A 288,358-nucleotide genomic window follows, 5' to 3' on the forward strand; every position below is an offset into this window, starting at 1 on the left:
TTTTAATGGAGGTACTGGGGGTTGAAACTAGGACCTCATGCATGCTAAACACGTGCTCTACCACTGAGCTATACCCTCCCCCATCTATTTTATATATAGTAGTATATATACTGCAAATCCCGAATTCTCAATTTATCCCTCCACCGTCGTGATATATCCTCTAGCTCAGAGATTCCTCCTTCAGCTGTGTCCAGTCTACTAATAAGCCCATCAGTGGCTTTCTTCATTTCCTTTACAGTGATTTTCATCTCTAGCATTTCATTTTGGTTCTTTCTTAGGATTTCCATTTCTCTGTGTACATTGCCCATCTGTTTTTTCATGCTGTCTAGTTTATCCATTAGATTGCTTGTATATTAATCATATTTGCTTTAAATTCTTGGTCTGATAATTCCAACATCTCCACCATGTCTGGTTCTGATGCACACTCTGTTAAAAAAAATTCTTTTTTTTTTTGTTTTTTTTGTTTTTAGTATGCCTTGTAACTTTTTCTTGATATCCAGACATGATGTCCTGGGTTAAAGGAGCTGCTGCAACAAGGCCTTAGTAACGAGGTGGAAGGTGTGAGGGCAGGCAGTTCCCACAATTAGGTTTCAGTCTGTCAGTAAGTCTGTGCCTCTAGACGGTGAACTTTACAAGTATTTCTCATTTTATTCTCCCTTCACTCCTTTTATGTGGGACGGAGTTACAGCCAGCTGGAGTTGGATATGTCCCTTCCCCCGGGTGAGTTAGTCTCACTTAATACCCCTGCAGATTAGGCTCTGGTTAACTAGTTTCCCCTGAGGTTTGTGAAGAAGATTGAGTGTTCTGGTCTATTTCAGATTGGCTCCTTTTCCCCTCCCCTAGCAGGAAGGCTCAGGGAATTCTATTCACTCTGGATGCTGGTGGAGCTCCTGGAGGTCCCAACATTGTTGGACCCCCATGACTGGGTCCCCCTGGGGTTTTTTACCCTCAGACTTGTCCACACTGAGCCTCCAGCAATTTGTCAGTTAGGGTTCTGGTTCTCTTCCCCCAGCACGGTTCCCCTGGTGGTTTTCACTGAGTCTCTGTTCCAGGAAGCCTGGATGTCCTCTATTTCCCTGTCTGCCTCCCCAGTCTTGAGGGTGGCAATTTGCCTAGTGTCCTCTCCTTTCTTATAGATGCAAGAAGAGTTCCTACTTCTTAACTTTTTAATCTATAGTCACTCACATTATCTTATCCAATACCATGGACTTTTTGTTTTTATTCTTTGTTTTTTTTTTTTTTTGTTTGTTTGTTTTTGTTTTTGCTCCCAGATTTGTACAGGCCTGGCTCCTTCTTGGTTTTCCTCTTTCAGCTCAAGTCTCTTGTCCAAGCAGCCTTTTTTTTTTAAAAACACATTTATTGTGGTATAATTTCAGTACAGTAATCTACACATATTTTAGATGTACAGTTTGATGACTTTTGATAAATGTATCAAAATACAGCAGCCTTCTTGACTATTCAATTTAAATCAGGGCTGGTCAGCCATCCCCCACCATTCTCTTTCACTTCTGTTTATTTTCTTCATAGCCCTCATCAAACCTGATATTATCTTGTTTATTCATTTATTTGTTTACTATCTCCCACTACTTGAATGTAAACACCATGAGAAGATAAATCTTTTATCCCTTGTTTACCAGTGATCCCCAGTGCTTTGAAGGGTGACTGATGTATGGTAGGTATTCAAAAAGCACTTGTTTAAAAATGATTCGTGACATTTAATCATTCTGCCATTGCTGAACTTAGAAGTTAGGATGTTTCTTAATTCTATTATAATATTATAAGTACTGCTCTGAAAAACAAATTTTACATAAATAATTGTCTATACTGACTTTTTGCCTTAATAATCTTATAAATGGAAATCCTATAAGTAAAATTGAATCAAAGAGGATGAACATTTTTAAGACTCTTAATAAATATTACCAAACTGTTTTCTGAAAAGTCTATTCTAATTTTTATTTTAGAGAGTATATTACAGAGCCCATCACACTGTGCCTTCATTAGCATGCGGTATTCTGTTTTTTAAAAAGTATTGCTAATTTAATAAGTGCAAATGAATATATTTGTACATTTATTTTATTATTTGTATGATTTTGCTGTAATTTTCTTTTTACCTATTCTTTTCCTAGAGCGTGAGTCCCTAATGAAAGCAGGGATTTCTTCTTTTTAGGTATATCCTTTTCTTAGCACATCGTTATCAACTCAGCGGTTTCTGAACAACTTATCTCAATAATGGATTAGTTTCCCAAAAGACTGAAAACAGAATAACTCAAGCTTCCCATATTATCACACCCCAAAAGAAGACCAAATAGAATATACTAACCCAAATTGGCTTTTGTGAGCAGTTTTACTTAATTATTTATGCCAGTGGCTCTCTACAAAAGTGACATAATGCAAACATGACTGAGGTTCATTGGGAAGTGACACAAATTATCATTACTAATAACAAAGTTCTGAAATCTGAGGATAACTTCTTTTCATGAATGAGATCATATTCAAATTTATCTGTATAATAACATGAACCTTATTCATTTGCTTTCTTGAGTGGGAGAGAAATCTGTGGTGCTAGAGCCTGTCCATTGGTTATAGCCATGCTATCCATAGAAATATAAAGTAAACCACATCTGTAATTTTAAATTTGTAGTAGCCACATTAAAAAGTAAAAGTAAAAAAGTAAGACAAGTGAAAATAATATTAGTAAGATATCTTTGAACCAATGTGTCCAAAACACCATCAACATGTAATGAACGTAAAAATGGTTAATAAGACCAAAAAAATGTTTTATAGTGTCTTTAAAATCTATTGCATATTTTACAATTAAAACATTTCATTTTGAACCAAGTCCTCACAATCTTCATGTGAACAGTGCTGCTGTACTTGACAACTCAGGGTTTATAGTATTAGTTAGGACTTTTATGGGTACAAGGGAATGAGTGTATTTTTTAGTAATTGGAAGGATGTTCCTGGTAGGTGTCTTAGTTTGGGTTCCTCAGTCGCAGACCCTAAGATAAGGATTTGAGTGGAAGTAGTTTATTTTGTAAATGATCCCAGGAAGGCACTTGTAGGGAGTAGAGAATTGAGACAGAGAAGGGAAGGAAGCCAATAAAAGTGTGTTAACAAGCAAGTTACTACTGAGGCAACTGGACTCCTTCCTGCTGGGTAACCCTGGGAGACAGAATTATTCCATCTGACAGGCAAAGAGACTGGGGAAATTATCTACCAACTCCGCATTCATCACTGGTTGAATTCAAGGGTTTTGGCTTGCCTTGCCTATGGCCCCAATGTGCTTCCTTTGGCAGAAGACAGTTCTTGAGCAGAGAGTTGCAGATAAGCAGTGAGCTGCCTTAGTCCTGGAGAAGTGTCCAGAAGTGAAGCTTCTGCTACAGCAGGTCACACAATCCAAGTAGGGATCCTATTAGCCTCAGGATCCCAGAGACTTGATGCCACCAGGACTCTCCTTTATACCACTCATCCTGTTCACTTACGTATCCCTAGCTCCTGGAACAGTCTTGGCACACAGCAGGTGTTTAATAAATAGCCATTGACTATGTGACTTTCCTTTGGGTACCTGCTTTATTCTTTCAGGCCTCTTCATATAAATGGGGGACACGGCTACCAGCAGTTATGGGTCGTATCTTTATAACTTCGTCACCAGAAAGGAAAGAGAGGCTTTTCCTTTTCTAGCTCCAGGAAAACAAAACAAAACAAAACAAAGCAAACCTCAAGGAAGAAAGCCAGTTGGCCTGGCATGGACCTTGAGGTTTTCTCTGGGCCAAACACTTCGGACATGGACATGGCATATTATGTTGGATAGATTTAAGTTGGGTGCCAAATCCTGAGGTTACAGAGGTAGATCTATTACTAGAAGGTGTAGGGACAGAGAAATTGTCACCATATTCAGAAGCGTGGATAGCCACAGGGGTTATGCTGAAATTGTGAATGCCATTCATCCTACATGTTTTGGCAGAAACATGCTTGAGGACCAGAACTGTCTTAGCTGAACCACTAGTACTGCTTTTATAGCCACTGCAGATTTAACACTTGATGCTTTGACTGACAAGATATTGTAGACCATTTAATAATTTATAGTTTGCACAGGTACACATTTACATTATGTGTCCCTGAGGTTTGAGAATGAATCATCAAGTCCATCAAGATTGAATATCTCCTTAGAAGGTGCCTTATCCTCCTCATTGGAGTCAATGGCTGGCCTCATTAACTCAGCCCAGTGTTTTCAATGTTCGTCCACATTGTAGCATGCATCAGTATATCTACCATTTTAGTAAAATGCCAAATAATATTCCATTGCCTGTAATACCATGTTGTAATTTATCCATTTATCAGTTGATGGACACTAGGTTCCTCCCACCCCCAACTCACTTTTGGATTTTTATGAATAGCGCTGCTATGACATTTGTGTGTAAGGTTTCATGTGGACATGTGTTTTCATTTATCTGGGGTGGATACCTAAGAGCAGAATTGCTGGGTTACATGTACCATTGCAGCTCTACCGTTTTACATTCCCACCAGCAACCTGTGACAGCTTCAGTTTTGCCACATCTCTCTCAATACTTGTTATTTTCTTTCTAGTTTTAGTATTGGACGATTTAAGATCAGGAAGTGCAGACAGAGGTCTTACGACTCCTGCCCCATATTTGTAAACTCCATGTCTGGCCTAGTGGCCATGCACCTAGAAGGCATTCACTAGACATCTGTTCAGTGAAAAAAAAAAGAGCTTCTTTTATTTATATGTTGCCTTAGGTTTTACAAAGTATTTTACAAAGTACATTCACAAGTTGTGAGGGTCACAGTAACCCTGTAGGAAGTAGGAAGAGTGGGGATTTTGATTCTCATTTTACACCTGAGAAAGGTTGGGTAGTAAGTGAAGCATCTTAAATCTCTGGTCCCAACTCCAGATCCAATCTTCCCTGTACAATCCAACACTGGTTCTCAGTAACTCTTCTAAATAGCATATTAGTCAGTGTTCAGAATAGAACTCTAAGAAGTTTCAAAAAATCTCAAAAGTTTCAAAGAAATGAGGCTGAAGTGTTTTTGACAGTTTGAAAACTGCTAATTACGGTTCTGAGATAATTGTGGGGACTCAGTAGAGTGGTCTGGGGCAACTGACAAGGGAAGTTACTAGACTTCTAACTTTGGCATGCAAATTCTTCATTTTGGAAGTAGAACTGAAGCTAAAAGCCATTATTAATAATACTATTTTAGCCAAGGCATATGGGAAATTATCAAAGAATAATAAAGTGGTCTTGTTATCAGCACCAAGAAGTTTGGTCTTTCTTCATTTAAGCTGGAAGGGAAGAGAAGCTGCTGAGCTGGTTAAGACGGCTACACACATAATTAAATACTTAAGTGGGAGCCCAAGATTTGTTCATTCGGCCCTATAGTCATTCATTCATTCAAACAGCATATTCTAGGCACTTGTCACACACACTGTCCATTCACCAGTGAGACAAGACCACGCTGGACTCTCACTTGAGTTCAGATGAGGACTTTATTAATTCGAGTGCCTTGGACAAGTTCTGTTGTTGAACCTCATTGTTCTTGTCTGTAAAATAGGGACATTAATATCTTCTTGAATAGGGCATTGTTAGAATTAAAGTGAGATAAGGTCTCCAGAAATGAACATAAATGGGTGTTTTGTAACATATCTTTATTCCACTAGGATCTGAGCACATGATGAAAGAAATCATAAGGCAGTCTCTCTCCCCCCATATTCCCCTTTTCCAATTTATGAGGGCAGCAAAAAGCTCACAGAAGTTCTCCAAACAGTGCAACCTGTGAGATGCCAAAAGCCTGTCCCCAATGACAGCATGCATTCATCTTTCAAAATCATTTTTTTTTTCTAATCCTGTTATTTTTCTTTAGGTCTTGCAGCTCTATAAACATAATCTGTGCTAAGCCCTGCTGTTGTTCGAGGTCAAATGTTTGGCCGCAAGTTGGAGAACCTCCCACAGCACCCTAGTTTGGTCCTGATGAGGGCAGGGTGTCCAGAGGGCAGGCTGCAAACACCTTCTGCCAGATTTCTCTGGGTCTTCAGAAAGCCCCGGCTGAGGGGGCGTTTCTGAGCGGCAGGGGCGGGCAGAGCCGGCGCCTCCCCTCTCCACCTTCCGGGTGGGTACTTGGGTTGAAAGCACAAACTGAGGCCGACTTTGCATCCAGGTGCGAGCACGTGGGCGCCTAAGGCGCCGGCCGGGTGTGCTGCGCGGTCCGCCTACCCACCTCCATCCAACGGCGCCGGCCTCGCACCCGCGCTTGGCTCCGAGCAGCGTCCACCCGTCGGCCCCTTTGTCCCACCGCCCCCAGACCTGGCCCGCTGCTCCCGGCGGGATCCGTCAGCCTCGCGTAATCGGCGCCCCCGAGAAGGCCCGGGGAGGAGGCGCGGCCCAGGAGGCGGGGACCGGGCGGGCCGCAGGCGCTCCACTCCCGGAAACGTGTGGTTCTGCGGCTCCGCGGCGCGGATCCGTGCGGCAGCGTGAGGTCCAGCATCCCCGGCGGCTCTTCCAGGAGCAGCGGGAGCGGCACCGGCGCCGGAACAGCGCGACCTCGGCCCGCGCCGCCGCGGCTGGCAAGATGCAGCCCGTGTATCCGGAGGTGAAGCCCAACCCGCTGCAGGACGCGAACGTCTGCTCGCGCGTGTTCTTCTGGTGAGCACCCCGCCCGACCTGCGACTCCCGCTTTGGGCTGCGCTGACGCCGCCGCCGCCTTTCGGGGGCGGAGGGTTGGTGCGAGGGAGCGCTTTCCGCTGGCGTCCGGGCCGCCTGGCTTCTTGCTGCGGTGGAGACACCCAACGCCGGCCGCGTGGTCCTCGCCTGCGTCCATGGGCGCGGGGGCTGGGGGACCAGGGCCACGGAGGGGGACCTGGGGACGGTCGCGCCGAGTCACCTTGCCTTGCCGCCGCGCCAGCCCCCGTGCTCGGGAGCAGCAGGCGGGGAGATGGAGAACCGAGTCAGCCCGGGGGCAGTCGCCGCCCAGTGGGAGAACGGACTGGATACCACATGCGCCACCCTTAGCCGGCTTCACCCGTACCGCTCAGGAACTCACAGTTCTGAACTAAAGCTTCCCCCTTTTTTTCCGTAAGCTAGCAACTTAGAAACAGCTTCCTTTAAATAAACCCTAGACCGTTGCCATCTTCCAATAAAGTCCTCGCCTTTTCCTGTGTTCCTTAGGTAACAGTTGTGTTCCAGCTCCACTGGTCTCCCTGTTTCCGTGTGTCCGTGACCGTGACTCTCCCTCTCTCCGTATGTTGTGGTGTCTAGTTGTGGCAAATTCCATGTGGTTAAAAAGACTAATGATTTTTATTTAATGAATGTGGGGACACTATTCTTGAACACGTTTTGATTTTGGTTGAGACAGTCTCGACTGGAGTATGTATTTGACCAGCCTCTTTTCTTGTTGGGACTATTTCCACCCCCACCTTTGAGGACCACTGTGGGGATGGGGTTCCTGAGTCCTTTGGACGTCTTATCCGGATCTCTAGCCTTTAGGAAAGGTCTGCGCAGGAGTCCTTTGGTTCTGAAACCACTAAAGGGCCTCTGAGCTGGGAAGAAACACAGATGGACAACAGCTCAGAGAGGTGAAGCTCTTTAAAGTTTCCCATCTAATAGCTGGCACTACTAAGTAGGTGGGCCTCAACCTTTGGGCTTTAATCACACTTGGGTGATTATTAGATGTTTTGTTTCTGGACCATAACCCAGTCATCTTTCCCTCAAACTCTGATATTTCCTTTTTTTTTTTTTTTTAAATGGGACATCTTAGGCGATCCCCAGGGGATGGGAGCTCTTATAACTTGTTTTGACTGGTGTATTCAGTGACTGTAGCTACATCTCTTGGCAGTTTGGTGGCCCTTAAGGAAAGGGGCCTTGAAGGAGGAATATGCCTGTGGTTACTGTAAATAATAATGAAGTAGGCAACTTTCTCCTTAACTTCAGGCAGGGCAGGGAACTCTCCAAGCACTTGCTGTTGGTAGATTTTCCAAATGCATGTGCATTCAAATGGGAAGGTGAGGACTTACTGATTTTATTAGGCACCCATTTCCAGTTGTCCTGCTGGAGGGAAAGGAGCTGTAACAATCGTATTTCACACCTGAAGGCACTGAAGCAGATAGGTTGAGTTAGTGGGGTGTCATTACAGGTAGTAAGTGGCGGAGCAGGGTCCCAAACCAGGCAGTCTGGCTCCGGAGCCAGTGTTCATCCCGTAGGTAACTGCTCTACTGAGCTGCTTCTATTGAGATAGTTATTCTTAAATGCATGGAGGCGATGCCAAACACACCTTTGTTGTTTTGGACAGGAGTGCTTTTAAGGGAAGTTCTTAAAGTTCTTGCTGTTGAAGATGATGCACGTGAAACATATCTCCAAACTTCAGGGGGACTGTTGTCAGAGTGAGTGCAGCATCCTCAGCACCTGGGAGCTTGTTAGAAATGCACAGCCCCCCACATTCATTTCTATACCTATTTTATAAAGTTAGAAACTCTGGGGATGTGGTTTCAACAAGCCTTCCAGGTGATTCTGATGGAAGGTTGAGACAGGCTACTTCTTTAAGCCACTCTTCCCATTAGCATTGCTAGTTCAGTGTTAACTTTAAAAAAAAAAAAAGGATCCAGACTTTGTGAATTTAGTTGATGACCATGATTGCCATCCTGTGGTTAAATTCTGAGGTACCTTAGTGATTTCCTCGTGTACCCCACACGCTGCCACTGAAAGCTAAATTGAGCCCAGCCAGGAGTGCTGCCCAGAGACAAGGGCCACCTTGTAGAGAAAAGCCTTGTAGAGTTTTCATCTTATCATTGGGTAATTACTTTCCCTCTTAAATTTCATCTGGGTTTTAGTGTTTTCACAGCGCAGTTTGGAGTGAGGGCCTAAGAAGAGTTACACGTTATGACTATTGGTTATTGCTGGGGTTTTTAGAAAAGATTTTTTTTCTGTAAGAAATCTTAAACTATAGAAAAAAAAGGAATAAGGATTTATTTTTATTAGCCAAGTACACTTGCTGATATTTTGGTTGTCTTTCCTCTAGAACTCTGGACATGTGCATGGGCACACATTTTTTTTCTATAAAATGAAATACTTTTGAATTCTCAATCCTTCTTAATTTTGTATGGTAAAGATTTATTTGTGGCATTAAATAATCTTTAAAACTTGGTATTTAATTCCAATTTACGCAGTGTCCACAGTTTATTTCTAATTATGATGTCATTCATACCCATGACCATATATTTCGGTGCATCTTTCCTTTTTCTAGTAGAATAGTAGTAGAATATCCGGTGGAAGACCAAATTGTTTTCTATCAGGTTCAAACCAATTTGCCCTCTTAGTGGTTGGTTGTGTGCTTATTTCATTGTCAACATTGAGTACCTGAATTACATTTTTCTAGATCAAAAGGCTAAAAATAATATCAAACAGTTTTGAATTTATTTGAATTCTGGTAATGGAACCTTTGTGTCCATTGACCATTTATTTGTATTTTTTTGAACTGTCTATTAATAGATATTTTCCCATTAGGCATTTATATTTTTAAAATAACTTGTAATAGTGCGTATAGTATTTTCCCAGATTTTCATTTGTCTCTTAATTTAGAGGTTTTAAATTAGATCATTATTTATATTGAGCTTTTCTTTTTGGTTTCTATTGCTTTTGTAATGTCTTTTTTAAATTCCAGCACCATGTAAGTCTCCATAAGCATTTTATTTTAACTCTTGTTTCATTTTTAACAGTAAAGGCAGCTAGAGTTTCTTTTAATGTTTGATATTTTTTCCTGAAACAGCCTATTTTCCCCTCATGATTTATTGAATAATTCTTACTTATCCCCATTATTGGAAATAAGTGGCATAGTTTATGAACCGTCCAGCTGGGTACTAGATGATCCAGTCTGCTGAGACTCTCCTGGCAATGTCCCTGCTCTCCTGCGCTGCAGGCCTCTGGGGTGTGCTCTGCATCTCTCTGGCCATCCTTGTCCCAGAGGCCAGCATGTTGGGTTTGCGCAAGACTTGTCCCCAGCAATGAGAGTTGATTGGTTAGACTCGGGCCAGATGCACTTGGCCCATCAGAGAGTGGTTAAATCCTCATTGCCCCGACACTGGCCATGTCTCAGTCAGTGAACTGTCACCTTGCAAAGGGAGGGCGGTTGTGGAAGCTGCCACTAGTGTCAAGACAGACTCTCAGAGAAAGATGATGACATGGGGGGATTTGAACTGACTGAGGGCCCTGATGTTTTAGAGAGGTTGGTTGTGTTAGGCCCTCAGTCACTGTGACCGTGAATGCATAGAAGTGTTTTCATTTCAAACTTGGCTTCTTTGCACCGTTTTCAGAACAGCCTTGTATTAATCTTGTTTATTAACAGTCAGAAATCCAATGTTGTGGGTGGAGGCTGGGTGAGTTTCCAGGGCTCTTTCTGTGGCCTGCCTGTTCCCCTTTCTTAAGTGTTTAGTTTGATGAGTTTTGGTAATTTTATACAAATCCAGCCCCAAACAAGATGCAGAACACTGCAAAGGTGTATTAAAATTTACTACTAAGTCCTTAGAATGAAATAAACAGTGTAACATATTAAGCTTATCTCCTGTCATTTATTCTTGATTTTTTAATTTTGTCTTTATAGTCCTGAGTCTGGTCGGCCTGAGAGGTGTCAATTAGTGTCCATTCAGATGAGTCAGGTAGATGGTTTGCCTTTCTGAGTCGTCAGGGGTCCCCTAATTGTGTTGACTCCCTTCCCTCTGTTGACCTGAAACAAATAGACTCATATTTTCTCCAGCCAAGATGGGTTTATTTGGGATCAGCAGAGAATTACAGTTCAGGGTCTGAAACCATAGAGAACCACCTGCAAGTCCCTAAAGGGCAGAGGAAGGAGAACTCTTTTATAGAGGGGACAGGAGAGTTGGTGGGGCTGTAGAAAACGGAGTCCATGGCTTTTCATTGGCTGAGTCCTCACCGGGAAAGTAGAGTGTTTTTACTATTGGGCTCCGCTATTGTTGCAGGTGTGAGAGCTCCCCCTTCTGGTCTCCCGACTATTTAACTGAGGTTTGTGTTCATTAATTTTTTTTGTACCTCCCTGTCTCCTAGGCTATGTCTGCTCTGTGGCATATGGAGCACCTTTATCCTAAATCTAGCCTGCCTGTGACTTCAGTGGGCCCAGGGGACCCTGTCCCTCTTACCATGAGGATGTCTCCATGGGTTTCTTCCACTTTGTGTCAGATAAGCTCATGTAGATATTTTCTGTGTTTCTGTGTCCTGGATAGGGTATGGGTGGATGCCTGCAGTGCAGTGGGAAGGTCTGGGCTTCGAAATTGGATAGATTTAGGTATTGTCGGCCCTGCAAATTCTGTGTGGCTGCACGTGTGCATGGATCTCAGCCTCTGCCAGCTTAAAATTGGGAGGCTGGAGATGGTCCTAATGCAACTCACCCAGTGTCCAGAGTTAAGCCTCAGGTGGCTATGGTCAGGGGATGCCTGAAGACTAGAAGATAAGTTTCAGATCCATTTAAAGATGAATCCTTTTAAGATCTCTTTAAATTAGATACATACCTAAAGATAACTGAAAAGGGCAGAGTTACCCTTTTAATATTCTTTAGATGTTAACTTTTTTTTTATTTTTAAAGATGTTAACTCTTGTTTACCCATTTTCAGCAGTATTTTTTGAGAAGCTGTTAAAATGCAGATACAAGGCCCTTTCCCGCTTTGCCCCCGGATGTTCTGGTTCGGGTAGGTGTATGACCTGCATTTGTTACTTTAGGGCACCTGCTCCAGTTAGTCCTCAGAGATGGGATCATGTAGACAACAATACTGATAATCACTAACACCTATCAAAAGCCTCCCGTGGGCTCAGAATTTTGCTTACTGTTTTTACATTTATTATCTCCTTTCATCCTCAGATTCCTATGAGGCAGGCATCTTGTGAATACTTCACAAATGAGGAAATCCAGGTCTACCGAGGAGCGCAATAGCTGGAAGGTCTCAGTGCAGTGCCCCAGCTGGGACTCCACCCACATCCTCAGCACCTGGGGAGGCTAGCAGTGCTCAGGCTTCAGCTTTAGATCCCACAGGCTGAGCCAGTTATAAAGAATATGCTGGCTATCTAGCAGAGTTAAAAGTCATATTAGTTAATGGGAGGGTATACCTCAAGCACTAGAGCACATGCTTAGCATGCACAAAGTTCCTGGGTTCAATCTCCAGTACCTCCTCTAAAAATAAATAAATAAACCTAATTCTCCCACCAATAAAGAAAATAAAAATATTAAAAAAAAATTAGTGACTGAGTATGCTCTTTCCGTCCACATATATCTGGGGCATGTTTTCCTACCTTCTCTTTATTCTGCTGCCTCCTGAATTGCTGCGTGGGTTGTCCACATCCTTATCCATCTATTTCTTAAGGCATCAACCTGTCAGTTTCCCTTGACTTCTTCACCCTCATCTGCTGACATCAGATCCTATTGATTCAACTTTAAACTTGCCATTGGTGTCATTCATTCCTTCTTTCAGCAACTGTTTCCTGGATGTGGCTGTGTGGGGTCCACAGGGAAGGGAACCACAAAGATGCTCGCCTTCCTAGAGCTTGTGTCCCGCCCCATCCCTTCTCCAGCCTCACCTAACATTCTTGGCTTCTCTTCCTCCCAACGGGTCTGTTACGAAACATGCCTGTCGCACAATGAGGCCAAAACAAACCTCAGTGTCAGAGTTTGAAGCACAGAAAGGTTTATTGCAGGGTTGAGCAAGGAGAACAGGGTGGCTGCTGCTTGAAAACCCCTGAACTCCCCGATGGTTTTTGGGGAAGTTTTTCTAGGCAAAATTTGGGGTGAGGGCTGCAGGGTGTGTGACTTTCCTCTGATGGGTTGGTGGTAAGGTAACAGGGCGATGTTCAGGAATCTTGTGCTCCACCTGAAGCCTCCTCCACCTGGGTGGAGGCCTTAGTTCCTGCAGGAGAACTCACAGATGTTGTTATGTATATTCCTTCAGAGGAACCAAGACTCCGCCTTAAGGCTGCAGTATTGTTGACTGTTTATCCCTTGTTTCTGCATTCCCTCCTTTCCCTGATTAGCAACTCATTGAATCTACTCTTTGGAAGTCAGGGAAGGTCAAGGAGGCTGACTGAAGCCCATTTCCTACAAAAGAGAAATGGGGAACATGGAGAGGATTTGTACCAGGGGTTACCCCATAGGATCCTGCTGTTTCAGGTCTTCCTGCTACCAGCCTTTCCCCTAAACCAAGTCCCTGCCATCCTTCTGCTTAAAAACCTCTCCTGCCTCCCCACTGCTCTCAGGAGTAATTCTTTAGTGTGGCCTTAAAGGATTCTTCAGAATCTGCTTCCTTAGCCTCGTGTCCCATCATTTGTCACACTCTGGGCTGATGAGGTCAGGCAGATCTTATAGCTGTTCTGCCTTTGCAGGGCCATCAGAGCCAGGACTGGGCTCCTGCCTGATGAAAGGCAGGCACTTTTGAGTGAGTAGGGTTACCCTGGGCCATGGGAGTAAATGCAGGAAAGCAGGGCGATGCCCATGTTGGTTTCCCAGCACCATTGCCAGAAGCACATTTATACAACCCTGAGCCCTCATCCAGGTTGGGTGCAGTGAGTAACACCCCATCTGAAGCCTGATTGCTTGGGTATTTTGAATGAAAAATATTGCCTACAGTAGCACCATAGAAAGGATATTGCAGCCATCAAGCCATCACAATGCAGCCATCCCCCATGGTGAGCCCTGAGTGAACTCAGGATGGAAGGGACGGGATACTGGCTTAGAAGGCTCAGGTGCACATGAAGGAATGATTTCAGTGAGCCCAGGCTTTTGCATCTTCCCATCCATAGAGAAGAGCTAAATTCATTACCTTGAGACATCTGGATTTCTTTACCAGTAATCTTTTGATCCCCCTACCTAGTTTTTGCTACAAAACTCCTATGTATCCTGGCTCCTCCCTTACCTCTTCGGAGAAATCCGTTAGAGCTATCTGGGAGGCTGTCTTCCCGGCTTGAAGTCCTCAGAAAGTCCGCTGAATAAAACAAAATTCTTAGCTTTGAGGTTGTGCATTTTATTTCTGGTCCTCAGTGTAAATCTGAGCTCTGCTCCTCACCTGACCATTATACCTACCTCATAAAATTGGGAAGAGTATTAAGTGACACAAACAGTGGTGAAATGGTTAGAATAGTAAGCAGTAAACGAATATTGAAAGGTAACCGTGCCACCTTCTTCATACTTAGGAATTGTAAGCTAACATTTTTTGTTTGTAAATTGCCATGGTTGTTTCCCAGATAGGTTAAAAATATGATTTTCTGAGTCTCATTCCTTACGCATAATAAGATCGTAATCTCCTGGGGTTGGGGTTGGGGTTGGGGAGGAGGTAGCATCCTGAAATCTCAGTTTTGAAACATGCTTCCTGGGTGATTCAGATGCTCAGGTTTGCGAACCACTTCTCAGGTCTTTCTCAACCTTCAAAGTCCATTTCTATTTGAGCAGGAAGGCCAAGGTACTGATTTGGTGCTGATTCTCTGTGGTTTGAATTACTCATTCAGCAAAGTCTTGCGTGCCTTCCTCATTGCTGTGTTCAGATCTGTAAAGATAAAAGAACATTTCTTTTCTCAAAGAGCTTACACGGCCTAGTCGGGGAGGTAGTCACGGTATTAGTTCTGTGAATAATGCTAGCTGCTGAGAAAACAAGCCCCAGATCTTAGTGGCTTAGTTGAAAAAAAAAAAACAAAAAACCCAAAGCAAAACCATTCACCCTCATTTTGTATAGTCTGTATCGTCCATTTTGGGTTGGCTGGGGCAGGGGACTACACCCATTTATGCAGTAACTGGACTTTTTAATCTTGTCGGTCCTTGGGTCCTCTCTATTGAGTTCACTTTGCTTAGCTGCAAAGAGGTTGCATGTGGCTGGTTTTTGTGTTCCAGCGTTGGAAGTGACTCACATTATTTATACTCAAATCCTGTCAGCCAGGTCTTAGGTGGTCGCCTCTGACAATAAGTAAGGGCCAGAAACTCTGAGTGTCCAGCTGTCTGCTGCAAGAGTTAATCACCAAACTTTGGGGCATGTAGTAAGGGCTTGAGTAAGGTGTGCACCCATGGGAAGGTTCGAGGAGGGGTTGGATGGAGGAGGAGGGAGTCATTCCAGGCAGGTGACAAGCATGTACAAAGACAGTTGTGCAGAGGTGGTGTGTCCTGAAACAACCAGAAGTGTGTGGATGCCCCAGCTGGTGGTGTTTGATGCAGTCATTCAAGGTCACACTCCCCCCCTATTTCATCCCTGCCGGCTTTCAGACTTGACTTAACCCGTCCCCTAGTCCTGTACTCAGTGAACACCTGAAGTCCTTTTGTGATTTCTGGCTTATCTCCTTATTCCATTTCCTGGTTCCATGGGTACTTCTGTACTGGCCTCATCATTGGGCTAGTCTTTGTCAGGTCTTTCCCGCAGCCCAGCTCCTGTCTGCCCTACTTCCAGTGTTACGGGATCATAGGGTTGGAAGGGAGAGAGCTTCTATTCCGTACTCAATACAGGAATCTCTTCCAGATATTGTGCAATGGAAAAATTTACTGCTCTTATGTCTTCATATTAGAGTGCCAGAGTGTGGTCTATTGATCCAGTTTTCTTTTTGGCAATTTCTACCCATCTGTCTCCTTTTTAATTTTTTGTCAACACACAGGATGTTGACCCCCCCCCCCCTTCATATGATGGTCTTCTGATATTTAAGGACAACTGTCAGGGACCCACTAAGTATTGTCTTTTCAGAGAGCAGACGTCAGTTCCCATGCTGCCTTAAAGTGGCAGGATTTTCAGACCCTTTTCTGTTTGGTTGAACTGAATGCTGTTTAGTTTATCAATATGTTTATTCTTAAGCGGCATCTGGAACTGGACAGGCTTGATCTGGCCAAGGGTAGTGTTTTAACTGATTACGTAGGCAATTTAACCAGTAATTTGTGTGCTTTCTGTGTTCCAGGTTATGTTCTATACCAGGAGTTGTTGAACTATGACCCATAGGTCAAATCCAGCCCACTGTCTTTTTTTTGTAAGTGAAGTTTTATTGGAACACGACCAGGCTTATTCATGTTTATATTGTCTGTGGGTTACAACAGCAACTGAGACTGACCTGCAAAGGCTAAAATATTTATGATCTAGCTCTTTATAGAAAATGTTTGCCGCCCTGTTCTAGGTGTTCGGGATATAGCAGTGAGCAAAAAAATGACAGTACGTGCCTTCATGGGACTTAAACTCTAAATAAGATAAATAAGTAACATATAGTTAGTATAATAAGTAACATATAGTATGTTAGATAGTTTTAAGTGCTGAGGAGAGAAAACAAGGATCGGAAAGGGGTCAGGAGCGTGTGTGGTGGGGAAGAGAGATGACAGTTTGAAGGGGGCCACGGAGAGCTTCCCAGAGAAGACCACACAGCAGAGTGATGACCTGGAGGAGGTGAGGGAGTGAGTCATGCACGTTCAGGGGGAGGGACAAGTGTAGGAGAAGAGAGGTTGGGGATTCTGTTGGCCCTTGGAGGACTTGGGCCTTACAGGGAGCGAATGGAGCCCACTCAGAAGTTTTGAGAAGAGGTATGATACCACCTTAGGATTTAGTGAGAGCGCTCTGGTTGCTTTACTGGAAATAGACTAAAGAAAGGGGCAGAAATGGGGAGGCCAGCAGTAGTTCAGGCCAGAGATGCTGGTGGCTTTAACCAGAATGGGAGGAACAGCAGTGGTGAGTAGCTGGATTCAGGGAAGAGCTTATTTAAAGGTGGAGCTGGTTGGAGGGACGTGGCTTTGGTTGCTAGGTAGACAGTGGAACTTGAGAGGAAGAGGGTGTCAAGTTGCCTCTGTGGATTTGGCCTGAGCACCTGCAACGATGAAATCCCCATTAAATGAAATACTGAAGCCTGCAAGAGGAATGGGTTGGAGAATAGCAGGAGTTTGGTCTTGACTGTGTTAAGTTTGAGATGCCTGCTACCCATGGGAGAAGTTGAGCCAGGCAACTGGTTACGAGTCAAGGGCTCAGAGAAGTTGAGCTGGGATAAAATTTGGGTGTCATAAGCAATGCATACAGTTGAGATGGACCCACGGTAACTGACCTCACAGTTTATCCCTCTGCAGACTTGTGTTTTATTCCTTCTTAAGTTCATTTTGTTGATGTCAAAGTTCAGCATCTCACTGTTACCTGTAGAAAGTTCTTTGAAACCTTTTGTAGTTTTTATGTCAGAAAGGACAGGTCCTGTGACTGTCCTCCAGGGTTGTGGCTGATCCGCTAATGAACACCGTGGGCAGTGGATGAATTTGGCCACAGGTATCAGTAGAGGTCAGGAGTCTGTTGGTATCATATCTAATGGGCAGTCGTTCTGAAATCCTACAAAGACTTGAGGTTAGACATGATTTCCTCTTTTTGGGGGGATGGTAATTAAGTCTATTTAATTCTTTTTTTAAAATAGAGATACTGGGGATTGAATCCCAGGACCTCCTGCATGCTAAGCGTGCGCTCTACCACTTGAGCTATACCCTCCCCCAACATGATTTCCTCTTAATGAACACAGGCTGGCTCTTGGTGTTGTCTGTCCTGAATATACTTGTAAATTCCCTTCAAACAGTTGATGTGTGTACTTTCTATTAAGCTTGCTGGCTCTATCTTGTTTAAGTTCTTTCTAGTGAATACACAGCAGTTTCTTAGTCCTCAATATGATTGGATCACCTGGGCAGCCATAAAATTTGAATGCCTGCTTCCTCAGTTAGGCCAATTTGAATCATCATCTCTGGGCCTGGAACTCGGACATCAATATTTTTAAAAGATTCCCTACGGGTTTGATGGGCAACAAAGACCAAGAACCACTTCATTAACAGTTTCCAAAGGTCAAACACATTCCTGTGCAAATTTTCATTTCTCTGGCCGGGGATTCTGTTCTGACCTCATCTACATCCACTTTTCAGTTTCCTCTCGAAGCATAAGAACAACTGGCCCAATAGGGCTTGGCTTTTTCATCTCTGTGGGGCTCAGCAAGGGGCTTGTTCATCTCTGTGGGGACTCAGCAAGGGGCTGGGGAGGAAGGGGGCTTGCTCTGTGCAGGGATCTTAGACATGCTTGGTCCTTGGATCCTTCTAGTAACCCCTTGTTGAACCTGATTTAGTCCTCCCTTTACCGAAGTGGGACATTGTGGAGCTTGGAATTGAGTCAGGGTGACAAATTCCAGAGCATGAGCTATGGCCTCTTGTATTGCTGAGTTTATTTCCTCTCCCTGGGCAGACAAGGATGCCTGGATCCATTGAGCTTACGAGGGTAATTGAGTGGAAATCTCACACTTGTCAAATAAAAGCTGGTGAGCATAAAATTGTTCACCTAATAAATTGCTTTTATTTATAGACCCTTATTGGTGTGTTAAGTTGGTCAGGATGTGACTGAGATTATTTGATAAACCCAACTGGCTACTTCTTTAAATGTCTCCCACTGAAGGGTTCCTTCACCCAAGTAGGCAGTTCGTTCATGTGTTCTCTCTCTCTTTCTCTCTCCCTGTCGTACAAAAGGTGTCTGTCTTGTTTCAATAGAAGGGAGATTTATCAATGGCTTCAAACTTTAAACTGGGCCTGGAGGGATTGGGGTCTCAGTGTTGTAGAATCCAAATGTGGCATTTATAGGAGTTCTGAGTGTTCACCGAACAGCACAGTTTGTTTACCTGTGGAAGAGATGGCTTTTTGATAGACCTGGATATACCGGATTTACCTGGTATAGGACATATAAGTGCCTGCTGCATGCGAGGCCCTCAATAAATGGGGACTGTGGGGAATTTTGCAAAACTCAGCTTTCTATCATGTCTTTTTTTTTTTTTATTGCTTTAAATGATTGAGTGTTATTTAAGTAAAGACATAAATTCATTTGTGACTTAAAAAAAAAAACATTGTTAACTCTGAGGGCAGAAACTAGTGTCCTACATCTCTCGGTGCCTAGCTGATCATCTTGCCCTTAATAGGCTTACTCATTGATTGTAAATTACTTTAGTCTTTTCTAATTTGGAATCGCTGACACCTCTACCTTCGATGGGAACAAGCTGAGTATAAGGAGAGAGTGTCATACTGGAGCCAGGGGACCCGGGTCCTAGTCCATGATCTTATTATCTGTGTGACCTTAGGCAAGATACTTAACCACTCTGGGCTTTGGTACCTTCTCCTGGAAGTTTGGAAAATTAAACCTCATAATGTGTTCCAAAAATTAGATTTTGGATTTAGTACGGTAAATAATTAAAGCTATATACACTTATTTTTCTCCCCCACTTCCAATCCCGCAGGGCAAGACAGCGGGGAGGTAACATGGAAGTGGCACAGGGTGTAATATCTGTCTCTGGTGAATGGGAAAGTGACCCCTTAGTAACTGCCCCACAGAAATTAAGATCTATTAGAAAAAGCAACAGAGGGAAATGTATAATTTACACTTCGAGCCAGACCACCGTCTGTGGGAACACTTGGAAAATTGTAAGGTGGTGGTATTATATCTGCCGGAAGACTTCTGGAAAGCAGTCTCGCCCCAGAGCAATGTGGCCGAAACCGCACAAGTCAACTTCTGACAGTGTCATGCTTTCCCTTAATGGTGTCAACACTTTGATCTTGGCTTTCTAACCTCCAAAGCTGTGAGAGAATCTATTTCTGTTGTCCAAGTCCCTCTGTGGTGCTTTGTTAGGTAGCCTGAGCACATGAAATGCCCCAGGGGCCCCATGAAGGTCGTGGTCGGGCTAGTTCCCCTGGTCATTGACCCGCCTTGTATTGTGGTAGTTGTCCTGTAAGACTGGATTTGCCAAGGATTCTGACCCCACAGCCTCACCCTATATCTGCTCATTATTAGCACTGCTCCCACATATTTTTTGAGTTGAATTCAGGTATAATCCCTGAAACTCTTCAGACCTGGAGCCGATCCTCATAAGCCCTTCAGAGCGCTTTACTGGGGAGGAGAGTGCATCTGTCCCTGGACAGGCAGGCCTGGCGTTCTGAGTGTAATTTACTGCTCTTGAAATTAGATTCCTCATTGTTGCCATTAATCCCCCAGCACCAGGTGGGTAGGTCTTTGGGGTAAGGTGTCCAGTGTAAGTGCTTCTGTTCTTTCGTGCTATGAGGTAACTCAGACTCATGCTCTGAACCTTCTCTTTTTCATCTACATGCAAATTTACCAAATTGTTTTGCTTTTGGGAAAACCCCATGCAAGTCCTTAGAGAATCTGGCATTAATGGCTGACAAAAGAGATGGCTGTGTTCTCAGGCAAGCTCAAAGCCCTCTTTCTTCTCGCCCCTTAGAATATGATGTAGTCCTAGTTTTTCCTTAAAACAAATATTTTAAAGAGAAAACTAGTCCCTTTGAGTAAGCCAGATTAGGACCCCGCTCCTCTCTCCCTGCGTGTCTTGAGTGGATTTTGGTCATCCCTGCTCGGAGCCACTTACTTGGACAGTAAATGAAAGCCTTCTGAAGGGAAGTTCCACAGGGCTGCCTCATCAGCCCTGTTCCTCGGGAGGGATTCCTTTCCTGGAAGGGGGAGACACATTTTCTAAGAAACTCTTCAGGAAGGATGAGGAGCAGCAGGAAGGAGTCCCACAGGGCAGCAGCTCACAAACACAGAAAAGGGAGTTAGTGGCCTTTGGCTTCTGGGAACTGGCCTTTTTAGGGAGGGCGGAACAGCAGCTCCCGCTGCCCGTGTGTATCGGGCTGTGGAAACGGCGTTCCGTGGGGTCGAGATGAACTCACAAACCTCAGATGAACTGGAGGCTGGCTTAGCTACTCTGACTCCCTGTCACCTTAGGGTAATTCTCTTGGAAAGTCTTAGAGCTGAGAAATTGGTGACAGGCAAGCAGGGGAGGCCCAGACGGGTTGAAGTCGAGGAGCCCGGGGTCACTCAGGCAGAGAGTCTGGTCCAGAGTCACTGTGCGGTTTCCTCTGTCTCATGTGCTGAGGTTGGATTCCTGGCAAGAATTTCAAGGCAGGAACAAGTGGACACGAGCACTAAGGCAGCGCCCTGTGGGTGGAAGGACCCACCGTGCCAGGCTTGTGGAGAGCAGGGACCTGAGTGTGGCTGGGGTGTCCTTCAGGGTGGCTGTCCCCAGCAGGACAGGAAGCAGAGCAGGGCCTGCGGTCTCACTGCACACTTCCTGCCGCTCTGTACTCTCTTCCTCAGGCCTCTGTCTGCCTCCTGCCCCTGCCTTCTCCTGTGTTCTCGGGAACTGTTTCTGCTCCACACCCCCCTCCATTTACTGGTGTCCACAAAACCCCACGCGCAGTGAAGTTTGACGATCTCAGGAGATTCGGGTTGAGGATTATCAGGGGAAGGCCTTGCCCCTCTCCCCACAGCTCCCCTCCCTCTCCGAAGTAAGAGGCAGTGTCTCCCCTCCTCATAGGCACGGTCACTCTGACCACACCGGGACCCGCTGAGTCTTTCAGGATCACTTTTCTACCTTATGCACATTCCTACGGTACCAGGTGGAATGCTGCCATAACCATGATTCAGGTTTGTAAAGCCTGGCCAAGTGCAGCCATATGCTTTGCCTCCAGCTGAGGAGACTGAGGTGCAGAGAGGTCAAAAAATTTCGTGCCTAAAGCAACACAACTTAGTAAATGGGGTGAAGGTAGTAGCTCTCAGCTTCAGATGTTGGAAGTCCCAAGCTGAGGTCCTTGGAAGGCAGAGGAGGGAGACTTAACATTGAAACTTGTGTTTGCTTGAGGAGCTGGTGTGATCCAGGAACAGGACAGGTGGTGCTTGTGAAACTACATTGTATCTTAGTTTGTACAGAAATTCTCTTTCCTTAAATCCCTTAAGAAATGCACCTCCCAAAGCATACCACTCCATAGATGATGACTTCTTAGCTATGCTTAGCAACCTGGTGTCCATTTTCAGGCCCAGTCTTTATTTCTAAGGTGTCCCCTGGTTCCTGACAGTTTCAGCCCTTGGCTTGACTGTAGAGAAAAGGGTTTGCGATCTCTACACCCAGGTCTTTTGACAGGCTATGATCTTGTGTTGCGTCTATATTTTGGAAGGAAATGATTTGGTGTAGCAGCCTCCCTCCTGCCCCTCTCCCCCAAAAGGAAAAAAAAATATACCTTGACTTGATACAAAGTCAGATTAATAGTAATTTTTAATTGTCTGAGGTTATAGAGCTATTGTCAGTCTCTGTTTTTAAAAAGTGTTTTTCTTTTTACCTGTACCAAGTGCCTTGGCTATTTGTTTGGGCAGGACTATCCTGGTTTACACCCCTTATCACACTGTAATTATTAACAGCACCTTGTTTTACTCCTAAGAGTATCTTAGGTTGGATGATAAATAATATGATGGCTCTAATGGAGCTGAAGTTCATATTCCACAAAGTGTGCCCCTCCCCCGTGCCGTGGAGGATGGGCTGGAACTGTGGACAGGGTGATGCCAACATTTGCTGAACTTTTACCAAGGGTTACGACTAGTGAACACCTGTTACTATCCACACTTGAGCGGGTATCCTCCGAAGATAACCCCTGACCTGTGGTTGTTTGCAAGAGCGATGGCTGTGAAAGCTACAGGGAGAGCGTGTCGTCCTCGAAAGGTGGCACTTGGCAGGCCAGGTGGTTGGGCGTCTGGGTTGATTGGTTGAGCTGAGGGAATGTGGATGGTCACTGGGAAATCTCTTACCTCGTGGGTCTGGTCCATGGATCTCCTGAAGATGTGTGTGAGTCCAGTCAGTGAAGCCAGCTAACAGGAAGCCGAAGTGAGGGGACTGTGAGCCGGCCGGGCACAAGGGAAGTCCTGGTTAGGTGGAGAGGCTGGCAGGCCCCCAGATGACTGGACCTTCGCTGTCTTAGCTAGCTTGGACGATACGCTGATTGCTGTGCTTTTACAGTGGGCCGGGAGGAAGAGTGGCCAAGAGCTCCGAGGGGCTGGGCGGCTCCCCTGTGCTGTTGGGGTCTGCAGAGGCTGATGGAAGAATCTTGGGTCTGCAGCAGGGCTCAGTAAGCTAGTTCAAACTCTGTTTGTGGTGTCTGTCCTGGCTGCTTCCAGCTGTGTGATCTCCAGCTGTGTGATCTCCGTGCAGTTACCATCCGAGCCAGTTTCTTTCTTTTTTTTTTTTTAATGGAGATGCTGGGGATTGAACCTGGGACCTCATGCATGCTAATAAGCATGTGCTCTACCACTGATCTATACCCATCCCCTGAGCCAATAGCTCATATTAGTGTTAACTCTGGGGTGATGAAGACGTTAGCCACGTTTGCTGCTTTTTCTTCCGGGACCTGAAGCCCAGCTCCTTCTCCTAGGTTCCCTGATTCACTCCCTTTTCCAGGATATTCTTTTACAATTGCTCCTGAATTGGAGGCAAACACTTAGTACTGGAGGATTTTCCTTTAAGTGCTTTATGCATTTGAACTTCTGCACTTGGTGTTCTCTTTGGAACACGATGGACCCCGCTCTTGTCCTTCAGGTCTGGGTCCTGGCCTCCTCTGTGAGCTCTGCTTGGTCACCCATCTAAAATAGCTGCCATGTCTCCCTGTCTTAGTCTCTCTCTGGTCATTATTGTTGTTCTGAGCTTATCTTTTTAATTTTGTTATAGCCCCTCTTCCCTTCCTGAATTTGAGCTCTGTAAAAAAAAAGACCCTGTCTGACGTCCAGAACCTAGAAAAGTGCCTATTAAATGGTGGGTACTTTAGTTAATTTGAACTAATGACTGTTAGAATTCTGGATTCCCTATAGTCCTGTTGTTGAGATTCGTGGTGAAAAAAAGTGAGATGTGGGTGGCATCCTTTTTTATTAATAAAGGGGTTGTGCATATGCGATTTGAGGGCAGCTTCCCTGGGGATGAGGAAGAACTCATTTGACTCTGGCCTCTTTGGAGGGAGGAAGAGGGGGTGGCACTTCCTTTGCTCTGGGGTCACACAAACTGGGTGCTGGGGAGTTGCCTTTTCACTGTTCTTAATCATTTGTATGTGGGAAGGTGGTCTGCCTTGCCTCTGTCCCACCTCTTCTTCTGATGAGGTACAGGTGACCTCCAGGGGAGGGGAGCAGGGAGCCTTGTGATGGAGAATCAGATTCCCTTAAAAATGGCATTCAGATCACGGGGCTGGTTTAACGCTGTGGGGAGACCAAGGACAGCCTGGAGCCCAAGTGACAGGCCATCTGTAAAGTATCTCCCACATAGCATTCACTTCCCTCACAAAACGTGTTGGTATTATTTTCAATTGTTTTTTTTTTTCTTTTCCCACCTCTGCAAGCTTTTGTGGTTCTTGTAGAATCTTTTTTTCTTTTTTCTTTTTTAAAGTGAATGGGAGAAGGTCCCAAAATTATTAAGGAAGCTGTTTTAGCCTGTCCTAGGATTCACTCTGGAGTTCTCTGTCTCAATTTACTTCCTACCAAATACGCCCTTTAATAGACCATGTACAGAGGCTTTTCAAAGAATGTTTTTGTTCTTTCTGAATACACAGCAATTCAAGCTGAGAGTTGGTATGTTCATAATTGACCTAATGCTTCAAAGAATGAACTGGTTTAGCTAGAATTTTCCTAAAGTCTGTCCTATTGACTTAGTATTGCCCAAATAGAAAAGTGTATGATTTATAATTAGCTTTTCCCTGTTGACTCTGAATAACAGGCAGAAAGGCTGTTACATTTTAAATTGGGGTTATTTTGGACAGCTCTTCTCAATACTGTGTATAAAATAGAGTACATGGTCTTATATTTGGGTATAATTATTTTTGCTTGTCAGAATATGGCTGGCAAATTCCACATTTCCAGGTCTGGAGTCAGTGCTGAGAGCTCTAAACAGTTGTCTAGAAGAAAGTTGGACAGGAGAGTCATAAAGGACTCACCTGGTGTGGAGGAGTGGTTTCATGTTCAAAGCCAGTGTGGGCACTGGGGATTTTCCCGTCACCTGGTGCCTCAAGGTATAAGGGCCTTGTATGTTTTGTTCATGGAGCTTAAGCAGTCTCTCAGTTATTAGCTTGTAGATAATTACCAGAAATATGAACTCCAATCGGTGCTTATTTATTTAACCCTTTGCCTTTTCTCCTAGTCATGTTGGTTGGTGACATTATGAAAACTTAATGAAAAAGTAGGCTCAACTATTTCATTAGCTGTTCTGTTGATTGACTTGGACTAAAATCATAGCTGTGTAATCAGCTGCCTTTCCTCTTCAAACCTCATTCCATTTGCCAAGAAATAATTTTAGATTGTAGGACAGCGTGGGCCAGGGGGCCGAAGTCTGTGTCAGAGTGTTTCTGTGGGACCTTAAATTTTAAAAAATGATTGCTTCTCTGTATGATGACATAGAAAAATCCCATGGCCAGGCCTGAGGAGAAGGAGGCTTGGGGAGGAACACACAGAGCTTCGAGCAGGTTGTTAAGCAAAACCTGGAGCTGGTGGAAGAGGCACTGACAAGAACAGGGGATCCAGGGCGCTCCAGCAAGGCCTCACCTTCCTCCACTCTCAGTAGCACAGAAGGAAATACACCAAATGCTGCCTCAGTGAACACGGTGCCTTTAATTTTAACTTTCTGTGTTTTGGAAGACTTACTCCTCTGGGGGAACTGCAGGCACAACTTGAGTCTGATAGGTGGACCTGAAGAGTCATGACCCCAAGGGGAGGGACCAGGAACCAAAGACAGCAGTAACAGGATGTTATTCAGGACTTCGCACCTGAGCCAAGCTGACCGAGCTCCGGGGAGCCTGGGCAAGATGGAATCGCACCCTGAAATTCACTCCGACGTTGAAGGGGGCCCAGGATCGTCCATGCTGAAAGAATCATCAGGAAAAGAAAAATGTCTAAAGATTAGAACTGTGCTGTATGTAGAATTTGGGAAAAAAGTTTTGAAGTTTTGGGGAGGTTCCAAATAAGTAGGGGCCTTGTTCTGAATACGTTGTTCTTGAATTATGAGAAATAATTGATTGTGATAGTTGCATCATCTTGATTTTTTTGTGGCAACACCTGTTGTTCTTTCTTGTCTCTTTTGAGGATGTAAAATAAATAGGGTCACTAATTGGGGATAGGTGTTTATTTTTGTGTTAAGTAGCAAGTATTTAGGTTTGCCCAGAACACACTTTGCATTATAAATCAGGTGCTGTGGGAGATGAAAACAGTAAAGACAGCCTGTGGCCTCCTGGGGTTTATAACTTCCAGTGGAGGGGATTGAGTTAGATTGCATGTTGGACTGAGATTTCTGGTGATTTCAGCAGCGGCTGGGCTGGCAGAAGAAGGTGCTTTCTTCCCTGCCCATGAAAGGTTTTTCCAAAGTATACGAACAGTATAAATTAGAAGCCCTGCACTCTAGAATGTTTTCCCTAAGGAACTTGTCTCAGGTACCTGGGATTAATTAGCTTGCACCTCTTAGTGTACATCCAATAATTTAGATTTCTCAAGATTTCCCATTCAAATGGCTTTTTCTTAGAGTTAGTGGCAGAGGCTTGTGATGGGAGTTCTTGGCAGGGAGAGGGTCAGAGCTTCCTAGGTGTCCAGCCTGTTTCCCAGGCTTTGGTCTAATGGTGATTATAGGCTGAGGGAATCCTGTTCTCTTCTGGTTTCATGCAAAGCCATGTCGTGCTGTGTGCCCTGTTTCTCTTGGGCTCAGAGTCTGTTATGTAAATAGCAAAAGAACATAAAGTTAAGTAAAGCTAACCCTAAATCCAAGAAAGTTCCACTGCAAGCCAGAGCATCTCCAAGTATCCGTGGTGGTTATTGCCAAATTCTCATCTGCTTCCTGCAAGTTTTGGACAGATGGGGATATTTGTATGCAGGTTTTATAAACACCGGACTCCTAGGATGTCCAGGGCTGAGGTGACGCAAATATTTGCCAAAGTTTTTATAGACAAATGGTCTGTTAATCATAGCTGCAGCCTCAGAGTAAGCAGCTTCCACATGGGCTTCTGTTGTAAGAACGGTATGGCTGGTGGGGCCTGTGTGTAAACCCAAGGCCCACGTGTGACCTCTTGTCCTCTGGTCCTCTGCTCCTATGCCAGTAGTCACTGTTCCGTGCTGCGGCAGTGACTGCCTGGGAGATCTCGCTGTTGACAGCCCTCTCCTCTGACTCAGGGTGGCAGATACTGTTTTTGATAGAACCCAGCCAACTCGTATCCTGTTGCACACAGTGATGTAATCCGTCTGCAGCTGTTTCTGGATTCATTTGCTTGCTGCTCTTTAAGACCCGAGTTAATCATAGGTCTGAGTTAAACTTTGTCATGGGTCAAGAGAGAAAGGCCAGCTGGCTATTTCTGGTTGGGACGTTTTTGGTGTGTCTTCCACTGCTCATTTGACTGCCTTCTCTTGAGGCATCAGAAATGAGAACTTCATTGGTGGGGAGCTCTGCCTGGAGCCTCGCTGCTCTGAGCTTGTCCGCAGACCAGCAGTGTTGCCATCACCTGAAGCTTGGGAGAAGCGTCTTGCCACAGACTTAGGGAGTCAGAGTTTGTATTTGACGTGGGGCTCCAGGTGACCCACATACAATGGGCCTAGGCCAGTCTCCGGTCGTCTGCTTGGTTGAAGCTGAGTTGCTTCCTCATCTGGGTTTGGAGAGTGTAGGGAAGGTGCTCATGGTTTTAAGGTCTGGGTCCTGCGTGTGAGTGGCACCCAGCCCTTCCTCTCCTGTGCATCGTGGTCCCACCTAACTCCAAGAGGGCTAGGAAATCGAGTCAGACCATGTGCCAGGAATGAGAAGAGGAAGGACAGACTCACAAATGGGCCAGGTGATGGACTGGGTGAGCCCCACTGAGGATGGAGTTCAGCTGTCGACATTACTCCTTTTGTTACTCCTTTACTGTTTGTTTTTCTTAAATCATTATACTTTTAAGTCTACTCATTGCTGATGAGAGAAAAAGATATTCATTTTATTTCTAACCATGGATAACACCAATATTAACTGTTGAGTGACTCACTTTGATCGAGAAAATACCCAACGTCTAAGACTATGCAGGTGTGGGTTTCCCCCTAGTCTGTCTTCTTCCTCTCCTCTCATGATGGAAAGTGACCAGCGTACACAAAAGCAGAGGGAGTGGTGGAATGAACCCCTGAGCACCCGACTGTGACTGTCAATATGTACATCGACTCATGGCTACTCTTGCTTCAACCCTCCACCAACTCACTTCCTGTCCTGGATGTGAAGTGTCCGTGTGTGTGTGTGTGTTGTGTGTGCGCAAGTTTGATGAGTAAAGAGTGGTGTTATGGGCTAAATTTTGTCCTTGCAAAACTCCTGTGTTGAAACCCCAGAGCCCAGTACCGCAGAAGTGACTGTTTGGACATAGGACCTTTAAAGAGGTGATTGAGTTAAAAAAATAAGATCAGGGTGGGTCCTAATCCAATACAGTTAGTGTCCTTGTAAGGAGAGAAAATTTGGACACACAGGCACATGCGTGGAGGAAGGGGTGGCCGTCTGCAAGCCAAGGAGAGAGGCCTCAGAGGAAAGCATCCCTGCCTTCACCTTCATCCCGGACTTCTAGCCTCCAGAACTGTGAGAAAGTACGTCGCTGCGGTTTCAGCCACTCAGTCTGTGGCATTTTGTTGTGGCAGCTCTAGCAAACTAATACAAAGTGCGTATCATTGCTGTTTTTTTTTTTTTTTTAAAGGAAGAGCACCAAAACCCACTTTTGTTACTAAGTCATTAACGCATTTGTTAGGTAATTTTCACAAGTCTTTGTAGGAAAGGGTCAATATGATTATGTATACACATAAACACTTAATAAATCGTTGAAATCATATTGTACCTCTTCTCAAGTCACAATTTTTTTAGTTTTTATGTCATACAACAGGCACAAAATACTATATAAAGCAGAGGGATAGCTTTAGAGAATTATTATAAAGTTAACACCCTTGTAACCACCACCTAGGTCATGAAATAAGGGTCTGCTAGCTCTGCTCCCCCCCGACTTAAGGTGTCCCAATCACAAGCCCTTCCCTTTTCTCCAAACGAAAGTCAACATCAAACTCTTCATGGTCTGTGTTTCTTTTATATCTTCCTCAGTATACCTGTAGTGTATTTCTTTTTTCAGAGTTTTCATTAGCTTGCATACTTGGGTTCACATTCTACTTTTTAAAAATGTGGTGTTATTTAATTCAAGCAATGCCTTTTGATAACCCAGGTCCTATATTTATTTATCTTTTAAAACAACTCTAAAATAGGCTGACATGCTCATATATTTTAGCCATTTATCTGTTCGGGGGCATTTGCAATTTGGCTACTTTTGAAAGTAGAATTTTGAGTATAATCATCACCTCTGGACTGATTCTTTAATTCTGCACCGTATAACCATTCATCCTGAAAACACACATCCAGCACCTTGTCTGCCACAGGAACTGGGAGCAGGCATAGAGGAAAGAAAGTGCTGGGCTTTTCCCATAAGCATTAAAGCTTAGCTCTGTAGAGTCCATTTCTAAAAGTTAAATCTGAGGCAAAGGATACACTGGCTTTGTAGGTTTAATTCAACAGAACGGGGTCATTTAAAAAAAATTGGATCAGTTTGAAATATGTCAGTCTTGTAAACGTGTCTGTGTTGACTCAGAGCCCGGCCAACATTGGAAGGGAAAATAAAACTGGGTCTGGCGTGGTACCTTCGAGTCAGTCTGATTCCCAGTAAGGCTGATGGTTTTGCAGCACCATTTCCTGCTGGGTTTTCTGAACAGGTCAACTCTCTATCTCTAATGGTCCCTTACCAGTGAGATAGGGCCAAGCTCTCTCCTCATTGGTGTCCCTGACTTGAATCCAACCCTCTTCTTGCTGGCGTGGCTGCAGGTGCTCATGCTCGTCCATCAAGAGCCCTTCTCCTACCTCATGCCAGTTGCTGCTGTCAGTTTCCACAGCTGTTCGGAGCCTTAGACCCGTTTCACTTCTTCTGAGCCAGTGGTCAGGGATGGTAGGACTGGCAGGTGTGAGGGGCCACTGGTGACGGGGCCCATGGTCCCCATTCAGTGGCTGGTGTCCTAGGCATCATCCTAAATCCTTTCGTCCCCGTCCTTCCCTCAGGCGTCTACCACAGCTAGATTCTAGGGGCAGGGAGGGATCTTTGACCTGCCCTTTGCAAAATCCCTCAGGCCAGGTACCCCGGAGCGTGAAATTTGGTTCTAGTTCAATCATTTAGCTGACCTTGACGTCTTGGGCCAGTGTTCCTCTCTGGGGTTCATGGGCTGTACTAGATTTTCCAAGATGTGTTCTAACTCTCACCCACTATGATCCAACAATCATTTACCACCCACTATCTTTCCTGGAGAGGTAATTCTCCATGCGGTTCCAGACCAAATCCATGAGGAATGCTTGTTTAAAATGAAGATTTTGAGGGGTGGGGTTCAGCTCAGTGGTAGAGCTCATTCTTAGCATGAGCAGGGTCCTGGGTTCAATCCCCAGTACCTCCGTTAAAAATAAAATAAAATATAGATTCTCAGTCTCCACCCTAGATCTGCAGACTCAGAACCTCAGTGAGTGGAGTCTGTTTTTAATGAGCTTCTCGTGTGACTTCATTGCAGATTAAAATTGTGAGACGTTCATCTTCGAGTTAGAGTGTGTGGCCACAAGGCAAGAGGAGGGAGCTCTTAAAACATCCCTAGTATCTTCCTTCAGTGCTGGCAGAGGGGTTCTTCATAGTGACAGCAGTGGGCTGGTGGGTGCCAGGTCTAGGACTGTGTTAACTGAGGTTGTGGGAGAAACAGGTGTTTAAAGCAGAGGCGCCAGTTGGTGTGGGACCTCACGGCCAGCAGAAGCTAAGCAGGTGGTGTCCTGAGATAAGAGCTGATGATGTGGGGTCTTAAGCTCTAGGGAAGAGTCCCCCTTGCACCAACTCCCTGGAGTTGACCCAAACCTCACAAGCGAGTGAAGGGCATGGTCCTCCACAAGGCTGCCCTCCCCTTCAGACACTAGCTCCAACCAGCGGTCCTAATGGCCACCCTCACTTCTGACCAACTAGCTGCAGTAAATTCAGGGGTTCCCACCACCCCTTCCAGTTTAATTACTTGTTAGAACACAATTACTGTTTTATTATGACAGATACAAAGTGGAACCAAAGGGAGAGAGTCCACAGGGTGAGTTCTGGGAGGATCTCAAAACTCTAAGCTTCTTTCTGTTGTCCCCGAGGGGGCAGGACATGTCACCCTCCTAGCACATCAGTGTGTGATAATACTCAAGAGTATGGCCAACCAGGAAATCTCCCCCAAGCTTTGGTGTCCAGGGTTTGTATTGGGTTTCATTATATAGGCATCATCAGTTTCACCATTGGCCATGTGACTGATCTCACCTCCAGCTCCCTCTATGGTGGTCAGGCTGATAGCATGTGACTCAAAAGGCCCAACCTTTTAATTCAAAGTTTGATCTTTCTTCTGTGTCTAGTCCCCATCCTGAGTCATTTGTTAGCATAACCTTTCTAGGGCCCAACCATGAGTCACCATGTTAGCATAAACAGTCAGGGCCCACACTTAGATTACTTGGGAAATTCCATGATTTAGAGGAATGAGGACAAGTACCAGCCAAAGTTTTTTTCCCCTACCTTTCCAGCTTTACTGAGGTATATTGACAAAATTGTAAGACATTTTAAGTTTACAGTGTAATGGAATGTAATGACTTGTGTGTGCATTGTGGAAAGATTCCTCCCATTGAGTTAATTAATACATCCATCACTTCATGGTCATCCTTTTTTGGGGTGTGTGTGTGTGTGAAAACATTTAAGGTCTATTTTAGCAAATATCAATTAAACAATATACTTTCATCAACTATAGTCACTCTGATTTTAATTAGATTCTCAGACCTTATTCATCTTAGAGCTGAAAGTATGTACCCTCTAACCAACCTCTCTCTTTTCATCTGTGCCTCTGTCCCTGCTCCCTCCATCACAACCACTTTTCTTCTGTTTCTGTAAGTTTGACTTTTTTTTTTAAGATTTTATATGTAAATGATACCATGCAGTATTTATCTTATTTCACAAAAAAAGCGTAATGCCCTCCAGGTTCATCCATGTTGTCACAAATGACAGGATTTCCTTCTCTTTTAAGACTGTAGAATATTCCATTGTGTGTATATGTGTGTGTGTGTGTGTACATATACACATCACATTCTCTTTATCCATTTGTTTGTTGATGGACATGTAGGTTGTTTCTTTACCTTGACTACTGTGAATAATGCTGCAGTGAACATGGGAGTACAAGTATCTCTTTGAGATACAGATTTCATGTCCTTTGAAATGAAACTACTACCAGAAGTACAATTGCTGGACCACTGTATGGTAGTTCTATTTTTAACTTTTTGAGGAATCTTCATATTGTTTTCCACAGTGGCTGTACCAATTTACATTCCCATCAACACTGCGTGAGGGTTCCCTTTTCTCCACCCCCTCTCCATTTGTTTCCTGTCTTTTTGATGATAGCCATTCTAACCAGTGTGAGGTGGTAACTCAGTGTGGTTTTGGTTTGTATTTCCCTAATGACTGGTGATGTTGAGCACCTTTTCATGTGTCTGTTGGCCATCTTTATGTCTCCTTTGGAAAAATGTCTATTCAGATCCACTGCCTACTTTTTTTTTTTTTAACATTTTTTATTCAGTTATAATCATTTTACAATGTTGTGTCAAATTCCAGTGTAGAGCACAATTTTTTAGTTATACATGAACATATATATATTCATTGTCACATTTTTTTCTCTGTGACCTACCATACAATCTTGTATATATTTCCCTGTGCTATACAGTATAATCTTGTTTATCTAGTCTACATTTTGAATTCCAATCTGTCCCTTCCCACCCCCAGCCCCCTTGGCAACCACAAGTTTGTATTCTATGTCTATGAGTATTTCTGTTTTGTATTTATGCTTTTTTTTTTTTTTTAAGATTCCACATATAAGCGATCTCATATGGTATTTTTCTTTCTCTTTCTGGCTTACTTCACTTAGAATGACATTCTCCAGGAACATCCATGTTGCTGCAAATGGCGTTATGTTGTCAGTTTTTATGGCTGAATAGTATTCCATTGTATAAATATACTACATGTTTATCCAGTCCTTTGTTAATGGACATTTAGGCTGTTCCCATGTCTTGGCTATTGTAAATAGTGCTGCTATGAACATTGGGGTGCAGGTGTCATTTTGAAATAGGGTTCCTTCTGATATATGCCCAGGAGCGGGATTCCTGGGTCTTATGGTAAGTCTATTCCTCATCTTCTGAGGAATCTCCATACTGTTTTCCACAGTGGCTCTACCAAATTGCATTCCCACCAGCAATGTAGGAGGGTTCCCTTTTCTCCACAGCCTCTCCAGCATTTGTCATTTGTGGATTTTTGAATGATGTCCACTGCCTACTTTTTAATCGAGAAGTTTTTTTGCTGGTTAAGTTGTGTGATTTCTTTATATTAGATATTAACCCCTTGTTGGATATGTGATTTGCAAATACCTTCTCACATTCAGTAGGTTTCCTTTTCATTTTGACGTTGGATTGCTTTGCTGTGCAGAAGCTTTTTAGTCCCACTTGTTCATTTTTGCTTTTGTTTCTCTTGCCTTTGGATCTTAGCAACAAGAATATTGCTAAGATTGATGTCAAGGAGGTTACTAGCTACATTTTCTAGGAATTTCATGGTTTCAGGTCTTATATTGAAATCTTTATTCCATTTTGAGTTAACTTTTGTCCCTGGTGTAAGATAATGCTCTAATTTCATTCTTTTGCATGTGACTGTGCAGTTTTCCTATCACTATTGAAGAGACTGTCTTTCTTCATTGTATGTTCTTGGCTCCTTTGTTGTAAATTAACTGTCTCTATATGTGTGGGTCTATTTCTGGGCTCTTAGTTCTGTTAGGCTGATCTCTGTGTTTTTAATGCCAGTGCCATACTGTTTTAATTACTATAGCCTTGTAATATAGTTTAAAACCAGAGAATGTGATGCCTCCAGCTTTGTTGTTCTTAGGATTGCTCTGGCTGTTTGGGACCTTTTGTGGTTACATACACATTTTAGAAACATTTATTCTAGTTCTCTGAAATATGCAATTGGAATTTTGATAAAGATTGCATTGAACTGAATCTGTAGATTGCTTTGAGTAGTATGGATATTTAAAAAATATTAATTCTTTGTATCCATGAACATGGAAAATTTTCCGTTTATTTGTGTCTTCAATTTCCTTCATTGGTGTCTTACAGTATACAGGCCTTTGATTTCCTTGGGTTAAACTTATTCCTAAGTGTTTGTTCTTTTGATGCAACTGTAAATGGGATTGTTTTCTTAATATTTCTTTCTGATAGTTCATTATAAGTGTACAGAAATGGCACTGATTTCTGTAGACTGATTGTGCATAGATACTTGTATTCTTTTGATGAATTGACCCCTTTATCATTATATAATGACTTCCTTTGTCTCTTATTACAGTCTTTGGCTGGAAGTGTTTTTGTTTGTTTGTCTGTTTGTTTTTTGATGTAAGTATTGCTCCCCCTGCATTCTTTTGGTTTCCATTGGCATGGAGTATCTTTTTTCCATACCTTCATTTTCAGTTTGTGTGTGTCCTTATAAAACTGGTGTGAATCTCTTATGGACAACATATGGGTGGGTCTTGTTTTTTATCCATCCAACCACTTTGTGTCTTTTGATTGGAGAATTTGTTCTATACACATTTAAAGTAATTATAAATATGGAATTTTGCCATTTTGTTAATTGTTTTTTGGTTGTTTCTGCTTTGTTCCTTTCTTTTGCTTTCTTTGTGATTTGATTCTTTTCTGTAGTAACATACTTTGATTCCCTTATCTTTTATCTACCACAAGCTTTTGTGTTGTGGTCAATAAACAAAAGGTCTTGAGCCTTACATGATACATATTTAAAACAGTCTATTTTAAGCAGATAACTCCAAACACTCATAGAAGCTCTACCTTTTTACACTCCCACATTTTATGTTTCTGATATCACAATTTACATCATTTTACATTGTGTATATTAGGAAGTTTTAGTAAGTTTTTGTTGTTAGTTATTTTTAGTAATTTTGTCTTTCAACCTTCATACCGTAATTATGTGATTTACCCATCAGCATTATAACGTTGAGTGTTCTGAATTTAACTATATATTTACCTTTTCCAGTGGGTTTTATAGTTTCATGTTTTCCTGTTACTAATTAGCATCCATTGCAGCCTGAAGAACTCCCTTCGTTTCTTTGTAAGGCTGGTCCAGTAGTGATGAAATCTTTTGGCTTTTGTGTGTTTGGAAAACTCTTTGTCTCCTTCACTTCTGAAGGACTCATGCAGGTAGAGCATTCTTGGTTTTTTCTTTCAGCACTTTGAATATATCATGTCAGTCTCTTCTAACCTGCAAAGTTCTGCTGAAAGATCTGCCGATAGCCTTATGGAGTTTCCCTCTTATGTCACAAGTGGCTTTTCTCTTGTTGCTGTTAAGATTCTCTCCTTGTCTTTATTTTTGTATTTTACCTTGATAAGATTTTATTTTTATACTTTGTCTCTGTTTATGCGATTTTCGTTGTGTGTGTGTGTGTACAGATACTACTTTTAAACGAATACCATAGAGTTTTGATTGTCTTTGAAATGCTTTTAAAATCTGGTCATTTCTTTTAACTTTTTATTTGAAATAATTTCAAATTGACAGAAATGTTGTAACAGTCACAGAACTCCTCTATGCCCTTCACTCAGATTCCCTAATATTAGATCCTACCATATTTGCCATTTTCTCTATTCATGCATATTATTCCTTTTTTATCTGAAGTATTTGAACGTTTGAGGCTTGTAGACATGCTCCATTACCCCTAGACATTTCAGCATGTATTTCCTAAAAACAAGGACACTTACCTGCATAATCATTGTTTATCCGCCAAAAATCATAAATTATCATTAACACACTTCTGTCTAATCCTCAGACTGTGTAACTAGTTTTCCCACATTGCTGTTTTAGGCCCAGGATCATGTGTTGTATTTAGTTGTCATATCTCTTTAATGTCCTTCAATATAGAATGGCTCCACAGTGTCTCATGTCCTGGATAGTTTGGAAGAATATGTGGATCATTACTCTGTAGAATGCTCTTCAATTTGGGTTTGTCTGATGTTTCATCATAGCAGGAATTCAGTGAATCACCCAATGACCACTTGTCTCGTTACTCACGATGGTAACTTTTATCACTTGGTTAGGATGATGCTTGCCAGGTTTGTCCATTCTAAAGTTAATTACTAAACAAAACAAAACACCTTTTTAACCTCATATTCTTTGAAGGTAATATCTTAAATAAGTTTTCAACTGAAAACTTACACTGTCATTAGGATATAGTAATGCAGTTGATTTTTCTTTTTTTTTTTTTTTGGTTTGTATATTTTACATCTTACAATTCTTAGTTGGTAGTATTACTGTTGGTATTTTTGATATGTTTTGCTGGTAAGCAAAATTGCTCATGGATATAGTTTTTAATATATTTAAAATGTAAGTGTATAAAATGTAAATTATGGAATTTTTAATGTAACGCTTATGCTAATAAAGGAATTTAAGAATAAATCTGATATAGAGTTACAAATTCAGTTCATATTAAATAGCAATTAAAATTTTTTTAAAGGAGGACTTTAAGTTGCAATGTTTTTTCTTGTTTTGGCTTTCTAGAGTAAATTAGTAATCGGAAGTTGAATTTTAAACTCTGATTTCTGATTCACTTCGGTTATCTTTATGGTAGAGTGGAGGAGTTCCAGGGTTAGGACCAAGCAGAGGGAGGTGAGATGAGTGTTACTGGAGGGGGGAGTAAGGCTGGGAGATTGAATTGGATCTAGTGTACTTGAAATGTAGGAACATGGTTAATTGTATTGGTCATACCTTCTTATTGTGTCTTTCAACCAATTCCTGCCTGGTTTCCTTGCCTTCTTCAGTCTATCGCCTACAGAGCGGCTTAAAACTTGCACTAGTTCCCTTTCACCTTCAGGATAAAGTCCAAATTCTTAAGTTTGGAATATAGGCCCTTTGGTTCCCTTCTTAGCACAGAAACCCGTGCAGTTTTGAACCTGCTATCCCCAGGCAGTATGTCTTTGCAGTCTGGTTTAATTTTTCTGGAAGGTTTCTCTCCTCTTCCTCCTTGTCTTCTCCGTGAACAAAGTGACTCTCCTGGACTTGACTCAAGCTTTGTCTCTTCCTGGAAATCCTCCCTAGCCTCCCTCAAGGCTAATGGTTCCCAGGCCTGGCTGATGACCAGAGTTGTGCAGGGGGTGTTAAAAAGGCCACCAGCTGGGTTCCATCTTGACTCAGTCAGATGCATTCATTTGGGATGGGACTCCAGATACCTGTCGGTCTTTATTTTAAAACTCCCCAGTCTGAGCTGGGGATTTTGACTTAGCCAGGGTTGGGACCATTGGTATAAATACCAGACCAGGTATGCCAAGGTACACTCTATGGTGGGTTCTCAAACCTGAGCTGCCATCAGCATCACCTGGAAGACCTGGTTCCGGAAGACTGCTGGGACCCACTCTCAGAGTTTGGTTCATAGGTCGGGTAGGGCCTGAGGATTTGCATTTCTGACAAGTTAGGGGATGCAAATTTTGCTGCTCTGGGGACCACAGTTTGAGAACCTGTGCTGTACTGAAGATGGGTGGACTGGGCGATTGATCCCTTCGCCTTGCTTTGGTGGCTAAGGGACTGCTGCCACTGCCCCGTGGCTACTCTCTGAGCAATCTTTGAGGTAAAGCTTTTCCAGAAAGAAAAGAGTGGGTCAGTGGTTTTGATTCAGGAGATTTTGCTCCCCAGGCAATGTCTGAAGACATTTTTGGGTGTCACAGCTTAGGATGGGGGGATGCTCCTGGTATCCTGAGGAGAGAATCCAGGGGTGCTTGTCACTCTGTTACAAAGCAGGGGAGATCTCCCTCTAACCAAGAAGCACGCAGCCTGAAACGTGCTGAGCCTGCGAGGTTCTGCCTTAGGGTAGGTCTCTCTGTGAGATCTGTCTGCATGCCTCTCACTAGTCCTTTACCCCAGTCCCTGCTCCTGGACTCCCTGACCCAGATCACCCTAATCCCCTATGTGCCTGCCCCATGAACCTTGCCTAGGCTTGGCTCCAGGAGCCTCTTGTCATCAGGGCTGGCAGAATCTCCAGGAAAAACTAACCAATGATTAATAATTTGCCACTGCGAAAAGTGCTTTTAAAATGCGTTATTCTTTCAACAATAAATGAGTGACTTGAGTGCATGAGGACACTTGTTGAATGATTGACTGACCCTGGCTGACCCACACATTCCCTCCTCCTCATAGAGACATGTAGGGAGGGTTGTGCAAGTGAGCGTTCTCTGCCGCTGCTTCTCCACCAGCGAGTCACACGTTTACCTCATCAGCAGAGTTTTGAGTGACATGCTATGTGCCAAGCCCAGTGAACCACCACAGAAAGACTGGATCCTGCCCTCATGGAGCTCTTGTTCAAGAGGAGAGGGAGAAAAGAAATCAGTGATTTATTCTTTTCTCTCAACAAATAGATTGTCGTAAATGGGTGAAGAAAAGTTGGAAGAAGGAATGAGAGAATCGGGATTTGCTTTATTCTGGACAAAGCAGTCTAGACCTCGGGAGGCGATGATTAGCTTGAGACCTGGAAGAGAAAAGGTCCAATCATGGGGGAGAATGAGCCGGAGGTTCTGTTCCCAGCAAAGGGACAGCAGTCAGGAGCGGGGCAAGCTCTTGGGACCACAGCAGGACAGTGGGGCTGGAGATGGGTTGGGGAGCAGGGGGGCCCCGGCACGCACAACACTCCGTCAGGTGTGTAGGTGTAATTCTAGTGCAGAACAGCACGGTCTTGTACTTTGAATACATCATTTCTGGCTTCTCATAAAAGATCACGGGGAAGCCTAGTGGAGGCGGGCAGGTCAGTCAGCAGGCTCCTGCAGCTCTGAGAACCGCTGGTGACTTCGGCCTCACTAGGAGCAGCAGAGCTGCCAAGAAGAGGTTGGGGTCAGGCTGCGTTTTGGGGGTAGCAGCTGGGGGCCCAGGTGATGGGTTGGCTGGGTGGGTAAGGGGAAGGGAGGCATCAAGGGTGACAGGTTTCTGGTCTGAGCAGTGGGCTCTGTGAGGTTCACCTTCACAGAGATGGGGACAAGCAGTTTTGGTGGGAAAGCAGGTGGTCCCTTTTGGACATTAGAATGGAGATGCCTCTTAGACATTTGGGAGGAAATGACAAGAAGAAACATAACTGTAGGTGTCTGGAGTTTGGAGGAGTAGCCTGGCTGTAGACTTTAGGTGGTATTTGAGGGCACAGGAGATGGAAAGGTAAACCCCTGGGAAAGGTAGGGGGGCTCCGCTCAAGTCAGTGGCCTGCAGAGTAAATGAGAGGGTCTCAGGTGCAAGGTCACACCATCAGTGGGCATCGTAGGGGGTCTGAAAGCCCATCCTTATATGTTTAACGGAAGATAGAAATAGGTCCCAGAAGAGATGAGAACAAGAGAGTGAGCAGCTGGGGTTTCTGTTGGATGTGGAAGTGACTTGGACTGATGCTGGGAGTTGGGGTCAAGGGGAAGCCAGACCCAGCAGCTAAAGCTGCCGAAGAATAATAGGCAGAGACAGAATTTTCTGGAAGGTAGCCTGGGCCCTGGCCTTCATAGGTGTCAGAGGTCTTTACTGGTAGGTGGGGCATGGGGCCAGAAAATGGAATTGGAAACTGGAGGGCCACCCACAGGCTACAGGGAAGTCATGTCCCCAGGGGCCGAGAGCAGGGAGCTGAGGGTAGAGGGGTGTTTGCTAGTCACAGAGAGAGTTCCAGGGAGTTTGATGGGAGGCCGGGGAAAGGGGCCATATTGGGGGTGTAGAGGGAGGCTAGTGGCCTGGTTTTGGTGGAGGTGCAGGGGACTTACAGGGGAGTGGGGCGTGTGTGGCCCGTAGTGGGTCCAGAGGCTGCATGGAGAACATGCCCTTGGGCGGAGGGTTGGAGGGGGGTCAAAATAACAAACCCTTCACGGGGCACCGTTATTGGAAAACTGTGCCCACTTGATATTGAGAAAGTATAGCTGTGACGCCACTGCTTCTCCAGCTCTGTTCCCCGAGGCCCTTGAGTGAGAGGGGTGAAGGGGGCCCCTATGGAGTGTAGAAGTGTCAGCTGAAGCAGCTCCCTGCAAGCACCGCAGGTCTTTGCCAATTTTTCTGTTTGTTCAGTGTTGACTTGTTTTTGGTTTTTTTTAAAAAGCTGTACAGTTTACTAAAACTTGCAGGACGATGTGCCACTGTTTCTGTGGCTCTGTGTGCTCCCGGGGCCCCTGTGAGTCCTCCCTGCAGTGTGGGCGCCCTCACTCAGGCACACGGCTCTGCAGGGCATTTGGCCTTTACAGCAGAGGGAACAGATTGTACTGGATGTTTGACATGTCACTTCCTTCTCACTTTATGGGAAACGAGACTCAGGAATGGTGGCCAAGTGTGAGCTGCGGAAGGAGGAGGCCTTCCTCAGAAGAGACCTCAGGTGTTCCCTCACCTTCACAGTGTCCTGGGAACCGAGTTGCTCAAGGAGGGCGCAAACTCTCTAGGACACCGTCCTGCCGTCGCGTGAGCCTGGTCTGTGGTGATAGTGCTAAGTGCTAAGCTACACCAGTGCTTTTAAAACATAAGACCTCAACCCATTAGTGGGTCATTACAACAGGTGTTTCTTTTTAAAAATAATTTAAAATAATTCTTTAAAAATTATTTTAAGAAATGTGGTAAATTACATGTAACACAATGTTTACCATCTTAACCATTTTTAAGTGTACAGTCAAGTGGCTTGAGTGGCATTATACCCCTGGGCAACCATCAACACCACGCACAGAATTCTTGGGAAAACTGAAACTCTGTACCCATTACTACAATTCCCTGTCGCCCCATTTCCTCATCCTCTGGCGGTCACCATTTTACTTTCTGTCTCTAGGTTTTTGACTCTTCTGGATACGTCACATAAGTTGAATCCTATGGTATTTGTCTATCCTCAGGGTTCATCCATGTTGTAGCAGGTGTCAGAATTTCCTTTTTAAGGCTGAATAATATTTCATTGTACAAGGATACCACACTTCGTTTATCCATTCGTTGGTTACTTGGGCCGCTTCCACCTTTTGGCTGCTGTGAACAATGCTATCATCATGGTATACCATGACCTGCATTTCTTTTTTTAATGGAGTAGGATAGAATGGCAAATATCAGAGTAGAATAGAAAATACCAGCGGAAACGTGTATGTAGTGTGGGTGGACCTTCTGAGTGTTCAAGAGCATTTGGGAATCTGGATTTTTATGGGAAATTTACTTCTTTTAGCGATTATTTTTAATTTTTATTTTTTTAACATAGGTATTATTTTTTAAGATAATGTGCACCGTTATTATTACTTGTTTGTTGTAGGGATCTTGTGTGTGGGCGTCCAGTGAGTGACTTCCGGTATGAGAGGATATGTACCAAGGATTTTTGATAAGTGCTGCAGAAGCTGCCCATGGGTCCAGGGAAGGAGAGGTTTGCTGGAGAGAGGTCAGAGAGGACTCTACAAAGGGGCTAGAACTGAAGCAGGTATCGATTAAGTCGAATTTAAAAATAGGGGCAACAGGAACACTTATTGCTGGTGGGAGTGCAAAATGGCCCAGCTACTTTGGGAGACAGTTTGGCAGTTTCTCATGAAACTGAACATACTCTTATTATCTGATTCCAGCAGTTCCTCTCCTTGGCATTTACCCAAAGGAGCAGAAAACTTGACATCCACACAAAACCCTCCACACGGATGCTTATAGCAGCTTTATTCGTAATTACCAAAGCTTGGAAGCAACCAAGATGTTTTTTCATTCGTGAATGAATAAATGAACTGTGGTCCGTCCATACAATGGAATATTGTTCAATACTAAAAAGGAAAAAAAATGAGCTATCAAGCTATGAAAAGACATGGAGGGACCTTAAATGCTTATTATTCAGTGAAAGGAGCCAGTCTGAAGAGGCTACATAGTATGTGATTCCAATTATATGACATCCTGGAAAGGTGGAACTGTGGAGACAGTGAAAAGATCAGTGGTTGACAGGGGTTAGAGGGAGGGAAGGATGAGCAGGTGGAACATGGAGGATTTTCATGGTGGTGAAACGACTCTGTGATGCAATAATGATGGATATCTGTCAAAACCCATGGATGTACAGCCCCAGGAGTGAAGCCTAATGTAAACTGTAAACTTTGGTGATAATAATGTGTCAGTGTGGATTTATCAGTTGCAGCAAATGTACCACTCTGGGGGATGGTGGTAATGGGGAAGGCTGTGTGTATTTGGGGGGAAGGGGTACGTGGGAACTCTTGACTTTCTGCGCAGTGTTGCTGTGAACCTATTATGGCACTAAAAAAACAAAGTATTAAAAAGGATGAAGACCTTCTGGGGAGATAGTGCTGGGGGATAAAGGTAGTAGTGTCAGTGTGTGTTCACTGTGCCATAGGATGGCTATGAAAAAGGGTTTCTGCTGGGATAGAGGGATAGGTGACTGGAAAATCAGGTTTGGGCTACTGCAGATATGTAAGTACTTACATCAGTGATGCTTGTACTGGGGCACAAGGCTCGGCTTTGCAAGCTGCATGAGATGACATATCTTCTAAATTAACCAAAATGCACCGATGTTTATTTCCCATGGACTGATAAACTTCAAGCAGTCTGTGAGAGCCTCAGGGTAACGCACTAAATTCTATCAGTTATAGCAGCCCCCAGCGATCTTCCCCTTTGTATTAATTTTTTAAAAATTTTTTATTCTTTGGTGGGGGAGGTATCTAGGTTTATTTATTTTTAGAGGAGGTACTGGGGAGTGAACCCAGGACCTTGTGCATGCTAAGCACATGCTCTACCACTTGAGCTGTACAGCTCCCCCGACCCCCCATTCCCTTTGGAGCCAGTGTTGTGGCTGGACCGGCCCTTGTGGTGGTTATGATTGTGAGATGCGTCTCTGGAGGGTAGAGGGCACCCCTGGGGCCACACAGCGAGGTCCTGGGCAGAAGGAGAAAGAGTGCTGGGGATTGTATCTTTTTGGGGTTGTGGGTGGGGTTTCTGGAGTTTCCCAGATTCACTCTCTTTTGGTTAATTTAACACATAAGAGCAGGAATTAAAGTGCAGGAAGGGAGAAGCAAGCGTTCAGTGGGATGGTCGCTTATCAGGTCTCCTGGAGCTTTCTAAAAGGGAACTTCATGGGTGGGGTGGCCTGACTCATTTATTTTTTTTAATATCATTATTTTCTGTTAGTAATTCACTAAAAGACTTTGTTGTCAGAAGACCTAATTGCCCATCTTTTCTGTTAGTCTCCTGAGGGACAGTGGGTAAAAAGCACATCTGCTTGTGTGTGTGTGTTTGTGTGTGTGTACGTGTACTCAGAATTTAAAAAAAATTTAGTACAGTTTTAAAATGTTATTCTCCATTTGCAGTCAATACAAAATATTGGCTACCTCCCCCATGTTGTATAACACATCCTTGAGCCTGTCCTACACCCAGTAGTTTGTACCTCCCACTCCTCACCCCCTGGACTGCCCTCACTTCCCTCCTGTCCCCACCCACTGGTAACCACTAGTTTGTTCTATATCTGTGAATCTGCTTTTTTGTTGTTGTTGTTGTTGTTATGTACACTAGTTTGCTGTATTTTTGAGATTCCACATATAAGTGATATTGCACAGTACTTGCCTTTCTCTGTCTTATCTCATTTAGCACAGTGCCCTCCAAGTCCATCCACGTTGCGGACTCTTTATCTAGCTATGTAGCTGGCCTGTATTTATTCTGGACGGATGTCTTCGAAGTGGATGTCTCAGAAGCTTAATGTCAGGCACTTACAATCAAACAAGCTAATTGTCAGGTGCTTACACACACTGTCCCAACCATGGAATGAGTCATTGCTTAAAGATCCGTGTTTCCTTTTGGGGAAGAAGGATATTAAAAAGTCAAGATCTGGGTGAAGGGGGCCAAAAGGCATAAACTTCCAGTTATAAAATAAGTAAGTCATGGGGATGTGATGTCCAGCGTGGTGACCATAGCTCATCATACTGTATTGCATTTTTTTTTAATGGCAGGAGAGGAAATTTTAGGTTTATTTGTTTTTTTAAACAGAGGTACTGGGAATTGAACCCAGGACCTTGTTTGGCCGGGCATGCACTCTACCTCTGAGCTATACCCTCCCACTGGATTGCATTTTGAAAACTGCTGAGAGAGTAGACCTTAAAAGCTCTCATCAGAAGAAAAAATTGTGTATAGTAAAAACAAAAACAAGATCTGGGGGCTGAAATTCTTTGCTCCTGTTGTGTCATTGCTTCCAGGACATCTCAGTTAATAGAGTCAGGGAATATATTAAATACTTGTGTGTGTGTGTGTGTGTGTGTGTGTGTGTGTGTGTAAACCCGTCTAATTCCCCCTCATATCTGTACATATTTAAAAGGTAGACCTTTTTTTTTTTTTAACACAAAGTCCATGAATATAGGATTCTAATTAGAGATGTGTAATTTGGATATGTGTCACTTTACTTTTCTTTTACTTTTAACAGGTGGCTAAACCCCTTGTTTAAAATTGGTCACAAACGGAGATTAGAAGAAGATGACATGTACTCAGTGCTTCCAGAAGATCGCTCCAAGCACCTTGGAGAAGAGTTGCAAGGGTAAGCAGCTGGCCAGCAGTCAGGATAAGAGGAAGGAAGAGCGAGATTCTCCGTGTGGCTAATGAATGGTTTCAACTGGGTTTGCTTTCCTCTGGGTCCTTCTTCCCCTAACACTGCCAGGTCACCCCCTCAGGCTGGCCCCGGCCATGGCCTACACTGTGTTTCCAGTGCATTTTGTGGGAGGGGAGGGAGCTGGCAGCAAAGGGCCTGGATGCAGAGCTCGGTCCCTGGAGGTGGTGTGGCCAAAGGAGGTTGTCTGCCCTCTGGGGCGGCTCATGGCCCTGTGAATCCAGCAAAGCTTGGCAGCATCTTGCCTCCCAGGACTCCTTCCCTCAAGGTCTGTTTTTCTGGTGCTTAGGAGTTGGCCCTGCTTATCTTTCAGGAGCCCTGCAAGCTGTTAGCCAGCATTTGTAGGAAGAGCCACGATGTGCCCTGCAGTAAATGCCTCTCTTCCCTCTCCACCTCCCACCCCCTGGGCCCGTTTTACCCGAGATGGGCTCCCTGTTCTCCACTGTGCTTTGTTTCCCACTGCAGGTACTGGGATCAAGAAGTTTTAAGAGCCGAGAAAGACGCACGGGAGCCTTCTTTAACGAAAGCAATCATAAAGTGTTACTGGAAATCCTATTTAGTTTTGGGAATTTTTACGTTAATTGAGGTAAAAGCTTTTCCATACAGTGCATTGGTTTTCAGTGTAAGCGGATCAGTACTGCGATGGACGGGACCTGTGGGGAGAGAGGCCAGTAGTTTAAGGTCTGAGGAATCGTGACATAGCTCAGCAGTCGTCTTTATCTTTAGGATGGGAAAACACTTAAAGGACTGGACTTCTGAGCGATTACCGTTTTTCTTTTAATCCATTAAAATGCAGTGTCATGGCTGATGACACTGAAAAGACATTTTAAACCGTGTTAGGATGTTCTTGGTGCTACTAAATGATCTAAGCGCTAAGAGTGATCCTTATCCAAAAGAAGACCCTACATCCTCAAGGAATATGTGGTTTGGAAGTAAATTTGGACCCCAGCCCAGAAGAACTGAGGCATTTTATGAGTACTCAGAAACTAATTGTTAACCTGAGCAGGTCACGTCAGATAAATGCTTTTCTAAAGGCTGCAACTGATAGAGCTCGGGCCTCTCTTTCAGGAGGCTGGCTATTGGGCGGTCAGGGCAGAAATGTGGGGAGTAGAGGACCTGGCAAACGTGGGGGCTCACCCTCTAGCAGTGCTAGAAGTACTCACAGCACTAAAGGGGTCTCACACTCAGTAGTAGTGTTGGTGGCACTACTCTTACTGTAGTAATAATGTCACTTGCTGAAAAATCAGCCTTTGCACCCTGGAAAGTGAATTCAAATTCAGAGGCAGAGTTTTGGGAGCAAAGAGAAGAGCAGCTTTATTGCTTTGCCTGCAAAGGGATCACAGCAGGCTCATGCCTTAACGACTGTGAGCCCATCCTGGGGTTGGGGTCTTGAGGTTTTATAGAAAAACTGGATGGGACAGGAAAGGTGATAACAATCAGGGTGTTTTACAGGGTGCTACATTCCTCTTAACCTCTGTGTATCTTCAGGAGGAACCCCGGAGGGTCTGTCCATTCTTCTGAGATTATCAGCCTGTTATCTCCTTCCTGGAGTGTAGCCTCTGGGTTAAAGTTCTTCTCAGTAAAGAAGGAATCAGCAAACAGTTTCGCATCAGGGAAGTCAGTTTGTTAGTTTGCTTTATATTCCTTCAATAATAGAAGTGAGTACTTCTAAAATACTATGTTTTGGGAACTGCCAGGAGCACTCTGCAGTATCTCTTTGATTCCTCAGTGAAGAAGTAGGTATTATATTACAAATGAGCTTATTACAAACCGGCAGGCTTGTCCTCAGTAGCCCTAGAGGCAGTATGGGGGCCAGCAGTAGTGGTGGTGGGGGCGGCTGTAGTACGGTTGGTAATCTAGTAATACAGTAGTAAGTAGAGAAAAAATATTACGTATCGGGAGCTGCTATGAACACTTGTGTGATATCAGTTTTATTCCCTGGGCCAACTCGGTGAAGTCGTAGATATCATATTACCCCCATTTTAGGAAGGAGGACACTGAGTGCCAGGTAGTTACATAGCGTGTCTGTGGTCACACAAAGCACAAAGGACAGGCTGAGGTTCCATCTGATTTAGGATCCGGGCCATTTCAATGACTGATAGCTTGTCCAGTATCAGGAAAGCTCATCTTGAGAGTTCTGTCTTCAGGGTCTCAGACACATGCAACTTGGACTTGACCTGAGGATAATACGTAGGATGCTAAGAAGGCCCTGGAGCAGGAAGTCACATTGGGGAACGTAAGTGAGGGCAGAGTCCAGGTGACCACTTCTCCGGGCGCTGGAAGTGACTAGGGCGTTCACACTAGCAGCAGGTCGTGCTGTGTTCAGTGTACCAGGAGCCCTTTAGGAAGGCATCTTCCACCGGACACCGTCCTGGAGTATATGAGGTTGTGCCTGCCCTGGTGAGCTAAGTTCTAAACATCCATCCAGACTGTTAAAACACCATTCCAGATCAGCTCCTTTAGATGGACTACTGGGAAGGTAGTGGGTCTTGGGTGGTGACTGCGTTGATTGTGATGATTTGGGCACAGGCCAAGTCCTGTGTGTTGTTACTTAGTGAGAGTGCCTGGTTGCTTGCTGACAGCTGGTGTCTGTGAATCTGGGGGTGCATTTGCTCGGTGGGAATGAGAACCCAAGTCAGTTCCTGGCCTGTGGAGCAGTTGTCCTGTTCCGTTGTCTGAATCCTCTTTCTCACATGCAGGTGTGCCGCAGGCTGAGGTCCTGGATGGCAGCTGGGTGGGACCAGACAGTCCCAGGGAGGGTAGCAGGTAAATCAGCCATCAGGTGGAGCTGGGCTTTCTCCCAGGAGGGTGATTGCTGTGCTCAGGCCAGTCTCGGTGGTTTATGGTATCAAGTTAGAAAGTGGCCTAGATTCCCTAGGTGAGCCTGGTGACTGCCGTGTGATCCTATTTCTAAAACTGTAGTTAGAATAATAAGTGGCAGAAATCTTCTAATACAGTCAAGTTCAGGGAGCTCCAGGCCATTAAAGCTGAATGAGAAGTAAATCTTGAATTTTTTCCTGGCAGCCAAAGAAACCTGAAATCCAACACAAATACTTCCCTTTTCCTAGGCTTCTTGTTGACACGCTGCTCCTTTGGAGAAGTTAGAGAGAAATGATTCCTTACGAGAAAGGTAGTAAGGATCTGTTACATTCCAAAAATCATTTACAGGTGCCGTTTTGAGTTTTTGGTGATTGAAACTAGTTACTGAGCTAGATGGATTGAATGTTAAAATAATTGATTTTATGAAGTAGTTTTCCATCTTGTGGTCTATCTATGCCGCTTGTTGGTCTTTGCATTTTAGATAGTAGAAGATCTAAACTCAGGCCAGGATTCTCTAAAATGTAAACACATGTCCTGTGTGTGGCCTCCAGCCCTCTTAATTCCTTTGGTGCACAGAATGCCTCGTAGATCACCCGTGATTCTCAAACAGCGCGCTGTTACCACCCACAGCGCAGGCCAGGCCGACCCTGGCACTGCTGACAGCACCAGCAGGAAGAGGCAGTCCAGGGTGAGGCTTCTGGGGTTAGGATTTTGAAGTATGAAAACCTCTGTCCTATGAGAATTGAGGAATGATGGTAACAGAGAAACAAGGACCAGGCTGCTGTTGAACGCCGAGCTCTTGCGGGCCATGGCTAGTTAGAACAGCCAGTGAGTTGCCAGCACTCCTGGCCCCTGTGTGTACCTCCATGGGGGACTGTGGGTGGGGAGGACAGGTCTCTACCTGCCCAGGGCCCTCGGAGTGGAAAGGAGGAGCCTGATGCCTCTGTATGGGCCAGAGACACAGAGGCCACCTCCCCATGGCATCTGAAGCCTTCTCTGTGAGAGATGAGGTCTCTACCTGCTGGTGTGTAAGTGGGGTGACCTCAGAGCAAGTGCGGGCTCACCCAGTCCCTTCCCCTGAGAGGGGAGGAGTGGCCAGGTTATGTCCTCATCCTGGGACCCTTAGAAATGGCCCGGCCTTGTCTGGTCACTTAGCCTTTGTCCAAGGCCGCTCTGCTGATCGTCTCTGGTCCAAGTGGAGCCTGTAGGAAGGCACACGCTCATGTAAATCTTCACTTTGGAACTCAGCTGATGCGCTGGAAGTAAACAGAATCCTCTGAGTTCCACAGTGGGATTGATGCCTCGACTCAGGGCTGGTTCCCAAGAGCTGTTCTGGGCCTTTGCAATTATTTCCCACCCCTTTCTTCCAAGTGTCCCTCACCTCCATTCAGCTCAGGAGGCTGAGACATGGCCACTGGTGGCAAAGATACTGTGGACAGAGAGCAAACACTGAGTACCACACAGCAAGGAAGAGGTAGAGGGGGCATTGAGAGAAGTGGACAGGGGCCCGGCAGAGCAGACCTGCTGTGTACACCCTGCTGGGTCTTGAGTGCATAGCGTTAGCTATTAGATATTCAAATATCTACAGTGATGACCTGAGTCATAAATGAGGGTTGTGCTTTTCAATCCATTTTGTTTTTTTCCCCAAAGTCTTAATTGTTGTATTAAAATTTTTAATTGAAATATAATTGACTTATATTAATTTCAGGTGTACAAAATAGTGATTCAATATTTTTATACAGTGTAAAATGATGACCATCATAAGTCTAGTTATCCTCTGCCACCATACAGAGTTACTCTGGCATCATTGACTGTATTCCCTATGCTGTATATTGCATCCCCATGACTTATTTTATAACTGGAAATTTGTACCTCTTAATTTCCCTCACCTACTTCACTGGTCCTCCCACCCACCTCAGGCCATTGTCTTGAAGTTAGGGAAGTAGGTGATATTTTTTTAAGGTTTGCATTCAAAATGGTTAAATTTTTAAGGCCTGCTTACAAGTGAAACTGTTAATTACTGTCTAGGAAAACAGGCTTTTATGAATGACTTCTCTCAATTTCTTTTTCTACCATGATCACCTGAAAGCAGTAATGAGTTTTCCAAGTCCTTTGTAAACCCTGCCTCTGCTATTAAGAATAGGTCTCTTCCCACAACTTGTGTTTAATAAAATTGATCGCAGCTTACGCTTATGTTTATGTTGGTTTCAGAGCACTTTGAGCTCTGGTGTCTCATTTAGCTGTCTCAGGATAGACAAGGCAAGTGTTTCTGCAGATAAGGACTTGGAGGTGTAGGAGGGTGCATGATGGACTTAGGGTCATGTGGCTTGCTGGTGGCTGACCTGGTTTCTGAAGCAAAAGGTTCTGATTCCTAGGCCAGTGCTGTTTGCGTTCTGTCCTGATGTTCCTCTCCTGGCACAGCCCCCACTGATGGGTCAGAGCCAAGAGAAGGTATTTTTTTCTGGCAACAGCTCTGTTCTCTGTCAACTGCTTCCTGCATTATTATTTTTTTTTCTTGTAGGTTTTAAAGAACATTTCAAAAATGTAAAAATAGAATAGGAGTGGTAGGTAGAGAATGCAACACCCTAGAATATACTTCTTTGGCATAAAGATTATTTTGAGCTGAATATTTTTTAAGAAATAGACACAAGGACATTTACATTGATAAAGGAAATCTCCATTTGTAAGGGTGTCTCCCTTTCTGTACTGGGAAGAGAAGGATGGCTGTAAATCACAAAAGAATCCTGTCCATGGAGAAGTTCTTAAGAAGACTTAAGTTTGCAGAATAAACCCAACCCTACCATTGTTCCCTTGCTTACCCTGCTTTTTGTTTGAAATTCTCCTAAGTCTCCCCTTTCTCCCATATTTTGTCTTTAGCTGGAGATGGTATTTAAGGTGGTGGCTTGGGTAATCTCAGGTTGTTACTCACTTCTTCTGTGTGTCTTCAATCTATACAGGAGGTATAGACTTAATAAACTTACTTTTTCTCTTGTTAGTCTATCTTTTATTACGAGGCATCTCAATCAAGAGCTCAGAAGTGTAGAGGGAAAACAGACCCTGTGTTAACACTAAGCCAGCTTCAATAATTACCAACTCATGAGCAGTCTTGATTTATCTGAACCGCCTACTCTTACCTCTCAAGATTATTATTATTTTTGAAACACCTTTATTGTGGTATAATTCCTGTACACATATTTCAGATATACAATTTGATGAATTTTGATAGACATATACACCTATGAAACCACCATCACAATCAAAATAGCTAACATTTCCATCACTCCCCAAAAGGTGCAAATTTGGAACTCCCAATTTATCTCTTCCCACCCCCTTTATTCAAAGATTATTTTGAAGTGGTTCTTAAATACCAAATCATTTTTATCTATAACTATTTTACTATGTGTCTTTACAGAATGTGGAATCATCCTCACGCATAATCCTAAACCCATTATTGTTCGTAAACATTAACTTTAATGTTAATGATATTAATGATATCCAGCAAGTGCTCACAGTTGTCTTTTCTTCCCCCTTATATCGAATAAGGTATATTTGGTTGATACAACTTGTATGGGCTCCTTTTCTGCCTCCCCCTCTTGTTTTCTTTCCCTCTCAGCTATTTGTTTTATTTTTTTTTTTAAATGTGGGAAGCCAGGTTGTTTGCCCTGTAGAGATTCAAATAGTCTCGATTTGGCTGATGGCTTCTCCCCGTGAGTCATTTAACATGTTCCCCTGGCACCGTGGATTGGTGGTTAGATCTAGAAGGTAGGTCTGACTCATTCAGATTGCATACACCCCTCAGCACCTCCTCTCCCCCACTTTGTAGGGTTGTAGGCTTGTGTATCTGCCTTATGAGATACATGTCTTGTATTTTTGTGTGTGTGATGTTAGGAGCTATTCACAATCATTGCTCAAGGTCCATTAATTCATTAGGGATTGCAAAATGTTGATGTTTTAATTCTAATTCTTTTATTTATTGGTGGAATTATTTTCATAAAGGGAAGCTTTGTCATTTTCAACTCTTGGTTACCCTGAGCTATGGTGTTTACAGGAAGGGCAGGGGAATTTCTTCATTTTCAACTTTTAAAAACTAATTTTCAAAGTGATTCAGTTCTCTTGGGTCTAATGAGTTTTGTTTGTTTGTTTTTGTTGTTAATTTGGTTTGGTTTTATGAGTGATGGGATGTGCTCCTGTCTAGAGTCCTGATGGTTATTGTTTCCCCGTGTTCACTGCTCTTCCTCCTTATCTCTCATTCTTTTCTATTTATATGTTTTACTCAAACATTTTTTCGCTATCTGATAGGTGGTTTCTATTTCCTATTTTTTCCCCCCCTCATAAACCAGAGAAGGTAGAGTTGGGCAAGGAGTGTTTCAAGTACATATGGAAAAAGGAGGAACTGTACTCACTGGGGAAGTTCAAGCACTGAACCGCATAAGAAGTTAACCTAAGAAGCAAGAAGTGAAGCCCAAATGTCTGGTGCTTTCAGAAGGCTGAATACCCAGGACTCCACCATGAAATGTCTGCTTCAGAGACTCAGACTCTCCTGGAACCTTCAATGTTGGGGCATTGTGGTATTATATTGGGCTGTTTTAAAAGTCCCCTGTGATTTCACAATTGTGAAGACTTCTTGTGAAGGAATAAGAACTATGTTCTCAGTTGGTTTGTGGCAGGAGTCTTTACTGGGTGGTGTCAGTGACAAAGGGTTCATGAGAACCATTTTTGACCTTGTTCCTGTTTGTCCAGGAAGTGTTTTTTTGTTTTTTTGTTTTTAACTTTTATTTTTTTGTGGGGGGGAAGTCATTAGTTTTTTGATTAGTTTTTTAAAATGGAGGCACTGGGGATTGAACCCAGGGCCTCATACATGCTAGGCATGTGCTCCACCACTTTAGCTATACCCTGCCCCCTAGAAAGTTTTAACTTGGTTAATTTGATTTCAAGTTTGATAAGTATTTTCTTACTTGTTTTATTTCTTACTAGTTGAGGGTTAGGATCATGACTGGACAGAGGAGTGGAAGCTATGGGCCATGAACTGGCTTTACTCCTTAACGAGGCTGTTTACTCAACCGGGTTATTAAGTACAAGTCTCTCAATGGAAAAATCCAGTTGCTTAGGCAGTAGTGACCTGCCTTCATTTTGTACTTTTTGCTGCATTTATTGCATCTTTCAGCATTGCCCTGGGTGGGTGGTATTTTTTTTTTTCCCCCTTGGTGGATGGTATTAATCTTACTTTCTCTTATAATTACACTGATGTTAGGCTGAAATGGAGAGCAGCTGAATAACAGGCAACAGATTCCCAAAGACAATGACAGGTTTTAGGAGAGTTTGGGACGGCAGGTGTTACCTCTGGGCTTCTGGAGAGCCCCACGTTTGCAGACTGGGCTGCCCTTGGCCATACCTGAGCTGTGATGCCCATGTATACAGTTTGACGTTCTTCCATGTGTAAGCTTCCAGCTTTCCATCTCAGTTTCTATAAACAGTGGGCTTTACAATCTACTGTAGGATGGGCTCTTCCATGAGCTCTTAGTGTCTCCTGGGATGAGTGAGTGGACATGCTAGAGCTGCCACAGTGAGCTTTTGTGTTCTTGAGAGCTGATCATCTTACTTACAGTTCTTCAACTAAACCGTACCCCCTTCTCTACAGTACGGGAAAACTTCCGTGACATCAGGAAAGGCAAGGCAGTTGGCTCAGGCTGTGAACGTGTGTGTTCATGTGTGTGGAGCAAGACGGGAATGTTGAGGTTTCATGTCACGCCCGTTTGAGGGGTGAGGACAGCTTTATGTAAATATGCTGATACGGACTCCAGTTGGTTGAGCAGAAAAAACGTGTTAGTTTGTTTCATGTTTGACGTTTTGGATTTTCCTTCCCTTCCTTTCCAAAGTCAAGTTCCTGAAAGATTGCCAACCTTGTGGCATTTGTGTTTTGAGAAGTCCGAGGAGGAAGTGATGCTGAGGGCCTAGGTGTTTACTGTTGGTTACTTGGATTTGTGTTGAGTGTTTGATGTTCCTTGCTGAGGCAGAAGGGCACCTCATAAGGGGTGACTAGGGGGAGAAAGTAGGTCGTGGGGTGCAGTGGCCGTTTGGCAGGATGGGCAAGTGTTGCTGTTTCTTTACCTTTAGTTTTGGGAAAGAAAATTGCTTTCCCTAAGTCTTACTCAGGAGATAAGCCCCAATGTCCCCCAGCTCTTCAGTTTAGTATTTTAATTTTTGTCTTAGGGAGTAGATGATTGGTAATTTTTCTTCCACACCAGCACCTGCGGTATATGTCAGATAGAGAACCACAGACAGATCATTTTTTTTGGTTTGGCTTCTGCCGTGTTTAGTATTTAACTCCAAGAAACATCCCAGCTTCTAGGAAGGTGGAGCCATACTGACACAGTGCCTCCTGGGGCTGAGAGCCTGGAGACCCCCCAAGCCCGGTTTCTTTGTGATACATACTCCAACAGCAGCTGGGCTCTGTTCTCTTGATCTACAGACCCACTGAGTTTGGGCTGGGAAAGATGGGACCTGTGTTGGTGCCAACGTCTCAAAGCGTAAAGGTTCTCAAAGCAGAAGGAGATGGTTAAGACCATGCCTTCCATACATGAGCCATCTTGACTTTTTGTTGGGCTGGGATGTTGAGAGAACAGGGGGCTTGTTCACATGTAAGCCAATTCCTTGCCTTTCTGCTGCCGCCTTTTCCCTTATTTGCCTTAGGCCAAGACTCAGAATTTTGCCAGATGCGTTCTGAAGCACTGGTTTTAATATTTATTGCAGATCCACAGTGTACCTAGTGTGCTGTACTAAAGCTTGATTGTCTTTGTAAAATTTTGGCTTAAGGTGAAAACTGTTGTCTGCTTGTCTTAGAGAAGAGAGTGGATCTACCTAGTTTTCTTTTAGATTAGCCATGAAAGTAGCATTTTGTCAAAATACGTTTTTAACTTGCGAATAATAAATGTAAAAGTTGTGTTAATCAAAAACTGGTATGGCTTATATTTCTAATTAGGGTTTTTTTTTCCTTTACTTTTAGGAAGGCACCAAAGTAGTTCAGCCCTTATTTTTGGGGAAAATCATTAATTATTTTGAAAACTATGATCCCAGCGATACTGTGGCTTTGCACGAAGCCTATGGCCACGCTGCAGTGCTGAGTACCTGCGTGCTCATCTTGGCCATCCTGCACCATTTATACTTCTACCACGTTCAGTGTGCGGGGATGCGGTTACGAGTAGCCATGTGCCATATGATTTACCGCAAGGTAAGTGTCATTCTGGACCAAAGTGTGTACATGAAGCACTGGAAGCATTTCGGTAAAGATTTCAGTAAATTAAAAATTTCGTTAACTAGTAAAAATTGTGAATCACTATATTCTACACCTGAAGGTTATATAATATCAATTGTACTTCAATACAGTTAATCTATGAGAAAAGATCTGTAAAATTTATAAATACAAAGTAGATCTAGAAAAGATTTCATGGATTGAATTTTTTATCTGTGAGGAGACTGTATTTGAGAAAGGGAATGATTATATTTTGAAGTGACCAATTTAATCATTCTATGTAATTGTGTTAATGAAAGAAAAATATATGCAGATAATAACTAATATATATAAAATAGATAACAGATTCATACTGTGTAAGCGCCGGGAGCTATATTCATTATCTTGAGTAACTTATGGTGAAAAGAATATGGAAACGAATATATGTATGTTCCTATATGACTGATGCATTGTGCTGTGCACCAGAAACTGACACAACATTGTAAACTGACTATACTTAAGTAAAAATAAAAGTTTAAAGAAAGAAAAAATATAGATGGAATCCACCCCACATACAGACTCATTCACTATATTCTATAGTTGTGATTAGTCTTAGAGTATTAGAGAAAATAGTTGGGTATTTGGGGTTAAACTTGAAATTTTACATTGATTTGATTGATTTTGGAGAGAATTTTGGTTGCTCTTTATTCAAGTTATTTTTCTAGTATAATTCTTTTTCTTTAGTATACATGATAGCAGTTTTAATAAGATCTGATTTGATGTGTCTGTGTTTTTGTATTGAGAAAATACCATAAAATCATTCCATAGTTTGCTCCGGTCTTAGCGGTAAGACGAGGAAGGATTTCAGGTGTCTTTACAAAGGAGCTGCCACAGATACACCAGTGTCACGATCTTAAGGGCTTCTTTTTTTTGTAATTCTCATTTGGCTGTGTTGTATACTTGAAATCTGCCTGCAGTAGAAGACACAGAAAAGGCTAGCTACGTGAGGTGATGGAGATGGTTAACTGGTTTAACTACAGTAATCGTTACCCAGTGTGTATTTGTATGAAAACATCATGTTATACATCTTAATATATATACACAATTTTCATTAAAAAAAAATCCTAATTGAAGGCTAAAACCAAACAATGTAAATTAAAAGTACTGCTTCTGTACCTAATTGCTGCTTCTCTAGGATTTCTGTCTCTTGGGAGTGCTTTTCTCTGCCAAATGCAAGATGTTATCTCCTCATCTTTCCTTGAGCAGAGTCTTGTTAATCTTGGGGCTGTGTGAACCTGGACCCTGGCATCTCACTGTCGTGACTGGTGACAGCACGTGAGCAGGTTTCCTCTTGGGTGACGTGGACATGACTACAGGGCCCGTCCAGGGGTCTTCATTGTCCTTCATCATCCTCTTTGTTATTTTGTTGCACCTTCTACCATTTGGGAGATAGATACTCAGATTTCCCCACAAATTAGCCAGATGTTTGTCTTGGCAGATCATGCTTAGCTCCCGTAAATAAATAGGAAATTTCACTAGAATTCCACCAAAAACCTTAAGTTAGGTTTGAGGTGATGGTTCAGTCAAACAAAGCTCGCTCTTTGCTGCACAGGTGAGCCATTGTCCACCTGTTTTTCTTTGTCTTCCTGCTAACATTCTGTAACGGTGCCTTTGGGAAATCTGATCTGACCTGGCATGTTTGCTTATGTGAATGTAAACATCTCCCAAAGGTACTAATTTGCCATCATGATTAACCTGAGAGAATAGTCCCTTTATGAAGTCAGGAATTGTTGGGGTTAAACCGTAAATGTTATCTGAAATTCCAGAAACCTGGGAACGAAAATTTCCTCCTGCACAGCCTTGCATCTAGAATCCTGCTGAGGTGCAGAAACAAGACACTTCTTTGCAGGTTTCAGGTGCGGTGTTTCCTTAGGGCAAAAGCTGGCAAGAGACTGGCTGTGAAAGGCCCTTCCAAACATTGGTGGTTTTATGTTCAGGCCCCACCTCCTAATCTCTGGTCCTGGGAAAAAATCAGGTTGGGTGTTGTAAATGGAATGGCTGCTAAGCTCAGTCAGTAGCATGCAATTTTGAATGATCTTGTGGGATGTGTCATATGTAAAAATCACCTGTTATTTATTTACCTTTTTAAAACACAGTGATAAATTATGCACAACATAAAATTCACCATTTAACTCTTTTCCAATATATCATTTAGTGACATTAAGTACATCCACATTGATGTACGGCCATCACCACTATTTGTCTCCAGAACTTTTTGTCTTAACCAGTCTGAACATCCCATTAAACACTAACCCCCCAGCCCCCTCACCCCCACAGCCATCACCCTTCTGCTTCTTCTCTAGGAATTTGACTACTCTAGGCAACTCATATAATTGTAATCATACAGTGTTTGTCATTTTTGTGTGTTTGGCTTATGTCATTAGCACAGTATCTTCAAGGTCCATCCGTGTTGTAGCAGGCGTCAGAATTTAATTCCTTTTTAAGGCTGAATAATACTCCAGTATAGGTGCATTCAGCATTCTGTGTATCCATCCATTCATATGTCAGTGGACATTTGCGTTGTCTCCACCTTTTGGCTATTGTGAATAATGCTGCTGTGAACAAAGTTTTACAAATAGCTGTTCAAGTCCATGGTTTCAGTTCTTTTTACTGCATCCCCAGAAGTGGAGTTGCTGTAACTATATGCTAATTTTTTTGAAGAACTGGTGTACTCTCTTCCTTTGTGGCTACATCAGTTACATTCCCACTTGATCGTTAAATTTTATGTTTAACTTGAGACCTAAATTAAAAGTTACTGTGAACCATGACATTTTGTTTAAATCAGTGGCTCCAGTTGGATGGTCTCTTGAAACAGCTCATGGTGGTCTTTTCACATTCTTCAAATCTCTGGGGCATTTTCCAGAACGTTTTACCAAATAAAGGGATTGCACAATATAGGTTGTGGGTTTTTGTTTTTTATTTTTTGTTTTTGCTATGTCAGCAGGTTTTCGTTAAGAACACAGGTTTCTCAAAATGATAGTGTCTTGAGCCTTATATTCACTCATTTTAGAAAGTCTCCTCCAGTCCCTACTGAGATTCCCAGCATGCACTGCTTTCCTATCTGCAGTGGGAGCGGTGTCTTACTTCCTAGTTTTTTCTTGGTTGAGACACAGAAGGAGGACTGGTTCAGACCTCAAAGGGTAACACCCCCAGGTTAGAGCAAGGGAGGTGGCCCAGTGTGGGGTTAGATGGTGACCTCGGGCTAGGTGACCCTGGTGGAGGATGGCTAATGATTTCCAACCATAGTCACTAGTGGGCATGCACCTGCCATTTGCCAGTCTGCACCTTGTCTTTGGGGCTGAATGTTACAGGTGTCCAGACCTGGGACAGGCAGGATGACAGGCTTACTAATCAGGATGGTCTTGTCACATGGCATTTGATTTTATGGATTACAAAATGCATAATGCAGGGAGACTTTTCCTTAAGATCTTTATCCTAATGGGCTCTCGGTTTCCTGGCTTTGTGTCCAGCCCGTAGAATTGTGGTGGTTCCCCTACTGGATTCTGAGGATCGGTGGGTTTGCTCTGAATGCCTGCAGTGGGACCAGATAGTCCTTGAGATCCCTGGTTGTTCTCTGGTGCTTCCTTGTTACCTGGTGCAGGCTTTCCTATGAATCAGATCAGTTTGGCCTGATTTCTTACTCTACTTAAGAGTCTCGTCTTTACTCTCTTTATACCCAGAGGATAGTTTGCAGGAAGGTATTTGTTCTTTGCAGGGAGTCCACTCATCTTTGAAACAAACATCCTAGTTTCCCTTTATCTTTTATTGTAGAGCTGTCTTACAAGTATTTATGTACAGTCAGTCCTCCTTACTCGCTGGTTGTATATTTGTGTATTTGTCTACTTGCTAAAATTTATTTGTAATTCCAAAAATCAATATTCGAGGCTCTTTCATGGTCTTTTGTTGGTGTGTACATGGTCTGTCAAGGTTTGTATCACCTAAGACATGTATTCACTGGGGCTAAACAAGATATTTCAGCTCTTGAATTGTGGAACAAATGTCCCTTTTCTGGTCTGCTTAGTGCCCATGCTTTCTGCGCTTGTGTGCTATTTTGGGTGATTTTGTTGTTTAAAATGGCCCCTTGAACAAAGGGCTAAAGTTCTGTCGTGCTCGTAAACAGAAGACTGTGCTGTGCCTTGTGGAGAAAACACGTGGTGGTAAGCTTGGTTCAGGTATGAGCTACAGTGTCTTTGTTCAGGAATCCAGTGTTAATGAATCAACAATAGATACTAAATACAGTGTTCGTTAAACAGAGACATACAGCAAACAAGGTTATGTAAGTATTGATCAGTTGATGAAGCTGTTGGTACCAAAGGGTGGCAGAACCCTAACCCTATATTTCCCTGAGGAGCCCTTAGAATCCACTAGTTCTTTCAGTGTAGAACACACCCGCTGCTGGTAATGAGGATCGGCTGCTGATGCTCATACAGAACATCTTAAGGTGGTGGCTTCTGTAGATCAGTATTCTGTTTAGAGAAATATTTTTGTGTACTTTACATCTATTTTTAATCATCTAAGTGATGCAGGTGTATTTGTAGAATTCTGTAATTTAGGGGTAATGCCTGTTCCTTGTATCCACACTATTTAGATTTTATGGTTGTAGGTAATAATCTTCATCTTTATGAGTCGTGGACTCTTCCTCTTTCCTTTAATCCTTTCTCTTAACACCCCAACCCTCCGACATCCTCTTGCAACCATTTTGTTTGTTTGTTTGCTTTTTTGGAGGGGGGTGGTAATTAGGTTTACTTATGTTTTTTGATGGAGGTAGTGGGGATTGAACCCAGGACCTTGCTAAGCATGTGCTCTACCACTTATACCCTCCCCCCTCCTTGCAACCATTTTACTTCTCCTTTCTAGAGAAGACGTTAATTGTGAGTGTCCTGGGGTCAGGGCAGCAGACATGCTTTCTCCCAGAGCTTCAGCAGGACATAGGGGTAGCCCTTCCAGCGTGCAGGGAGAGGCCAAGCTTACTGAGTTCTCCAGATCTATGTCTGCAGTCCTCTGTAGGAAATGGAGCCTGATGTTAAAAAAAAAAAATCTATGCATTGAGCATGCCATGTGCCCAGGGTGAGAAAGGAAGGGATTGCCGCCTGCAGCGCACCCCCTCCCCTCTATGGGGGCCTGTCTACCCAAGCCCCCCAACCCATCCCTCTGAATTTGCTCCTTGGATTGTGGAAAGGCAGTTGATGGAAAACTTTGCTGGTGTTTCAGCCAGTGGATTTCATGTTCATAGTTCTCAGAACTTCTGTTTTTATTTAAAGCTAATTCTGTTTTGGTCTAGATGCAATATTGCTTTATGTTTACACTGGACAATATGAATTGGCAGCTGTTCAGTTGATGTGGGCTTACAGAACCGGCAAGTTCATATGATTCAATCTAACATCGTGCTAGTCTCTGGTCATACTTCCCTTCTGAAAGTATCGAGGGACTAGTGTCTTGAGGGTACTGGTAAAGTGAAAGTAGCAGTATGGTATTTATAGAAACAGTGACTCCCTGGAAGCATATGATACTTTGTTGGACTGTTCTGATATATTCTAACTCTCTGATAAAATCAGAATGAAACTAGTAATGCTTCTCACACTGTTTAACACTGTTAAACACACTTTTTTTTTCTCCATTTCTCTTTTATTTCTGATATAAACTTGAGTCGGACCTGTGCATTTTATAAGAAGTTAATCCCATTAAGGGACAATTGGTCAGCATTCTAGTTTTCTGGGGAAAGAGTTAAGAGGAGCCGGTGGGTACAGGTTTAATTTTCTGTGGGTAGGAGTTTGAGCTAACAAAGCAGGTTAAGGAAGGCACGCTGTTGTGGTTTAGATTTCTTCAAAGGGGGCGTTCCTGCTGCTGGAGTTACATGTGTCAGTGTCATTCTACCAGCTGATAATAGTCTGCTCTGTGGGGCTGCAGTGCAAACTGGAAGGGTACGCTTAGCTCAGTGGTTCCCAAACTGCTGTAAGTTGGGTTCATGTGGAGAAAATTTTAAAACAACACTGATTTCCTGGGCGCATTCCCCAGACATCCCATTTTAATTGGTATAGGGGGAGTTAGCAATTTTTTTTATGCCTTATAACCAAGATCTTTCAGTACATAGGGGTAGCATGAAGGTTGCAAGTTTCACTTCTGTCAGTGGCGAATACCCTTTGAAATGGTAGTTGTAAAACCTCAGGGATGCTTGCCCTTCATCAGTGCTTCTGTGTCTCAGATTCTGGGCTGGAAATCTGGTGTGCAATGAACGCTCATTTTTTGAGTCAGGTGCACAGTTACTTTGTAGAGGACCCCGTGGCAGGTCAGTTAGGGTAGAGACTGTGAGCATGGACTCTGCCGAGCACCTGGGACAGAGACATTAAATTCAGGAGGGTAGAGACATAGCAAGACTCTACTGTGACTGCTTTGGTATGAATTCTAGGTTTTTTCATCTTTGTAGATATTTGCCTTAGGCAAACTGCTCTGAGCTTAAATTTCCTCATTTGCAATTTTACCCAATTCTCCTGGTTGTGGTGAGGATTAAATGAGTCAATCTGTGCAAAGCATTTAACACAGTGCCTGGCACTTAGTGTTCAGGCTCTCCTGCCAAGCTCATTATTGGCACTCAGTCACAGGATGCTCGAGTACGTATCATTAAATGAAATAGCAGCTTGGGTGCTAAGTGCTGCACTTGTGTACGTTCTTAATGGTTTAGGGAAGGATCCCACTGATTGGTGAGGGGTGTGTGGGTGTGCAGGGGGCATTCGTGCATTGAACAATGTTGAGATGGAAAAGCTATAACAGTTTATGTGGAAAATGGTAGGAGCACAGTTGGCATAAGAATTTTGGAGAGCATTCGGTCCTGAGTAAATCCAGAAGGGAATATTGGGACTAGGGGATGGAGGACCTACATATGAAGTTCAGGTCCTTGGATTTATTTACTTGGCAGAAGGGAGCCCCTGAAAATTGTTTAGGCAGGTAGTGAAGGACCAGAGCGGTGATGTAGGATGATGTGATGTGTCTGAGGCCTACTACGTGGGGCTACATGTGAAGCGGCCTGGGGCCCAGATGGAGATAATGAGTGGAAAGGAGATCAGCTCTGGGAGGTGCAGGCTTAGTGTCTTCCAGGCCATTCATTCACTCACTCTTTCATTCATTCATTCATTCATTCATTCAGTCTTTAATAATTTGCCCATTTTGTGAGGCATTTAGTTCTCAGGAACTGCTGCTGATAATCCAACAAATGAGAGTTGTGAGCCATTGTGAGACAGTAACAGTTGTCTTATTTCATCTCATTGATGAACTGATCTGGTACAATAATGGGCAGAAATAAATGTTAGATAAAATAGCAAAATGAATTGGTATGTAGGCCTTTTAATGCCTTGTAATATTCATGAGAGAGGGGGGAGAGAACATTAGAAAGGAGTTTGCTCTGAGGGATTAGTTGAAGGGGAGGAGTGGCGGTTAGGAAATCATAGTTCTGATAGGAACCCGCAAAGCCAGTCAGTCTTGAAACTCAGGCAGTTTCTTAAGCATTGCTGCATTTCTTTACTATTACTCCAGAAACTTGGGCGGGGGCAGTACCCCCAAATAATGGGTGGTATCGTTTTTGCAGCTTCTTTTCCAATCTTTATCTAGCCTCACATATTCACAGTGTCAGTCTTATTATGTACAGAGCGTTGTCCAGCTTTATCACCGTGCTGACTTCACTCAACCGCCTCTCTGGCTGCGTTGATAATCCATCTAAAAGACTGCTTGTGTGTGCTTGTCTCAGGGTAAAAGCTGTCTAGGTCTGTGGCCTTACTTGGAATGTTTCTTTGGTCTGTGTGTTGGGCTGCATGTGCCAAAGTTACCTTCAGACGGAGGTTTTGTTTAATCTCCTATGGGTGGCTAAGTATGGCAGCGCACTGTTCCACCGAGCTCTGCAGTCTCGTAGTGGCATTGTGAGTAGTGCCCCCTGGAGGTGGGTTGTGTGTGACCTGGGGTAGTAGGTGTTTACTAGCTAGCCAGTTTCAAAGCAAACTGGCAATACTTGCTTCCTTTCAAAAATTCCCAAACTATGTATATAAAGCAGAGACACCAGAGAGACCACACTGTCCAACTAAAGACCACTCTCTGGAGCAGTGATTCTCACTGCCCCAGGGATATTTCATATCTTCTGGAGACATTACTGGTTGTTACAACTAGTAAGGTGCCACTGGCATCTGATGGGTGGAGGTGGCCTCAGATGCTGTTCACTATGCTACAGTGTGCAGGGTAGATAGATGTCCCTACTCATATATAGAATAGGTTTTTATTAGCCTCCTCCACCCATCAGATGCCAGCAGCACCTTGCTCTATACCAAGCTTGTTAATGATGTAGTAATGCGGTTTCTCCCCTCCACTGGGCAAGAACTCCAGCGATCCTGCTGTGCTCAAGCTTCTGTGTCTATGTTCGTGACGCCGCAGCACCAGCTCGCTGGTCACCCCTGGGCCGCCTGGACCTGGGCCTTTGCAACCCTATTCGCTAAGCCCTTGCAGCAGCACCCCTGACCTTCCCCGAGGCTTGGTCCCCCAGCCGAGAGCTGGGGCAGTAGTGGTGTTCATCTTGGGAGTGTCCCTTCTCCCGAGGATGAGCCGTGCCCTGCATGCCATCCAGTGTCCAGTCAAGTGGTTCCTATGGCAGAGCTGGAGGCAGGGCTGTCCCACTGTCAGTTGCTCAGCCACTTTGCAGAGCAGATGTCTCGTCGCTGCTTTTAATAGCTGGGTATTTATGAGCCTGGCAGCTGGGAGCTCTGTGTACAGTATAGGGCGTGGTTGTTTGAGCTGCAGTACAAACATCTCGCTAAACAGATGAAGGATGAGGGTGTATGCTAGGCTCCGGTTCATCAAATTCTGGCACGAGTCACTTGTGCTTGGTAAAACCCAGAACCTCAGTCTAATCCCAGACCTACTCTACTCCCTTGGATTTTTTTAAGGAAAGTCTGTGCACTTAACCTGTGCCTCAAGGATTCTTAGCATCATGAAAGCTTAGGAAACATTGGACTAGCGAATGGTGAAGGGAGCATAAACTGGAGCAGGGGGAGGCTGGTGCCTCCTTGGAAAGGGCAGGGGCAGTGTGAACACCTCCTTTCCCTGGGATTTATGCCGAAATCTTGAGTCATATTTATTTTTAAAACCTTTAATTAGTTAAGCAGTTTTCTTATTTGTTTGAATATATTCTTATTTTTCCCTTCTATTAAAATATTTCTCTAGGTTTAGAATTTTGGGTTGGTGGTTATTTGCTTTCAGGTCTTCAAAGGTAATTGTTTTTTAATTAAGTTTATTTATTTTTTGTTTTAATGGCAGTACTGAGGATTGAACCCAGGACCTCGTGCATGCTAAGCATGTGCTCCACCACTGAGCTATACCTTCCCCTCTGTAATTGTTCTTTAAATTACCAAAACAGTTTTTTTTCTAACTATGGTAATCAAACCACAGAATTGACTATGCTTACCATTTCTGAGTGTACAATTCAGTGATTTGTAAGTACATTTATGTTGTGCAACCATCACCCCTCATCTCCAGAACACTTTCCATCTTGTAAAATTGGAATTTTGCGCCCATCAAACGGCTTCCCATTCTACTTTCTCTCTCTGTGGGATCCTACAGGAGCTGTCCTGGGGTGACTGGCTTATTTCAGTTTGCATAATATCCTCAAGGCTCACCTAATTCTTTGAGAAGAGAGAGGTCATACATTCTCAGCGTTCATTGGAAAAAATTAACCATTCACCCTGATCCTCAGCTGTGGTGATGAATTTAGCTCTGGTGATGAATTTAGCTGCGGAGAGAAGGGAAGGCACGCCCTCTGGCTGCCTCTCTGAGCCCGTGGCTCTGCCTTGGCCCTGTTTTGAAGTCCTCATCTCCTCCTCCCTCCTCCCTCTGGGACTCATTACCTGAACTTCCCTGGTCATTGTCTTTGCTCAGTATCTCTGGGACTTTACAGCTGTGGGCACCCGGCTGCTGTTTGGTTTGCTCCACTCCAGTATGTAGGAAAACGTGGGATTTAGGAAGATGGAATTTGGAAAAAGTGTGAGAGAGGAGCTTTTCCTCATGGTTCTTCGTATTTTTCTCCTAATTCCTTCATAAGCATCAATGAGAAGAATTAAGGCATCACTCACTGCTCTTGATCTGTTTGGTTATAAAAATGTAGGTTGTGAATGAATCATTCTTTAGGCAGCATCTTTAAGTATTGTCTTTTAATCCCCCCCACCCCATTCTGCTACACAGATGTCTTCATTTCCTGAAAGCATCCAAGCTGGTGTTTTAGGGGAGGAGTAATGCGACTAGTTTTGCAATATCACAAAAGTACACACTGTTGGTTACTTCAGGTTTGTGGCTTATCCAGGCTCCGCGAGTTCAGTACTTTGATAAACATACACCATTAGGAAAAAGGAAAATTCGCACCTTGTAAAATACGCTCCTTTTGACAACTTCTCAGTACAATTACATACCCTGGGGGAGTTTGTCGCGGGCATATTCCCTCTTGTCCTCTTTTGGTCTGAAAGAAGGCACGTGATAAAATAATTGGATTGCAGACACTGACTGGTATATATAAAATAGATGAACAGGTTTATTCTGTAACGCACAGGGAAATATATTCAACATCTTGTAGCTCATGGTGAAAAAGAGTATGAAAATGAATATATGCATATTCATGTATGACTGAAGAATTGTGCTGTACACCAGAAATTGACACAACATTGTAAACTGGCTATACCTCAGTAAAAAAAATTAAAAATAATTGGAAACTTCATTACAGGCAAAAACGGTTCTTAGTATAGTTGCTATAAAAGACTTAACATACGGCCTCCTATATGAAGTTTTATGACTGAGCATGTCAGTTTTGAGAAGATAGATTTATAGAAATGTATATTTTCGAAATTGGGAAAAATGAAACATTTTAAAAGATGTTGATAGAAGCCATTTTTTCTCCTTTCTTTGGGGGGGTGAAGTTCATTTATATTCTCATTAAGATTATCTTCTAAAATTTGTATTTGTGTATATTCTGGGTCGCCTTCTTCTCCCCGCTGTGGGCTTTTCACACCCTGCCTGCTTTTCCTTCTTCCTGTTGCCTGCCCGCCCGCTCACCTTTGCTGCAGCTACTCTCCGGTGCTCATTTATCTTTCCCTCTCTTGATCAGCAAACCAGTAAGACAGGGCTTCTCTTTCAAATGAAGCAGTTGGTGGTGAGGAGGGTCTGGGGGTGAGGGGTTGGGTTTTGCAGTCATTATCTGGGGATGTGACCTCCCTTTGAACATCGACCATGAAATTTCCTTACGTGTTCTTTGCATTGATACCATGGACTTTGTTAAGTTGGAGTTAAGTTTCCTAGAACAATGTATGTTGACTACACCCGCCCCATGGAAACACCTATTTTTAGTTCCTTGATTCACATTTTCTGGAATGTTTCCAAGGACCTGGGGCACTTCCTGCCCCCCACGGTGAGGAGTGGTGTTTTGCATGTTGTGTGGTCCAGCAGCAAACAGCTGGGCATTCTGTGTGGCGGTTGTCAGATAGGGGCCTGGCCATGTTCTGCTTGTCACCTTGCTGGAGTGCTAGGGCCCGGGCGGGGGTAGTTACTAGGGCATCAGAGAGGCCAGCCTCAGGGACTCGGCCGAGAGGGGATCAGGTCAGGGAATGTGGAGAAACTCCTCCTGAGGAAGCCACTGTGGTTCTCGGGTCCACAGCGTGGCCCTGGGGTCCTCACACTCGGAGGCATCCTTGTCATTTCTGTGCATGGCTTTCTGGGCTCTAGTGGGTCACAGTGGTGTAAAGGTAAAAGGTGGCTATCAGAATTCAAATGAAAGTTAATGGTACTTCCAGGAGATAAATGCGTAGCGCTTTAGAATAGATGTCCTAGGTTTGGTGTCAGCCATGGAAAATCAGGCCCACGATGCCTCCACTGCCCCACCAAAAAAAAAAAAAAAAAAAAAAAAAAGCCAGTGGAATTGTCGGATCAGAGAACAGCAGGGGGAAGATATAGCTCAAGTGGTAGAGCACATGCCATGGCATGCACTAGTTCCTGGGTTCAATCCCCTGTACCTCCTCTAAAAATAAATAAATAAACAAACAAACAAACCTAATTACCTCCACCCAAAAATTAAAAAAAAAAAAAAAAAGAAGATCAGAGAACGGCAGGTTGTTGACCTTGTATGGACTGTGTTTTTCATTTCCCTGAATCTGTTTTTTTCCTACAGAACCATAGAGGAAATCCAGTTAGTTTTGCAGAGGTCACCCATCATGCTCACGGGGACGGAAGGTAATAAATAGGCAGCTTGTGGGTCCTCCCCTCAGAAGTGGAGATTAATCGCTTTAGATCGTGCAGTCATGAAAGTAGGTGTGACAGCATTGCTAAGCAACTCTGGGCAACGATATGGGAAAAATACAGCAATTTTCTGCTTCGGGTGAGCTAACCATAGTTGCCTGTTGGAGTCATAGCCAGTGTACCTAGAAACTGCATCATCCCACAGGCTCAACTCCGGGGGAAGGGCCACAGACCAGGAAGTAAGTCAGAAATGCAAAACAAGTGACACACTTGCTTGTTTTCTGTTCTGAAGGCCTTTTAGAGCCTGCTTACTCGGACTCAAAATAGTATGAAGCCGTATCTTAGTGCAGAAACAGCAGTATGCAATGGTGAGATAGTCTATTGAAGGGATGGCCTGATGGCAAGGGACAGGATAGAATTATAACATACGGAAAACCCCAAAAGCATGGCCGCTGGGGGGCTCTGTGCTGGAGAGGAGCCTCCACACACACTGAGGGGCACTGACGTTGGCTGAGAATCACGTCGGTGATGAGAAAATCTGCACCCTGAGGATGGTGCACTACAGTTTCACTCTCTGTGTTACAGGGCTGCTGAAGAAGGGTTTGGGGAGAGTTTCCACTCAAATGGAGATTAGAGTCTTAAAGGGTAGTACTTTTCACCAGTCCTGAAAACTCAATTCTGTGAAAAGAACGTTCTTTTTCTCTGTTCCTTTCATAGTGATATTTACGTGTGCACACTGGGGTTTTGTGTTTCATGTCTACTGATTTAAAATAATTGAGAAACAGTTTGTTTTTCAAGTGAATGACAAATATTCTTTTTTTTTTTAAACCTTTTTAAAATTGATGTATAGTCATTTTACAATGTTGTGTCAGTTTCTGGTGTGTGGACAAACATCTCATGCATTTATTGTTTTTAAAAAATTGAACAAATTAAGGTTTTGGCCTAGACTGTAGAGTTCTCTTATAACCCCATGTGTATTTTCATCACCCAGCCCCCCTTTCCCAGAGTAGGAACCAACCATAAGTGGATCCCTACTTAAATGGAATTTGCATTCCATAATTCATAATACTGTTCTTAATGGCCATGTGGATTCTATTGTAATCAGTAATTAGATATTTATTTTGTTTTATAATTTTTAGTAAGTTGATATTTAGATTGTTTTCTGGTTTGTATATATTAACAAACAGCAGTGTGATGAACCTGATTGAGGCTACACCTTTGGGGACATCCTTTATTTCTCAGGGTGTATACATTTGAAGCCTTTTAGTATACCAGATTTCCTTCTAGAGTTAACTGTTTAAATTCTATTAAAACAAGGTGTCCCCACACCCTTGCCAAGCATGGATGTTTTGAGGATTTTTGGATTTGAGTATTTGCAGATTTTCATTAGCCATTTGTGTTTTTCCTAAGTGGCTTTCCTGCACATATTCTTTGCCCTTTAAAAAAAAATGGTAGGCTTTTATAATTCTTTTGGTATTTACATGCTCTTGATTTATTAAAGAGATTAATTTTGGGTCTGTCATATATGGTGCAAATATTGTTTCTAGTTTGTTTTGTTTGCCTTTTATTGTTCTAATGGTGGAACTATTTTGTTTTCACAAGGAAAATTTAACCGAATAATATCCCTTTATAGCATGTCAACTTAAGCAAATAGAGAACCAAAACATTAGCATTAATTTGTATGTTGTTTTTCTCTATACTGGATGTGAATAGTTTTTGACTGTAACACATACATGTTATTAGAGCAAATTTTAGTTTTCTGCATTAATGAGGAACAGTGGTAACTTTGCTTTATTAAAAAAAAAGAGTGCCTATTCTCTGTCAGGTGTGAAGAGTTTCAGCTTATTTTCTTATCTGCAAAATAGGAATAATTTTTACTTTGTAGGGTTGTTTCCTATTCAGCGTCTGATACGCAGTATCTGCTCAGTAAATGGTAGCTAATTTTATGATCATGATGACATGAATGAATGCAACAGTTCTGTGCACTCAGCTAGCTGATAGCTCCTGAGGGCAACAGAGATGACATTGATTACTCATATTTCTTATTTCCCTTCTGATATTTTTTTGTGGCCCATAGTTATTTAGAAATGTATGGTTAATTTCCAAGTAGTTGGCTTTTAAGAGATATCTTACTGATTTCTAATTTAATTCTTTTGTCAACAGAGAATGTTCTTTGTAACATTTTTACATTTAGAAACTTATTGAGATTTATTTTATGGCCCCAGCATATGGTCTATGTTGGTGAACTTACAATGTGTACTTGAAAAAATTGTCCTACAATTGTGTGTGGTGGTCCATCACTGTCAGTTAGATTAAATTGGTTACTTACTATCTAAATCTTCTGTATCCTTATTGATTTACTTTTGGTCTACTTGTAATAATTACTGAGAAGAAGGATGTTGAAATCTCCTGTTATGATTGAGGGGTTTTCTGATTTTTCTCCATAGTTCTGTCTTTTTTTGTCCTATATATGTTGAAGCTCTGTAATTAGATCCATACACACTTAGGAGTGGTGAATTGACCACCATATTATTATGAAATGTACCTCTTAATCTCTGGTAATTTAATTCCTTGTCTCAAAATCAACATTATCTGATGATAATAATATAGCCACACCTGGCTTCTTGTGCCTACTGTTTGCCTGGCATATCTTTTCCCTTCCTTTTACTTTATTTAAATTGAATCTCACATGTACAGCAGGCTGGGTCTTTCTTTTCTTAATCCTATGTGACAGTCTCTGGCTTCTAATTGGAGTGTTAGTCTCTGCATTAAGTGTAAATACTGATGTGATTGGGTTTAAGCCTTTCACTTTACTACTTTCTATTTTGTTTCACCTGCTTTTGTTCTTTTTTTCTACTCGGACTTATTTCAGTCAGTTAGCTATATTTTAGTACTCCATTTTGAAATTCCTTTGCTTTTTAGCATTATCTCCTGTATTTTTAATGTTGCTTTAGGGATTAAAATAGGCATCTTATTACAGTCTTTTATTGTAAGTTAATATTGGGACACTTTACATAAAATATAAGAAACATAGTAGTAACATTCTATTGCTGTTCCTAGTCCCTTGTGCTATTGTTGTTTACACGTTTTTACATCTACATACACAATGCAGTGTTAACCTTTTTTTTTTTTTTTTTTTTTTTTTTTTTGCTTTAAGCAGCCGTTTTTCAAATAAATTAAAAAGAAAGATAGAATTTGTGTTTACTTACTTATTTGCCAGTTTGGTTTTTCGTAATTTTTGTACATCTATGCCTTTCTACCTGGTCCTGTTTCCCTTTAGCTTAAGAAGAACATCTTTTATACTTTCTTATCCGCTGAAAGTCTCTCAGACTTTGTTTACCTGAGAATGTCATAATATCACCCTCATCATTTGAAGGACATTTTTGTTGGTTATAGAATTCTGCTATTTTCTTTTCAGCACTCTCAGCACTTCTTTTCTTCACTGTCTCCTTTTCTCCTTTTTTAAAATTGAGGTAAAATTGACATATAGCATGTTAGTTACAGGCATGCAGCATAATGATTCAGTATTTGTGCATACTGCAAAATGATCACCGCAGAAAGTCTAGTGAACATCCATCAGCACACATAGTTACAGAATGTTATTTTCCTTTGGTAAATGCTCTGTTTCTTGTCTCCATGGATTCTGGTAAGTCAGCTTGCTGTTGTATTGTTGTTCCTCTATAGGTAATGTGCCATAGGCACATCCTTGGGGGTTGCTGTCATTCTTAGGTATGCATGTTAATATTTTCTACCAAACTTGGAACATTTTGAACCATTATTCCTTCAAATATATATTTTTTTCTTCCCTATTTTGTCATCCAATTACGGGTGCTTCAGGGCTTGTGTTCTCCATTGAACCCTTAGGCTTTTTTCAATCCATCTTGCACTCAGTCTCTGTTTTCTGTTTGTTCATTAGATTGTAAGCTAAAAGAAAGCTTAATGAATCTGGGCGCAGATAAATGGGATTATCTGCTATTAAAAGTCATCTAGTGAATTTTTCAGGTTGTACTTTTTTACTTCTGTTATTCCCATTTGGCTCTTTTTGATGATATCCATCTGTCCTGAAATTGCCCATTCATTCACTGTTACAACCATATTTTGTTTCATTTTTCAATTTTATTGCGTAGAATTGTCACAATTTGACTGCACATATACAAGATACTGCATGCAAGCACATATACACAATACACCCCACATACTTTTTTTCAGTTTACATACAAGTACTGCTCATTGTTTCCAAGAATGTACAGAGCTTCAGCTTTCCAGACTTGCATAGTTATCAGAGGAGTAAAACCAACCACAAAATAAGAATCAATTAAAAAAGACACATACACCCCACTATTAATAGCAACACTATTTATAATTACCAAGATATGGAAGCATCCCAAGTGCACATCAATACATGAATGGATAAAGAAGATGCAGCATTTGTATGTAATGGAACACAACTCACCCACAAGGAAGAAGGATATTCTGCCATTTGCAGCCCCTCACTCACCCTCCTCTTTCTTCACTTCAAAATCCAGAACTCTACAACTGGCACAAACATTCCCATTGCATCAAAAGCAACAAAACAGCCAGAAACAAAGCTAATCAAGGAAGCCACCTACACTCTTAAAACTGAAACACTGATGAAGGAACATAGTTGTTTATAGTTCTTGTCTACTAATTCCAAATCTGGATCATCTTAGGGTCCACTTGTATTTTTCCCTCTTGATTATGGGTACAGCTTTCTTCTTTGCGTGTCTAATAATTGTCTTATTATGTTGGATGTTGTGAAGGATACATTATAGGGAGTCTGGATGAAAAGGCGTTGAGTTTGGTCCTTATGGGCAATTCCCGGTAGATTGATCCTGGCAGAACTGGTTCATTTGTTCTCTGTCTGTCTGTGTGTCTCGGGCAGTTATTTCCATTGTGAACTTAGTCCAAGCGTATGGCTCTTACTCTGGAGTGTGATTTTACTGTGGCCTTCCTGGCACTTCAGCTGAATGAACGTCTGAGGAGCTTATGAAGATCTCCTTTTTCTAGTTGGACAGAAGCTGCAGTGTCTACGGGCGCTGCATGACATCTCCGAGGCCTCACGGGGTCCCCGTTGCTCACGGGCAGTGAAGCTCTTGCAAAGTACCCTTGGGAAATCCCCATAAAAACTTCTACCTCTGTCAGAGGTCCTACCCTCTGTTACTCCTGCCCACAAATTCCAGACGTTAATGCAACTTGGAGCAGCCATCTCTTCCTCTTCAGTTCAGTCAAATCGCAGTTGTCTTCAGGTAGACGATGCCCCCAGGGAGAAAGCCAGTCCAGTCCCAGGGCTCACATCTCGTACGTTACTTGGACATGGAAAAAACAGCCACTGTTCTGTGTTGCCTTCCGAAGTCTTTGGCTGTTTCCCAGCCCACCTTTTAGCCAGATTTTGGGTGTTTACCCAGCTGTCTCCACATTTTCCCTGTCCGATTCCCTGCGTGGGTTCCTCTCACCCACAGTGCCCTTCCTTTCTCTCCATAAATTTTCTCTTCTTCATCATCCACACTCGGTCCTTCCCGCAGTGTCACGGCTCAGCTGAAACCTTCCCCAGTTCCCTGCGCTGGTGTATCTACTACTGTTCAGTTCACACTTGAATTACAGGTGTTGGTACATGTCTTATCCCATCTCCAAAGACAGAAAGACGTGACTCATCAGCCATTTTGTCTCCTGGAGCACCATGGTGTTCTCCACATAATGGATAATAAATATTTGGCAGTTCGTTCTTATAGGAATCATGGTCTTATGCACAGTGAGGAGTGATTTCCATTCAAAGAATGAGAGAATTGAGACCAGAGTGCTTCAGTGACATCACACCCAGAATTAATGATTGATTTACAGATTGACAGTGTAAATCCCCTAATTTCTTTCTGCAAGGCAGCCTTGCATCTCTCATCGAATTTAACTCCAAATATGTTAGTTGGCTCCGATGTATAAACCTCCCTCCCTTTATACTCCGGGCATGTCCGAATTCATCAAAAAATGGGGGGATTTTGCTTCTACCTTCTATCCTCCCTCTGCAGCTCTTGTGGGGCGTGGCTGCGGCCACACGGAGGAGTTGAAGGCTGAATGTGGGTCTCCACTGTCAGGGGTCATCCTGCTTGTCCTGACACCACTCAAGACCCTGTGAAAATGTGTTCCATTTTGCTCCGTTCTAAGAATGACTTGGTGGTACCGTAGGAATCCAATATTCTGTTTCCCTTTCTCATTCCAGGCGCTTCGCCTGAGTAACGTGGCCATGGGGAAGACCACCACAGGCCAGATAGTTAACCTGCTGTCCAACGATGTGAACAAGTTTGATCAGGTAAGCTGCCCCTAAGGGATCCTCTTTCTTTTACCACCTTCTTCCTTGGTTTAGCTCATCAGGTGCCAGTGTCCTTCCGTTGAGGACAGAAGGCAAGGGTTCTTTTTATCCAGTGCTCATTGCTTTTGTGTTCAGATTAAATGCAATAATGTGTATTGTTCTGTGCATGAGAGTTTCGTTTTTCTAATGTTGCCTGTGACATAACTTCAGTAATAAATAGGCAGCTGTGTTCTTGCCCAGCTTGGTTAGTGTACCCGAGGGTCCTCCTGGGTGGTCCTCTTGGCTCGCGGTGTCAGTGTTGCTGCCTGAACTGTCTAACTTCTCTAGATGATGGGCACCTGGTGGGCACGGATCGTCCTTCTCCCTGAGCCCTGCACAGTGCCTGCTGCACAAGCAGCCTTTGATCAGTGATGCCAATGGGTGGTCCCTAGCCAGGAGCAACCTACTCTGCTGTCTCACACTCTTAACTCATGAATAGATCACATTATCCAGAAGATTGTAGCTGTTGGTCCGATCAGTATTGCTGTAGACACTTCTGTCTCAGTTTCATCAAACATGAGGTCAAGCCCCTGCTCAGCTTCGGGGATGAATAGGCTTAGTTTCTGCCCTGGAGAAGCCACAGCTTGTCCGGGAGATACACACAGAAGTAATTACTGGACAGTGTGGTGTGTACCGTAATACAGGCTTTCCTAGCGTGCTGGGTAGCCCCAGGGGAGGGGGTGCTGAATGTTGGGGCAGAGAGAACTTGGGGGAGCCCTGAGTTCATCTAGACAAAATCGAGACCAATGTCGTGGGTCTGGTTCTCCCTGGACGTCCCTGAAGCCGACCCTGTGCTCCCGGAACAGCGTCGTCTGTGGTGGGTGCTCGGATTTCTGCTTCAGTGGCTTTGAAACCCACAGTAGTCATTTCTGTTCGGGCTCCTTTCTGTTCCTTCAGAGCCGGTTGCTTCTATCCTGTGTCCTTAATGAATTTGTTTTGACACAGTTCTAAGAAGGCTTTGTCTTTTTCTTTTAAGGTAACGATCTTCTTGCACTTTCTGTGGGCAGGGCCACTGCAGGCTGTGCTAGTGACCGTCCTGCTCTGGATGGAAGTAGGAATTTCGTGTCTTGCCGGGATGGCAATCCTAATTATTCTTCTGCCTTTGCAAAGCTGCATTGGGAAGTTGTTTTCATCACTCCGGTAAGAGAAACACTGGTTTAAAAAATAGGTGATGTGTATTTGGTCACAGGCACAGTCTTCTTAACGCTTATGTTCAAATCTAAAACAAATGCCTCCAGTGATGCCTGCTTTGCGCGCTGTAGACCCTTCCGGCTTAGCCGGGGGCGGCTCCAGCCTCATGCCGGGGGCTGATCTCGAGGCGAGGAACGGGAAGGCATGCGCCAGCTCCCCCGGCACCAGACCTCAATGCATGTTGTGTCCTTAGGCAGGATTTACCGATGTTGAAGTGATTTAAACGTTATTAAAAATAATAATCTTACAGGCCCATTTCTAGCTGCATATGTTTTTGTTAAACTTTGCGTGAGGGCCATCTTCAGGTGTTACATGTTTACCTGTTGTTTTTTAATTCAGTGTTTTCAGTAAGTTATCAGCGTCCAAGGGCAAGATCAACCGTAACTATGTCTTTATAAAGGCCCCTGGTCCCAGCAGCACGTGTGATAGAGAAGTGTCTGGTGAGGAAGAGCCTGACGGTGATGAGGCAGGTCCAGAGGGTTGGAGGCGGGTCACTGTCCAGGGGTTCAGGTCATGGAGATGTTGTGCTGTTTGAAGTGCACTGAGACTTTTTTTCTTTTGGAGGGGGGGCCTTTTTTGTGTATGTGTGTATGTATTTATTTCCAGTGCCTTTATGCATAGCATTTTTCTCGACGTGGGGTTTCCTTTCCTCTCTTCGCCATGCAGATTTGCCATGCAGAGATGTTCCAATCCTTCGGGGCCCTATTCCAGTGCTGCTGGGTCTGTGGGGGATTTCTTGTTCTCGTTTCCTGGTGGCATGAACAGCTCCATCTTTCCTGTTCCCCAGCACTTGACTCCTGTTTTATGACATCACAGCCACTGTCCTGTTACATTCGGATGCCTTTCCGCCTTCCCTCCCCAGCCGTGACCTCCTGACGCAGACAGTTGGTATCTGACTCATTTCAGGCCCTCCTTAGCCGAGACCACAATTTCTCCAGATGACTTCTTGAATTGGACTGAACTGTTGGCCTACCTAATCGAAGTCCTTCTCTGCCTTTGTACTTTGAGTAGGGCCTGCCTGTGTTGTCAGCGCAAGAGCTGTAGGGGATCGTGTGAGCCCCGGTCCCTGCCTGTGTCTGCTGCTGCTGCTGCTAAGGGAATTGGACCGTGGTCACTGAGGCTCACCTCTCACGTGTGTCCCTTTCAGGAGTAAGACTGCAGCTTTCACAGACGTCAGGATCAGGACCATGAATGAAGTGATAACTGGCATCAGGATAATAAAAATGTATGCTTGGGAAAAGTCTTTTGCAGACCTCATCACTAATTTGAGAAGGTATGTTTATGTGTTTCTATGTATATCGCGCGCTAGTTTCGTGCTTTTTAAATTTCCTGTGTTTACTGAGTGACTTAGAAGTCTTACTAAGTTTTCACATTCAGGTGAATTTAAATACCATCCATCTACCCATTGCATATGACAATAGGGTTACGTGGAATAGTGGAGACGTCATTTTAACCTACTTCTTAAAGGAGTAAGTGTACATGCTTCTTCCTTGTATAGAAATGAACGTTCAAATGCTTAATACTACAGATCCTGAACAAGCACTGGTTAGTATTTGAGGTGATGGCTTTTAAACTAAAACTAATTTATGCTAATGTAGCACAAATGAGGAGATTACAGAGATCTGGGTACCAGCATCGGGCCAGACTTTATGAGTGAGTATTCTTCATTCTAAACAGAGTCATGAGAATACTCTTCCTTTTTGCTTTTCTGTATGTTTGTAGAATTTTTTTCCCATCTTCTGTTTAAGTATCTAGTGAGTTTTTATTCTCCAGCACAGGGTACTTAGAATGTTCTGGTAGCACCTGTCACCTCTCCCGCTTTCCCCTTTGCGGGTGCACCTCCCTCTGCTTGGAATACACTCTCTTCCTCATTATTCCCTAGACTCTGCCCAGCCCGACTGCCTTCAGCTCATGCTCTCAGGTTCCACGTGCTGGAGACTTCCCCTGACTCCACTGCCCTGTGCTCCCACGGGGGCTGTGCTGGCTGCCTCTGTCTGACGTCTCTGGGCCTCATAATTTAGGGTTGCTTATTCCCTTCTTACGAGTTCATGAGCTCCTGGAAGGGTCGGGTTGTGTCTTTCTGTCGTCCTCAAGGTGCCTGGCGCAGAACTTAGGCTGACAAATGTTGTTGAATGGGTCAGAACCAGTCTGATTGACCCAAAATGTTTGAAAGTGCAACATTGTCTCCTTGTAGTTGGCTGAGTGAAGTGGTGATGAAGTCTGTAGTCCCTGTGTCGGGGCAGACCCCCCAGTGTGCACTGTCTTATCCCCATGATGTGAGGGGAGGTTTATGTTGATCTGTGCCCACTCCCTTAAAATGGGCCACTCGCATGGGGCATTTGAATTCATGACATGGATGTCGACGCTTCCTATAAAACCCCTACCCTTCTCTTCCAGGAAGGAAATTTCTAAGATTCTGAGAAGTTCCTACCTTAGAGGAATGAATTTGGCGTCATTTTTCACTGCCAGCAAAATCATCGTTTTTGTCACCTTCACTACCTATGTGCTCCTTGGTAACGTGATCACAGCCAGCCGTGTGTTCGTGGCGGTGACACTGTATGGGGCTGTGCGGTTGACGGTCACCCTCTTCTTCCCTTCGGCCATCGAGAAGGTGTCAGAGGCAGTCGTCAGCATCCGAAGAATCAAGGTTTGATGACAAACAGGTTTTCTTTGTTGTAGGTGGACTTCATGTAAAATGCTTCCTTTTATACAGTGTCACTGTGTTCCAATTAGGTGAGATTTAACTCTCTTGGGGCCATTTGAAAGCTGGGAGTTTCTCTTTCAATACGCACACACTGAGCACTGAGTGTTTATGCCGTGGTATGCTTAAGCTGAAGTTGGACTTTGATTCTGTCTAGACAAGATGTGTGACATACATACCCCTTTTGCTTGTTGCTGTATCAGTTCAGACCGGGTAAGGCTGTAGCCATGCAGTCAGTGGTTGGGCTGATTTGAGCTAGTGATACAGTCTGTCCTCCTTTGGCAGACACCCTCGATGGCCCAACTCTGTGCAAGGCTTGGTCTCAGTTGGGGTTGGGACTGTGTCTGTAAGTAAGTGAATGACGTAGTGTCGCCCCTCTCTGTGACGCAACACCCCAGTGGGGATCAGAGGTAGGGAGGGCAGTGCCAGCCCAGGACATCCTGAGCTGGTTCCTGGAACGATGGGTGGGGTCTGTACTCAGGGATCCAGGCAGAGGCCACTTGGGGGCCGTGGACTTAGGTGCTGCTGGGTCACTGGAGGGTTTTCAGCCCTGTGGACATTCTCAGGGGTGCTGGAAAGGGATCAGGACGGAGTGGTGTTGGGACAGGTTCGGTGGTGTAGGGGAGTGCTGGGGAAGGAACCAGTGAAAGAACATTCTGTCAGTATTTGAAATGATCAATAGTAAGTGAGATTCTGAAATTACGTTTCAAGGAGAAAGGAGAATTGGGAGAGAGATGAATTGCAGCAGGCTCGTACCTGGCTGGTGAGGGGAGAGATGGTGTGGAGGGAGAGATCGGGCTGTGGTGGTTGAAAGCCTGCACACGCGTACTCCGCACCGCCTGTCCATCCCGTCGCCCTGCTGGACACGGGAGGTTGGAGTAGCAGTGCCTGGTCTCAAGGTTCTTTGGAGCCTGGACGAAAGGAGGCGTGAGGGAGCGGATCTTGTCTCGTGCCAGCTGGTCTTTCAGAGAAATGCAAGAATCATGTTTTCCTTTTCCTGCACGGAAGTCATTTTGCCCGCTCGGTTTTTACCGGTTGTTCTTCTGAAGTAGAACTTTGCTATCAAATTTGTAGCTTTGGGGCATGATCGTCTAGCGTGTCAAGGCCTCGAAGGGTGTTTGTGAGTTTTAGGCAGTGGGTTACTATTCGTGTGTTTTTTCTCAAACATCATCAGGTGCTTGTTTCATCCCTTTCCCCTTCCCCCGCGCCGTATTCGTGGGGATTCGGTTTGCCTGTGGGTCCTAGTGTTACCCACATTACGTCTGCTTACACAGGTAGCTTGTTTCTGTTACACAAGAATCCTTGTAAGGCTTTGTGTGGGTTCTCTGGGGCCGCCGTAGCAAAGTACACAAACCAGTAGCTCCGAATCACAGGAATTGTTTCCCAGTCCTGGAGGCTGGATGTTTGAAATCCCGGTGTCTGCACCGTCATGATCCCTCTGAATCGTATAAGGGGGAATCCTCCCTTCCCTCTTGTAGCTTTTAGTGGTTGCAGGCAATCCTTGTCCTGCCTTCCCTCGAAGCTACAATCACTCCAACCTCTACCTGTTTGCCTACCTGTGTGGCTCCCTTAGTATCTCTTTTTTTTTTTTTCCCTGTAAGGACACCAATCCTGTTGGATTCAGGGCCCACCCTACGCAGTATGATCTCATCTTAATTGAATACTTGTGCTATGACCACATTTTGAGGTACCTGGTGTTACGACTTCAACATATCCTTTGATGGCGGGGATACAGTGCCCCCCATAACAAATCCCATGGCTCGTGTGATCCCCTGAGGTGAGAGGGACCCAGACTCTTCCTCTCCTTACTCCTCTGCATGCGGCCTTGACCAAGCCGGCAGCCTCCAAGGCCTGGCCTTGGGAAGGGGGAAGGTTCCTGGCTGTGGTCCCTTTCTGCTGGCCTGGATTTAGTCACATGGCTACAACTATCTGCACAGGAGGCTGGAGAGAGGGGGACTCCTTCTAGGCTGCCAGGCACCAACTCAGAACCAGGGTTTTGTTCCAGGAGAATGAGAGCAGGCTTTGAGGACGTTCACAGCTCTTAGGTGGAGAGCGGGGGAGCAGTGAGGGCGCTCTCAGTTGTTTACTCCACGTCTGTAGCCTGTGTCTTTTCTTTGCAAAGTTGTGTCCAGCACGTGCGGGGTAAGAGGGAGTTTCCCTGTTGATGACCCTTAGCTTTGTGATGGTTCTCAGGACTTTGTTTTATGCAGCTGAATTGCACTGAGCAGCTGCTAAGTAGTGTGAAAAGCAGGGAGCGGAAGTTGTGGCCCTTCCTGCGGTCCAGGAGAGAGGCACTGACTACGGAGAAGACCCAAGTGAAAAGATACTTGTAAACAAATTCACACTGTGTAGCACAGGGAACCATATTCAACATCTTGTAGTAACTTATGGTGAAAAAGAGTATGAAAACAAACATACGTGTGTTCCTAGATGACTGAAGTGCTGTGCACCAGAGACTGACACAGCTCTGTATACTGACTATACTTAAATAAAAACATACTTTAAAAAAAGATGCTTGTAAAATATTTTTTGAAGTAGAAACTCGTTCTTTTTAGAAGGATGACCTAAGTGCTAGCTAATGACTGGCAGTGATGCGGATTTGCTGCGCACGGGGACTGAAGCAGAGAGCGTGTGGGGCTTTGAGTTGGAGTCTGTGCTGTAGGTTTTGTGTTCCCAGCCTGTCCTGTGCTCCCCTGATTCCTGACGGCCGGGGAACGGCCTTCCTCTGTGTTCCTGGTCTGCTGCATGGTGCTTAACACGTGGTGGGATTCAGTAAATATTTATGGAATCATTTCCTATCTACTCCTCTGTTTATTGTTAGTAACCCAAAAGTAAAACAGTAGAAATGTCCAGGTTCTAAAGGTGTTCAAGTTTGGAGCCATGTTTTCTCTTTAGGGGAAGAACTAGTACAGCTGGTGAGAAAGTTGCACTGAGCCTTATGGCCTGGAACTCTTCTGTATAAACACACACCCAATACCTATTAGGACTAGATATACTCTGTTGTATGCATATATATACTGCATGCTCTAATAGTGTATTATATCCTGTATGTTAGTATTTTTGGTGTGTACCAACAGGAAATAGTTGTAAATGACATTTAGGCTGTATAAAGGTTTTTATTGCAAATTCCAAGGAAGTAATTCATTTGTTTGTGCTTTGTTCCTGTAGATTAAACCTTCTCTTTGTTTCCTTTTTCTGTAGAACTTTCTGTTGCTTGATGAGATCTCACAGTGCAACCCTCCGCTGCTGTCAGATGGTAAAACGATAGTGCACGTGCAAGATTTAACTGCTTTTTGGGAAAAGGTAAAAAATTTTCCATTCCCCGGTTGTGACTGGGGACCACTGTGAAGTCAGGAATACGTTTTGCGCCTCATGGAGATTGTGTGTCTAATCAGACTAAGGTCTTTGTCGTGTTGTTTATCTCATTTTGAAGAGAAGTTTTAAAGTATTAGCACGTTTTGAAGTTAAAGTTCATTTTGTAATTCAGAACTGACAGGGTTGGTTAAAATGCTGTGGTATGGAGCAGGTTAACTAATGAAGACATTTTGGGGAGTCAGTGTACATTTTTTGCCTTGATGATCTAAGGCCATCTTATTATGTACTGAGTGAGGCCATGGTTTGGTTCTTTGCTGTGGCGTAGGGTGGGGGCTCCCCCATCCTAAGCTTCTGGATGGTGCTGGTGCTTCAGTGGCAGCCAGGGGCAGGGAGGAGGCAGCAGGTGGGTGTCATACACACCAATGATTCCCAATTGAAGTGTTTCACCGTGTAGCCATCAGACAGGTGGAACTGGAGATTTTCCAACACTTGGTTCATTTCTGACGTTCAGACAAAACAGAATAAAACAAAAGGAGCACTCTCAAGAAGTTCTCAAAATTGCACACCCAGTGTAGTCCCCTTTAGGGATAGCAGAAACCCCCAGCCTCCACGCAACCCCAGGTTCCTGGTCTTCTGTGCAGATCCTCCCATTGTCAGTAGGTTAATCAGGAAAACAACTCACACCACGGGAGATGGAATTCCATGCAGGGAATTAGTCACTTGGGTGACGAAAGAGCAAAAAGGGCAAAATGGTGGTGGGCGAGGCAATCCTGGGATTAGCAAAGGCAGGAAGCTGCTCCCATCCCCCAGGGCTGGAGGGACTCAGGGACGAGGTATCTCTATCCAAGGGTCCACTATCCGGAGCAGAGCCCAGGACCCGGCTGCCAGTGGGAGTGTGGACCACAGTGCAAGTGTCCAGACTCTGTAGACTTGTCCTGTCTCTTCATGCCTGTGACCCAGTGTTGTGCCACCTGCATTGTGTTCACCTGCTTCTGATTCAGTGCCTGCCGTCCCCACTGAGAGAACAATAGTGTGTTCCCAGATGTGTAAAACCACACCCCTGTACCTTCTGCGCTCGGAAACTTACACAAGGTCTCTTACCTAACCTGACAGTTTCTCTTACCTTAACGGGATAGATTTACCTCCTATTTCATGTTTCATAATGCACTTGAAGCATTTATAGAAACCACCATTAAATTCCATTATAAGGGCGGATTCAGTGCATGCCTTTAACACTTACTATGTATGGGCCATTACCAAAGTTCTTTTGTAGCAAACAATGCAGTGTTGTAAAATGAGCTATTCTGTTCATCTGTTCTCAGACTCTTATGCAACTTGCACTGTAGTTCAGAATATCCTACTCTGTTGTCCTGGCCTTGTCTGTGGAAGGCTTCTCCCCCATGCTGGGGTCTTTAGTAACTGGGACCTGTCAGGTTAGGTCGTGGATGGGGGAGCCCTAGGGAAGGGGGAGGGACACAGACATTGGGAGTTTTGGAGAGAAGTTGAGTCTGAACGAAGCACATGCTGGTTGAGATGCAGGAGATAGACATGAGCTCCCTAACTTCCGACAGACAGCCAAGGGGCAGGTGGAGGTCTCTGGGAGCCAGGTCTCATTCGTGAAACGAAGGGGCTCCAGATTTACACAGGGCAGGGATTTCACAATGTGTCTGGCACAGAGTCAGCTGATCATCCTTTCTGAATCAGTGTGGCTGAGCCTGGGTAACCAGGAGGGGATGCACTCCAGCAAGTCTGAGCTGTCGAGTGCTGCCCCCTTTTGGTCATGGCTCAGCAATACCTAATCTGAAGCCTGAACAGTTCCTTGCAAAGTAAGGTGCCCCAGATAGGAAGCTGATGAAAAGGAGTGGAGAGGCTTAAAAAAATATTTCTCATATAATAAAATGGTCTTCTCAATAAGGTTTATAATTTCTATAAAATCTGGGGCTAGTTTTCTTTGATGATTAAAAGTAATTGTTGTTGTTTTAGTATTTCGTATGTTCAGTTATTTCCAGAAAAATATTTCATTTAGAAAATCATTCAGACTTTTCATCCAGACCCTACACTTTTAGTCTTCTGGGCATTTTACTAATCGTATGTAAGCATTCTGTTTTTAAAAAAAACATTAGCAGTGATTGAGAATTTTCTTAACGCTCAGTGTATGTGAAGAGAATCTCATACCCTTGAGTCTCTTTACCTTAGAAGTTACAGCTTGTTCAGCGATAGGACTTGTGCTGGAGATGATGAGTACTTGGTCCTTCTCCCTTGAGTTGGATTGTGTGTTGTTGCACATACCTCCCCCGCCCCCCCCCCCCCCTTTTTTAAAGAGTAGATGTACTTAGTTGCCCCTGTTTAGCCAGGACAGGTAGATGCATGCAACAGGTATAAAGTTTAGGCTTTATAACTCCGACCCACCATGTCATACTTCATTTTTTAGAGCCTTGACTGTCACTTATAGGTGTTTATTTACCATGAATGACTTTGTCATGTAAAGTGCCTCTTTGCTTGCTGAGCATTACTGAGATTCATCCTTTATCAACTGAAAATGGAGAGTTTAGTGGAGATTCCAAATTATAGAGGGCCAGGTATGCCACATTCTGGTGCTGCCACCTTGTGAAGATTAGTGAAACAGGCATTTAAAACCAAAGGTCATGATGGAAACTTACTTAGTGAGTAAAAACCTCCCATACCGAACATTCTGTTAAGTATGTTATTTTAATAAGTTCGCATGCATCAAGAAGTTTTCAATTCAAGCAAGTGCCTTGTTATTTACAACTACTTAAATAATGTTGGTGTCTGGAGCCATGTCCATATGGAGATCTGATAAAAGGAGTCTTCTTAAAGCCAAGTAAAGCTGCTTCAAACCCTTAGAGAGAAGTGATTGGAGGAAGAGGCCATCAGGAAAGAATATCTTAAAACAGGAAAGAGAAAGATATGGCTTATGTTCATGTATCATTGACTGTCATTTTCTCCACTTTTTGCAGCGGTTTGTGTTACTTTGTTGAAATGGGCACAGTTTTGTAATCTTTAATTTGTAGGCATCAGAAACCCCAACCCTACGAGGCCTTTCCTTTACCGTCAGACCCGGTGAACTGTTAGCTGTAGTCGGACCTGTGGGAGCAGGAAAGGTAAGTTATAATGTCTCCTGGCTGCTTGGTGCAGTGCTGCAGCCCCTATTAAATTCTCAGAGTTGAGCCCAAAGTTGTGCGTAACACAGCACTGAACTGGGCGTATCTAGAACAACATTCCTCTAAGCGTGTTCCATGGAACATTACTTTTGCAAGAAGGTTGCATGGCCAAATAAATCTGGTTAAATGCACACATTATGTATTCCTTCTTGGTGCTTCAAGTTGCACAGTTGGGAACACAGACATGCCACAATCATTATTCTGTAAAAGCTCTAAAGGAAATCTGCACGTGCAATTAGTATTGTGTGTTCTGCGCAACAAAATTCACAAGTCTGAATGTCAGATGTGTATGTGACAGGGAGATGGTTTCCTTAATGAAGAAGTTTCACTCTTCGGACGTAACTCACTTCAGAATTCTTTAAATAATAATCTTTGGATGTATCCTTCATACATAACTTTAAGAACAAGTATTTGTCAAGTAAAGGAGACCCAGCGTGCTGGGCTGTCCTGTTAGTTAGAATGTTAAACATTCTTAATCAGTCTTTGCTGGTTATAGCACTTCATTTGGGGGAAACTCTTGGGCAGGGCAGACCGTTATTTTGCATTGACCAGTAGTTATTTTTAGTTTAGTGTTTTTTTTGTTTTTTTGCTGTTGCTGCAACTGCCGGGGTTTTACTGTACCCTATTCTCAATGAAAGGGCTTTGCCAGTTACTAAGCCCCCAGGACTGGGGAAGGCTTGTTCCATCCTGACGTTGCCTGTGTATGTGTGTGTTTGCTGTCTGTTTCAGTCCTCACTGTTGAGTGCGGTGCTAGGGGAGCTGCCCCCGAGCCAGGGGCTGGTCAGCGTGCACGGGAGGATCGCATATGTTTCTCAGCAGCCCTGGGTGTTTTCAGGGACTGTGAGGAGCAATATTTTATTTGGGAAGAAATATGAAAAGGAACGATATGAAAAAGTAATAAAGGCTTGTGCTTTGAAAAAGGTGAGTAGTGACTTGTGAGTTGCATATACTCAGAGTTTAAATAATAGTGTTGGTTTAAACTACAAGGTTTTTTTTTTTTTTTAAATAATTATGAAAGATCTTTCAGTGTTGTTCCACACCTCAAGTTGGTCTTCTGGGTAAGTATGCATGCACATGCTACTGGTTTAATTCAGTGGTGAGCACAGAATGTGTTTTTTGGTGTGGAGGAGTTTCATTTTGTGAAGTTTTATTCACTTTTAACTTTTAAAGGGACAGTTAAAAAAATCTGCAAAAATAGAGAGCGTCCTGTAGTGAACCCTCAGGTACCCAATCCCCCAGGGTGAAGTGGTAACCAGTGGTGCTGCGTCTCGAACCACTGCCCTCAGCCTGTCCCACCCACCCCACCCCAAATTATTCTGAAGCAGATCCTAGAACTCAGATTAGTCCAGCTGTAAATATCTGATTAGTTTGTCTCTGAAGAATGCCTTTGAGGGAAAAAAAATCACCACATTATGACACCTGAATACAATCCAAATTCTTGACTGTCATCAGCGATCTGGTCAGTGATTACATGGTTATCATCTCGCTGAGGAGTCTCGTTCGCCCTTGGTTTGAATCCAACTCCACGTGAGGTCTGCCCCCTGCACTTGGTGGTGTCTCCTCCATCCCTTTCAGTCTCTAGTTTTCGCTCTCTGCTTGGTTTTTGACTTGTGATTTATTATTTAAAGAAAACAGAATGCTTTCACGTTTCTTTGTATTACTGCATTGTTTGACTTGGGGAGAGATTGTTTTCAGAAATGGCACTGAGTTTCGTAGAACTGGCGAGATGAAACATAAATTAAACATTAAACAAAACTAGTGAATCAATGGGGAAAACTGAACTTACCTGATAGGAGGATATAATTTGGCAGAAAGAAAGAAATAAAAAATGACCTGATAAATACCATGTCACTCTCTTGGGTTATAAAGATCAGAGAATAATAGCGTTAAAGGGGTCTCCCCGGGTCTGTGCAGTGCAGCCTGGATGTCCCACTGTTCTGTTACACTGCGAGGAGAGCCTGGGGCAGACTTGCAGATTTGATGTTAAAGGCTTCAGACCTGCTTTGTGAGGAAATAGTAATTTGCATGAGCATCACAGATGGTATCCACTAAGCAGCGTTTTATGGTCATGTGGACAAAACAGAATTTCCTGTTTAATGAGCTTCTATCTTTTAAGTTATTAAAGAAGAACTTTTTAAAAAATTGCTGATTGATAAAGTTGGGAGGTGGAGTACACAGGTCTCAGGCATTTCCCTTCGCCTTTAGTTCAGCTCCTGATGCCCAGGCCAGGGTGTGTGTGTTTCTTGGCACGCCCTTGCCTCTGTGGTGAGGCTGAGCCCTGTCTTCCTCCCCACACCTGAGCATCCCTGGAGGAGAGCAGGTGTGGGGGACACTGGGCACCATTCAGCATTTCCCCCTGGGGGTGGGTGATTGGCTGCAGCCTCGTGGGGTGATTGGACTAGGAACACAGCTGTGTTCTGGGCTTCACCCACCCTTGGGTGTCTGTGTGGCACGTGGACTCTGGTGGGAAGGGGCCCCTGCAGGATCAGGCTGCACAGTGATTCTTCTGTACGTGTTTATAAACATGGACCATTTACAGCAACCGCCCCCCCAGCCCCGAAATGTGTGCGTCTGTGCCAGGATCTGGCAAGTGAGGATTCTGAGCTATCTTAGTATAAAGCTTTCCAGTACAGCACTGTGGAACTTAAACCCGACCATTTTCTGTCCTTTTGGGGATGTTCTTGTCATCTTTTTTCCCTCAGGTAATCTGATTTGTCCATATTTTCAAAAAAGTAATACTCAAATGTAACTTTTGTCAGGGAGGGTGTAGCTCTGTGGTAGAGTTCAGGCTTAGCGTGCACAAGGTCCTGGGTTCAACCCCCAGCACCTCTGTTAAATGAATGAATAAATGAATGAATGAGTGAATAAATCTGTCTATCTAATGCCCCCCTCCAAAAAAGAAAAACAATCACAAGTGTGACTATTGAATAATTTACAGATCCTCAGGTCAAAATTTCCTGTCCTTCTTTGCTTTGTGTTTCCCTGCTTCCCCCGACAAGCATGTGCTTAGTCCAGGTGATCTGCTCTGAGTCCCTCGAGCAAGCTGTTTCTTTCGCTTTGGCTTTTCCTGCCCAGACTGCTCTTCCTCCTCTCATTTCCCATACAGATCTTGTCTGTCACTCTGTCACTTGTCCTAAGTAACACTGTGAAGACCCGGCTCAGGTGTTATCCCTTCTCTGAAAGTGGGATGCTGAGGCCGAGAGCAGCCAAACGGTCAGTTTAAGACACACTTACTCCTGGGAAAAATGAGTCCTGTGCCTTCCCCAGCCTGTGCCGCCAGCTGTCACACTTAGAGCTCTAGCACTGACCTTCACACTTGCATATCCAGCTGCAACGTGACGGCACAGAGAGGTCATCTCAGCTTGTCCACACCCAGAGTGTCCTAGACCTGTATCTGCCATCTTCCCCAACTCTGTCAGTGGAGACTCTGTTCTTCCCCTTCCTCCCGCCCAAAACAACTGTCTTCATCTTCCATCTTCTCATACACCCCCACCCAGCCTGTCAGCACCCCTGGGATCAGATCAGACTCCACCTTGGAAATGTGCCTGGAATGGGACCCCCTTCCCTCCACCCCCACTGCTCCCACTCTGATTCTCACCACCATCATCTCTCATCTGGATTACTGCAGTAGCCTCCTAACTTGTAGCCACCCTCACCCTTGGGTGTGCCCCCCCCTCCCCCAGCCCAACACCTTTTTTCTACAAACAGGCCCTTAAAAAACCTCAGACCACGTCAGTCCTCCCCACCTTCCTCCCCATTTTACTGGGAGTGAAACCAGCCCCCCCCCCCCCCCCCCCCCCGCTCTGTCTCTGTCCTCATTCCCCACATTCTTGGCTCCAGCTCTCCTGGCCGCATTGTTACTCTTGGAACCCCTTGGGCATCTGCCCCATGGGCCTTTGCACTCACTCATTACTCCGTGTGGAACACCCTCTCCAGGTCTGGGTGGGTCTGCTGAGACCCACTCTGAGTAGAGCCCTTCCCGACCCCAAGATTGACACATGTTCCGCCCTTCACACTCTGTCCCCCTAAGCCGGCTTCCTTTTCTTCTAGTCCTTAGTATTTGTACTCCTGTTAATTTTCCATATTGTTCCTCTCCCACCTTGGAGAGAAACTCTGTTTTCCTTGCAGTGGAATTCATTGTGCCCAGAACAATGCCTGGCATATAGTTGATTCTCAGTAAATATCTGTTAAAATGGTCAAATGCATAAGTTCTGTGAAAAACTAGAGTGAAAACACATGAAAATCCCTGAGTTATTTTGTTTGTTTGTTTTGAATTGTTCAAGGTTACAATAGAGTCACTGAAATATACCCATTGCTGCTGCTGAAATACTTGTATGAAGAACTGATGCTAAAAGATTAGGACCACAGGAGAGCACATTTTAAATCTTTGTCTTTTTTTCCCCTCTTCTGTCTCCATGTAGGATTTACAGCTCTTGGAGGATGGAGATCTCACTGTGATAGGAGACCGGGGAACCACCCTGAGTGGAGGCCAGAAAGCCCGCGTCAACCTCGCAAGGTAAGTCCGCTTTCAGCTGCCATCTGCCGGGCTCCTCCGTGGTGTCTAGTGATGCTGAGCCCGCCCGCCCCGCTCGCCTCGCTCACCCCACTCGCCCGGCTCACCGGGTGGGGCGCCCTGTGAAGCGGTGTCTCCACCCTTTGCATCACCTCTTGGAATAAGCACTGGTTTGTTGGACGCCGACATGATGCAGAGATGAGATCCACAAAGCATGAAGCGTTCTCCTCCTGACACCTCTTTCCGTTTTCTAGAGCAGTGTATCAGGATGCAGACATCTACCTCCTGGACGATCCGCTCAGCGCAGTGGATGCAGAAGTCAGCAGGCACTTGTTCGAACTGTGAGTTTGCTCCTGTTTTCTATCATTTCTTCCTTCCAGAAACCCTCTAGAGCTCAGGGAGCCTTGTGCTTCAGGGCACTCAGCTCGTTCTGCTCTGGTGTCCCTGTCTCCCCTCCCTTCCCTCCACAGAAGATCCACTGTCTAAAGATTCTGCATAACGATGAGGTGAAGGTAGGAGAACACAGAAGGTGCTTCCAGCGTGTGGAGGAGAGTGGGGTCCAAGCTTTGAGGAGTCGGGAAATAGACAGCAGATTTCGTCCTGCTGCTTACAGCCAGGACCCCGTGGATGGATCCAGACCCCAGGGATAAGAAAGATGATACATAGTTTTAAACTCAAAGAGTGGAACTCTGTTACCTGGTACTTGGCTGTCAGTTCTTTTTCTCCATCATTTGTTCAAGACACATTAATAGGGAAGTTTTCAGAACTGACATAAGATTTATCACTTATCACATATCACAGCAAAGTTTCAGTCATTTAATGTTGTTTCATGAATACTTAGTAGAATTAATACTTGGGCCCCCAGTGTTCACTTGAATTTGAAACTTGGGATCTAGAGTCTGACTTGAGTCTTGATTTCATTTTTTGTTCCTGGAATTGGTTGACAGTGGCTCTTGTTTGGCCACCAAACCACTGAAGTAGAACAACTCTGATGCTTTTCTGTGTATCCTGTGCCCTAACACGTGCTGACTAACGCCTCTTACGGAGTCTAGACGGGCCTTTTTGAAAGCATCGTGACCTAGCTTTTGCTCAAGCAGCATGCACATCTAACCCATCTTCTAGAGCAGTGTATCAGGATGTTCACCCTGTTAGTTCACCCTGTTAGTTCACCTTGTTAAAGCCAACGAGCCATTCAGGTGCACTTAGTAGAGACCTACTGTGTGCAGTGAGGTCGTTCCCCTTATGGATGTTGTTGTGCAAAACCTCTTATTTCACAAAAGAGGACCGTGAGTCAAGAGCGGAGAAGGACCTACCCTGGGCAGAGTAAGGACGACTGAGGCGTTCAGCTCTCATTCCCGCCTCTAAAGCGTCTGTCTCTAAGGAGGGTTTGTTAAGATGGGAAAAGTTGAGCACACTCAAGGTTTAGAGGGTTTTGCTGCAGGGCAGTAAGTGCTAAATGGGGGAAGTGGCAGTGGTAGGCTTTTAGCTTGCATTGCAAAGGTCCCTGTGCATTGAGCTTGGCGGGAAGTGCCCTGTGAGCCTGTGGGCGGGGAAGGGCTTGTGGAGGCTGAGAACGGGATTCAGTTCCTTTTGCTAAAGGAAGAGTAGAATCTAGCGAAGGTGTAAGGGTGGGAAGAAGCCGGCTTGTGAGAGCAGGAGGCTGGTCCTTGCTGCAGGTTGTAGGGCAGAGAAGCTATTTGGAGATTCTCGCTGGCAGGGCCTGTGTTAGTTCGCTAGGCTGTGTCTGTCCAGGCTGCTCTGACAGGATACCAAGACCGGGCAGCTTATAAACCCTCAATTCTGCAGGCTGGGCAAGTCCAGGCTCAAGGCGCTGGCGGATTTGGTGTCTGGTGAGGGCCCGATTCCCACATCCTCACATGGCAGAAGGGGTGAGGGAGCTGTGTGGGTACCCCCCCCCCCCCACTTTTTTTTTTTTTTTTGGTGAGGATACTGTTCCCATTTATGAAGGCTCTACCCTCATGACGCAGTCACCTCCCATCCACCCCACCTCCACCACCATCACATTGAGGGGTAGTGCTGACTCCTTCGCAGCTTGAGAGAGCAGGGCAGCTGTCACATGGCATGGCCCCCCACTCTCTGATCTGACCCCCCTTTCCCGCCTCCTCCTGCTCGTGACTTGATGAATTTTCCCGTAGAGAAGTACCTATGGCTTGTACTACGTTCAGCGACAGGTCTCTACTGCTGTGACTGAGATTCCCCACCACGCACGCTCCTGGCATCATAGGTAGCCCAACCACTCTCTCCCCAGCGTCCCACCGTGAACTCGCAAATGTCAGCCACCCTGTCTTGTGTGCCTCTGCCCAAGTTCTCCATCACTCTGAGAACAGTTCGTTCTGGCCACTGTGTCCCTGTCATAGGGAGGAGAAAGAGGAAGGTGATCTGATTGCCAAGTACCAATGTGCTTATCACACAGGCTTTCCCAAGTTCTTCCTCACATGGGAGGTGTTTATAAAGTCCTCTCCAACCTTTTAGGTTTAAGGACTTTGGATGTACACGTGATAGATGCAAGCTTGCTAAGATTGTTGTTTGCTAATCAGAACCACATTCTCTGGGGAAACTCAGGGCAGGGAGCACGAATGCAATTTAGGAAATCACTCAGCAGCAACTGGAGAAGGTTCTCAACGAGTTAGAAAATTGGATGGAACAACATGCGATGGAAGATGGCGGTCGTGTCGAGGCTCAGTAATGGGGAGTGTTTGTATTAAAGGTGAATGAATAACATTTCAACTTGCCATTAACGGTTTCCTTTAGTCATGAATCTATATCCAAAGTTATTGAGGTTTTCGAGTTTTACAAGTATGTGTTGCAAACATTAAGGGGGTTCATTCACCTCCAGGAGGTTAGAGGCACTTAGGTGAACTGGTGTCAGTCTTTTCTCTGTCTAGCAGTGGATCCCCTTGTGTTCCAGAGAGCACCCCCCACACACACACATACACACCGACCACCACCTCCTGCGTCATCAGATCTTCAGGTCTGTCCTAACCAGAGCCACACGACTGCCTCTGCAAGTCACCTTCCTGCCCCAGCCCTTCCGCCCTTTGCAGACTCCCCCTCATGTTCAGGGTGTGGCTCCAAGTCCTCCAAAGGGAACAGCGTCTTCGCCATCTGCCCCCACTAGCCTTTCCAGTTCAGATGCTCCTCCTCTGTCCCTGAGTCAGGGGACAGTGTGACTGGGCAGAGAAGGAAGGAGAGTGTTGTGTCCCTGCCTTTCTGTCATGTTCCTGCAAGGGGAGACCGGATCCTTCGGTCACCGCACAGCCCCCACTGGGTGGTACTTGACCACTTATGTGTCTCCCCACCCCCGCTAAGCGGTGAATGCACAAACTTGCCTTAAGAGGTCATGTTCTGTCCCCAGACCCCTACACCTGCTGCTCTTCTTCCAAAGATCTTTCTCTCAGATGGTCTCAGCACCCCTGTGTCACCCCCTCTAAGACAGCACCCCCCCCCCCCCCCTTCTGAGCACACATCAGAGCCGACAGTGCATTTTCTATACCCCTTCCGGGTTTCTCCCTGGACTCCATGCAGGGTATTGTCTGCTTTCTTCATCTGTGGCTCTGTTTTTGGCAAATAAAACATTTGGGGTTGTTCCATCTTGGACTTAGCAACACATCAGATTTGATTAACTTCCACCTTTAGGGATTATTGACAGGTAATTTTGAATTAGGAGAAACAACTGCATTAAAAGCTTTAGTGCTAAGTCTGAAGAATGGTTTTCTCAGTCAAGAACCTTAGTTCTGAAAGCTGAGCTAAGACATGTCAAAAGGGAAGAATGAATCCTTTCAGACTTAGTGAGTGGGATTGCTGGGTCATATGGTAAGTCTGTTTTTAGTCCTTTGAGGAATCTCCATACTGTCTGCCATAATGGCTGCACCAAACTGCATTCCCACCAGCAGTGTAGGAGGGTTCCCTTTTCTCCACACCCTCTCCAGCATTTGCCATTTGTGGACTTTTGAATGATGGCCATTCTGACTGGTGTGAGGTGATACCTGATGGTTATGTGTCTGCATCCTTGCTTCTGATCACAGGCCCAATGTACAAAAGTCTCCTTAGGGCTTGTCTGTCCTGAGCTGAAAGCACACGACCGCTTGTGGGTTTGGGAGGAGTGGGGAAGGGAGCTAACATTTGCTGAGCAGGTTAGTGCTTTTAGTTCTCAGAACACATGGATGAGTTGTCATTGGCCTTGTCTTGAGATGAAGAAACTGAGGTTCCAAGAGGTTTACTAGCTGGTCTGACGTTGTCAGGTTAGTAAGAAGGATTTGAGCTGCAGTCTTGTGTGTCTGGATCCCCCTGTCTGATTCACTCAGCAGGTTGGGCTGTGGCTCTTCTTCCTGAGATTTGCCCTATGAGGGACTCGGGCACTCAGAGCATGTGCCTGGAGCCCTGCCTGTGGTCACCTGGGCCCTGTGCCCGGCTACTCACTTCTCCAGAGGGGTTGTAGACCCTTGTGGGATGGGACTGGGGCTGAGTTCCTGGGTGTCTACATTTAAAATGTAGGAGCAGTTTGAGGGGTTAGTATAAAGAAAAACTGAAGGTTGAATACTGAGGGGATCTTGGCCAAAAGAATTTGGTGTGTCTTTTGAGCTTTTAGGTGATTTCCAGCATTTTGGGTTTTCATTTCTTATTTTCATACTCAAAGATTTTCAGGTTTTTTTGGTTTTTTTTAAATTGAAGTACAGTCAGTTACAGTGTGTCAATTTCTGGTGTACAACACAATCATGCATATACATACATATATTCCAAAGATTTTTAGTTTTGATGAAAGAACATTTGTCACCCAGTGGAACTGGGAATGTAGAGACTGACTAAGGTCCTGCTACCATTCATTTTCTATCTAATATTTTTGGGGAAGAAAGGTCTAGAAAACAGAGTCTGGCAAAGGTTACTGAGAAGCTACTATGTACATCATAAATAATCACCTTGGACACTGGCTAAGAAAAATGCCCACACTTTATATGACGTAGACCTGTCCTGTTCCCTTCCCACAGGGAGACGGAACAGTTAGCATTTTAGTTCAGTCTGGGCTTGAAGTCTCAGTATTGCTCAGTCGTTTTCCATCATGAAATATACAAATAACTGTTAAGATGAGTATTTGAAAAATAAACTTAGCAGTTGGTGGCCCTCTCGCTGGACTGTTTCTAGACTTTCTTAGTGGAGCTAGACTCGAGTTTGCTGCGGATGTATTCGAGAACCTGGTTGGATTCATTCATTGATCTGTATTTGTATTTAATTTGTATTTATATTCAAACTGGTATTTAAACTACCGGTTTTTGACTGTCGTGTTGTCTTTGTCTCATTATGTTTTCAAAATACGTGTTTTCAGTTTGGCGCAGCCCCGTTGACTGTCCTTTTGCTTTCTGTCCCTTTTACGTTTGTAGGTGTATTTGTCAAGCCCTGCACGGGAAGATCACAATCTTAGTGACTCATCAGTTGCAGTACCTAAAAGCTGCAAGCCAGATTCTGATATTAAAAGATGTAAGTAATTTCTAGAAGTCTGTGGAAATTGCTAGCACTCTGGTGTGTTTAAGGACAGGCCTCCCTGCAGGTCATAGTCACCACCCTCCTTCCTTAGTTTCATGTCCCCTTCTTCTCAGTCCTGGTACTTGTGCCTTTGAAGATGAATCCAAAGACATGTGGAAATGTCACTCAATGCCATAAAACCCCTAAAGTATGTAAAACTGCTACCAGAGACTGACTGAACTACCACTGCTTAGTGAAATTTGTTAAGGATAATGGTGCTATTTTATTTAGAACTTTTTGTTTTTCTCGTCCATGACTTGAGTCAAAGTGTGTTATTTGGAAATTAGAGATACTAAGATATGTTTGTGCCATGTGATTGTCATAGACAGCTTGCTTAAAGAGCATCTTCCATTAATACTAGAGGTGAGGTTGGGTAGCCGGGCAGCTCTGGCCAGGGACGCCTACTCTCTTTGTACAGGTGTTTGCCGGTCTCACTGTGCAGGTCTTTTAATGAGCCCAATATGTGTGGGATGGTGCAGCAGTAGGACAAGGTCCTGCCTTCATGGGGCTTCTGTACTTCTTGGGAGAGATGCACTGAGAGAGACAGGGCTGGGGGCTTGCATCCTGGTGGCCTCCCTGTGAGGTGTTGCCTCGTGGGGCCTGAGTGACTGGAAGGTGCGGGCCACGCAATCCCCCGGGGGAGAGGGTGGAAGGCAGAGGGTCCCAAGGAAGGAAGCTGACCTGGCGAGCTGGAGGAGGGGCAGGAAGGCCAGCGTGTCTGAGGCAGAGTGAGCAGGAGGACGTGCCCGGGGCTGGTCTCCGAGCCGTGGGCAGCAGGCCTGGAAGTGGGGTGGAAGCCACCGGACGGTTCAGAGCCAGAGGAACAGTGTGATCTGATGCATGATTTTAAAGATCCCTCTGAGGTTCACTGGAGGGGCGACAGCAGAAGCAGTTTGAGGTCTTAGTAAAGTTGAGAAGACAGAAGTATGGGCGTAAGCTAGTGTATTGGTATCTAGAGCTTCTCTAACAAGTACCGCAAACTGGGTGGCTAAAAACAACAGAAAGTCATCTTCTCACCGTTGTGACTACGGGTCTGCATCAGGGTGCTGGCCGGGCTGTGCTGTCACTGAAGGCTCTAGGGGAGAGCCCTTCCTTCCAGCTTCTGGCAGCCTCCGGCCTGCCTGGTGCTCCTTGGCTTCCAGCTGCAGCGCTGTGCTCTCCGCCTCTGTTGTTCCATGGCCATCACCTCACTGTCTGTCTGGGTTTGTCCTCTTGGATGTGGGGTCACTGCACTCTGATGTGACTCCATCTTAACTTGACTACATTTACAAAGACACTGCTTCAAAATCAGATCACACTTACAGCTACATGTTTAGGGCTTGAAGATCTCTTTGTGGAACCACCATTCAGCCTCCAGCACCTGAGCATGGTTTGGGGTGGGTTGGAGGTTTGTGAGAATTTTTCAGACTTGGTTTGATTCCCCACATTTGCTTTTGTGCCTCAGCACCCTGACATCCAACCCTGGTCTGTTCCAGTAGACCCTTGGTCAGATCCCTCACCTATGAACTTAATTGCTGCTCTAAGGAAAGTTATTAAAATGCAGATCCTTCACTCATTCGGGGTTGGGGATCTCAGGTTCTTCAGAATCGAGAAGAATGAATTTCCCGTGCAGAGGGTGATACTAGTGTGGTGAACCCCAGCATCGGCAGTGCTCACCGTCACTAGGCGGGAGAGTGACCTGTGTAGCCAGTCCCTAGGTGTGTCAGGGGCCCCTTATTCTTTCGAGGACATCACCCCCTGTTTTAGTACCAGCAAAACAGCCATCTCTCCACCCATGAGCACTGCTGAAAGAGATGGATGCCGTCCTTACTGCTGTCTGGCCCCTCTCTTACAACAGAGAGGGGATGGCTGTCCCCTTGTCCCCTTGGGATTGTCAGTGCTTGGCTGTCTCTGTCGTGTCCTTGTGCATCTTACACATACGAAGTGGAAAGTGGTAATTTCATTTAATAAGGTGGATGAATTTTGCCTCCCAAGCGGAGCAGACAGGATACTGTTCAATTCCGCAGTGTCAGTCGGTGCCCACAGGCTTCACTGACTTTCTCCCCGTGGACCTTCTCGGGCGACAGAATGAGCGGAGGCACCAGCTAGGGCCCTGGGCCACCTTCTTCCACCTGACCTGCCTTCACCAGAGTTTTGTATCCTGGGATTTTTTCCCTAATGTTGTGTTAGACACTGAGTTCATCTGCTGAGTCTTGTTTATAGGATGAGAAGGTCATGAAAACATCTGCACGTTATTGTGTATAACTTTCTAAGGAGAGGAAGCTGTGTAGCGACATGTCACACGTGTTAGGAGAACATGGTTAGACTGGCTGTAGCGTAAGTGGTTTGCTGCTTTGGGGGCAGCCTGGTTGGGTGTTTGTCATTCGTTGTTCTTCACATTTCCTCGGATTTGAGGGCACTGGTTCCTGCTTAGGTTTTGATTTGCTGGCGTGGGCTGCCAGGACTTGAGAGCCACCCCCGTCTCATGGCATCCTTGTTTAGTTACTTTAACAGGTGGAATTCTGAATTTTCAGTTGGGAATTTCCTGAGTTTGTGGGGAAGTTGTGAAGACCATCAAGTCTCCACTCTTGGCCGGGGCTAGTGCTGTCCCAGCAGGGGGCGTGACACTGTGACAGTGTTCACTGAATATTTGTTGAGTGACCGTTACCTATGCAGGTGACCTTGTTCCCACTTCCGTGTCAAGTTTAACTTTCTGTCCTGGAATATCCTCCCCAACTGACTGTTTTTAAAGTTTTGCTTGTCACATGAGCGTTATTTCAATTTCCATGTTGTCTAAAACTGCTGATCCTTCCACCAAGCTCTGTACCTTTTGCTCCCCAAAATGCCCGTGGTAGTTACGTCAAGTGGCCCCCACTTTTAAACACAGGGTTCCACATTTCTTTCATATCCCCCAGCCCCTACCGCAGGGTTTGATAGGGAACAGAATGCTCAGTTCTTTGTCAGGTAGAACCAAACTACATTTGTCAACCAGAATTCCAAACCTGAGGATCACTTTTTTTAATGAAAATCATAATTTAAGACCAGATACCTACTCTTGGTTAGTATTTAATTTAGATTAATATTATCAAATGCAAATACACACCTATCAAATTCTTTATTTTTATTTTAGGGCGAAATGGTGCAAAAGGGAACTTACACTGAGTTCTTGAAATCCGGGGTAGATTTCGGGTCTATTTTGAAGAAGGAGAATGAGGAGGCTGAAGCCTCCGCAGCCCCCGGAACTCCCACTCTGAGGAATCGGACGTTTTCCGAGGCTTCGATTTGGTCTCAGCAGTCTTCCAGGCCCTCATTGAAAGATGGCACTCCGGAGGGCCCGGATGTGAGTTTCTCCCCCTGCAGCGTGCCCTGGGCCGCCCACCCTTCATGGCCTCGTGGACCCTCAGTCTGCTCCGCTCGTGACATCTTTGCTTGTCCCAAAGTAGACTCTAAGATTACTTGGCCTCCTTATTCGATGGAATTGGTAGAATTAAAGAGTGTGAAGGGAGCCAGCCTGACTGGGGTTCTCCTCCGGGTGTGGGGTGGAGGGTCTCAAGGAGGTCAGTAGCCGGTGAACCCCTATAAATTCCTGGCTGTTTGTGGCTCCAACTGAGGTTTAATTTGAAGACCCCATCGTACTGAGTCCAGCTGCGGCCCTCATTCAGTCAGCTATTTTTCCTGTATGTTGGAATGTTCTGGCGCTGCGGGCGACTGGTGGGTATGATTTTGCCTCGTCACGTGGTTTGTGATCGGCCAGAGGTAGCATGGCAAAGCCTCTGACACACAGCAGGCACTTCGGTGCTCGTTCTGGGCTTCCGTTCTTACCCTTCTAGTCTGAGAGCCACATCTTATCTACCTTGAATCCCCAGTGGCAGCACAGAGCCCAGGACATCTTTGGCTCATGTGACTGTAATGTATTCAAAGCCCTCCAGACAGAATTGCAGAAATGCACTCGGTCTCCCCTAAGAACATGCACAGGTGTTCCTCGCTATCCAAACCCTCACTGTCCAAACCCAGGAGCCTGGGTGACTCTGATATGTATTCAGATTTAATCCCTCACATTCCAAACTCAAGAATCACTCTCCGAAATTCAGGAGCCAAATACATTCGGATCCTGTGCTCTTCCTTGGTATCCAAACACTCTTTATTCAAACGGCTGAAATTGCTGTTTGAACTCAGTTTACTATACACTACTAATATTTTGAGCCCTTATTGTGTATTAAATAGTTTCCACCACTGAGTGACAGAAATAATCTACAGGGGTATATTAGCTCCATTTCGTATATTATCTTGGAGCAAGCTTCTGCCTTAATACAGAATTTATATCAGGTATGTTGTATGTGTTCTGCAAATCATATTGTTCTATTTTAAGCAAAGTCATGCAACTGATGAATAACCTTGCAGCAATAATGTTTCCTTATTTCTGATAGATTCCTAAAAGTAGGATTGTTGGGTCCAGGGGCACATGCATATATGATGTGGCTGGGTATTTCCACACCGTCTCCATCAGAGATGGACCATTTTGCACTCCTATCAGTGTATGAGATGTGTCTGTTCTCCCACAGCTTTGCAATAGAGGGCATTGTTGTAGTTTTGAAATTTGGGGGTTCATTATTTAATATTTGGTCTCACTGCAATTTCCTTCCTAGACTGAGGATATACAAGTTACACTGCCAGAGGAGAGCCGTTCAGAAGGAAAAGTTGGTTTTAAGGCCTATAAGAATTACTTCACAGCTGGGGCACACTGGTTTATCATCATTTTCCTTATTCTTCTAAACATTGCAGCTCAGGTAAATAGGACATTTATTTTTTTATTTGTGTGCTAAGATTGACATTTATAGTACTATTTATGCTGTTTTAATTTTGTTGTTATTTTTAATATTAAGAGATACATTTCAAAAAATTGGCTCATGAGATTGAAGGATCCCGCTGAGTGAATTTGAAATCTAAAAGGCAGTCCTGTAGGCTGGAATCTCAGGCAGGGGCTGACAGTGTAGTTCTGAGGCCAAATTTCTTCCTTCTCCCGGAAGCCTCAGACTTTGCTGTTAGGGCCTTCGCCTAACGGGGCGAGGCCCACCACATTATTGTGGCTAATCTCCTGTGCTGAAGTCCGATAACAGACATGAACCACATGTACAAAATACCTTCACAGCAATATTTTGGTTTTTGATTCAATCCCTAGAGACTGGCCTGGCCAAGCTGATGCATAAAACCGACCATTATAGTACCCCTCAAGGTTTTTTTCCTTTGGGAAAAAAACCCAACATTTATAATATTATTGCATTTTGCATCCCACCTGAGTTGCACTGAAACACGTGATCTGTGGGGAGCAAAAGAAGTGACGTGTACAGGTGTCTCATGAGCAGGACAGATTTTCGAGGAAAAAAAGGATGTCTTTTAAAAAAGATTTTAAAGTGTCATATGCACTCCCCTTCCCTGCATTTATCTGGGACGTGGGGCTTGGCGCAGACCTGAGCCGGAGGGACCGCCTCTGTTTTCTGGCGGAGCCTTTGCATCCCCCAGGCTCTTGAGTGGGAGTCTGAGGGGGTCGGGGATGTCAGTCAGTGATTGATTGATTGTTGTTTCCCTGTTCTAGGCTTCCTATATCCTTCAGGATTGGTGGCTCTCATACTGGTGAGTGATTCCTGGACCCAAAGTGGTGTGAAACCTACAGAAAGCATCATTTTCCCTCGCAGTTAGGGGAGACGTGGGGCTTGTTCAGCTTCCTCTTCTGATCCTCACATAGTTTCCCTGAAAAAAAATTCAAGTTCTGCTCGTGGAGTGTGACCCTCCCCTGGTCTCTCCTCCTGATGTCTGACCCTTTGCAGCATCTTTACAGATGATTTGGGGATCCAAAAGTCATGATTAGTTTGCATTTTTATAAGGTAGAGGGACAGAGCCCTGTGAGCTGAGAACCACTTTCCAGGATAAAACACGTCTTCCAAATTGAGGTTAAAATTTTTAAAAAGTATTTATCTCGGTTCCCATCTATAGCATATTTTCTTTTCCTGTTCCATAGGGCGAATCAACAAGGAGCCCTGAACATCACTGTAAATGGAAAAGGAAACGAAACTGAGAAGCTTGATCTGAACTGGTACTTGGGGATTTATTCAGGTACAGTTGAATCATCTGGTTTCTTACATGCTAGTCTGAGGTGCTTACAGCAAGCCTGTGTGAGCAACTAGGGCTTCCAGGAGTAATTCAGTGATGTCTTAGCAGAGTAAGAGTCTTAGTCGCATTTACTTGGTGAATTAATTAGAATAATTATTTTTAAAATCTACTAGAAGAAAGAGGGTGAATGAAGACTCTTAATTTGCTCTGTACTGGATTTTGGAAGTTAAACCAGGATTGAGTGTTCAGAAAACCAGCCACTGGAAATATGTGGCTATTGTCTATTCTAATAGGTTGCTTTAGCTAAATCTTCTATCATTATATGGATGGGCAAGGGGATTAGAAACGGATCCCCACCCTGTGTTTCGGATTGTTCCAATTCTGTCTGAATAAACCTTGGCTTTTATTGAACTTGGTTGAAATCCTCTGGCAGCAAGAGCCCCATATGAAAAGCATTATTCCCTCGCAGGTGTGCAGAGCGCCCCGTCCCACACTGCTCGTCTCTTGGGCTTCACTACCTACCTAGGACAGAAGCTAAGCAGGGAGAATCCCAGTGTCTGGGAATTGGGATTCTTATTTTGAGATCGCAATGTTACCGCATCCCGATCGGTGTGATTAACATCTGGCTTGCCAGGCTAATATTAACCTGGCTCTCTGTTTTCATAGGAGTGCTTAGAGTATATGTGGTGTTACATACTTTTTAAAGGAAATCCTCATCTAAAATTTTAAATATTCCCACAGGAACTCTCCTCTTTCCTAAAGACAAAGTGAGTTATATCATTTTAAGAACTCACTCACTGAAATCTGGTGTTTATTTTGTTGATTACTTGCTACAGTACCTAAATCTGTTAGCTGTGCCCCTTCTGATGGGTGGACCAGATGGGACTGAGAGGAAGAAGGAAGGGATTCTGTTACACATTCATATAGGATGGCGGGGTAAGGGGAAATGCCTGTTGATGGAACTGAGGCATTTGAACAACTTTCTGAATTTAATTAACAGTGATGCAGGGGAGAGCAGTACCTGATGGAATATTTATTATAGAAGTTATATCCACTGTGTTTAGCAGCGTGAGTTCAAGAAACGTTACGTGGGTTATTTTAAGTTTTATGTATACAGTAGGTACTCATTTATGTCATCAACAAAATGTAGTTTTAATGATTATGTTCATTTAGGAATGTTTTGTGCATATAAAACAGAAGTGAGTTGCTCATTTAGATTAATTATGTCAAAATATAAGTTGTGTTTTCTTGTGATTCAGTTAAGATTAGATTATCTGCTTGCAAATTAATGGGATATTTTTATATTCGTTAAAGGGACTTGGGCTTTGTCTACACGGAAATGGTAGTAAATCATTTCTCCTGTTCCCCACTAATTCACATGCTGTTCACAAAGCACACCTCACTTTTAGATTATGAAACACGTTGTAAATAGCCAGATTTGAAATTCGAAGGGAAGATTTACTTTTTATAATTATCCTTTTCTGAGTTTTTAGTAGAACTTGAAATTGAAGATAAGTGATTTTATATTTTTCTTTTTAAATGTATCTTGTGAATACATTGCATTCTGATAGAATCCGGTTGCTTTATGGAATGAACTGCATAATAGCTTCATAAACTACCTGACGTGTCCTAGCATCACTGAAGAAAGGTCAGAGATCTTGTGTTGTCTGAGTAACACTTCTTTGTTTCAGGTTTAACTGTCGCTACCGTCCTTTTTGGCCTGGCCAGATCTCTGTTGGTTTTCTACGTCCTAGTTAGTTCTTCACAAACTTTGCACAACAAAATGTTCGAGTCCATTCTGAGAGCTCCGGTGTTGTTCTTCGATAGAAATCCAATAGGTAAGTCAGATACAAAGTTTCTCAGTAAATATGTTTTAACATACACTTAGACCCTGATTAGTTTTTGGTATTTGAAAATGGAGGAGATGGTTGGAAGAAAATCACTGTTTGTGTTGATTCATTTTCTACCAAAAGCTTCACTGATATTTTTCTCCTACCAGAGAAAATCTGAATACAGGAGCATTTAAGCTTTTATTCCAAGTTACGTGTGTGTAAAGATAAATGAACATTAATGTTGCAGAATGATTTAGGAATTAATTAGTTGTGTGGCTTATGAAACATCCTGCATTTGATGCAAATGTGGTTAAATGTCATTGCTAAAATATGGGCTGTATTACATAGCATTAAGCTAGGTTGTCCTCTAGGAAGGACCTTCTTGCAAGGAATCTCCCTACTCAAGATGGACTGTGTTTCTTTCATTGCCCATGCATTTCTGGAAACATAGATTCTTGGCATGTGCCCCGACTATAAGATTTAAGTAAAATGGTAACAAAAAATTACTAAAGACCCAAGCTGGGTGAAATGTAAACATCCTCTTGAATAAAGTTATATTGTGCACTTTTGATTCCGTAGAAGAGGCTTTGTGGTACTTGGCAGGTGGACCTTGAGTAGTAAGTTTCTCGATCTGAGTGCACCTGAAGGTTTTCCAGTGGTTGATTCCTCCTTGAGGCCTTTGACATATCTTGTCGTGGAAGGTAGCCTCCTGACCTGGATTTCTATGAAGAGTTAGTTCATCAGCCTACATGCCGGCTCTGTTCAGTTGTTTAGACTTGTGGTGAGGCCCAGGGCGGGCTTGTCTTTCAGGTGGTGATTGACAGGACCTGTTGAGACAGGGCGCTGGGCTGGAGAGAGCTCGGGGTGGCCTTGGCCTGGCCCTCAGTCGCCCTGTGACTGAAGTGGCGGGCGGTGCTGAGCTGGCAGATCTCAGGGCAGGGTGCTGTCATGGCTAGAGGTAGGGACTCTCGAGCCACCTGTCTGGGTTCACCCCGCTCTTAGTTACTCATGGTAACGCCTGGTTATAGTTACATTTATACCCACGTGCTGGTTACTTAATTCCTCTGTGAAGATTAAATGTGACTGGCTTGTAGGAATTTATTCAACACGTGTTGTTTAGTCTGGGCACCGAGTGGAGCGCAGGATGGTGGACTGCAGAGGCCCACACATTCCGTCTTATTACATACTATGAGGTTGCTGCATTTTGCTGGTAATCTGAAAGCTGCAGTCCTAAAGATGGGAGCATTAAGTGGGCCTGAATTTCTGTTATCACAGCCTCTGAATGCTGGTGACCACGGTTAACCAGGCTTTTCATATTCAAGACCTCAAGGCTTCTCCAGACGTTGATGTATTTATTATTCAAGGATTTGGGGCAAAGTTTAAATCTTCAAGGTCACTAATGTTTGAGCAGCAAGCACACCAGAGTTTATCTTGTCTCCCCCGTCCTAGATCTATTAGCAGAAATTCATTCCTTCAAGAAAATAGAAGCCCAAATAAGTACTCTAAAGATAAGTCCAGTTTGCCTAAAACGTTTAGGGGTCATGAATTATTTACTCTTTCAATGGTAGATTTAAAACATTCATTTTTGGGGGGCGGGGGGGGGGAACCTGAAAAGAAAATATATGCACGTATGTATGTATAAGTGAACTACTGTGCTGTACATCTGAAACTGTCACAGCATTGTAAATCAAGTATACTTCAGGCTTTATGTGGGAGATGTTAAATGTCCATTTGGATAAAAATTTTTGTATTTTTTACAGTGGGAAAAACAAGCCATAGGAATGATTACGCCTCATCATCAATATTAATTGACTGCAGACTCGAATGGTTATATAATTACAAAAAATTCCTGTCTACAGTAGAGAGGTAGACATGCTGTTTTCCCTTCTCATCTTTCGTCCCAGGTCCTCCTGCATTTTGCTAATCACTGTGGGACCCTTGACACTTATGCTGAGAAGCAGGCCTTCAGGGGAGGGTCCTGAAACGCCAGCTGTCCTACCGAAGTCCCAAGTTCACTTACATGCTTGTGAAGCAGAAGGGCAGAGTCAGGTTGCAAAATGCATGTTTCTCCTGAATGGTAGTTTCTCTGCTTGCAGTTTAGTCCTCCTGGAGAGCTGATCTGTCTCTCCAAACTCCGTGGCTAAGTTACTCTTCATTTTGAACCCATGTATGGTTAAATGAAGTTTACTTAGTTTGTTTATATAGTGTGATACCATATTGCCTACTGGTGTTTCATAACCCGATAAATCTTAAACTTTTTGGATAAAATTTTCATCAACTAGTGTGTGGTCTTAGAATGGCAAAAGCAAGGTTTCTTTTCTCCTTTTTACCTTCTTCCCTTTTTCTCATTGATTTATCTTTGTTGTGCTCTGTCCTTTGATGGATGTATTTTGGTAGTGATATTGTGCATGTTTATTGCAGATTTTCTGGAGCCCTGACATTTCCTACATGTTTTGATTGCAGCAGGAGTTGAGTCTGCCTTTTTGAAGGTGGTCAGTTATAGTAGTCTGTGTTCTTCTGGCCGCGTCTACCTGCTCCTAATCAACCTTTGTTTTCTAACACCAGAACCCTGATCACTTCTATCAGATCTTAATACATGGGTGACACAAATTCCAGGTCAACAGTAAATCTTTTAGAAATTCACAGGTGAATTCTATTTTAAATCCAAGTTGTTGTTTTACTGACTATATCTGGCACAAGAGGGCAGCATGATCTACATTATTTCAGGGATATAATGTAAGGATATAATGTACCTTATTGCCAACATCCTATTTTTATTTTAACGCTTTCTTGGAAATTCTATTTTTATCGCTTTGTATTTTGTAGTGTTGATAGGGACTTTTAAAAGCATTATCCTGGTTTATTACGTTAAACCATTAACCTCTTTATTAAAGAATCACTCCCAAGTGTTGTCCTGGAATGTCTAGCATTTTAAACAAAGTTATTTGGATTTGCTAATTGCCACCTTTATCCCTGGGTAACTGCAATAGGCTGCTGCTGATGTCTTGCCTGGATGCCTTTCAATTCCTGAAGGGTTGAATATGGTTGCTTGTAGGGCCTGAGTCCAATGTGAGTTTCAGGAGAAATGTGAGCGCAGCCTTCCGTTCTCTCGCACACCATCAGAGTCAGCAGGAGCCATTTACTCTCATCCAGTCCCTAGAATGTCACCCTTTGTTTTTGGTGAGAAGATGGGAGGGTAGTTGTCCTGTTTGTTCTTGCCTAATTATGGTGACATAACACTTGGCTGAGTACATGGACTGTAATGTATTTCAGATAAATATTTGTTTATTTGGTTTCAATTTATTAATTTGGCCTTAAGAAAGCGAGCCCCGGGTTCCGGGACCTGCTGTGTTTATTCTCTCAGGGAAATGCAAAGTTCACTGGGTCAGGGCCGGTATGTTCATGTTCGTACTACTGATTTCACTGCTGAGAGTGTGTGTGTGTTCACTTATTTATGCATACAGTGGGGAAAAAAGGTACAAATTTATATCCTTAATTTTCCTGTACAAATCAAATTAAGTTAGAGAGAATGCACTGTAAGAAGAGAAAAAGAAATGTACTTTTTGCTTTTCTTTTTTTTTTTTTTAATGGGGGGTAAGTAGGTTTGTTTGTTTATATTTGGAGGAGGTACTGGGGATTGAACCCATGGCCTCGTGCATGCTAAGCATGCGCTCTACCACTTGAGCTATACCCTCCCCCTAAGAAATGTACTGTTTGGGGTCATTTTAATTTTTCTGGTGGAGGGTGCTTATGCCTGTTGGGGTGCAGAATAGGAAGGGTAGGACCTCTACTTTAAGGGAAAACATATTCTTGTGTCCTCCCTAATGAAAAATCTAGAATTGCACTAAGGATGAAGATTCAATTTGACTGAGTGGGAAGTGAGGCTCTGGAGATTTCACACATGTAAAACACCCCAAACTGGGCTGTGCGATGTGTGGGAGTTGAGCGCTGGGGCGAGGACGAGGTGGTAAGGGTGTGAACTGTGGTTCTGTTTCTTGCACGTGGACTGGGACTTCTTAGCCTCCACTGCAAGTGTGTAATGATGTCACGGGGAAGAAGAAAGTTAATTGAAAGCAACACGGTGAGCTCTTTGTACTGTCAGGATGCCCATCTTGCTCTGTACTATTTATAAAATCAGTTGTCAACAGAGCACTGCCTTGCTGGAAAAGAAGAGTCATCAGTAGCGAAGAATAATAATTGCAGGGATGCCCGTCTGTTTATTCAGTGCAAATGACCACTGGGGTTAGTGCTAAATGCGTATTTTTAACAAGTATAATATTTCAGCACTGTCAAAATTACCTTGACGATAATAGGCCTGTGAAATTATAGCTCTATAAGTTAGGAGGTAAGAGGGCTCTGCTTAACACACGTTAATCTGTGCCTGTTCACACAAGTGATTCTGCTGAGCAGGTAGCATGTTAGAACAAGAAATACCAGTCCTGAAGCCTCTGATTTATGGTAGGTGTTGTTTTGACACAGCATCATTGAGACGATTTACAAGGCAAGGCTTCATGTTAAAATATTTCACCAGTGTCATCATTCGTCACCGACATAAATATTCAGTAGTGATGCTGGAAAATTGGTAATATGCCCATTCATGCCAAATCACTCGCTATGTTTCCTTTCAAGTGAGATCTGTTGTGGATATGGTTAAAAGAAACTGTGATTTTTTTTTTCTTCCTTCAGAGCAGATGCGCCGTAAGAAATTGAGAGTAAGAATAACAACTATCCTGACAGCTTTCATGTATTCATCTTGCCTAGGTTGCTTTTAATGCTGGCTCAAGTCCTACAGCCCTCCGCCCTCCCCTTCCCTTTCTTTGCTTAGTGCACATTGTAAAGAATATATTTATATGTACATTAGTTAAAGAGGCTTTTTGTGTTCAAAGGAAGAAGTTAGTCATCACCAGAAAAGCTTTGTTGCAAAACAAAAACACACATTTCCCCTTTCATTTTTCCTTGTTAAAAATAACAAATGCAAGTGACTGTAAAGGCAGTAACACAAAAGATGGCATCAATCATAATGATTCTCAATAGCCACATAAATATTATTTTTCCAGGTTTGAATGAAACAGCTAATAGTTTGAAGTAGGTGTGGTAATTAAGTCCTGTCGGGTTGTGACATATTAAAAATAATGTTTCTCACATAACAATGGTTATATGTACTTAAGCTCTTATCAGGGTGATATTAAGTCATATTTTATTGGAGTTGCTCATTTACTGCTAATAGTATTGTAAAAGCCTTTGTTACGAGTTTAAATAGTTACATAGTTAGATGTATTTGGTTATTTTTGTCATTTTGTCAGTAATCTCTATAAAGGTGATTATTACAGCCCTTGTCTATAGTTGGTAAATATTACACCATTCTGGTGTACATTTTTAATCTATTAAAATGTTCTGATTACTCCTTATTCATTTTTTTCCCTCTGTACTAGTCATACATGGAAATATAGACAGCTTAGTAACAGAGAAAGCACTGTACCTGTGGTTGTCCAAATGTTGAAACGATGAGGTTGGGGAAGACTGTGCCTTGTTCAAAGTGGCAATTGTAGGGTCTTAGGAAATTATAAGGATGATTTTACTTAATTGTATTTTTAAATTTCCCAGCAGTGTATGTATTAAGTCATATGATATGTCATAATATATGTAAGTTCTCTACTTCGTTCTAATATCCATATTGTCTCAGCCTTCAGCAGACTTGGAGCCAGTCTTTGGCGCTCAGGACTCCCAGCTCCTGGTGTTCGGATGCTCAGTAATTTGGCATTACCTTATGGGATGTGTGAATTTTAGTACAGTCATGCCTTGGTATCCTCGGGTCTTTGGTTCCAGGACCCTTGAGGATACCAGAATCTGAGAATGCTTGACATCCTTTACATAACCTTTGCACACCCTCCCATTGACTTTAGGTCGCCCCTGGATTACTTATACCTAAATGATATATATAGGAACTTTATGGAATTTTTTCCCCCAAATATTTTTGATGAATGCTCGGTTGAATCCAGGGACATGGAACACAAGGATATGGAGGACCAAGTGTAATTCAAATACTGTGCCCCACCCCCCAAGAAAAACATACCATTACTTCATCCTTATAGATTTTTGTCACGGTCAGAAAAATACATCGAAGTACCTTTATGACATAGTTCATTGCTTTTATACAGCCGTTTCAAGGGAAACCAGAAGAGTACTTCTGGGTCAGTTTCAACATGAATAATGAATGTCGGTAAGTATATTTGAAAACCGGACAACCTTCCAACAATAGGTGGGAGTCCATGGGAATTTGCTGGATTGAAATCCCACATGGTTTTGCTTTACAGCCAAGTCTTTCAAAGATCTGATTGCGAAGCTCTCCTCTGACACCATGGGGCAAATGTTTGATTTCCATTTTCTAATTGGAGCCTTCACCTTCTGTTACTCTGTCCTCTGCATGCGCCCCCCCCCCCCCCCCATTTTAAACATCATTATTATTCCTGCCATGAAGATACTAGGGAAAAAAAATCCAGATATTTATGACATTGAGCCTTGATATTTTATTTCACATAAAGTTTAAAATTCCGTTGTGTGTTTAATCACATCTTTGTAGTGCTTGTCCCAATTGCAGGTGAGTTATAATTTAGGTAATTATGCATTGACTGCCTGTCTCTTCTCTTAGCCTTCTGTTCTCTGCCCTCCTGGAGAGTATCTATTGTGTTACTGCGAAAGCCTCCAGATCCAGGATTGGGCAGCCTGTAGCTGATTAGTAAGTACTTGCTGGCTGGATAGAAGAAGGGATGGTTTCAGGAGTGTATTTTAATTTCTCCATGCCGTGTTTTCAAAGAATAATGAAACTCCACAGTGTTGAAAGAGACTTAAAGCTATTTTTTTCTGACTCCTTGTGTTTATATTACATTGACCTCTTCCTTACAGTTTATTTTTAAAAGTAAAATTGGTAGTAGATTATTGATGGTGGACTTTGTTTCTGGTATGTGATGGCATGTAGGAAAAGCCAACATATTGGTTCTTTGGAGGCTGTGGTTCATGGAACCTGACTATGCAAGGTTCCAAGTGCCAGTCAGTCAAGGAAATGAAACTGTCAAACACCCAATACTTTTCCCCTGGGGTTTTCTTGTGCATTGAAAATGCATCTTGGCACTTATGTGGGTTAAATGTTTGATAGCTGGTAGTTTTACCTTATAAACTACGGGCCCTTAAGAAATAAAGAGGGAGAACTCATCCATTTTAAACATCGGTAGGCATTTAAAAACTATTATTGGATAGGGAGTTTTGAGATACAGGTGGAGATGTTGTGATGTCCTGGTTCTGCTGGAACATAGATTGGGAAGAGCTGTGCCAGCTGCTTCACTTCTCTTGGCCTCAGGTTTCTAACAAGTACGATGAGGGGTCTTTTTCACTAGTCAGATACTTATTGGTCATCTTCTGGTTGTCAGTTGTGACCCCAAACGCTTGGACAAAAAGTTCCTGTCTTCAAGGCATTTGGAAACTTAAGTAACTGCAGGCAGTGAATTGTTTCTTAAGAAACAAACAAAAAACTAGAGGCAATATCCTATGTTGGGCATATAGAAAAGATACAGATTGAGAATTTAATACAGCTGTAGACTAGAGATCTCAGTTCATGTATAAACAAAACATAACCCCATGGTCTATTTCTGCTTCATAGTCAATTACGTGTTTCCCCTTGATTTCAAAAAATTTCCAAAGCAGTTCTCCTGGAACTTTAAAATGAATTATTTTCATGCCTGGGGTCTTGGTTTAATCCCCAGCACCTCCTCTTAAAAAAAATAAATAAGTAAACCTAATTTAACTCCCCCACAAAAGTTAAAAAAAACCGAACAACTAAAAAGTTATTTTCAAAATGAAACTGCACCAGTGGGAGTGTGAGAGGAGTTTAGGAAATAAAAGTGAGTGGTTCTTTATCTAAAGATCACCATCTCTAATCTCACTGCAGACCAGGCCCTTGACCATTGTCACATGCTCTCCTGACCCCTCAGGGACTGGGCGCTAGAGCTCATCTTTGATAAGTGTATTAGGGAAAGAGGGGGGATGCCAGTGCTTCCAGTGTTGCCCTTTGTAAGTATCCCCACACACGTCTCTTTGGGATTTTTAAAAGTGTTACCAATGCTTTGACAGTGAGTAGAACGTAGGCAATGACAGTTTCTGCCTAAGTTGTGTTATCACGAAATCAACTATGATCTGTTGAGTGTTCTTTTCATTCCATTCTTGGCAACCAGGATTAATCTGTTAGAAATTTCCCCCTCATTTAGGGAGAAACTCTTTAATACTTAGAAAAAAGACATCAAGCTTCAAAAGTACACTTTGAGTGGAAGTTTATTGAAATACTGTGGTTAAATTGAAAGCTATCATAAAATCAGGTGCTCTGTTCTGGAAACACTTTCATTTCTTTTCTGCATTTGCATTTTAATAGATTGTGTCACATGGGGAAATGTTTCAATCTCTTGAACACCTGGAAAGTCTATTTTAGGCTTGTGATGTGTTTAAGAGTCTTTATCCAGACATTATTCCAAATACAGTCATGCTCCTCATGGTAGGAGAATCCTGCCTCGGGGTCTGCTGTGGGGAGAAAGCCGTGTGTAGAGCTTGGGTTGTTGATACATCAGTAGAAACCAGTGTATCTGCTCTGGTTGATTTTTTTAGCCAAAATTTGGGGCTGTTTAAGTCAATAATTAGTTAATGGTTTCTCTCTGTACTTCAAGTGGTTATTTCTATGTGTCCTGTTGGTTCAGTGACTGATCTTACCCTCTGCATGATCGAGGAATATAATCAAAAAGTAGAAAGATTTTTGAGGGTGTGGTAAGGAAAACAGTGCACCTACTTCTTTCTGTCCTACAGAGATATTTGAACAGACCCTGTAGTATATGTGGATTTGCCCTTAAATATATTTTTTTTACATAAATAATTCCATATATCAAGATCAGCAGTGCTTTGAGGCAGAATCATGGATTAATTTTTTTCATTACCTTCAAATATTTAAAGATAGATTAAGATGGAAATGGTTGCTTTCTGGTATGTAGTCATTTTTAGATTTTTTTTTTTCCTTTTTTCTTCTGTTGGTGTCAGACTGGCTTGGGCTCATAAAATTTATTTCCTTTAGGGGGAACTATAAATCTATTATTCTGACTTTTTCGAGAATAAAATGGCAATAACATCTTAAAATTATATCTCATCCTTCTATAAATCTTCTCTATATTTTCCTTTTTACTCAGCATAAAAATGAAAAGGGAGTCAAATAGGGCTTAATGAGTTCCACCAACGGGTGATACTGCAGATCAAAGTATTTCTCTTGGTACCAACTTTTAAATATTAGTCTTTACATAATCCTCTAAATGGAAGGAAAAGAAACATGTATTTCACAATGATGAGTCATCAGTGTTACTAGAAAATGGTTCTTCCTTGACTTCCAGATTAAATAAATACTTGTTGACATAAATAGAGTAATAAAAGGCAGCACCTGTGTAATCCAGACGGTCGGTGGTTTATGGTACAATCAGATAAGGTGCTATTTATTAACACATTGTCAAGTCTGTAGACACACATCAGGGAATTTTAAAAATTGCATGAAGAATTTTTCATTCCTCTTGATGCCAAATGTTCTAAATACATCTTTAACAAAGGAGACCCTACAGGGGTTTCATGCTTAATTGACCTGGCCTTCAGATATGTCTTCTCTTGATTCTTGCTATATCCAGGTCGCCAACTTTTCTAGATGAGATTAAGGTTTGAAATTTTAGGTAGGAAAATGTGTACCTTGTAACTCGGAGGTAAACATTCAGTATAATAGAAGCTTCTCTTTTCTCGCTCCTTGATTCTTACATTCATTTTTGTCAGAATTAGATGACATAAGAGAGACCTCTGGTTGTCATCAGTAGACGTTTTAAATGTATTCATGCACAGGGAGTTGGGGTGGAGGTGGAGGTGCTGCGATGTCTCAGATCTGCTGGCGGTGGAACTTTGGGAGAGCTGTGCCCGTCATTTCACTGGCACAATGAAGATCCTCTCGATTGCAGCGTAGTAACCCTAAGTGGCATGGATACTGGGTTGGGTGTGTGTGCGTGTGACTTCCTTTGAGTTAGGATGTCACACCAGGATCAGATTCATATTATTGGATTCTGTTAAAGAAGTGTGAAATTTAAAGTTGGAAAATTAACCAGCGAGTAAAGTGATCTGTGACTTGACCAACACCAAAGTGAATGCATTTTCTTTATTTCTAATGATGGTTTTGAACCACTATGTTATATGGGATCCTTGGTGCCCTGTGGTAATGAAAACAGTCTTTGGAATCAACCCACCTGAACGTTAATCCCAGCCCTGCCAACATACCTTTGTCAAGTTATTTAACCTCTATCTGCCTCAACTCAGGTACAGTGAGGGTGATAGTCTGGAAATAGTCCCAGTCGTTTTCATGTGTGTGAGAATTAAGAGAATATATGTATATATATAAAGCATTTAAAGCAATGTCTAGGAAATAGCTGCCATTGATTTATTACTATTATTATTTTTTTTTTTTGGCAGGAGTGGGGGTCAGGTTTATTTTTTTAATAGCAGTACTGGGGATTGAACCCAGGACTTTGTGCTTGCTAGGCACCCATTCTGTACCCTCCCCCTAATTTATTTTTGACTAAGTGACATGATGAAATCTTAGGGATTCTTCTTTTTGCCTTTTTTCCCCCTGCAAAATCCAAATGAATATGTTAATTTTTATAAAATGGTTGGGCATGGTGAAGTGTGTGTCTGTTTTCCCTGATGCAAGGAAAAACAGATAAATGACCAAGACTAACAAGCCACAAAACAAAATTGACAGCATGTTTGTTTGTTTGTTTGTTTGGGTCTTGTTTTTGTTTTCATCAGAGCTTAGCTTCATTCCTGAGTTCATTTTAATTTGGTTTTGCAGCAAGAGCTCAGTTTTGCATATAAGTACAAGACATCTGGTTTACTTTTTGTTTGGAGATGATATGGCTGAAATTTATTACAGAAGTCTATTTTGTAATTAAGGAAAGACAGTTGGAAATTTTATAAAATAATTTTCATTGCAATGGAACCTTGGAATTATTCCAGGGAAGTGGATGTGTTTCTTAAGAGTAGCAGGAACTTACCATTTTTTAGAAAATGCTGGTCAAAATGTAGAACTTCTATGTATTCACCTTTTTCAAAAAGCATGAAAAATGACAAATTTCACAAGTGAAAGTTAAAGTTGACCTAAGGCAGTTTTAGATTGTGGAGGCTTCAGATTTTATTCATGGGATGTTTTCAGAGACATTTCGTGGTTTGTTCACTCCAGTTAATTCCAGGCAGTCCTCCTGCATTTCTATCAGATGGGCATTCTGATACTTTAAAACTTCCTCTTGCTCAAAATGGGGTTGAAACAACCTACGATGAAAATGAGATTCCCAGTTCTCATAAACTGTAGATGATATTTTTAATGCAGTTAAAGGCTAACACATACGACAGAACAGATACAATTCTACTATGCATATAGCCAAAATAGTGTTAATGAACTAACCATTTAAATTCCACAACTTACTGGCTGGTATGATGCATTCGGGTAGATGCAAAAATGCTTCTCTGTGGGTGGAGAGAGCTTAGTGAAGACAAAGAGCACTTACTCCATTAACCTGCCTGCCAGGTAGCTGTGTTGGTTGGGCAGGGAGCACCTACCTGTCCGAAGTCTTGGCATGCACCCTCAATTATGTCCGAGAACCCTTTCTCTCTGAAATTCAGTGATTCTATCTTCCTGCAGAACTTGCTAAAAACAACTTGATGTAAAAGAAAACCAAAAATAGGTGGTAAGGACTTCAGAGGATTTTTATGATAGTCGTTTCCATACACTGTCTAATGTTTCAGAGATGAGCTGTATGACAGAGGTTTCGTCTGTTGGCAGCTACAATCTAGTTCCCTATCAAATTGAGCATCAGCCCGAAGTATGATTTGGACTCTTGCCCTTTATCTTGTCATTTCAGAGCAACATCATAAATTTATTTGACATTTTAAAACTTGTTACAGTACCGACACTTCCATTGTCTCATTTCATCTGTAATAGCAACAGAGTAACAAGAAGTCTGCTGCCATCTCCTCTGGCTGCAGACCTTGTGCACAGCAGACCCGTGTCCTTCTCTGCCGTCTCGTCCAACGCTCTTGTTACTGTCCCCGTCGGTTTTTATGTGGGAACCACAGAGATATGATGCCTGTAATTGAAAATTAAAGAACCAGGTTGCCCCAAATCATTCATCAGCACACAGATTACACCCATGAACATCAAGGAAGCATCTCCACGTGCCAGTGTGCTGGGAATTTTGCGCAAGGTAGAGACTGTATTCTGTATTCTCCCTGAGCGTTTTCTAAAGATAAGTCACCCTTTCTCATGTGTTACAGTATTTTACACAATAACGGCTGTTTTTTAGGTCAGGGTGAAATTATGTTTAGCATAGGATTTCCTATGACATGAGGACATCATCGTAATCACAAGTAGTTTCAGAAATTCGCCCAACCTCAACACTCCACCTAAAACCCGTGTTTCAGTGTGTGTGTGTGTGACAGCTGGTGACGTGTATCTGGGTATGTATGTGTGTATGTGTGTTGATACATAAACTGTAATTTGAGTTACAAGTATAAGAGTGAGAAATATTTTAATTCTTTGGTCTTCACTGTCCCCATTCTGTTTATCCAGTTTTTACATGAGCTTCTTTAATCAATTTTCACAGGGACTTGGCATTTGAAAAGGAATTAGTCCTAGAATGGGGGTGGGACATGGGTCTTTTTCATCTGTAGGAAAGGTTACTGGTTCTGAAAACGAGATGATCACCTTAGCCTGTTGTTATGTCCCTACATTTTTGAGACATTTTCACTGATGCCTTGTTACTGACTTTTTAACAAGGTATGTTTGTCAAACAACAGTGTATAAGTGGAATGTGTACGACATTGATTTGATATGTTTATACTGCAGTAGGATCGCTGTTGTAATGTCAGCCAACACCTATCACACCACATAATTATTCTCATGGTAGGAGTGATGAAGATCTAGTCTGTTACCAAATTTAATATTTGTAATATTGTTTTGTTGTCTATAACCACTGTACTGTGCATTAGGTCTCCAGGAGTTATTTGTCTGCCAGTTGCAAATATAGACATTTAAACAACATCTCTTATTCTCTCGCTGCCCCTGTCCCTCCTGCCCCTGGTAACTTCCACTTTACTCTCTGGTTTTATGAGTTTATTAATTTTTTAAGATTCTACGTATAAGTGCTATTATACAGTATTTATCTTTCTTTATCTGACTTATCTCTCTTAGCATAATGTCTTCAAGGTCCATCCATGTTGTTGCAAGTGGCAGAATTTACTTTTTTCTCATGGCTGAATAGTATTTTACTGTGTGTGTGAGAGAGAGACAGAGCCATGCATACCACATCTTTTTTCACTCACCTGTTGATAGGCATTTAGGTTGCTTCCATATCCCGGTTATTGTCAATAACGCTGCACTAAATATGGCAGTGCAGCTGTCTTCTATATACCCTGTTCCATTTCTGTTGTGACTTTGAAAATAAAGTTTTTAAATTTTATAATTGATCATAAGTTTGCAAGTTCTTAGCTCTAAAATTTGTTATTCTAAATTGTAATGGGAGGGATCATGGTATCATAGTGAGGTCTTATTTGTCATTCAAGCCCTTAGGAGTGAAAACAACGTAATACTTGTTATGAGCCTTTTTTTTTTTTTAATACATAACTTAAAGTGGGAGGAGAAGTTAGTGGGAAAGGGAGTTTATTCTCAAATCCTTTCAGAATAGAAATACTGTTAAGCATTCTGAGATGTCTTTAAACATTTGCATAAAGACAGAGTTATCTTTATGTAGGCAATTTTGTAAATGTAGTTAATGTTTAATAGGGCTTGTATTGGACTTTTAAATGGAGAATAATATGGTTAGAGGACTTAATAATTGGAATTGACAGAATGAAGATCTGAGAAGGTTACTATTGGGCGAATCACAGCAAAATGACTTCTTATGTTAGAAGAATCCCATTCAGTTCTGCTGTAGATCTCAAGACAGAAGGGGGCTATAGAAGAACGGGTCAATTCCCCTGTTGGTGTAGTTCAGATAAATCGTGTTACTAACGTCTGGTGACTCAGCTCTAAACTCGACAGGGGCTTAGAGCTTATGAGAACGGTAGCCTGGAGCCTTAGATGCATCAATCCAGATGAATTCCCACTTAAAAACACCTTTTTTCCTTTCTTACTCATTCAGGCTTTGAAAGAAGGTTTGCTTTTCTGTTCTTCCTGCCCAATTGGCGTGCCATGGGGGCCCAGGCGCCGTGGGGCGCCTCCCCCCGCCCCCCACTTTTGGATCTCCTGCCCCTCACAAGTTTCCGGTGATGGAAAGACAAAGAGATTCTTCCATTGTCTGTTTTACTGTTTATTTCTTTTCTTTTTCTTTTTTCTTAAATGAAGGAAGTGAGGATTGAACTCAGGACCTCATGCATTTTAAGCATGCAGCTCTACCACTGAGCTATTTCCTTCTCCCCCTGCCCCAGCTGTGTGGTATAGAAATAAAAAAAAATTTGGAAATTTGCAGGAAAATAGTATCTAGAAAAATCTTACAATTTAGTCTCTACAAGGCTCAGTGTTTTATAGTGACACAGTTTTATTTTTGCTCATTCATCTTATCATGTTTGGGAAAGGCTCCAATCCCAATTTTAGCCATCATTTTGTTCTCTGTTGTAAACTTTTTTTGTAACATGTAATAAGGTTGCAGCATACCTTGTAACATAATTTAACAATTTTTAATGCAATTTATAACATGTGATAAGTTTTTTGTAATAAGTTTGTAACTGGATGTATCACTATTTCCCACGTCCTGGGAAAACCTGTGTTCAGTGTGCTTTGTATTTTGATGGTCTTAAATAAAAATTTGGAAAATTGGGTTCCTGAGCAAGGCTTCCCATTTGCTTTTGGGGCCCCAGATAGTTGGATCACATTCTCCTTTGTTGGGCTGAAGTAACTCAGCGCTATGGTCTCCATCCCCACACTTAACTTCTGTGGTTCTTTTGAAATAATTGGCTGAAACACATTAAGGTTTGCTTGTCAAAAATGTCGCTAATCTCCCCCCACCCCGTGTAATATTCACTTTAGTGAGAGAGGTTGTCTGTGGCGCTTCCTGTTCCCAGAATCTCTCCTGTGTTTTGTCTCCTTACGTTATACTTTGGACTTTTGGGCCTTTTTGTTTCCTTTGCTGAGACTGAGGCCACCCACCTGGCAAAAATGGCCGGGTGATCAAGACTGAGTCTGGACAAGACGGGAAAAAAATGATACCCAGGTGCAAAGTGAATTGACCTAAAAATCTGAGGATAAGGAGTAATGTGTTTTGATCTGAGAAAAGAAAACAGTGTTGGACTCTACTCCACGCCCGTTTTGATGACTTTTCACAGCATTTGAAGGCGCAGCCCATTCAGCCTTGAACCTTTTCTTGGCCTTCACGTTGTAACCTCCTGGCACTTTAAAGCTCTCTTACTCCTTTCTGATGAAAATATTAGCCATTCCGGATTTGTGACTAGTGAGTCCACTCAGCTCTGAGTAAAGCTTTCGGCGATGGGCAACACGGACTTTAAATCTGAGGCCTGTGAGCCCCTGACTGCCCGAGAGGCTGGGATCCTGCAGTGAACTGACTTCATTACAAGCCCGCACAGGCCTTATTTAATGCAACCAAGTTTGGAATGCTGGTAAGGAACACAGTTAAGGTCTTGGTCTGAGAGGACTTTGATGTCCTGCAGAAGCCTGATTTCCCCCTAATAAGCATGAACCGCATGTGCGGTGTAGCTCTCAGGAGATGAATATTTGTTCGTGTAGGATACAACTGCAGACATACCCTGAGAGTGATGGGAAGGTTGGGCAGGATATGCCTTTGGAGGAAAAAGAAGAACTAGTGTGCAAGGCTTTGCCAGGCAAATCCATAAATACCAGGCCAAGAGTACTCCTGCAAACGCGTCAGTTCGGGTTTTACCAGGAATGATGGACAGGCACTTGCAGGTTCTGCCAATAGAGAATTTCCTTCAAAGTTTAGCTACATGTCTTCTGTACAGATTTCAAACCCTCCTCAAGCCCCTTTCCCCTTACACAGACATTTCTACTCTCTTCTTAGTTCCTAGAGTTTTGTGTGGAAGAATGCGCGAGAGGCCATTATTCTGTGGTTGTCTTCTTAACTTTCCCAGAAGGAATGCACATTGAGTCCCAGGGCCGGTACCCTGTGCAGTCCTTGGTAGCCTGGATTGCTGAGAAGGCTTGCTGTTCATGTTGTTTACTTGTGCAAGGAGAAAGGTTTCAGTTCCACATCAGGTTTTCACACCCCTGCACATTCCTGGGGCAGCCTGTAGCTTGTCATCAGACCATCTTTGTTGCCTCTCGTCTAGAGGAGTCATGGAGGATCCGTGGACTGCCTGCCCTCCCCTCCAAGGGAGACAGGAGAAGGGACACACCCCCTCCCCACAGCTGAGGAAACGATGGGCCTGTGGGTGCATCCCTTATGCGGGGTGGTGGGGGGATGGTGGGCGCACACTGGGCTGGGGGTGATGTGGGAGATTTTGAGTGGGTGTGACTTCATGGTGAGGAGAGCCTTTGGAAGAAGGAGAGGCTGAGGCAAGGCTGGTGAAGTAGGACCATTCCTGATGGAGGGAGGGGGGATATTTGAGGCAGCACAGAATCCGGTCAGGCGGTGGACTGTAGAACATACCAGAATGAGCGCTGGAGCGGACCATCTTTTCCGTCTGGGTTGCTGCCGGCTTCAGGCCAGGGGACGCTGTGCAGTCTCGGGAGCACTTGTTGATGAAGGTGTGACCGCCACTCAGATATTTGGCACCGAAATCTCTTCCTACTGGAACAGCTGCTGAGATGGGGAGTGGTACAGGATCGATCTGAGTGGAGACGCAGTATCGGATAACAACACTGGGATCCTTAGATACCTTGAAGCTGCAAAGAACAGAATTAGAATGAAGAACAGGATGAAATCTTTTCTTTGTTAGGTTTAAACGATTTCCATAGGTGCTTCCTGCCTTGAGGCGTAGGCGGACTGGAACCATATACGGGTGCATGCTGTTTCTAACCGCTTAGGTCCACACTGGGTGTGGGTGGTGTAGTGTGGGTGCCCAGACAAGGGTGGGCTTGGAACTGGGGATGTCCCACCACCCCCCAGCTGGCCCTCCTGCTTTTGTCACAGGGCCATGTCTCTGAGTTGAGGTGGAACATTCCTGTGCATTTGAATTTGACCAGTGACTACCCCCACCCCCTTTTAAATTGATACCGACCTTTGGTGCCCTCTTTCATCGCTCCCTTGGGAGGTCAGTGCCAGTCTGCCTCAGCATTGGCCTCCATTCTCATCATGAGGTTCCCATAATGACTTTTCTAAACAGAGCAAAAAAAAAAAAAAACAAACAAAAAAAAACACAACAGTTTCTAAACACATTCACTTAATCTTTCATCCATCTGGTGAGAAATACTTATCAAACCCTTAGCAGGAGGGCTCTCATCCAAACCTGTGTGTGTTCTGCTGGACAGTGCATCTGTAACCATCGCAGTGTGGCTGTGATCGGCCATGTGAAAGGAGAGGCCCAGAGCGCTGTCTCTACTTTCAGGGTGACTTAAGCATACTTGGGGAGGGGCTGCTGTGGTGGAACCGACCAGAGAATGAGTTGGGTTATCCAGGAGGTGGGAATGGCTGGTTGCGGTGACCCTGACCTGGAAACCAGGGAATCCAGGCCGCTTGACCCGAGTGGAGGGAGTGTGGGCAGGAGCGGTGGGGGCCCGGCCAGGCGGGGGTGGGCTGTGCAGGGCACGGGAACGGTTTTCATCTCCATCCCTAGAGCAGCAGGATCTCCGTGGTGGGACGCCTCATCCCACACCTATCTGTGCGTCCCAAGGTCCCATCTCCTCGGGAACCTCATAATGGGGTAGATTGGGATTTTGAGGGGGTTTTCTTTTTTAAATCTTGAAAGTATTTCAACAAGTTTTGTATCTGAGTCCTAGTTCACACTTAGCCACATGGCTTATGGCCATTTGATTCTTCAGTTTTAATTTAATTGTATCGGGTGTAACCGAGGCAAATTCTGTCCTTATGACCGTTCAAAGCGACTCACAGGGAGAAAGCAAGCAACGTATTTTTGTGAACCTTAAACGCAGAAAATTATTGTATAATGAGTTAGAGTCTGTAAAATCTGTGCACACAATTTGAAACTCAGGACAGAGTGTTGCCTGGATTTATTTTTGTAGTTCTAAATAATGACTGATATTTCATAGGTACTCAGCTGTTGCTAGTTATATAAAAAGTGAATTGCAGTCACATCTCGGTTCTGGAAGAGCATGGAGGTTGCCTCTTTGTCGGGGGCAGTTACAGAACACCAGCCGCTCCCCCTTCCCTGTGGCTTACGGGTGTGAGCTTTCCAAAAGTGTATCAGAAGATTTATCATAAGGAAAACATAGGTCATTTTTCCATAAAAATAAAAATGCTATTCAGTGGGCATGTTTCCTCTTCCACCCCCAACCCTCCTTCTCTGGGAAAAAAAAAAAACAGAAACTGGTGCTTAATCAGGGTTCCAGATGTTTGTATGTATTTATTTATTTCGATATTTATAGTGTTTTCTGTCAGGCAGTTTGCCTCCCTGGGTGCATTCCAGAAATTTTAGAAACATACATGGCAAAGCCACGAAGATCAAAGAGCCATGTCCCAGGAATGCTTTGCAGCACTAGGCCTGTCCCTGGAATGCTTTATATGACAGGAACCAAGCAGGAGCTCTCAATGTCCACGTCACGTGCTGAGCAGTGTTCCCCGTGGGGACCAGGCACCTGGTGAGGAACCCATCCCTGTGGGGGCGCTTCCTCTGCCCAGTGAGGGGCGTTCACCTGAAACCCTCCTGCAGGCCAGGGACTTCTGTGAGCTCACTGGGACATCTCCGGGCTCCTGTATCTCCTACATTTTATGGTTGATGTTTCTGTTATTTCTTCTTTGAAAAAAAAGGATTAATTATTTTTCCAACCTTCTTGAATATTAGTAGTTCTGCCACATAGACTTTTAAAGACTGCCCATTAGAAGTGTGAGTTTCATTTTCTATGTTACTTTAAAAATATGTAATAGCTACCTTCTAAATGGAAAACAGGAAGCCTTTTTCGTAGTAACTGATTACTGCCGCTGTGACCAACACTTTTGAACAAGGCAGCTCCCTCAGAAGTTGAGGAGGGAAGAGAATCAGCCAGAGTCAGGAGATGTGGAAGTTGCTTCCCTTCTGAGTCAGAAAGGCCCAGACACAACTGGCCATCCTGATAAGTTCTTCCCTGAATGTTTTAAGGATTGTGGACTTATAGGCTCATCCATCATTGTTATTCAAGTGATCAGCAGATATTCTCTTGCCTCTGCTCCTTAACCCCAGATCTCCTCTGGTTGGGAGTCAGGAGGGAGGTGGGGGAGGACAGGGCAGGGAGGTGTGTGAAAAGAAAGCATCTCAGTACCTTGGTTCCTGTCCTGAATGATGCATGCAGTGTTCTCCACAGAGAACACCACGTCAGGTATAATCTTTACCCTGCTTTCCTTCACCCTGGCCAACTCTAGGTGTCACCTGTCCGGAAGTCCGCAATGCTTTCGTGCACTAACCCAGGAACCTTTTTGCAGCAACCCAGGAACCTTTTTGCAGCAGCAGCTCAGCTGGTGTTAACCAGCTAAGGTGCTGGCAGGTTGGACAACCTTTGTCCTGGACCCTTCCCATGCCTCTTTACAATTTAAGGTGCTTGATTCTCCACCCACCTTTTTCCCCAGCATGTTTACCCCTTCTTAAATGAGAGAGCTGAAAGGAGTTGCTCTCAAGCTTGGGGAAGTTATTGCAAAGGGCTGTGGAATTCTCCATCTCCTCCAGGATGGCCTAGTTGGAGAGGAACCTTTCTCCTTCATCTCCTTTGAGAATTCCAGCCTTGCCACCAGTGACTTCAAGGATATAACTTGACATAGGCTCCCATTGTCACCAATTCATGCAAGAAATACCATCAGAAATGCTGCTCCCTGCCCAAACCATGGTTACCCAACTTTTTTTGGTTTCCTTTTAATTTGAGACCTCCTTTCCTGCCCCAACAGACACCTCCGCCTTGGCCCTGACACACTGCACATTTCTAACCTAAGTTACCAGGAGTAGGTGGGCGTGACAGTTTGGATGGATTCTGAGAGGAGGATCAGCTTGAATCTTTCCTTCTACTCTATTCTTTAAAAAAATTTTTTTTAGGTTATGGTAAAATACATGTACCATAAAATGTACCATCTTAATGATTTTTAAGTTCAGTGGCATTAGTTACATTCACATTGTTGTGCAGCCATCACTACCATCCAATCTTCAGAATTTTTTCATCTTCCTAGATTGAAACTCCTAGATTGAAACTTTGACGCCACTAAATAATAATTCCCCATGCCTGGCTTCCTGCCAGCGCCCACTCTACCTTCTGTCTCTGTGAATTTGAGTACTATTCTCACTATTCTAGGTTCCTACTTATAGAAAGTGGAATCATACAGTTTTTGTCCTTTTATGACTGGGGCTTATTTCACACAGCAGAACACCATTCCTCAGCGTTCACCCGCATTGCGGCGTGTCAGAGTTACCTTCCTTTAGGCTGAATAATACTCCGCTGCGTACATATATACACCACATTTCTGTTTTCTATTCAGTCATCGATGGACACTCGGGGTTGCTTCTGCTTTTGGAGATGGTGAATAATGCTGCCGTAAACATGGGTATATATGGATCTCTTTCACAAACCTGCTTTCAGCTCTTCCGAGTGTAGACCAAGAAGTAGAAATACTGGATCATATGATATAATTCTATGTTTCTTTTTCTTTTTCTTTTTTTTTTTTGAAAATTTTTTAAAGGAACAGCCATACTGCTTCCATAGCCCCTGCACCATTTTACATTCTCACCTACCTACAGTGTTTGGGGTTCCAGTTTCTCCACATCCTTGCCAGCATGTGTTTTCTAATTCATGTGTTTGTTTTTGATAGGAGTTATCTTAATGGGTGTGAGGTGGTCAAATTCTTTATTTCCTAGTAAATCCTAGGAGGTGGCTTTGGGCACCACTCCTCCGTGGCAGCAAGGACTAGGTCTCCTGGAAGAACTGAGAACACTTCCCTGAAGACAGGATGCCTATGTGGGTCTTGCCCTTGGAGTGCACGTTTCTTTGTTGCTGGTCTCCTTCCGTCGCCTTTTGCTTGGCATGCTTCCTCTTTTTTCAATCCTACACTTAAAAACGAGATCAAATGCAAACTCTGTTTAGCTTTATTTACAGTTTCTTCAGTCCTTTCCTGGCTTCCTTTTGACAGGCTTGGCAGAAGAAGTCACTTTAAAGTTGTAAGTTAATGTAGATGGCAAGCCCCCCACCTGAATTTTGTTACATGCTGGCAGTTTAGGTAAGTGGATGTTAATGATCTCAGCACCTTTCTGCCCAATGCCAGTGTGCTGGTTTGTGAGAGTCTACAAAAATGATCATATTTAGTCAGTTTGTGGACTAGAAGAAGAAGAAGAATGGCATCTATTTTTATTTGTATTTATAGGGGAAGCCGGAAGTGCCGTCTGGCAGTTCACGAGGCTAAATACACATGAAGAAAGATAAGAAACCCTAAGATGTTTTGTGGGCACAGGGGAGAAGAGAGGGTCCAGATCGGTAACTGTCAGCTGTGTGGGAGACACATTCTCCACTTCGACCTGATGGTTTCTTTTTTCACTTTCCCCTCGCCGTTTCCTTTAAGAATGTAGTCCTAGTTTTAATGACTTTATTGATTTGACGATTGGGTTACAATGTACTTTACTTACTGCTGAAACATTTCTCTCCTGTCAGCACTTAATGTGAATAAATCTACTTTTTGGCACCACTTTGATAGACTGTAGAACTGCTTATATTTGCAGGAAATTTTTTTTTTTACTGTGGTCTTTATGTACAGATGCAGTGTGACTTCTTCTCGCCTTTCAAAATCATCATATGTCATAGTTTTGCTGAGAAACAGACACATGCAGGGCTGTTAGCATTGTAGAGTGTCAGAGCAGCTTTAAACAAAAGGTGGGTTTTATGGCTGAGGCACCACAAAAATAGATTTAATATTTATAATTAAAGTCATTTTCTCCCCTCTTGCTACTGTGTTAGTACGTTGCAGTTTTGGATTCATAGTTCATATATTTTTTTGAAATAATAAATATGCTGTATATACCACATACACTTATGATCTGCATATGAATTTAATATTTTGTATCCAGTGAGACCCAGTTAGAATGAATCTTTATTTCGTATCCAGTGAGACCCAGTTAGAATGAATCTTTATTTCGTATCACCGAGTTTATAAGCAGAATCGAAATGTATCTTGCTAATCATTTGTCCATGAAGTTTCTCAACGTTTTCATGAAAAACCATGTCACATATATTTAGCTTTGATCGATTATACGAAGTTCAACTTGGTAGGGGGAGAAGATCATTTACCATCCTTCAAATAATTTTTTATGAAACATGACTTCCCCTTCTAAAAATATTACGTAGTGTAAGTATTTTGTTATTAAATAAAAAGAAACATTGTAAACCGAGTACACTTCAATAAAAAAATAAAATTTTAAAGTTCATAAAATAAATTTGAAAAGATATATAATTTTATTTACACTAAAATTTTTATTCGTAAACGCATGATAAAAGAAGTAATGCGGCAGCATTCAATAAAGCCAGACCACGATCCCCTCTCCGAAGGGAGGCGAGTAGAATCTTCAGCAGCACCTGTATTTAAAGCATGATAAAGCCCATTTTCAGCCAAGTCTCAGGTCTCCAATTCGTATTAGAATCAGCAATGAAGGGCAGAAATCATGTATCTTACAAGCGGCGGCAGTCGTGAAACTGAAAGCGTGTACAGGCAAGAAACAGCTCAGACAGAGTGGTGGCGTTTTTCTGGATACTTTTTCCTTGAAAGAAATGAACTTGCAGGAATGCAATAGAGTCCTTCTTGGAAACGTCCTGCAAACGTGAGCAGTCTTTGGGAACTATCAGCTGACTTACAGTGGCCCTCTGGGTTCTCCTGGGGCGCTGTGTTCTGAGGGGACGAGTCATGGTGCGGCAAAGCACAAAGGTTGAACCAGTTTTTGCTGGACAGACAGTCCTGTCGGTCAAGGATTTTTCGGGTGGGGAACCACCTGCCGTGGGAGAAATGGCCAGATCTTGCCTTTCCTTGGGGTGGAAGGTTGTCTTTTCCCTGCTCCGTGTGAATAAACATTTTAAGCTGGTGGGGTCAACTGTTGAACTCTTTTCATTTGGGAAGAAAAGAGTGGCTATTAAGAACCTGACCAGGGAGGACTGGCACATCCCTGCGTGCCTGGGAGCCTTCGGAGCGGCTCAGGGCATCCTGAATCATGCAAATTGAGCTGCCTGCTAAGTGAGGAAGGAAGGAATATCACACACAGGAGTTTGATGTCTTTTTATGAGAGAACAAAAGAGTTTCGATTCTTTTCACTTGGAGTTCAGCCTGGCCATTATGTGGCAGAGGAGGCTTAATGAATCATTGTTTAACTACCAATCCCGCCAGGTATTTGGCCATTAAATGGCCTCGTGTATAGAGTTCTTCTCTGACAGGCTCTTATGTGGCTGTGATTAATTGGCATTGAATTGTTATTTAATTACGTCCACAGAAATCTAAGAACAGTTTGTGTTCTGATTAAGTTATTTGATGTAGAAACACGCCCGGCGCTGGGGGAAGTCAGCTCTGTCCGGTACCTGCCTGAACTGCTGACAGGCCAACCTGAGCTCTCGGACCATCTAAGTATCAAAACCCACAGAGACTGGGATTTTAGGTTTTTTTTTGTTTTTTTTTTTTAAATATACTAAAGTACTTGGGGAACTCAGGTGGACTGTATAAGTCTGTAAATGTTTCCTTTTATGTTGAAATTCTTTTCAAGGTATTTATTGGCCCATGTTAAACATTTTCTGCAAGTATATTTGGCTTCCTCGGTTCATCCTGTGTTCCCGTGTGTGACAGATGTCCACCAGCTGGACACACTGACAGTGAAGAGTCAAGGGACAGACAGGACTGGGTGCAGGTTCTGGTTTGGGTGTCACCAATCTCTGAGGATGGAGCAGTGGGAGAGGGGAGGAGATGGCCCCTGGGGGATAGAGTTCCAAATACAAGGGGAGTCATTGCTTGTAGAGAATGAGCCAGGTAGCAGGAACGAACAGATTGAAAGAAAAATAATTACGTCCCAGAAACCAGCAGAGAGGAATATTTCAAAACAAAACAAAACAAAAACAAAAAGGTCATTAGAGTTGTGAGCTGTGCCAGAAAAAGTCAAGAAGAATGAGGTTGGAGGGAAAGTTGGCTGTTGGTTTCAGAAAGTCGAGGACAGGGAGTGACAAAGACAGAAGCTGCCTGGAAGGGATGTGTGGGGTATTTGAATGGGTCCTGATTCCGTGTGAGGAAGTGACAATGGTTTGGCTAAGAAGTAATGTGTCTTCTTATCCTTTATGACTGACAAGACAAGGGGGACGGTATAGCTCAGTGGTAGAGTGCATGCTTATCATGCACAAGGTCCTGGGTTCAATCCTAGTAAAAGAAAACCTAATAACCACCTCCCACCCACCCCCTACCAAAAAAACAAAACAGAAACAACCAAACTGATGAGACATGTAGAATTGTCCCTCTTAGAGCAGTATTTCCAGTTCTTACAGTTTATATCTGAATTTTGTAAGAAGCAATACAGTGGTGGATACAGTAATACAGTGGCTTTTTTCATGGTGGTGTTCTTTTCTGGGCTCTTTTCCCCAACAGAGGTCCATGCACTTAACACAGCCCAGCCAGATTTGTGAAACATCCGTTGGCAGTTCCCAGATACTAAAATGATGCGCTGGAGATAAACTGCTGAGCAGATTTGGGTGTGGGTTGTTCTGTCTCCCGCTCATCTTCAGTCACTTTACATAGGGCGGCTTGTGGGAAGGACCATTGTCTTCAAGTCTGGTCACGTTCTCACCCCAGATGTTTGGTTGTCCTATTTCTTAGCACTGTGTGCACTTGTGTGTGCACTGGAGATGGGCGGGGCTGATTGCGCTCGCTGAATGGTGACTTCCTGATCCTTGCCTTTGTGGAAGTGTGAATTCTCTGCTCAGATCATCCCTTTATTAACAGGTGTTGCTGCAGCCCTCTCTGAGGGAACACGTTCCCCAGGCAAGACCGCTCCATGTTCTAACCCCCCACCCCCCAGTGCTCGTTCTGAGAGATACGAGAGAGATGTTTCACCTTGGAGGGCAGGCTGTGTGCACTGGGTCAGGAAAAAAGTCCTTCTCGGGGACAGAGTGGTGCACTCCTGGCAGGAGGTCTCAGCTGGTAGGTGGTGTTCTGAACTCTCCAAATCGGCAGTTCTTCCCTGGCCCTCATCCCTCTGGGGCCACCCCACAGTGGGCACGCTCCGTGGCTTTCATCACCCCCGCAGTGTTGCGGAGGCACTGAGAGATTTCTCTGTATTGCTGACCACTGGTCTGTCCATAACTGATCTTACAAGAGCCATGAGCCTGCATGCCAGCCTGTGCCACAGATCCAGGGATAAAGGAAGTAGCCTGGTTTAGTTTGCCTACTTTTCCCCCAATGCTTAGGAATAGCGATTCCTTCCTGTGTCAAAGCATTGATGGTGGCTGCCCCAGAGTGGTTTCCTGGGGCAGTTTGTGAGGTTGTATCCACTCCTTCAAGGTCAGTCCTTTCCCATCACAATGGGTGACGCCGATGGCCCTGGATCACAGGACAGGCGAAGGCCTGGCATGAGGTGGCTCTCAAGCCCCTGGATTTTCCCACTCATTTATGCTTTTGTTAGACCATCCGTCCTCATTCATTCTTTCAGTCATTTGTTTGCTTGTTTATCTATTCACTCAACATTCAATAACTTACGTAATTTAATTTTGAGGTGGCGTTATCTTAAATACTTTATGATTAGCCAAGAGAGAATTCCTGTAACTCCTTGAACTCTTTTAATATTCAAAGTTCTCAGCCTCCAGTGGAGCTGACATTAGCCAATCAGAAGGGGCCCAGGCTGGTTTGGCCATCACTGTTCATACCAGCTTAACACCAGCCCTGCCTGGGATTTTTATTGGCTCACCCTTATTAGAAGCTATTCAATGATGTGTCCAGTGAAATAATTACTTGGCATAGATGTGTTAACATAAATTTTCTTTGTCTCTGTAACACTGGATGCAAAGTCCCAGCTTGGCTACTTCACAAGTAACTCAAGTTTCCTTGAGTTAATTTCTTCCTGGCTCTTAGCCTCAGTTGCCTCTCCTGTACAATGGGGACAACATCTCACTTATGATGTGCACGCAGTGTGTGGCACATCCTCACGGCTCATAAGGTGGTGGTGGTGGTCCAGAAACCAAGCATGAGTGAAGCAGAAGGACCACAGGACAAGATCCCGCCCAGGTGTCTGGTGTGTAGCACTGGCCCGCTGGCCAGTCTGCGCTCACAGACGCTGAGACCAGATTGGTCCTCAGAACTGGCTGTTTTCTGGGGAGCTCCCCCCCTTTCTCTAGCCTGTGTAGGATGTGTGATATGTCCCTTCATCCTCGCTCCTTCCAGCACCCCCCTCAGGATGTCCTCCTCACAACCGTGGCTTTGAAGAGAGAAGTCAGACCTCATTCTGACCACAGGGAATTTTCAGCAGAGGCCCCTCCATGCTGCACCCTTGTCCACTCCCGTTCTCACCTGGTCTCTCCTTAGGTCCTGCCCTTTCCATCAGCTCGGCAAATATTTGTCCTCCCGTGGCCCTGTCCCACCTCTTAGTCCTCACAGGTGTGTTGTTCCTCCTGCTTGGACAAACTCCACTCTCCATCACTCCATCCTCTTCCCTCCTTCCAAGTGCTCAAGCTCTGTTTCCTCCATGAAAACTTGTCAGCCTAACCCTGGAAGTCACACCTTCTGGTGGCACCCACTGCTGCCGTTGCTCTGTCATTGTCACCTGCCTCCTGTGTGCTTCCGGCATTCTGGCCCCTGAATCTGCTGTGTCCCCTCCTGGGTATCCTGTTAACCTGCACCAACATTAGATTACAGATTCCCCCATAGACACTGAATACCAAATGTAAAATCCAAATTGCAAGCCCTGACGAGGGGTTAAAGACGCTTTCCCTGATTGGCAGGCAGGGCAAAGGGTACCAAGTAAGGCGATGTTGTGACCCAGAGGAAGGAAGACTTGAAGCTGAATGTGGACGGTGGATGGTGAGATCACTGTCTGTCTTCAAGGCATTCGGGTTTTTACAAGTCACGTTGCTTGGACAGTACCCCCTGGTATCTTTAGGTGGGGAAGGAAAATGAGAAAAATCTCATTCAAGATTTCAGACAAGGAAAGAGTACACGCATCCTTTTGAAACGCATTTCCTCTGATCTCTCATGTCACGTGGTGAAACCTTGGAACTACTGTTTGCAATACGTCTTAATTATATGAAAAGGCAAGAGACTGCTAGGCTTTGAACAGAGGGTGTAATTATTCTAGAAAGGCCTTCTCTCACATTGCTGGGGGAAAACCTGCCACCGCTGTCCAGCGGTGTATCCCTTAGGCTAGTCCACCTGTGGTTTCCCCCTGCTCTGTCTGCCATTAAACTGGTGCCGCTAGAGCCAGCAGAAGACACGCCTGGGACCTGTCCCCAAGTTCAAGTTCTGGTGTTGGTTGGCGTGTAAGCGGGCAGGTGCGGTAGGCATAGGAAACCAGCATCTTCATGTGTGTTTATCCCACATACGCTGTGTCAGGGAAGCTGGGCCCTTTCAGAGCTGTCTGTAGGGGACAGTAGGCCTCTTCCTCAGGATGGGGTCAAGCTCCCCCTCTCCGGCCTCAGTACCTCGGTACAGCATCTCTGCACGCGGCCCGCTGAGCTGAGGCGCAGCAGATTCACGTAGAGACTGGGCTGAAGGGTGCGAGGCCTCTGCACGAGGTACCTGTGAGCAAGTGAAACTAGACTAAGCACAAAGGGAAAGGTTAGAATTTATTTTATGACCCAGATTCTATTGTTATTTCCCAGGAATTGTTAATGGGGTATGCCGGTGACAGTGTGACAGTTCATGTTACAACAAGAATTTCCCTAGGTCGGAGAGCAACAGCCAACCAAAAATGACTGCGTGAAATGTCAGTAGGGACTGAGATTTGGAAACAGGTCATTTATTTACAGCAGAAGGGCTTGTTTCGTGGATTCACTCACATTGTACTCAAGTGCCTTCTGTGTGTGAGGCAGTGTTCCAGGCACTGGGGTAACAGCCGTGAGCGAAACAGATAAAACCCCTGCTCTGATAATGTCAGTATTCTGATTTAATTTGGGTGAATAAAAAGGAGACCAGTGGTCATTGTCTCCTGGAAACTAAGAATGGAATTCAAAAGGGTAATAATTACACATGTAGTAAGACAAGGTTAACTTAAAGGTTCTTGAGACAGAAGGAACGTCACCAGAAACATTCAGTTTCTTCCTTGTTACTCAAAGGGTGGCTGCTCGGCTAGCATCTGCATCGCCCGAGGGTTGTTAGGAATCCAGAATTTCAGAGACTGCACCCAAGCTCTTGAGAGTGTACATTTTAACCAGATCTCTCTGAGATTTGCGTCCAGATTATAGTTTAGAAGCACTGTTTTGTGCATGTTGGGCTATTTCTGATTGAACTTCACTCTATCTGATGGAGCCCTTCACGTCCTGGTAATTTCACCCTCGTGTTTACAACCTGCAGAAGACAAGAGTGTAGGCAGACTCCGCAGTGACCAGAATTAATCTTTCCAGCCATGTCCCCAATTGTCATGTAACAAGATGGCCACTGAGTGGGTTCCATGTCTTACAGTCTCTCTTCATTAAGAGCCAATTTTAAAATGTTCATTTCATAGATTTGCTGTGTTTTTGTTAAGAGTCCATCTGCACAGGTTTCCCATCTTAAATTTAAAAAGTTGGAAAGTCAGTAAGTTTATAATGTTTTATTATTAAATCCGTTTGAGCACAACCCTGCCCCGCCCGGTACTTTGCATTTTGTTATTGATAGTGTGTGAAGTGTGGTCCCTGCTTACTCAGGGTGTATAATCTAGATGTGAAGTCTGACTAATATACGTGGAAAGTAGTTAAACCACAAAATAGATTATATTGTGATGTGTTCTGAGAATATAGACTCCAGGTGTAATCTGGAAGCTCACTGAAACCATCTTTCTTATAGAAAGTGTCTGAAAAACTGTGTCTTTAAACATGAAAGTTGCTCATGTCTTTGCTGAGGGTGTATTGTCCTGTTTTAGACCCTGCTTGTTTGCCGGATCTCCTTAGTCCTCAGCACTAAAATGAGGATGGAGGTTGGAGGCAGGCTCTGGGCGTGTAAACTATTAGTTTAAAACAACCAGTGACACTCTAAATATTAGTTATATAGGTCATCAAGAAAATATGTAGTCCTCTTGAAAATGGTTAGTTTTTTTTAATTTAACATTCTTTTATTGAGTTATAGTCATTTTACAATGTTGTGTTAAATTCCAGTGTAGAGCACAGTTTTTCAGTTATACATGAACATACTGTATATTCATTGTCACTTTTTTCACTGTGAGCTACCACAAGATCTTGTGTATATTTCCCTGTGCTGTACAGTATAATCTTGTTTATCTACTCTGCATATGCCTGCCAGTATCTACAAATTTTGAACTCCCAGTCTATCCCTTCCCACCCACCTCCCCCTTAGCAACCACAAGTTTGTATTCTATGTCTATGAGTCTGTTGCTGTTTTATATTTATGTTCTTTTTTTCTTTTTTTTGATTCCACATATGAGCAATCTCGTATGGTATTTTTCTTTCTCTTTCTGGCTTACTTCACTTAGGATGACATTCTCCAGGGACATCCACGTTGCTGCAAATGGCGTTAGGTTGTCGTTTTTATGGCTGAATAGTATTCGAAAATGGTTAGTTTTTTGTTACAAGTTCTACCACTTCCCAACTAGTTTTAGTAAACAAGTCTCTTGTGATTGTTGGGTTGCTAGGGGCAGAATCTAGTTAGTTAGAATCCGTGTTAACAGTTCAGATGAGGAGGGCTGGATCGGAAGGAAGTGGGCATCGTGTGGAGCTGGAGCAGTGCTAACTTTGCTGGGAACTGGGTCCTTGTGGTACCCAGGGCCATTGCCCCAGGGCTCTTGGCCTCTCATCTCTGCTGGGTGAGGTGGGTCTGCTCCACTTCCCTTCTTCTCTTGTGGCCTCGATGTTCTTAAGAAGGGAAATTGAATAGCTTGATGGAGAATCAGTGGGTTAGCTCCCCCTGGGAACTTGTGGTCACTTAGCTGCGGCCAGGGCTATAGACGATTCCTGAGAGGGCAGCACTGTTATTCCAAGTGTGTCCAATAAAGATAAGGAAGTTCAAGTGCATGCCAGATTCCTGGAGCTACATTTATCAGCAAGAGTCTCAAGGAGGTAAAAGGGCTAAGGCAGAGATTTGGATACATGGGGCAAGGATTGAGGGACTTTTTTGGTGCATGCATAGAAGAGAGAGGAGATTTGGGATGCATAAGCAAATACGAAATCTTTGTAATGAACAGTGAGCAGAGTTTAGAAAGAGAACCAGAAGAAGAAAAAATGGTCAATGGCACTATCCTTAGGAAAAAAAAAACTTAAGTGGCACAACAGATATTTATTGCAGGAAGCTGCCCTGACAAGTGAGGTTTCCGTGCCTTCACTCTCTGCTGTGTGGACATCCCACGATGGCTTGGCAGTAGCACCCACCCCAGTATGAAATACTATTACATCACCCTGAGCAAGGTTCGACCTTGTCTCCTTTGTCATGGGAACTTGGTCTGCAAAGGGATTTGAACATTTCTGTTAGCTGCCAAACCCTTTCTTGAAATGCTGTCTCTGTGAACAGCCAGATGCATGTAAGGGGCTCTGTTTGGGAGGGTTGGGTGTAAGGGAGACAGATGGAGTGTCTGGTCCTCCACTTCTCTTCTGCCCCATTCTCCAAGGCACTTCTTTTGAATGTCAGATGGTTCACAGGACGAAGTTTGGAAGCTACTGGCCCTGGTGACCCTTCATGCCCCTTAAAGCTCTAAAATCCCAGGATCATGTGACTGACACCTTGCACACTTGTCCTCCTTTACAATTTAGAAACTGCCTGTATGAGCGTGATCTCTTTTATCCTCATGATCATCTTCCTTTCACAGATAAGGGATTTGCGGATCAGTGGAGGCTCTTTTTATTTTATTTTATTTTGTTTTTTAAATAAGCTGCTGGGACATAAATCCCACTTCTCATCAGGACAGTCCTCCCCACCCCTCCACACTCCACTGGATTCAGAGCCTGGCCTGGGCCCTGCACTCTGCAGAGTGGCTTCTGATTCTCTGCAGGGCTGTCAAACCAATAGCCAATTCTTAACAAAAGGATTAATTTCTAGAACCACCTTAGATACATATAAAGAAATTCAGAAGATCAGATCACCTACAAAACACATCTGCTCTGCTGTTACCGTCATGGTCACTTGTTGTGTGGCCTGATCCAGGGATTTGTTTTTTTCCTCCCCCGCTGGTGCCAAAGACCATTTCTGGGATAAAGGATGGGGCTCAAAGAGACACGCTGCAACACGAGTAAACCTCAAAAACTGTAGGCTCTACATAATACATTACAGACTTGATTCATGCTTGTTCAGGTTATTTTCTACTTGTGACTTGACAGATACGCCACACTGAACATCTTTGATGTGCTCATTAACTCCTGGGGATACATTCCTAGAAATGGAATTTCTGGGTCAGAAGAGTTGCACTCTTAGAGTTGTTTACATAAGCAGTACAGATGGGAGCGACGTCAATTTTCATTGTAACCATGTCCAAAGTGTGATCTGGGCAACAGAATATTCCTTGATTGGCTATGCTTTGTGATTGGCTATGCAGGATGGGTAGGTGGTGATACCTCTTTGCCCCAAGGAAATCAAGCATTACCTGGGGCATTAATATTAATCCTGGGCACCAGGCATTAACTAAGACTGGCCATCTAAGTCTGGGCAAGAGATAGTGGCCAAGATAGGACACCGTGTCTTATGAGGGATCATTGAGGCACCAAGGAGTAGTCGCTGGAAAGGATATGATTCACTTTCTTCAAGTATTTGGAAGCCTGTCATATCAAGAGAAATTAGTTATACTTTGTGTGGTTATAAGGGCAGAATAAACAGCAGAAGTTGGATGTTCCATTCAGTTTAAAGTAAGAATGCCTTGTCTAACAGTCTGAAAATGGATTGGGTTCCCCCTGTTCGCCATGAACCCCCTTCCCTCTGTGTCCCTGGAGATATCACAGCAGGGGCCATGTGTTATTTGGATGAAGAGACATGCCATGTGTGAAGGGAATTGTTCATACGGCGTTCATCTGGAGACCTTTGAGGAAACTTTCAGACTTCAAGGCTGTGAACTTGAAATCACAGCTCTGATTGCAGCATAGTCAATCCAAAAGCTAGATGCAACATTCTGCAAACCCACCATTATTTTCCTTATTTTGCCATTGCTACTTTTGAGGAGTTATGATATGACAAGGTGGGCCACAGAATCCACAAGAATGTGTAAAAAGTCACCCAACTGATTTTAATGTTCTCAATGCACAGCTGGTTAAGTAAAACCCAGCCTCTTGCCTTTCACATCTCGGTCTGGAAGATAACAGAAAAGGCATGACCTGGGAATTTGGAAGAAATGCAGAATCTCTAGCTCCCCTGTAACTTTACTGAATCAGAATCTGAATTTTAACATTGCCCGTCCTGCAGGGCCTGGCCGACTCTCCCAGGTGATCTGCTGCATTACCTCTCACCTTGGTGCTTTGAGCACCTGTTAACTCACCTGGGTTGTGACTGGGTTCTTTCACATGCGTGAGCCCATTTAATCCTGAGAATCACCCTCTAAAGCAGGCATGCTTAGAGGCTCATGAAAATTGTCACTGGGCCTTCCAAAGGCATCACTAGAACTCAGTTTCTGGAGTCTGTACTTCCTAAGCCTGGGCCGGGAGAAGTGAGGCCCAGCCTGTAATGGCCTGGTCTGGCGTGGCCGAGAGCGGAAGCCCTCAGTCTCTCCAGCTCCTGGCTGGGACACACCCTGTGCTTCCGGCCAGCCAGGCGCCCTGTGGACGACCTCAGAGCCAGCACCTCCGGGCAGTGCAAACTCAGCCCCAGCCTCTGGTCGCTCAGGGTCTGGTTGTAGACGAATGTGAAGGGCCTGGGGAGGAAGTCACCTGAGACAGAGTCAGGAAGCGTAGGCAGAGGTCCCCCATCTCACCTGCAGGCCGCCTTCCTGAAGCCTCAGTTACAAAAGAAGTTCAGGGTCCCTAACACATTCTCACGAGTGTGTATGTGGGTGTTTGTGTACATATACTTTCTTTGACTTAAATCATTAAAAAGACTACATTCTTAATAGAACTTAAAAATAATAGAACTCAAGAGATTTAATTTCTATTAGTCCTCATGTTCCAGTTCAGCACCCTTTAGGATACACTGTCTTCATGGATTCTGAGAAGGGAAATAAAATCAGTGATGATAAATGATACTAAGTTGTAATTCTGTTTTCCTGCCTACATCCCTCTGGCCTTGGATGCTTACGCATGAGTCGTGAGTTGTTCACGCCCGGTGCACCTCTGGTGGTAACAACTTAATGACTGGTAGTAAACACACGACTTGGAAATTGAAGGAATCCAAAGTTTCCTGAAATGTGAGGTGCTGTGCACCATCCTTGTGGTTAAAAAATTGCCCAGACGTTATAATTACATTTATTTTAAAAGTATCATTTATCAAGATAAAAAATGCAAAATTGGGGGTACAGTTAGGATGTATTTATGTATTTTGCAGTTTATATACCAGTTTAGCACTTTGAAGTCTTAGGTCGGATGGATCTGAAAGGAGGAAATATTCTAAAATTCATCAATTCTCCTGGATACTGCCACAAAATATTCCACACACCCCCCCTTTTTTTTAAATTTAAAGATCAGTACCACGTTTCAGCTCCCCTACCACTGCCGTTTGGTGGTGTTTTTGTTTCTTTTTAAGTATCATCCTATTTTCTCTTCCTTTACCACTGATACCGTTTTATTTCATATGAATCGTAATATATTAAATATATATGCCTGTAAAATATTGTTTTAATTTGTTCATGAATTGTTTCTCTTAAAGGGACTACCTGGGGAAGTTAGTAATTTCTCATATCCTGTTGTTGCAGGAAGAATTTTAAATCGTTTCTCCAAAGACATTGGGCACATGGATGACTTGCTGCCCCTGACGTTTCTAGACTTCATCCAGGTAACGTAACCATCGTGTCAGGGTTCTCACAGGGAAAAGCAAAGTGCCTATTTTTCAAGGCCTTTTCACGGGGGTTGAGGGTGGGCCTTGCAGCTTGGCGCTGTGTCATGTTATCTTAAGCAAAAGGCCGTGTTTGTAAAAGAAAGGTGCGGTTGTGGTTGGGAGGCTGAGTTCCCGTGAGTAATGCCTGGTGGAGGCGTGGCTACACAGTCATGTCAAGGTTGGTTCGAAGCAGGGACATGCTTGGTAAGTGGTTCTCCCTCTGCCTTCCAGGTATCTGGCCTGGATTCCCTTCACTGTGAGCACATTTCATACTGTAGAAACAATCACCTCTCACGGAAAGATAGCCGAGATTAACTAAATTATGCATTGTATTACCACAAAGGACAAATATTTACTGCACCTTTTTTTTTTTTTTTTTTTTTTTTGGATAAAGCCAGGTGTGGTTACTTACAAAGAAAAGATTAGTAATAATAAGGTGAAAATAATACTTGAACAAGGACAATAGAGAGCAGTTATTGAGGATAAAAAGCCTTTAAAGGCAAGTTCGTTTAAGCCAATAATTTGAGTTTGGGATCAAAGTCATCTCAGAAAATGTTTTGTTTTTGTAGGCAGCTTTTCTTTTCACACGTTGATGCTCCAAGTCTTAAGGTGTCTTTTAAGAAAACCAACAACCCCACAGTAATACCTTCTATCCAGCCTTTGTTTTCTCTGTGAACTTGAGGTTCTGAAAAATGTGAGTGCCCCGTCTCTCAGCTCCTCTTGAAGGATCCTTGCTCACGTGGGATGTTTTTTCCCTTGTTGAATTCTACTTTTCAGTGATTTAGGCTGCGGGGACTTTCTTCTTCATTTCCAAGCGTTTATTTTGGAAATGAAATGCATTTGTGAAAAGCTGCACATATTCTCAAGTCCCAGTTGCTGTTGCTAAAGCTTCATGAGTTTGAACCTTTGTCACCTTCCATAGGTGCCAGTTTATAGCAGTCTAATCATGAACTCGTTCGAAGGCCAGGAAAAGGAAAGGCTGGAGTTGGAGTGTCCACTTTCGGTTACATCCTGTAGCTACCTGCCCCCAGTTTTTTGTTTTAGTGCTCAAATGATCTTTAAGTCAAGACTTAGGGTCACTTATGAAGCCATTGTTATAAAAGGAGCCAAAAACATATATTTTGGAACCTTAGCTATGTGAGAAAAATCAGTAGTAAGCCTGAAATGATTCTAGGCATTCCTGTCAGTCACACACAAATGTCCCAATGACTATCTGACTGCAAACAGCATAGCTAATGGGCAAAGGCATCTCTGTTTACCGATGTGCAGTAAGCGGAGTCTCAGAGGAAAAGGACTCTTACTATCTTACTACTAAGATGTCTGATTGTTTTTTTTCCCTTCACTTCTACAGACTTATTTTATAAATGTGTCCTCCTGGGCGTAGCTACGTAATTTATCCCCAGAAGCAATCTTTCAATAAAGCAGTGTCATGTTTTGACAGTGACTGTTGATTTCTTTGAGGTTTTGTGAGTGGTTCTGTTTCTTTGCTCCTGCAAGCTCGGCCAACGTTCGGCTTTTCCAAAGCTGGCTGGCCAGCTGTGTGCTTCGCACATGGTTAGTTTAGTCCTCATAATCCGAACCTGTCACAGATTTTTGCATGATGCACAGTAGGACAGGGATAGATGCTACCTGATTCTGGTGTAAAACATTGTCAGTACCGTGAGAAGAGAACTCTGGTCTCGCTGTTTTTCTCTTTGTCCTCAGAGACAAGGGGCTAACTTAATCTTGATGAGACTTTTCATTGTTGAATATGAGTAGTCCCAATTAGCTGATTCCCCCCACCCCCAATCTAATAGCGTTCGTAAATCTCAGTGTTATTGTCTTCAAGAAAGGAGTTTTTGTATAAAGGATGACTCAGTTATCAATTATGATAAAGATCTATTGTCACTTGTTTTGTTTGCAGGTGTCTTTAATAAAGCTTCCCTAATCCCTTCAGGAAGAAATATTTTCTCCTTTTAAAGATAGTATTAGCTGAATATAAAGGCTCTGATCCCTGCCATTGTTGTTCATTCTTTGAGGGACATTTCCCGACATTCATTTTTTAAATGGTTGTCAGGAGGAATCAAGTGAAACTTCATAAACAATACAGTGACTGGTTCATCTTACTTTGTGCGCGGAGGCCTTTCTTCAGAGGATTTGCATTCGATGAGTGGGCTTTTGCAGAGGTATCGCTGGGACCATTTTGAAGTGTTGGGGTCTGTTGCTGTATTAGCCAGTGAAGATTTTTATTAAAGCCGCAGAAATGATTTTAACCTGTCCTCAAAAGCCAACAAAAACCCAAATGTAAATTGATTTTTTTTTTTTTAAGTTGGATGGGATTCTGTAACGATGAAAACAACCTGGTGGTGATCTGGGACTCTTAATGGAATCATGTAAACTTAAAATAAACACTCTTATGGTAAGCACATAGAATGAAAACTAATTTTCCAAATCAAATACATTATATTCAATTCATTTTCCCCAATCAACCAAATGTTTAAAACCTGTTAGTTATAACAGCAATCTTCTGGAAATTAATTAGAAGCCTATTAGCTCTGCTAGCTGAGCCGAATGAAGTAGTTTGCTTGTTACATTTCTAAATAGGCTCCTGAATTAAAGCGCAGCAAGGTCAAAATGACACTTAGCTTGGCTCACCTTATGGTTTCGTTTAAGACATGGATCGATCGATCGATCGATTGATTGATGAGGTGGTTTAGTCCTTTGTAGGAAATTTTATCCACTTTGACTTAATCCTCTAATTTAAAAAGTCGGGTCAGAGCATACAGGTATCCTGAATATTATCTTTGCAAACAATAGCACCATCTCAAGTGCATGGGAATCTGAAATGGAAGTGATGTTCCGGTCTCTTGTATCGCCCATCAACTGTCTAAAGAGTTTTGTTAGCCCCTTTCAGAGTTGAGGTTGAGGTTTCCTGTCTGCCTTTGTATTTGGTGTTCTTAGTAAAACCTGCTGCTGACATCGGTTTTAATATCTCTCATCTGATTCTTCGGATAAGCATCTAATGACCAGCTGTACTCAAGGAAGTTGATGGAACTTGGGTCCTTCTAAATCTAACACTTGAGTTTAGGAAGGTTTGGGAATTTCCCTGTCAAGAAGTTTCCCTTGCTGGAGATTGTGGTCCATCCTGATCCACAAATCTTGGCAGAATTTATAGTAACAAAAAGAATGCACATCAAAATTCAAAGCTTAGGAATGTTTATGAATAGGGAGTTAAGATTTCCACTTAACAATGTTCAAACTAACATTGACATTAAAAATTTTTTTCTTACTGAAGATAAGCATATGATCATACTTTTCAGGAGAATTAAAGTCAAATAGATAGAGAAAAAGTATAATTATATTTATCCATGTAAACTTTTCAATCCGGAGCCTCCATGTTTGATTACTTTTTCTGTGAGACAATGATAGTTTTGTTGGTTTTGTAAGAGTTCAGAATCATGGACCATTTTGTTACCAATTAAGTCTGATGCTGAGGAATGGAGGAAAGGGAGCTGAGGACAGGGCCCTCTTTCTGTGTCACAGGCTAGAGCAGGGGCACTTGGAGGAAGCCAGGCTGAAGTCAGGGGCAGACTGTATTACTCCAGTAACAAATTGACTGAGATAAGAAAATTCTGCTTGAAGTGTCAGCCAATTTGCTGGCCAGGTGGTGAGTTCTATTCTGGATGAAATGGGAGACCACCACAGCATTTTAAGCACAGGAGGGACATAATGCTGAAAAAAAAAAAGTGTGTTTGACACTTTTGATAGGGTTATTAAAAAATTGTTTTGAATCACCAGTATTTGCGTAGTCCGTTAAAGGGAAGGCTCAGGGCTGAATTCTGTGTTATCCACTCACCCATAGCACAGCTTCATAAACTGAGGCAGATCAGTACTTAGGTCTTCTATCATTGATCTCCTGGAAACTGTACTTAGTCCGCGGACAGAAGTGGTTCTCTGCAGTCTTCTCCTTCCCCTCCCACATGTTAGGGCAGTGGCTTCCAGACACCAGTTGGCATCTAGCTGAGTTAAAGTGAAGAAATAAGGATGATGTAGGATTTTTTTTTTTTTTTTTTTTTTTTTTTTGCGAGGCTGAATTTACTCAGTCTTTTTGTTTCTTAATTTTGTAAATACACTCAAGAGGCTCTTACCCAGGTATTTTAAAGTCAGCACATAAGGTGAACGTCTTTGTAGTCCAGGTTACCTAGCTAACATCCTAGCTAACGTATAGTGACTGCTTCTTGGGTGCCAAGCCTCGTTTTAAATTTTTATAATCTCTCATTTCATCTTCCCTGGCAACCCCATGAGGTACATACAGTTGTTGTGCTGGTTTCAGAGATGAGGGAAACGAGGCCCAGAGAAGTTATGTCATTTGTCCGGGGTCACACAGCTAGTGAGTGATTAGTTGGAGATATTTATGTTACATTTCTGAGTTGTATTCTTTATGCCCTTGAGGGAGATGAAGATTGCCCGTGTTTTGATTGGAGGATTCTTAATGAGGGTAGCCCCAAGTGGAGTCTCTAGTAATATTTATATTTAAATTATTTGTCATCAGGTGCCTGTACCTCGTCCCCAAGTCATAGAAGTGTTCATAAATATGATCCCATGGTATTTGTGATCTAAACCTTTTTGAAATTGTGGTCCTGGACTTTTATTTATTTTATTTTGTCTTTTGAATTAAAGATAGACAAACCTCCTTACTTACCTTCTCCAAAAATTCTGTTAGAAATTTTTGCTGATTTGTAAAATCCCATAGTTTGGGAACTACTATTTTCAAGAACCTTCCTTGACTTTGTGATAAGCCTGGTCTTCAACTTGAGTATCAGAGAAGTTGTGATTGTTTTTGAGGCGTGAGTATCAGAAAGGTCAGGAAGTAGAGGGCACTCTGTTTACACAAATTTTCACGCACATTTGTTTGGACTGTGGCGTAAGTGGCTCTGTGGTAATACTATGTAAACAAGGAAGAATTAGCTGTGTCGAGAGCAAATTCGCAAATACTTGGGTTTTGTTTAAAACTAGAAACTTTACACTAAAACTTTATGAACAAGTGATTCAACATTCAACTAATACTAGTAATTGTAAATGTCCCCTTTATAGAGAAAATGGCATGTTTATACTTTTAACAAGTTAAATTATTAAATATTATTGTTAAAAATATATAAACTGCATGTAATCTATCATCCTATGGGGGAAAAAAAACCTTTGTGGCTTAATTGAACTGAATACCCAAGTAGCAGTTGAAATTTTGACTTCTCTGATAAACTATCAACAAAGGATCTGAACAATCTGTTGTTAGGGATCTGAACACCCAACTCCATGACTTTGTACTGTGGACAATAACGTTCTTTTCACTGAAGTTAGGAATTCAGATATATTTGATTTCAGACAGCAGAGCTCAGTGCTTTATCATTAGTGTGTGTGTATTAATGTGCACATGTGTAGACACAAATATACACACACACACCCTCAAGGAGCAAGCGCTTTGTTGATATGTAACCCTTTCAAAGCAAGTAGCTTGATGCACATCTTACTTTAAACTGTAAAGCAAAGAAAATAATGTTTGTGGCTGGTGCATATGGTTTGTGCAAGGCTCTACGTGAATCAAGGTCTATATTTTAGACAGCCTTGAGGACTTGCCTAGGAATTTGTATTTGAACATTTAGAGAGTTTGCCCCATCCAGGGCCTTTGAGCAGGAAACCAATCACCTGTGTGGTGTTTCTCTTTAAATATGTTATCTTTCCTCGTTTGTGAATTTCCCTGAAAATCAGTAAGGCCCCTAATCTGGTGTGTGTTGTACACACGTGGGACTTGCCCCCAAATTGTTTTCAGATTTCTGTCTCCTCTTTGTGGTCACCTAAACAAGTCTTTGTGGCAAGACTTCCTCTTCCCTGCTTGCTGGTCCAGCCGGCATCTGCTGTGGCATCTCAGGATGGGACAACAGGCCACCTCGTTCTGAGATGGGCTTCGCTGAGTATCACTGGGGTTTTTGACTCTGCTTCCCCCATTTTACTTCCTTGGACAGCAGTGCCAGGGCCCCAGGTTTACTGGAAACCTGATTGTGTTTCATGACCCTGAATCATTCCCTGAAGCTTTCCATTTTCAGGAGATTTATTGGTGAAGCCAGTGATACTAATGGCATTGCTAATATCATAGCTGGGTCTCATTTGAGTGAAGCTGAACATTGAGGCATTAACTGGAAACTTGTCCTTGAATCTTATCATCTGAACTGATAAACTAGGAATGCCAGGTAGAAGAGTTGTTTGGCAAGCTGAATGCTCTGGAAAGACTTTAAAAAAAGAAAAAAACTTCACTTAAAAAAACTAATTAGGTATTGATGAGACAACAGATGTATAGGGGTGAGGGATGAATTGGAAAAATATAGAGGGTCCTGTGCAGAGAGCTTCACAAGTCTTAGAGGTTGTAGATGATGTATCATGGGTGTGATTTATACAAGAAAAATTCTGACACTTGTATCTGCTTTAAAATTAAACCAAAACTTTTTTGGGTGGTGAAGGGTGTGGGTTAGGTTTATCTATGTACTGAATTACTTTACTACTAATTAATTAATTAATGAAGGTACTGGGGATTGAACCCAGGACCTCATGCATGCTAGGCATGCATTCTACCACTGAGCTGTACATTCCTCCCTGAAACCAAAACTTATTTATTTTAGAGCTGGTCAACCACTTCAGATTGTAGCAGTCATAAGGGGGCATCTTCCAGAACCCAGCCAGGGGAGACTGGTGATGGCTTCCTGGTGATTCCTGAATCTCATGCAGGGATGGAGGGGGCACAAATGATGGGAAGTCCAGGAGAGTGTACGTTGTTGGCAGGGAGGACATAGTGTAGATTAGCTGGAGTGTGAAGTTTGAGATCAAATATCAGGTGAGATAAAGGTAGACAGGGTTGCAGAGAGGGCTGAGGGGTAGATCACATCATGTTTTATGTCTCAAGCACAGGAATTTGTATTTAGAGTGCCAGGTAGAAGTCTACAGAGAGGAAGAAGATATTACCAGCGCAGGGTTTTGCCAATGTAGAAAAGACAGGAAGAGGCACTGGTTTAGCCAAGTTTTTATTTGAGACAGTCAAGTCATGATGCCAGGTATTGCTGATGAAAACCCTGGATTCTGAATATGATCCACACTGCAGGACAGTCCATCCCCCCAGGTGATGTCATTCATAAGCCCATATTCCAATAGAGGGGCACTCACGAGTTTCTACCCCATCATGGACACAGGCTCTTAACAGCTACGAGATATGTTGCCGGTCCACATTAGAGTTGCTGGCCAGACTGGAGCTGTTTGCCGTTCAAACAGAAGAAGGAAGGCAGGGTATAACAAAGTGAATTTATGTAGTCTATTTAGTGTAAGTCCACCTACAGATGATAGAGTCTTGAAAATGGTTTTTCTCAGTGTTCTTGGTTCTCTAGGAAAAACTTCATGTTTAGTTAAGGTTGAGTGTGCTCCTGTAAATGATTATTTACGATGTAAGAGATTTAAATGGTGAATTGGGGAGTCCTGTCGTCTCCCTTTCCAAGTTTGAATCCTCCGTCTCCCTCTTACTGCCTCTGCCCCACCAAGCCACACTATCTGTATCAGTAAAATAGAGAACTTTACAAGGTTTGTTGGAAGACAAACGTATTTTAATGAGATTCTTTACATAACTAATCTAACTGCATGTTAAACACTAAATAGTTTTGAGTTAATTTTAAAGTACTGCATATATTTTTAAGTAGGAAAGAGTTTCATAATGGCATTGTGTTGCATTAAAGTAATTGTCACAGACAGTTTTCATAAACATTACCACATGAGTCTGTATCACAGAGATTCTAGGTTTGTAATCCATGAAGATTTTACCGGACACTTGCCCACGTAGACTCAACAGGAAAAAAAAAACAGTTGTTTTCGAAAGAAACCGTTGAGCACTAAATATTTCACATTCATATAATGTTCATACATTTTGCCAAGGCCCCAGATAACATTTAGTAATGAGTCTCAATTATCCCAGAATTCTTGCAATTATAACCACTGCTTCCCAGAAGTCTTCCTAGTAGTAAAACAAGTGAAAATGAAGGTAAGATGTGGAAGTTTAGATTTAGGTTCATTAATTTAAAAAAATTGGGATTGCCCTGAGCATACAGACTTACACACAGCAAAATGCTGTAATTTATTGAAGAAGACTGAGCAAAACCTTTCCTTCCCCACACACCCCGATCCACCCAAAAAAAAAAAAAAAAAATCAACGGCTTGACTGAGCTTAAATAACTGACTTTTCACATCCTTTCATGGACACAAAGGGCTAATCCTAAGGCTACTTGAGCCACCAATGCTGACAGTGGTGGGGACCACCATGGAACGTGTCATTCCCTCCTCACCACACACAAAACACATCGACTGCAGCTTTATGAAGTGAGAACGCCCAAGAAAAAGAAAATGTGAAGGAGGTGTCCACAGTCATTTCTTTCTAGAGAGGGGAGCACTAAAGAAAAAGCTGCTGCATCTGGATATTGAGAACAAAGCAAGCCTGAGACTGGGGCATAATAGGCTGGGTCACTTGCTTTCATAGAAGCAAAAGAGTGGAACTGCCTTTACTTGTCTCAGTACCACTGACCCTTGCATTTCATTGTGTAGAGATGTCAGGGAAAGTGTGTAGAAAGCATTCCAGCCTCTTTGACTGAACAATGACTTTGTCATTTTGAGATTTCTATGGTGTGTTGACCCCTTCCCCTACCCCCGCCCTCGAATCCCTGGTGGACAAAAGAGATTGTTAGTCAGGCTGCCTTGCCCTGGTTTGAAAGATCTCTGTTTTACAGAATCTTTAAAAGTAAACCCATCCATTTTAACTGAAGCACAGCGTTTTCACGCCTTTAAAATCAACAAAAGTGTTTTAGTCGGGGCATTTGCTAGGATGGAATATTCCTTGAAAATGCTAGTCCCAGAGATCAAGATTCATACACACTGCCAAGTTAAAGAGGGTTTTCTTGTTAATAGAAAGGAGAATTGATGATAAGGGTTACTGGAAATATTTACAAACACTTGACCTTCGGGGCTTTGAGATCAGGGTTATATGAGTCAAACAAGCCCCCTCATAGGCTCCTTTTACCTTTTTCTTTCTTTTTTTAATGAAAGATGGGATGGTCGGTTTTTTTCCATCGTGATAGTTAGCACACTTAGGAAGCAGCACAGTCAACATCAGCCTGGTGACAGTTAATCACCGGAGACCTTCCCAGGCTGCCAACCAGTGTTCCAATTTGTCTGTCCCAGCATGTGTGCTGCAATGATAATGTTTATAGTTTAACATGAAGTTAATTAAGACCTAAAGAAAATAAAATTAGGATCTCATTTTTGTTAAGCCTGGCAGTGTTGTGTAGCGCGTAGAACTTTGTTATCGCACTCTTGGATGATGTCCACTGCTAAACAGTAGTGGCCATTCAGGGTACTTTGTCTCCTTGCTGTCTTGTACACTTTAGGAATGATAAAAGGGACAGTTGTTACTAGGCAGAGGAAAATGGCCAAATATTTGCTTTCGTTGAGGGCATTTATTGTGTCTATAAACTCTTCTTTATTGCATTTGTTCAATTTTATCTACCCAATGAATTTTCTTGATAAGATTAAGAACAAAGTGTGAGCTGGCAAACTTGCTTCAGTTTTAGGAAAATCTTGCAGGTGCTATTTTATGTGTGGATATATTTCTTGGTATCTGAGTTATGCAGGGCTCATAAAAAGACATCGGGAATGTTTCCATTTTGTGGTGGTCAGTTTTTTACATTTTGTTTTTTATTAAAGTTTAGTTGATTTACAGTGTTAGTTTCAGGGGTACAACAAAAACAAAGATTCGGTTTTTAAATATACATACATTTATATATATTGTTTTCTGATTCTTTTTAATTATATGTTGTTATAGGAAATTGAATATGGTTCCCAGTGCTCTGTAGTAGGGACTTTTTGCTTATCTATCATATATATGGTAATGTGTATCTATTAATCTTCAACTCCTGATTTATCCCTCCCCTTCTCTTTCCCCTTTGGTAACATAGTTTGTTTTCTATGTCTGTGAATCTATTTTTGGTTTGAAAATAAGGTTTGTAGCATTTCTTTTTAGATTCCACATGTAAGTGATGTTTTTCTCTGAGTTACTTCACTGTAAATATGGTAATCTCTAGATCCATCCATGATGCTGCAAATGGCAATATTTTTAGTTTCATTCTGGTGATCAGGTTATATGTCAATTTGGCCAGACTGCATTCTCTAGTTATTGAATCTGCGTGTTGCTGTGTAAGTGTTTTGTAGATGTGATTACAGTGCATAATCAGTTGACTTTAAATAAGGAAGATTATCCTAGATAGTCCAGGTGGGCCTGATTCAGTCAGTTGAAAGGCTTTAAGAGCTAAGATGTCCCTGAAGAAAAAGAAATTCTTTCTGTGGATAGCAGCATCAGCTCCTGCCCAAGAATTATAGCCTTTTCTTTGTAACAGCCAGCCCTATGGATTTTGGACTTGCCTAACCAAGTTTGATAGTAAAATATTATCCTTTCTATGTTCTTAGATTTAGTTTGTTGATAATGTTTATTGTTCTTAAGAGAGTTTGTAGTTTTTCTTTCTTTTAATGTCTTTGTCTTGTTTTTATATCATAATAATGCTGGACTTCAATTCTGTGGAGAGATTTGGTGAAACTTTTTTGTACCATCTACTTATGAAGTCCTCTGGGTTTGAAGTCTTTTCTCTGGGAAATAAAAATTATGGATTCAAATTCTTAAATTTATGGAGTTATTCAGATTTTCTATTTTTTTTATTACGTCAGATCTTTGTATGTTCTTTTTCAAGAAATTTGTCCTTTGCATTAAAATTCTTAAATGTTTCAGCACAATGTTTATCTTCTTTTTAATGCCTGTGGTATCTCTTGTGTTATCCTCATTTAATTCCCAATTGTGATTTTTCCCTCTTTTTTTTTTTTTTTTCTTTTTTTCTTTTTTAACACTTTATTGGTACTTTCAAAGAACCAAGCTTTGGGTTTGTTCATTTTCCTCCTTGGATGTTAGTTTTCTATTTCATTAATGTTTACTTTTTAATTTTCACTCTTCTCCATAGTTTAGTTTAATATACTGGTAATATTTTTAAAATTATTTTAAAATGGATTTTAAGACCCTTGGCGCTTAGCCTTTTTTAAAAATAAGGCTTTTTGTTGTTGTTGTTGTTGTTGTTGTTGTTGTTGTTGTTGTTGTTGTTAGAGTAGTTTTTAGTCCACTAAAAAATCAAGAGGAAGGTACAGAGATTTCCCATGTATTCTCCGTAGCCTTAAAAAACAGTTCTTAATGCTATAAACTTACCTCTAAGCACAGCTTTAGTTTCATCCCTCAAATTTTAGTATTTGTAAATTTTCATTTTCTTTTATGTCAAAATACTTTCTAATTTTATTATAATTTTGAATTAGATATTTTGAGGTGTCGTATTAAACATTCAATCACAGTGATATTCCAGTTATCTTTTTGTGGTTGATTTCTTGTTTAATCAGCTTAGGTCAGAACACATTCTGTATAATTTCTTCAGATTGAAGTTTGTTGATAACTTGCTTTATAGTATAGCATATATGCAGTCGAAAAGGGCATCTTACGTTAATTACTGACTGCAGCATTGTGTATTTCTTAATTAGGCCAAGTGTCTCAGTGCTTCTAAAATCTTTTATATCTCTATTTTTTTATCTGCCTGCCCTATCAGTTATTGAGGTACATGGGTTTAAATCTCCTAGTATGAGTAATGGCATTGCCTGTTTCTACTGAATTCTGTCAGATTGTGCTTTATGTATATGTTTTGGAGTGATACTACTGGGTTTATAGAAATTGAGATTTTCTTTAATGTCTTCTAGATATATTGACCCTTTTTTCTTACAAAATATTTTCCTTTAGTTCTAGGACTCCTTCCTAACTTCATGTTTGTAGTTGTGTAGATAGATAATCCCTGCTTTCTTTTGGTTAATGTTTTACTGGGGTACCATTTTCAGCATTTCATTTAGACTTTTATGTGCTGTTATTTTTAAGGTGTGTCATTTAAACATAGCAAGCAGATGGACCCCTGTCTTGAATTTAAAAATGAGCTTGAACACTGAAAAAAGGTAGAAAGGAAGCTAATAAACAATGAGATAACATGGAACACCAAGGAAGGAAGTACTGCACTACATTTCCCTAATGCTTGGTTAATAAATTGTAAACCAAACCCACCATTCACTCTTCAGTGGAGTTGGATGATACAACTGAAGGATACATAGGTCCCAGAGATGGTGTGGATGTGAAAAAATCTGAAGCAGCCAAGTGAAACACAAAAGGCACAATTAGTGTATCCCAAGGAAAGAACACATTCAGAAAATCTTAGGGTTTGTACAGAGTTTGTGGAGTGTCTCGTACACATAAGACACACCCACGTTCACTTAGCTGTGTCAGCTGAGTGGGTGAGGTCACAATAAACAGAGGTAATATAGGAGTGATCTGGGAACCAGAGTTGATCTCTGAACTCCAAGGACTTGCAAGCTTATCAGCTTACACCTCCAGACTCAATACTAATCCTAGGTTGGTATTAATTTTAGGAACTTACATTTAAGAGCCTTCCCTATTTTTCCCTTTTATTCTTTTTATCCTATAATTGAAGGGTAATGAGTATTGCTTGATAGGAATTACATTTTATTTCTTAGTACTTAGAGAGTTTGTGTACCCTGTTCAGGATTTTACTTCCTCTACAAGAATCTGCTATTAGCCATCAGCACAATCTTTGTGATAGCCATTTCATCTAAAAGTTATTTTTTTATCTCAAGTTTCCAGAATAAATAGGAAATTCTCCCCTATACCCACATTAGTAAACAGCTTCCTGATCAAAACTAGGCTTCATTTTTTTCCTCTCTCAATCAGAAGAAAATCTTACTATGTGTTCTTGCCAAGAAGTGAATCTTGTTTTGTTTATTGCAGTTAAGTCATATCTTCCGCAAAATCAGTAATAGTTTAAGGCAATCTGGATGATTTGTACTTACCACAACTTGGAACGGAATTCTGAAGGGTCTGACAGATAGTAGAATTAAAAGCTCTGAAATTCTTTTGAGGTGTTAGCAATCTTAATGATCTTGACTTTATTTTTCAAAACTGCAAACAAATAATAAAAGCACTGTCTACTGATTGAGCGGCTTTGTGATTAAATACGTGTTTCACATTGTGCCTAGTATATATGTATGAGAGCGAGGAGAGAGTTGAAGTAGAAATGGAGTAAGCCAAAAGTATGGCTGGCATATTTATTTGCATAAAATAAGAGGAATAAATTTTTACTGCTGTTTATAGAAAACATGTTCTTTGGCACAGGCTTCACAAAGACTAGCAGGAACAGAATCCCATGGAATTAAGTTTAAAGTAAGATGTGGATAGATACCTAGGAATTCCTACAGGACTGGAAGCAATTTAGAAGTTAAATGTCAAACAGGCAACTAGGCCCTCATAGTTAAAACTTAGCTTGTGAAAGGAGTATGTTTAAAAAAAAAACCTGCAATATTAGAATACAGTGTTAATTCTAGAGGCAGAGACTTCCTGGGGAAATCTTAATCCAAATGTACATATTGAACATGTAAAATCCTTAGACTCATTTTGTCTCCTTGGGGTTTATGTATTTATTAAAATTAAATTCCTCCCCCGCCACCCCAGGTCATTTTGCTTTTTTGGGCTCAGACCTCATCTTTCTTATGAAATTTTTTTTCTTATTTAAAGAATAATTCTTAAAATGTGTTAGTGTGTTCTTTTAGTGAGCTTTTTTAAAAAAATTTTTTACCTTTTTATTGAATTATAATCAGTTAACAATGTTGTGTCAATTTCTGGTGTACAACATGTGTCAGTCATATATATACAGACGTATATTCCTAGCATTTTTAAGACCTTTTAATGATCAGCCAGATCTGTGAGCTGAGTAGCTGTTATTCTCTAATTAGCTTGGAATCTACAACTGGTCCCCACATGGGAGAGCCCATATACAACCCCAAGGAACCCAGGAAAACTAGAAAATGGAGACAAATTGAAAAGATAATTAAAAGAGAGTATATTTAGATGCTAACCTTTAAAATATGATTTTGTCTGACTATGGGATTCTCTGTCAGGGAGCAATGAAAAGATCAGGCTTGAGGCCATAATGACTGAATCGTGTGACTTTGGGCAAATGTCTAAACCTCTCTGAGGATCACTTTTCCCGCTTTGTAAATGGAGGAGTTCATTTCCCTTTCTCAGATTTGATGTGAAAATGAGATAAAATAATGCCCATAAAATACGTGAGGTCTGGGACACATGGCAAGCCTCCTGAAACGCCATCCGTTATTGGACTGGTATTTGAGAAGTTGGGGTAACTGTCACTTCTTTGGTTGACAAGTAGATCTAGAGACTAGTGGGATTTCTTCAGCATTGTGGGAAAATTTGCCATGGGCACTAGCAATAAAATAGTATCTTAGTTTTAAAATTTTTTGATTGGGCAGGTTTTTAAACAAAGCCATTAACATTTTTCACAAGCATTTTTTCCCCTTTTCTTTCCTGCTTTTATATGTATATATTTCATTAACAGTTCATTTAGATGTCAATGTGGTTTGTCAGAAACAGCTGCTCACAGGACCACAGCATCCTTTCTGAGGATGAGAGGTACTCATTAGGCTTCCCTTCCATAAGTGATGGTGACAGGGTCCTCTACCTTAGTCATCCAAACCAGGTTGCTTCCTTGCACCAAGAAGGCCGACCTGAAGTGGATACGATTGAAAGTCCTGGGATTCATTTGTTTACAAAATCTTGGTTTTGTATTTCCATTGATAACAATACATCAGTTCATGGTGCATGAAATAGAAGATGCCAAGTTGATCTTCTCTTTAGCATATGTTGAAAGATCAAATTTGTTTTTGTCGGTTCATAGGTCCACTAGTTTTCTCCCTTAGTCTCCCAGAAATACTCAACAGTTTCAGAGCAGTAAGTCTTCACTAAGAAGAAGCAAGGCTTGAAGTAGAAAACGGGTGGGTGATAAGAAACATCTCAAAAAATGTTGACTTGCCTCCATATCCCTGAGGTCATCAATTTGGAAGTCCTGGAGCTGGGAAGAAAATACAGAGAGGACAAAAGTTGTGGCAGGTGTAAAGTGTATCGGTCATATTATTTTAAAAATGCATCTTTAAACAAAACCAGCCTTCTGATACAGTATTCTCTGTAGGACAAACAGCAGCTGCGCTGGTACCTCGTTGGGCGGCACTGGGCTGTTCCACTGGTTGGAATGAGCTGTCTCTCAGGGTCCAACTTCATGAGAATCTTACGATTATTTGTGTCTGTTAATCTTTTAATACACCATCCATCATCCCCTGGCCGCTGGTAGGTATACAGGGCACACACAAGGGTGTTAATAATGGAGTTAGAGTTTCTGTTTGTTAGGAACGGGTGAGCACTCTATGTACATTATCTCATTTATTTCCCATCATCATCCATTTACGTTGCTGATTCAGCCCAGTATTTGCTGTGATTAGTAGTGGAAGAAAGTCTCACCCTTCCTGTTAATGTTCAGGAGGTTAGCCTTAACCCTGTCTCAGCGCAATACCCAGCTAATGGGATTGCCACTTCAGGTGTGGGGTGTCATTCGCTGCTAACTAAAGAATTACTCTGAATTGTGAAAAATCACCAAGTACTCTCAAGTTAAAGACCATCCAAGAACTGTTTGAAATGGACATTTTAAGGACTTAGCATAATAGTAGAAAGTTGACTCTATGTTGGGGACAAACTTTAACTTGTGGTAATATCTCCTGACTTTGGTTCTCCGGCTATGGGACTTACACTCTGCAGTCCCTATCAAGCTGCTTCTCCTCTCCCTATGCCTCAGTGTCTCCATCTGTAAAATGAGATCACACTATTACTCAGTATTACTAAGGAGTTAATACGTGTGAAGTATTGAACGTGCAGCCCTGTGCACAGTCAGCACTTGGGAAATGTTAAATATGGATGAAAACCAGGAAAGAGGAATTCCCACTCCCAAAGGTCAGCATTTGAATTTTTCCTGCTTTTCCAGACTCTGAATTTCTAATTAACCACTTCTCTATCCCGCCTTGTATAGCTGAGGCTTCGGGACACCTCATCTGTGATACCAGCTCACTCGTCTCTCTAGTAAGACCTACTGGCTCATGATAATTTGGGATTCAACTCCCACTCTCTCTGAGTCTCAGATTTTCTCATCTGTTAAAAATAGTAATGCCTGCCTCAGAGGGCTACAGAGTATATCAAAAGAGCTAATACCTAGAGAGTTCTTATCATAGAATTTGGCACATATTAAGCCTGCCATAAATATCATGAGGACCACCCATGATCTTGTTATTTCTTTGGATAGAAAAGCATTCCGTGCCATTCCCACATGTCTCTCGAGGAAAAAACTTTAATCCTAAGAAAACAACCCATTAAAGTTTATTTTTGAAAAGAATGGGGTAAAGAGGCCTCTGTATGTGTTTTCACTATTCCAGACATTTCTACAAGTGATTGGTGTGGTGAGTGTGGCGGTGGCGGTGATTCCTTGGATTGCGATACCCCTGGTTCCCCTTGGCATCATTTTCTTTGTTCTTCGGCGATATTTCTTAGCGACATCAAGAGATGTCAAACGCCTGGAATCCACAAGTGAGTACCAAGGCTCTCAGGCTGGCTTCCATCTACGCTGCAATTAACCAGACCCTGAAATTATGCAGACTCTGTCTTCCAAATTTCTAAGTTAACATTAGGTCAGTGGGTATTATGGCCACCGTGAGTCAGTATGGTCCTTAGGCAAATGGAGCCGGTGGCGGGTCAGCTGCAGCTTTGTCTGTTGGCACACGGAGGATACATGGGAGCGCCATGAGGACAGGGACCGTTTCTGTCTTGTTTGTAACATACTTCCTAACAGAACAACCAGTCAGTAAACATTTTTCTAAAAAATAAAATACTTCATCATGTTGGAACTAAGGTGGAAGGGAAAAGGGGATTTTTCTTCACCTGAAGTTACTGGAAATGACAAGGAAAGAAAAAGAGTATGAAAAGAAAAGGAGATTTCAGGAAATGTATTTATATGTCAGAAGTAATGCATTTGAAAAATAGATTGTTTGACATACTCAAAAGATGGAGAAAAAGTTGCAGTTGTTAAGTGTCTTGAAAAGATAAGTTCTGTTATTTTCAGTTTGCTTTTTATCATCACCTCTATTTGGTATAATACCACACTGTTTGTGGTCCTTCCTCCCCAAGGCTGTTCATACAAATGGATGCTGAAAAAAAAAAAAAAATCCCCTTTGGAGGACACGGGAGGGGAGGGGTCTGTTCAGTACCCTGTTAATCTATTACTCCATTCAACTTCCTAGTTTAAGAATAATGAACATTCTTTATGAATAATCATTCTAGTCTACATGTAATCTGAGAGGATAAAATAATTTAGAGCTTATTACATTATTAATGCGCATATTCCATTGTTATTAAATCATAAGGAAAGTAGAAGTGTTATTTACTTACTCATTTTCTTAAAAAGCTACAAGGGCAATAGGCAAACAGTATAGAAGGAATGTGGTTGTATCAGAAGCCTTCAGCATGGATAGTTACTGCAAATTAATACCAACCTAACTTTCTTGAAGCCAAGCCAAGAAGAGATGCATATTGAGTTCCATGGTTCTCCATGTCTACTAAGTGGAAAAAATATTAATTCATGAACATAAAGGAGTTTTTTGTTGTGGCTTTTGCATGTTTTCGTTTTTATATGTGTGTGGTTTTGTTTTTGTTTTTAAATAATAAACTCTTGAGAAGGGGACGGATAAATTAGGTTTGGGATTAACAGGAACACATTACCATATATAAAATAGATAAACCACAGGGACCTACTATAGTACAGAGAACTATGTTCAATTTCTTGTAATAACTTATAATGGAAAGGGATCTGGGAAAAAATATGTATCTATACATACAATTGATTTGCTTTGCTGTACACCTGAAACTAACTATACTTCAGTAAAAATCAAGATAAAAGAAAAAAGAATTTCATTATCTAAATCTATGTCCGACTTGAATTTGGTCAAAGCTGGGTTCAAAGAGAAACTTACCAGGTCGGTAAAGTGAAGTTCGTTAAGAACAGGATTTTGAAGGTTGGCAAGCAGCATCATTCCTCCCCCAGGGAGCCCTCCAGGAAGACCTTGTTGTGCTGTTTGTTGTATCTTGCGACCTCAGAGGCTGTTGGTTTCCTTGCATACAGCTTCCCTGACTTTGTCTGTCTCTGCTTCCCCAGCACGGAGCCCGGTCTTTTCCCACTTGTCGTCTTCACTCCAAGGACTCTGGACCATTCGCGCGTACAAAGCCGAACAGAGGTTTCAGGAACTGTTCGACGCACACCAGGATTTGCATTCAGGTCTGTAAGTTTCTGGAAATGATTTCAAAGGTTGGGGTGTGTCACCTTCTGAGGTTTGACCTTCCTCTCAGGTGGCCTTGCTGGCCTGCACCTCTCTCTACGTTGTCCCACATCCACCTCTGCACCCCTTCCTTCCCCACCCCTTCCTCCCAGCATCCCCTGTGTGCCCCCCACTTCCCTGTCACACCCCCTGCTTTTTTCTACCCTGACTGGCTTGCATTGTCTTTCCATCACAGTGCCCCATGGCTTTCTGTCCCTTTAGGGCAAAAGTCAGCAGCAAACTCCCCCAACCCCTCCACCCCACTGCAAAGAGCCAGATACTAAATATTTTAGGCTTTGTGTGCCATACTGTCTGTGTTGTAACTACTGAACTTTTCTGTTGTAGCACCAAAGCAGGCAAAGATAATACATCAGCCAGTGTCTGTGGCTGTGTTCCAATAAAGCTTTATTTATAAAAGCAGGTGGTGCTGTTCTTGCCCGACAGGCTGTTATTTGCTGATCCTCTTTTCAGAGCCTACAGGGTGACTGACAAAAGTGATTGAGGAAGAGGATTTTCTGATTATCAGATTTGCCACCCACTTGATGTGTACTCTTTGTAACAGTGAAGTTTTTCTCTAGGTAGAAAATTTAGAATTTCCCATAAGTCTTTAAAATTCTGGTCCACCTTTCCAGTCTTTATTGTATTTTGAAGATGAAATTGGCATTTTGAAAGCCACATGCAGATCTTGTTAGCTGATGGTCATTCAGATGGTGGCTCCTATGAAGAAGCACTGGGCAGGGCCCTGTAGGAGGTGCAGAAGGTGCTGGAGACAGAGTGTTAACTGCACCCTCTGCTGTGTGAGCACTCGAAACAGTCGACTGTGTGTGAGGATGACTCTCACGTGGAGGACCAGCTCTGCAAGAAATGCACCGATGAGACCATTTTCCCACATTCTTCTTTGTTACCGTATTTCTCTTTATGACCTTTGTGGGTGGAAGTTGTCAATGCGTGCTTCCCCCATGGCCCCCGGACTGATTCCTTCGTGTAGCATGTGGTGTTCTGTGTCATAACCTAGCTTTCCGAAATCCTCAGGCTCCTTGGGTTTGTAACTTTGTTGTCCTACCTTGTGTAAAAAATCTCCTGCAGCTCAACTGAGCAAAATGCCTTCCCTCAATCAAAGCATCTAACTTTTTTTTCTCCTTATTCATTATGCTTATTTCGGGTCACAAATCCAGAGGCTTGGTTCTTGTTTTTGACCACGTCCCGGTGGTTCGCTGTGCGACTGGATGCCATCTGTGCCCTCTTTGTCATCGTCGTTGCCTTTGGGTCCCTGATCCTGGCAAAAAGTAAGTATAAATGTGAATTAGTTGCAGGATTACAGTTTATAGCTGCATTTATCCTTATTAAACTCTGTCATATACTGTTTCATTCTAATGAATTGTATTAAAGCATTTTCAGCAGTGTGTTTCCATAGGGCGACCCACGTAGAAGAGTTATTTGGCTCTTGATGAGAGCTTTTATCCTTTTATCTTTCTTTGAGTGGGTTGAGGGCTACACAGCTGTAGCAAGCTGTCCCTCTGAACACTCCAGGTAGTGTTCGGCAGTTGGGAGCAGAGAACCAAGTTTTGCATTAAGCTTGTTGCCCAGTGTTGTGCTTTAAGTTTATAGCTTTAGGGCTACTTGGATTCCCTTGGTTGTAGGTGCCTGGTGCACTGGGGTGAGGAAGATTCTCTGTAAGGAAGAACACTGTCCTCACTGCTGTGTGATTACCAGGTGATCAGGTGTTGGCACACATGGCTTGAAATCACCATCCCCACATATTCCATAGTAACAACACTGAATCATGATCTTTAATAGTGGAACCATAAGAGTAGTATTTTCGCTTTAAAAGTACAGGCTTTTAGAACCCATTGCCTTGTTTTTTGTGGTTTTCACTGTGGCTGCATTGGACGCAGAACATGAAATTACATAAGGGTATTTGAAACCATAGTGACGAAAATCTGAATAATGACATGATTCCTCACTTGTATGATAATGTCGGGGATTAGTAAACTTATTTAATAGATTTCTGAATTTCTAGTGCTCTTTTTCCTTTTTCTTTTTTCTTTTTCCCCTCTTTGTATCATCTCCTCTTTCAGTAGAGTGGTTATATGCAAGTGATTTAAACATTGTAAATTTGTCTTCTTGGTAAATTGTGCTGGGCTTGGGGTCAAGAATGGGACTGACTTTATTCCCTTGTTCCTTCCTCATTTAGCTTTGGATGCCGGGCGGGTTGGCCTGGCGCTGTCCTACGCCCTCACACTCATGGGGATGTTCCAGTGGTGCGTCCGGCAAAGCGCCGAAGTTGAGAATATGGTGACGTTTATCTTAACATTTTTAGCCTTCTCAACTCTCCTTGCCATTAAATGGCATAAAGGCAATTTTTTTTGTAAAATCCTAAAACTAATTTTTACATCATAGCTAACAGAATTTGTTAGATCCTTCCTCCATCTGTTTAAAGTTAATGTAAAGTAAAATACACACATCTTTTTCTCAGTCTCATGTATGCCATGTCAGCAGGTTTTATATTCATCACAGGCTGTCTTCAGATGTAGTAAGTGTCTCTGTAGGAGGGGGTTTCTGAAATCCTGGAGAGGATATAAACTGATTTTTTTTTAGAGGCTTGGTTATTTTAGTTTCCTAGTAGGTAATGACTCATTTTTGGTAAAAGAAGAATTCAGTATTTTGGGGTTGTGTATTTGTTTTAAGTATTCCCGCTCCCCTATTTCAGCATTTATTCTTGTATGAGTTGAACACCTGAGTTTGCTAGTGTCCCTCCATTCTGGTTGGATTAGCCCCCTCTCAGAGTGAGCTGTCGAAGGTGTCACATTATGGTTGTTTAGGAAGCCTTAGACAATATGTAAATTATCTCCGTTTTTGAGTATTTGCAACTTCTAAAGGGAGAAAAACGAAATGAACTGTTTCCATTTCTCTGTAACAGAGCAAGAAGTAACTAATTATTAAATGAGGTTTAATAACCATCCAGTTCTAGTCTCCCATGACAGGTAACCCTTCTGTAGCAAAACACTACTGGTTGGGGTCCAAAAGTAGGCTTTCCTTTGACAAAGTTCACTTGTCTTTTAATATAGGTATGAAAAGTGGATCAATGAAACCTTAGTGTTCGTTCCTCTAGTTCTTCTAGTTTGAATATGTTTAAGGAGGTAGCCATGATAAAAGAGTTACAAGACAATGAACAAGTTAACAAATCATCAGTGCCCTTGTAAAAGCACTACTTCTGTCCTTTGGGGATGCTAAGACCTGAGATATTCCTAACCATATAATAGCAGGTATAAAGGTATGAACAAGAAGATCTCATTTACAGTCTCTAAACATCCAGAAACAAGAATCTCTGTTCCTAATCCACGTGATGTTATATGTGTTTCAGATGATTTCAGTGGAAAGGGTGATTGAATATACAGACCTTGAGAAGGAAGCGCCCTGGGAAAACCAGAAACGCCCGCCACCGTCCTGGCCCCAGGAAGGGGCGATTGTCTTTGACAATGTTAACTTCTCGTACAGCTTGGATGGCCCTCTGGTACTGAAGCATCTGACAGCGCTCATTAAATCTAGAGAAAAGGTTTGTTTCCGCCATTTGCCTATTTAAAAGTCCAGCTAAAGATTTAGCACCGCATCTGCTGTTGGCTTGTCAGTGTGTCAGGGAGACTCTTTGTCTCTCATGGATCCAGATTAGATCAGCGACCCTGCAGGTGAATCTTTCTTGGAAACTGACCATGGAATGGTCATTTCTTCCCCTGTGTTGTGCGCTGCCTCATGGTGGTTGGTGGGCCCTGGGTCCTGGGGTTGGAACTTAACCTGACCCAGAATACTATATTTTTATACCTGATTATTCATTTGGAGTCTTGGAAGTCAACCCTGGCTCCCTGTTGCTAACTTGCCAGTATCTCGTTCCTCTCCATCCTTTCTTCTTTGTATTTCTGAAATCTTCTCTTCCTCCCGTGGTTCCCTTTGGTTGCAACCTTCCTCTGTCCTTTTGCCCTTTTCCTCGAGTTGTCTTGACTAACACACTCTCTGCTGTCTTCCCCTGCTTTCCCTCCCTTAGCCTGCTTCTTGCTGAAGTGCAGATCTGACCTGTACTGGCCTGGGCGAGGTGCTGCTGGACCATAGCTCAGCCTCAAGTCCACTCAAGCTGGGGCTGAGTGGCCAGCTTGTAGCCACCTGGGAACAGCCCAGAGTCCATACCTAGCCATGGGCGAGGAACCAGATACCCTAGCTGGAGGCAGGGCTCGGAGAGCAGAAGGGTTTTGAAGAAGAGGCTAAACCAGAACAGACAAGGCAGTAGGAAGCCCTTCCCTACCTACCTCTGCAGCGAGAGTCCTGACGTTTGTGTGACCCCTGCACCCGCGTCGTGTGTAGATTCCCCCAGAACTCTGTGTCCTTGCTGTTCTAAGCTTGTGCCCCCTGCCCCTCTACCCCAGAGTCCCTTCCCTTCTGTCACCTGACTGATGAACACCTCCTCATTTTCAGAGTCAATGCTAATGCATCTGTTTCTGTGATACCCTCAATTGTAACTCAGCCCTTACATGATCTTTTAAGATAGGGTATATGGTACACCTGTGTTCATAGCGGCCAAAAGTTGGAAGCAATGAACTTGTTTATGATGAAAATGACCAATGAATGGATGAACAAAATGTGGTATATCCGTACAGTGAAATATTATTCAGCCTTAAAAAGAAAGGAAATTCCAACCTATAGATAATCAATAAGAAATGAAATAAGTCACACACAAAAGAAACCAATAAAGTGTGATTCCACTTGTATGAGATTCTTAGAGTAGTCAAATTCATAATGGAAGAAAGTAGAATGGTTGCCAGGGACTGGCCAAGGGGTGATGGGGAGTTGTTAAATGGCTGCAGAGATTCCGTTTGACAAGGCAAAAAATATTTTGGCAGGACAACAATATGTATGTGCTTAACAATAAACTGTGAATTTTATGTTACATGTATTTTACCACAGTTGAAGTAAAAGATGGCAGCTGTGGCATGCTTTGTCATTTTAGTCTGTATCTCACAGTGCCCCGCGTCTTCTTAAGGTCTATTTTTATCTTGGTACCCAAAACGTGGAATTCTGCAGGGCGTAGAGGGGCTGCTAAGGGTGCTGGCTGGGAGGGTGCGTAATACATGATAGGAGCAATCGGTAACCGAAACATACACACAAGAAAACTTCATAAACAACCTATTACCCAGACTTGTTAAATACTTGAGGAACTGCTCTTTACAAACTCTTTTCACCACAGATCCATCTAGTGGACTGTAGCCATCATTTAATGAATGATACCCTTGTGACATGAAAATGCCCAAGTGATACCCAGGAAGCAGTTTCAGTTAGCCACATGGCAAAAGCTCTCTCCTGATTATTTCCAGATTCATTGCAGGTCTGGAAGAAGGTGAGGACTCCTGAGTTGGGAAAACATTAACAGCAGCTCTAGATGAAATCCTGTCCCTGAGAGCGCTGTAAGCGATGTATGTTACCTAGCAGTCAATACATCCATCAGATTTCCCGTTGTAAACCTAATTTCGTTAATTTGCACTCATCTTCAGTTTGCCCCAAAGCCATAAAACACGAATTATCTAAGAAACTTTGTAGTACAACTTAGGAACATAGCAGATTTGTATTCTTCCATCTTAAAACCCCCAAATTGTAGGATCATCTGAGATTCCAACATGGTTGAGGCATGTTGAATTTGGAACCTGCGTTAATGACTGCAGTGACTGAACTTCTGATTTGTGTCTTGGTCCACACACAGCATCACCATTCACTTCATTTCTGTGTTTGGAGGTTGTCCCCGGGGCGGAGCCGCGAAGTGATGTCACTGCCCACGTACATTCCCGGTTTCCTCTCCTGCCCACATGTTCCCGTCCCCGTTACCCCGGGACGTGCCTTTGGGGTTGGATTTGGCTGAAAGCAGCTGCTGTGGGGGAGGTCGGAGGAGTGTGCCGGCCCAGTGGATGTGGGCTTTATTCTCGTTCCCTCATGTCCTCTGCTGTCCTGATTCCTGGAAGTTAAGAGTCAACAGCGAAGTGTAATAGGTACTACTCAGGTTTCTAATGTACGGGAGAAATAGCAAGTAAAATTAAAGACCCAAAATGAGGTAAATAGTGCGCTGGGCTTTCTGGTGAGATTCTGAACATTGGCTGCATTTTTTCATTTAGATGATTTTGTGGTTGATTGGATCATTTTAGAGAGTACTGGGCCATTTTAAAGCATTTTCCAGCTCTCGAGGTAGATTGATTTTGGTTTGTTATTTTTTTTTTTCCCTTACTCAGAGCTATTACTTGGATAATAGATTTTTACAGATGTTTGCTGGACCTTGCCATAATGTGTAAAATTGTTCATTTCCTACACTTTCTCCTTTTTTTTTTTTTAACCTAGTATTTTGTCAGAAACCCCTCCCCTCACTCCCAGATTGTCCCACCTCCCCTGCCGCCTCCTCATTCCTTGTGACTCAGAATGTGCTGCCAGGGCCAGCAGTTCCTGCACCACCCGGGAGCTTCTTGGAAAATGCAGACTCTCAGGTTCACCCAGACCTCTTGACTCAGTCGCATTTGAACCCGACCTCGCAGTGAAGGCCTTTCTCTCTGGTGGGTGATTTTCAATGACTGGTAACCTGTGATTTCCAGGAAACATCCCTTGACAGTTTGGAATTGAGCTCCTGAATCACCCAAAACCCTCTGTGACTGAGCATGAGGCTCTGGAAAGTTCTGTGCCACTTACCCTACAGATTTTTTTATGTTTGTATTCTGCAAAGTGTGCCTTTACATTATAATCTAATTCTGTGTGACTCCAATGCATTTGTTTGCATCTTTTCAGTGCAGCGTGCCTTCATCACAGGCAGCTTTCACCCTGCTCGCTGGCCGTCCCCACGCCAGCCTCCTGCGGGGCTAGGGCTGTTCCAGCCCGGGCTCAGCCCTGGCTGGGCTCGGGGTCAGAGGCAGCCGAGCATAGCGGTGTGTGTGAGGCTCTCTTACCACCTGGTGGGATCAGAAATTGAGTCTTGCTGCCCCAAGCAGGGCAGAAGGTCCTTGTGGCCTATTTCCCAGGTACCATGTGCCCCACTTAGCCACAGGTTTCTCTCCCAGCCCAGCTGTGGGTGCCAATTCTTCCTGTTGACAGCCCACCTGACCTCAGGTATCTGGTACCCTCTTTGCTCAGAGTCGTCAGCCCTCTGGTTCCACCACCATGTTGTTACTCGCCCGTATCCATGTCATGCAATAGGATCTATATGGCAGGCCTGTTCCTCTGACTGCAACTACACCTTTTCTCGCTATCTCTCTTCTAGCTAGACAGAAGGACATAGTAAAGTCTGAAGCCATCAGCAGAATGTAAAAGTGGCCAACAGACCAATGGATTTGAGTCCCATTCTGTGACTTATGGGCTCTGTTTTTTTCAGGCAGACTAATTAATCTTAGAAGCTCGATCTTCTCTTCTGCAAAATGGAAGTGGTAGGACCTAACCTCGAGGGTTGTTGTACAACTAAAGACATGTAAAGCACCCAGTATGGAGACCAGCACAGAGTAAATAAATGCTTGGACACAGATAGCTGTCATTTTCATAGGGCGTAAAATGACCATAACGACTTACACTGTGAAAATAGTTGTCTGACCCATGGAAATGAGGAGTTGGTCATTTGCAATCATATTTATGGCTCTAGGAGCCCTCTGCTGTGTCTCTCCATCCAGCTAATCCTATACCTAAACAATGTGGTAATAGAATTCCTGTAAATTTCTCCTGCCTGTGTTAAAAGCCTTAGCTCTCTCCAGAATACTTCTTTGCAAAGGACACCACAGGTAATACGAATAATACAAACTTGAATCCAACACAGATCCTGTTATCAGCACATACAGTCCAGTTGAAGAAATTTAAAAAGGATATACTAGCTTCAAAAGGCAGAAGGCTGTCACAATTTTTACAGAAGTTTAGAAAAAGATGACATAACATCCTTTTGGGTTGGGTGACGTCCACATGAGGGGTTAGGTAGAACAATTCTGAGGAATTAGGCATGTGAAACTGTGATGTGTTGTCAGAATTTCAGCGGGTGGAAATTCATATAAAAGAAATTCTGGGAGGTGGGATCTGCATAAGCAAAAGCGAGATGCCCCGATTCAGTGAATGAAGAACTGGGCACCTGCAGAGCATTCAGGGAAAAGAACCACCAAGTGTATAGCACACATTTTCATATTCAACCTTCCCAACTACCTGGTAATCCCTAGGAAGCTGACTGGTGGAGATGAAGAATGAAGTTAGTGGGGACAGTTTTGTGGAAGCGACTTCCTGGGTGTCAAGTGATAGGCATGGAGCCATTCTGCAAGTTTAATCTGAGAAGTGGGAAGACGCAGGGAACAGGGAGCCAGTATCCCTTGTGCAGCCCAGCGGGCGTCGTGGGAAAGTGATTCCACTTTTTGGAAATTGGACTGATGTCAATTAAAACAAAGTGATAACACACAGGTTTGTGAATGTGGAGGGAAATGGGTGAGAATAGGAAATGCTATCATATTTCTGGGGGGTAGGTTGGCAGTACTTAACAGCCTCCTTTGAAAATGTTCGCACCTGTTTCTCAGCAATTCTGCATTGGAGAATTTATCTTAAGGAAAGCGTTAAGATTGTTTGCAAAGATTCAACTTCAGGGATACTTATCACAGAGTTATTTATAATAGCAAAGTATTCAAAACCGACTAAATACCCACAGGGGGTTTGTTACGTAAGTGATCACATATTCTGTAATATGTACCCATTAAAGTAAATATTTTTAGGGAATCCTGACAACAGATTACCACAACATGTTCATATTAATCACAGTTTATTTTATGTATATGAGCTTATATCTGTAAGAACGCACAGACACACAAAGCTTGAAAGAAAATACATCAACATCTTAAGAATGGTTTTATCATAGTGCTGGGGTGATGGCTAGTATTTATTTACTTTTCAAATTCATGTGCATCAATTATTAAGGAAAAGGTTTCTATTTTGAAAGGTAATGCAGCCTTGCACTCAGGTAATGATTCTGGTCCTTAAAGTCTGAGTCATGGAAGTTCAGTCTTTGGCTTGGCACGCTGGACTCAGGGAGACCTGGAAATAAGCTGGACAGTTGACCCCTGTGCCTGGGAGAGAAGTAATGAGATTGAACTGGGAAAGTCAGAAAAAGCGGCTGTCTTGTGTGGGGCGTTCAGTGCTGATCATGTTAAGTTTGACACGTGAAGAGAGCTAGGTGCAAATGTCTAACAAGTTGGTGTGGTCTTCAGAGACCAGCCCTGGCCTGACTGGATAAACAGAAAGTCTCAAAGCAGGTAAAAGAAGACTGTCTTCAAGTGTCTTTAGTGTCAGGAGTGTAAACTTAGTGATACTGGGGTACTCTCCACTTGCAATTGGTAAAACCCATTGGTGACTGGGAAAGATTCCCAGACAATAATTTTGATGACCGAAGAGTAGATATAGTCACAGCTGGGCTTTCTTTCCCTTCCTTCCTTCTTTCCTTCCTTCCTTCCCTCCCTCCCTCCCTCCCTCCTTCCCTCCTTCCTTCCTACTTTAAATTTTTTAATTTTAATTTTTTTTAAATTTAAGTACAGTCACTTACAATGCATCAATCTCTGGTGTACAGCACAGTGTCCCAGTCATACATATACATACACAGCTAAGTTTTCTGAGTTGCCTTTTCCTTAAACTCCTCACCGGAGTTTGGAGTTCCCAGTCTTGTGGTCGTGAGCAGCCTGCCTTCCCTCTGCATATCATGTCCCATTTACCCCAAGTCTACAAGTGTTCCAGTTTGCACACATGGATCAGTTCCAGGAGAGCTGATAGCATGGGAACATAGTTTTCACAGACATAGTTCTCACAAATCCGCAATATCTTCAAGGTTTGTCTGTATACAGAACACGTGAGATATATATTTGTATATTTATGTGTACATATGTGTGTACATATATGTGTGTGTGTGTGTGTGTGTGTGTGTGTGTGTGTGTAATATGCCCTGGGACCTTCCTGTGCATGCAGAGAATGGCCCATCTATACTGTATATATTATGATTTACCATAAGGTACAAATGGCTACAAGATAAATGCACTAAGGCCACTTTTATTACATTTAATCTGTATAAAGATAATTTTTTTTGAAATGCCTTTATTGATTTCACACACCAAGCTTTGAATCTTTGGAGGTATTCAAGTGAGAAAATGTGTGTAGTTTTCAGTTTAAAATCAGTGCCCAGAAAGGTTTAGTTCTTTTCTTTTTAAAGCCATGAGTTTTTAAATTTTACTGAATTAATTTGCAAAGATTGAAAGCATATCTTAAGTCATCTCTTGGGAAACTCCCACTAGGGAATCTGCGGTTGGCCAACCTCATTGGTAAAAAAACAAAAGCCAGTTTCAGGATACTTGTTTGAATGCATACAGCTAAAAGCAAGTTTTTACATTACAGTTTCATTTCTGACCAGCATTTTACCTGCATTATATTGATTCATTGATCTTATTGTTAATGCACTTAATTTCCCTCTGCTTTGGTTTTAATAACTAGACTGATACTTAATATGTATCGTTCCAAGGGGCAGTTTTAGGTATTAATTGGTTTGTAAAACGCCGTTTGAGCTGCTGAGATGAAAGGTCCCATGTAAAATACCAAGTGTTGTTTGTGGTGTTGGTGTTGTTGATCTCATTATGTGTGTTTTGTGTACTTGCTACTGACTTTTAAGACACCGAGTCCTGTATTTTGCAACTATAAGTCATTTTCTGTCAAGACAGAGCATATTTAAGATGCCTACTATCAGGAAATGATTTAGTTTCTCTACCAAAGAATAATAATTCCTCTTAAATGATAGAACGCTGCCAAGCTGAATACTTGTTTGTATATAACACTTCTGACTAGACTTGTTGACATCTCTGTGAAATTACCCACCTAATTCTCAAGGTCAAAATACCCAGACAGCAGGAATAAAGCTAATTTAAAAGCTGACTTCTTATGAGCCACTTAGGAGACTGCTGGCTTTTTACTACTAGTAGATTGATTCTGTTATTTGTAACTCTTCTTTGGACCAGGGGATCTCAACCAGAGGACATTTGTCAATGTCTGACATTTCTAGTTGCCACATGTGGGTTTTTTTCCTGGAATCTAGTGGGTAGAGTCCACATATACGGCTATACAACCTACAGTACGTGGGAGAGCGTGTCCCCAACAATGAATTATCTGGCCCCAAATGTCAACCGCCACACGGTTGAGAAGCTTTTAGACTACACCCTGTATAAAACCTCTAAAATGCATATTCAACAACAGGGGTTCTCCATGGTTAGTTGCCCATTGTTAATTCTTAATCCCTCCTGGATCTGGTTACAGGTCGGCATTGTGGGAAGAACAGGAGCTGGAAAAAGTTCCCTCATCTCTGCCCTTTTTAGATTGTCAGAACCTGAAGGTAAAATTTGGATTGATAAGATCTTGACAACTGAAATTGGACTTCACGATTTAAGGAAGAAGATGTCAATCATACCTCAGGTATGCATTTCATGGCATTCCCTTGTGTTCTAAAGCAACTAACTTTAATTGCTTTTGATTTGTTGTTTTTTTTTAATTGAATGAAAGTGTTGATCTTTTCCCCTCCCTAGTAGAGAATATTTTTAACAGCAGGTATTTTCAACACACACTTTCATCAGATCCTAGGTTTTGTTTGTCTTTTCATTTATTTGTCTTACATGTATGTGATTTAATAGCTTACCCAGATTTCTAGACTGAAACTTCCCCAGGTGCCACAGTTTTAGCCACTGATAACCAGATAATTCTGAGAACAAAATGATAGTTTGTTTCTCAATGGAAAAACAATGGAGAGGTTTCTACAGGGAAACATGGATTTTGTCTTGATGGAATTCTGCTGGTAGGAAATAAAGATAACCTTTTCAAAGGTTATTATTAACATGGAGGACTTTCTGTTAAACTAGGGGGCTATGAGACTTAACAGGGTGTATCGATGCTTTTGGGAGACTTTCAGGATTCAGCCATGAGTAGATGATTTTAACCAGGGAGGCAGTACAGGTTAGTGAGGAGGGACACGGGGCATGGAAGCCCACCTCTGTGCACCTCAGTATTCTGGCCCTTACAAGGCAGCTAACAGTACCAGCTCCTCCTGCTGCTGTGAGGTCTAAATAGGTTAGTGCGTGTGGAGTGCTTCACGTAGATCCAGTTCGTGGTTGCTCTGATGACAGAGCTTTGAATTGATCATCTCTTCCTGGGCTCTGATTCTGTTTTCTTCTGTTCTGCTTTTTAAAGACTTTGAGAGAGTGTTTTGGAGACTGGATTAAATGCACAGTAGAGGCTCCTGTCATTCCTTGTGGTTCATTCACCCAACATAGTTCAGTGAATATTTACTGAGCAATTACTATCCTCCAGGTATATAGCCAAGGGCAATATAGGCCCTTTTCACATTGGCCTGGGCCACACATCTTCTATTCTGCCCTCTGCTTTGACAGGTTGGATCTTTTTTGTTTTGTTTTGTTTTTTTTGCTTTGTTTTGTTTGTCTGTTTGTTTGTTCATTTTTTGTTTAAATACTCTACCATCATCTGGCCATCAAAGGAAGCTCAGAAAAACACCCTCTTGAGATGAGAAACACAGAGGGGAAACCAGACAAAATGGGCCAGGAAAATGTGCTTCCTGGAGTGCAGGTGTAATGAGCTCTGAAATGCCTGTTTAATAGGAAGCATGCAGCACATGGTACCCAAAGGGGTGGCGTATGTGGACTAGTGAAGGAGTATGTGACTGGGTGCAGCTGTTGCTGCCAACCCCTGGCCTCTAAAATAACTGGAATTAGTCTCACTACTTTTGAAGTAAAGATGTTCCTTTTAGATCACAGTGAGATGCCATCTTACACCCTTAGTCTGTCTATTATCCAAAAAACCCCCCACAATTGAAGGAATTGGAATCACTGTTCATTGGTGGTAGAAATGTAAAGTAATACAGCAACTGTGGAAAATGGGATGAGGGTTCCTCAGAAGTATTAGAAGCAGAATTATTATATGATACAACAATTCCAATTTAGAGTATAAACCCAAAAGAATTGAAAATGGGATCTGAAAAAGATGAATGTAAAGAGAACATACCTATATGTGAATGTTCATAGCAGCATTATTCTCAATAGCAAAAGGTTAGAAGCACCTAAGGGTCTTGACAGTTAAATGGAAAAACAGATGTGATATATGCACAATGGAATATCATACAGCCTTTAAAAAGGAAGGAAATTCTAACATGTGCTACAACATGGATGAACCTTGATGACATTATGCAAAGTGAAATAAACTAGTCACAATAGACAAATAGCATATGATTCTACTTACATGAAGTACATAGTGGAGTCAATTCATGGAGAGAGCAAGTAGCATCGTGGTTGCCAGGGCTGCTGGGAGGGAGGAATAGGCAGTTGTTGTTTAATGGGTACAGAGGTTCAGTTTTGCAAGATGAAGGCAGTTCTATGATTGGATGGTGGTGATGGCTTTACAACAGTGAATGCATTTAATACCACTGAACTATACATTTAAACATACTGAAAGTGTGAAATGTTATATGTGTTTTACCACAATTAAAATTTTTTGAAAAAGATATCCATTTCAGGAAAAATGAAATTTTCAGCACATACAATCCTTATATTTCAAATTTCTTTCTAGCTTTTATGTTGGTGACTTAGAGATTACAGTAAAAAATAATTTTAGATTCCCAAGTTATAGATTTTGATTGTACCCTTCTCTGAAATGGGCCACATAAGATTAGTTGGCAGAAATAATTGGTTTGTCTGTAAAGTCCTTTCATATCCTTGGATGGATGGATCTAGAAATGTGCCCCTACATTACTTTTAATGCTTCTTAATAAGAAAAAGTTGTATGCTGTGTACATAAAAGAACTCCATAAATGAAGAAATAACGTTAGATGATTCTTGGCTCTGCTAGTAATGTTTTGGAAGCACATCTGAGCAAAGACTGAACATACCTTGACATCACCAGGTTTTGGTTCTGTTCCATAGGTTTCCACCCTACTTTTTAGCATGCTCTGTGTACACACTGCTTAGAGCATGCTTACAAAACAGTGCTGAGCTTTGTATCCATGCAGATAATGATCAGCAACCATTGTCCTCCTAGAACCTATAGTTTCTCACTGTCTATGCCTTTGTCTCCAAGGAGAAAGGTTGGTTGATTAAAGAGAGAGAATCTGAAGAGACTGAGGAGTCCCAGGAAATCATTCAGGAGGCAGCCAGGGATAGAATGCTGAAGAGCTGAGACCGCGTCAACTTGAGCCACGTTTTTATTCTGTCTCTGTCTCCTCTGACTGTGGGCCCTTGATGGAGTTGCTTGGCTCCCAAGCTTCATAGTCCTCGCCCTGTAACCAGGTCTGGGAATTACTGCTGTACAGATTTGCTGTGAAGGTGCAACAGGGTGAGAAAATATTTGTAGTCCATGCCGGGCCCTTGGGATCGCTCAGTCATAGTAACGATTATTATTATTAGGGATCGGGGCACTGGCCTTTAGGATATTATTTCTACTTAAGTAAAAAGGGTAACACATTCTGGAATGGCTTTGGTCTTTAATTTCTGTTTATGTTTTTGTGATCCTTGGTGATTTTCTTTACATTTATGGCTTATCACATAAACCGTGTAGTTTACATAAATTTAAAGAGTGAAGCAAAAGAAAAAAAAGAAAATCAACATACTAGGAGTTTTAGGGGAAAGTTTAGGAGAGAAATTTATCTTAGGGTCTTTTCTCTCAGGAACAAGAGTCGAGAATATCACTGGCTCCCTTCCCACGAGGTTCTTTCCTGACTACCGCCCTGTTCCCACTGGTACTTTCCATCCTCCACCACAACCCCTGACTTTTTCTCAGCCCTTCTCACGTTCTTGACTATTTTCTTCCTCTCCTGGATGACAGGGCCTGAGTCTCTCATTTCTGTTGCTTTAGTGCTTGTTCCAGTCCCTCACCAGTTACACAAATATCAGTAATAATCCCTAACATTGGTGGAATCCGTAACAAGTTTTAGCCTCTTTCCCTACCATCTCCCACTTAATCCTCACAACAATTCTCCTGATATCTTTATCTGAGAGATTTAAAAACTGAAGCACTGGGAGCTTAACCAGCTTATCAAGTAAGCAGCAGAGAAGGATTCAGATTTCATTTAGAGAAAGTCTCAACTCCAGAGCCAGAGTAGCTAACCGGTCTGCTAGTGACTCAGCACACTGCTGACTGCGGTCCATGGTAGAACTGCTTCCTGTCATGACTTCTGTGTACACATGTACACACACACACACACACACACACACACACACACACACACACACACACAGAGTCGCACACATGGGAACAAAGATTTCACAAAACAGTATTACTTGTACTCTGTACTCTGCGCTCTGATATTTTCTATTCTATCCATTCTACTGATTTATAGAAAGGACAAAATGATTATTATGAGCCACAAAATTGATTTCATGACCCATTGGCTGCACCTGCAGTTTGACGAACAGCGGCCCTCACTGTCTGCCTGCTGGGCTGGGCTCCTGGTCCATGATAGGGTCTTGCTGGGAGATTCATTGCTGTTCCAGATTCTTGCTGTAGCCTCACAAGGTTAGCCCCATTTTCCAGGAAGGGAACTGAGGCTTGGGGAGATTAATAACTTGAGTCAAAGAGCTAAAAAGCAGTAGAATCAGGACTTAGGAATCTCTGACTCCAGTGTTTTATATACACACACACACACATACATGTTTTTCCTTATATGGTTGTTGGACTGAATGATGTTCTCATCAGATGTTTTCCACATTTTTTCCTACCACACCGCTCATAGTATCAATTTAGAAACGAGTCTATTTGCTTATACATCACAGACTAATAAGTGTCAGGGGAAGATACTCAATATCACCCCTTCCCCAGCCAAGAGCCCTTTCTCTCCATGATGTCAGGCTGGCTGCAGAGGTGGAGCAGGTCTGCTGCCGTGGTTACTTGAAGTTGCTTGTCTAAACGTAGAAAGCTTCCGTCTGTCTTCACCCAAAACAAGTAGGAAGCAGTGTTGCTTCTGTCTCAACATCCTGATTTACAGGTTTTTAGGAAGTTGAGCATAGACTCTGCAAAGGGGGAGCCTAGTGCTGTTTCTTTGAGTCGCCCTGGAGCTTAGGTGAGCTGGGCCCCCATCGTCTTCCCTGACTCCCTCCTCCCTGTGATGTTGGGCACAGCAGCGAGCTTCCAGGCTGATCTCCCTCCCAGGCTCGCCCCTGCCACTCTTGACCCACCTTGAGCAGGTTAGAACTGGGGGAGATGTGATAGCAGCAAAAAATACTGTATTCTTAAGAAGGTACTCCTCAATTTGTTAGAAATTAGCAAAAAATGAAAGCACTTCCTAATTAATTTCTGTGAAGGTGAAGTGTGCACCCTTTCTGCTCAAGATCTGAAGTAGTTAAATATGTCCCCCAGAAAAAAACACTAATTGAGATTATATTCGGGGTGTAGCTTGCTTATCTTAATGGGTCTGGAAAAATAGACTTCAAAACTACTGAACTACTTTGGATGATTCTTCTACTTTGGATGATGCCTGAAGCTCCTTATCCTATTGGCACTATGAAAATGCTTTCAATTGAAGAGGGATTCCATGCAAATTCAGAATTTATGATTGCAGCCCAACAGTTGGCAAACATCAACAGCCATGATCTTCATCATGATTAAACAGTTTCATTTTTTATATTTAATAGGCTTTTTTTTTTAATTAAGGCAAAAGCTAGATGTTTTTTTAACAGTCCACTCTGGGCTTTTGGTATTTCCATTCCGAGTTTTCTTCAGTAGGTTGAAGAAGCTGTCTCTTTAAGGCTCCTTCTTGATTACCTGGTTTTCTTTCCCTTTTTCTCTTGTTGAGAACAAAACTCCAAGAGAGAAGAGTTGGATATGCTGTTACTAGTAAAGAAATACAACTGGATTCTAGCCTAATGCAGTCGGCCCTTTGTTTCTGACACTGAAGTCTTCATTAAATCCCGTGGAACTGCTCCCCGGAGCTCCTGAAAGAGGACTTTACACGACTTAAATTCTTTTTCCTTTGTTGGCGAACAATGTTCTTTTCTTTTGAATATGGATGACGATCAGTTCATTCAGAGGCTACAGGGTTTTTTTAAAAAATGGAAACCAAGATTTAAAGTGACTTCAGGTGACGCTTTTACTCTTAAAATATGGAGATGAGCAGCCCCTTTAAGAAATATCCTTAGATTGGAGACCTAAATGTACCTCTCAGGACTCTGGGAAGCAGCATCAGTAGCCACTCTTCATATACTTCAGTGGAGGGCAGTTTCCTGGTTTGGGACTGAAATGATCAGGGTAAAGTGTTCTGCTTTATCTGCCTTGTTTGTAACCACTTGTTCAGTTTTTGTCTTGCTCCCGGGTCATTTTAAACGTCAGAAGGTTCGTGGGTCAGGTTTCTTTGTAAGATAATGAGAGTCTTGTCTTCCAGCAGCTTATACAAAAGGTCTGGTAAGACTGCAGTTTTCAGTGTGCAGTTGTGTTGAGGGATTATCAATTTACTACACTAAATGCTCTGATTCAGAGTGGCCATTTTTGGGTCACACACCTAATATGAATTTGCGTTATGTTAGTGAGAAAGGAAAAAAATTACTACTGAATATGGCACAAAGGATTGAATTTAAAAAGTATCAATTTTAAACCATGATGAAAAACAGGTTTGAAACTAATGCTTCATTCAAAATACTGCATTGAACAAGAGCGTTTGTTTTCCAGTTGTGCTGAGCCAGCTAGCCCTTATTAAATGAGGTTTAATTGTGCACCCTCAGAAAAAATATATACTTAGGCTAATAAATTTAGTGTATGTTTACACGAAGGTTGTGTGTCCTACCATAAATCTCTACACTGAAGTGTTCTGCCTGCAAACATTTTTACAACACTTATTTATAAGATTAGTTTTATTAACTTCATTGTTTGGAGGTGGGTACTGTAAATCATAGTATCTATCAGAAATGATCGTTAATTTGACCCTTATCTGCCCTTGCAGTGTGTGTCTATTATGAGTGCTTTTATTTGAAAATTGTATAATGGTTTCTTACTTGGAATGAGTAGAAACTAAAATGAACACCACGCATAAAACACATTGACTTATTAAAACAGACGTTCACAAATTGCCTGTTGGCTTTTTAAAAAAAATAGCTTCAATTAGTTAATGTTTTAATAAATCATTCTTTTCATTCAACAAGTTTTCATTAAAACTTTACTGATTTTGATATATATATTGGCGTGCCATAACAAAGAGAAACATTCTTATTTCTAAACAATTTTCTTCCATCTAATGCTGCCAAATAAACAAGCATAATTGCCGAAACGTCCTTTTAGATCGACAAGAAGGCGGGCGGGTATAGCTCAGTGGCAGAGTGCATGATTAGCATGGAGGAGGTCCTGGGTTCAATCCCCAGTAACTGCATTTAAAACAAACAAACAAACTTAATCCCCCTCCTAAAAGAAAAGATACACGTGATTGCATGCATCCAGATATAACAAAAATAGATTGACAGTACAGACTTAAGTTTGCACCCTTATTGCAGTGGGAAATGCTTAAACTTAATTAAAAAATTTTTTTTTATTTGAGTCAGCAGTAATTTGGTGATAATTCATTCGCAGAACCTCCTCCAGGCCTCTGGAGTGTCTGAGGTCTGTTTAAAGCTCAGCATGAAGCTGCTGCAGGCGTTGGACAGGGGCTCAGAAGGGAGGGACTCCTCCTTGTGCCGAGAATCCCATTTTTGTCCCCTAGTCTTTGGAGAGACTCATCCACTTCAAGGAGTTTCGTAAAGAGAGGAAGGTTTGGGGGGTGACAACAGAGAGAGGCCCTGATTATGAAATCGGTGACGGAGCTTTAAATGGGCGTCCCTCTGCCTGTTGTCCTGAACCAGTGAAGCCACTGTTCCCAAACGTGCTGATGCTGTGAGTCCTTTCATGCTTAAGGGGTGGGGGGGAGGTTTGTCTTTTAAAATCGAAGCCATTTTTTTCTTAGACTAGCTTAAAGTAACGTCTCTCTAGAGTATACTTTAAAAACCTGGTGGACACTTCAGCAAACCTCGGACTTCTTACTGATGTGAATTTGCTCTATGAGAAGGATCTGAAGGAAAAAATGTTCAGGTCGTATTAGCCCTGGTGGGCTAAAACATGGTCCTGTTGTTACTATAAACAGAGACCCTGTCTCATTTCTCCCAGTGGCTTAAAACCGGTTCCTTAACTTGGCCTCTTTTGGCCTTGAACACCAGTCCTTGGAGAATCTCTCATTTTGGGCCTCAGAGTAAAATCCTGCCCACAGTTTAGAGCCTTGGAGGTGGGAGGCTAGAGGAGAATTAGAGGAAAGTGAAGAACATTGAGTATGAGCCTCCCCTAATTGTTTCTGTGAACCTCATGGAAGGAGCTAAAGGAAGAGAAATGGCCTAGCTTGTTGGACTCTTTGAGTTGATAATTACAAGGAGTTAGACGTTTGTTTTCAAAAACTGCAGTAGAATGTTGGTTATTCCCCTGACAATGAACTCTTACCGTTACATTGGTGGCTGTTTCCTCTTTGATCCTAAATTTAGCAGTAGAAAAAGGTATGGGAAACTCCTTCTTGTCCTTCTTCGTGGGTGGAGAAAAGAAATGTCTATCTTCTTCATCTTTCTTTTCTGACTTTTGTGAAGTGAGGAGGAACAAACTGTCCATCCCCAAGGCCAGGAGGGATTTGAGGCTGGGGTCCCTCGGGCATTTCCGGGCCCTTGTGGAAGAGTCAGGTCTCCTCCGGGTCCCACTGCTGTGCTTCCACACTGTTCTGTCCCCTTCCCTGAAAGTAGCCCTTTGGGCTCTTCTCTGCCACCTGTGTTCTTGTGTCCTGGTTACAGAGCCTTCCAGCAGAAAACGTAATGACCTGTATAAGCTTATGTACAAGACTTGCTTGAAACCCATAAGAAGGCATATATACTAACACAGGAATTTACTTGTGGCTCCTCTTGGAGCAGATGAATAGGAAGAGCTATTTAAATTTTAAAATAGTCTCATTATGGTGCACGTCACAATGGGTTTCAGGGTGTCTTGCACTGACAGTTAATAATGAGGTTCTGTGAAGTGACATTGATGCACAGGTGAGATAACATGGGGTCGCCTGATGCAACATCAGAGGCCGTCTCTTCATGAACAGAGAAGCCACTGACCCCTGTATTTGATGTTCTCTTTGCACATGTGGGTAGATTCCAGTCACACATTTTGAGAGATTCCCCATCCAGAAACTGAGCAATGGAAAAAATATCCTAGTTTAATCTTCATTGCAAATGTACGTATATTTAACAATTTTGCTGTGGGGTACAAATTTCAAATAATCATGCTGTTGGCATTTTCCAGTAGCACACCAGGATTGACAATTAATTTATGAAGCTCTTGATATAACATTCCTCCAGTAATTATATCTTTTTTTTTCTATCTAAGCAGATATGACCAGGGAGACTTTTTTTTTTTTTTTTAAATCAATCTTTCCTTTCTCTTCTTCAGTTTCTTCTTAAGATGACACACTTCAGCACTTTCTTCTGGTAGTGATCAGTGGTCTGGAGGATATTTTGAAGCATAAAATGATAAAATGGAAATTTAATAGTGATACTATTTTGTAAACAGGCATTTACCACCTTATTATTAATGATTGTAGTGAATTTTGCGTTTGGTTTTTTGTGTGTGGGGGGGGTTTGTATTTCTGTTTTTAAAGCATTAGAATTAAATGAAAAGAGGCTACCATGACATTCTATATTTTGTGGTATTTAGGAACCTGTTTTATTCACTGGAACAATGAGGAAAAATCTGGATCCTTTTAATGAGCATACGGATGAGGAGCTGTGGAATGCTTTAAAAGAGGTAGTTTATAAAATGTGATTAACTTGTTAACATAAGTATCTGTGTATGTACATGAGTAGCATTGCAGATAATGAGGGGGAGCTTATTGGTTTAACCAACTTTCTTTACCTTCTAGGAGAGCATTGATGACATGGGTGCAGTTAAATTGTGTGTATTGATGATGATGAAAACCAGCAATAAAGTGCCTCATGGTTTCATTTTAGCTTGTTTCCTAGAAACCAGAGCAAGTAGTTGCGTTATGTTGTCCTTAGCAGAGCACTTCACTTAGAAGTTTTAATTATGGATTCAAATTCTACCAGTGACCTAGTCAATTAATTACCCCAATTACCCTGCAGCATTCATTTTATTCCTCTGGTCTTGGGGAACATCTGCTGTGATGGTCATTATTAACTGAAAGATAAATGAGGTTCATGTCAATAAAATGCTGTGACGTTTCATAAGAAAGTGTTTATAAAGGTAAATTATATAGTTCGAATATGCTGATGATTATTGCCAGTCATGTCATTTTAACGCTGCACAGTGATTGCAGGTATCAGAACCCTGGAGCTTTTGCTCAGTTTTTATATGGACAGGATCCTTTCTAGAGGATTTTCTGTTATTTGTGTCATGTTTCCCTCTGGACCAGTTTTTTGAGTTTCCTCACCCTTGCATGACAGGGATTTAGACTTTTTTTCTTTTCTTTTCTTTTTTTTTTTTTTTTGATGTGACGTCAGTATTTTATTACTTCCAGCCACATTCTGAGCATTCACTTGGGTGACCTGAAAGGAACAGGGAATTTAGAGGAAGGATAGTAACTGACATTAATTTAAAAGTACAAAAATGCTTGAAGGTTGGCACTCCTGATTTTCTCTCTCTCTCTCTCTTTTTGATTTTGACTCTTAAAGTGCTGCTGGTGTATACATTTTAATACCAGTTATTTTGTGTATTTGCCCTACTTCTGCAAGCTGATTCTAAATTATGGATGGCAGAAACATTATCTAGACTTCTAAACCATAGACAGGCTTTTAATTCCTCATAGGACCTAGCTCTTTTGCTTTTAAAAAGTAAGCACTTATTAAATAGGTACTGAATGTTTGATTGATCTTTTCATTTCAGATTAGTGCAGTTTATTCCTTTAAAAAAAAAAAGAAAAGTTTTTTGGCATAAATTCTAGTGACCAGTTGCTCACGTTGTTGTTTTGAATTGGCACGTTTTGTCATTTAGTGTCACGCTTCCAGGGATAGCTGACATTTGTCGTTTATAGATGCACTTTGACTGGGAGCAAGCAGATTTGGAGGCTTGACAGTTTCCTGCCAGTGATTCTGGTTTCTGAGCGCATGTCTGCACTGTGTCTTTACACACCCACCCTGCTCCCCAGCAGCGGTGGGGATTTTATTTTCCTCAGGCCTATTGCTTTGCCTTCTCTTACTTGAATAGCAGTAGGCATCTGATTTTGTTTAGGTTTGTGAGTCTTTGTACAGTGAACTTCTAGAAGAGAAGAGATGGGGAGAGCAGTTAACTATCAAATACAAAACAAGAAGGATGATCCACTGATCTTGAAACCACAGGACAAATTTAAGCCATCACCTGAGTAAACATGTAAGCTATGTAAGAAGTCCTGAGGACCCCAAAACTGCAATAACTAAGAGGTTTGTTTAGGAAAATTCTTCATGTATCCACAGGTACAACTTAAAGAAGCCATTGAAGATCTCCCTGGCAAAATGGATACTGAATTAGCAGAATCAGGATCAAACTTCAGTGTTGGACAGAGACAACTGGTGTGCCTTGCCAGGGCTATTCTCAGGAAAAATCGGATACTGATTATTGATGAAGCCACAGCAAATGTGGATCCAAGGTGTGGAGCTGAGGTCCCCTGTTACCTGGAATCTGAATCTTCAGTGTTGTAAATGGGAATCATTTAATGATGCTGAGAAGTGTTCCTAAGGGCTCTCTTTGCCCGAAAGACATCTCTTGGAACATTAATTCCAGAAAACGAAGAAATCAAAACAATTTCCAGTTCCTGTTCATTTCAAGCAATTTTGAGGGAAGGCTGTCTTCCGTTGTTTTATGAAAAACAGTAAATTTCTAAGGAGGCTTTTTAAACTCAGTTTGCCATGAACAAGATTATGCCTTGAAGTACTGATTTTTAAAAGCATTATAAAAATATCCTATATTTTTAAGTCTTAAGTTTGCTTTCCTTGTCTTTACTGAATTCAATCATCATCTTTGATTCCAGAACTGATGAGTTAATCCAGAAGACAATCCGTGAGAAATTTGCCCAGTGCACTGTGCTAACCATCGCTCACAGGTTGAACACCATTATCGACAGTGACAGGATAATGGTAAGACTCTCCTCCCCTGTGGAATTGGAATTACAGTAGTTTCCACTTACGTTCAGTTTTTCAATGTTTCCTTCCTTGTAAACATTCATAGGAACCTCTAATCAGTGAATTTGCTCTTAATGTTTTCCTCTCGTGCCAGACAGTAACTCAAGTATTTAACTGTACTTTCAGAACGGGCTGTTAAATAATACATCCAGTAATTTCATCTTTTAATATTAAAAGTTTAATCGTTTAATTAAATGGCCTTTTTTTTTTTTTAAGATGGTCAACCATGAAAATGTTATAAATTCAACATCTATCTCCATAATTCAGAGCGTCAGAACACAAGTCATTTTCCCTGCGTCATCATGGTTGTTTCAGCATTTTTGGATTCCCTTGATTGAAAAATTATCCTTTCATTTAGACTCCTCTGAGATTGCTGGGTAAGGCTGCAGAATTTCCCAGCTTTGGGGACACTCACAGTATGTGCTGTCAGAGGGGAAATCTATGAGAAGAAAGGTCCTAGTGAGAAAAACAAAAGTGACCTTTTATTCCTACGTTTTACCTGGCGCCTTGTTGCTCTTGTCCCTCAGCATCGTATTTTGCAAACTCCCCAAAAGCATCCTTCTTCCATAGGAAGTGAATGATGCTGTGAAGGTTACCCGTTTCAAGCCCTTTGTCAGGCTTTAGAGGCAGTGGCAGAAAGATGGCTTGATATCCAGCTCTGTTGGGGGTCTGTTCACATAAAATGTTTGCTCCAAAATTTACCCTAGACATTTATTTTTGGTTTTTAGTATTACAACTTTGATGGTAGCAGCTTCCTTTTATTATCTAAGTCTTTGAAATACTGTCACCTTGGAACGTATGAATGTTTACGGACACAGTGATGCAGGACAGAATTTGGCAGATGCGCCAGTGGCTCACTCCTAAGTCTTCATCCATCAGCACTCGATCCACAGATAGGAACGTCCAGTTCCCAAGTATCCCCTTAACCAATCACCTTTGTTGCCTTTATCAAAATGTACCCATTAGAACTTTACTTATTAATATCTCCTGGTAAATTTCTGTAACCTGAAACTTTTCTCTCTTGGTGAGTGTCTTTACAGCCCACCCCTCCTCACTTCTGATTTTATCTCTCTCTGCTCTCCCTGTTTGCTTTATAGCAGAAGCTGTTTTGATGGCCTTTCAGTTCTCCAAATGCAGTGTTCACTCTCTTGCAGCCCTGCGCCCTCTCTCGACTGTTGGTGACTTTGAGTAGTGAAACGGTTGGGTTTGGGATAGACAGCCAAGTGCAGCCAAGCGTACAGCATGATGGACTGCATGCGGGATATGAGGGCAGAGAGAGGGGTCCACGTTGGTTTCTAGGGGTGGAGCCTGAGCACCGTGGTGAGTGGGTAAGACTGAAGGGGAAGGGAAGTGTAAGGGTTCTCTTTGGAGCCTGTCACCTTTATGATGACCAACCGTGTTTTCTTTGGTGGACTTTGTCCTTCACCGTGGAGCTGCCCTTCCCACCCCTGTGCTGGGAGACCTTCAGTTTAGGGCTCCCTGGCAAGAGTTCATCAGTGATGTCGCAGGGAGGCCCCACCAGATGTAAGCTTGGCCTCTTGTTTACATCTTGGGCCGAGCTGGTTTTGGTTGTTGACTCCTTTGGTAGAAAAGCCAGGATTAGACCTCAGGGGACCCAAGAGACAACTGCCCCTGAGCTTCATCCACTCCAGGTGTAAACCTTATATTTGATTCTAGAGCTTCTGATTACCAGCTGGCTTTCAGTTTGGCAAAACAACATAAGTGATGTTCTTTCTTGAACTTTTGATTTTGGAAACATTTTTTTCTTGCTTGCCATAGAAATACAGGCATACCTTGTTTTAGTGCACTTTGCAGACGTGCTTTTTACAAATTGGATGTTTGTTGCCACCCTCGTCGAGCAAGTCTTTCAGCAGCATCTTTTCAACAGCATTTGCTCACTCCGTGTTTCTGTCACATCTTGGTAATTCTCAGCAGTATTTCACATTTTTTCCCTATCATTGTGATCTGTGATCAGAGATCTTCGATGTTACTCCTCCCACTTGCTGAAGGCTCAGATGATGGTTAGCAATAACTTATTTTTAAATTAAGATATGTACATTATTTTTTAGACATAATGCTATTGCACACTTGCTGGGCTACAGTATAGTGTAAACATAACTTCTGTACACCCTGGGAAACCAGAAAATTCGTGTGACTCACTTAATTGCGGTATTTGCTTCTTTGTGGTGTTCTGAAACTAAACCCCCAAAATACACGCGGGATTCCTGTACCTGTTTCCTTTCCAGAAGGCAAGTGACTGTCTGTTCTGAAAGTTTGAAGGACATAAAGACAAGTCAATCCTTTCCAGAGCCTAAGGCCCCAGAGGGCGGGTAGCCAGCCTTGGGCAGTGGCTGGGGTGGATGCTGACAGATGCAGACGAAGGGCAGAACCCTCAGTGCCATCTCCATAACGTCGTGTAATTGCAAGCGCTTAGGGTGTAATAATTACATTTTGTTGCACTGGTGAATACTTCTGCACAGAGACGGGTATGGTTTTATTTACTGCGAGTAAATCAAACAAAAGGCTTGTTGAGAAACAACTGTGACCTAATTAATAGCTTTGTTTATGTGTTGTCTCTCCAGAGGGATTTACCCAGTTTGGGTTCATTAAGCACCATTAATGTGTTAGGCTTAGAATTCTGTTTTACAAAGACGTTCTCTCAATTTTAACTTTATTAAACATGATGTAGTCATAATGACAGCTAATTTAATCTTCCTTATTTGCTCCGTTGCCACAATACAGTGGAGGAAGACAGGCGAATGAGAAATCCTCTTTCTTCTAATAATCACCACTGTCTCTACACTAACGGCTTCTCTCTGGAGTTTTTGGAATTGGCTGATTGCTTCCAACCTGTTTTCTCTTCAGCCAGTAGCACAGCTCTCCCTCCCACCCTGCACACTCCAGTCTCCCTAACACCCCGGATTCCCCCTAGTAGGGTGAGTAAAGGAAGCATATGAAAATTGCAGTTGCTCTTAGAATAGTGTTGCCTGTGTTCAACATCTTCACTGTTGGCAGTTATGAGAATTCTTTGGAAACAAATGATGGAGGATCAGAACCAGGGCCAAGAAACTCAGATTTCCCCTCTTCCGTCTATAGACAATCTTATGGTTTGATATTCTTGACCTTGGCTTCCTCAACTCAAACTTCTTTTTAGTAGAATTTTCCCCAGAGATGTCAAGATCAGAAACCACTGTAATATACCCACCTGGAAAAGAATATAAACAGCTCATACCTAACTAGCATTTTAATTCAATTATATTTTTCACCTTCAAGGGACTTTTCTTTCATTTGCCTCCATGGCTGCAGTTAGAATATTTCAGAAGAGGAAAGCTGCTTCCAGAACATGCTAGTACAGGTCATTCACGTTTTCAGAGAGAAAATTAACTAGGAGGGAGGTAGTTATTTCAAGACCCCAGAAAGGATTTTGAGTTAATACTTCTCACATTGTCTAGTCACTGAGATAAATCACAGACACTCATTTTACCAATGAGGGACCCAACTTCCATGATTGGATAAGTGTCTCTGTGTCACCTGGCAGCCGGAACAGAGGTTGGAAATTCAGATGGTCCCCTCCCCACTCTACTTGTCGCTAAGTGGGGTCTCCCTTTATTGCCCGTCACCATACTCAAAACTGTTCTTGGCATCTCCTTGCTGTCTGTCATCAGGCTTTTCCTCCTGTCCTGCCCCCCACCCCTCCCTGCAGACACCCCATTATCACCGATGGCATCCTCCCAGTGAAATCAAGTCCAGTTATTTTGCAGTAGGTCCACTTAACTTTTCGTGTCTAGGACCGCTACCTGGCATAGCTGCAGGTTCACAGGCCTGATAAACACATCTGCGCTGAGTTTATGTAACTGGCTGACTCATCCGACATAATGTATTTTTTTCTTGACCCCCTAGAGAGCGGCCCACAGCTCGAGGCTGGCGTTCCTGGAGGGATCCTGGGGTTGAGGGATTGTTCCCACACCAACTTGAATGTGTGGTTTAGTTTATAGTTTTACTTGGGTTATAGGTAGACCGGGGAATGGCGGGAGATTATTATAGGAGCCTTTTCTTGTGGGAATAATAAAGGATATTAAAAGAAAATTTCAAAATTAACCTATTTTCCTGTACATAAAGAAAACTTGGGAGTTCTGTTTTGTTTATTGGTTCTGAAATGTCTAGAATCTTTGATCAAACCAGTCAATGTAAAGGCTAAGTGGGTGCAAGTCTACTCCATGCCTTTTCTGAGTCTGCGTCCCAGTGCAGCTCTTGCAGCCCCGGATGTGAGCCTTGGCCACGCTGCATCCCTGCTCCTTTCAGCTCTTGATCCTCTCTGACTCCCCTTTTCTTCTTTCTCTTTTCCAATATTTGACATAAATAGTTTCGAGCCTCCGTTATCAAGTCTGGCTTTTCTCTATGTCATTTTCCCTCTCTCTCTCTCCGTCTTGCCTGTAGTCATCACCCTGAGCCATGTGGTCTTCCAAGCCTCCATCCCTCATCCTATAACGCCTGTATCCCATTGCCTTAGCTGTTTCCTGTGCTAGGAGACACGTTCCCGCCTTGGTCTCACCCTACAGTCTTGCCAAACTCCACTACTGGGTGGTCACACAATCATGCCCTGAATTTAGTTTCCTTCATATTAATCTTTCAGCCAGCATCCATTGTGTGCCTGTTACCTGTCGTGGTCATTGCCACAGCCCCGAGGTGCAACAGTGAACAAGGGAATCCACACAACCCTGCCCTTTAAGGAGTTGCCATGCTCGCCTCCAGCCCTGTAGGCCCATGTTGCTCCCTGTGTCTGGGATGACCTGTGCACCCACCCCGTTTCTGCATATTCCAAGGCCCAGTTCACTGTCCCCTCTCCTCCTTGAAGGTAGTTCTCACAACCTCTGGCCAGAAGTTATCTCTTCTGGTACTAAACTCCTCCTTTTGGTGCTTCTTTTCTTGTATTCTAGACACTTGAGGATTTTCTTCTCTTCTTTCAGTATAGCCTCCATAAAGGGCGGGGCCTGTGACTTGACGTCTGCCTGCTTCTTCCACAGCATCTCGCATAATGCCATCAGTGTAGCTTAATATGCAACAAATGTTTGCTGTGTAAATTTGGAAATTAATGAAAATTTACTTAAGTTTACCTTGAATGTCTGTTGGCTATGTGTTGCTTGCTCTTTGTCCTGAAAGTTCAGTAAAATTGGTTTTCTTTTTCTGTGAGTACACACTAGGCAGACAGTAAATAATTTGAGCCTGACATTTTGCAGTGGGAAATAAAAAGGGGAAATATTGATGTCTACAAGCATATTTTCTTAAATTGTATACAAAGTTAATTATGCACATGGAAAGGTATTTTCTAAAGTTGAATGTTTAAATTCTCATCTCCCTCATTTCACTTCTGATAAAAATTATCTAAAAGTGTCTTTCACTGGTAACTCACAAGGGGAGGGAAGAACACAGGTTCAGACCAGGGTTGAATTCCAACTCTCCATCTGTCCACTGATTTTACCGTCTCAGCCAGTGACTTAGCTGCATCCCAGTCGTCACCTCTGGCCCTGGGCTTCTTGATATGCTTTTGTTCATCTTTGGATGGATGGATGGAAGGGAAGATGGAAGGAAAGAAGAAAGGAATGTTGGATGGGTGGATGGATGGATGGTTGGAGGTAATTTATGTGGACTTTGTTTGTGTACTCGATTTCTAGAATTTGTGAGGACTAGAAAGCATGTGACACTATGAATGTTCATCTCACAGCTGTTTTTATTTTCCTTTTCAAATTCAAAGGCTGCTATTTTAGTTACGGGGTCATTTCACTGATTTTACAGTAGCCATAGTCTTTGTTACATTTCATTTACATGCCAGGGCTTCCCATCTGTTCAAACGTTGCGAATCTGTCCAGTTGGGGCTGTATTAATAAAGCCGTCTGTTTTAAGACACTGTCTTTTGTTTTAATGTATTTTGAAAGGGTATTAAAGTGTTAACAGAAAAAGGTAAACAAAATGTTGCTGTTACCTTTTTAAAGTGTTATCTTACAGAAGTTTAAAATTTAAGCATTGTAAGAAATGTTTCACAATTCTGTCACCCTGCGCAAAAAATAAAACCTGAACACTCCTCGTATAAAATACAATGCACAGCCAAATACCTGTAAGGCTCAAAATAATTTGACCAAAATGATATTTCTGCCATTTATATTGTTATCCTCATTGCTTTCTAAGAGCATTAATTGTTTTCTGGCTTTGACTTTTTAGATATTGGTCAAGTCTGAGAACTCCTCAGTGGCATTCGTGTGTTTTAAACAATAAGAGAGAAAATGGGAAGATTTACTGTTCATTCAAATTTGAATTAATAAAGTAGAAAGTTGGACAAGGACAAAATATTAGTAATACTTCTATTAAAAAATATATGCAGTCTTTATGGTCAGAGAACTCATTTCCACCACCTCTGAAGTGGTGATTTTTAAAAGTTGTTGCTTTTGCAGAATGTAAAGTTCTTTATTGTATGAAGTAACTTGATTTACTTAGTCTTTGTCATGAGAGAGATCTATGTTTTAAAGTTGCATATCTTTCTTCTTCAACATCAGGAGGAATGGTTACGCTCTATAATGTTAGCTTAGGAAAAATTACACATTCAGGGGATCTAAATTGGCATGCCAAATTATAGGAGATTTTACTAATTATGTGGACGTGATGGATTCATTTATTCTTGAACTCTTGAGAAAGCTGTCCTTAGCAGTGATTCACAGTAGTAAATAAAAGGAAAACAGGAGAATGGGCTTTATGAGACTTAATATTTCCGATGAAATACTGGGGGATGGAATTCCCTGCAATACCTAGATGTGGGGGAAAAAACCCCTGTGTCCCCCGTACAGTTTCAGCGTATTCTCTTAAGATGCATTTACTCTAAATATGACCTAAATGAAGAACTAAGCACCACTTAACATCAGAACTGTTTTCCTCGGTACATCATTTGGGCCAATTGTTTTAGGCTCTTTCTTCCCTCTCAAACCATTAACCAAAGCCTCTAGTAAGTAGAAAGGCAGCGTTAAGAGCCCCTACCTCTCCCTTTCAGTTACCAATTAGTGGACATATTAATGCACAATAAATGGGCTGAAAAGGCAGGCAGCTGAAGGAAAAGGGAAAAAGAAGCAACGAAGGATGATTTGTGAAAACAGAGTTTCAGATCCTAGGCATTCACATTGGGGCGCCCCGTGTGCTGTGCAGGCTGCGATCACTGGAATTTGGAGCTCGATTTCTTAATTGCCTCTTTAGTCTTATCCAGAGAGAAAATTGGATTTCTGTAGATTTCTTCTGTGCAGAGCAATTCTGCTAAAGCTGCTTGGGGTAGCGGCTCCTTTTGCCAGACTTTCACTCTCAGAAAAATACCCTCCAACAAAAGCCAACTTCAAAAATCACCTTAACCTCTCCGACAAGGGATTCTGTCTGCCCTTTGCAGCTGACACATTCCAGGACCCTAAAAATTCCAGAAGCATTTGCTTTTTCTTCCCTAAATATTGCTCAGATTGTGTCAGACTAATTCAGCAATTAATTTGCTGTCAGGTCATTGCCATCTGATTTGTATGACATCACCCTGCTTTTTAGGGAAATTGAGTTTGGTTTTCTTGAACTGAGAAATTTCCCAACTCTGAATGTCTATATTAATAGCCCTCAAAGCTCAGAGTCTGAGAGCTCAAAGCACTAAGGTTAAGAACCCCAAATGCCCTTGGCAGAATATAATATAATGCCAGACTGCTGAGTGCCGGTAATCATAGCCTAAAACTTTCATTTTCTTCCTTTCCTATAACATTATAATAATAAAAGGTCGGGTTAGGCCTTTGTCTCCCCAGTAGAACAGGGTAATCACACCATTTAAACACCAGCCAGGCCTCCCACCCAAACAGACTCTTATTCTCCCCGTCCTGGCCCTTTCCGTAGTATTGTCTGAGTTATGATATGTTCCTGCAAAACATTGTGCGCTAATGGGTTTCTTTCTGCTGATTAACAGGTTTTGGATTCAGGGAGACTGAAGGAATATGATGAGCCATATATTTTGCTGCAAAATAGAGACGGGCTGTTCTACAAGATGGTGCAACAACTGGGCAAGGCCGAGGCCGCTGCCCTCACTGAAACAGCAAAACAGGTGAGTCCGCGCAGGGAGTTGTAATTAAAGTTCGTCTCCAAGATTCACTCGTCACGATCTGGCACCAGGGGTCCGGTAACAAGCACTCTGTGCCCTTTTCAATTATAAGCCTCCAGAGACAAAGCTTCGTGACTGGGTCTTAACACGTTGCAGGTGGAGGGTGGGTCTGCTGAGAGTCTGCAGAAGTGGGGGTGGGGTGGGGGGGATGCAGGCTATTTGCACGCTCGCGTGCCTGCGAGACAGATTTCGGATTGGACTTGTCACACGCTTGGGCTCTGGGTTCAGAGTCTCAGAGCACAGAATATTCTCATTTTTCGATCCTTTTTGTTTGATCCTGATTGGTGCTCAGCACATTTGTGATGCAAATGCTTTCTAGGAACATCCTGGAAATGTTTAGAGTCTGAGAAAAAGAATGTGGGATGTAATTAATTGTGTCTAGAAAGATCTGTGAGGGAAAGGTGTAGGTCACTTCTGTTTCCTCATTTGTCAAGAGAACGCCTTTATGATACTGTCACTTTCTCCCGACTTCTTTATTCTTTAGAATTAGGTCCATGTGCCCCTCTGTGCTTCCTCTACTTTCTAGAAGATGAAGTTGTCATGAGGACAAATCAGGAATTCCCGGTACCTTAACAGTGTAGTCTGAATGGTGCTTGAAGGTTCACGAAGCATTTGCACAGAGAGGAGGTGTGGTGGAAGCACTGAGCACTGGGTATGGCGTGAAGAAGGTGCTGGAGGAACAGCATTCAGGTCACGTGGTATCATTCCCACAACAGTGAGGTGGTGATACCTCGTCCTGCAGGTGTGAAAACTGAGATCTGGTTTAAGGGACTTAGCCACTGTCGTGCAGCCACGTGTAATTCTTTCTAAAATAAGGTGGGAGTGGGTTTGATGGAAGGAGGGAGGGAGGGAAGGAAGGTCTGGTATTCTTGGCACTTGAGATGCATGGCTTGGGCTGGGATGAGGCTTCCCATCAAAACTTTGTCTCTGGACATTAAATTATAGGTGCATTTTTCCTTCTTCATGCTTTTCTGCATTTCCCAGATCTTCACTTGTAAGTTGAATAAAATTTCTTATGTAATATTTAAAATATGCCTTGAAGAAGACATGTTCCAGTGTCTGAATGCTTCTCTCTCTATGAGAGATTTGTCTAGAATGTACCTAAGTTCCCTCCATCACTGTTTCATCTCATTCCTCCCCATTAGAAATGAAGAGCTGACCCTTCCACTCTTCATAGGGTGGGGAGTTGCCCAGGGTCACAGAGTTGGCTGAAGAGCCAGCAGAGCTGGAGTTGAAATAGGTTTAGGGACAAGGAAGACTGTTCTGAACTTTTCATAAGTTCTTTCTTTCATGCAAATGTACAGAAGCTGCACTTGGAGCCCTATATTTTTTAAGCCTGAAATTCAGAGTGGTTTCACCTACTAGAGTGTCTCCCAGTTAGAGTTTCACTCCTAAGACCCCATCATTTATCTGGGATTCCCTGTATAACCTAGTCACAAAATAGCCAGGACACTAACAGAATCCTTTTTTCTTTGACCTTTGGCATTTCCCATCATAGGCATGTATCCTCACCTATGAATCAAAGTCTCCGTTTAAGAAATGTGTTATCATTATATATCATCAAACATTGAGTAATGAGAAACCAATTATAGAATTCTAAATTGGTCCAGATAGATTACAATGATAGCATTCAGCACCCTCATTTTACAGGTGAGGAAACTGGGCTCCTTGGAAGGAATGTGATCCCATATATATATCCAGTGCTAGTTAGATAGTTTGCAGGAGACACAAAATCAGAAATCTGCTCTTCCAGTAAATGTTTTAAATCATGGATAACACACATACATAACAGGTGTAGGTCACAGAATGAGAAATCTTGTGATTCCTGGCCTAATAATCTTGCACCTAATTTAACAATGTTAATGCTGAGTTGCATTGTGTAGGTCTTTATGATTTATGTTTTATAGTTCTCACATGTGTGATTTCACTTACTTCTCATGGTGGTCCTTTTTTATTACACCTCCTGGATGAGGAGATCGGGTTAAGGGCTTACCCAAGGTCACGGAGCTGGTCCAGGGAGCACAGAGGGGGACTGCACAGGGAGGCTGAGTGCCCCACTAGGTAATGGGTTGTGTGTCGAGTCTGAGAACTGCTCCTTTTGTGTGGCAGCCGGGCAGGACCTACTTTTCGAAGTTCACAGGGTGGCTGAACATCACTCTTGGATTTCAGCCTTACCTCTGGCTCAGGTCATCTCTACGGAAAAAGACATAAGGAAATACATAATCCTGATTCTCATCCCTGCTGAAATATCTTCTTGACGTTATTTCTGCATGTACTCAGTCCTCTTAAGAGAACAAGCTGTCAGAGTGTCAACTTCTCAAATCTGTGAGCATCAGGTATCAGTGCGTCATTAAGAACTGTGACACCGGGAGGATTAGCCTATGTCAACGAGCTTTTTATTCCAGCGGGTTAGAATTCATGCATTTGAAAAGAAAAGTCAACATCTGGGGAAAGTCACAATTTCTTGACAGTGTAGTTCCCTTTCTGTAAATGTTAGTGCAGGCGAGATGAATCACTGTTTGACGGACCCTTTTACATGATCCGTGAAATAGTCGAGAAAGTGCTTTTTAGATGCATAAAGCTGAAGGGTGCGTTCGTTTGCTAGGGCTGCCATACAGAATGTCACAGATGAGGCGGCTTCAACAACAGGAATTTGTTTCATCGCCGCCTTGGAAGCTGGAAGCCTGAGGTTACGGTGTTGGTGGGGTTGGTTTCCTCTCAGGCCTCTCTCCTTGGCTTATGGATTCTGTCTTCTCTCTGCCTCTTGACCTGGTCTTCCCTGTGTGTGCCGGTGCGCTAATCTCCTATACTGACACCGGCCCTATTGGATTAGGGCCCACCCATATCACTTTGTTTGAACTTAGCTGCCTCTTTAAAGACCCTATCTCCAAATACACTCACATTCCGAGGCACTGGGGAGTTTCAAGCTCCAACATACACAATTTGAGGGGATATATTTCATCCCATAACGAAGGATTCATGTCTGTCATTCATTGTCTTCTGTGATGAAGCAGATCTGACTGAGGCTTTTTGAAGTTTGTTCCCAGTGTGTAACAGTGATGTCATTTTATCTGTTCCTGAAATCAACCAGATACAACCCAAAAGTTATTGGACCCCAATATCCTAGATCTAGGAGCCTGGTCCAAGTAGGACCTGTGGAAGGGGTAACCAGCAGCCTCATGGCCTTACATCACCCAAGGTCTCTAAGCCTCAGGGTCCTCACCTGTATGTGGTGCAGGGATCACAGCCCTGCACCGTGTTTTCACCTGCCCTACGTCTTCACACTGTTATTACAGGGAGCAGATGAGAGAGCATTTGATTAAGTGCTTTGAAGAACAGAGCATTTTTTAGTATAAAAGTTGGATCCTTTTTTAAATGGCTGTAGCTTGAACCCTTATCTCCCAGTAATAACCAAGTGTCCCCACAATTCTTCTAAGAAGCTCTAGAGATTCTAAGTAATTAAAATGCATTTTTAATCATCAGTTTTTAAACAAATGATACATCTAACTCTACAAAATCCTAAACCTTTACTTTTTAAAATAGGTTTTAAAATTTTATAAACAAGAAGTAAGTCACTCTTGCCGCTCCTGTGGTCACTCCTTCCCCAGGGTGGAGCCCGGCCCCATCTCTGACTGTTCTGTTATGTTCTGCGCATCAGTAAGAACCTGTGCATAGGTGGCCTTCCTGTTTTTAAGCACAAATGATAGTTGTTCTTGCTGTTTTCAGTTGATATTATATCTCAGATTATATCACTGTGTATAGTTACCTCATTCTTCTTAATGGCTATATAGTACTTTTGCTTTCTCCATATCCTCCTTTCTCCTAATCCTCATTTTCCTTCCAATTAATTCTTACAGCTTTATGTTTTTTTTCTTCCCAAAGGAGGAGCTCTCAATTTCACTTACTGCTTGTGTTCTCTTTTATCTTTCTGCTTTTATCTTTATTAATGCCTTCTTTTCATTTATTTTATTGTTGCTTCTTCTTGAATGCATTTGTTTTTATTCTTTCTTGTTTATTTATGAATACTTTAAGGCTGTGAACTTTGAATACTGTTCGAGCTGTACCCTGTAGGTCCTGGAGTGCGGCTTTCATCATAGTTACCGCTTTTATTTCTAGATTCTGCAATTTTGGTTTTCAGTTCCTCTTTAGTCCAAGAATTATTTGAGACCAAGATCTTTAAAACCTCCTGGGGGTGGGATTTTTTTTTTTTAATGTTCATTTGTTTTCTGTTACTTTTCAGTGTGGACTTTATTATCTTGTGATCAAAAAATAGTGTCTACTCTTTCCACCAAGAAACAGTATTTGTCGATTTTTTTTGTGTGTTCTGATATATATGCAGTTTTTGTGAATGTTCTTTGGGCATTTAAAAAGATAAGCTATTGTTTTTAAGTTATAGAGTTTAATTTTTAATTAGATTATTTAATTAATTGCATTATTTAGATTTTCTCTATCCTTATTTATTTTGGTCCATTTGATGTCACTTGGATGTACAGAGGCGAATTAGTCTCATATTGTTCCAAGTTTCACTGTAGTTCTTGGTGTTGGTTTTTGTTTTGTTTGGGTTTGTTTGTTTGTTTGTTTTTCTTTCCATGATTTTTTTTTCAATGCACACATGTATTCATAACTTGTTTTATCAGTATAAATTATATTTTCTACTTTTTTAAAGTTCCTTCTTTCATTATTTAATGTTCCTGGCCCTGAATCCAAGGTGGTTCAAAACTGAAATTGAGTCCCCTGCTTTCATTGTGTTTTCATTTGCCTGATGTGTCTTTCATTGTCTTTTAATATCGAGTTATTTATAGATGTGTCTCTTGCAATAGTGAGTAGGTAGGTTTAGCACTGAGATTTAATCTTAGTCTTTTTTAATAGACGAGTTTTGTCCATTTACATTCATTGAGATTATAGGTATGTTTTATGTTAGTTTGATTATGTTATACTGTCAAGTTTTTAGTGTTGTTTTAAAAAAGATTTTTTTTGTCCTGTAATTTGCATTTCTTTACTCATTTTATGTACCTTTCATTTCCTCTAGGAATACTTTGTTTCTTATTATTGGCTTCCCACTATAAACAGGACAACATACTTCTCTCCATTCTAATGCCACATTTTAGTAGTTTAAATAGTTTTTCTTCTGATGTTTATCTTCACATCTTTGAAAACACTTAAACCTCTATTATTTGAGTTACTTGTATTAAATGATACTTTCCCATCTCTTAGTTGGCTATGGTTTGTCCTCTGTTAAAGTGTTTTTAAAGCTTTGGGTTGTGATTATTCATTAGTGCGACTGTGAAATCCCTTTGGTCAGTTACGACCAGCATGTTTTAAGAAATAGAAAAGAGCGGAATAGAAGAAAAGTAGCAAATGTGTCTTTCATAGTCATAGTAAATATTTCATGAGACTCCTTTCAGGATAGATAAATGTATATAGAGATAGATAGTCTATACCAAGACTCAATGTAGAGTTAAATGTACTTACTACTGTAGGTGGCTTTACAAATGAAATATGAAAACAAGTCTTTATAACGTCTTAAAGGAAGGTCCTTTGGAGTTAGAACGCCCTACTTACTGACTACATAGTTCACCCTTGAACAACTAGGGTTTGCACTTCAGCGGTGCACTTATGGGAGCGTTTTTCAGTAAATACGTGCTGCTGTACCACATGATCCGTCATTGGTTGAATCCGTGATGCAGAACTGCGGATATGAGAGGCCGCCTGTGAAGTTATCCTCGGGTTCTCAGCGACGTTGGGGGTGAGCATCCCTAACACCTTTGTTGCTCAAGGTCAACTGTATGAAGTGTTTTCCTCCTGCTTTCTAATTTAAGTTTTCTGGTTATAAAATTCTTGGGTGATCCTTCCTCTTACCTAGTGTGTTATATTTTTGCTCTAAGTCGGTTAGTTGGGGAACTGCGCTCTCCCGTGATTGCTGAGATCTGTTCCCCTTGGGTACCTCTCTCTGTCCTGCCACAGCCCGTTGGATCCAGTTGCATAAGGCAGCCCATTCAGGTATTTTGTCATTCAGGATTTCAAAAGACTCCTGATTTCAACAAACACTGGGCTTATTTTTAAATAATTTGGGGGGGGGGCTTATTTTTTAATTTCCCAATATCCTTGTTGTTTAGGGTGGTTTCTGAGAGGTTGAGGGGAGGGAAAATTCATTATTCCACTAACATAAAAGCAGAAATCCTCTCTAACTCTCCAGGGCTCCTTGGTAATACACCTGCCAGCATGTACACCAAAGTTTGACCTGCTTTAGAGATGAGGAGTTTGAGGGTTACTGGGGTTGAAATAGGGCCATGCAGTTCGGTGAGAATGAACTGACAGTCTTCAGCCTGAATTCTACATATATTGAACCATCTATTGCTGGCCTTTATCCATGCAGCTTTTATTTCTCTGTTTGCTTTTAATAAGATCTAATTCCATGATGGTGGCTTTATTTACTAGCTGGAGTTTAAGTACACAGCTCAGTTTCAACCTACATTGGAGGAACCTCAATGAACCAAACCCAAGAGAAGGAGGGGGAGAGGGCCGCGAAGCCCCGCACTCACTGCTCTCATGTACCGCTTGCCCTGAGTTTGCTCCTTTCTGGTTCTGTGTCTTTTAATCCTCACACCCATTCTGAGCTGGCATTATTATCCCTCAGATGGAGAAACTGAGACAGAAGGGACAGACAGTAACTCCTCAAAGTCAGAGGTTAGAAAGTGTTAATAACCTTTTCACTGCCTTTCTGCCTCCCAAGTTAATCACGTTCACTCTCAACTTCGACTCTGGGCTTCTGTAAAGATAAAATCAGAAGGTTCACAAAAGGGCCTCCCAGTGTTTTGTTTTCATCCTTCAAGCCGGTGATGCTGCTACTGTCCGTGGACTAAGGGGCCACGTCTCTGAGCAGCAACATAATCACACCCAGCACTTAGCTCAGCGTGTTTTCAACCTGCAGTTTGTAGCCGTCAATTAGTTCCTATGAGGTCAGTCATTGTCTCCTTTCACAAATGAGGCAGCCCCTGCGGAGAGAGCTTAAGTGATTTTTCCAGGATCAGCAGTGGTCCCAGGAGAGAGAGGTGAGACAGGGCCTCTCCATCCCAGGCTCAGCCCATCCATGAGGACTCTGCTGACAAGTGTTCAGTCGTCACAACTCCCTTCATAACCCGTGCTGTGACAAGGATGCCTTCTCTGACTTCCGCTGTCAGCCATTGTGGTCTACACCATGGCAACAGATGGGAAAGAGACAGGTCAAATCAAGGATTTCATACACAGGAAGCTCATTTTTACTATTCAGTTTCAGGTATTTCAGACCATGAAGCAAAGACCATTTTGATGAAAAGTTGCTAATAATATAACATTTTCTTTGTAAAAATTACATTGAGAAGGGCTGTTAGGAAAGGAACCAGCTAATTTTGCGAGGGCTGTCAAGAAGTAGAAAGTGAAATATATTTACTTTTGTTCTTTTGGCAGTTTTTAGTTTCACCAAGAGAGTTCTTAAATACATAGCCATACAAAGTATGGCTAGCTTAAAAAAACGGAGGAAGGAGATGATATGCAATTCGCTCCACCCTCCCTCCCAACTAAAGACCTTATTTTTTTAAATCCTTGCATTATAATGGAAATAGCCTCATATTTCACATTGGGGTCCGAGCATTCTTGGAGAATTTATTTTTCTCCTTAATTAACATTTTTATATATAGCATTTCATATATAGTGCTATTTTGGAGGTAGCAAGTATACAAACAAGAGAAAAAAAAATCACTTAATATGAAAGTAGGTGTCCCAGCGCTTTTCTGTTTCATATGTGAAGTCCATTATCTCCCATGATAACTTTGTTGACAGCACCCCCGAATGTATTTGGAGCCAGGTTTTATAAAATAGACCCAGAATCATATGACTAATCGACCCAGCTCATGACATCAGTCAGCCTCAGATAGATGGTACATTTTCTGTTTTAAAGACTCAAACAAAACTTTTCACATTTTTCTTTGGGGGAAAAAAAATTACATTTGAAGTCCTTTTTCACCCAAACACATTTAGAGATAAGAGCTCACAAGTCTTGACATTATTTCATTTTGTTCTGCGTATCTGTCAGGGAACCGAGATACGATACAGCTACTAAAAACTGACGATTGTGGAACAGAGAAACTTGACAGCATTTCATTTCCTTTATATTCTGATTATACATTTATCAGAAAACCTATATCTCTTCCAGTTCAGCTAGAAATTGGTAGAATTCAGGAACTCAAAGGCTTGGCAAAGGACTGTCCTATTATTTGGTATCATCTTACATTTTAGAGAAGTTGCTTGGTTGAGTCATTGTTAAAGCTTTTGATTCTCTTTTCATTCTTGTGACCCAGTATCCACAGATCACATTTCTGTAGGCCCTATAACTGCTCTGCTGCACAAATTAAACGCCAGGATGTTTCATACATATACGCCAGCGTTTGAATGCTTGTCAGTCAGTTTATAAAATACAGGGGTTACAATCTGATATTAACATCCACATCCATTGTGCTCATCTTGTGTGTGAAAATGAGAAACCTTCGTGCAGACACCCGATTTCCCAGCCTCTTTGTCACCCTGTTTTTAATTTATCTCCAGGTTTTGAGTCTGTGAGATGATTTTGCTTATCATTTTAATGTAGTGATAAAACATCTGTGAATCAGGATGATCAGAACTGAAGTGGAGCTACAGGTTGTTTGCCATGAAGCCCAGCCCCACTGAGGTTTTAGTGGGGCTCCCTCCTCCGTGGAACAAATACATCCCTGGTTTTTTAATTGTGCCTCCCCTAGAGATAATCATTCGCGTCACATGAAGAAGTGGACATAGAAGTGCATTGCCTTAGGGAGGAGGACTTTGTAACTTTTAAACATGTTTTTATACCTCTGTGTTTTCCCCCCCCAGGTGTACTTCAAAAGGAATTATCCAGATATTACTCACAATGGCCCTGTGGTTATGAACACCTCCAATGGACAGCCCTCAGCCTTAACAATTTTTGAGACAGCACTGTGATTCTACCATGATGTCAAGTCTGTTCCAAAGGCATTTTTTTCCCAATAGTTTTTGCACTGTGTAAACTGCATTTTACTTTTTTTTTTTTTACACAAGCAACAAATATTTACACATACAAGATGTTCAGTTATTTGAATTTTTTTCCTCCAACTTCACTGAATGATTTCATACTCTAACAAAATGATTTATTACTTTTATTTATATGTTCTACTTTTTTTTTTTTTTCCGTTATCTACATCACAGGTGCAGGCCACCAGTAAAATCTTACCAGGTTTTGTGCCTTAAAGACTCTAGAGCCAAAGTTTACTTTCTAAGGTGTAAGACAGCGTTGTCAAAGATGTTTTTTACTGCCCCTTAAGTCACATATTCCTTTCCAATTATATCAGGGATTCTATTTACTTGAAGACTGTGTGAAGCTGCCATTATCTCTCACTACTTTCTTGAACATAACTAGGACACTATTCCCTGCCAAAGGCCTGGTTAAAACAATACAGAAAAAACAAAAAATACACTGTAGTTTACGTGGCATTATAGTAGCAAGAGCTGCCCCTCCCCACCCCCTCAGGAAAGATAAACGGTTAAAATACAGGAGGACAATATTTAATTATGTTTAAAAGAGATGGATGAGAAAATAATGCTTTCTTAAAATAGGAGCCCTTCCAGGGGATTTGATAGTGAAGAACACACGTGTGATCATTGACCGTCTTCTAGATTTCATGGCTTTGACAGGATAACCGTTGACAGTTTCAGACTCAGCTTGGGGATAATTTCAAAAAAGGCCAAGCCACTAACTGTAGTTGCCCTCTGTATCGTGGTGGTTTTATTTGGATTTCTGTTTCCCTGACGGTTGACCCTCTGCTGCCTTTTGGGTTAGCATTCATTGAAATCCTTTCTAAATCACATGCTCAGGCTCTCCTGACTTGGTGAGAAAGAGAGAAAATCACTGCAGACGGTGACTGATTACACAGCGTGTTCTCAGGATGCGTCAAGAAGAGTCACTTCCATGAGCCCAGGACAGTTTACTTCTGACCACTAATAGGACTCTGTTTAGATCTTTCTAATCACTAGTTCAGCAAACCACAAGACTTCCTCGCGCCTCCTGTGCTTTATTTGAACCACGGCCCCTTAGTTTTTTTCGATGGTCGTGGCTGTTTTGTGTTGAGTTCAAGTTACTTAAGGTTTTACTGTCGTGGTTTTAAGTGGACCTTCGTGACGTCTCACAATGAGGTTTAACTGCCTTCAAATTGCATGTGTTAATACATACGCCTTCTGATAGCGGGTTTTTGGTCTGTAACAGAGAAAAGGATGTTTTATAGAATCAAGCCTTAAAATGCACACACACAGCAAACCACCAAAATACATTGGGTGCAGTAGCAGTTTGACTCTTTGTGTTTAGAAATAATATGGTTAACGTTTAAAGTTGTGTGGTAGTCATGGTTCCTATTTCAGATGACTGAAATGGCTACAAGGATAATAATGAGGTTTGTTAAAACTGGAAATATTTGAAATGAAAATGTGTTCATCTTGTCTTTAGCGGTTAAAGGCAGTTAAATATGTTTCTGCTTTATTTCTGTTTTAATGTCATTATAGAATTTTTTAATAAAATAAAGTTCAATGGAAATAAATGACGTCTCCATAGATCTGTATTTTTGTTATTTGAGGTATAACTAACTCATGTCCTTGCTGTTGAAAGCCAGTGAATTCCAAAAATGTCTTCTGTTATCAGCCAGTTCCCTTGGCCCTGTGGGTGCACCAGATGCTCCAAGCAGAGAGGTGGGCTTCAGATAGATTTACACAGTTGCTGTTGAAGTAAGCCCAGTTGTACCTCTTCCAAGAAGTGAAAGTATTAGCTTATGCCCCAGGCTTGACCCAAGTATTAAAATTGTTGAAGTTTTTGTTTTTTTGAAAAGTGACTTTGCCCTAAACTTGTAAGAAATCTCTATTGCTGCTACATTTAAAACACCTATAGGACGTTGGTTCTCAGGGTGTGGTCACTAGGCTACAGCATCAGCATTACCTGGGAACCTGTTAGAAATGCGCATTCTTATGTCTCACCCAGTATCTACTGAATCAGAAACACTGGTGGTAGAGACCAGTAGTCTGTGTCTTAACAAGCCCTAAACGTGGTCCTGATGCAGATGGAAGTCTGAACAGCAGTACCATTTCTACATAAAGAGCTCCTAAAACTCATTAAGAAAAACTCAGAAAGCCCAATTAGAGAAATGGATGAGAGATTCAAATAGGCATTTCACAAAAGCGAATATCCAAATGGCCAATAACTGGAGAAGAGCTCAGTCTCATTAGTTACCAGGGGAATGCAAATTAAAACTACAATGAGATACCACTAAAAGCCCAGTGGAACAGCAACATTTAAAAGGTTGAGAATACGAAATGAGCGCCTATGGAGCAGTGGAAACTCCTGCACTGCTGTTCACATGAAAAAGTGTATATTGGAAAATAAACTTTGGAAAACAGTTTGGCAGCATGTATTCAAGCTGCACACCCTGTGATCTATTAATTCTGCTCGAAACATATACATGTGTTCAAGGATGTTTCTAGAAACCTAATTCCTAATAGCCCCAAGGTGGGCATAATCGAAATGCTCATCAACCATGGAAGGAAAACGGACTGTAATGTAATAGAACATCCCACTGCAGTGAAAGCAGTTAAACACCAGCAGCGCAGGTGAATCGCAGACTTAAGCCTGACCCCTAAAGGGTATTTATGATTCCATTTGTACAAAGTTCAAACTTGGTTAAGGCCAGACCTTAGTGTTCAAATGAGTGCTTCACACTGTGGGGAGGTGGAAGGTGTTGGTAATTGGGAGAAATAGAAAGGTAGCTTCTGAGGTGCATGAAATGTTCTCCTGTTGGGGTGGTGGTTAGATGGGTTCGTTGGGCTCTCCAGTTACTTTCCACACTTCTTTGTTGCATGTCATACTTCACAATGGAGTGAACTAAGAAAAAAAACTTCTCAGCCTTGCTTTTATTTTAGAATCAGATTCACATTCAGTGGCTCAGTCATCCAAAAGTGAATCATCTGCGTGCAGGGAGTTATTTCTGCTAAGTTTTAAAAATATGGTACTGTTCAAGGGCTGTCTTATGGCTCAGCGAGTGGCCTCATTTGAATTTCTTGGTACAAGAGACATCGATGTCTGTATTTTCTAGAATAAAATAAATCCTATTTCCTCTCTCCAAATGGTTCTGATTTTTTAAAAAAATCCCTTTATTGAGTTGTGATTGATGTACCAAAAGCTTGTACAGTATTTCATGGAATATAACTAGATGAGTTTGGAGATAAGTATATACTCATGAAATCAGCCTCACAATCTATGCCATAAAAATACTCATCACTTCCAACATTTCCTTCCACCCTCGTAACTTTTCAATCTCTATTAGTAGGAAAGAGATACAAATAAATCAGTTTAATGCTAAATGCTTTTGATAACACCACAAATGGTTAGTGTCTTGTGAAGAAACAAGTCAATTCCATGAGGCAGTGATTTAGACTTACTAAGTATTGTGACAATTTGGTTTTAACTGTTAATTGGTTGATTAAGTTTGACTGATGAAAATCTGTTTTTCTTAACGAAAGTTTGACCAGAAACATTAGAAGCCCTTCTCCTCAAACCTGAGTACTTGTTTGATATCTAATTCTGAAAAGTTTAATTCTGTTCAGAACTTTACTGCCCTGAAGTGTGTTAGATTTACCACCTGAATGTGTAAGTTACTATCCACAACTGATTCTGTTTTGGAGTGTTTTCAAGACACATCTCGACTTAGAAAGTTGACATTTAGGACACCACATCTCAAGAAAAAGCTTCTTGTAATTTCACTTATGTAGTTCAGGCAATGGGTGAACTTACATTTGATTAAAAAGAAAGATATCTTTCACTTGGAATAAAAAAAACTGAGAAAGTTCAAATTAAAAACAAAAAATCCTAAGAGCCATGTTTATGATCAACCCAATTTAGTCACCAAATGACCTAATTCTCCAAAGTTCATTTATTGAAAATTGAATAAGCATCTGTCACTAAAGGAAATTCTCCATAAAAAAAGTACAGACTACATCATCACACAAGTATAGATTAAAAAATAACGTATGGGTTTCCTCAAAAACTGCAGTATTTATGGATTAATTGCCACAAAACTTGTGGCATATGCATTTAAATCCGTATCAAATTGAAGATTTTAAACCGGAGGGTAACCACTCACACACATCCCTGTTTCCATCATTTTGTATTCTGTTTTTGGATTTTAAACTTATTATGTGTATAGCCAGCAATTTTCAAATAAATATCCTCCCCGAGTACTGGAGTCTTTTTGATACATGTTGCATTTTTGGGTCTCTGAGATACAGACTTGGGTGGAATTTAGCGTTGGGATTTTTACCAGGGGTGCCCTTGGGATCAACACCTGTGGAACCAAGAGGGGAGAGATAGGACAGGCAGAGGGAAAAGTCAAGGTCCAACGCTGGCCAGACAACCTTAGGTGACTCCATCAGGGCTCCAGAGTGAAGATGGCCCCTCAGGGGTGTCCTGACCTGTCCGAGGGCCAGGCCTCTGTACCTCCACTTTGGTCAGTCATTGCATGTAGGCGGCCCCCGAGGGGCTGGTGGCTTAAAACTGCCCACTGGCACCACTCCCAGCAGCTGGAGCAATGGATCCTTGAAGGGAGGTCTGGGCAGCACGTCTCCGTGCCCCCCATGGTGTGTGTCACAGCTCCAGAGCTGGATGACTAGGATGTACTGTGATGGGAAACTTGGTGACTGGTGTTTAGTTCAAAATGTCTGATTAAGTGAGTGTCCTCAATACCTGTGGTCTAAAAAAGAGAAGGTCCATGTGGGCAGGTCCCTCATTCTCTAGAGTCAGCCTAGTTTTCACCTCTTCTAGTTTTTCCATTAATACCTGGAACCACCTGTCATTTGTTAAACTGAACCATATTTGGGTTAATGTCTTTTTTTTTAACTTCCAACTTAACAATTTTATTTTCAAAAATTTTCCAGCTTTATTGAAGTTACGATTGACAAAAATTGTATTTAGGTTTCATATGATTTAAAGTACACAACACGATTATTTAGTATGCGATTATCGCAATAAACATCCATCACCTCACATGGTTACCAGTTACTGTCTGTGTGTGTGATGCGATCGGCTCTCAGCAGGATTTCAAGTCTACAATCCAGTCTAGATCTCTACTGACTGTCCAAGAACGAGGAGGCTGTTGCTCATTTAAACTAAACACCTCCTCTTCCCTACATTCGTTTTGTTTTTTCAGCTGGTTACCTTTGTTCTATTTCTTTTCACCAACTTAAAAAATATATATCTTGAACCCCTAATTTGCAAGATGGTAATTATGGAAACAGCCGTCGTGCTTACTATGACCAGGCATTGTTCTAAGCCTTTTACATGTCACATCTTGAAACAGTTAATTTTTAAACAAGAGACCCTGTTTTTTCCATTTTGCACTGGGCCCTATAAATTATGTAGCCTTCCCTATGAGTATTCATAGCTGGTCTGTTTTCTCACTATACCAGGAGTGTCTAAAGAACTGTGAACTGTTCACTCTTTCATTGCATCTTCCAGCACAGTGTCTGTCACAAAGGAGGTGCTCAGTAAACGTTTGCTGAATGAATAAGTGATGACTGAGAACAAACCTTCCTTCTAAACGTTATAATTTTGTAATGTTAAGGGGTAGCCTGGGATAATAGGCCTGGCTTTGGAGTCCATCACACATCTCCGCATGCCAGTTCTATCTTTACCGCTTGATAGCAAGGTGGGTGCCCAAAGAATGAGTTATCTAAAGTGAGACACTTGAGAGAGAAGGAACAGTGATAACCAGCCAGGGCAATAAGCTGGCACCACCCCTGACAGAACGGGCTGTGGTCACCCTACAGCCACACAGCCTTAGTCGCATGCTTGCGTAGGTGTCTCAACCTCTTTGAATCGCAGCTTCTTCATCTGGAAAATGAGTACATTTCCTGCCCTTGCACACTGGCTTTGGTCGGAATGACTGATGGACAAAGTGCATCCAATGAAACAAAGTATGGATGCACCGACCTTGGTGATTCTTAATCCCCAGGAGAGGAGCGCAAGACAGGTGTGGATGAAGGTAGGTTTGTAGACTGTGGAAGGTGTATTTGAGGAGGTCCTCACCTGGCGGCCTAAACCAAACTGTTCTTCTTTCACAGAGAGAGAAAATGAAGCGAGCACACAGGGAGGGAGGAGCCCCAGCTCTGGAGTCAGCCTTCCGGGGCCAAACACTGGCTTCTCCGGGCCCTGGCCGGCTGGGTTTGGACTCGAGTTCTGCCACCTGCTAATCGTGGGCTCTTAAGGTTGGAAGCACACTGCTTCAGTTCCTTTGTAAAGCTGAGGTGGGGGTGATACGTTTCTCAGAGGGCTGTTGCAAAAATTAAACATGACAGTGACACTCACAGTTTGGTCTGTGGACTAGTGCCAGTTTTTTTTTTTTTAATAAAATACATTTTTTATTGAAGTATATTTGATTTACAGTGTTCTTGGTGTACAGCAGAGTGATTCAGCCTTACATAGATATAATACAGAAATTTCAAGAAAGCTAGAAATGCGTAGCCATCTGACAGTGCTCTGACATCCAGACTCAGGATGGGCGGAATCCCGAACGGGCCGGAGACCAGTCTGAGCGTGAACTTTCATGGTGAGGCGCATGTGGTTGAGCTGCACACAATCCATGCACAGTAGAATCATTTGTTAGTTTGCAGTGGGCTGAAAATTTTAAATAATTAAATAAAACTGATACTTAACTGCAGACAGCTGAGAACCACTGCCAGGTATGTGATTAGCTCTCAATCAACAGTGTCCCCTTTACTGTTGCCATGATATTTATATTTAAAATTAGACCATATAGGCTTTCAAAAGACCCCATTATATATTAGCAATATTTTTAATAGCATTAAAAAGTTAAAAATAATTAAATTCTGCTCAATGGTAGAAGTTTTTAAGTCTAAAAACAATACTGTGCATATGTTTACACTAGATTCTTAATCAACAGCGTGGTCTTGATATTGAAGAAGTTACCTGGAAACACATCAGGCCACTTTAAAACCTCCTCTGAGGACACCAGGTTTTATGTGTAAGCTATTGATTAAAAAAAAAAAAAAAACAGAATATGGATTAACTGAACTTTTGCTTTTTACATCTAATGTTCTAAGGAAATTCAGCTCATTTTTAAAAAAAACTAAAACAGCAGTGTATGGTTGAAAATCTGAGAGAAATGTTTCTTTGAATTTAGAGCTAAAAAAATCACATTAATGGAAGGAATAAGATGCCCAGCCCTGTGAGACCTTCGTCTACACTCCAGGCCCATCTGACTTGCCTTGGGGGTCAACATTGGGGTTGTATGATTTTTCAAGAGGAACTAAGATCAAGACTTGCATTGAAAAAAAAAAAAAAAAAGACGGATACACTCAGGATGTTTTACAGAAAGCTTAGACTGGGCAGTTCTGACTAGTTTCACCCTTTCACTCCACACCCCTGCTTGTAAAACAAGCCAACTCACAATTATCCATCCCAACAGGTGGAAGCTTTGGGTATTCCAAAACAGTGTTTGATACAAAAGCTAATCATATTCAATTTTGGAGGACATTACATGAAAAACATTTTTAAAGTTAAATTTTGCAGACTACCTAGACAAAAATTAAAATGAGTCTCTGAGACAGAGTTTTTCCCACATTAGAAGTGTTGTAAGAAAGGAACAGTCAACAGAGGATTGAGGATTTTAAAATATTACTTCTTATAACAATGAATTTTTTAAAAAATCCATGAGTTTATACTGATTCTAATAAGATATATGATAGAAGGAAAGGAAAGCTCTTTCCTGCAGTAGAATGTTGACTGACAAATGTAGAAAGATTGACAAAAAGTATCATATGGCAGCACTGTCATAAGCAATTCAGACAAAATTCAATATTGGCTGGTAAATGAGTATAGGGTGGATGTCTGGAAGGTGGGGGGAAATAGGGGATTTTCATAGGCTGGAAGTATCTTCCCAGATTGCTTTTTAAGGGAAGAATTGTTTCTTTAAAGTGCAAAAATCTGGCAAACACCACCCTAACCAAGTTAGCAGATTTAACATTACCAATAATGGAGCAGCTGACACCCTTTCCTCCTGGTGTGTGAGGTAATGACAATATTATTTCTACGGTATTCTTGCCCTGCCCCCCAAAAGAAGAAAAAAAGCAAAGCCTAAAACAAATCAACAATCAGACAAACCCAAATCGAGAAACTTCTATAAAACTGGTCTGCATGCTTTAAAAATGTCAGTGACAAAGGTTGAGAAAGTGTTTCAGATTAAATGGAAACTGAAAAGACATAACAATGGAATTCATTGTGTGATCCTGGATGTAAAAAAATGCAATAAGGACAGTACTGAGACAACTGGTAAAACGTAACAACTGTATATTAGATAATAAAGTTGTACCGATGTTAAATTTCCTGAATTTATTCATTATACCATGGTTATGTAACAGAATGTCTGTGAATGCTGACATATTTAGTGGTAAAGAATTATGTCTGCACTGACTCTCAAAAGGTTCAGCAAAAAAATGATTGTATATGTGTTATATAATATATTAAATGTTATAACATGTGATAGATATGTACATTGTAACATGTATAATATGTACCATATACACATAATAATTTTCATTACATATGTGATCCTGGATCCGAAACCATATGTGTATCTGTTCATCAGGAGAGAGCAAATGTAGGAAAAAATGTTAAGTGAGTGAACCTAGAGGAATGATTGCACAATTCAACGTACTATTACTGCAACTTTTCTGTACATTAAAATTTTTTCCAAGATAAAAAGTTAGAGAAAAACTTCTCACAGCTCAAACACAGAGAGAAGAATCAACAGTCAGATGAGCAAGGGTTGACTATGTGGCCCATAAAAGTCACCAGACAAGGCCTGGTTTTGTGAGTATCATTAGCACAGCTCCCCGAGTCTAGATTGGGGTGAAAGCTCCGAAATGTGCACAGCCTCGCAGTGGGGCAGGTGGAGTTGAGATGCTTCTGCTGACAAACTACTGCTCACAGAAGCAGGATACGGCATTAGGGGATTTTTTTTTTTTAAGGCTATAATAATGCCAAGTGCAGAATCACCCATGAGCCACATTCCCAGGACTGTGCCTTTCACTCCACTGTTGTTAGAGGGAGTGGCCCCTGTGGGGCGCCCTGTGCTCTGAGCAGGGCAGGGTGGGGGGGTCAGCCAACGGCAGAGCTGCAGTGAGGAGTGATGCCCGGGGCCCCCACGGGAAGCTGAAACAAATCGCTGCTCATTGCTGCTCAGCAGAAGCGCTGCAGACTCCCACAGAGTGTGTGTTCCAGTGTAAATTCATTTTCTCTAGAAGGCTCTCTTTTTTCCCATGACACATAGATCTTTCTACCTGGAGTTGTGCCGATTAAGTTTATTCCGCTATGCCTTTTTTTGATGACAATAAACCAGCTACTTTTCATTAGTTTTCTTAAAGACCTGGTGTAACTGATGCGACTCTGCCACTAGTGGACTTTACAAGGAAGCATCATTGTTCTTTTGATGCTACTTGTATATGTAGGGACCGAGCCAACACGCAAGCACACGGGAGAAGGTTAATGATTCTAGAATCCCTTTCCTCCAAGTGGGAAGCCATTTTCAAGAAAGTTCACCTTGGCAATGTGAGATAATGCTGAGAAACAGGGATGTCTGATTTCATACCTCTGGTCACTTTAAAGTTCTATTGCAATTTGCAGACTTCTTACACCAAATTTTCCAGTTTTGCCCTTCTTGTTTTATGGCAAACACAGTGAAAGTAATGAAGATACAATGTGTTCTCCAATTCACAGGGATTAAAACAGGCAATGTCCGCTGTTGGCATGGAAACAGCCAACTAAGCTCTTTCAGACAAGCTGGTAGAAATGTGAATTGTACACACTTTCTAAAGTGTCACATGGTAACACAAGTCAAGGTCCTTGAAATGTTTCAATATTTTGGCTCAAAAATTTCTCTTCTAGGAAACCATCCAAAGGATATATTTATAAATTCCAGCAACAACAAAAAATACATTCAAAGATATTTGCTGCTATTTTACTTATATCAAAAATGGAAATAAGCTAACTTCCAGAAAGTCCAAATTTGGTACACTCACGCAGTAAAATATTAAACAGCCAATAAAATATTCTTGGCAAAGATACTTTAATGATACAGGGTAAATACTCATTTTATAATATTAAGTAAGAAAAATTATCTAAATTTTTAACACTTTGTAAAGCACACATATCTTTGATAACTTTAAAATTAAATAATCAAAAGTTAACAATAGTTATCTCTGACTGGTTTGATTATCACTGATTTTTATTTTCATAGGTTTTCTGAATTCTCCAAATTACCTACAATGAACATGGGTTAATCTTAAAGTTCAGAAAATATGTAAAGAGAAGTCACAGTGCTTCCTTTCAGTTAGGATGAAGTGAGGAGTTTGTATTTTAGTTATGAACAATATCTCATCTATCCACACAGAAGCTCCTAGCTTCAATATCTTGACATCAGATACTCCCATTAACTCCTAAGTTGCATGACTCTTCAGAAAAGTTTTGTCATGGTCTGCATGCCTTTCCAGTGTCCCTTTTCTTTAGCAATATCTGGCCAGTTTGAAAATTCCCATGTATTCCCATTAAAAATATAGGCCATATGAATACTGGACTTATTAAGACTGCATTTAAAAATAATTTTGAATGACACTTAAAAATTTTTTTCATATTATATTTCCTTTAACCCAACATGTACCAAATATCATCATTTCAATATGTAATGATATTAAAATTATTAATGGGATATTTTACATTTAGAAAAATCCTATGTCTTTAAACTCCGGTATGTATTTTACACTTACAGCAGGTCAATTCAGATGTCAGATTTTCCTCAGAAATACTTGGTCAGTATTTAGTCTCATAAAACTTACAGTTGTAAAAGTAAATTCACATACTCAAGTTATTCTAGACACACTTGAAAGTTTTCTAATAACTTTTTAAAAAATATTTTTTATTGATTTATAATCATTTTACAATGTTGTATCATCTAATAACTTTTTGAGTCCTTGGGTCCACTTTTTATAATTTTCTCTCTCCTCCCTGCTGTACTTTTTTTTAAAATTATTTTTTCCTTTCAGTTTTACAGAGTTATAGGCTATATACAGCACTATATAAGTTTAAGGTGTACGCCATAATGATTTGACTTACGTACATCATGAAATGATTATCACGATACATTACATAAACATCCATCATCTCAGATACAAAATTAAAGACTATAAAAAAAATACATTTTCCCCTGTGATGAGAACTTTTAAGATTTACTATTAAAAACCTCCATACATAGCACACAGCAGTGTTAATTGCACGTACCATGTTGTACATTACATCCTTAGTACTTATTTCTAACTGGAAGTTTGTTCTGTGTGACTGACTGACTACCTTCATCTATCTCCAGCCCCACCTCTCCACCCCTGGCTTCTGGTAACCACAGTTCTGATCTCTTTTTTAATGACTGAGTTTGTTTGCTTTTGTATAACTGACCTACAGCACTATGTTAGCTCCTGTTACACAACATAGTGATTCCATATTTCTACACAGTCCAAATCACTGTCATAAATCTAATGAACATCTGTCACCATACAAAGTTATTATATAATTATTGACGAGCTTCCCCACGCTGTGAGGACACTTTTAGGACATATAATCATTCATTTCTCAAATTTTGGAAAAAAATTTGTTATAAATACATAAATATCACTGTGAAAGAGCTAAGAAAACCAAGTTAACAGTGATGAAGACATCCTACATTGTCAATGCAACTTCCCAAACAGCCACGATAATGTTCTACCCTATGTCAGATCTAGTTTTTACTGAAATTTTGGCTTTGAAATTACACAATGAGTCTAGATATGCTGCCACATGTCTTCTGGGGGAGGCACCTAAAATCAGTCTTAAGGCAAAGAGGAAGGTTAGGCAAATTTCCCTGAGCAACTTGGTGTTTTTCCACATTGTAACAATGATCCAGCTTCTGATTTACATGTGTGGGGGTGAAAATGCCGATGACAATTGGGAACCTGAGACAATTACTCGTTTGGGTGGAATTTGGACTCTCAGGTCTTTCTTAAGCAGCTGGAGGTGAGGACTGGTGGGTAGACTGTATCAACAAGCCAGCCCAGCTCTGATGTCCACGGCTGGACCTCAACATGTCCAGTCCTCAGAGGAGAACAGGTTAGCTGTCTGTAGATAGGTAGCTTTTAGTTCCTGTTTTTACTTTCTCATCTTTCTACCCTCTCCCTCTAGTTAGAACATGACTCCAGCTTAAAGGATTTCCTGACTGTTAGTCTTTAGGATGGAGATGGATAGTCTTTTTGAGAATCAGTTCTATACTGGAGTCAACAGTAGTCATTCCTATCTGACAAATATATCAGTATAATGATTTCATCAGTGCTAGGAGTAGGTAGACCAGGTAGCCAACCATGTATTGTGCTTTAAGGAGCCCAGGGGAAAATCCTCTACACAATGTTCCTCACTGAAGATTCAAAGGCCATCATTGGTGATTCAACTTGTGCTCTTTCCTTGAGGTCCTTTTAAAACTAAGATCCTGTAATCTTATGAAGGTGTAAAACATTAAGTCACTAACACTTTAACTCTGAGTTTGCCATTTTGCTTTCTCTCTAATAGAAGATACCATGCATAATTTGGGAGAGTGGGTGTTTTGACTCATCTTGAAGGGAAGAATTCCTCCTCAGTAAACATGACAGAAACTTCAGTAAAGATATTTCAACAACCGGGTTGCACAATAATATTGAATCACAGTAAGAAAATTTCCAATGTCCTGGATAACACACAGGCAATTGAACTTGGCTTCAATCTGTGCAGCCAGATAGACAAATCTTGAGTACCACCTACCCACCAGTCTCACCTATTAGGCCAAAATAACACTCAAATCCACTCTGGATCAGAACTGGTTAAAGGATCTTCCAGCCTGTGACTTGGAGTTCATCATTCTGGGGAGAAGGAAGTTGAAGAAGAGGAGACGGCCAGCCTACTTCAGGGACCAAGGCAGTTTCTGAGGGCAGCCAGGTCTCTCTCACTCAGGCCTGGCTAAACACGGCTTCCGGACATGGCACAGCAGAAGAATAATCAGTGTTGGTGGAAAGAATGAATGGCTTTCATACTGAGTACTTGTTGAACAGATTGATCCTTATTTCAGGCAAAAAACTATCATCTACATCTCAACATCAAAAAATTCAGTGGTAGCTGTAACTTTTAGACAGCTGATTGGAGGCAGTGCATTTGTGTGTTGAGTGTGCTGAGTTACGCCAGTTCTGTCTCTGTTCCTTTCCCTCTGCTTTAGTGCAGGCAGTATCTACCAGCAGCCGGGCCCATCCCTAGTATTTCTGGCCCAGAGCAAGAGCACAAATGGAGACCTGCAGATCACATGTCTCAGTATGAAAAGCTATAAATCACACTCACGAAGTGTTCAATAAAATAGGTGTTATCCTCCCATCCTGATAATCCTTCCGAACTACCTGAAAGGCCTGATTCGAATTTAGAGTTCTTGGATTCTCAGAGTTCTTGCTGAAACGCAGAGGTGTGGGGAGAGCGGGCCCATGTCCTCAGCTCACACCTAAAAGGATCTCATTTACACAAGTAAAGACACCCCAGACGGCACAGGCAAGTTCCGTCCACCTCTCTACACTCGCAAGTGGGACCTCCCATGCCCAGGACTACTCACGCCTGTGGTGTCAGTGTGGCCTGGTGCAATCGCCCTTGGCAGGAGAGACTCAGGCAACAGGCCCGTGCGGGTTCTTGCTGTGGGCTGGGCCATTTGGGCAGCCCATTCCGGGATCCTGGGTACCTATAGGGTCTAGGTCAGTGCTTCTGGATCTTTACGGTACCTATAATCCAGCTGGGGATCTTGTTAAAATGCAGACTCTTGTTAATGGGCTAAGGGTCAGAGGGCAGGGCTGAGAGCCTGCATCGCTAACCAGCATCCAGGTGAAGCTGATACTGCTGATCTGAGGACCACACTTGGCCAAACGAGCACGCCTGAAGGAATGGGCTCTGGGTAGATGTGGCCCCTTGGCTCTCAGACGCTTCACCCCATAGGGACTGGCTGGGTCGGCAGAGGGGTAGACTGGGGTCCTCTGAAGTGTGAGGCTCAGGGCACAGGCCTCTTGCTCTGGTCTAAGGGTGGTCTCACATCCCCTTTGCATCAACGGGCTCAGTTCCCACACTGCCACCTGGGTCCTCCCCTCCCAACTCTGCCACCGGCCTTTCATCTCCCACCTGCTCCCCCTAGTCAAGTTCCTCTTGGCTCCTTTCTCTGCTGGGTTCTCACTTCCTCCCCCGCTTTTCTCTTCCGCCAGGAAACAAATGTAAAAATAACACTTGAAAAATACTCAAAATTAATGCTGAGGAAATCAAGTTTTTGTTTTCTTGGGATGTAAGTAGGCAGTCACAACAACCAGAGACACAGCCTCCCCAGTCCAGTGCCTGGCTGTTTTCATGAACAGAATCCTATCTGCTCACGCATTACCTGAAATCAGGATTTCCAAACATAAATGTTCACCGGAGTAGAGCTGACTAGATTTTTCTCCTATATTTTTTATTTTGACAGGGCTAAAAAAGCTGCTATCTCACTATCTCATGGAATCAAACAGGCTTCTAAAAATAATCCCTGCAAGTTTGTGTTACAGACGGGAGTCACATCTCCAGGCTCCTTACCTGTTACTGCAAGGACGCTTAATCCTTCGACTTGTGTTCAAGTATTTACACTGGTTTTGAGTTCTTTTCTTCTTTGCAAGGCTGCTTTTCACTATTTGCTTGAGTTATTTGAACAGGTGGCTTTGCACTACCGGTGTTCATGTGAGGCTTTTGTCTGCTTTGAGACTGCCTAGGGAAGCATTTGAGGGAGATGTTTCTATCTTGCTAAACTATTCACACCTGTTCTGATAATCACCTGCGTGGAACTTAAATACCCTTCCAGAGAGGTCTTCCCCTAACTGGACACGTGCTCATAAGGCAGAGGCCCTGCGGACGGTGGAAGTGGGAATCCGCCGTTTCCTCTTTTCTGGCTCACGTGACAAGCAGCCCAGGGGCTCCGTCCTGTGGCGCGGGGCTGGGGGCCTCTCTGGGGGATCCTCGCTGGATTTGGCCAGTGGCTGGTGCAGGGGGGCGCGCCAGCCTCCGGGGGCCGCAGCAGACCACGCCCTGTTTCCCATCCCGCGGCCCCCGCCGCCTTCGTCGCTTGGCGGGCGATCACAGGCGGCCGCCCCGGGACGCGCCGCGCGCGCTCCCTGGCCGCACATCACAGGCGCCCGCCCTCCGCGGGCCGGCCCGGGAGCCCGCCTGCTCGCTGGAACGCGATCACAGGCCGGGCCTCCGGGCCCCGAGGGCGGGGAGCGGCGCGCGCGGGCCGCGGGGGACGGCGAGCGTGGGCGCCTTCCCACGGGGACGTCCAGGGCTGGGCGACGGCTTCTCCCGGCTGCCCGCAGCGTGTCTTCCTCCGGTGGGAAGGCGGCGCGGGCAAGGGAGGCGAGCTTGCCAGCTCTGGGGCCAAATGGAGGCCCCCTGCTAAGCGGCCCCAGGAGGGGCTGTGTAGACACCACAGTCAAGGCCACGCGGTAGCCACGGAGTGTGGACTCCTAATCGGGGGCGCGCTGAGGATGGGCACTTCTAGAATGTTTTTTTGAGGGAGCCTGCACTCTTAGCTCTTAGTTCCCTGATCGCAAGAAAAGAAAAAATGAAGTGCGCGGGGAATAGGCACGGCCGGCTTGGATGTAGTTTGAAGCGATCCCATCCTGCCCACAGACGTGCGTGTGCTGATGCCCAGAGAGCTCTCACCTGGCCGCCATCCTCACCTGCGCGCTGTACGTGGGCTCCTGAGCTGCCTTCCCTTGTGTATTAACTGCAGGCTCGCAAGGCGCCTCAAGGAAGCAGGAGTGCCCAGCACTCTTCACCTCCATGGATGGCCCCATACCCACAATGACCATCCAGACCGCTGTCCTCTCTACTGGAGGGAGAGGAAAGCTGGCAGCTGGCGTGTGAATGTAGGGCTTCCCATCTAGTGGACAGCCCATCCGAGGACTCTCATCCTCTGGCCACAGTGCTTCTTTCAGAAATGAGCAGTGACCTGAGGCCTAAACCATCAGCATATGATAGGGTGAGTGGCAGGGGGGGCACAGGGGAAACCAGACGGAATATAATAAAAAAACACACAAGTATGAAATGCACTGACTGTAAGAAGCAGTAACACGTTCTGAACCCAGAAACACAGTGTACGTTAGGGAAGGCGGTAGATGGTGAGGCTGGAAGATAGGTTTAAGAGTGTATTATGAGGAGTGCTTACAGGCACAGCATACGAATTTTATCTTAAAAGGGCCGGGGTGGGGGTAAAAAAACAAAAGTAATTTTTAAACTTAAAATTTACATGATTAGATTTGGGTTTTTGGAAAGTAATTTTGGTGTCACTGTGGAGAAGGGATGGATCTAAATGGAGAGAGATGAGGGCCAGACACTGATTAGGAGGTGGACGAAGTGGGCTGGGGAAGAAATTCTACAGAGCTGGGGAGTTACAAGACATTCTGGAAACTTAGAGGACATCCATGTCACTTGGATGAATGTGGTCGTGGTATAGAATTCGTCTTATCTTCTTCATGGTGGTTGATAATGTATTCTAAGGAGCAGAGACAGAAGGAGGGAAGGAAAGTTTCCAAACTTTTCTTAAACCACAGAATAACAAAAAAAAAAAATACCATATTGACATAACATTATCAGGAGTTCAAAAATGTCTCAGATTAAATGCATGAAATTATCAAAATTTGATTGATGTGCTTGTTTAAAGGTGGGTTTATTGAGGTATATTTTATATAAAAGAAAATTCACCAATTTTAAATGTACAATTTGATGAGTTTTGAAATGTATATAGTCATGTAACCAACCCCATAATCAATATATATAACATATCCAAATCCCTTATGTCCCTTTGAGATCAATCCCTTTCTTGTACCTCCAGCCCTTGGCCACCACTGATAAGGTTTCTATTTCTATACTGCTGCCTTTTCTAGTACATCATACAAATAATCATACGGTTTGTAGCCTTTTGAATCTGGCTTCTTTCACTTAGCAAAGTGCTTTTGAAATGCATCCATGTTGTTGCATTTACCAGTAGCTAGTTCTTTCTTATGGCTGTGTTATATTCCACTATATGGATGTATCACAATTTGTTTATCCATTCACTAGTTGATGGACATTTTGGTTGTGTAGTGGACTGAAGATACATTTTCATCCTAATCCACGGAACCTGTGAAAATGACAGTATGTGGCAAAAGATGTGATTAACTTAAGGATCTCCAGAGGAGGGATTTATCCTGGATTCTCCAGGTGGGTCCTAAGTACCATCACATGTATTCTCATAAAAGAGAGGCTGAGAGAGTTTAGAGATAGGCACATGGAGGACAGGTGATGTGATGATGGAGCAGAGAGAGATGCAGCCCTGAGCCAAGGAATGCCATCAGCCACCAGAAGCTGGAAGATGAAGGATTCTCCACTAGAGCCTCCAGAGTGAGTGTGGCCCTGCTGGAACCTTGATTTTGGACTTCTGGCCTCCAGAACTGTAAGAAAATATATTTCTTTTGTGTTAAGCAATAAATGAGAATTCCATCTTCTCCATATCCTCACCAACACTTGGTATTGTGAGTCTTTTTAATTTTAGCCATTCTAATGCGTATGTGGTGGAATCTCAATTGGTTTTAATTTGCACGTCCTTAATGACTAGTGATGTTGAACATCTTTGCATCTGTTTATTTCCTATGTAGATTTTCTTTAGTGAGAGCTTTGTTCAAATACTTTGCTCAGTTTTTATTGAATTGTCTTTTTGTTATAGATAATGTAGATGCTTTTAACATACACTATAACTGACCATAACTTATACAAATTTAACTATATTTTATTGAGGACAAACTGCAAATTATATAAAGTATAAAATAAAGCATCTTTCAGTTTACACTTTATATTGTAAAACACAACATGCTGAATAGGTTTTTTTGAATTGAAATAGAGTTGAGTTACAATATTGTGTTAGTTTTAGGTGTATTTTATATATATACAATGGAATACTACTCAGCCATAAAAAGAATGAAATATTGCCATCTGCAGCAACATGGATTGTCCTGGAGGTTATCATACTAAGTGAAGTAAGTCAGAGAAAGACAAATATTATATCACTTATGATTGAAATCTAAAAAATAATACAAATGAATTTATTTATGAAACAGAAACAGACTCACAGACAGAGAAAACAAACTTATAGCTACCAAAAGGGGTGGTAGGGAGGGATAAATTAGGAGTCTGGGATTAACAGATACATACTGAGTAGATTTTTAACGAGCTCTATTTCATGTCCCTCCCTTTGTCAGGTGCTAACATTTAGAACAATGGGGCTGAGTCAGAACTTCATATCAGGTTCAACATCAAGTCTCTTCATTTATTTTGTTTTTGTTGGAGCACAGAGGGTGTTGTGGCAAAGGGAAGGAGAACACAAAGTGTGTGTTTTGCAATATTTGGGTATCTTTTCAATGGGCTGCTCCAAAAATCATTAATTATTTCATCTTGGATAGCTCACCTTCCAGTTTTTCAGGATCTGGAGACTGAACTTCTTCATCTTCATTCTGAATTGTTCAACTTTTTGTTTGTTCAGAGCCACAAGACTGGCTTTTTGTTTAAAACTGCCATCTTTCAGATCTATCCATGAGAGAAGTCAAGTAGAATAAATGTTTTAATACATAATGAGCACTGATACTCTCACAAATGTGTGCTGAGATTATAGGACTCACAACAGGCTGGTAATTGTTGAGCAGACAGCACGCTGCGTACCTGTCCATGGGCATCTTACATGGACACACCAGGTGTCCTTACTTCCTACTCCCCCCAGGTTGTTGTACCATTGCAAAAGGGAGATGTCCTATTTTAATAATAATCTCTGTATAAATATATTTAACATTGGTCTTATATATATTTAACACGTCTATTTAAGAAGATACATTCTTGCATAGAATTTTTTTTTTTAAGAATTACCTATTAAGGTCATGGACCATTCTAAGAATTTCTGTACCAGGCAGATTCATACTAATTATTTAAACTCCAGATAAGTCGAATTCAAACTTTAGCAGGTGTCATAGTCTCCTGGGGAAGAGGCTGGTTACCATGGAGATTCCTGTTCCAGTCCCCACACACTCTACCCACTGGGCATTTGAGGACAGAGATACAATGAAGGCTCTCTCATCAAGCCTCCATTCGAATTTCCTGGAGCTCATTTCTGTAACCATTCAGACAGGTGAGGACTACTCTCTCAGCACATCCAGAAAGGAAAATTTAAAAAATTTCCCTTCTGAGTTCTTTCTGGAAAATATGAAGTTGCAAAATTCTTTCATAAAATAGTTCCCTAGGGAGCTGTTATCTTCAGGAACCTGCTCATATTCCCTTGAATTGCACCAGGCAATGAGTTTGTATGATACCATGTGGGGTCCAGCCACCCCTTTTCCCGTGCATCTGGGCAGAGAACAGTTCCACAACACATTCTTAACTTGGGGACTTTTTATATTCCACAGAAGGACCCTCTCAGGGACCTTTTCTTCCATTCGGCCAGACCCAAACTCAGGCATTTTGATTTTATTATGACTTATGATCAGCAAGAGAGACTTGAGTTTGGAAGAAACTCAGAGGTTCCTTGGCAACCACACCAAATTTCTCTTCCTATATCTTCCTAAAAAGTGTAGATTATACAGAAAAAAAGGAAATCCAAGAATAGGCTTGAGTAGCTCATAGTCCTCTTTGGAAAATATGCAAACAGACTCTAATAGGATACAAGAGAGCAAAACAATAAATGTTGCACAAAATGGTTTTCACAGACAAACCTGAAAACCGGGAATTTCTCGGTCAAATTGTGTCAGGTGGGAGAGGTCGCAGTGAAACATCCAAGTACAAGAAATGCCAACAGACTCACATTCAGAAGCACGTGGCTTGTGGGAAAGGCACCGACCAATACAGAGAGCTAAAGGAGATATTCTAAAGGAACATTTGAAGTATATCAGCATGTATATCTAAATTCCTTAATTATTGTGTTCAAAGGAGCAGATATGAAGGTGCCATAACTGTCTCCCAAAAATTTACTTTAGGGAGGAACCTTTGCATGCTCGCTTTTAATCCTTAGGCTGTTTTCAGAGAGAAAAAAAAAGTCAGATGAAGTCCTTCCAGCCACGTCTAATTATGCAAAGGAAGGAAATAATATGCCTTTCTTAATACAAAGAAGAAAAATTACAACTGACTTCACGTTCCTTTGATGAACATGATGCCTTTCATTGTGTCTCTGTGTGTGAAAGTTTTGGTGATGTATTTTTGTTTGTTCTGTGTTTTGTTTTGTTTTAGGGGGGAGTTAATTAGGTTTATTTTTTTATTTTTTAAAATGGAGGTAATGGGGATTGGACCCAGGACCTCATGCACCCAAGGCAACTACTCTATGACTGATATACACCCTCCCCCCGGTGATGTATTTTTAAGATGTAACTTTCTACAGGGAAAGGTCTAGGAGATCTCTTTCTTCAGTAAGCTCCTGGGTGATGATTGACCAAAAGAACCAGAGAAGGCGGGCAGAGCTGCAGACTAAGCTCATGCATTCATTCACTCACTCATTCATCCGTTCCCATATATAGTACTTAATAGGTGAGCAAATGAGCTAACAATCTGTCACCCTCTTGCAGTTTCCAGAGACTTGGTGGGGGAGTATAGAATGGGACCTGGCTTTCACAGCAGAAGACTGAGGGTCATTTCTGATCATTGAACGGAATTAACCTACTTCAGAGGACTTCCAAGGAAAGTGGAATACAGCACAGAAGCTAGGGGTTCAACTGAGAACCCCAGGGTTCACCAGTCCCAGCTGGACAGAAAGATTGCCTGAGAAGCTTTTAAAAAAGCTAGACACCACCCCTCAAATCCTGCTTGTAGGTTCAGAGGTGACCTGGACATCAGTCATTTTTTAAAGCTCTCCAAGCAAATCTGATGTGTAGGCGGGGCTAAGAATCACTGACCCAAAGGCCATGGAGACATTCCATAATGAAGAGAAACTGGTAGATCTAATTTTAAGAATCTGCTTAGTAAACACATTTCAGGTAGAACATTTTGGAAGTTTCAAAACCTCTGTGACAGAGAAGCAAAGGGCAGTACTGGAGGCAGGAAAAGCTGTGTCTGATCACGGATTCCACCTCTAACTGGCACCAGCCTTTGACAAGATATTTCTTTAAGCCTGTATTGCCCCCGAAATAGGAACAATACCTCACAGGGCTTTTATAAGGAAATCAGATAGTCAGACGGTGTCTAGCATTGTGCCGAGTTCCCATCAATGGGGGAGGTTGAAAAATGACTCCCCCCCCCAAAATATATGAAGTCAAATCCCTAGGATCTGTGAATGTTACCTCATCTAGAAAAAGGGTCTTTGCTGATGTGACTCAGGGTCTTGCGATGACAAGGTCATCCTGGATTAGCCAGGTGGGCCCTTAGTCCTATGACAAGTCTCCTTATAAGAGAGGCAGAGGGGGACTGAGAGGGGACACACAGAAGAGGAGGCCACATGAAGATGGGACAGGGATGGAGGACGCGGCTGCAGGCCCAGGAACACCGGAGCCAGGGGTGGCAGCTCCCCACCCCAGAGCCTCCAGAGACAGCCGACCCTGCCAGCACCTTCCTTCTGGACTCTGACCTCCTGAAGCAGGAGAGGATTCATTTCTGTCATCTTAAGCCACCAATTTTTTTCTGGCAGCCCCAGCAAACGAATGCAGTAAGAATTCAGTGAATGCCAGCTTAGTTCGTGACCAGCGTGGACCAGAAGGCTCTGGAGAGGCAGTGTTGGGGTTCACCTTCAGGCAGAAGCCAAGCCCATTGATGGTGGGTCTAAAGATGCTTCTGGAGCAGAATGAACACTCGGACACAGAGAACAGACCATTCACTCAACAAGTCCAAGTAGAGGGCGCTAAAAGTCCCCTCTCGGGCTTTCTTTCATAGGGAGACTGGGATGTGATTACAGACATGGTCCACAGTGACGTATCTACACACACCCACCGGAGTGGCTAAAGACGGACTATGCCAAGGGGTGGCAAGGACGTGGAGTGCCTGGCACTACTGTGGGTGTGTAAAATGGAAAACAGTACTTTCTTAAAAAGATAAACTTACCTCAACATGTTACCCAGCTATTCCACTCTCAGGCATTTACCCCAAAGAAATGAAAATATATATTCACACAAAGATTTGTACTAATTTTTCATAGCACTTAATTGTAATCCCCCTCAAATGGAAACAGCCCCAATGTCCCTCAACAGGTGAATAGATCAACAAAATTGTTGTGCATTCATACAATGAAATCCTGATTATCAATAAAAAGGAACCGTCTACTGATAGCCTTAACAACTTGAATGAACATCAAAGCCATTTTGCTGGGTTAAACAGATCAGATACAAAAGAGTCTACACTGTATTATTCCACTTCTATAAATTTTTAGAAAATGAAAACTAGTCTCTAATGATAGAAATCAGATGGGCGGTTGCCTGGGGATATGGGGCAGGGTTCAGAGGGAGCCGGGAGGGCTCCCAGGCCAAGGGGCACAGGGAAGCACTGGGAGTGATGCGACTGTGGTGTCTCATTAGTGGTTGTGATTTCCTGAGTGTATAAAGCTGCCGAAACGGTTCAAAATTCGTATTTAAAAAATGTGCAGTTCATTTCTTGTAAATTATGCCTCAAGAAAGTTGTCAAAAAAGAAATTTCAGCCCCCCCCACCTCTAGAAGAGCATGTAGGCCAACTGGAGGGCCATTGGGAATCCAAAACTTGAGAGAATTTAGAACCAACCGAAAGGAGTGATGGAAGGGAAGAGGCTCTGGATCAGTGTAATCAGAGGAGTAGTGAAAGTTGACATGTTTCACAGTTGTGCAATAATGATTTAAGTGGGTGAGTGAGCAATGCAGTGAGACACAGGGTTTCCCCATCTCAGTTTGGCTCTCCTTTCTTGAGGGCAGGAGACTTCCTGGGTGTTGCTCGAGTCCACTCCCTGCTGCCTGAAGAGGATCCTTGTTGGTTTGTGTGATCAGGGAGACGTTCCCTCCAGTGCTGCTGGTGGTTACTCCTCTCCTCCAGGCTCAGGCTGAGTGCAGGGCAGGGAGAGCTCGCCTGACCCTCTGACCTGGCTTCCCAGTGAAAGAAAGCCCCCAGAAGAACTACTAGCACCCCCACTCCAACTTCTTGAGTGGACGGTTTGTTCCTCTCTGTGTCTGAGGTGTATTCCGCTGCAGAAGCATCTTTAGACGCATCGCAAAAAGCCTTCTGTCTCTTTGAACATGGCGGAAGCATTGTTTTCACTTTAAAATGGGATAAAATGCTTATAAAGAAAGTTGCAAAATATTGGAAAGTGGGAATAAAGGGCAACATTTCTTGCCAGTCCCACCTTTCAAATAGACACACAAATAACTTTCATTTTCCCCCCATTTTTTTCTACTTGAAGGCTTTTTAAAAAAGCAATTGTCATTATACTACACACAGAGCTTTGCTTCCTGCTTCTTTATCGTTACCTCCTGACCACTTTTCTGTGTTATTACGCAGACTTCATAGATATCATCTTTAATGGCTGTGTGATATTTCATTGAGTGGATATGCCATTGTTAGCCAGGGCCCTTCTAGCAGAGAGTTTGAGACAGATGGTTAGATGGTGATTTCACACAAGACAGTCAGATTTCACTCAAGATGTAAAAGGAGGAGGCCCGAGGGGTGAATGATCCCTGGCCTGGAGTAGGTGTCAGACTTTGGTTCAGACTGAGTTATTAGCTGGTGACCTTGAACATGTGTCATTACCTCACTATGGCCTCTTACTTGCTTATCCATAAGTCATGTCCATGTAGCTGTTTAAGTTTCCTTCCAGCTTTAAGATTCTGGGATTCTATGATTTACACTACTAAACCAAAATGCCTGATTTTGGGCATCCAGGCTCCTTAACAATCCATTCATTCTTCATACACCTGAAAGATAGAAGGCATCTGATGGGTTATTTTATGTTGAGTTGAACTGAAATGAATATTTTATAGTGAATTGAATTGAATTGATTTGAGTTCAATAAACTTCCAGTAGATCTTACTTCAATAGACCTCAGTAGGAGGAGAAACAATTTACTTTAATTCCTTCATTTACAGAAATGAGTGTTTGGAAAGATGTGACTTGTTTCCTGTACATTCATTCACTCAGGATAGTCCTAATTCACTTCATGTCACATTGTTGAGAAAGACCAAAGTCAACACAACAAGTCTCAGTTTCAACAGTGCCACAGGAATCAGGCAACAGAAGAGACCAGGCGGACAAGGACACAGGCAAAGTACACATCTTATTAACATCTGTAATTAAAATAAATCTTCAGGCTTGGAAAGGCTCCTCTGAATTACACGGAGATCACTGGATTTGTTCCATACGTAACTACTTTAAATTTGCAAGATTGTACGCCTCCAAAAATAATAGGAGAGACTCCTGCCTGGCTGTCTGGAGCCCGATAAACAACTCCATTAATTAAAAGGTGCAAGTCATTAGCATATGTTACTACTATTAATCTGTACTTTAATGTAATTTACATTTGCTTCGTTATGCCAGGTTAAACTCTCTGCTTTTTCTGAGCTTTCTTTTTCTTGCTTTTTTGAACCAGCAGTTTTTATTTTATGTTTACTAAATCGTATTATTATGAGTAAGGGTAATCTATTTCTGTATGAGAACAAATCCAACATTAAGAATTTAACCACTCCTTAGAGAAATTAAAGATGCAGAGTAAATACTTCAAAAGCAAAAACATTAGTATCTAGAAATATAAAATCAGCACATACAAATGGCTATTTAACCACTTCTCCCAAATGATTTTGCCATGCAGTGGTTTTTAACTTCACCCAGAGTGTCACATCACGGCTAGAACAATAACAACAGAGAAGAATATAAGAAAATATAACAGGTATAAAATGATGGTGTGTCTTTGGTGTTCCTCAACAGGAAAAATGAGAGATGGGGGAAACAAAGTAAAAATACATTTCCCCTAAATGTCTTATAATTCTTAATAAAACACTTTAGCATAGCAAACTGTTTTCCTAAAACTAGGATAAAAATACAATCACCTCATTTTCTTTTAGTCTTCAGTTTGTTTTTCATGAATGGTAGAAGCTTTGGGTAATTGAACTCTTTAAATTGCTATGAAAGTCTGTACACTTTCTTTCCAGCCTGGAAAATAATTTTTAAGTTAGCAGAATCTTAAGATGATTACCAATTCATATTTTATATAAGTTCACTAAACTTTAAACAAGAGCCTTCTTAACTTTGCCAACTGAGTTCTAACTTATAAATTCCATTTGAGTTGATTGAAATGACCAGAAACAATATGTCTATTGATTTTTCAAGAAGCTAAGAAAAAAATGAAATTTTCCTGCTGCTCCGTGGATTTGCAAATGTCTTTATTTGCCACAAAAATGCATGACCTGTCTCACTCAATTACTGCAGGTATCTTAGTGTCGAAATTCATTCAATCAGGAGAGCCATTGATCAGTGAAGAAGTGGGAACCCCATCTGTTCTGCTCATTCATCCAGCACGCTACGGAGTGCTCCCTATGTGGCGACACACTGGAGGAAAATACTTATAATTCTGAAGTCTTAGCTTACAATCAGATGCTCCTGAAAATGACCATAAAGCCTTCCTGGACACACCCCATCCTAAAGTTTGGATTCTTAGAAGTAAGTGCAGCGACTGCTTTCACACATGTGACATATCCCTCCGTATATATCATCAATCATTGTTGACAGGGAGTCTCTGATGTACAAAAAGCTGTGGACGATTCAGAGATAAACACGGTAAATTCCCTACCATCCAAGGTTACCGCCAACAGTCCTGGGTGTCGAAGAGCTAAGTGTGCACAGGGCCTGCCAAAGCTCAGAGGAAGAAGACGTCATTACTGCTGTTTGGGGGCTGGATCATAACTACTTGTTAGGTTTTCTTTCTTTCCTGCTGCAGTGTAAGCTCTGTGAAATGAGGGCAAGGCTGCTGTGTCCGTCTTAGCTGAATCCTCAGGAACAAATGTGTACCTGACATATACTAGGTGCGCAAAAATATTTGTCTAATGAATGAACTTGGCATTTGATTTAGATGGTTAACACTTAGGATTTGGTCCCAGGGACAAGGGGGGAGGTGAGGGCGTTGCTGATGAGGGAAGTGTGACTAAAGGGGACGTTTCCAGGTGGAGTTAGTCGAGATAATTGACACAAGCTGCTTCAGTAGAAAAATCCCTGCATCTCAAAGGCTTAATACGATGATGTTTTATTTTCTCCAGGTCAGCACTTGTGTGGGTTGGGCCGTCCTGCCCCCACTCTGTTGTTACCACCTTTTGGAATTCAGAGCCTCCACGGTGGCTGTAGCAGAGGAGGAAAGGGATGGAGGAGTCCTCTGGGTCTTGGCTGCCTTGGCCTTGCACTCAGTCAGTGAGGACTAATCATGTAATCAATCTACCTGCCAGGGAGGCTGGGCATGTGGGGAAGGACGTGGAGTATTTGGTGAGCTACCACGCCCTTGCCACTCAGGTCTATGTTTATTTGCATATCTTGTGTGTGTGTGTAATTTTCATTTGGCCACATTTCCTCTAGCTTTTCCCACACTGTAGATCAAAACTCTTACATCCTTTGTCACAACCACTGAGTAAAGGTAAGTGCTCTATCCAGCTGCTTGACAAATGCTGGTGATAATAAAGGTTACCTTCAAATCTCAAACTGTACACATGGATCATCTGAATTATATTCAGAAATACAAGAGGTAGATTCTCCACTATAGTTTATTTGATTAAAATGTATTTGAGTTGAGTATATGACATAGAGGGATTTGCATTTGGAGCTACATTAGTTAATGTTTATAGCCAATCAACCTTTCGGTGCCTCAGTTAAATCAGATGAGAAATGGGATTATGATAATTCTTTATCAGATTCTTTGTTTCTTCAAATAACCCTAATGCTTTTATCAAGGCTGAACCATATAACGACTAAATACTTGATTTTTATACCGTTACAGTGAAAAACAAAACCGGAACTAGCCTTGAAATTTACCTGAGCAGACAAAACCAGTTTAGTCATATAAATAAAGCTTAATTTAGCTTATTTTGCAAGACTAACAACTTGACCTGGCTCATTTCTTGCTTATGCCTCTGGAAATTATAAGCAAAACTTGAACCGTTTCCCAAGGTTGATATGAGGTCATCGCTGAAAATTCTAATATTATAACAAATCATATTGAAGAATAAACAAGTCACTGATTTCTCACTGTATAAGCTGCTTTATAGCAACACACCCCCGAGCCTCATTCCATGTTTTGGATGGGATGTTCCCGGTTTGCAAACTATCATTCTGGTGTGTGCACAGTGAACTTTTACTAATTACTGCTTTGGTGATTCACTGGTTTTACTTCAGCTCTTCCTGAACTTTTGACAATACGTTATTCCTAAGCATGTAAAACAACTGGCAGGAAGAAAAGAACTTCATGGAGCAGCACAGATAAACGCAGCAGAAACTGGGACGAGGTGCTGTACAGCGTGTGTGTGGTCTTCGATGTTTTCCTGTGTTTTTCAAATTCTGTGTCTTGTGTTTTTGATTGTTTTTGATTTCCTTCGAGCATGGAAAATAAGCTGGATTAGGCTGGTGGATGTTTAATTAGGAAGGAATAAAAGGTAATGATTTCTCTGGAATTTAAACTGAAAAAAAAAAAAAAAAGGAAGTGGCCAAGCTGAATTCCCTCCAGATTTGAATTAGACATGAATAGCCAAGTGTCAAAAAAATGTATGTACAAATGGGCAAAATCTCATATGAATTTTTCGAAAATCATAGGGTCTTAATTTTTGGACACAGGGTTTGTATGCAGTTAAAAAGAGATTTTGGTGGCAAAAACGTCCCCTAGAAAGAGAAGCCATCAGAAAAGGAGAAGCCAGTTGATAGACTTGCTTCTGGCTACCATACGTGAGAGTGTTTCTTTCCCTCAGCAGTTTTCAACTGTAGCGAGAATCCGAATTCCCAACCGCAGGGATTCTGACACTGTAGGTCTGAGGTGGGACCTGAGAACTTGCATTTCTAGCACGTGGTGCTGATGCTGTTGTTCTGAGGACAGTGTTTTATTTTTATTTTTCCAAATGACTTTTATTTTAATTAATTAATTAATTAATTGAAGTATAGTTAGTTTACTATGTTGTGTTAATTTCTGGTGTACAGCATAATGTTTCAGTCATGCATATACACACATATATTTCTTTTCATATTCTTTTTCATTAGAGGTTATTTCAAGATATTGAATATAGTTCCCTGGGCTACACAGCAGGACCTTGTTGTTTACCTATTTTATATATAGTAGCTAATATCTGCAAATCTTCGAGCTCCCAATTTATCCCCTCCCACCTCATTTCCCCCCTCATAAGTTTATTTTCTATGTCTGTGAGTCTGTTTCTGTTTTGTAAATAAGTACACTTGTGTCTTTTTCTTAAATTCCACATATAAGTGATCTCATATGGTATTTTTCTTTCTCTTTCTGGCTTACTTTACTTAGAATGACATTCTCCATGTCTATCCATGTTGCTACAAATGGCATTATTTTATTCTTTTTTATGGCTGAGTAGTATTCCATTATATAAATATACCACAGCTTCTTTATCCAGTCATCTATTGACGGGCATTTAGGTTGTTTCCATGTCTTAGCTATTGTAAATAGTGCTGCTATGAACATTGGGGTGCATGTGTCTTTTCAAATTGGAGTTTCCTCAGATATATGCCCAAGAGTGAGGATTGCTACATTATATGATAAGTCTATTTTTAGTTTTTTAAGGAATCTCCATACTGTTTTCCATAATGGCTGCATCAAACTACATTCCCACCAACAATGTAGGAGTGGGAACCAGTGTTTTAGATCCTTCTTTGCAAAGAGGACTTAATGAAGGTGATAATGAGAAACTGTACACTGAATAAATGTTTCTGGATGTCACACCCAGGTGGTACATCTTCCTGGTCACTCCACTGGCTGTAGTTGGGCGCACTCAGCATTTCTAGCTAATTTAATTTCTGCAGTGCAAAAGGGGTAAAGGTAAGGGTGGCAATTTGGATTGCTTGTGGATAGAGTCAAATGAGGAGATCACTTGTTTCCAGTTATTTCTTGGAATTTGGGGTCTGGGAGGGATGTTAAAAACTCTTAAGGAACAGGAGACTTTGGGAGGGGTGTACTGCGAGAGAGAATCAGGGCTCAGCTTAATCCATTTGGTTTATTAATAGGGTAAGAGATACAGTTGTAATCTGGTTCCATAGTCAACACAACACTTGCACTGACCTGGTCAGCATTCTGTAGGACAATGATTTTAAACCACATCTGGATGCAAGTTTGTAAAATTCACAGAGACTCTTTCATATTTCCAAATCAAAAACACCTTGATTTGGGAGAGACAAATTAAAAATTGAGATAAGTTTGTCCAAGAAGTTTTGCAGAAATCAGTCACTTAGATAGCTAAACAAGAAAGACTAACCTCCACGTTGCTAATTAAGTCATTATGCGTAGAGGAATATACCAACTTGTTTATAATCAGTCCCCTTTTACTGTAAACAAATAACGCTACCTAGTAATTCTTTTTTTTAAACATTTTTTATTGATTTATAATCATTTTACAATGTTGTGTCAAATTCCAGTGTTCAGCACAATTTTTCAGTTATTCATGGACATATACACACTCATTGTCACATTTTTTTCTCTGTGAGTTATCATAACACTTTGTGTATATTTCCCTGTGCTATACAGTGTAGTCTATTCTACAATTTTGAAATCCCAGTCTATCCCTTCCCACCCTCCACCCCCCTGGTAACCACAAGTCTGTATTCTCTGTCTGTGAGTCTATTTCTGTCCTTTATTTACTGCTTTGTTTTTGTTTGTTTGTTTGTTTTTGTTTTTGTTTCTTAGATTCCACATATGAGCGATCTCATATGGTATTTTTCTTTCTCTTTCTGGCTTACTTCACTTAGAATGACATTCTCCAGGAGCATCCATGTTGCTGCAAATGTCACTATGTTGTCGGTTTTTATGGCTGAGTTACCTAGTAATTCTTATTAATAGAGTTTCTGTATGTACAATACCACTTTTAAGTTTGATATCATATTACACAAGGGCCTTGTAAACTACGTAATAAACGCCCAAATTATAAGGAATATGGCGATGCTAAGGCAGCCTGGAAAATCAGCACAAAAATAAATTAGGCCACCGTAAGTTTTAATCACCCTGCCAGGCCACTAGGCGGTTCATGTATAATAAAATAACGAAACCTCTATTGTCTTCGCCCTACCTGACATAAGCTGTTACTCTCCAAGGGCTCAGTGGGCACGTGGTCAGAAGCGAGGCGTGAGCACACCACAAATTACTTTTTTAGGGAGAAACTAAAGACATGAGCACATGTCATTTTTCACCCAGAGCCATTCTGGATATTAACTGGCTTAAAACCCACGCCTCTAAATTCCTTCTCGAGGCTGTAAGAGAAACTCACTGACAAGGAGGATATTTCCACAGAATCCGGAAAAATATTCAGGGCAAGATTCCAAACTCCACACATGGTTGGGCTTTTAAAAGTACCACTCGTTGGTGAAGGTTCTCTGGTGCAATGGCTCGGACCTTCTGTCTTTGTTCTAACCCTCCTTCCGTGTGTGATTAGAGGAAACACACACACACACACACACACACACACACACACACACACACACACTACACACAGACTCATTCATTCATTCATTCATTCAGTCTCGGCAAATATTTGGATTAGGCAAACACTTCTTGCCCTTAGTTTAAGGGAATCACGGTTCATAATTAATGCAACTGCTTCTTTTGTAGAAACTCTATGAGATTCTTGGTACCTGGCCTCTTAACAATACCTTCGGTCTGCTAGCTTCCTTAGACCTGCCTCTGGCCTCCCCTGGCTCTCACAGGCTGATGTGTCTGTCTTGAACTGCTGGGCCCTGCTGTACCTTGCTTTGAGCTCCATAACCCTGTAATCCCTCTAAAACTTTGGCTGCCATGACCCACTTCTCAGCAAGACTTAATAAGAGTGATTCAGTAAGGTCTCATAATACCAGGTCATCATTATTTGGATCCTATAGGCTGTTAAGAATTATCACAAATAATTGAAACTAAACTACACTTGTCAAAATAAAGGAACAAGGTACATGTCGTAGGGTGGCCGTGCTGGACGGTCCTTCCAGCTCCCAGTCGCTCACCTGGTGCAGGAAGTCGTTTTGCTTTGCTGGACTTTTTTTTTTTTTTTTCATTTTTTTTAATGGCGGTACTGGGGATTGAATCCAGGACTGTCTGCATGCTAAGCATGCGCTCTACCACTGAGCTCTACCCACCCCCTGCTTTGGTTTTTATTTGCTGATACTTAAAAATAATATCATGACATTTTAATAGATAGTATCTTAATAATCTGAACCCATATGCATAACATTCTTGCTAATAGACATTATCCAATTTCCTGAGAACAACCGAATTAAAGCGGATGGCAGTGGTGCATTAGAGCCATCTGAGTAACCATGAGAAAAAAAAGAGATGACTGGAATATGAGCCAAAGAGCATAGGAACATGGCCACGGGACCTCCAGTTTCCCCACGAATATTAATCACGGCTGCCATTCACTGAGTGCTACCCAAGTGCCACATTGTCATTGAAGAAACAGAGGTGTAGGATGGGTGACGTCTGAGGTCGCACAGTAATTGGTGGAGCTGAGCTGTGAGCACAGACAGGTCTGCATCAGTTTTGCAGGTAACTAACAGCACTGTCCCCTCCCTTAGTAGGAAAATGGAGATTCCATCTCTGGACCTCGCGCGGGGGATGCCGCACAGTGGTGGTGGTGCTCTCTCTGTCTTCTGCTGCAGGTCTCAGGCCAATGCCCTGACCCTCCTTGCCACACAAAAGTGCAGCCAGCGAGTCAAAGCTCCATGTCCTCGCGTGGGAATTTGGCAGGTTTTCTCATAGTTTTTCCTGGAGTATCTCTCTGCTGTTGCCATGCCAATTTGCAAAGATGGGTTTTCCTCTTGACCTTTGGTTAGGGACCACTCTCAATTACGGCGAGAGAGAGAGATGACACTTTGGGCCACTACTTCCTGTCAGACAGGCTGAGCCACCCTTCAGGAGCTCAAGGTGGAAATGGGCTAATATTTTGATGCCATTACAAGTCTCGGGATGGGTTTAGAGAAGTGATCATTGCACTCATCAGCAAAAGAAAGAAACGAAAGTAGTTTTAGTTTGCTCAGGTTCCCACTGTCCCCAAAGCTACATTTCAAAAATATTTACATGGGGGACCAGGACAGATACTAGATACTATCAAGATACAAGGAGAGAGACTCAAGGCTTGAGGTGGTACTCAAATCAGATTTCTCTGGGGAGAGGCTGGCAGAGAAGATGGAATGAGAAGAACCTTACAGGTTCCCTGGAACTCACCAAGTTCTCTGCCCACTGCTGGGGAGGGTTGCAACACAAAGCAGATCCCCATGAGCTGGGCTCAGTAGGGGAGTGGAGGCGGGGGGTGGGCTGTCACCATAGACCCTGGATGTTACTTCTTTTCTTTTAAAGAAATGCAGAAAGTTAGGGAAATACCTAATTACTCTCAGGAGCGGTTTGGCTCTGCCCAGCACTACCTGGCTGAGAGGCCCAGACTCCCTCTGGCTGAGGTGGCATGAAGAAATAAAGCGTCTGTGTCTCCCCTGGTGGATTTTGGGAATGCCTGTCCCTCCGAAATTGGTTGCTTTCACTTCTTCATTTCTCAGATTCCAGGACATGTTATGGATGCTTTAGAGTTGAGGCTAATCTTAACTCAAAGGGGTTCATTGTGTTTTCCTACAGAATCCTCCACATGTTTCACCTGTTCAGGCACCGTCAGGAGTGCTTACTGTTCTTCTTATACCAATTTGTCATTAAGATCTGCAGAATCATCTTTTTTTTCCTTTTAGGAATTGACTCATCCTTTGCCAGTCCCGTCTGTCCTTAAATACCGTGAACCTCATTGCCAGCCTTCTGCCATCAATTATACCCACGGTGTTCACCTTTGTGGTCCTGCCTTCTCAGAACGTGTAAGAAGAATTTTATTTTCTGCTCTCAGCAAATGACACTTCTGATTTGTGGGCCCACCATCTGTTCTTTGTTTGACTCAACCTGGTCATGATTTCTCACCCAATCCCCACTCTTTCCTCCCTGTGAGTTAGTGCCTAGCACCCTGCCTTCATGAAATCCTATTCTTTACTTTAAAAATAGCTCAATACTCTATTTACATCAGCCAAGACATGAGAACAACCTAAATGTCCACTGACAGATGACTGGATAAAGAAATTGTGGTATATATATAATGGAATACTACTCAGCCATAAAAAGACTAAAATAATGACATTTTCAGCAACATGGATGGACCTGGAGATCATCATTCTAAGTGAATTAAACTAGGAAGAGAAAGAAAAATACCATATGATATCACTTATATGTGGAATCTAAAAAAATAAGACACAAATGAACTTATTTACAAAACAGAAACAGATTTCACAGACACAGAAAACAAACTTACGGTTACCAGTGAGGAGCAGGGGGTAGGAAGGGATAAATTGGGAGTTTGGGATTTGCAGATACTATACAAAATAGATAAACAACAAGGACCTACTGTATAGCACAGGAAACTATACTCAATATCTTGTCATAATCTATAATGAAAAAGAATACGAAAAGGAGTCTATGTACATATATGTATGACTGAAACATTATGCTGTACACCAGAAATTGACACAACATTGTAAACTGACTATACTTCAATTAAAAAAATTAATTTAAAAGTATAATAAAAACAGCTCAATAAATAAATGGGATAAGATAAAGCTCTTCTTTACAGCAGAATTCTGATTAATAAGTGTAGGAGGAATGATAGAAAATTACCATTTGGCCAACAGCACAGTGATTATTGTTGTAGGCAAGAATCATGGGTGGACAATAAAATTAGTGGGCAAAACTATAATGAGAAACAGGATATTACACAGTCTCAAAGTATCTTCCTGTAAGAAACATGCTAATTACAAAGGGAAAAGAGTAACCTTTTGGTGGAGAAACTGGTCAGATACCACCATAACCAAATGGCCAAAACGCATACCACCTGTAACGAGACACAGTGACATCATGTGCCTGACGAGGACACAACAGTGATTCATGGAATTCTTGCCAGAAAGACATCATCCAGATTAATCTAGAGGATACATCAGCCAAATTCACATGGAGGGACATTCTGCAAAATAACTGGCCAAGTCTCTCCAAAAGTGTCAAGATCATGAAAGGCAGCGGAAGACCGGGGAAGGAACTGCTTCAGATTAGAAGTGAGTAAGGAAACCTGACAGCGGAACGCGATGTATGATCCTGGACGGGCTCCTGGCTCCTAGATCAGATCATGACCCTTAGTGGGACCACTGGTGACATCTGAATAAGGTCGATGGACCAGTTAATAGTCCTGCAACAATGTTAATCTGATCATTGCTCTGTGGTTATGTAAGATGTTAACATTTGAAGAAGATGAGCATGAGGGGTATACAGGAATTCTTTTACTGTATCTGCAACTTTTTAAAAAAGTCAGTTTGAAAATTAAAGTTTAAAAATTGTGTTAAAGCTTACTTCCAAAACCAATTTAAGTCTCACCTCCCCCAAACCTGCTATATAAACTGCAGGCAGCCAAATCACTCATACCACCACCTTGGCAGAGTGTAAATTCAGGCTTAGAATTGAGTGAATAACTGTTAGTTTGACAAACATTTATTGAGCACCTACTAAGCTCCATTGCTTACACTAGGTACTGGGACTTCCTGGTTGAGTGCTATGCACGTATTCAGTCATACTTAATACGCATACAAGCCATATGCGTCTATGGAAATCTCCTAGAAGACCAATTTAATATTCCTTCATACTTTTTCCACAGGATGTCTGGGACAATGCCATTGGCACAGAAGCTCCTTGGTGAAAATGTATCCGATAATTAGATGAGTATTTCTGTTATTCCTTTCCTGCGAGTAAGCATGGCGAGTTGGTTACCAGTCAGTTTCATCGTCCACTTAAAGGCAGGCTCTACCTGGCCCTCTTTCTGCTGGTCCCAAGCTGCCCTGGCTGTTTCTCTGTATCATAAGGCTTGCCTCTTCCTTGTACCTCTCCTTCTGCTCACAGCTGGGTGGGAACACATCCTTGTCCCTGCATCTCCAGGCACCATGGAAACCTTCTGATGGGAAAATATGCTTCCCCCATGACCGTGGACCAATCACTCACCTTCTTGGGCCTCCTTTGTTCTGCCTCTAAAGTGGGAATCCTGATAGTGATCCATCAAAGGCTTTGACATCCTTCTTTACCAAGTCTAAGTGCAAATCATCCCTAATTAAGAGTAATGATAAGCGGAGCCACTCGAGTGAGCACTGCCCCCACCCCCTCCCTGGGGAAAGGCGAGCCGTTCTCCCCTGTTCTGTCAGAGAAAGCTTCTTGTGCTTAAAACGCTTTTAGTTACACTTTCTCCGGGGTACATCATAGCTGGCAAAAGGCTAATTTGTTCCCCCAAAACTTTATCTAGAAAGTAAACAAAATCGTCTTTCTTAGACCCCAACCTCATCAACTGCTCTCTTTCAAAGGATCCAAATCATCAGGGTAAATAGGGTGGATTACACCTACTCCTTTAGCAAGTTTACAATAGTGTGAAAAACATCAGTAGGAATAATTAATAGTTCGTTTTGAACAACATTGGAATAATTTTGTCATCTCACAGATTCAATCAGAAAGAAAGGATGTGCCAGTCTCGGGACATTTCGGGCTGAAAGCAGGGACCCACCCCACTCCTGCCCTTCCTTCCAAATCCTGAATGTGCCTCTGCAATGAAGAGTGCTGTTTAGAGGGAGACCAGCCTGTTTACTGCACAGCTGCAACACCCAAGCCATCGTTCTCAATGGCATTTTAGCACCTCTGTTGTTGTCTGTACTAAAGTGCTCAGCCTGCCCATATAAATCTGCTACTTTGTGTGGGATGGTTTACAGAACTGTCCCGATATTGGCAGTTTAGGAATAGTTAACTTGTGCCTTGGCCAGGAGATTGGTTCAGAAATGCACATCCAGGGCAAACAGGCAAGGATTTGGAATAAAGAAGGGTGCGCATTTTAGAACAGCTTGCGAGCCGCTGTGCTTATGGAAACTGCAGCAAGAGATGTCCCGGGACTAAAACCAGCCAGAAGACACAAGGCAGGCATGCATAAAATAATCATATTGTCATCGTGTGCCAGAATTCAAAGCAGGCAGGGGCATGCTACTCTTGTGGGAAAGCTTTCTGTAACCATCCCGAATACACATTCAAAGACAAGTATTTCAGGAGATGTAACAGAAAAGGGAAAACCCAAAGATTTTGTTACTCAGGGAAGGGTACAGAGAGAGGATTCCCTAAGGACTAGAAACTAAATAAAAATATGCATGCTGTGGCTGCCGATAATAGAGACTCAGGCTGCGAGAGTGGGCTGGCCAGTTTAGAGATACAGTATCCAGCATATTCAGTATGGGCGAGAGTGATAGAAAAATAATCTGGTTAACACCCCGGGTGGAGGCCGAGATGCTACAGATGTGGCTGGATACAGGATCAGCAGTGTCCATCATCTTACGGCGGGGATGTGCAATATCCTTCAAAAGTGTTAAATTGATGGAGACAGACCTGCTAAAGATGCATATTTCAGGGGAGAGAAAAAGAGAATCTCCTTAAGTAACTTCAAAAAAAAAAAAAAAATCCACACCTAGCATCAGATACACATGCTTGGTAGAATGCAAGCTCCAAACATTCTGTTCCTGTGAATAGCTCCTTAAAATTCAGCTAAGTTGGCACTATTTTAGCATAATTCATTCACCCCCACTGACCAAGAGACCAATAGCTGGACAGTTAAGCAGCTTTTGAACATGAACCTGAAATATCCCACAGAGTAGAAGCAGGAATTTAAGCTGACTGAAAATAAGCATGGTTCCGTCAAGCGCAGATTGTATATTATGTCATTCGGTCGGAAATAAGAAATGACTTGAAGAATTAAAGGTCGCTTTAAAAGTTCTCATGGGAAACAGAGAGTTGAACTTTCTCTCTTCCTGTTAATAAAGCTGGTTAATGCTATCATTTATATGTCCATGTAGATCTTGGAACTTTTAAACAGGAAATTTGACAGCTCAATGGGGGAATCCAAACTGGTTTCCCGCAGAGGTAGCGTGGTTCATGGAAAGACTACAGGTGTTGTAAGGAGGGGCACTGGCGGGGGGCACTCCTGGCTGTCTAGCGGTGGAATGGTTAGGGCATCGCTCTGCATCTCAGGTGCCTTCCGTCTCCATTTGCAAACCAAATAAAACATCAGCAGCCTTTCCTACCTTGTGATGAAGACTAAAACGAGAGAACATTTGTGGAAGCTCTTTGTAAATTGCAAAACACTGTACCAATGAAGGGCTTTCATGAAAAGATGCTATTAGGTATCTCAGCTAATTAGTAATTAGCTATTAGGTAAACTCAGCTTCAGATGGATGGTGAGAAAGAAACACAGTGGTTATGAAAGCATGCACAGAGTGAAGCTCAGCCACAGTGACAAAGAACCAACCTACAAAGTAACTTTCACTGTGGACACAACAGCTTTCAGCAGGTACGCAGGGAGGAAGTGTAACTGGCAAGACAACTGTAGAGAAGAAAAATACACATTTTAACATTTATTTTTACGTCTTTAAAGCCTTATAAACTTCCGTGAATCATTCAATACTGCATCTGCCTTACTTTCAAGTTACCTATGAAGTACTGGATTCTCCTTAGCAAACTATTCCTTCCAAATAACTGAAAATCTCTACAGTTGATCTTTTCAACTTGGTTGATTCCAGCCTCCTCAGTAAAAAGAAACAATGGAATAAGTTTTACAGGGTTCAACATTTATTCAGTTGAGACTGTGGCATCACTGCCTGCTCCATCAATCAATGCGCAGAGTAACTAGCTGCGTCAGTATCATTTGCCCAAGTTTCAAAGATTCATTTGTATTTTTCTAGAGTGTGGTAATTAAATTGAAAAGATCCCTTCTGTCCCAAGGATGCTCCTTGACATTCAGATAATGCTTAATTATTCTGAGAATTACAGAAGGTGATTATAAAGAAAATTTAGTTAGTAGCTGTGGGATTGTATAAAAATTACAATTGGTAAGTAGCTGGAAATGATTCTGATGTTTTCATTTTAATTGAGTTCGTTTTGGAGGAGTGCCTTAATTAGAAGAAATCCAGTCTTTAACATAGTAGAATAACATGCAGAGAGCCTAGATCAGAGCTATTAGATTGAGAACACAAATTCTTTGGAACGAGCCATCTTGCGAAAAGAACCACGCTATGAGAGTTACCTATGGATAAAAAGATAAGTTATTATTTTTGATCCATTTCTTTATCAAAAATTCAAGTGAAAAAAATCATGAGAGGAAGATGCTTAGGAATCATTTCACTAACAATAACAAAATGATGGTCTTGTTGCTTCGTCACTGGAAGAATCGATATTTAAAAGTAAACTCAGAGTTAATGGCTAACAGAAGTAACTTACTTATATTTCTACAACACCTTGCAGTTTATAAGGTGACTCCACACAGCTCCACGAATTCTCATCCTAGAGGAGGACAGACTTTGGGAACACTGACTTAGATTCAAAGTACACTTCTCCCACTAAACAGCTTGAGTAAGAAATTCAACATCTTGGAGCCTTAGTTTCCTCATCTTCCAGAAGGTGATAATAAAACGGCCTCAGGGTGTCATTTGTGGATTAAATGAGCTAATGCTTCTCATGCTCAAGTAGGGGCTTGAAATGCAGAATTTTCTCTATATGAAAGTCAATGACTCTGGACAGCCTTTGGGAACTGAATTTGAACGAGTCGATAGGCAAAACTCCATTTGGAATTTCTCTGGTTCTGTTGACTTGAAGGACAAAGACAGAGTCAGCACCAAACAATAACTTATAAATTGCTTTTTCTCTCTTTGCACAAAGCAAGCAATGAGAGGCATTGCTTTTAATGAATGCAATGTAAGCTCTGTTCAGGAAGGGCGGGTATCCCCAAAACTTGATCAGCACCTGGAGCTAGTAGGTGCTCAATAAGCATTAATTGAACAAATGAATGAATAAAGGACGCCCAACCCCTGATATTTTTTTCTTCCTTCCTTGTTCATCCAGTTTTGAGCATTCCTATAATTTATACCCACACCTTTAAAATACATTTTTTTCATGGATTTTCCTACCTCCTTGCAAAAGGTTGAGAGAACTCCCTCATCTAGACTAACAATGAACAGGTTTGTCATTTATTTTCTGTGGATGTTCTCAGGGCAGAACAACTACTCTCTATGGAGGGGTATTCATCAAGCCGCCTGGTCCCCCATCCTTGGGAGCACTGATGTGCGGGGTTCCCTCTGCAGAGTTTCTGGCATGATTCTCATCTCCCCCCGGAGGGACTCCTCCCTTCCTTTCTGGTCAGTGTCACTCACACAGTCCTTCCCTGATGGAGACCCTACGTGCTTCCTGCTCCTGGCGGTTGATGGTCAGACCAGCTTATGATTCTGAAATGTTTTATCAGGAGAACCATCAGGGCCTGTTTTCCAAATTAACTCTCCCAGTTATACTGGGAGTGACAGCGCCTGTCACACCACTTCCTATTTCCCAATGTTAGATTTTTAAAATCAAGGGAACGTGATATTTGTATGTCAAATATAATCATGCACATGCCTGTTTTAAAAATGTATGTGAGGGCCAAGGGAGGAAATAAACTCCACTAGTAAAGGAATTAAGCCTTACACTGAGAGTAGCAACCTATTTATTGACTGTTTTAATACAAGTGTACTTTGGGGATATTGGGGGTTCAGTTCCAGACCCTGAAATAAAGCAAATATAGCAATAAAGAAAGTCACATGACTGTCTTGGTTTCTCAGGGCATATAAAAGTTATGTCTACCCTATACTGTAGTCTGTTGAGTGTACAGAGCATTATGTCTAGAAGGCCAATTTACATGCCTTAATTAAAAAATACCTTGTTGCTAAAAAATACTAACCATCATCTAAGCCTTTAATGAGTCACAGTAGTAACATCCAAGATCACCGATCACAGATCACCATAACAAATATAATGTAGTGGAAGACTTTGAAATATTGGGAGAATTGCCAAAATGCTTGGCACAGGGTTGCCACAAGCCTTCAATTTGTAAAAAACAGTATCTGCGGAACACGGTACAGTGAAGCACAGTAAAACGAGGGAGGCCTGTGTTCTGAACAACCTGGTCCCTGATTTCTGCCACTCACTCTGCAGACCAGAAGAAATGACCATTTCAACAACAAAATATAATTTCAAGAAAAATCAAGAAAATTAGGGTAATGGTAGAAAATCTTCACTTTTTCAGGGCTAACAGTGGACCTTCAGTATTACAAGATTTCATTACAGTTCACTTGGCGTCAGAGGACAGAGACTGAAAAACATGAAATGACACATGTCAGACTGTTACTGTTTTACAGAGGGTTTGCCTTTATTAAGTATTCCATTTACATACACCGCCACAGGGCTGATTTGACAGAGGTTGCTGCTTTCACGTATTTTCAGATGGAGAAAACTCAAACCTCCGGGCCTAGCCCCCTGACACTCTGTGGGGGAAAGGGCTCCTTTAAACGTCAACAGCCAAAAAATAAATTGGCTCAGGCATGTTTAGAGCAAATAGCAGAACAAATGTTGCATTTTCTTTTCCTTTTTCCTTTGAGGTTTGCATATAACTCAATACTTCAAAATTAAAAAATGTGCTGCTTTTCCAAAGGACATTCTGGCCTTTGGAAATTTTGGAAAAAGCAAGTAAAACTTTTTCTTCAAAGGTAGGTGTGCAAGATAGGAATGAATGTGTAGTCAAAATATATTGCTCTACAGCAAAACCTTTCAGAATTTCCAGCATTATGATCTATTAAGGGTTACAGTTTTAAACACAGTTAAAAGGTTATAGCTCCAAGTTCCAAGCTGAGCGCATCCTCAGGGCAGTGCCTAGCAGTTGATCATTCGTAGGATCCACAGTCTTTAAACCATCATTGACAGTTCAGTTCAGATGAGTTCTGAGGAAGCTATTATAGCCCGTTGGAGAAGTAATGCATGCATTTAAAATACATTAAATATTGTTATGCAGCTACTCATTGCCTTCAACAAAATAAAATGCTTTTTAAAACTGCCTGAACCGTGACTGGGTTCTGCCTAGCACGGTGTCTGATGTGCAATAAATACCTAATGAATGAAATAAGTCTTTGCTAATGTTGATTCAAAATATAAAATTAAAACCAAGCCTACAGAGTTGTTACACCTCCCAGCAAGTGGAAATCCATGGAGCAAATGACAGGGTTTTGATCTGGGGCCCAGACCATCCTGTGGGGTAAAATGGTTTGTACATTAAGGTTGAAGACGTGAGACGCACCAAGCGAGAAGTTTACCCTCCTGCCTTGTCAGAACCCTGGCTGACCTGAAATAACACCCACCAGCTCGAGTTCAGAATTTCAGAGCAAGGGCAGGGTGCAAGATAGAGTTTCACCCTCCGTTTTCGGCCGGCACAACTGACTTTTGTGCATTCCACCCCAGCACTCCTCCCGGGCCCCGAGCTTTGGGCAGGCTTGTCTGAAGTTACCCGGAGTCAGAGCCAAAGGGCATCTCAGCCTGAGCTGAAATGACTTCCTGGTTTAGGCGCTCGTTCTGGTCTTTCATTCCTCCCTCTCTCCCGTCCTCCCCCGGGGAAGTGAAATGCAGAGAAGGCAGTGCCACGGTGAAGATGCGGGCCCCTGAACGCAGACCCGCAGAGCCGGGGCTGGAAGACACCTGCCTGCAGGCCGCGGAGCGCAGGGAGGGAAACCTCGGCAGTGTCCGGAGACCGGCCACAGAGCCGCCCTGGGGCGCACGGCGGCCGCTGCAGCCCGAGCTCTGCGCGAAAGGCCAATGGGGCGGCGGAGGCGGATGCGCGGCTAATAAACGCAGCCCCTGCCCGCGGGCTAGGACCGGAGGGAGCTGCGCACACCCCGCACCGCCCCTACCTCTTCCCCGCGCCCGGGGGAGTTGCGGGGTCTGCGTGCCGGCGTCCCCGCGGGGTCCCCCTTTCGCCTGGGGAGGGGACAACCTCGCTCGTCTTGGGACTCGAGGATGCAATTGCTGCCCGCTCCTAGCTTCCTTCTGCTCTCCAATGGCGGTCCCCCACTAGGCACCCTGCCCTGGTTTCCTTCAAGGTACCACCTCAAGGGCCCGGGACCCCCACCCCCCGAGAGAGACCGCGCAGTGTTGGGGCGACGGCAGAAGGGGGAGCCAGGGACCGTTCCCCACATCTGCGGAGGAACAGGAGTGGAGGTGACGATGGGGAAGCAGGGCCTGCAAGTCCCCCTGCCCTGGTGGAGCGTGGAAACGCCGAAAGGAGAGGGGGATGCCCTCACCCGCAAACTTCCGGAGCGGCCAGCTGGCAGCCGGGATGGCCCGCAGCGAGGCCGCGGGTGTGAGGAGCGCCCTGGCTGGGACCCCGCGGAGGCAGGGGTGGGTAAGTGGGCTGCAGAGACCCCAGCCCGCGCTCCGCCCCGGGCGCCACCCTCTGCGGGTGCCCCTTAGGCTGGGTAATTAGGACCCCACCGCGTTGTCCCCGCGGCCCTACACTTTGTGGGGCTCGCCATTGGGAAGCGCAGTGTCATCAGTCTGCAGGGAGCGGCTAAATGACAGAGCGCTGGGCCGCCCCGGCGCCCGGGTCTCGGCGGAGCTGCCACCAGGAGCGGGCGATTGCCGGCTCCGGCTCCCGCTCCCGCTCCGAGCTCTCTCTCAACCCCCCACCCTCGCTCCGAGGGAGCCCTCGGGTCTGGGACGATCAGGGAAAAAGACCTGTTGAAAACTCCTAACACTGACTTGAAAGACAATCAAATCGCCGGAGCAAGAAAAAAAAAAAACCCCTCTCCAATTTGGTATTTTGAAATGTCATAAACGCTGCAATGCAGTTAAGATTGCTGCGCCCTTAAATGGGCCAATAATTTCCAGCTCTCCCCCACAAATTCCTCCGACTGGGGATTTCAATGTAAAGCAATTCAAAGAAGTAAAAACCACTTTATTGCTGTTCGAAAATTCGCATGCATTTATTCTGCTTAAAATTTGATATAGGGCATTTTTTGGTATTCCCATTTATCGCTTGCCAAGAAATAATTAAGAATAGGAGCTCAAAGATTAATTTTAAATAAAAAATCTTCTCAAATGAAAATGTCAGGTCATAAAAATTCCTTTTAAATCATAACAGCATATAAATCTTTGAAATTAACCATGTAATTACAATGTCTATCAACTTTTACCTTGAGCTTTGAGCCTCTCTTTTTAATCTTCCATTCTTTTTTAATGAATAGCTATTTTGAAATTAAAAAGTACTGTTCATTACACATGCCCCACTATAATAGGGTTTTTATCATATTTGCTCTATGTAAAAATACTTGCTACTTTGTAATTATTCACACGCCGATCCTTTCCTATATTGAGTAGAAAATAAAAAATGAAATAGAAGTCAAAGGTGCTTTAGAGCTGAATGATTTACACAATTCATTAAGGACGGTGATTTTTCAGTTAGCATCAGATTAAATGGTTACTTACTCTCAAATAGCCCTTGGGGAGTTGAATTGCTGGGTAGCAAACAGATTAAAGTTTGCATTGAAAGAAAAATTGAATTCAGAGGTAATCAATAGCATAATAGGGGCAGTGAGTGGTGCCTGCTGCCTGAAATGAAATTACCATATTTTTAATCTTAATTTTCCACTCTGTTTATCTGACAGTGTGGATGTGCAATCCAAACAGATAATGAGAGAGTGGGATATTGACACTGCTGTCCTCTGGAGTGCTTGTTTTCAGTGATTAAATGCTGTGATCTGTGATTACTTTGTGCAAGGATGTCGGGGCTGCTGGCCAGAACCATGGGAGGGGCACTCACTCAGCAGCTGTAGCTCCGGCTCTCCCAGGTCCTAATGTCTGAAATTCATTTTCCACTGGCAATATTAAAAAATAAAGATTACCTATTTATGTATATACTTCAGCTGCACAAATTACAATAATTAATCCCATTATTATTGTTGTCCCGACTCAAAAATATTTAATTAGATCAATATGTAGTGAACTCTCTCTGTAAGTTTGGTATTAATGAGTCCATAGACTTGCTTCTTATGGGAAGATGTGAGTTATAGGAAGCAATATGCTGGGAAGCTGTGAAAGGAAGTGTATTACCATTAGAGAAGCAGTAGAGAGAAGAAAACTTGGGGCATTGTTGAAGGCATCCAGCCCCAGTGGCTGCAATTATATAACAAGCTGTGATAATTTTCTAAAATGCAAATAGTCCTCTCTGGGTATTGGGAGAAAGTCCTCTCGTGCCTTTAATTAAATTAATACCTCTAGCCAAATAACAAAAATACCCAATCACAAAATTTAAAGTTATATAAATCCCATATTCTCTAAATTCATTATCTTTTGGTATCTACATGCACCTTGTGGTTCGTATAATTCTGACAAATATCCTATATTTAAAGCATTGTTCCATTTTTGCAATGAAATTTACAATGCTTCACATTAGACGACATATTATGGATGCATCATTTGAATTTGAATTCACTTAATCCTGCTGTGGGAATAGATTTACAATAGATGATGCCTATCTACCATCTACACCGACAACCTGCAATGTATAGCCTACTTTTGCTTCCACTGGGTAAAGTCCGCAGTGTGTTTGGAGAATTCGGTAATTATGCATAGTTAATTTATTTATACTCCCATTATCCATATGTGGACCCAAACAAAAAGACATGAAGAGAAAGAGGGATGGGTAGTGCTGGCTATCTGCTGAGAGATTATTACACAGCATTTATTTCTCCAAATTGGAGAGTCTCACACCTAAAAGGTGATAGTACCATACCTCATCCAGTCATTCCTTAATTTGGGCTAGATGTGTTGTCTTCAGTTCCTAAAGCACAGAATATCTATTTTTTTCTCAGTCATTTCTGTTATGCACCATTGTCTGGTAGAGGAAAGAGAGTGCTAGGCTAACTACTTGGAAGTGAAGAGTGCAAAATAACTGTGAAAAAGGTGAACCAGCTTCGTGATTGGCTGTGAATTCAAGGCTATTAATTCCCTGATTTGACTCCCTCACAAAAATCCCCCACTTCTCTGAAAGTCAAGTGGTTGAAATGAGAAAGTTTTAGTAAATTAATATTTAACCCTCCAGTGGCTACAGGCAATTCTACTCTTGTAACACATATTTATTGAGAAAGAAACTGGGGAGGCATATATGCTGATAAATATTGACCGATGACTGTGACTTAATTTTGTACTTTAAGCATAGACCAAAGAAATTCCCTCTTGTTATACAAACCTGCAATGAAAATTGCACGTCTCTTACCGCTTGCTTTAGATACACTGTTATTTTGTAAATTTCTCTAAAGAAAGGTGACATTAGCTCTACACAATAAATGAATACAGCCAAGTCCGAATGAATCTAAATAGTTGTGCTGAAATGAGCTTAAAATTTTTCGCTTAGAGTCTTTAAAAAACAAATCACAAAAAGATGTATCAGGCAGATTAACAGTTTGGACTGATTCTTTCACATGGAGTTTTAGTACCATTCTGACAAGTTATTCAGTATTCACAAAAATTCATAAACTTGAATATAAACTACATACAGTCCTGTATTCATTACAACAAACTCATCCAATTTTTTGATAACTTATATTGTGTCCTTAAAATTTTTTATATCAATATTTAAACATGCTGATTCTCATAGCCATAGAATATGGTTGATACATAGTCATTGACATGGAAAGTAGTCAAAATGCTATTTGAACTTTTTCCCCTATCTCTTGACTACCTCCATAATCCAACTGAAACCTAGGTTTTCTAAGGATACAAAAGCTTTCCTTTGCCCCTATACCTGCAGTCACCATTCGAAGTTTATTGAGCTTGAGGGCACACAAAGAGAGTGAGAAAATCCAAACCAATCTCTTTCCTTTCACTCTCTAAATCCTGACATGGTCCATCACCTTTTAAAAATAGTGAGCTGGCCTTCCCCCAAAAAGAGAAAGGAAACAAAATCTAATGGAAAACAATGGAAGAAGGATAATCTAATCTTTAAATAAGAAGACATGTTTCTGAAAGCTTAAGAAGGGTGAGTTTCACACTGATGTCACCTTCTCCTGAAAAATGCCAGCCCTCCAGGAGGTGAAGAGGGAAATATTAATGCCATTAATCCATTGTCCCCGAATTCTTCCTAAATAGACAGGATTTGAGGGAAGGCTCTAGGTCACAAAAGTGGAAGTATTCATGGAAAACAAAGTGGTTTTCTCCTGACAGGCGTTTCGTCCATTCAACCATTAACAAGCCAGTCCTGGGAAAACCTAAATGTTCTGGTGAACCATACCACAAGCCAGGAGCTATGACTTCCTATCAGTGACTGAAATTTTCCTCCCAATGCCTGTTTCTTGTGGCCAGGGAGGAAAGAAAACATACTTAACACAGACTCTGGAAATGAAAGTCCATTCTGAGGCATCGCCAGGTTGACTAATGTCTCCTATACATTGTGTATTAGGAAAACAGACCCAAAGGGGTTTCTCCAAGGAATGGTGGCTCTGTTGGACCCAGCATGAAAGCACCAAATACTATTATGCATTTTCTTTCATGTCTAGAAGACAGGGGTTTTTTGGTTAACTTTTGAAGTCTATACTTCCTTGTAGCATTGAGGCACAGTCTTGATAGCAAGAAGCAGAAAATAAAGTTACCAAATGATGCAAAAAGTGGAGACAATTTTTGTGGAGTAGAGGTGAGGAATTAACTATGGGCTTCATAAAATCTGCTTGGGGACACATCTGCTTTATTTGTTTGCCATCAGCAGCCTCTAGCACAGTGCCTGGCACATGGTCAGTATTAATTAGCTTCCTAATGAGTGAATATACAGATATAGCAAAAGTTTGAGGACAGTCAGATTTGATTTCAAGTTTCATTTAATAATCCAGACCTCAAATGTTTAAGTTATGAAAGGCTAATCTTCTCGGGGTTCAAAGCATGCCCTAAATATGCTCTATCTACAAGTTCATTACTCTAGCAAATTGCTTGGAAGACAGAAGCAATAGCCTAGGAAATGAAACAGCCTTACTGAGACTCAGCTTCAGATACTCAAAAAACCACAACTGATCACCTTCCAGTTGAGCTATACCCTCCCCTAGCCCACAGATCGCCTTCCAGACGCAGTTAGTTCAAAATGCTGCCAGCCATATGCTTGGGCTCCCCTCACTTCCCCTATTGTCTTGACATCACCCTTCACATTATTCCTCCTTCTCCCCTGAGTAAGATGGGCTCTTTGTGTCATCTCCACCCACACGGTACCAGAATTGTCTGTGTGGCCAATAGGATATGGAGAAGTGGTGACATGTCATCTCCTGGATTAGGTTTTGAAAGACAGTGGCTTCAGAGCTGGGCTCATTCTCAATCTTTCTTTCTCTCTTTCTCTCTTTTCACTTACTGTGGGGGAAGCCAACTGCCATATTGTAAGCTGTCCTTTGGAGAGGCCCACAAAGAGGAAAACTAAAATCTTTGTAACAGCCGGTGAGGACTAGAGGTCCACCAAGAAGTCCATGAGTGAGCTTGGAAGGGGATCTTCTCCCAGTGAAGCCTTCAGATGAGATAGCTGCCCTGGTTGATAGCTTGTACCAACAGAAGTGATTCTTGAGCTGGGATCTTCCAGCTAAGCTGCTCCCAGAATTCTGCCCACTGAAATTGTGGAATCAAATGCTTATCGTTTTAAGCTGCTAAGTTTTAGTGTAATTAGTTACACAAGACCAGGCATCAAAATACAGGTATCATGGGCTTTACTTCAGCATCATGTGGTGCCAATTGCTTATCTTTAGGAATCCTTTTTGTTTTCAATGAACCTTCTCTGCCTGCCTTAGTAGATGTGAGTCTAAGTAGTCTAAACTGTGGAATCTAAATTAATAGTGTCCTGAGATGTGGAAATTGCACAATCAAGATATTTATTTTTAAAGTTGGTAGCAATATGTCTTCTTGATATTATGCCTCTAGCATTTAAATTTGAGGACTGCTTTGCTGGGACCTATATTTATAAAATCTCACAGACATTGACCCATATCAATAAGTATTTCTCTGGCCAGTTAAAAAAAATTATGCATGTATCCAGTAGACTTACAGTTTGAATGAGAACAGGAAGAACTGTAAGATATTCATAGATACCTGTTCATTCTTTTTTTTTTTTTTTAAATCACATTTTGAAAAAACCTGTGTAATGGCCCCATAGGAGACTAGAGGAGGGCTAAAAGCAAGACATGGTTATAAGTGGAATTTAAAAGACTATTTTTCCTTTTAGATTCTCCAGAAAATTACAATATGACAAATATTTACAAATTAAAATCCCACAACTGGTCCGGAGTTTTGATAGAATGCATATAACACATTTGTTCAGAGTAGAGGACTAGGAAACAATTCTAGTTTGACTATAAGATAGTTCCCTTATCATCTTAACTTGAATATGAAACAATTGCTATGAATTTATGGTGTTACTCAAAGTGACTGTTTACTGAGAACTTATGTTATTTACACACACATTTTCACATCTAATTCAAACCTCCCTTTAGATTGAATTTGGGTCATAGGTATTGTGATCCCATTTTATGAGTGCAGTATTGAGGCTGAGAGGATTTAAATAATTTGCCCTTGTCACGCAGCTTATAAAAATGGACCCAGGAAGCAAAGCCAGGCCTTTCTGAGTCCAAGGTTCATGCTCTTAGGATTAAGCTGTATTACCTTCCTGTATTACTATTTCTATTAGTTTTAGTAAATGCCAGTATACTAGCAACTGTTGAATTCTTTAAGGCAGATTTGTAGCCAATCCATAACCATCACCACCAACAGAAAGACCCTCATGTTCAAAAAGATTTTTTATTAAGCTCAAGGTGAGAAAAGGAGCTTCCTCTTACTGAGAAGATGCTCAGAAGGGAACAGTGAATGGATGATGATTTTCACGTTCTGAACTCTCCCTACACGTCAGATGAGGAAGACGTTGTCAGCATTTACGGAAACCCTCTCATCTCATGCCTGCATTTTGTAGCTGTCACTGTCTCCTGAGTTTCAGAGTTGGCCTTTTGTCTCAGAATATCATTTGCCTTTCAACTTTCCTATTGAGGGTAAATATGATTTTAATATATTTCTGAGTATTCAGTACCAACCTTTAAAAAAAAATCTATACACATATAATTAGATTTTTTTTTTCCAGGGGAGAAGGGCATTTCTGTTATTCATCTTCCTCTGGAGTCTGAGCTGGAGTCCTTTGGTTTTTCTAGTTAGGATTCAAATCAGGCAGCTTCATCAAAGAATTTCTGGGCGGCGGACGCATTGGCACTGGGCTGTGTTTGTGGGTCGGACTTTGAGGGGAATGGGTAAAAAGGAGGATGGCCAAGCTCGCTGGTCCTCCTGAGTGTGTTAGCATCCTTAGGGTTCTGCTTTGTCTGTGGGCCCTGCCACTCTGCTTATATCATCACTGAGGAAGATATCGAAGGAGAACGGGGAGAGAAGCAACACAGCCCATGTCATCACACACAGAAAGGAAGTGGCTGACCATGTATTAAAATACATACTAAATAGGGCAGTCGTCATCTCTAACTCAACAGTTCCAATAACCACAGCCTGTCTTTTAAAAATCAGAGGAAAACTAACATACAGCTGTTCAGCACTTTGGTTTTTGATGTCACTCTGTGTGTGTGTGTTATTCATTAAGTAAGAGGTGCTGCAAATTCACTGAATAGTTAATGTGATTCTGAAGTATTTCTTTTCCCTTCATATTACAGTGACCTGCTCCATTTTGAGGATGATTTGCTGTCTGTTACTGCCACAGCCGTATGTAAATATCACTGGCAAATTGAGACTGGAAATATTTTTCAAACGACTGTACCTGGCTCACCTCTCCATAAAGCCTCTGCCCCACTTCTTAAGTTTATTTCCCTTATTCCTAAGTTTTTGTTTTCTGTTGTTTCCTTCTTTTCAATCAGGTGTGTCTTTGTACCTTCGTGCCACTGTCCCTACTTTAAAGATGGAGAAAGAGATAAAACACGAATATTTTATTCACAATTGCAAAGAAAAATCCCATAGCATCAATTTGTGATATCCTGATTTATAAACCATGTACCTGGACAAAACAGTTTTGCACCACGGCTCCCAAAAAGGTAACAGTGATCCCCGAACAAGCATCTCCAACAGTTGCTAAGAAAAAAATATTATCTTGACTCCAGTAACTGTTAATGTCATAACATTAAAATAGAAAAGTCAAATTAATGACTTCTAATTTAATTAAATTGATATTAGAATACACTTTTGATGAGGAGGTGCTTTGAGATGGTGGAATAGAAGGATGCAGGGCTCACCTCCTCTCACAAACACATCAAAAATACGTCTACATGGGGAACAATTCTCACAGGATACCCAGAATGCACCTCTGAAGACTTCTGGTTTTGTAAGGAGGTTAACTAAGTTTTGTTTCCACTTCCCTTATTTTGGAGAAGTTTAGAGAAACTATATCTATTTGACTTAGTTATTAAAACAGCTAATACAGTTTAAAACACATTAAAATGTATTCTTGGTTTTTTTTGTTGACATGATCTTAGATTCCTTTGTGAAATATCTCTGCGATGGTGTAAGGCACTAGTGTTTGACTTTCCTTACAGGAATTTGCAACTTAGATTAGTGAATTAATAGGTAATGAGTATGGTTTAAACCAGAGGTCTCCAGACATATTTGATAGCGTGTCTCTATAATTAAGGGAATCTGAGCACGTACCACCCCAGCCTGTGCATGTGTATTTAGCAAGGATGTACGTGTATTACTTCATGTAATCAATATTAGTAGGGCTTAGTTCCTTTCTTACATTGTGGATTAAGAATTATGAGTAGAAGTTGTATTTCCTTCCTGTACCCCAGAGGATTATGTTGGGTATATCCCATTTTGGAGATGACTGATACAAACTGCTGTAGAGTTTCTACTTTTCAAGTGAAGATTTTTTTTTTTGCTTTATTTAATATATTTATATTTAGTTGTTCATGCACTTAAATTACAGATAGAACTTTAAAACTGTGATTTATGATATTTATACAATTTTATTGCTATGCAGATACAAATGAGGACCACAACACTAAAGATTAGAGTGTAATCCAGTTCCCTGATCTGAAGGTGAAGGGCGATGAAGTGTGTGTTATCAGAATGTCTGCTTCTATGAGCGTGGAGTTAGGGCAGAGGAAGGAGGAGGACGTAAGCATTGTCAGCTGTCTGAAGGGCTCTTCTGGGAAAGAGGTTCCTACTTGTCTGTATCTTTCTAGAAAGACCATTTGGAACCCAGTGGAAGTTACTAGGAGCAATCTTTGCTCAATGAAGGACATTTTAATTTAGGGATGTATTGACATGCTGAGCTACAGCAGACTGTTGTCCTGTGATGCACAAATCCCCATCTTCAGGACTGTGTAAGCAGAGGTTGGAGCTGTTGGAAATATGTAGATAGATTTCTGCACAGCAGGGAAACCAGGGCAGGTAATCTCTAATGTGCCTTCCAATTCTTAAATCCTGTGATTTTATAATAATCAAAGAACAGTTACCCAGAAGGCTGGAAACTCAGAATCCCTTTGCCGCCAAGAGTCATTATTGACTGCACTCGAAAGTGAGAAGGTTATGTAAGAGGCAGAGATTGAAGGACGTTTCCACTCGTCCAGAACTACAAGAAGAAATCCAGTTTCAACTGGGCACAGAACCTGTTGGGAGCATTGGTCACGATCAATTGCATGAAGTGAGTCTGGGGGAAAGTTCTTCCCTTAAAGACCTTTGCAGAGGGAAGAAAAAATTATCCCCCTGGGAAGGTCTGAACTTGACTAAGTCAAGGGTAAGCTAATCTTACAAAGTCTTTTCCATTACTCTGTTTTGGTGGCTTATTACGACCGTTTGCTATGGTTAATTAACTGAAACAAAAAAAAGAAAGAAAGAAAGAAAAGAAAAGAAAAAGAAAAGAAAATGGCTGGCAAAAAACAGAAGAGAAATTGTCGTTTTAATGCTTTCTTCCGACTTGCTTCTTTTGGTTATGAGCAATTTACCATGAGTCAGTGGGCAGGAGCAGACTAATAATGCATCTTTTAAAAAAGTAATGAACTACTCTGTTGTGTCATTTCTCATAGATCCAGAACTAAGGGCTGTGTGTGGGTTTCTGGTCTCTACAGAGTCTGACAAAAATAAACACCCAGGAAAATAAAGAAAAAATTCCACCAGTTATAGGCGGGAGAGGTAGAGAACCTATACCCTTCTTCTCGGGTGATAAGCAGGGGAGGCAGCATTGCCAGTGAATGGCTCCACTTACTGAGGGTTTCTGGGAGCAGAAATCAATGCTGTTGCCTACAGGCAGGTGCAGTGCAAATAAAGCCCCTCTGTGCTGTCCCCGGCTCAGGAAGGCATGAGATCATACAGTTCACACCAGCCTCAAGAAAGCTGCCAGCTCTGCCCATCTGGAGGCTCCTGTCATGATAAACTCCCCCCAAAAGCCAGTGCCCCACTCTTCTGCCTCTTTTACTCAGCCCACTGCATCCCTCCACAGCAGGGGCAGGGAAAAAGCAAACATCCTCTTTTTCAGGGCTGTTATAAGGCTCAGATCAAGGGACACAATTGCCAGTTTCACCAACTGGACAGTCAGTGTTAACTGTATGACGCTATGATGATTTGTAATCAAAGTTGCAGTAATTTGATCAACAAAATGAAAACCTATGTCTAGTGTATCCCATTCATGAGGATAAACCAATTCAAGGACTTTGCACTAAATAATTAAATACCAAGAACAAGCCAAGTAATTATTTGAATCTTGGATTCTTTAAAAAGTTGCCTGGAATATTTTATTAATCTTCTTTAATTTGCTATAAACTGTGAATATGGTCCTAAGTTTGTGCATATATTTGGTTTCTGATTGTATTTAAAATAAATTCCTTATGTCGTGAATATAATTATTTTACATTTACTGAGTTGATTTCAAAGTTCACAAAATTAGAATTATTCTTGATTTAGAGGTTAAGTGGCCTCTCATATTACAATCAGAACAGATTATAGACAATAATAGTCAATTCTATTGTCTGTTATTAGCTGTAACTTTGAACATTATTAAAATTCTAGGTATAATCATGTGTTAAAGTCTCAGTTTTATGCTAATAATTGAGAAATTGTAATGATTTAAGCAAGAACTGAGCTAAGGTTTATTAGCAAACCAAATGAACCTTGCTATGGGGCTCAGAGTTGGACAGTTATTGTAGGATTTAACCTACAATTATTGCAGGATGGAAACCAAACTCATGAAAGACTGATGTATAAACTGCAAGTGATGAGATTACAGCTTTGGAAGGAAGGCTACAATCATGCCTCTGAGTCATGCTTGATTATCTCTCAGCCTCCTTGGACAAACTCATTGTCTCCTGATTCTTATGTGCTCATTCTCAAAGAGTGGCTCATGTTCAACTTCTAGGGCTATCTTATCTTATTTTAGATGGCGAGCAATACTAGCTAATAGAGAAGCATCAAGTATGAGCATTATCCAGAAGGTAAAACTATCAATAATATCATTCCAAAAATGCATATATAATTTTTATAACATAAAATCCACCCATTCTAAATGTATAAACAATGATTTTTGGTAAATCAGAATTGTGCACACATCACTATATTCTAGTTGTAGGATATTTCCATCAATCCTAAAGGATCCCTTGGGTATTTGCAGTCTATCTCTGCTCCTACCCCCCAAACCCCAGGCCACCACTAATCTGCATTTTGTCTCAATGGATTTTCCATTTTGGGACATTTCATACAACTGGAACCACACAATATGTATGTAGTCTTTTGAATTTAGTTTCTTTCACTTGGTGTAATGTTTCTGAGGTTCATCAGTGTTGTAGCAGATACTTCTTTCTTTTTCATTGTGGAATGGTATTTCATTGTATGGTGTATCACATTTAAAAAAATCCACTCACCAATTTATGGATATTTATGTTGTTTCCATTTTGGGGTTACTGTGAATAAAGCTGCTAAAAACATTCATATACAAGTCTTTGTAGGGGTGTATTTTTTCATTTCTTTTGGGAGGATACTGAGGAGTAAAATTTCTGGGTCATATTATAAATTTATGTATAACTTTTTATAAAATTGTCAAACTGTCTTCCCAAAGTGGCTGTACCATCTTACATTTCTACGAGCAATATATGAATGTTTCAGTTTCCCCTTATCCTCTTCAAAATTTGTTATGGCCGGCCATTCTACTACCTCTAATAGTCATTTGATGCCCATGGTCTCATTTAACATGGACTAATTGAAGCTCAGGGGCCATAAGCACCATGCCTGGGGCCACTCAGATGGCAAAGGGTGGAGTCAGAGCTCTGCAATTCACTGCATTTCTCAGCTGGAGGCGCTGGTCTGTCTCTCCAAGGAGATAGGGAACTGGACAGTGGGAGGAAATATAGAGCAAGAACTATTTATTGTATTGGGGCATGATTAAGAGAGATAATAAATAGACAGATGAGATTTCCAAAGGGGCAGAGTGAGGAAACAAATGAGAAGAGGGTCTGGGTGGTCTTGAAGAACCGCACTTTGGGGGCCCTAGCAGAGTTCAAGAAGTGGTAGTGAGAGATCCATGAGGCTCGCTGCTATGGAAACCGAGAAGATGAGCATTCCAAGGACAAGGGGAGGTTGGCAGTGTCAGACACTGCAAACTAGTCTCAGAAGATAAAGCTTGAAGGCCACCTCTGCAGGTTCATTGTCCCTGTCCCCGTCCACGCATTCTCTGCTCCTAACAAAATGTTTCCAAACATTAACAGATATCCCCACTGGATGAGGGTCACAGAGTTGCCTCCAGTCGAGAACCACTGTTTTATTATCAGTTCATGCACTGTCATTACAGAACTCATTACAATGAATTAACATAATTTCTGTCTGGCACTGTACCTGGCATCTGGCAGAGACACAGAAAATATGAGGTTCAAACCTGCGGAGAAGTGAAGACTGAGAACTTTAGAATCAGACTGGGCTTCACTCTTTTCTCACTTACAGCAGCTGTGTGATGCTGGGAAACTGTATCACCTCCCCCGGCCTCAGTGCCTTCATTATAAATGGGATAATAATGGTATTGGGCTTATGGCACAGATTAAATGATGTTGTTATTCTAAGGGTCTTATAAACTGTCTGGGGCAGAGAGAAGACACTAACGAATCATCTTATAAAGAGGATGCTCTGTCTGCCTGCGTTGCTTTCCCCTTACCACGGCAGCACACGGTACCTGGCACAAGATGCTCACTCAGCACACTTTTGGGATGGGGCTAAAGTGATACAGCAACGGTGTGTGTACACGAAGTTTTCAGGAGGCGCAGAGGAATCAAGTAAACACAAACAGGGAAGGAGGTGTGGACAGGAAGAAAACTGCCAGCAGATGGCCTCTTCCTACTTTACCTTCCTGGCTCTGGCTTTTCTGCCGTTATCTGATCCCTGTGTTACTTTAAGCAAGTTCGGGGAGAACAAGGGTAGAAATCAACAGCTAAACTAGAGGCAGAACAACCTGGATGCCATAAAATGTCTTTTATTCAAAGATAAGTGTGTGTTTGTTTTACTTTCCCTACTAGATTACAGCCTGCCTGAAGGTTGAAGGTATTGTGGCTTGTTTAGTTTAAATGTCCCCTTTCCAGAACCATAGTTCTCAGATAGATGATCAGTAGATGAATAGGTGCACGTCTGATGCTGATCCACTTACCATTCAGTGGGGCATGTGTTTAATGGAGCTCTTCCTCTGTGGAGGCCGCGGCGATGACCTGTGACACTTCTGTCACATGCTCACTGCGCTTACGTTGGCAAGGTGATTGGCTAGAGTTAGATTTGGGGACTTTGAGATGGTTACATAGGTCCAGCTCCTGCAGAACTCGCTTTGCTAGTTAATTTTTACTGGTATGAAAGAACCCCTTGGGGGTGGGAATAGTCCAGTGGTAGAGGACGTGCTTAGGTCCTGGGTTCAAGCCTCATGTACCTCCATTTAAAAAAAGGGGGGTCGATGATAATAATATCATCTCTTGAAAAAAAAAAAAGAATCCTTTTTATTAGCATCAGTGCTGGCAAATCAAGCTAACTGGCAACAGATGACCCAAAGTACAAATGAAAAAATTAAATGGGCACCCACCAGAAGGCGGAAGTGGGGAGAAAGAAGGAATTACGCTCTAGCGTAATTTTTCTCAAAATGTGGTCTTTGGATAGCCTGCTTGGAGAATCATCTATGGGGGAGGGCAGTGCGTTTTTTAAGATACAGTTTCCTGGGCCCCGTATGAGACCTGCGGAATTGGAATCTGTTGGTAAAAGACACCCCCGCCCCCCGCCACACACACTCTTCTTTATTTTTTTAATTTTAAATTTAATATTTTTAGTTCACACTAAAATGTGAGAACCACAGCTCTAAGGAAAGGAGAATTTAATATAAACAGTCATCTTCTACCAGGAGCCTATTGTCTGTGACACCGGGCAGTTTCACTGATCTTACAGAGTAATTAAAAAAAATTTTTTTTATTGAAGCATAGTTGATTTACAATGTTGTGTTAGTTTCTGGTGTAAAGAAACTGATTCGGTTACATATATATATTCACATATATAATATATATATTCTTTTTCAGATTCTTTTCCACTATAGTTTTTACAGGCTATTGAATATAGTTCCCTGTGTTGTACAGTAGGACCTTGTTGCTTATTTCATATATAGTAGTTTATATCTGTGTATCCCAAATTCCTAATTTATCCCTCCCTTACAGAGCATTTATTAAGATCTTAAGAGACATCATAATAGTTTTTGAAAAAGAAACTCTGATTTGCAGTTAAAAGACCCGAGAACTAGTCCTGTCCGGTCTTCCATACCCACTCTGCTGTTTCATAAATAAATACTAATAACAGCAAACATCGACATAGCATGTATCTGAGATCCTGTTCTAAACACTTTACATAGACTAACTCATTTAATTCCTCTCAACAGCCCTATGGGGTTGGCTGACCCCACTGTCCAGATAGTCAAACAGGCACAGAGAGGTTAGGCCCCTGTTCACAGTTAAATAGCCAAATAAACAACTGAAAAGTTTATTTTATGTAAAAAAACAGTTCTATATTCAAAAAAAATTTGTATATTAGAAACTGTAGGACAGGGAGTTAGGAGACCTGGGGTCTAAGCTGAGCTGCTATTGCTGGTTATGTGACTACGGCTGGTCACCTAACTCTGGCTCTCATTGCTACTTCAGTAAAGTGACATTCTAGAACATTCTAGGGTCCTTTCCTAAATCTTCTTGTGCATTCATCACTAATCTTCCTGCATGTAGTTGGCACACCCATTACACTTCATTTTTTAGAACTCAATACGCATCAAAAAATGATTGTCGTATAGGCTTGCTTCAAAATTAAAGGACTTTAAATTCTTACTTTAAAATGTCTGTATTACTTAGTTCCTATTAGACACAGGGATAAATATTTTAAAGACAGGTATTATATTTCCATGAATTTATTTCATTTTCTTTTTCATTATGCACCTGCAGGAAAATGCGGTTTGTCCTGCCCTGGACCCTCGTGTAGCAAAAAGAGGCATCTAGAAATGGTGAGCAGTTTGACTAATCCGGCCGCGGCGAGCTCTTCCTCTTTCAAAATGAGGCGAAAGCTTAGACAACTATTCACTTTGCTGTGAAAATTTCATCTGTTTTTACAGATGAGTCTTCCCAATGGGGGACAGAGAATCCTCTAAGTGAGCACAGCCCGAATGTTTCCTTTTCATCATTATCTAAAGCACAGCCGAGTCCTGCAAAGACAATTGTATAGCTTCTTGTGCTGCTTCATGGGCTTTAAGTGCCCACAAAGAGGATTCCTTATGCTTTAATTTCTCTTTATTTTTCTGACTGTAAAGACCCTTGGGGTAAATGCCAGCCCCACAATCCTGCCGTTATATGGTTACTGTCAGCCCGCTCCAATGATGCTTCCTGTTCACGAGGCCTCCTTTCATGTGACCACAATGTCCTGGCTTTGCTGCAATTCTTCGTCAACGCCCATCTCTTCAATAGCCTGTGAATAGTATTAAATGGTGTTTATGCTAGCTATTGTTGCCTTTTGTGTGGTTCGTCTAATTCACAGAGAAAAGTCTGCTTTTGTGGCAGAAGACCAGCTACGTCATGGCACACCATGTGCCTTCTGATGGGACCCAGTCCTGCTGAGTGATAACATTGCAGGCCTGAGCTCCTTTGCAACACAATCCCGCATTCTTAGCCCAGTCAATACTCTCACAGGCAGACTGGTTTACTCTTTTTATGAAGAGGTAGGGGAAGATAAAGCACAAACAAATACCAGATCCTGAAACAAAACCGAAAAGCCGGGTAAGTTCAGCTGATTTGCAACTGACTCGGCCAGGCTAGAAGGGAGAAGGCACGGGAAAGAAAATCACGGATTTATTCCATTTGCAACCAGACGTACCAGGTGTACGCACTGTGGTGGTAAATATTTCACTTTTCAGGGGGAAGAGTGCATTATGGTTTCAAGGTATTGTTTAAAATGAAACTTAATACCAGAGTCACAACTCCACTGGGCTTTTTCGAAAGTGCTCACAAAGGAGAAAGGATATAGTATTGATGATTACATTATCCTCGGGTTCAAGAGTCTTTTCAGGGCAGGTATGTTGCTATGTCTTGAAAGGGCTTTTGATGTAAGAAGATCATTACGGACACAGTGGTAATTGATCCCTGGCAGCCCAGGTTTTTGGTGCTGTGGGTTATTTTATCCTGTTGCTCTGCATAATCCGTTTTCCAGCTATCTACGATCTTTTTTATACCCCTAATGGTGGCTTATATTTTAGTTTTCTTTTTTTTTTTTCCTTTGAGGAGAGGAGTGCTTCCCAGACAAAAAGCATCAGGTGCACAGAAAAGGAAAAATTTACTGGTAGCTGGTGGTACATGCCTTTCGGTCCAGAAAGTGTGTTTTCTGAATTACAGGGTCCAGCTTGTTTTCCTCATGTCTTTCTACTCACTGACATAAAAACCAACCCAAATGTACAACTGGACCCAGGCACAAAGAAGGAAAAGGAAACCAGTTTAAACATGTCACACAGTCCAAGTTTTCTGGAAGAGAAAGTGTGCAAACGATAATATCATACATTGAAAAAGATTGACAAAATGAGATGATTCTAATTCCTGTTCAAAATTCTGAACATTTAGGGTTTTTCTTTTCTTTAATGAGAAAGTTAAAGTAGAAAGGGTCCTATCCCATCTTCAATCCAAGAAAAGCATGTGATCTAGAAGTTTTCCGAGTTATGTCAAGCCATGAAAACCACCCCCTCCAACTCGGTGACATATTCATTGTGCCTTGTATGAGTCTAGCGTGGAGACAGTTGCTGTGGTAGCTTTCCAAGAAGTCGAGTCTGCAGCGTCTTGGGGGAAAAGTTAACACTATAAAGAAATCGGGGCTAATTAAGTCCTAGTGAGGCAGGGTGACGATAAACCCAAGTCTGGAGGCAGAGCGGCCAGTATGAGCTGGGACAACAGAGCCAGAGTGTGTCTCAGTCTTGGTGTCCTTCTGGCTGAGCACTGGGTGGGGGTGGCGGGGGGTGAGGGGGAGTGCATATGACAGGTGCTAAGTTCGCATGGGCTATATGTAGATAGGTCTCTTCCTGGGAGGATAAAAAATTTTTTTAAAATAGGCAAAGGAAAGAAGGGTTGTTACAAGTGAGAAAATAGCAAAAGCAATGCCTGGGGACATGAATGAACTTCTGTGGGTGGGACCTGAGCCTCGAGCAGGGGAATCTTGAAAGATAGACCTTTCCCTGAACAGCAGGTCTCCTCTGGTTGGGAAGGTCGACAGCGGTGTGGGCGGTGGAGCAGTGAGTGGGAAGGGGAGCCACCTGCATGGATGGACGGACGGGTGAAGTCATTCCATCTACATCACCCCACCCCCTGCCCGGGTCTGACCACACTGACCAGAGGAGAGAGGAAGTCTCAGGAAGGAAGGTAGGTAAGGCTTGGCAGCAGAGGAGGGACCAGATCCTTGTAGGCATCCAGACTCAAGACTCAAGAAAAACAATCTGCACTTGAGGACATGGGTTTTCATTCATTTATTCATATACTTGTTTAATCATCTGAACAAATACACAGGCGTAGAGTACAAACTAGGCAAAACATTGTGCCAGAACTCCAGAGGATTTCAGAAAAATACGAGAATCCTTCTAATGGCAGGCCTGGCTCTCTCTCTACCCCAGAACTATTTCCCAGTCCCGTAGTTGGGGCTACTCAGAGGTCACACGAGGGCTCACTCCTCTTGCTGATGAACTAAAGCTGCACCAGAGCATCCGCTGTGCTCAGCTGTGCTGCTGGTCCTTCACTCATTCACTCGTTCGTTGTTCATTCGTCAAATATCTACTGAGGCACAAGTATGTACTTGGCACAACGTAGACTCTGGTGACTGAAAAATCAATGGAGCGTGTGGTTCTTAGCTTTGAGGGGCTCATGGTCTAATGAGGGTCAGACATCTTAAGAACAACGATTTAAGGTAATCCTTATGTGGAGTATGCTGTTGCAACACAGAGGACCAAGTGCCCAACCTGCCTGGAGAGAGCTGGGAAGACTTCACAGAGGAGCTGCTGTGTGAGCTCTGTCTGGAGGAAAGCCCTGTGGACCCCAGGTAGACAGGGAGGGAGTGGCTTTCCAGGCAGAGGGGGCAGCGTGTGCAAGGAGAAGGCTCCACGTGTTCAAGGAAGTGCACACAGTTGGGTGTTGACAGGGATGGGGTGGGGACGACACTTGGAAAGGCTGGCTGGATCAAGACCGTGAGGGAGTCTTGGTTTCGTTGAACCCTAGTTCCAAAAGTTAGTCTCTTGTTTTCTTCCATGTGACCAAATTCCAATTTCTATCTCTACCATGGTTTGTTCATTTACTCACCCAGGTCCCACCTTTTGCTCTTGAGAACTCACATGAGGCCAGACTCTCCTCATTCCAGACACCAGCTACGTCTTTCCCAAACCTCTGCCAGTTGTCACCAACCAATTTCTCCTGACTGAAGCTATGCCAGCCTCCCCAGAGGGGGAATCCTAGATTCTCAGGCCTGAAAATTTCTAAAGTGATCAGACTAGTGTTTTTTTTGTTTTTATTTTTGCATTAACAGACATGATAGATGATTTTCTCCTGCAAGATATACTTTCAAGGGTGCACTTATATCATTGGCTGTGGCACAAATAAGAGAGGTTGAAACCCTGTTTCTCTTACCAGTTCAACTAATGTTTAATGGAATGCTAGTCATGAAAGTGACATTATAGGACCAGCTCTGAAGCTGCAAATATTGGCCCTGTCTAAACCACATGTAACAAATTCCCTGTGATTGATCTTATATCTCTGATCTCAACCAAAGCTTGACTCCCCTTACAACAACACTGCACCTCAGCTTGAATATTCCTGGTGATGTAAATCTCACTCTCTCATAAGATGATCATTCAACTTGCGGACAGATCCAAACATTAGATAGTTAGTTCTTTCTTAGAGTAGATGTCTCCCTTTCCATGAGTTCATGCATCCCCGCTCCACTCTCTATGGTTACATGGGAGAAATATAATCATGCCTCCACATAATGGCTCTTTAAATATCTAAAGATGATTATGCTAGACCCCAGAACAGTTTTCTCTTCCTAGTTTATGTTACAATGGCATGGTTTCCATTCTTAGGGGAACTCCATTTTGTCAATGTATCTCTTCAAATACGATACTCAGAATGAAAACAGTTCTCTCCGTGTAAGCGTACCAGCAAAGCAAACATCTGGGACTATTACTGTTTTTATTCTGGATGAAACGTTTCTATTAATGTAATTTAAGATCTCATTAGTTCTTCTGGCAACGCTGTCTATGGGCCACTATTGGAATTTTCATTAAATTAAACCCCCTAAACAATTTTATTTGAATTGCCAATGGCTCAGGTGTCTCTCATCTTCTAATTGGCCAAGCGTTTTTTAACCTCATTGCAGAACTTTTCATTTATCCCTATTAAATTTCATCCTATTAGTTTTGCTGATTGTGCCAAGCTGTCAAAATCAATTTGAGTGTATCTGACAACTAGTATGTTAACCGTCCTTCCAAATTTGTGCCATTACTAAATCTAGTAAGTATGCCTATTTTATTCTAATTCCAGTGTTTAATAAAATATCAAACAGGATGGAACTAAATACAGAGACTAGCGGCATGCCACTGAAGACCATCTTCTCCTTCTAGGTTGCGTTCTTCTTAATATTAATAGCATAAAACATTTTAACCAATCGTGAAGCCAGCAAAACGTAATGCCATTCATCCCACTTGGCCATAGATAGATCATGAATGATATTTTTGAAATAATATCATTTTGGAAGTCAAAATATGCAACTCATTTGGAATAAAATTTGTTTGGAAATGCAAATTGAGATTATTTTTGTTCAACTTACCCTTGTACAGAGAAAAGAAGATCTTTGAAGTTCTACTAAGGGGAACGGGAAGATCAGACACTATAAAAGAAAAATGGTCTATTTGTTAAATGGTCGTATAGGAAAAAGTCTTAAATGCAAAAGACAAGTAAAACTGAGGAAACTGTTTGGAACATATATGACAAAGGGCTAATTTTATTAATATACAAAGAGCTCATATGAGTTAACAAAAAAAGATGAATAACCCAAAGGAAAATGGGCAAAGGACATGAACAGACAGTACACACACACACACACACACACACACACACACACACACACACACAAATGGCCAATTAACACAGGAAAAAATTTTAATCTTACTCACAATTAAAGAGATGGAAATTAAAACACAGTTGAAATACGATTCCTCATCCATCAGCCTTGGTAAAGAGTATACTCTGAGAAGCTCTCTCATATTATAAATTGTTAATTAGCACCACCTCTTTGGAAGGCAACCTGAAATCATCAATCAAGATTTAAAACACATACAATCTTCCATCCAACAGTTTTTCTTCTAGGATTTTATCCTGCAGAGTTCCACAAGGCACAGAGAAATAGAGAAGTTGTAGAGGATTGACTGGATCCATCACTTCTCAGCTGTGTGATCTTGAGTAAGTTGCTTGACCTCTCTGTGCCCCAGTGCCTTTATCCCAAAACTTGGGATAATAATAGTATCTCCTTATTGGAATGTTGTGAGAAGTGAATGAGTTCTTTTAAAAAGTGCCAAGCAAATAGAAAGTGGTATATATGTGTTTGCTATTTGAACTACTATTATTTAGAAAGTTGTCTATTTCAACCTTAAAAAACAGTCCATCAATAAGGGTCAGATTAATTAAATTATGGTATATGCATACAATGTGCTATTATACAGCAATGACAAAAAAATCAGAGAGTTTTGTAATTGTTCAACATATCTTTTGGGGGGGACACAATTCAACACATACACGTACTATATAGTTTACTTGTTTTATCAGAGTTACTGTTTTTATTGTCTGTCTCTCCTCAGAGACTGTAAGCTCCACAAGGAACTTACCTTTTTCTCATTTTTGTTCACAGATGAACCCCAAGGGCTTGGAACAGCACTTGACAACTGGTAGACACGCAGTAGACCTTTTCTGACTCATACTGGCTATCATCACACAAATATGCTGTTCACTAACCAAGGTTCTAACTATCCAGCTACTAAGCAGTCTTCAGTCTCTTTCTAAAGAGAACCCTGAGCAGCTGGAGAAAGATTCGAGTTCCCTAGAGGCTACATTTTCCTTGAAAACTTATTCTGACTTACAACTCAGCCTCGTGAGTTTGGTTGGTGTCAATAACCTTGGGTGAGCTCATAAAATCAAATCCTTGCAAATGAAAGCCGTGGTCCTGACCCTGAACCCATGCTCCTCCTCGGACCTGAATGAGGAAAAGGGCTGTGGAGACGTGGAGATCTAGCCGGTTGACTGCGGGAGCCATTCTGGGGTGTTTGCAGGGGAGGGGCATGCTGGCGGCTGTGTTTTAGGGGATGCTTAGACTGGCTGTGGTATGCTGTGTGTGGTGTAGGAAGGGTGGGGATGTGGAGACAGTATGGCGGCAATGAAACCCTTATCTCGAGGTAATAGAGGTGTTGAAACGACCAAATCAAATGACATTGCAAATGGAAAAAGTTAAGACAATTTAAGAAGTGGTCCTTGTACCATAATAGCAATAAAGGCATTTTATGAGGTAGAATTGAACTTAAAGACAACAAGAAGTTAAGGAGGAAGACCATGTCTTTAATGAGTTAACATGGAATGTTAGCCTGATATTCCAGATGCTGCTGCTTCCGTCCTATTTCCTAACTGCTCTTCCGATTCCCTCAAGCGGACGCCAGCAGTGCAGGTGGTGTTACAACATTTATGCTTAGGCGTAAAAGGAGCAATCAGAGAGAACTTGTGGTTGCGTCCCATGTTCTTCATGGGTAGCTCTTAGTTCAAAGAAGCCCTCCACAGCTCTGCAGACCTGTTCAAATCAGAAACAAGGATCTACATTTGCAAAAATCACAGCTTCACTGCACCGCCCACATCTGGCATAGTGTCTGCAATCTTTCCAAGAGCCCAACTGACACACAACAAAGTTAGGTGGGACGGAATTGGGGTCTCAGACTCTCTGACCTCCCTATTGTATATGACATGGTTTAAAGAATCAGAATTTTCCCAAATGAAGTAAATTCATCTTGATTTGTAGAGTATTTGGACAATCACAAAAAACCGAGGTAGGCAATACTTATAAATTCTGCTGGGATTTTACAATATAAAAATCAGACATTGATGCCCACACTATACAGCCCCCTCCCTCTGTGTACAATTGATTTCCAGTGGTTGAAATTAACACAATAGAGGGAACCTTTGTTTTCAATTCTGCTGATAAGAGAGACAATATATGTGACACCCTCATTCATTGACAGTTGTTTTCTTACATTCATTTCTTGAATCATTAAATATAAGAGAAAATGATTTGTTCCATTGACTGGACGATGTGTCCATCTGACAGCCATGGTTTTTATACCAAAGTTATTATGTCATTAGTGTAATTTACAGAATCGAAGACACCACTCAGGTTCTGACTGTATTGTTGCTTATGTTTTTTTTTTTAATAAGTGAAAGCAGTTGTAGAAGAAATAAATCCTGTGACAACAATAATAAATGAAAAGACCACTGGCTCACTTTGTAAATCACGATGAGCTAAAGGAAACTGCCTCTGATTACTTAAGCGGTAAGCGCGCACTGGAAGGCTGGGTTTCTCAAAATGCCTGTTTTCATATTGTGAAATTCCTGGGATCATTGCTAATTGCAAGCACTTAAGAAAGATGACTTCCCACTGTTCATTTAAATTCCTCTCTCATCCTCGTAACCATTTCATTGCTTAAGGTTAATAATTTATATAGAGTGTGGTAAAGCCAGGCTTGATCTGTGTCTCCCCAAAGTCTCCCCTGAACTATGTGTTCATGTTGACTGGGGATACTGTGAGCTCATCTAATTCTCAGAAACTTTTCTCTCCCCTGGCGGTGACTGCCAAGAAATTAATTATGACAAGGAGGGAAGTAACTATGCTCTATAGGCTGGCTCTGGCTGACTGCAAAACTCCAGTCCCAAAGTGAATGTCTGGGTGGGTGATGAGATTAAGTGATTCTTTGGAATTTTCTAGAAAAAGCTGTGATATCAATAGGAGCAATTTGTGGACCCTCTTTGCCCATTAGATCTGTACGGGTCTTCACTGGCACTCCTACTGTCGCTTTGAAAGCACTGAGCTGATTATGCGTAGTTTCCTGACAAAGGACAGGTGTTCCAAATAGAGTCTCTTTTCTTTTTACCATGGGGCCAGGGCTGGCTTCATGGGTATTTGACTACCCTCTGCTTAGAAAGTCCTGGAACTTGGTCTAATGCTCTGCATTTGTTGTCTTGAAGTCTTAATACATTTTGAACAAGGGCCATGCATTTTCATTTTGCACTGGGCTCCAAAATTATACAGAATGTCCTGAGTGGAGAGCTAGTGTGTGACATATGTTACATGTCAAAGTGAGCCGGGTAATTCAATAAGCATGGCTCATTCGGCACTCGTCAAAGTCTGAGTGTGGAACGACCACTTCCCTCATCATGTGAATTTCTTTTGTTTCCAATCCTTTCCTTTTTTTTTTTTTCCAAAAGTGGAAAATTGCCCATGGTAGCACGACTTATGTTTTTGAGGCATGATGAAATGTTAAACTGAAGATTAATTTTGCTGATAGGGGATACAAAACTCCTTAATTCTAGAACAAATAGAAATTTTTGAAGTTTTCTGTTAAGCAGTTTTGTTATCTATTTTATCATTATTAAAATCTGAAATAAATATTAAAAAGTGAAATAGCTTTTTGTGTTTGGGACTCCTAGGAAACTATACCAAAAGAACCTATCCTTTTTTCAATAATATGAAATAAATATGGTACCTAGCCATTACATGGGTAAGAAAGCATCGTCTATGAAAAGATGCTCAATGTCAGTAATCATTAGGGAAACCCAAATGAAAGCCACAATGAGCTATGACATCACACCTGTTAGTGTTAAAAAAAAAAAAAAAAACAAACCCAGAAAATAACAAATGTAAGGATGTGGACAAACTGGAATCCTGGTGCATTATTGGTGAGAGTGGAAAATGGTGCAGCCACTAAGGAAAACAGTATGAAAGAGACTCAAGAAATTAAAAATAGAATTATCATGTGTTCCAGCAATCCCACTTCAGGCTGTGTGTCCAAAAGAATTGAAATCAGGAGCTTAAGGAGAGATTTACACACCTATGTTCACCGCAGCAGTATTCACAATAGCCAACAGGTGAAGACAACCTAAATGTCCATCGGTGGATGAATAGGTAAAGAAAATGTGGTGCATACACACAGTGGAATGTTATTCAGCCATAAAAAGAAGGGAATCCTGCCATATGTTGCAGCATGGATGAACCTTGAGGACATTATGCCCGGGGAAAGGAGCCAGTCACAGAAGGACAACTGCTACGTGATTCCACATATAAGATGTATCTGAAGAAAACCTCACAAAAACAGAAAGTAGGATGGTGGCTGCTGGGGGCGGGGGACATGGGGAGTCACTGTTTCTTGAGTATAAAGTTTCAGTCATGAAAGACGGAAAAGTTCTAGAGATCCGCTGTACATTGTACTCACAGTTAACAAAACTGTACTGAGTACTTAAAATTTTAAGAGGGTGGATCCCAAGTTAGGCGGGTTTTACCACAATTAAAAAAGTGAAAAAGGAAAGCATGGTTACTTCTTGTCTCCAAGGGCCACATAAGTTGTGCCCGTTTGCCTGTTCTCTGGTTGTCCGTGGTACCCCCAGATGCCTCTGCTTCCTGAGCACCGTCCTCACCCACACACTCACTGAGGTAGCACAGCTTACTCTAGTCTAGTTTTGGTTGGTCTCGTTTTACTTTATCCAGAAGATAGAAGTTATATGCAGTTATATCCAAAAAGAGATGTGAGTTCCCCTTACCGGACATGCTCCCATTGCTGGGAGGGGAAGTCCAGGATTTTTCTGCTGCTGGATGCAATGTGAGCTTTCTTTTAGCTTAATTGGTGATTGGAGGTGTTTGTGTTTACCTTTCACCTGCTTCCAACCACCAAGCGAGAAGGGGCAGATTTCCTGCTGTTCTCAATGTCAAGCCCTGTAGTTACCGTCCTCCTGGGACCTGGCTTTCAAGCTACCCTGTCTCCAAGGGTCTCCTGAACTGTGGGAGGTATCATGAAATGACTAAATTCAGCAGATGGAGTTTATCACTTTGTTAAGAACTTCTAAAATATCAGATGATGTTTAGAAATTGTTGCACACTGTGATTCATTTATATATCTATATATTCCCACTTATATATTTTATAATGAAAATAATTTACATTTGGGGCTCTTAGTGTTGCTTAAATGCATGGTAGGTGGCAGAATGTGGCCCCGGGACTTTGCCAGTCCCTGCATTCATACCATTTGCCACGTCACTTCCTATGACCGTTCCTTCATGACCTAGGGCTTGGCTGTGCGACTTACTTTGGACAATGGAAGATCAGCTGTTGTGATGCTGGCAGAAACTTGAAAAGCACCTTGCATTTTTGGGCTTGCTCACTCTTGCCCTCTGTCATCTCCATGAGAAGGACATGCCTGGGCTAGCCTGCAGGTTGCTGAGTTGGACCAACCCGGATCCGCCAACAGTCAGCCATCCCCCAGACAGGTAAGCGAGCCCAATTCCAAACAGCAAGTCTAGGTACCAACCTGCAATCAGGCCTCAGATGAGTGCGGCCACATCAGTCTAACCTCATAGGCTCAGGGGCTGAATCAGCGTGTATTGTGATAATCTAGTGAAGTGTTATAAGTGTATGTCGTGTAGCATTATTATGGCAATGGGTAACTGATCTACATGTTATCATGCCAGCAGGGTACACAGTTCCACTCAGGAGACCAGGAAGGACGTGTAGAATGATGCCCTAAAAATCCTCCTGTAAATGTAAGTCTGTCAGTGGGAGTGATTGATATAACCAGGTGGGACAGAATCACCAGAAAAGAACTCCCCCTCTCTCCCCCAAAAGTAGAAATATAGAATAAGTGAGAGAATTGTAGTTGAGAATCCAGGTAAGTGTAGTAACTATGTCCTGTTGTCTTGTTAACTCCAGGATCTAACAGAGAACGTGGCACTAAGAGGGAATGTTAGTGGAGTCGCATGGAACATTAACAGCTCAATTCTGGTCTATAAAACCCAGAGTCACCTGGCCCCGTGTAGAAATTTCCTGAAGCTTGTCAATTTTTTTTTTTTTTTGGGTGACGGCTGAAATAATTGGTCGTTGAAACTTACTTTAAAATCACTGATTCAGATTTGGTATAAGTTAGCTTTAAATTTCTCCCTGCCGAACAAGTCCATTTTATAGACGTTCTGTGAAATAATAGTACAACTGTTATTCCAGAGCAAGTATTTAAAACATTTTCAAGAACAAATGATTTTATTCACCCTTGCTTCCAAAACAGGCACGTGTATCTATTTCTAACACTTGATGCCTTTGAGAATATTTCATTAATTCTAAATACAGTTGGCCCTCTGTATCCTCGGATTCAACCGGCTATGGATAGAAAATATTTGAAAAAAAATTTCCTGGAAGTTTCAAAAAGCAAAACTTGAATTTGTGGTGAGCCAGCAACGATTTACATAGTATTTACATTGCACAAGGTATTATAAGTAATCTAGAGATGATTTAAAGTATACAGGAATGTGTGCATAGATTATATGCAAATGCTACACCATTTTATATAGGGGACTTGACGAGGCTGTAACTGGCAATTTCTCTCACTGTACTTGAGGTAGATGGATGAACTGTGGCTCCTAATTCCTGATTTGATCCATTCTGAGAGCGCCCACTTTGTTTCTGGTGACTCCTGCTGCTTCTCCTTTGTGGCTCAATAATGACCCCAGGCAAACTTCGTCTATGAAAAGCCGAGTAGTAGATATTTTTGGCTTTGCAGGCCGTTTAGTCTCTGTCACAGCTACTCAACTCTGCCACTTTAGCAGACTTGGATAATACGTAAACGAATGAACGAGCTTGTGTTCCAATAAAACTGCATGGACGCTGAAATTTACATGCTATGTAATTTTTACATGTCACAAAATATTATACGTCTTTAAAAAAATTAAAAAATGCAAAACCTGTTCTTAGCTTACAGGCTGTACAAAAAGAAGGGATGGGCTGGGTTTAGCCATGGGCATAATTTGTCAGCCCCTGACCTTAGGTTAACGGGGCTGATGGATCAAACTGAATGGGATGCCTCAATTAAAAGCACAGATGCTGAAGCCAGACAGCCTGAGTTTGAATCTCAACTCTGCCTTTTACCATCAGCATGATCTTGAGTAAGTTTCTTTCTGTGAAAATAAAGGAATATTAATAATCCGCTTCAACACTGCCGTGAGAATTCAGTGTCTTAATGGGATGCCATGCTTGACACCGAGGAAACGCTATTTACATGGTAGCTATTTCCTTTATCATGGTTACTCACCACAGTTGGAAATCCTGGTCTGTTCTGAAGTCTACAGAAGAACCAGGCTGACTCCATGGAACTGAAACTGTTGGCTCTAACTTGACCCACTTGCCTTATGTTGGGGGGTCTTGACTATTTCCGCCCTTGCTGTTGGTGTAACAGGTCACACCCAAGCTTCTCTAGGGGCATTCAGAGTTTAAATTCCCAAATAAAGCCACAGCGTTTTCCCTTGACCTGCTATTTATAAAGATCGTTTACAATAAAGTGAACCAATCTTACTATCTTCCTCCAAATCCTGTCACTTGATGAGGACAAAATAAATACCCTAACCAAAAATTTTAAATGTTGATCATTATTTTATAAAAGGAATCTTGATTATTTTTTCCCCCTCCAAACCTTTTCCCTCCAGGTAATATTAATAAGCATGTGGAAGATACTACTGGAAAATAAACACAGATAACTTACATCTAGTTGCTAAAATAATACACAGAATTTATTGTTCTCATGTGCTTTTCTTAATACTCAGAGGATGGTAATATAAACTCAATTTAGATTATCATGTTGCTTTTGGTACCAAGAGAAATGTTCATGGCATCTTTCTTGATCAGAGCACAATGTAGATACATTGAGTCTTTTTATCTGCCTTGGGCTTCTTCTTTACTAAAATTTTATCCATCAGTAAAATGAAAATTAACATGGAAGAAACTTCAAAATTAGGCCACGCAGCCAGCACAGGCGTGCACAGGGCCCCACCACTGACTGCACTGCCCATGCCTGGCTCACGGGCCCGAGACTAGGTGATGGGACCGCAGGCTATGTGTCATTTCTTGCCCTCTTTGCAAGAGGGCACTTCGCTGGGATGCTACTGAAGGCGGCCTTTCAGCATGTTGGGGAGAGAGACAGCAGAGTGATTCCAGAATGGTCGGGACTCTGCTTGTCTCCTCCCCCAAGAAAAAAATAATTCACAACACTCTGTTATTACTTAGCAACAACATAAACCCTAACACCCTGGCGTGTCATGACTGCGTGACAAACGCTACCCTGAACAAGCAAAGCCTAAGATGCTCCTGACCTGAGCTGAAGCAGTGACAAATGAGCTGATTTCAAAGGCAGCTGCTTTAGGGCCGCGCTTCTCTCTCTGCGGCTGACTTAGCATCGGAAAGGTAGATCGAGTTGCAGTCAAAGCCCAAGATATAAGAGAAGCTGTTTTAAATCATTACTATTTATAGGAAGGGAAATATGCTCAGTTTATATAAATTTATGTTAAATTAGTATCACATGCTAACAATTAGGTTTTCAATAATAGTACTTTAAGTCTTTAGTAAGTCTTAAACCAATAATTTATGTTACATAATGCCAAGTGGCAAAATTCTTTTATTAATGAATCGGCAATGAGTTAAGGAAATAGTATCATGGTTTACTGTATATTCAGCAACATACACTTCATTCATGGGTATACATTTTACGGATAAATTTATACCCTAAAGTGCTTTCTTGGTTCATAAAACTGTTAGCCCAAAACAATGAACCAACAAAAATCACCTCCCCAATCCAAAATAATGAGGCTTTAAAAATATATGCCCATGATTTAAGCATGACTAATTTTGTTTCAGTATTTTAATACGGAAAAACACATCTGGGAAAGTCTGCAGCCAAGATGTAAACTCAGCACAAGAAAAATAAAGAGCAGGGATGACTTTTCAGGGCCCTGTTTAAACTGAAGGACTTGGGTTTCCCTGCTTCAGAATAGGTAGTTTAACTTCCTGGGTAGCCTGGAAAATTATTGCTTCTGTTAAATATGTTTTCTGAATGTCAAAATACCAGATTGCCAGATAAGATTTTATTAGCATGGGCACTAATTCTAAATCTTATTAAACTTCTACTATTACCTATGAAACTTGTTCAAGACTGGGAAAAAAATTTAAAAAGAGAATTATAACAATCACACAGCCACTTGAAAAGACTAATTGTCAAATGCAGATAACCAAGGAAAAATTATTTTGTCTGTTCCAAATTATCTGGGCAAGTTACCTTCATTATCTACCTCTGGGTGCCAGCGCGACATCTGTCGGCAGGTGACTGTAAATCCCAGGTTTTAGGAAAGGTAACTCTAGGAGACAGACCTGAGTACCAGGGAAGGTAAATTCTGGGACCAGAATTTATGGGTATGGTGACTGGGGGATGGACTTCATTGACTTCCTGGCCCAAGGGGATCTCACCCCACACCTTTTTGGAGAAAGGAAGAATTGAAATTACTTTGAGGGCATTAACTAATGTCTTTTCAGATGGAAGGTATCCTCTCACCTCTGAATGTGCACTTGTACCTCCAACTCCAAGGTTAACATTTAACATGGGTGCTACTGTACTGACCAAAACCATTTGTCACATCTACACAACGTGAAATACCATTACCGCTGGGATGGGGCGTTGAGCAGATTTCAGCATCTTGGTATTGCTAAACTGCTGGTTTGACTGACTCATCGGTGAATTCTGGACCCAGCTGACCTTACTTTGGGCTAGCTCAGCTGGCAACGGGTGGACGTGGAGTTCTGTCGACAGAGTTATCGGAAGAAGAGTCAGGCTCTGGACACAGGTAAGGATGAGCCGGGCTTCAGCCCTTCAAAGCACTTCTGCTTCTTCCTCGGCTGTTTCACAAATCTCTCCCAGCAGGGAACTGCAGAGCACACACAAAAGAAAAAAAGGAACAGAAACAAACCCGCTCCTGTCATCTCTGTTGATTTTTCACTTAGTAGACTTCTTTATGGATTAAAAAACTTTTTCTCTGCTTCTTGTAAAGCAGTGTTCATTGGAGCTTAGCCAATAGATGGTATCACCCTTTCCAGAGTCTATGCCATGGGCGGCCTATGGAAGCATATCTGCTCAAGGCATTCATGCAAATTATTACTTACTGCCCTATATGCTCATAAATTAATAGCTTCTCTGTGGATGAAAAACAGAAATTAGACAACCATTAAGGTTGAACAATGTTTAAAGAATATTAAATATTAATGTATGAAATGAAAAAATATTGCCAGTGATATCAGTAGATATGCCAAAAGCATAACAAGCCAAACCTAAGAATGCAAATAATAAAAACATGTTTTCAGCCTGATATTCTGGATGGTTTAGTATTCAAATTAAAGCTGATTTTTTTTTCCCTTTCAGTAAAAACAAAACAAAGTATTTATTGCTGTTGTCATATTGTGTGAGGGTTCATTTTCATACTCAGAGCAAAAACAAATTTAGGGAGAATAAACTAATAGCAGGGTCTGGGTTATTTTGGTCATTGCGCTTGAGAGGAATTTTCTTTGCAATATTAAAAGTGTATAGAACGAATATTTAGAGAAAGCAGTTTTTGTCAGTCTGCAATTTTTTTTTTCTGAATCCCAGATTTTAGTAAATAATTGTCAAGTTGGCATGCACATCCTAAGGACCTTGTCTGCCAGATGCTGTGAAATTGGAATAGAAATTGGCAGGAAGACTCTTCTGGGTGAAAGAAGGACCGAACCGTTGCTCTTTGGGTAACTGGGCATGGTTCCTGGTCTTTGGCAATAAGAAATTTAGGAGAAAAGTTTTCTTGACTAGATGCCCATGCTTAAAATCCACTGGGTTTCCATTTGACAGATTTAATATCCCGGGTATTGATCCTACACAAGCAAAAGCCAAAAAGAGCTCTAGCGCTGGTCCCCGCCCCTCCTTGGAACCAGTTGTGAGGTCTTAGGCAGGGGGGCCTCGCTGGACCCCTTCCTCATTCATTACATGGGGCTTAATAATGCAAACCCTGCACACTTCACAGAGGTACTGAGTTTGGTTGGCCAAATAAGATAAAACCCAAACAAGCATTGTTATATATTCAATCCTTCAGTAGTTTTATTCGTGGAGACTCATGCCAGGCACTCAGCCAGTCACTGGGGGTCCAGAACTGAATCATTAAAAAATGAGAGCAAACATGTTTCTATCACACAGATACTGCATCTTATCCTCATGATGACCTTATGCAGTAGGTTCCTCAAATTAACCCTTTTTACAGATGATGAAACTGAAGTACAGAGAGGTTAAGTAACTTGTCCAAGGTCACACACCTAGTTAGTGGCAGAGCTGGGACATGAACCCAGACAGGCTAGTTAGTGGCAGAGTCTGGTACACAGAACCCATCTCATTTTTCCAGACCCTCAGGGTCTCACTGCAGAGCCAGACTGCTGTGAAACAGCATGGGTTGCAAGAGGGGTGCTGTCCCCAGGCCTCCGTGTGGGACCCGCAGGGAGGGTTCCCAACCCAGCTTGGAACGCACATGAGTGTGTGCTGCCCTGGTGACTGGCTGGGGGAAGGCTTCCTAAAATGAGAGCTTAGCTGAGCCTTAAAGGATGGGCAGGATGGACTAGGGAGGCATTTTTGGCTGAGATTACAAGAGCAAGGCACAAAGGCTGGAGTGAGCATGGGATGTGCAGGGCCACGAAGCTGTGGTCATGCTGGGGGTGATGACAGACGAGGCTGGAGGTGTGGGTGGGCCCAGATGTCAGGGGACCCCACATGTCAGGCTCAGGAGACACAAAGGGAGTCTAATGCAAGAGCATAATGATGAAGATGAATGGTCAGGTTAGGCTGTGGAAAGTCTAAGTACGGGACGAGTGATCGGTAAGGACGGATCCTTTATGCCCGTGCTCTTCAAATTCTAATGTGCAAAAGACTCATCCAGGGCACTTGTGAAAATGCAGTTCTGATCCGGGAGATGGGAAGTGGCCACTGACATTGTGCATTTTTAACAAGCTCCCAGGTGATGCCCACACTGTGGTCCTGGACCATACTTTGAGTAGCAGGGCCATTATGGAGTGTACCCAGCCTGGAAAGGTAGTTCTTTGTTCTCTAGTTCTCTAAGAAACTCTTTGGAGAGAACTCCAGAGAACAGGTGTGAACTGGTTACCTCTCGGGGTTGCTGCAGAAGATGTTGCAAAGTAACTTCCCAGCTGATAACTGGCCTGGTACGATTAAGGCTGCTAATAATCCTTATTCTTGAGAAAAACACAGGTCGCCCCCTCCCAGGTGTTTGGGTTCCTCCATCCCTCAAGACTGTTCCCAAGCTCTTTTTTTTGTTTTCCAGGAAAGTAGGATTAAGGGATTAAGGAGGTCCGTGCAGAGGAGAGAAAGCCTATGACATTGATTCCAGGCCCCTTTGCAACTTTGGGTATTTGCGTCATTTACTCGGTCACACTTTCCCCAAATTGCCGTATTGTGTACACGTCCTCGGAAAATTCAAGGGAATAAAAATCACCTAAGCTTTGAAACATACATAGCATCTTTTTCGGTAAATTGAGGTCCACCTAGTGGGAACATGAAGGGAGAGCTGGAAAACCCCACCGTTGAGCTTCAGTGAGCCTGCTTTTGAGGGAGGGCGGCTCTTCATGATTTGTGGGAGACGCAGTTTGCGTTTCTCAGGGCACCTCTGGAGCGTCACGCCATCATGGGTCTTAGGGGGTCACAGCTTTCAAGCCTGCTCTGGGAACTCGACACCTTTGAAGAACAGGGTACCCAGAGAGAAGGAACCGGAGGCCTCGTGGATGCAGGGATCACACTGAATTCTGCCAGATGTTCTCCCTTAATCTGTCACCAAGAAAACTGGGGGGATGGCTGAAATTAGTTCCAGTGATCCCTGAACAAAGAGCTGGCCTGAAACCAAGGAAGAAAAGAAGAGAAACCCCAATTCAAGTTCCATACTAAATAAACTTTCCTAAGAGGTGAAATGAAGTGTGGTAGCAGCCGGCACAGTGACAGTCAGCATCCTAAAAATGCCGTGAAAGTTGTTACCCCAGGATTTAGCTCCGTGGACAAACTGACTTTCCCAGCTGCCCTGAGCATTCCTTTCCCTCCCACCCAGGCAATTCCGTATGACCTCGGGCATCGGGGAGGCCCCAGAAGGCTAAGTTCCAGTCATTCTTCAATATGTTCTTCTTCGCAACTCTCCCTCAATTCCAGATGAAAGTTCATGCTATCATGCTATAGATAGATTTTCCATTGTGCAAAGATCAAATATGCATTCTAGAAACTTTGCGGAAAATATCCAAGTGGACCGACAGTATCAACTTAAAAAAACTTTTTTTGTTTCTAGGAATTTTTTTTAGTCTTCAGTTGTTGACATTTTGGGAACATGGAAAATTACAGGAAGAAAAAAGAAGAAGAAGAAGAAGCATCTGTTGCCTAAAGGCAGAACCGATTTGGGGCAATTCACACTCCGGTCTCTCCGCATGGAATTTATATGGCACCCATCATATCCTAAGTGTTTCCTAAGCAATGGTGAACAGGACGCTAAAGAAGAGAAGAGTTAGCAAGTAGATTCAGGAAATCATCTCAGGGTAGGGAGGCTGTTATTATACAAATAAAATAAATCAGTAGGTAGAATTTAGCCGTTGCAATTCAAACCCAGTGCTTGTTTTCAAGTTCCTGTCGAGTGTTTATTTTCTTTCCTTGGATAAGGTGCTATTTTATAGCTCTTCTCTTCTTGCTTTGTGTATGAGATAAAAGCATTGGAAAACAAAAATCGCATCGCTTACTTGAACTTGGTATGCCCTGCCAGTACCTGCTGTAGCTCAGAGTGCAGGGAGAAACATTCTAGCCCAGCTCACACGCTTGTCTGTGAACTTACTAATTATTTTGCTCAACCAGTGATTTAATTCTGCTTGGATAGAAAATCTGGTTACCCTAAATGGAATGTGCCACACTGAAAACCCTATATTTCTTTTTGTATTTATTTCAGTCAATGGGACTGTGGTTCCTGTAGCTCCCAAATTTTTGTTTTTTTTATTCTTTTGATGGGGATACAATTAGGTTTTTATTTGTTTATTTTAATGGAGGTACTGGGGATTGAACCCAGGACCCTGTGCATGCTAGACACGGGCTTTACCAAGTTACTAGATAGATGTAAAATTCATGGATGTGGCTTGACCCGTGGGGATTTAGAATTCCCTCAGCCTGCCCCACATTGAAAAAGTAATTTACTACTTTTATAAACGTCCCTGATTCTTCTACTCAATAAAAATTCATCAACAGATATTAACTGACCACCATATAGCACCCAAAGACACCAAATATTATAGTAGCTAGAATCTCACTGAGTTTGTGTTCTATTAACACAGTTTAACCCCAAAGGGAGAAGATAAAGAGAAAAAGGAACAGAGAAAATTCACTTAGAGAAAGCAAAATATGGAAGTATTTTAAATTGGGTTCCTTGGGAAGAGACTCTGGGATGGAGAGCTGTGTCATCCAAGTTATTTGGGGAGATACGTCTGCAAAGAGGTGAGGGAGGCAGGATTAGGCTGAAGAGAAGCAGACGCCCAGGGTGGTGGCTAATGAGGCCTCAGCCCGTCTTTCAGGGAACTCTGGAGCTGGGATGGCCCTTCTGAGTGTTTAACACTGAGGCAAGGGGTCTGGCTTTCGTCGGTATCCCTTATCAACTACTCACTTTCTGTGAAAAGCCCCGGAGACGGGGCACTTGTTCTTGTAATCTAGTGCTGTGCAAAAAACTACTCTAAAATGTCATAACTTAAAACAATGAATATTCTGTCTTAGAAACTGATGGGTCAGGAATCCAGGCACGGCTTAGCTGGCTGATGCTTCCAATCTGCATCTGATTGACAGGGGGTGCGTGGTGGTACTGAGCCGGCAAATGAGCTGGTCTGGAAGGGCTAAGACAACTTCACGTACATGCCTGGTTCCTTGGTGGGGATGACTGGAAAGCTAGACCCATCTAGGACTGTCAGACTGGATCACCGACATGGGGTTCTCCAGCATGGTGGTCTCAGAGTCGTTGGGCTTCCTGTATAGTAGCTCAGGGCTCTGAAAAGTCTTTCAAATGACAGACAGTGAATGTTACTAGTCTCTTTTGTCTTGGGCCCAGAAGCTGGCAGAACATTACATCCACGGAATCCTATCAATCAAAGCAATCACAGAGCCTGACCAGAATTTAAGGTGAATGAATGGGTGGGATTCAACTGTACCTCTCAATGGGAGGCATGACCAAGAATTTGCTGCCATCTTTAATTCTACCACAGGGCACAATGTTAGGTGAGGCAGTTCCCTATGGCGTTGGGGGGCCTTAGTGGGGGATGCCACTGTACGCCACCAGCATCTGATTTTCTGAGGAGCTGAGGGTTGCACGTGCCAGTTCTGAAGAGGAGACTCTGTGATGAACCACAGTGTCCACTACAGGAACAATGATATATATTCCTCAGAATTAGCCCCAATGGACAGTTAACATTGAAGTGTATCCTGAGGAAGAGAATGGACTGACAAAAGGTTTGTCTGAGCAATTACCCTGGTGTCCTTCCATGGGTGGGGTGGGGGGTGCTTGAAAGTCTAGAGTGGAGAGCAGGTGGCTGGCCGCCCAGAAGTTGGCAGAGTTATCACCAAGAACACAGGTTTGCCCTTCAAGTCTACCGATTTGGTGATGGACAGAAGTCTGTTGAATGAATCTCAATGGAATTTGTGCTTTGATTTGTAAGATTCTTGGGGAAGAAAAAAGGAAAAAATGCATTTTGGGTCTCTCTGTCCTTAGGAAGGTTTATTCCAGTTTTTTAAATCCTAGAAGGGTAGAGCCGTGAGACACTGACGACCATTCAGCCCCATTTCCATTTGCAGAAGAGTAAAGAACATCCAGAGAGTGAGACAAACGGCCTAAGCTCGTATAGCTGGTTGATGCAAAGCAAGGGGCAGAATTCGACCTCCTGACATCCCGTCCAGTTCGCTTTCTTACTCCAAGTCAGTTTTCAAACAGGAATTCCTCTGATTGGCATTGGTGTGGTCTCCAAGGTGCCTCAGGAACCTGGGCCAGGCTTGGTCCAAGATATAAAATTTCTCTCCTCCAACTTTTGATTGCAGGCATCAAACATTCATAAGGGTGCTGCTCTTCTAAAAATTTTGAAAATCATTCCCCTTGGAAAGAGGACAAACTTCTGTGTGTTTCTTATTTTTTTTGACGTCTGTGTATCCAGATAACAGCACTTAAAGAAAAGATTAGAATTTCTTTTTATATTTCCTTTGATTCCATCCAGTCCAATGGACTCTTTGAGCCTGTTAAGTACATGCTACATGCTCATACGATTAAAAAGCTGAGCTGACACAACTGCCTGCTCTCAGAGAACTTACCTTCTAATTACACAGTTATATGAGGTCAGCCTTCCAAAGGTCCTCCAAGCTCACAGAGAGTGGGGAACTGCTGCAGGTTTCAGACCGTGGCAGTATTAGGATTAACGCTCTTTTTAGGAAGATACTAGAAGCTGTTTCAATGGTCCAGATGAACACAAAGAGCCTGAAGCCCTGGGGCTAGGAAGGAGGGGGCAGCTTTACTAGGATGTCAAAAGTTTAATGGGAAGAGACCTAGCTGTAGTTTCAGTTTAATCACTCAGTGGGACGCGCCAGGGCTGACCCATTTATAAGCAAGATTGCAAAGGCAGGGCTGCAGCCCGCGGTCCCGTGACTCTTGCCTTCTCTAGGTCCCACCTTAGGTTTAGTGAAGTGGTTGTCTAGCAGATCGCTAATCAACAGGCTCACTTTTCAGTGACAAATGAAAACACAGATACAAATTAATGGGCAAAGAAGAGCCCCATTTATCTGTTTGTGCTGCTTGACAAACGACCCAGCAGTAGCATCCCAGTGAGCTTCAATCATCCCATTTTCCCTTTTCCTTTTTTCTCATTATAGTCATTACTGGTCACAAAAGGCTGCTCACAAAACAGCTAGTGATTATAATTTAATGTGTCCTTTCTGAAACCTGCAGGGAAATTAAAGCAGGGAGCTACCTTGGGGTGGGGGAGGAATGGGACAGGGAGATGGGGTGGGCACATCTGAGGCCATAGCTTTAAGGGCTAATTGTCCAGCACCTCCCAGCTGTCTGACCAGGGCTGACCTTAGGCAGCTTGGGAAAGCCGAGGTCACTCCCTCAGTTTGAGAGTCCAATTATGGTGGTGCGGGAGCCAGGGGGTCCCAGCTGGAGTCCCTGCTCAGTCTTGAGCAGTCTGGTGTTAGTTATTCCAGGGGAACCCCAGAAATGCTCCTTGATGTCATCCAGCATCCAAAGTCAGCTCTGGATCAGGCTTCCTGTGGTCTGTCGGCTTCTGCTCAGGGGAAGCCACACAAGAGCAGTGAAAGCATTTTCCACTGTCATTAGCATGTGACCTCGCAAAGCACCAAGAATTCAATTTAGAACAAATTCTCTCTCTCGATCCATCACTCTCTACTCCTCCCTCCATCACTGCCCTCACAAGTAACTTAAGGTCAGATCCAAATGACTGGATAATAAAAACCAAAATCATTGAAATGAGAGAGAAAGAGGCTCATTTAGCATCTGAAATAAATGCTCTTCTGATTACAGTCATCAATGAAAGATACAGCTTTTGGCCAACACCCCAAACCTGCACTCTCCTGTATGATACCTACTGGCCACATGCGGCTATTTAAATGTAAATTAATTTAAGTTAAATTAAATTTAAAGCTCCTTTCCTCACTCACACTTGCCAATATCAAGTACCGAAATGTTCACATGTGGCTAGTGGCTACCATCTTGGACGGTGCAAACCTCGGTGCATAAAATGTAGTAAAATAAGAAGCTGTGAGTTTTGAGTATTTATTACCACTATTTTCGATATAATATTTAATGATAAATTTACACGATTTGATTTTTAAATAGTGACAGTGCTTAACACCCAGCACACAAAATTCCTAAAAAAGAAAGCATGGACCCCAAAGCCAGCTCCTGCACGCCACTGGAACATTTCCATCATCGCAGTAAGTTCTATTGAACAGTGATGCCCCAAATGACGTACCAAGTTACCAATGTGGTGATAGAAGTATTCAGAATGAGGATAAGACACACCCTATCCCTAAATTGATAGCAAGGATAAAAGACTTTGAGGATCGTAATCTCTCCATCAGTCCTTCCCTCTCTTGGACCTAAACCAAATTCCCTGCCCCTTCTTTGCAGGAGGGACGCACACTTAATTGTTTTAGGGTATCCTCAACCTCTCAGATGCTTTGCAACAAACGCTCGCCTCCATCGTCTGACACACTCCATAAACCTCTTCTTCCCTCATTTCCTCTCTTTCTGACTGTAAACCTGTTTCTTTTTTTTTTTTCTAACTTCATCATCACAGTAAGGCCCGAGGCCCGTGATTATCCAAGTCACCTTTCCAATTCACCAGCATCCCTGGCGTTTTGCATAGAATTCAGGACAATGCCGCAGGCTGAAACCTCCCCAGAAATTTATACAACACCATAATGTTCTTCTGATTCCCCAGGCATTCTTCCCTTGATTGGAGCCTGGGATCCGTTTGCTTTCTCCAGATACCAGAGCTTTTTCGCCTGGGTCAGAGAATTCAGAGTGAGGTTTGTTTTGGAATAGAAAAAGCACACAGAAGACTCTTTCTTGTCGGCAGATCCAAGACAGAAGCTTCTTTTCTTTCCTCTAAGAAGAATATGCTCAAGAGAATACTCGCAGGAGGTAATGCCAGTGACTTTCGCTTTTATTTTGGCTCAAACTAGCGAATGACATTTAGCTCTGGAGATGAGTGCTTCCAGGAGTAGGGCCAGGGCAGGGATTGGTGGTTCTAGAGTGAAACTTCATAACGCTCGCGGTGCAGCAGAAAACTCCAAGGAACTTTTACAAAACACCAGAGCCCTAGACCCACTCTCAGAGAGTCTGATTTAATTAGTCTGGCCCTACATCAACATTTTTTAAAAAATTATTTTAAAATGTGGTAAAATACACATAAAATAAAATTACTTTATTAGCCATTTTTATATGTGCAAGTCAGTGGCATTAAATACATTCACATTGTTGTGAAACTATCACCACCATCCACCTCCAGAATTCACCTTGCAGAACTGAGGCTCTAGACCCATTAAACAACTCTGCTCTCATCTCTCCTCCCTGCCAGGGGCTGTCGCTATGCATCAAACTACTCTAGGACCTCCTGTAAGTGGAATCATACAGTATTTGCCTTTTTGTGACTGGCTTATTTAACTTAGCATATTGTCATCAAGGTTCATCCATGTGATAGCATGTGTCAGAATTTCTTCCTTTTTTAAGGCTGAATAATATTCCATCATTTGTGTCTACCATATTTGCTTATTCATTCACCTGCTGATGGACACTTAGGTTGCTTCCAGCTTCTGGCAATCGTGAGTAACGCTGCTATGGACATGGGCGTGCAAGTATCTGAGTTGTTCCTACTTTCACTTCTTTTGGGTATACGTCTCCAAGTGGAATTGCTGAATCATATGGTAACGCTATGTTTAATTTTAGGGGGAGCCATCCTACTGTCTTCCACAGCAGCTGCACCATTTGACATTCTCACCAACAGTGCACAAGGGTTCCAATTTCTTCACATCTTCTCCCACACTTGTTATTCTCGTGTTTCTTTTTTTTTTTAATAGTAGCCATCCTAATGGGTGTAAGGTGAAATCTCATTGTGGTTTTCAAGCATCAGTATTTTTAAAAAGCTCCTCAGGTGATTCTAATTTGCAAACAAATGCGAGCCATAGCTTGAGGGAAGCTATGGGCAAAGTAGGCAAGGACATCTAGACTACCATGGTGGATGAATTCCATCCTCCAGAGGAACCAAAGGAAGGAGACGTGGCTTTGGCATCAGACAGTTCTACATGAACTTTGGGCAAATCACTTGGCTCCTCTTACTTCTTTCCCTGTTTATGAAGGGAGGCGAGGAAACTGTCTTTGACAGCTGTTGTAATTATTACTTGGCATGTAATTGTCATGGGAGGTTAGAGATTTTAGAGATGCAGAACATCACATCTCATCTCTGAAACTGAGAGATGAGGAAACTGAGCCCTAACAAGAACACGGGATTTTCCTGAAGGTTTTTCTTGATTTGTCAGCACCTAAATTAAAACCCAGGATCTGCTGACATTTCTGTTTGTGCTGAACAGTCCTCTTATCCGGGACTCCCTGGAGGAATAAGAGGGTAGAACAGGAACCCCCCCCCCCCCCCATTTCATCTTTACAGAGACATCAGTGACTAAGAATTGGTTAAGTATGACCACCTGCTCAAGATGATGTTTAAATTAAAGCTAAAAGCATTCAAGACAAGTCCAATAATGGACTGTCAATCTTCAGCCTGCAGGTAGAAGGTAGGGAAGACTGTTCAACCTGGGGAAATAAAGCATAATCTTCTTTACCATTATTCTTCATATCAATAATAATAATACCATCTTATTTACCTATATTGCTACCTCTCTCTCTTCTTTTTTACGATGATAGTTTTGTGACTTTGTTGTTTTCGTTTATTTGTTTGTGTCTTTTTTTTGTGGGGGAGAGGGGAGGTAATTAGGTTTATTTTTAAATTTTTTTAATGGAGGCACTAGGGATTGAACCCTAGACCTCATGCATATGAGGCACGCACTCTACCACTGAGCTGTATCCTCCCCTCTGTTTTTTCTTTTTCAAAGCATCCTATGAGTATGTTCTCATTGGATCCTTGTGACATTCCTGAGAAGCAGTGCATAGAAAGAATTCACCCCATTCTACAGACTAGCGCCACACGGTAGAGGAAAGTTTACTTTCACTTATGCAGTGAAAAGGTAGTATTGCAACTTTCAGGGGTGAGAAATTTCCTGTCTTTTTAAGCGATGTCTTAGTCAGCGTAGAATGCTTTTATTTTAAACAATTTTTAACCTGCCAAGTTGTGTTTCAAAACCAAACTTTCTGTTTTCACTGTCTCACACAGACCTTTACTTCTTAACCTCTTGGTCAAGGGCTGTGTATAATCCTTTTTGAGAGATTAACCATATTGACTTCCCCCTACATTATATTAGATGTTAAACATTTAACATTTTATAATAGATAGAAAATTGTAAAACAAAATGAACATTTAATAGTGATCAGACCCACCTAAGGATATGGTTAAGGATACTGAGGTTTTGGAATTTAAGTCTAAGTGGGGCCAAAAGGGAAAGTCAGATACCAGAAAGTGTACCACTTGCAGAGCAAAAATAATCAGAATGAATTTGCTAAGATTCTCTTTCCTTTGCTGTCAGAAGACTTGTCACATCATCAGTCACAAGACTCATGAGAAGGGCCGCGATGGTCCTCATCCCTGTCTTCACAGACCCACCGTGCATCCATGCAGGCACTTGGGGGCAGCTCTACCAGGGCTGCCTACGAAGTCCTGCCTGTCTCCTCCTGGCTGCTCTGAGCAACCTGCCCAAGGATACTCTACCCTCCCCGAGACTCTGCTCCACAAAGAAATATTCTGGCCGCCAAGGCCTTTCACAGAGAAAGTGCAGCTCTAATGACTCCCTCCAAGGCTCTGCTTGGTCGGGAACCTGAACTGATAACTTCTTAAGGTGAAGAACCTCGTAAGAGCCAATGCACCAGCCTCCTACTAGAAGGGCTTTAGGATTGTTGTTTGGGGAGGTCAACAGCTCCTTTATTTGTAAAACAATCATACTCCCTTCCTGCGGGGTTGTTCTGAGGATTAAGTGAGAAATGCTTGAGAAGGATTCATCACCATGCCTGGTGCGGAATAAGCACTGGTAAACAGCGGTATTGAAGTGTGTGCCTCATCGCCATAATGAGGCTAACTTTTCTTAAGCCCAACACTAGAGTCACATCTCTGTGCCCCACAGTGCCCAGAGACAGTACTGCTTCAATAAGTACTCTCCACAGGAGCAAACATGGCTTTGTTCATCACAAGGAGAAGCCAGGGTTGAGAACAAAAATTGTCCGTGGCTCATGTGTGGTGACATAGCTATAATATTTGCCTCTGTCTGGACCTACTTTGCTGGGCCAGGGAAAATAATCGGATGGGAACTAAACTGATGGGGAACTAAGAAGAGTATATCAAAGTATTTGGAAAGTAAAGGGACTATTTAAATATTATAAACAAACAAACAACAACAACAAACCCACTGTTCCACTGCCTCCATCTGTGGGCACAGGTGCCAGCGTTTTACATGGGCATTTTACATGTGCTGGCTCATTCAGTTCTGCCCTCCTTGTAATGAGGTGGGAAAGATCACGTTCCCCATCTGACCAACGATTAGCAATAACAATACCTGACATTCAGTGAGGGCTGCACTACATGTGAATATTGACTCATTTAATCCTAACAGTGGCCCTTTGAAGTGGTGATTTTTTTTTTAAAGCTCTTTTGGGGTATAATTGGCACATAGTAAACTGCACAAAATAAAGGGCATACCTTGAAAAGTTTTGGTTCATGTGTACGGTTGTGAAACCATCAAGATGGTGAACGTATTCATGCCCCACCAAAAGTTTTCTTGTGCCTTTTAAAAATTCTCCCTCTTCATCAAAAAGATAGTAAGAGAATATCATGAACAACTCTACACCCTCACATAAAAAAACATATAAAGAAATAAGTTCCCTTTCCCATCCTGCTCGGTTACCACCTCCCCCACAAATGCCTTCTGTTACTAGAGATTAGTTTGCATTTTCTAGAATTTTATATACACTGAATCATACACATAGGCGCTCTTTGTCTGGCCTCTTTACTCAGCATAATTACTTTGAGATGCACCCACGTTGTAGTGTGTATCAATAATTCATTCCTCTTGACTGCTGAGGATTATTCATCATATAGGAATGCCACAATTTGTTCATTCATTCACCTATTGAAGGACATTTGGATTGTTTCCAGATTTTGATTATTACAAATAATGCTGCTATAAACATTTGTGTACAAGTTTTTGTAAGGACATGAGCTTTTATTTCTCTTGGATAAATGCCTAGGAATAGCATGGCTAGAGCATATGATAGGAATATATTTAACTGTTAAAGAAACTTCCTAAAGGTTTTCCAAAGTGGTTGCAAAGTCTTACATTCTTACAGCCATGTATGAGAGTTCCAATTCCTCTGCACTATTGCTAATATATGTAACGATCAATTAGAAAAATTTTAGTCATTTTAATAGGTGTGTAGTCGTATCTCATTGTGGTTTTAATTTGCGTGCATCTTCTTTGGTGAAGTGTCTCTTCAAATAGCAGATCACTTGTTTCAAAAAGGGTGGTCCTACTGGAAACCTAACACAGCTATTAACATGTGTTAGCATGTCTCCAAAGAACAAAAACACAAGGTGAGAGTGAAAAGTGAAAAAAAAAAATTAAACTGCTTTCAATCAAATGAAAATGTTATAGATCCTGAGCCAAAAAATATTCTTGGGATTAACTTTTTTGACGCTCTAAATTGATCAAGATAAAATTGCTTTTCAAGCTCAGGCTCGGTCTTTTGAAATAGAGGGATTGATTTTTTAAGTGGACATCAAAACTAGACCATATTGTCTTCAAATGATAAAATATTATGGCTGGAAGGCATCTCAGTATGATTAAATTCAGAAGTTGTAAATCTATTTGTGTTCATAACACATTTTCAAATACAGAATTGTGGTTACTATCTTAAGGGAATTGAGTGAGTCACATACATTAAACAAGCCAGCCATAATTGCAACTATAAAGCCAGCTACAGAGTATCAGTGTCTTAGAGAGTGTGTAACGAGCTCTACATGCATGCTCATCCTTCATTCCTGGGTTACCAATTGAAAAGAGCTGTTTACTGCCTTGACCAAGGTATCTTAAGTACTCACGAGGCAAAGTTTTTGTAAATTCTAGAAACGTATGATTTTCTTAGATGGAGGTGTTTATTTTCTTGGATGTAAGGTGTTTATCACTTACTTGCAGCAAACTGCACACCACTCTCGATTTTATCACGTGACCTACTCCACACAACATGCCATGAGAGACTTCCTTGCAGTGAATGAACCAGAAGTTGTCACCAAAGTTCAATTTTAATATTAATTGAAATTTAGCAAGAGTACCAGGGTGCCTGGGCCGGTCGCTGAGAACCATTTGGTCTCAACCCTCTTTTTTGTAGATATGGCCTCGCCTGGGGTCTCACTTTTAGACAAACCAGAACCAGAACGCGTATCTCCTCATGTCCAGGCCAGTGTCCTTTCCATCTCTCCACCTGTTTCTGCCTCAATTAAATTAAATTGTTACTGACATAAAAGGCTGAGTTTAGATGAATTCCCATCTAAATACATAGACAGAAACAACTTTGTTTCACATGAACAGAGCACAGGTTGAGTTATACTTCTGCTCCCAGGATCTCAATAATATGTGATTAGAATTCTCAGATTTCTTTCTACTCAGTTCCTTCGTATTCTCTAGTATGTCGTCTGCCATCATCGCTCTATGGAAATGACTGCTTCCAAAATCACAAATGACCTACTTCTTGGCATAGTTTATGGTCTTTTCTCAGTTCTAAGGTTCCTCTCATGCTCTGTAGCATTTGATGCTTTGTTTGTTTCATATTACTACTTTATCCACATTAGGCTTCTATGATACTAAACTTCCTGGTCCCCTGAACTCTCTACCTTTCCTTGGCTGGATTGCCTTCTCACCTTCTCCACCAATCATTGATGTTTCCTGTTTCTCTGGTTTGTATTATTTCTCTATTCCTTTAAATCATTAAAAAAATTATTTATGTCTTTTGACTTGTTTCAATTCTCATGTTGTTGGGCTTACGTTGGAATCCATGGGGAGCTTTTTCAATGAAAAGACTCATGTGTTCCTTCAATTCTGAGACTTCTTTCCTCCTGGAACTTTTTTCGGCAGGTGTAGGAGCTTGTCCATCTGCCTTCCTTATCCTTTAGTTTCTCTCACACTTTTCATCTCTTTGTCCCTGCATATTTTATTTTTGGTTATTTCTTCAATTCTAGCTTTCATTTTTACTAGTTACCCCTTCAAAGTATATCACCTCGACTTTTTTTTAAACCTCTTGAGTTTTTTCATTTCAATGCCTACATTTTCCTTTTTTTTAAAGATTTCTCTTTGCTTTTTTTTTTTTTGTATCTCCTTTGTCTTCATTCATAATTGTCTGTATCTTTGAAAGTGGGAGATGAAGAGACAGAATTCTACTTAAAATGAGCCTGAAAACTACAATTCCAAAGCATGTAAAAGCAAACACACACATACTCATTCTCATAAGTCAACAAACTCAATATTTGGGAGAAAAACTAACCCCCAGCAAAAAGGAAGTAATAGAAAAATCTCAAAATGACATCATAATTTTAAAAGAATAAGAATTATGAATCAAAATGGACAAATATGAATTTTAAAAACTGAATAAGAAAAAGAACCAGCTATAAATCCTGAAAATTAAAAAAATACTTAACTCATTAATTATAATAAATGATGATAATAAATAATATATACACTTATTAAATGTCTATTATGTGACAGACACTGTTCTAGGTGATGGGAATAAAGTAGGGGATAAAAGAGTCAAAAATCCCTGCCTTCAGGGAGCTTGTTTCTTGTGAGGGGCTATCAGACAATCAGCAAGATAAACAAGTAATATAATATAGGTTAGTTAGTGGCAAGTTCTAATGACAAAAGGAAAGCACAGAAGAGTAGGGGAAGGGTTTGAAGTGTGTGATTACAGTTTTAAGTAGGGTGGTCAGAGCTGGTCTTAACAGAATGACTGTGAGTAAAGATATGGAGGGAATAAGACGTATAATTATCTTGAAGGAAAAACATTCCAGTCAGAGGAGATGGCAAATGCAAGTGCCCTGAGGAGCTTGTCCAGTGTTTTGAGGGATGGCTAGGAGACCAAGATGACTGGAGTGGTAAGAATAAGGGAGACAGTGTAAAGCCTTATGGGCCATTGTAAAAACTTTGGTTTTATTCTGAGTGAGGCAGGAAGCCACTGGAAGGTTTTAGCAGAGATGTGACGTGATAGGGGTTTATGTTGTAACAGGATCACTGTTGTGCTGGGAACAGACTAAAGGGGTTGAGGCAGAAGCAAGGAGACCAGTTAGGAGTCTATGGCAATAATCCAAGTAGGAAAAATGGTGGCTTCTACCAGGCTGGTGGCGAATGGAAGTCATGTGAACACTATGGATTCTGATATTTATTCAAGAGGCATATGACAGGAATTGTTGACAGGTTCAATATGAGGTGTGAAGTAAAAAGAGCAGGCAAGAGTGATAGAACATTTTTAAAATTAGTGTAGCTATTTACCGAGATGGAAGAATCAGGCGTGCGGGGGAAGGTGGGCAGCTCAGTTTTATTTGTTTATTTTTTTAAAGTTGAGCTACTGATTAACATCCCAGGAGAAACGCCCAAGGTGGCGTTTTGCTAGACACACCTCGTATTCGGAGGAGAGGTCCAGAACGGAGACACAAGCTGTGGAGCATATAATGTAATTAAAACTGGATAAGATCTCCCAAGTAATGAGTGTAGCTGAAAAAGCGAAGTCCAAGGGCTGCCCTGGAGCATTTCAGTGCCTTGAGGTTGGGGAGATAAGACAGAAAGCAGTCATCTACTTATGGATAACAAACTCTGTGATGGACACCGAGACACAGTGAGTCCATCAGAAGACAATCCTGAGGAATTTGTCAGAATGCAGAGATGTTAGGAAATAAAAGTTATGACATAGAGGACAAATGAAAAGACTTGAACATACATCCACAGAAATCCACCGAGATCATAGACAAACAGTGGAAAAAGTATTTGAAGAAATGACTGGGAAGTTTCCAGAGTTGAAAAGCTAAAGTCTTCAGGCTTGAAAATATATACCAAGTGCCTAGCAGAATATACAAAACTATATTTATGTAAATACGTCATAGTAACACTAAAAACATATTTGGAATAAAGAGATCTTAAAAGGCACCAGAGAGTATGAAAGAAAAATTCCCTTCAAGGAAATAACAATTTGATTTAACAAGGCTTTTCATCAGCAAAAATAGATACCAGAAGACAAGAGACAAATATCTTTCAAATCCTAAAAGAAAATGATTTTCAAAGAGGACTCCTATACCCAGCTATCATTCACAAGTGTGAGGGGTTGGTGGTGAAGATACTTTGATATCTAAAAAGATTAAGAGAGTTTACTATCCATATAGTATGAAAAGTGAAATTAGAGAAAAAAGGTAACTTCAAAGAGAATATTAAAATAATTGGCTAAAAAATTAAATACTGGCTGTAGAAAGTGGCTGATACGTGCATGTGTGTGTGTTTTAAGATGACAGTAAGAAGGAAGTGAGAGGAATGAGTTCAGAATATAACTAAAGGATGCTTTATCTGAAATATGTGTAGTTCTGTACAGGAATCATACTACAATAAAGGTGTTAAAAAAAAAAAAAAGAAAAGCTATATCCTTTGAGGAACACTTGTGACAGTCACAACCCAGAGGGACAAGCTCCCTAAAGGACTGAGATTAACCATAACATTTATGGAGTCCTTCTCCGCTGTGTCTGACCGCCACACCAAGCCAGTTCTGATACAGAGCAAGACCTACGCCAGTTAGTTATTCAGTCTTATTAGAAAGCTATAGAAATTAAGAAAGCAAAGTGTCTGTGTAGGGGTAGATAAATGAATCAGTGGGGAGGATAGAGAATCTGGGAACAGAAGGAAGTACACAGAGGACTTCACAATTGGGTGTTGAGACAATTGATTTTCCATATGAAAAAATGTAAGCTTTGGTTCCTATATCACACTACATATTATGAACCTCAGATCTACAAATGACCTGAATCTGAAAAAAGGTTAAATATTATATTATAGAAGCATAATTTTATGACTCCAAGGAAGAGAAGGATTTATTAAATAAAAAATAAAAAACAAAAACATGAGAAAAAGTGACAAAGTTGATTAAAAATTAAAACCTTCTGAACGACAAAAAAAAAAAAACAACAAAGGTAAAAGAAAAGTCAGAAACTGAGATAAATGATTTTCAACATACATATCAGGCAAATAATTAGCATTTCTGAATACATGAAGAACTTGAATGAGCTGATGTTAAAAAGATAAGCTACTGAAATATTAAAAATTGGGCAAAAGATATGACTGGGCAGTTCACTGAAGAGAAAACCTGAATGTCTAACTGAAGGGTATTTCTTAATTTCCAAATATTTCAGGATTTTGTAGTTAAGTTCTTCAGAGTTTGGATCTACTGTTGTCAAAGAACATATCGTATGTACATTCTATATACAATGCACATCAATTATTTGAAATTTCCAAGTCTTGATTTGTGATTCAGCATAAATGACTCTTTTAATTGCAGCATTTAGATCAGAATATTCTATATTATAGTTGCTCAGTCAATGTTTACTGGAAGAATTAATGCAAAGTCACAAAATAATTTATTTTATTTGTAACTTTCCTCTGCCCCTTAGGTCAGAGCATCAGAATCCCCTGCAGTTACCATTCATGTTCTATGCGATACCGTGGGAACACTTGGGAATCTGGCTTCAGTTTGACTTCTGGCACAGCGATTTATGAAATGTCATAAGTTAAACAAATTTTTCAGAGTCTGCTTCCCCTTCTTAAAAATGTGTGCAGAATCTTTTGGGGGGGCTGGTTATAAGTAGAATTAGAAATAAAATATGCAAAAATGCTAAACAACTTTGTAAGGGCAATTGTGGGACACAATTTCATAAATTTCACCCAGATGTTTTAAATACTATGTGAATTGATAGTTCACTCACATGTTCGTAACGCCTTTTAGATTATTAATACAATGACTTAATTCAGAATAAAATACTAATCTGAGCATGGTTTTAAATAACACCTATGAATGAGAAAAACACACGCATCATTTATGACTGCAATTGTGTATTCCTGAGAAGGGTTTCTTCCTTAAGGAATTGATAACAGTAAAATACCAGTAAAGTTCCACAGGAGGAGGAAAAAATCTCCAAAAAAAAAAAAAAAAAGATGGAAATTCCTTAAGTAGTTATGCACTTGAGTTAGAGACTGTTAGTGAAAGCATCCAATAAAAATTTCCCAAGTGATTAGCAGATACATACTAGTATATAAAATAGGTAAATAACAAGGACCTACTGCATAGTACAGGGAACTATATTCAGTTTCTTGTAATAAGCTATAACTGGAAAAGAATCTGAAAATATATGTATATATATGCATGTATAACTAAACTGCCTTGCTGTACACCTGAAATTAACATTGTAAATCAACTACACTTCAATAAAAAATAAAATTTGAAAAAATTTCCTAAATGAAGAGCAAATAAAATGAACAGCTGTCAAAAAGTCAAGTTCCATTTACATGAATATTGAGCAATACAGGTAATGGTGCTTGGCTAGCAGGTCCCTGGGAAGGTAAAACAGAGAACCTGCAAGTCCTCGGCAATTGGCTGATCTCATTCAAGCCCAGTCACCCCAAATTTTCTAACTCAACTGGTGCAGCTGCCAGTTGGCGAGCTCGTGGCTGCAGAACACACTGGGAGCGAGTTGCACAGGTTTCAGAACACGGTGTAAGAAAGTCTGAATAAAGGACAGGTGCTTTGCAGCAAGTTTTCACAGTTTAGGCAGGAAGAGGTTCATGGGTATAAAAGGAATCAATGGGAATGTTCTCTCTCATGAAATTTTTGTTTCTAACCTTTAAATTAAAAAAAAAAAAAAAAAAAGCACAATGTCAGACTGACCCAAGCTGTCTGGCAAATAGAAAAAGTTACCATTTAGAAATATGTCTCATCAAATTGTCACAAGCTCCTATCCCATATCCAGAAAAATATGTCTTCGTGTCCTCTTTATTTTAAAGGTTGATTTGTTTTTACTTATTTTCAGGTGCTTGTGCTGAGCTCTTGTCACTACGCCTCTAACAGTGGATTTTTTGTTTAAAGGATGTTGCTATCTTGGGTGACATTCTGCCTAAAATATTCGCTCCGGGTGCTGCCCCTGATGTTTCCTTCATCGTTACTGGATGTTATCTATCTAAACAGTGTTGCTCCATCTGGGGTCCTCAGATGCTTGGAGGTGCATTCTTGGGTGTACTCCCTACCAATTTCAAAGTTTGATGCTTTCTTCTTGATGATAGCTGAATGCACTGTAAAGTTAAAATAGCTTCAAAAGAGAAAAATGGTGGAGGAATTGAATTATCACATAGCACATGGGAGGCATGAGAAACCAAACTTTTGTAAACGACGTGTGTTGCAGCAACCAGTATATTTTCATGTCCCAAGTTTACAATAGTGGCTCAGCAAAATAATATGCTTTAATGTTGCTAATTGGAAATTTTAACAATTGTATTTTACTTACAACGAGACCTTTAGCATTAGGAAGTTATCCCTAGTTTTACGTTTGCATGTTTTTAAGTAACATTAATTGTCAAAATCACATGTCAACCCTTGAGGACATAGTTTTCCGGTTGAAAGAAATCTCTACATGTTTAAGGTTGAAAAGTACAATCTAAATTTTTCTTCAACAAGCTAGTGTATTTTTGTTGGAGGACAGGTGACAAAGTCAGTCAAGAAAACAGGTTAGAACTATACAAAAGGGCTATTTATTGGATGATTTGGTCACCTGATGCTTTGGCCCTCTAACGGGTACACGTGATGGGGACTTCACTCCATGGAAGTGAAGTCAAAGTCCCTTTTTGTCAGCTGGTTATAGTCGCCCTCTGGTTCCAGCCCCTGCTTCCTCTACTGATGTGGATCTGGGTAACTGACTGTCTTCCTTGGCTTAGTGGTTTCTGAGTT

The 288,358-nt window shown here is 42.1% G+C and overlaps 2 protein-coding genes and 1 long non-coding RNA gene across 4 annotated transcripts; 2 read left to right on the forward strand and 1 right to left on the reverse strand.

Annotated features, from left to right (window-relative positions):
* The first annotated feature begins 6,190 nt into the window (after nucleotides 1–6,190).
* ABCC4 (ATP binding cassette subfamily C member 4) lies at nucleotides 6,191–196,249 on the forward strand. 2 transcript variants are annotated; one of them, XM_032496772.1, is made up of 31 exons: nucleotides 6,191–6,659; nucleotides 44,318–44,428; nucleotides 44,963–45,083; nucleotides 54,321–54,545; nucleotides 73,087–73,176; nucleotides 74,192–74,355; nucleotides 75,554–75,679; nucleotides 76,804–77,053; nucleotides 80,309–80,410; nucleotides 83,455–83,544; nucleotides 84,334–84,525; nucleotides 88,026–88,120; nucleotides 88,372–88,458; nucleotides 93,514–93,610; nucleotides 96,765–96,974; nucleotides 98,281–98,421; nucleotides 99,228–99,265; nucleotides 99,651–99,745; nucleotides 101,434–101,580; nucleotides 135,748–135,827; nucleotides 152,337–152,487; nucleotides 154,109–154,228; nucleotides 155,444–155,554; nucleotides 156,463–156,563; nucleotides 157,633–157,824; nucleotides 165,588–165,743; nucleotides 175,017–175,106; nucleotides 176,768–176,940; nucleotides 177,322–177,427; nucleotides 185,442–185,576; nucleotides 194,517–196,249. In XM_032496772.1, exons 1-31 carry the CDS (start codon nucleotides 6,586–6,588, stop codon nucleotides 194,622–194,624), a joined length of 3,978 nt encoding a protein of 1,325 aa, XP_032352663.1. In that variant the 5' UTR covers nucleotides 6,191–6,585; the 3' UTR covers nucleotides 194,625–196,249. The 2 variants fall into 2 exon arrangements, with proteins under 2 accessions (XP_032352663.1, XP_032352664.1); XM_032496773.1 differs by lacking the exons at nucleotides 6,191–6,659; nucleotides 44,318–44,428; nucleotides 44,963–45,083 and adding an exon at nucleotides 51,237–51,885.
* On the reverse strand, nucleotides 12,672–30,095 carry LOC116668662. The gene is made up of 2 exons (XR_004325897.1): nucleotides 29,697–30,095; nucleotides 12,672–14,542 (listed from the first exon to the last, which is right to left on the reverse strand). It is a non-coding gene; the product is annotated as an uncharacterized LOC116668662 (long non-coding RNA).
* A 40,269-nt stretch (nucleotides 196,250–236,518) lies between the features above and the next one.
* Nucleotides 236,519–255,537, forward strand: LOC116668469. Its single transcript, XM_032496010.1, has 3 exons — nucleotides 236,519–237,333; nucleotides 244,652–244,795; nucleotides 255,437–255,537. Exons 1-3 carry the CDS (start codon nucleotides 236,949–236,951, stop codon nucleotides 255,535–255,537), a joined length of 630 nt encoding a protein of 209 aa, XP_032351901.1. The 5' UTR covers nucleotides 236,519–236,948.
* Nucleotides 255,538–288,358: the final 32,821 nt, after the last annotated feature.

Source organism: Camelus ferus, chromosome 14 (genome assembly GCF_009834535.1).
Source record: "Camelus ferus isolate YT-003-E chromosome 14, BCGSAC_Cfer_1.0, whole genome shotgun sequence".
NCBI classification, from domain to species: domain Eukaryota; kingdom Metazoa; phylum Chordata; class Mammalia; order Artiodactyla; family Camelidae; genus Camelus; species Camelus ferus.

What these genes read in the sequence shown, in the direction of transcription:
- ABCC4 (XM_032496772.1), top strand. Translation starts at nt 6,586, where the DNA reads ATGCAGCCCGTGTATCCGGAGGTGAAGCCCAACCCGCTGCAGGACGCG. An exon ending in CTCATCACTAATTTGAGAAG is followed by an intron (nt 75,680 to 76,803) that starts GTATGTTTATGT and finishes CTTCTCTTCCAG; the next exon opens with GAAGGAAATTTCTAAGATTC. An exon ending in AGATTCTGATATTAAAAGAT is followed by an intron (nt 93,611 to 96,764) that starts GTAAGTAATTTC and finishes TTTTTATTTTAG; the next exon opens with GGCGAAATGGTGCAAAAGGG.
- LOC116668469 (XM_032496010.1), top strand. Translation starts at nt 236,949, where the DNA reads ATGCAATTGCTGCCCGCTCCTAGCTTCCTTCTGCTCTCCAATGGCGGT. An exon ending in CCCCGCGGAGGCAGGGGTGG is followed by an intron (nt 237,334 to 244,651) that starts GTAAGTGGGCTG and finishes TTCATATTACAG; the next exon opens with TGACCTGCTCCATTTTGAGG. An exon ending in GCCTCTGCCCCACTTCTTAA is followed by an intron (nt 244,796 to 255,436) that starts GTTTATTTCCCT and finishes GTTGCAACACAG; the next exon opens with AGGACCAAGTGCCCAACCTG.